This window comes from Pelecanus crispus, chromosome 1, assembly GCF_030463565.1.
Source record: "Pelecanus crispus isolate bPelCri1 chromosome 1, bPelCri1.pri, whole genome shotgun sequence".
Classification (NCBI taxonomy): domain Eukaryota; kingdom Metazoa; phylum Chordata; class Aves; order Pelecaniformes; family Pelecanidae; genus Pelecanus; species Pelecanus crispus.
Window position 1 is genome coordinate 160,516,986 of NC_134643.1, and position 210,625 is coordinate 160,727,610.

At 41.9% G+C, this 210,625-nt stretch overlaps 2 protein-coding genes across 2 annotated transcripts; one reads left to right on the plus strand and one right to left on the minus strand.

Moving 5' to 3' along the window:
• Positions 1-29,776: 29,776 nt before the first annotated feature.
• On the plus strand, positions 29,777-57,107 carry RAB20 (RAB20, member RAS oncogene family). The gene is made up of 2 exons (XM_075725323.1): positions 29,777-29,948; positions 56,303-57,107. The coding sequence occupies exons 1-2, from the start codon at positions 29,777-29,779 to the stop codon at positions 56,821-56,823; spliced, it is 693 nt and encodes a 230-aa protein (XP_075581438.1). The 3' UTR covers positions 56,824-57,107.
• An 8,228-nt stretch (positions 57,108-65,335) lies between these two features.
• On the minus strand, positions 65,336-185,348 carry COL4A2 (collagen type IV alpha 2 chain). Its single transcript, XM_075717221.1, has 46 exons — positions 185,244-185,348; positions 170,823-170,903; positions 117,404-117,538; positions 117,277-117,321; positions 115,012-115,128; positions 114,247-114,318; positions 112,691-112,726; positions 112,535-112,597; positions 109,779-109,814; positions 109,085-109,126; positions 108,484-108,558; positions 107,216-107,260; positions 105,947-106,009; positions 105,141-105,185; positions 102,714-102,767; positions 102,378-102,444; positions 100,867-100,968; positions 100,306-100,461; positions 99,172-99,264; positions 98,704-98,870; positions 95,813-95,885; positions 95,619-95,725; positions 94,327-94,528; positions 93,500-93,559; positions 92,673-92,735; positions 89,048-89,155; positions 86,910-87,131; positions 83,951-84,112; positions 83,195-83,365; positions 81,909-82,052; positions 80,806-80,931; positions 80,268-80,449; positions 79,372-79,435; positions 78,911-78,985; positions 78,185-78,292; positions 77,115-77,222; positions 75,762-75,833; positions 75,235-75,360; positions 73,714-73,830; positions 71,958-72,119; positions 71,724-71,822; positions 70,885-71,031; positions 70,161-70,277; positions 69,126-69,317; positions 68,497-68,783; positions 65,336-65,590 (listed from the first exon to the last, which is right to left on the minus strand). Exons 1-46 carry the CDS (start codon positions 185,346-185,348, stop codon positions 65,336-65,338), a joined length of 5,148 nt encoding a protein of 1,715 aa, XP_075573336.1.
• Between the last annotated feature and the right edge of the window lie 25,277 nt (positions 185,349-210,625).

Consider the following 210,625-nt stretch of genomic DNA (forward strand, 5'->3'; position numbering starts at 1 on the left):
TTTGGGCCTGGAGAGCTACTGAGCTCATCCTAAATTAGACACCTACCAGGCCAGTCAGTCAAAGACCCACTCCTGCTGCTGCTGAGGTACTTCTTAAACTTTGGCAAGTCTATTTGGCCTGTACCCAGATGCCTAGAGTGCCTGAGGATGTGCTGGGTTCCCCTAAGCCAGAGGAACCACACACGTCCCTCTGGTAACTCTGTTGGTGGGGGGAAACTATAAACCTGTTAGCCCACACAGAAACACAAGAGGTGGTTGGGACAGCTAAGTGTAATGCATCCTTCAGGGCAAAAACCTCCTTGAATGTCCCAAAAGCTGCTCGTATATTTACTTGTTTCACATGGTAGACACAGGAAGGACGTAAACATGGCATCAGCTGCTCCTGGGAAGCCCAAGAGCTTCATCTGTTCTCTCTGCCTGGCTTATTAATGTGGGCATAGTCTTGACTGTGGGGCTATGGATGGGAGCTGTAAGACTCAGGGCTGTTTGATAAGAGTGGATAGATATGACTGCAGTAAACACTGTTAATTAAAAAGACATGGCATGACAACCTTGGCACTTATAGGTATGGAGTATATATGGAACATATAGGGGAGGCTAGAAAAAAATTTTATAGCTCTAGCACTAAAATCTATAGACCCCTCATTTACAAAAGAAAGGGCACTTCCCTCATATATTTCTCTTTTACCTTACCCTCTACTCAACCTAAAAGGTAAAACCAAAAAAAAAAGCCCAAACAGGCCCACAATGACATTATCGGAGCTTATTTTTATCTTTCTTTGCAGAGTTCGCTAACAAGGTTACAAATCTTTTTGGCATATTGCACAAGGATTACTGGAATTTATGAATGGATTTTCACAGTAGAACATAAGACGAGTGCAGAGCATTTCTGGAAATACAGTATGTTCATACAGTTCAACATAAGATGTGTGAACACACGGATACTTAACAGCGGATATTAAGAATAGATACCATTGGCTAACATAGGAAGATATATGCATGGATAATTGACTTAACTTCATGAGAAAGTTGTTGGTCCCTCGCTGCTCATTGCACATTCCCTTCACAAGGTATTCCTGGAACACAACCTCCTTAAAAGCATCAGCAGCTTTGTCTGTGCCACTGTTTCTACGCAGTCGTGTCCTTTCTTGCTGTTGGTAGGCTTCTGTTTGCAACTACAGGCTGTTACTTCCATCTGCTGTGGGCAAAACTCTGCCTCTGAAAGACTCTCGCTGTCCCTTGTCAGCATGCCACAGAAACGTTTCTCTACAAAACCAGTAGCTGTCAGTGCTGGATTTTAGGGACTGCAGGATCACCTTCAGTACATAACAGCACACCTTTGCATTAGTTATTATTAGGCCCCTTCAGGAGATTAATTTTCTGGGCCTGGACTTCTGAGACTCTTACATTCCCCAGATGGGCAAAGTGACTGATGTGTAGCTCACTGTTCACGCAAACACAGAGCAGCCTGGTGAGTTTCAGGGCTATGAAACTTCTCCTTCCTTTTCTCACTTTTAAACAAGAGACCTTGAAAGAGAAGCAATTCCTCTCTTGTAACCCACATATACCACTGTGCTCTGCTGGCTACCCAACAAAAGATTTCCTCCCTCCTACATCCTTTGTAATCATTATTGACAGCACGATTCTTCTGATTGTCAATCAGATTTATAACCTGGGCATCACCTTCAGGTTGAAACTTGTGTTTGAGTTCCTTGCATCCAAACTATGCTTAAATCTTGCAGGTGATTTTCGCCTACTGTTCTGAGGAAGTGATCCTTCCTGTCTACGCACACACCAAAAAGCTTGTCAAATACAGGCACTGCAATATTGGAAGAAGAGTGAGAACTGCTATTTTTTGTCAGAATCCTTGCCTGTAATTCCTGTCATGCTTAGAATTAGAAGCACTACTCACTGATCAAGACCCCATTCACTAGGAATTGTGTAAAGTTTGTAAAAAGGACAAGGTCCCAGAAAACTTACAATCTAAGTATACGAGACAACAGTCAGGTGGGTACAAACAAGCAGACAGGAAAATACAGAGGATCAAGAAATCATGATTGGTCAGCGTGGAGGTGAGAGTACTTCCAGCATACATGCAGCATAAGAGTGTCAAGATTTTTGCTGGAAAGCTTTGAAAAGCACAATGCATTCACTGCATAAACATTTATGGCATTCTTATCCCATATGTGATGGCTGCATGGACGGAAGCACCAAAGGGATGCATCAAGAAATGCAACAGATGGCCAGCTGGTGGCTGGAATCAGCATCTTCTAGAGAATGAGGGATAAGAACACTGTGTAAACATGCTAGGAAGGCCCTTGAAAATGAAGACAGGGGTATATTTGATGAGCGAGAAAAAAAGAGCAGATAATAATTGTTGAGGTCAAAGGCAAACTGATGGAGAGGAAATAAAAGACACAAATGGAGGGCAGAAGCTGTTGCATATGGTGGTAAGGGTGCAACCTTTAGCTCAGCAAGTCCCTCAGCTGCTGACTATGGAAAGAAAGAGAGGAACCTTCTAAATTTCTAGTTTTCTGCCCATGCTCTGGGCATCTCTGGGACTCCACAGGTGATTTCAAAAAGTGCGAGATAAGGTAAATACAAAGAAGTCATCTTGCAAGTAGGGTTAGGTGTTTGCACTGGCAAATGTTTCGGAAAATTTGCACTGAAAAGTAATGGTCTGTACATTATTTTCCCTAAATACACCTAATGATCAAAAGTAGGGTAATAGTTCAGATGCTGTGGTTTTGTTACCAGGACAGATGGAAGAATGAAGGACATATATAGGATGTAGGACTCAGCACCAGAAACTTATCTGTATTACAGTTACAAATTTCTTAGCTGTATTTAGCTGGCTAGAGAAAAACTATGACATCTGACTAAGATACTGGTATGCGAACACTCCACATTAGATTATTTGCAGGATACAAAAATGCCTCCTAAATTTGTTGATTTTTCCCTCCAACCACTCAGCATCTTCTGCGCTACAACCCATTATCCCTGGAACATCTCTGCCTTCAGAGCTGCTCACCTCGTCTCAGCCTTTCTTCCACTTCTTAATATAAAAGAAAAGGTTTTGAATGAAACACCACTTACAGTGAAATTCTGTTCACCTAACTCTTTTCATTTAACAGTTAGCCTATTAATCTAAAAGTCAATCTACTGATTCAGTTCTGGATGAGTAATTTGAGGGAGTGGTTAATATCATTCCTTAAAAATAAGTATGCACTTGCATTTGCAAAGATATTGTAAGTCCTTTAATGTAGGGCTTCCATTTTTTCTTAACCTTGATATCAAAACTGTGGTTCAGGTGACTCAAAGGTAAATCCTGTATTAATAGTCACTGATTGCCCACATCAGGGGACCTGTTCGAGTACATCACTGCCTCCTCCTTTCTCATGTATCTAGGTCTTCCTTGGGTGGAAAAGAGCCTCAGGGAAGGAAAAGGAGCACAAACATCTGGCTTTCCCCCTAGTATGCAGGGTGGAATCAGAGTGGGTATCTGGACCCCGATGCTCTTTGATCTATGATATATTATACCAAATAATCTCTCTTTATGTCTGTTATGTAAGTGGTGTGATATTTTGAGCTGTCAGATATGGTATGCGAGTCTGTAACTACTTTACAAAGCAGGTCACAAAACCCAGGAAGGGGAAGAGGTTAACAGGACTGTATTCAAAGGCCTTTGGCAGGCACTTCTGTCTCTTTCCTGTATTTTTTATACTAATCTCTTGAAATTTTTGTGATGTTGTTTTCATAGGTGTTTTCTGCACTTATTGCTTGAGATTATTTATATGTTATTATTGAGCTGTTTATGTGTCCATGGCTGCTCTTCTCATGATTCTTCTCATTTTTAAAATGTTCATCAATACCTTTGTTTGAGAAAAAAAAAGTGTGCACAATAATTCGTAGACATAACAAACTCCAAAAAAGCTGCTCAGGTTTCTGAGCTCTCACTTTTAATTCCATCTGTCCCTTTAATGTCAGCTGAACACTTAATACTGATGAGAAGGCAGCTGGTTGTTCAGACATGGATGTACAACATCTGCTGGCTGCTGTATAAGCATGAGACTTGGAACAGCTTCCACTCACTGTGCACCTGACTTTTTTGAAAATGGTCCAGTTTTTGTGTTTGTGAACTGATTTGGTGCCTTTATTCATCATAGAGCATCTCCTCATTCCTTCTTTATCCATCCTTGAATGTGTGCCACACCATCTGAAAATAAAAGATTGAATTGGAAGGATAGCACTTGTTTTTTATCTTTTACACAGTTCTTCCAATATTTCCTTTAGTTAAAACAACAGTAAATTATTTTTGGAGTGGCTGCAAGTCTGTGTGACTCTCCATCTCCCTTTCCACAGGTGGCAGAAGTGAGAAAATGAAACACCCAAATGCTCACAAGCTTGCAGCTATGGGCAAGGGGCTGCTGGAGAGTCTGTGTAGGGGTGAAGAGTCTCTGGTCCTGCAGCAGCTGAACTATGAGGTCTCGTTTCTTTAAAGAGGAAACAGGTAAAGCTTGTGACTAGTAAGTGTGCCTGAGAGATTAATTAAAACAGCAGCATTGGAATCCACTCACAATAAAGAAATTTAAAGAGCTTCTGGGTGTAGCTGGGTGAGCATCCAGTGAGGAGAAACCTTTCCAGGGCTGTAACCCACACTCAGAATACTTCCCGTGCTGCTGGGACCTTTCAGCAAGATACAACAAGATGGTTTTCAAGTACTGAATACGTAGATGTACAGATGGTGGCTTTCTAATTCTGTAAAATGCTTTCTTTCCAACACACAACACAGGCATGTCATTCCGTGCTAGTGTGAATGTGCTCATACGGTTTGCTAAAAACATCCTTTATGTTAAAGGGGCAAATGGAGAGATGGGAACTTTATTTACAGTCAACACAAAAGTGCCACTTCACCTTAGGTGATTTCTCAGGGCAGGACCTACACAGACATACACGCCTTTATAACCTCAAGTGTGCAAACTGAATTCCAGGGTGGGGTGGGAAAGTGCTTAGAGTGGGAATGTGGGAATGTGGGAAAGGTGGGAATGTGCTTAGAGTTCATCACAAAGCTAAGAACTTGCAGACCCAAAGTTGGGAATGTAAGTTCTCCAGGGACAGGAGCGTGCCTTCCTGGGCAGTTGGATATTTATGTCGTCAATAGCATGCCCTCATCCAAAATTCCTGTAACTATGTTTGCTGGCACAGCACTTGAATCTCTCGGTCATGCTTACCAGCTACAGACAGTGCTTCATGAATGCACCTACACATGTTCTGGACTGAAGTTAGCTCCCTGGACTGAGGGTGAAGGGAGCTTACTGGGATAGGTACTAGGTGCTATCCAGCATCCAGCACAGCCAGGGCTTTGGGTCTTGCCCAGAACCTGTAGGTACTATTGCTATAGAAATAACACTTTTTGCCTACTTTGTCAAGATATGAGAGGATTTGCTGCTTTTTAAGAAAAAGGGGCAATTATTATTCAGGATTTCAAAGATTTCTACAAGCTATATTTTTGCTCCTCTTTATTGGGATTCTGCATTTTTACCCCTTGCTGAACTACGTTCACTGGATCGCTTCTTACTCTTTCCAAGCAGAATTTGTGAATTGTGCCAATAAGTGTTGGTCTTTTTAGGTCTCTGACTCACCTGCATTGGACCAAATAGCTGTGGTGATTTAGGCTATAAGCATTTCAACAGCTGCCTGCTTCTTCCCTTTGCCAGGGAGAACAGAATTTCTTCTTTTGGCTGGGCTACGGTAGTCCATAGGTCAGGGTAGCAAACCCACTTCATCCACTTTTTAGCCACAATAAACTCTGAACTGGAACACCTAAAGTATGTGCTTGATTATACTGGTAGTTTTCTGTGTGTGTGTGGATGGACTAGAATTTTTTTTTGTGACTGTAGTGCCTTTGTAGGTCCCTTCTACACAAATGCCTTGTGAGGAAATATGGACATACCAATCCATTCTGGATTGTAGACAGAATCAGGTTTTAGCTTACACAACTGGTTGTGACAAATATGGACACACCGATCTACATTTTGGATTGTAGACACAATCAGATTTTAGCTTACGCCACTGGTTGTGACAAGGCTATAGTGTATTTGCTTCTGTATATGTCCAAAGCCTCTTGGTGGGTGCGTTCCCTATGAAGGTTGAAAGGCAAGGGTAGAATTAATTTGCTTTAATTTATGTGCCTGAAGGTAAAGTATTTAGCCTCAGATTGTCATTGTAGGCTCCTTTTATAATCAATGACCAGGGAAATGTGCCATCAAAGCCGGTATGTGTCATCCTAAAATGAATGCCTGTGAAAAGTTAGGCAACTAAGAGAGACAGTTCCTCTGTTTCCTTCCATTGTACTTAAAGAGAACATAGAGTACTAGCTCTGACTGCTGTTGATGACTTTCAGGATCCCACAGATTGGTGGCAATAATTCAGTGTTCGCTGAACTTGGACACCGCTCTTCACAGGTAATAAAAGTAGAACACAATTATGAAGGCATATGAATAAGTATCAGAAGGACTTAAGATGATAGACATTTACAGTGGCCGACAGGATGGGATGGCTCTCCTCCAGGAGTGATAAAGAATGGAACAGCTGACTTGTTAATAAATATCTACAAGTGATCATCTCACATTTATTATGCTACGCTGAGATGAAACCCTAACCCTGACTCTAACTCTAGCCCTAGGAATACCAGTTAAGTTATAGATATTTTATTTTTGCATTATCCCGAACAACAGAAATATTGCTAACACTGAACTCATGCTAAAGAAATTCCAAAGAAATACCAACCAGTGATGTTAGTCTCATTACTAAGAATAGCAATTAGCAAACACATTGACAATGACAAAATACCAAAATGCTTACAATTTAAGAGCAAATTATCAGCTTTCATGAGGGTAGATTCTGACTAGTTTTGTGTCTTTTTCGGAGCAAATTAATAAAGGAAGGGAGAAAGAAAACCAGGCAAATAATTTACTGGCTGAACTTTCACACAACAGGCTGCAAAAGAAACTTGAAAACCACAGGGCTGTAGGAGATGTTCTATCATTAATCAAAACCTGCAAGAGAAAGGAAGCAAAGGATAATAATATCAGTCTGAAATGAGGTTAAATCTGAATTGATCTTGTGACCAGTACATCGAAAAGTTTCTCGTGTACTATCACCAGCCAGAGTTAAAAAGAGAATTAGCCAATTATCATAAAATGTGTGTATAATTAATTAGCAAAATGTTACGGATCTGAAGAAATTATTTCAAGTTGGAGATGAGCACTTATTTTTCTCAAACTTCATTTCACCCAGCTATGCTGCAAAACCTTCCTAACAGTATTACTGTATTCAAGTATCTGATAGAGCGTAGAAGGATTCAGTTTCTTTATCCAAATCCCTGGAATACATCCATTTGCTAAGTTTCAGGTTCTGCATTTTTTGGTGTCCATGAAGTAGGCTGGGAGTGCAGCTGGTCGCAGTTGCTCATGCTTTATACCTCTTGACATATAAGAGCCTGGAAAAAAGCTGTGAGCGTGCCATCATGGATATGTTGGCTTGAATGTTTGGCCAGTGGCATACAAAATATGCCTGACCGTAATGCCTGACCCCAGCATGCAAAACATAGACTCAAAGTACAGCAATACTGCCTCAGAGGGAGAAGAAAGCAACCCATAAGGTAACACTGTGTAAGAACATGGTAAAAATCTCACTCCAGACTTAAAACTCTCTCTGGACTTTTGCACAGGTTATTGTGTAGGGGCTGGTGGTAACAGGAGCTCGGCAGAACAGCACAGGCGATCTCATTCACTGAACAGTTGCACTGACCAGGTGGTCCTGTGAGGTTGGCTGGGGACACAGACGTTTCTTTTTACACTTTCTAGGAAGTGTCCGGATGCAATTAAGTGAGCCAGAAAAAAAATCTGTTCTTCATTCCTTGGAAAGCTGAGGTAGTATGGAAGAAATGCTTAGGGTTTTCCAGAGCATGCTCTTAAAATGGTTTGGCGAAGAGGCACGTTTGACCAGGGAAACACAGACAACACTGTATCACATTTTTGGACGGTTGGGGTGAGGGGGAGGACTCCTGCAGTGTGGAAACAACCCAAGGTTGTTTTTTGCTGCCTTCTACGCCTTGTGACATCACGAAGGTGTCACATGATGGGAGCCACAGGGTCTGTCACTGGTAATGTTTCCACGCCCTGTGGAGGCAGTTTCATTTACCTGCCCTCTGCCTGCAAACTGGCTACTGATATTGAGTGGAGGAGGTCTCAGTGGGGGCCAGCTTGTGGTAGAAATATGTCCTTGCTTACCCAGATGAGAGCAATGAGTCTAACTCAGTTTGACAATTTCTTAACCTCATTTGAGTCCTGTTAAAGACAGGGTCTTTTTCTTACCTGTTCTTTTTGCACATTCCTGTTCTTTAGCCCTTGGAAACATGGTGGCTTTCTGGAGGAGAATTGTTTCTGTAGCCAAAGGGTGCATGGCTAACCAAGTAATCTGCTCCAGAACCACAAGTCAGCATCACTAACACACCCATTAAAGTCTATGAAATGAATGCAAGTAAAATTCATGGAATATGATTGTCATTTGCCTGTTTCCAGTGCCTCTCATATTGTCAAATAAATTGTTGAAGATTAGGGCTTTATTATCCTCTTTATTGGAGGCATGAACTGAGGGACAGAATAGTGAAGGAATATGAATAATAACAAAGAAGAAAGTCGCTCCAAAGGTTTTGGCCAGGACGGCATATTCCCAATGAGCTAATGAAGAATTTGCAACAACTTTTTTTTAATGCCTTCAGCTCAAAATGCCAACCAAATGAATCAAAATTAGGAGTGTTCAGCAGAGCAAGAGAAACTGCAGAGGACTGCTCCTATGAAAATTAATAGAGACATTCTGGAACCCCGGCTCAGATGCATGAATGACTCTGTAACCTCAACTATCAAAAATTTGTTATATACATAGCTTTGGGGGATTTAACAAGCCATTTGAAAGATCGGAAACCATAGGAGAAATGAAAAACAAATTAAATATGTTCGTTACAGTATCATTACTTCATTTTGCCATCAGAAACTGGCACATATGATTTGGCTGAACGGACATGGAACAGTTACTTTTGATCAGTATGAATTACAATACTTTTTGCCCTGCTGCCGCTTTCTGTTACTCCTTCCGTGGCTCAGATTGCACAGGGTTTGATTAATGTACATGCTTTACACAGGGTCATTTTTTCTTTTATAGCCCCACTCATAATTATACAAAAAGACAGTAGCTGCCCTGGATCAGAACTCCCTTGTTAGAGAAAGCGCACACACACACACTCTCTTTTTTTCCCCTGAATTTTTGCTCTACAATTTTAAAGGAAAATAACTTTGAAGCTCATCATTTTTGCTCTTTAATGAACATAGTATTGGTCTCAGAAGAGAGCAAACCTAGAAATGAATAATGAGCCAGAGTGTCTTACTGCCCTGACAGCTACAGGCTTGGCCTGTTGGCACACACTTTAATAGTCTCAGAAACTAGTAATTGAAGGCACCAACTGTCTCATTGGCCCTACCAAGACCATTTGATTTAGGGACCTAGTTTTAGGTATCCAAGTAAAAACAGTTACTCCTAATGTTCTGTATTTTTGTGATTGGACTGTGCATTTAATTGGCAAACAAAATTTAAACCAATGGAATATTATTGTGTTAATATATATACTGCTGCTAAAAGATTCAGCCTATCTCCTGGCTGAAAAAGTTCAATTATCCCTTTTCAATACACATAAAATTAGATTTTTTTTTTTACTTTCCCAAAAGCTCACGCAAAATTTCATTTCACCCAGACTTCAGAGTTGTTTTTATTTTCATATAGAAGTAACTCTACAGGCTTCAAAATGCCCCATATAGAAGTTATTTAACCTTCAGAAGACTTGACTAACAATTTCCATTTGTCTACAAGAGTTGTTGTTGCATTAGAACTATTCGGGTTGTATTAACATTTACAATACTGGAAATTACGTCAGACATTGGAAGCAATATTCCTGTGCCCAGGGCTGGCAGAAGGAAGCTGTTCCACAGAGCTTTTTATTCACCACGAGCAACCACTGAAATACATTCAAGAATCCATGCTATCATTAAACTTAATTAAAAATGGGAAAAAAAAAAAACAACCAAAAAACCACATAAAACTCTCAGTACTGCAGTTTGCATCAAAGGAAATCCTCAGCTTGTTTTTGCCCCGCTGGTTGCTCTTTCTTTATTCCGACGTTTTCTATGCCAGGTACCCAGATTTAGGTTAAGACACTAGGATATCCACACGATAGGTGGATATATCCCACTAGGTGGATATATCCCGCTAGGATATTCCACCCGAGAGTACTGAGGGAGCTGGCAGAGGAGCTTGCCAAGCCACTTTCTGTCATCTATCAGCAGTCCTGGTTAACAGGGGAGGTCCCTGATGACTGGAGGCTTGCCAATGGGACACCCATCTACAAAAAGGGCCAGAAGGAGGACCCGGGGAACTACAGGCCTGTCAGCCTGACCTCGGTGCCGGGGAAGATTATGGAGAGGTTCATATTGAGTGAACTCAACAGGCAAGTGCAGGTCAACCAGGGGATCAGGCCCAGCCAACATGGGTTCATGAAAGGCAGGTCCTGCTTGACCAACCTGATCTCCTTTTATGACCTGGTGACCTGCCTGGTAGATGATGGAAAGGCTGTGGATGTCATTTACCTGGACTTTAGCAAAGCTTTTGACACTGTCTCCCATAATATTCTCCTTGGGAAGCTGGCAGCTCATGGCTTGGATGGGTGTAGTCTTCGCTGGGTAAAAAACTGGTTGTGTGGCCGAGCCCAGAGACTTGTGGTAAATGGAGTTAAGTCCAGTTGGTGGCCAGTCACAAGCGGTGTTCCCCAGGGCTCTGTTTTGGGGCCAGCCTTGTTTAATATTTTTATTGATGATCTGGATGAGGGGATTGAGTGCACCCTCAGTAAGTTTGCAGATGACACCAAGTTGGGTGGGAGTGTCGATCTGCTCGAGGGTAGGATGGCCCTGCAGAGGGACCTGGACAGGCTGGACCGATGGGCCGAGGCGAACTGTATGAGGTTCAACAAGGCCAAGTGCTGGGTCCTGCACTTGGGTCACAACAACCCCATGCAACGCTACAGGCTTGGGGAAGAGTGGCTGGAAAGCTGCCTGGCCGAAAAGGACCTGGGGGTGTTGGTTGACAGCTGGTTGAACATGAGCCAGCAGTGTGCCCAGGTGGCCAAGAAGGCCAACAGCATCCTGGCTTGTATCAGGAATAATGTGGCCAGCAGGAGCAGGGAGGTGATTGTCCCCCTGTACACTGGTGAGGCCGCACCTGGAATACTGTGTCCAGTTTTGGGCCCCTCAGTACAAAAAAGACATTGAGGTGCTGGAGCGTGTTCAGAGAAGGGCAACAAGGCTGGTGAAGGGTCTGGAGCACAGGCCTTATGAGGAGTGGCTGAGGGAACTGGGGTTGTTTAGCCTGGAGAAGAGGAGGCTCAGGGGAGACCTTATTGCTCTCTACAGCTACCTGAAAGGAGGTTGTAGTGAGGTGGGGGTTGGTCTCTTCTCCCAAGTAGTTAGCGATAGAAAGAGAGGAAATGGGCTTAAGCTGCGCCAGGGGAGGTTTAGGTTGGAAATTAGGAAAAATTTCTTCACGGAAAGGGTGGTCAAGCATTGGAACAGGTTGCCCAGAGAGGTGGTGGAGTCACCATCCCTGGAGGTGTTCAAAAAACGGGTAGATGTGGCACTTCGGGACATGGTTTAGTCTAGTCTACCCTTGATTGGTTTAGTTTGGACTTGGTAGTGTATGTTAATGGTTGGACTGGATGATCTTTAAAGGTCTTTTCCAACCTAGATTCTATGATTCTATGATATTTAGACCACAGCTAACTCAGCATTGTTCGTATACTCTCCTAACACACAAATGGCTGTATTTTTTCATGCTGCCACAGTACTTAGTCCGGTCAGAAGGTAATTTCTGAGGTAGGTGAGGAAACATAATGTATAGACTTTTTTTTTACTATAAATATACTGACATTGCATCATCACTTGGAAAGCGGGAAATATAGAGATGAAAAACTTGGAAGCTGACTTGATGACTTCCATTCCCAGCAGCCTAATCCAGTACACCCGCTCATTCCTGCAGGCTGTCCACAGTATGGTGGGGTGAATTCCTCTTCCCAAAGCTGCAGAAACACCCTCAGGTAACTCCCGCAAGGTGAAGGCCCCTGTGATTCCTGTGGCTGAGGCAGTACCCGTCCACCAAGACACAGCTATGCAGCCTTCAGGACACATGCTACTCCGAATGGATTTTCTGTTCTGCTCCAACCACCTTGCACAGCTCAGGCACTAGCAGAGGGCTGCAGCACATCTGGAGATGGCCAGCAGAGAATTTTCTCCACACAAAGGGGCTTTTCATTGGCATTAAGCACGCAGAGCCAGCAGAACTGTGCTCTGCACCAGCTGTGCTGCCCTTTGGTGGTTTACTGATGCCAGGGGAAAAGGGCAGACTGGAAAAGAGGGACTGACAGAGGTCCGTGTCCATTTTCCTCTGCGCTGTCCTCCAAGGAATTCCAGACAGCCCCAGGAAGGGGGACACTGGCAGCCTGCACACAGAGCCCCTGCACCAAGACCATCACCTGCTGTTGATGAGAATCAGCAGAGTTTTTCATATGTATTTAAGCACAGGAGAAAAAAATATCCCTAGCAGCAGCCCCAGCACAGCCAGGTGGTAACACACAACCTGAAAATTAACCAGCAGGCAACAATGGGACATGTGACACAGGTTTTGTTCAAAACAGGCTTCAGCAAGGTACATGCCTCCATGGGAGGGAGCAGAGGGATATGCTGTGCCGGCACGTCTATGAGAGTGGAAGCAAGGTATATAAACTGCACTTTAAAGCAAATTATTTGTTTTCATGTCTTTAAGGGATGCTGTCAGTCTCTATGCTCATCAGAAACAAATAGCAAACAGGTTTTCCAGGAAAGTGAGCATGATCTTAACAGCATCTGACATGAGAACATTTTCTGAATACAATGATATTTCTATTGCTTTTTTATATAAAGTATCTTTGGGAAGAGTACTCCATGACAGAGAATTTACTGTAAAAACAGAGCAGGAAAAATGTGACTGAAGAAGGAAAGCCGCCTCATTTCAGTGCTGTAAACAAGGAGGTGGCTGCTTGGATCCGGCTTAAAACCAGAGAGATCTTGCACTCAGCTGTCTTCCCGTGGCATCCATTTCCAACTGGCGTGAAGAGGGGTCTCACGCTGGTCGGTGAATCCCCAGGCAGCGGGAGCCTCTGGGCTGTCATGACAACCATGGGGTTATGGCCACGGGCTCTGGATGCTCAGCACACACTGCATGGAGGTTGGGTTTGTGACTAATCCTTTACCATCAGCTGACTGTTGCCCCCTGCCAATGCTTCTTCCAGTTCAGAGATCACGGGAAGTCATTTCCCCTGGGCCGTTCATTTGTATTGCTGACTTAATGTTACTTTTCTGACTAACAATACCAGATTATTCTGGGAAATAATGTATCAAATGACCATTTTATCAATGACCTAAAAAACAGTATATCCTCTTTTGTCTCTTTCAATTCAGAAGTGGCCCCTAAACCATTTCTTTCCTAGGTTCAGGGTCATTCTTGATTACTGCAGTGGTAGACTACAGCCTGTGACAGGGAACATGAACAGCAATATCCCAAGTGTGTCAGCATCTCAGCGCAGTGTGACTGCAATACAAATGAGTTTTGAACTCATGCTGTGACTATTCAGGGGAAGAGACTCTCCATCTCCACCACAGTACCTTCACAGCTTTTATCAGTGGAGCTTTCCAGAGGGTGAACAACCTGGGTAATCTCTGCTGTTTGAATCATTAGTCTTTGTCAAGTATTTCTTGCTGTGATACGCTTTCAGCTTAATTTGTGGATAGGATCGTTCATATTCAGAGTGGTGGTAGCAGAGCTGTAGCCAAACAGGATAAATGCTGGTCCTTACTTGCAGTTAAAAACTATTACTGCAGTTTCATGATGCTGTTGTTCCCTGAATTAGAGGGAGGGGGATTAAGAATGCTGTAGTCCTCCACTGCCACACTGGCTATGTGTTCAAGGAAAGACATGCAGCCCCTGCTCCCCCTGTCCACATCCCAGCATCACCCAGACCAGCACTGAACTGCTCCTGGGCCACCACCAGCCAGGGCCACCGCTGCCCGGGTGTGAGACCCTCTGCCCAGCTCCAGCAGTGGGAGGCCCGGACACAGACTGAGGGCAGCTCTACGTCTCCCTCTCCAGGAGCAAGGATGTTGAAAAGGCAACTGCTGAGCCTGATTGTCGGTTCCGTCATTTGCCAGCTTCTTCAGAAGGTAAGATTGTTAATCCATCACTGAAGATATGCGCTCTTATTGCAGCCACATGTCGGTTAGGTATTTGGGCTTTCAGGTGAAGCAGTTAGAGAGCAAAGAGCAGTAAGGAAATACATAGAGATAGCCAGTCTTGTGGGTCCTCGAAGCCAAGGGGCTTCCCCTGACTCTTTGAAGCTAATTTATATATTAGCTGCTGGGGAACAGCAATAACCGTGTGTCAATATTTAGCGGAATTTGTCCCCAATACCCTTCCCCACGAGGTGGGGCTGGCACCTCTGCAAAGCCACGCCGAGGGAGCTCGCTCTGAAGGCTCAGCAGATCCATGAGGGGCTGACGTCCACCACGTGGTGATGGTAGCTCTGCCAAAGGTACTGCTACTTTTGCCATTGCAACAGACTGCTTAAATGTAATAGGGTTGCAACTTGAAACACTAGAAACAGGTTTTCCATTAGTTATGAGTTTCATGGCCACGTAAGTTCCATGGGAAGTGTATGCTTTGACCCCTGTGCCTATAGTGATGTCCCCCTTTCTCCTTGGGTCACCGCACATGAGTTTCCCTTAGCTGTATGACTTTAGCTAGCAGTCACCTGGTTTTCAGAAGAAAGATCCGAACCTGGACATTTGCAGCTGGGATGGTCTGTCTCATTTCTCCTTGTTCACTTTCCTATTAGTTCAACAGTCCAAGCACAGGGACTTCCAGGCACAGTGAAAAGCTCTTTGGCTTTCCAGATGCTCTTCCAGGACAGCGAGGTGAATGGGCTCATTGTGAGGGGCCTCAGCAAGGTTACAGGTTGTCCTGGTTTTGACTGGGATAATTTTCTTCCTAGTAGCTGGCATAGTGCTGTGTTTTGGATTTAGTAGGAGAAGAATGCTGATAACACGCTGATGTTTTAGTTGTTGCTAAGTACTGCTTATGCTAGTCAAGGACTTTTCAGCTTCCCATGCTCTGCCAGGTGCACAAGAAACTGGGAGGGGGCACAGCCAGAACAGTTGATCCAAACTGGCCAAAGGGCTATTCCATACCATATGATGTCATGCTCAGTATATAAACTTGGGGGGGGGGGGGTTGGCCGGGGGGCAGCGATCGCTGCTCGGGAACTGGCTGGGTATCGGTCAGTGGGTGGTGAGCAATTGCATTGTGCATCACTTGCTTTGTATATTATTATTACTGTTATTATTATATTGTTATCATTACTATTTTACTTTATTTCAATTATTAAACTGTTCTTATCTCAACCCAGGAGTGTTTCTCACTCTTACTCCTCCGATTCTCTCCCCCATCCCACCGGGGTAGGGGGAGTGAGCGAGCGGCTGTGTGGTGCTTAGCTGCTGGCTGGGGCTAAACCGCGACACAGGCGTAGCCCAAATTGCTCAGAAGCTGGTTTATATTTGAAACCTGGCCGAAAAATTATTCTGTGAGGAAGAACATCAGAGAAGTGCAGGCAGCCTGGCTGCCTCCCGTCGTACCACTGTGAATTGTTGGGATTTAAAAGGTTGGAAAGAGCAGAACCCTACAATAGCGAATAGGGGCACGACAGCTGAGACCCCGGCACTGAGGTGCATGCGAGCGGGGCGGAGGAGGGAGCGCTGGGTGTTCGCTAATGAATCCTGGTACGAGACCCCCGCCCCAGGCCCAGGCCTAGGCCCAGGCTCCAGCTCAGGCCCAGGCCCCGGCCCAGGCCCAGGCCCAGGCCCAGGCCCAGGTCCCAGCTCAGGCCCAGGCCCCGGCCCAGGCCCCGGCCTTGCCCTCCGGCGGTGCCGGGCGGCTGGGGGGCCCCGTGCTGCCACCTGCCGGCGCCAGTGCCCTGAGAAGCCCCGGAGTGAAACCCCGGCACCCCCCAGATCTTCCTTCTCCCCGCCTCTTTGTGCACGACACAGATTCCCTTATCTCCTGTTTTTCAAACTTGCCTGGGACCACGCATATCCCAAGCATTCATATAACATCCAGGATGTTTTATCCTACTTTGTAATGTAAATATTAATAACAGATACTGCACATTTAACAGAGGTGATTTTTGAAAAAATATGTCTAAGATAAATGGTAATCACTTTTCTTTTTTTTTTTTTTTTTCTTTGCAAGAGCTTGTTTCAGCAATAATTCCTTCAGTTTAGTTTGTACCAAAACTCCCAGGGCACATATACTCTATACATGTCTGCAGTTTTGATTTTCCTGCTTGTCCAGATAAAGGCACCTGCCCAAGTTTGCAGCTGCCCAAGACTGCACCTGCTCCCTCCTGTATGAACATTAAAGTTTTCTTTTACATGAAAAAAAAAAAAAGGACAGTGAAAGGACAGGTATGGTGTTTCAGGCAGGAAATCGGGACACGAGTTGTTGAGCACCCAGACTTGGCAACAGAGAGATGCCCTCATGCCCCATCATACAGTCATATCCTGAACTTCCTTTTCTGGAGTCATTCATGTTTCAAGACATGACAACACAAATCCACAAAACCCCCACATACTGTAGTATAAGACTAGGCACCAGCTTCGCTTGTAGATTCTTTCAGGTTGTCTTCCAAAAGGATATCTGTCTTCCAGAGGTTATCTTCTTAGGATAACCACTACAAATCCTGTAGAACTGCAGAAATTGAAATATCTTCTGAACCATATCATGGTTGGGAGGACGTAATTTCGCATCATCACAGAGGAAGCGAGGATCACAATCACTGGACTCCCATGATTTTGGACAAACTACTGTGAATTGTAAAGCATCTATGAGGGATGGCACATGTGAGCTGAGAGCTCCTGCTTTCATCTTCTCATGAAAAACGTTCTTCGTCAGAGAGAGGAAGTTGATGCAACACATTAAAATCCTCACTTTCTTAGCCACAATAGAAACGTCTCTATGGATATGCCTATGTTGCAGCCAAATTCGTGACTACAGCTCTGAGTAGCTCAGACTATCATAATTCCCACCCACAGGCTTCTGCTGTGTTAGCAATAGTAAGTGGTAAAGATACATTGACTCAACTCACTGACACAATTTGGGTCAAATGGAAAGGATTTGTTTCTTCATCTCACTCACTGGAAAAGATGTCAAGGAGATGACCTTGAGCATTCAGCCATAAAACTATGGTTTCATGTGGAAATTTTTAATTCATTGTGAATTAATATCTTATTGTGCATTTTTAAAGAAAAACCTCTGGAAGTTACAAAAGGAAACATGGGCTCTCAAAAAAATGCACAACAGATATTAACAAAACCCCTACTATGTTCACCAGACTTGGCCCATGACTATTCAGTATTTTTGATAACCTCATATAGCCAGTCTTGTTAAAGCCTTTTGAAAGTCTGGGTAAACTGTGCTAGCTTTTTTTCCCTGCTTCAGAATACATTTAAAGAACTGTAATAAAAGAGGAAGATTTTCCAAGGTGAGGCTGCTTGGTTAGGTATCAGACTATGACAGCCAAAGCATTTTTATGGATCAAAAATATAGCTGATGAGTGGAAAACATGCTAGAAATGAGTACTACATTTCTTCATGACAAAAAGCTAATAGAGGGCTGTCTCAAGTTTCTGTATTAGATATGGCATGGTCTGATACGTAAAATAAAAGAAGACAGACAAGCGGTCAGTTATAGAAGAGAGGTGAATGAGGTAACTCTCACAAATGGTACAACGTGTAGGATTCATTTCTCTGACACTGGCCATCTTACCATGCCTTGTCTAAGCAGGTTGTTTCACTCCACTCCATTTGCGAGGTGGAGTGAATTGCTGTGGTGAGGTTCCTGTTTGTCTCCACTGACCACAGAGGGAACCCAGACATCTGCCTTCTCTACTTGCTCGCCTTTTCTTCTGGCAAGTTATCCTTCCTGCTTCAAGTTCTTTCGTTTACCCATGTCCAGAAAAGACAAAGCAGAAATTCAGAGAATCTTAACTGGATCTAACTGAAAGGGTAACACAATAGTAGATGAACCTCATTGTCAATAAATGAGAAATAAATCACCCCGGGGACACCTCCATTGGCTGTCAGGGTCTCCTACAGGAGGCCTTCAAAAACGCCTCTCTTCACTGACTGCATAACCTATGCCCAAACCATTCAGTCTAGGAACTATGAGGAAGAGATCTGGCTCACAGGCTGAAAGAAAGCAACAGACTGCTTTCAGGACAAGGTATACCATGTATCCATGGTTCAGTTCAGATGCAGTTGTAGAGGATGGAGTGATGCACTTAGGCAGACTGGTTCATGAAGCTACTGGCAGGGTTCCTACTTTGCCCCTATGGTACAGGTGCAACGGTCCTTTGTGCTGTGGAAACAACAGTTTCTACTCCCACCAGTTTCGTGATGAGTTGCTTCTCACAGGATGCTTCCCATAGTGGGCTGAGGTCCTAAGAGCACACCCACGGCCAGTTTTGTTTTGTTTTGTTTTCTGCAAAAAAAGAGGACTGTAAAGAAGGCTAGAGTACAATTCCACTAATTTAGATAAACGATGTCAAAACTGGAGGCTGGACTGTTAGCCCCTGAGTACACCCTGGTGAACAGTTACTTTTACTGCTACATTTGTTATCATACTATATTAAAGCAATTAATATGCACAAACTGTAGATGCTAATCTACTCCTCTCTTAGAAGAGGCTAATTTCTTTGCTGCAATCAGAAATGGAGTTTGTCAAGGTCATGAATCATCTCATTCCTTGGCAATGGCTAATCTCAGAATGTGACCAAACCAGCCTCCATTTACCGGTTAATAGTTAACAGTTTATTTCAAGTGCCTGATAAATTCTGGGTCAGATCTCCTGAAAACATTTGAGGGCTCAGAGTTAATGTTTATTTTAGCAGGGTGACAATACGAACCACTTATTTCTGCAGCCTCTTGTGATTCGGTTTTATTTCCAGCATGAAACAAATGGGGCACAAGCAGCCACCTGCCTTGCCAGGGAGACCTAATAAAAGCTGAATGGAAAAATCTCTCAGAAATAGAAGACAAGATGGGAGGAAGCTACAAAGACCAGAATAATAAATTACCTCTGCTATCAGATAGTTTAAGATAATTTAAGGCCAAACATCTACCCTCATCTAATTTTGATCAAGTTATGCAGTTTTTGAAAAACCTTTTCAATTCTATGATCTCTAACTACTATCTCTACATTTCTTTGCTTATATCCAGTACACATTATACTACTTCCTGAAATCCACACTACTTAATTTCTTCTTTCCTTTCAACTAGCTGGATCACATCAACTTAGGTTTTATGCACTTTCCAGCTGATAATCAAGAAGCAAGAGAGCACCTACAGCTTGTTATTCAAAAACTTGAAAATAAAGCCTTGGACAGTTGTTAGCCTTCATGTGGGTCTAATTTATACTAGAGGATGAGTTAGCCCAGAATCTAGGAGACCTTTGCAGCCCTTTCTACCGTCACCTCCAACCCTTTCTGCACCTCAAAATCTCAGTGTCCCACAGAAGGGACAAATGAGCTGTCATTTTTATCTCCTGAAATGCCACAGCTTTTAGATTAATGCTTTCAGACAAGCTGACCCAAATTTCAGCTTATATGTAACTGCAGAGGTTCAGGGGCTGCTTCATAAAACCATTCCTTTCACATAGGTGAGGAGGATTCAAGTGGGAAACAGAGCAAGCGTACAGGAGCTCTTTCCTGATAAACGCTGCAAGCGTCTGAAAATTAGCAGTTTGGGGACTTTCTGATTTCCATTAGTCTAACTGTTTTTTTAACTTTTGGCCTCCACAAGGCAAGGAGTTCTGCAATGAAATCAAGCACTGAGAAACAACAATTACTTCCTTTGGCTTCATACCTTCTACTGCAAGACTGTAATGGCTACTCTCACTACTGCTAGCTTCCTGCTAGTTTTTCATCCTTCATATTGGCAATCTGAGGACAGAGGCAATGAGGTAAATGTTTTATCTGGAGAACAAACCCCACTTCCATTCCCTGGATGGCCTAAATTCTTCCATTTTAAAAAGGCCTTGAGTTTCAAGTTGTTACAGTTCTTGTGCCTTCATATAAAGATTTGTTACAAAACTTTTCTCTTTCGTGATCACAAGATGTACTTATAAGGAATATAAACACATGGTGAACTTGTGTGCCTTATCCATCAGAACCCAGGCTTTGACCTGAAGCTCACTGAAATGGATGGATTTTTTTTCTACCCACTCTGAAGAACACTGCCAACAAGTGTTCACTGTGACTTCTCCGTTTGTACTCTATGGTTTTTTATTTGTTTTTGTTACTGTCTATTTTCCATATATCCAGAAGCTAGCCAATTTATAACCCTAATCAAAAACTCATAATAGAATTTAAATTCAAGTCCATCATTCTTCACTGAAGAATTTTACCATAGGCTTCATTTAGGTATGCTTTTAACTGTTAATAGTATTCCCAAGAGCGAAGAAAATACTTCAGCACTCAGCTGACCAGCAACAGGCTATGTGATCAGGTCCCTACTTGCCATTTCATTGAGAATGGAAACGTTTTTCCACAGTCACTGATGTCTTCCAACCAGAGTGGATATTCCTATTTATTTTCATTTTACCCTCTTCCATTCTCATTTTCCATATATGTATTCTGTAACAAAGCTTTTGTTTTACAGTTTGTATCCTCTCTCTTCTCTTTTGGACAAACCCCCTTTTGTTTCACCTTTTAATTTCAATTATTTTTTCCATTCAGTTTCATTTGTCTATAGTAAATTAATTTTCTCCTTTCTTCTTTTTTTTGATTTAAGAATAGCAATCTTGTTATGTTATTTTATAGTAATCTCATCTGAGGTTTAGAGAATTACAAGCTTCTTTATTGAATTAAATAGGAACAAGCTCACTCCAATAATAATATCTTATGTTAACATCTCCAATATGTTCCAAAAGTGCTCTTTACTCTGTTATTTTTACTCCTTAAACAGACCAGCTTTGACACAAGCAGGTGTTTGAAGTCAATTAGATTATATCATATTAAATCTGGAATGAGTTTCACCCAGCCCTTCTGTTTAAGTTAGGGATTTAGATTAAATATCAACAAGTATTAATAATTTCTGCAACTTCCTCTATCTCACAGAAGCTGTTTTCTCAGTGTGTTAAAAGGATACATATAATTCACATTCTAAGAAAAAAAAAATCTCATAATAGAGAGAAACTTTTTCCGTGAGCATTTTCCTTCTTCCATCCTTCATGGTTCTAAGTTTTCTCTCCGATTTAAGAGTTTCTTGCCCTGGGTGTGAAGAAAGGTTGGGATACCTTATACTCAAAGCTGCTGGAACCGATCAGTGATGTGTCAGGCCAAATATGGAACCGATTTGCTCCCATAAGCAATTTAAGCAATGTTTCAGTGAAGTTGGCATAAGTGTAAATCAGCACAGAACATAGCATTACATTTCTGCAATGCTCTGAAGATGAAAACGTCATGACAATACTAATTATCACTGATAACTAAATAGCCAAAAAAAGGCAATCTGCAATTATCTTTACTTCCCACTTGGCATTTCTACTGGAAAAAAGCAAGCAAGCAAATTGTCAAATAATATTTTCAGAGCTGAAGCCAGACCAGGAGGTACTAAAGCAATTACTTCAGCAACTTGCTTTTGTAAAGGGAATCACTGGGAACAGGTTTTATTTCTAGGTAACTTCCCAGGCTCCCAAGACACACAGCAGCATCAACAGACTGGAAAGATGTCAAAACAGTAGCATGCCATTCACAGCAACTCAGAAACAAAGTGTGAAAAAATATACTGCTTCAGCAAACGTCATTTGCATCAAATTTTCCCATAAAAGAACTACCTAGAGGGTAATTGTACTATAGCGGGAGAAAAAACTTTCCGTTTCAGCTGCGAACAGTAGACACTGTTTGTCAGAGATGATTTTAAAGTATTTTTGCTCTTGAATTTAGAGCAGGATTATTTCTATATAATTAGATGGGAGAATATTTTTTTGAGGTGGCTGAAGGTCAAATCTCATCATCCTTATTTATACCTTGGCTATGAATAGTTCCAATGATCTCAATAAGACTTCTGGAGGGGTACCCAAGGTGAATAATGATGAAAAACTTAGTTATTAAAAAAGAAAGGGCAAAAGCAAAACAGAACAGTTTCATAAGATCAATCAATGGCAAATTTCTAAATAGTGAAATTGAAAATGTGGAAGAATGACACAGAAAGGAATTCCCAGAAACACTGTGAGGTAAAGGGATGCACTGGGGAGTGGTGCACTTTATTTTAATCATAAATATATGCTTAAAGACACAGAAAAATAGGAAATTCTGAATGCAGCACCTTTATGTAAACTCTCTACAGAATATTTTAGTAGGGCAATGTTTCAAATGTAACGATGTTGCCCTTATGCTGTGTTTGAAAAAATTTTAATAAACCATAGGCTTGTTTTAGTAGGCTTTAGTGCTGAGATATAATGTCTAATACAGTGAAAGTCCAATTAACTAGTTATCAACCCAAATCTGAAATACTCTGTGTTTTTTTGTCTCTTTAAGCAAATTAGAAAGCAGCTAGGAAGTCCCCTCATATTATAGGAGGGAAAGATTTTCTGTTACAGAAGTAACTAACAAAATCATCATAGCATCCTTTTTTCTAGTTCTAAACTAGGACCAGAAGAGGACTTGAAAAATGTATACAGTAAGTTTCTGATCTGAAGACCACAAACTTAAGCATAAATTTCCAGTATTACTCTGCAAAAACATGCTGGTATCTATTATATTTGCATATGCTAAATTCCAGTTTGATGATCCTTTCTTCTCTTAATCTCCAAGTCCCATCTTCACACATGTAAGTAAATCATGACCATCTTTATGATCCTAATTACATTAATATTGCCTTTCTAAATAAATTCTATTATCCACCAATAGCTGGTGTATCCCTCACCCAAGGGCTAGACACAGATGGATGAAGCAAGAGCCCATGAAGGGGTTCCATGCTTTTAGGAGAAATCATTGTGAAAAACTTCATTTCACAGCAATCAGTTTATGCCTTGAAGGTCACAATATTATCTTTCTGTAAGAGGATAAAAAGAGGACAGCTGTTCTTTACTGCCAAATTCAATCAAATTCTTCTGACCTTTAACAAGCGCCCAGAGGAGAAGTCCCACTTTTCTCTGCATACTACCAGTATGGGTGGGGAGGACTTTAAAGAGGAAGGAAAAAAGGGGGATCACAATGGCTCGTCCAGCCAAGAGGTGAAATAAAAGTGTAGTAACATGGTTAGAGGCAGGACAAAGTGTAAGTTCTGACTGGATGTGATTTTGCCCTGAGGCAAAGTTGTCTGTGACACTCTTCAATGGCCTTTTCGTCCTGACCAGGAACAATGCTGACAAGCTTGGCACCACCTGAATTTCTTCATAGGGAATTGCTATGGCTCACAGCCTAGAGAAATGACTTAAAATTAGGGTATAAAATGCAGAAAGATACTTGATATGCATGAATGTCAATAGTGACGAGGTGGGCTCAACTGAAAACACAGGTCTATTCTTCCATATATGTCGCTTTTTTTAAAGATTCACATGATGAGAGTATTGAACTTGCAAATAAAAATAAAATTTTTCCAACTCTCACAAACCTGCGTTGTGAAAATAACTTCACATTTAAAGGTCACAAGTTGCATTCGTTTTGGCTGCCATGTCATTATTAGTCACTAGGATCGTGCCATCTTGATTCTGCCAAGCCTGCACTCAGATTCCCATTTGCGGGCTGCTGCGACTGCATAGAACTTCTCATAGATACATGGATCTGTTTATCATGAACAAGAATCTTGATGAGTTTATAAGAACTAAAGCAAATTCTGTCTTACTACCAGCCAACTTTCTCCATCCCTTTCATGATGCTGGAAAGAGGAAAACCTAATACATTTTTTTTACAGGCCATAATTCTTTAACTTCTTGTAGGCATATAGACCTTGGTACACATCCACACACACAGTACCCTATTAAACTCAAAGGAGCATGATAGAGTAGTAGGTTAGCCTTGGGTTCACATATGTTGATGGAGTTTGATTAGACCTTAAAATGCTGCAGTTAGAAAAAAGAAATCTGTGCAAAACTCACATTTTGTGCACTTACCAGAACTTCTTGCATTGTAATCACTTTTGAATCACAATTGCTTACTTCCTGATCGAGCCCCCAGTCCTGTATTTCCATGTCATTTGGAGAGTACATCCACACTAAGCCCCTTGAAATTCAGGAAAAAAGTTTTTTCTTCCATACAGCAGAAATTCTAGAAAAACTAGAGCACTGATTCCTCCATACGGTAAAATGTCAGTCTATCTAGATAGGTACAAAACACTGGAGGACTTGGGTGATTTTGGTGAAGGGGAAGCACTAGTAAGGAGAGAATCGATCTGGCTGGTAGCGTGGACAACAGCAGGGCTGCTCCCTCCACACAGTGCTGGCTGCTGGCTGTTTGCAAACTCAGATTCCTTGCTGAAGAAAGCTGCTTTGAGACCTCGACTCACAGTTGGGCAACGAAGGCTAAACTAACTTCCTACAGAAGGCCTGGGTGGGGATTTACTCCTGAGCCCCTATTTTCATCTGCATCTCTAGCATCTATGCGTCAGGGAATAATTTACTACAGCTCGGTGGCTGTATCTACAGCTTGCATTGCCTCATGGTTTCTATCTAAAACCTTCTTTTCATTTGCCTGTAGCATGGGCAAATTCTAATAATCCAGGTCAGGCTTTTCTGTGATAAGGATGTCTCAAGCTGGTTGATTTACCTGTCTCATTTTCAGTGCACTGTGATTCGGACATCTACTAGGCAGAAGTAATACAGCGATATGCTCGTTCAATCCCAGTGAAAGAAAACAGTCCCACAGCTGAGGTGCTCCAAGAGCTGCGAGATTTGGAGAGGGAGCAGAGCAGAGACACCTGGCAAGGGGAAGCAAAGGGCCGTGTGCCTTGCCTGGCCTGAGCAACCAACGCTGCCCTGCTGAAGCCCCAGGGACCTGAAGCCCAGCAGCCCCAGCCACAGGCTGCCTCATCAGCTTCCTCTGCACTGCCTCTGTGCTGATCACAAAACCAGCAGAAAACTACTCACTGTCATTGTTGAGCTAGTTTTTCATCAGCTCATCAAGCTCAGTTGGCTTGGGAAAGGGTCAAGCAGAAGTCAGTGCCAGCACAAGGAAAGGGGTGGGAAAAGGAGATGGAGAAAGGGGTGGGAAAAGGAGAGGGAGAAAGGGGTGGAACTGCAACCCTAGAGAAAGCAGACTAACTCTTGATTTGAAGTGCAGGGCAATTTCCCTTGATTAGGGAAGCTAGGACATGGACTAATCCATGGGATGAAGAGGAAGAACCTAGTCTATTTAAGGGTAAAAACATAGACAGAGCAGTGGCAACGTGATGAATAGCTCTTTCAGACTTTGTAGCCTAAAAGAGAGTGCCTTAGGAGAGAGCTGTAGTTAGGGCTGTCTGGAGGATGACAAGTGTGAATGTTTGTGTTTAATGAGCATGCACGCTCCTTTGCTCATTTAGAAGAAAGAAGTCATAAAGGAAGGCAATAAGTAGAAACAAAACCAGAAATTGCCATGCTTCACAAACTGCTACCTGTTCATAGCTTTTGCAGTGACCTCATGCTTCGCAAAGAGGTGCAACAAATAAACCACTGGCGCACCAGCACGTTTTGAGGACAAGGAATAAGCCTCCCTTACTGCCCTTCTCTTTTGTTCGTAAGGCCTTGTCTAGATTCACTAGATAGCTGAGGTACATGCCACTATTTTATGGATTCATCCGTGTTTAAAAAGCAGCATGTTTCTTTCAGCAGTTTGTACCTCCTTTGTCATTACCAACAGTCCCATTGAGGTCCCCTGTGGTATCTCCAGAAAGCACTCATCCAGTCATAGAGGTTCAACATCCTGGGAGGCGCTGCCAGAGGAGGAAAAAGAGAGACAGATGGAGGTGCTGAACACCAAGGCCACAGCAAACCTGTGACACGTTGGGGGCAGCAGTTAGTAGCTGGCATGACATACACCTTCAACCACTTGCTCAATTTGTCTCCAAAAGAAGGTCAGCTCAGCAAGAATCAACCCTGTTCTGTGACAAACATTTCACCCCATGTGAACTTACAAAATCGTGTTAGCCTGGAGACCAAATGGGACCCATAGGCAGGACAATGTATATAAATACCTAGGGAAGGCTGGCAAGGAAACACATAAACAGGCTCTAATTTTCTACTGCAAAACTAGGCAGCTTTCATACTGTGGGAGAGTAGAAAAGTTGAGTTACCCTGACACCGGTACAATCATTATTGGCTCAGGTTTTTGGCTGTCGTACAAGGCTGACATTCCCCTTCTTGAGGGGGTTTTACTCTAGCACAGAAATCGGTAGGAAACTTTAATGCGTTGTCTGCCTCTGTAAGCTAGCCCAAGTGTCTGAATTCCAGAACATCTGGAGACCAACCACGGTGACCACGTCACCACGTTGTCAGGAAGGCTAATGAACAACCTCACTGTAATTAAATGGTGTCCTCAGATGCTCTAAAATGAAAAACAAACAAATCCCAGACAATGTGTGCAGCCTGCATACATGCACTACCCAGACAGTAAAGTATTCCATATTCCTTCCTATCAAGCAACTTTTGACATTCTTCATGCCCATACTTACTACAGTAGAGACCTCCTGCTACAGACAACTCAGTGATTTGGGGAAATTATCTTGCAACAAGCCCATGCATCTGAGGGCTAGAGAGTAAATTACAGGCTCTTAATGTTTTCCCAAATACTTTCACATAAGCTCTGTTATTATCTATATTGCATTACAGACTATCATGAGCCATTTGACTTTAACAACAGGCAACTTAAATTGTATGCTGCAGAGTGAAGTGCATTCATACGAGGAGACGTGGGCAGTAATAACCAAACACACTGCACTGTGCCTGGTGAACGTGTTGTCCTGAGGTCAGGGGAAGCGCAGACTGCTGAGGACTTCACGACCTTGAGCCTTTTAAGGGCTCATCTCAGGAGCCCTTCTACATACCTGGAACCTGTTCACATCACCCTTTTCCTAAATTCTCCCAAGGGCCTGAAACAACGCACAGTACTCTCCCATCTTATTTGCATCCAATTATTAGGGGTAGATTACTATGAAACAGATGATCCTTTAAGTAAGTGGTGAATGGGAGGTGCATAGTAGTGGGATAATGCACATCCCTGGCTGAGTCAGAGTCGTTAGCTGTGGTACCGGGTCCAGATGAGTATTGGGCCAGATGGATTTGTCATCTCATTTAGCTAGGCTACGGTTAACGTACAAAAGTAATACATTGCCATCAGTGAAAGCTGGCTGGTGAGACTTTCAGGAGAGTCCCCTGTCTGTCTGACCGCTGCTAGCTGGAAATACACACAATCAAAAATGTTGGGATGTGGCTATCTGTTTCAAGCAATGGCGGAAGCATCTGTGAAGGGAGCGGTGTTCTCTTTTTATAGTGCATGCTGTTTATCAACAAAACCTAAAATCCCAGTTGCATTTTCACCCTATTATTGAAACTCTTTTCTGTCCTAACCCATCTGCATCACTGTTAGAAACTATTGATACCTGTTTTGAACACCAGAAAGAGCTACATTTCAGTAGTACATGAAAGAACTCAAGTACAGCAGGATCTTGGTAAAATATAGAAATAATTAAGTGCCTTAACTGCTATGATTTGGTAGCAGAAACACTGCTGTAAATCAATAATCACACTTAAGCTTTTAGGTATTTCTTTATTATGTGGACAGTAAATCAATGCATAAGGTGAGAGTACATACACTGAGGATCCCTTTACTGGTTCAGATCTTCATGGGCTAAACTCTTCGATACAAGTATTTCTTCTCTCTTTCTGAGATGATGCCTGCCACTTCAAAAGGGTGTAACATACATTGCACATGGGAATTTGCAAATAGTATCCATGCAAAAAGAACATCTGTTCTTTTTACACTTTCATACCAGGCACCAAGAAGAAACCTACTTACTTTGCACTACCTCAGAGAAGCACTTTGCTTCAATGAGTTTCTTTTTCCCCAACTCTGGGATTGAGATGGGAATCCAGGCAGGAAATGGGAATCTGAGGTGAAGACTGCGCACACCACAGCAAAGCACTGCCATGCAATAATGAAAATGAAACAATCCCCACCTCAGTGTTTCACACATCCCATATTATTATTTTGGAGTCTCTTGGAAGATTCTCCCCCTGCCTCCCCCCCCCCCCCAAAAAAAAAAAAAAAATTATCATCCTCTCTCTTTGGGTATCTCCAGTACCTTAGTATCTGGTGAGTATCTGATTCTGAACTGAAATTATGTTTCTCACTGGGTACAGCTGCAAAATCACAAATCTGGGCAGTAAAAGCAGAATAAGCAAAATTAACTGGGCATGGCTTTAAAAAAACCCCTGCTACAGAGCTATTCTTTTTAGCAGGTAAGCAAAAATCAAAGCATCTCATAAACGTGAAACCTAGACTGGCTAAAGAAACAGTTTCAACATGAGACACGCAAGTGTGAGGATGCCTGTTCATTTATTATGAGAAGTGCTGCTATCTGAATGCTTTTGTGTGGGGAGGGAGGGGAAATTGGTAACCAGTAAATTCTCTTCAAAATACTCTTTAACAGTTGTTTCCCCGCCAGTTGGTCTGCACGTGATCCCTTTCCTTGCCCCAAAATCATAACGTGTTTATGTCCTATTAAAATATTTTTCTGGATTTGTTTGGCGCGAAGAGGCCTGATGCACAAATGACAGGCTAGATCTCTGGGCAATTTAAACGATTGCAACTCTGTCACCTGAACGGGAATTAAGCTGAATTACAGCAGCCGGACAACTGGCTGGGAAAGCGGGTAGACCTGCCACTTGGAAAATAATCCCTGATTCCTGGAGAAAACCTACCTCTCACCAAGGCAAGAGGGGTTTGTCAGCTGGCACAGCTCGGCGGCGCATCCTTATTCCGGAGCAACTTTCTGCCCCTCCGTCTACAGCCCGGGAGGGGAGCGGGCTTTGCGCTTGGGCTGCCGGGGGGCTGCCGGGGGGCTGCCGAGCTGCTACCGCCTTATGTCCGGCCGCAAAGACCTGGGCAGCCTGGGGGGCACCAGCATCCCCCGAAAGCCGAGCCCCGGCCCGACGCCCCCGCGGGAGGCGGCTCCTCGGCAGCCCCCCCTGCCGCGGTGGGGGGTACCGGGGCGGCCGGGACTCCTCACCCTGCCCCCCCGGGGCAGGGCTGAGCCGCAGGCCCGGGGCGGGGGGGCCCGCGGAGCTCCGGCCGCCTTCCCCGCCCGCGTCCCCTCCCCCCGGCGCCGGCGGAGGGCGGGGGCAGGACGGGGCCGGGCCGGGGGTAGGAGGGGCCGGGGCCGGATCGCGGCGGCTCCGGAGGAGCCCCCGAAGTTTGGGCTGGCCGCGGAGGGCGGCCCTCGGCCCTCGTCCCGCCGCTTCCGGGGCTCCGCCGCGCCGGGCGGAGCGGGCCGGCGGGGGCCCGGGGGAAGGCGTCGGGCGGGCGGTATAGCCGGCAAGGACGGGCCGGGCCGCGATGAAGAAGCCGGACGGGAAGGTGGTGCTGCTGGGGGACATGAACGTGGGCAAGACCTCCCTGCTGCACCGCTACATGGAGAGGCGCTTCCAGGAGACGGTCAGCACCGTCGGCGGTGCCTTCTACCTCAAGCAGTGGGGGCCCTACAACATCTCCATCTGGGACACGGCGGGTGAGACCCCCGGCACGCCGCGGACCCGCTCCCGGGCGGCCCGGAGGAGCGGGGAGGTGGGGGGGGGGGGGGGTCCGGCCCTGCGGGCTCCCGGCGTTTCCCGGCGGAAAGGGCCTCCCAAAACCGTGCGGGGTGTTTGCCGGCGGGCCGCCCCTCTCCTCCGGGTCCGGCGAGAGCGGCGCTCGCCCCCTCCGCCGTGTCGGGCGGGGACTGCCCGCCGACAGCCTCCCCGGTTCGGTCGCAGCGCCCTGCGCGTGTTTTTGCTTTTCCCTAATTTTGGCTCGGCCCTGGTGTTAAGAGCTGTTGGTGGGAAAGGTTGCGGTGGGGTGACCTCGCTCGGGACAGCTTCGCCTTTCCGGGAACCCGAGCGCAGGAGACGGGGAGGTGATCCCGCTCTGCCCCGCCGGGGGAGGCCGGGACCGGGGAATCCTCCCTGGGCGCCCGGTGCTTAGCGCGTTATTTTGGCATTACTGTAAAGTCAGTCGCTTAAAACCAATGATTCGGCAGTAGAACAAAGTCTGGAAAGAAACGTGTTTTTGATGGGCCAAAAGGGACCTCACAACTGCTAGTCTCCGGTATTTTTGGACCGGCTTTGCAGAACGTGGGTGTACAGAGAAGATTGCAACGCCCGTTTGCTTTCCTTTGCCCGAGTGGATGGCTACTGACTGCAAATCCAGGCAGGAGTTAGAGAGGCTAGAACTTTTGTTCATCACTTCTCGCTGCATGCTTTCAGATGTCCAGTTGATAGCGGCTGTTGTCAGACTTCGATGCACGCAACTCATGAACTGTTCAGCTGTGGCTCGCTCTTTTACATGCACAGGAGGATTTACTGTGCAGAGAGCATGGGTTGCGGGCAGTTTCTGTCTGGGATTAGGAGCACAGGGTTGTCCGGCCCTCTGTGTTGTGGCAGGCAGCATCTCCGGGATGCAGGAGGGAGCACGGGTTGTGGTTTGGAGCCCCGGGGTGGAGGAGGTGGGAGGACATGGACTGGAGAAGTTGTTTGTGGTCTTGGTCATATGAATGTCTTGCTCTTGGTTATTATGTCAGGAAGCTCTGCTCTGTCACGTAGAGGGCCAGACTACCCTGAAAAATGAGGCATATGAACATTCTTGCCTGTTAGGTTGCTCATGGGAGAAATATCTTGTTCAGTGTTTTTCTTGTCTTCACATTTAGCTGAATTTTGTTAAAATTTGTTAGTGGCAATGTCAAGAATGCAGACTACGTTTTCTTGTGAAACTTGGGAAGCTGCAGTATCGTGCAATATTCCAGTTTCCTCTTGGTGTCGTTTGGGACGGAAGTTCATTTGCTGTGTCACTTCATGTCACAATCAAGCCCAAAACGGCTTTTCCTGCGTCAGGAATTGAGAAGGGGGGGGGAATGAAACTGCCAAAAAGTTATGCAGAAATACTTTTTGGAGCGGGGGTGGGGAGCAGACGTTTAAGAGCTTTTGCTTCTTTCATTTCTTAATCTATTGCTATGATGATAGCTACTCTACCAGTAGCTCTGTTTTAAATACACTTTCCAGGTCCTTTGTAGTTGGGTGGGTTTTGTTTGTTTGTTGTTTTTTTTTTTTTTTTTTATTTAAATCTACTTCAGTTTTAGAATTGACATGTTTTACTGTGGGGAGTCTCTTGTGGGCAATTACTGCTTGTTTCTAGTTAGCCAGACCCATGTGGGCGAATAGCAGTGGGCTTTATTTCAACAGAAGGATTATCTTGGTGAGATTGTTCTTTGGTAATTTCCCTTACACCCTTCTGTGTTTTGGGTTTGGGTTTTTTTTTTTTTTTTTTTTAATCACATACTATAAAATAAGTCCCTCCCAGGCTTTGTCTTCTGGTTTTAGAGCCCTTTTTTTAGTCATTTATTCTTACTGCAGTATTTTATGCAGTGTTAGCTGAGGATTCAGGTTCCAGCTCTGTGTGGCATCTAGAAAGCTCCAGAGGTGCTTCTCCATGTGCCAGGGCTATACCTGCCTCAGGTGCTTCTCCATGCGCCAGGCAAAGCACCCAGGTGATACCTGCCTCAGGGCAACACAAATGTTTGGAGCTCATCACCTTCCTAGCAGTCGGAGTCCCTCTGCACCCTGGAGCAAGGCCACTGCCGGTGCTGCTGCCTGTGCAGCGCCGCGGTAGAAGTTCCTGTTCCTTTCTGACCCTCGGTGGGCCTTCTGTAGCAGGATTGCTGAAGCTGTATTTGCAGAGCACCAGCTGAAAAGTGTTGTTGTATTGTACTGAGGGCGGCATAGCACATCTTTCTCATTCTTCTCTGTTGTTGGAACAGGCGTCGAGCCCAGCATCCCCCATCTTGTGTTTCAGAGGCAGGTACGGACTCTTGCACCGTCTCCCTGTTGGCTTGCGCTCCTGCAGAATGATGGAAGTTGCCAAGACCGGGCTAGAATGTGTTGGGGCCTGTGGGCTCTGGTTTGTTAACAGCTCTCATTAATCTTCTAAGAAATAGCAGCTCCCAGGGCATATATATGTTTTCTTCTGCCCTGACGAAGAAGGAAGGGACCCTGTGGACACTGCAACTCTGTTGATGTTAAGTCAACAAGGGGATTCAAAAGCCTGTTTTTATTTTTATTTTGTGTGGGCGCAACATGTCTGCAGTCCTTGGCCTGTGGCTGTTATCTCTCTGTGGTGTCACTGTCTTATCTCTACCAGGTGGGTACCAAGTAAGCTTTGAATTTTTGTAATAAGCTCTTTTGCATGTTTATTAACCTGACATTGAATTCTTGTGAAGCAGTTACAGGATCATCAAATAAAGATCCATTGCTTTTTCTAACTGTGTGTTAGGAATCCAGAAAGAAAAGATCATCCAGGACATGAAAAATTCTTTAGCACAATAACATGACAAAACTACAGTTCAGCATTTGCACCCATCTTACCTACCTAAATACTGAGTACCAACTCCAGATGTCTGTCTTAATACCCCAATAGTACTTTCCACAATGTACAATGTAGAAACTTGGCCTAGAAAATGAGGGGATGCTTGGTAGTAACTACTACACCAGTTCAGTACTCTAATAAAATACACAACTATACAAAGGTAACTGGAATGCATGTTCTTTTTAAATTTTCTTAGTTCATGTTGTATTTAATATGTGAATGTATGTTTATTTTTGTCATTGCTTATCAGCATTATTTTGGGGACTGTTATCTCCATAGAAGACCCCTATATTTTACTTTCAGTTCAGTTTTGGATGGTTATTTCTTACACTGGTATGGGTTAGGCAATTGGCCATAACAATGTAAACCTTGATACACTGAAACTTTGTTCCTGTAACACAGAGTTTTGTTTTTACAAGATCAGACTTTAGTGATTGATGAGTATATCTGCAGTAGCAGTGATGGATCAAAACTTAAGTATGCATTAAGTACTACATTAGTTTAATTGCCGATCTTCTGAATGATTTAAAATATGCGTCATTTTTACTCATCACTGTTGATCATCTTGCATTACTTCTCACTCTGTTATTCAGAAAAATCTCACGTTTTTTCCAGGAACAATTAAATTTGCATGCCAAAGTGCTTAAAATGTATGTTTCTGTGTTGTTATCACTCAGTAAATCACAGAAGCGCACACCTGACCTGTTCTACCAAGTTAGGTCTGAAGTGCAAATCAGTTTTCCAGGGAGGCCTCTTCTCTTGGCTGCACATTCACACCCCTCCTTATCTTGGAAAAACTGGCTGCTTAGTCTAGTCTAAATCTTTCATGTTGTTATCTGCAAGTCTTGTAAAATGGGTGTGCAGAAGTTGTCAGACTTGGTTATTTTTTATGTAAATGCTCACAGCAAGTAATTCAACATTTCCAGTTTTCCAATCTGATGATTATGAGAGAAGTTATTTGGAAATTGCGTTCAACTCAAGGAAACAAGTAAGCCACAGATGGAAGAATACTTGGGAGAAGTATCGTATGCTTGCCATGTTTTTATGCTCTTTTTTTCCTAACCATCTGCTTTGACTGTTTCTCCATTGTCAGAGGCTTGGATAGATGGTCTTGTGTCTGACCCAGTGTGGCTGCTGTTGTATCCTTGGTAGAGAATTATTTATTTACTCCTTAGATTCTCATGCTACAAATTATATTTGCTTGGTTTCTGTTTGGGTCAGGTAATTCAAAGGTATTAAAAAAAGTGCATAAACTGTACAAAAAAGAGAGAAACTGTAAACTTTTAACATGTTTTAAAGGACTAGTCTGCTGGATAGAGGCCTAGTCTCTAAAGCATTTGAGTGTATGCTTTGAGACCTTCATAGTAGTATGTTTGAAGTATTTTTCAGAACCAAGGAAGGTAAGCAACAGCATCAGCTGGAAGAACTTGCTCCTGTGAAAGGATTGGAGGTTGGAGACTCAGGACGTCAGAGCTATATATATGTATATGTGCGTGTGTATGTGTGTGTATATATATATTTTCTAGGCAGTGCTGACAGCAACTGTGGAGTAAACCAAAACTTCCTGCTGGGTGTTGATGACATGCAGCTCTGAGCTAGCATGTAGCCTTTTATCTTGGGCAGTGCAAACGCGTCCTGAAGTTCTAAGGGTCTCAGTCCTGCTTTACCTTTAAACCTGGAATACTAATGCATGGTGGTTGCAGCTAATAATTTTGTGGGACTGTATAATTCAGGCTTATTTTCTGATGCACTTAATATTTCAAAAGGAAAAACATGTTTGCATGTTGGATTTCAGTCTCTCTAAGTTGATGTTTGTTCATCTGACAGATAAGTGGTGCCCCCAACAGCAAGGTTTCCAAATAATTAGCGGTCAGTGTCCCCATGTTGCTGGCTTGGTATTAAAGCAGCAGACCGGTATGTTAGTGACAAGCATTTCACAAAGTTCACTTCATGATCCTGTAATTGGAAGAGGCTGGGTTTTGAACTTGCCAACAGGTAGTCATGCAGCGCAATAATGGGGAAAAATAAAGGTTAACTGGGAAAGCAAACTTCCCTCCTTTTCCTTCCTCTCATCTTAAGCTAGCTAAGCTAGCTGATTTGACCTTTTTCTTCTGTGAATATTCAGCTATCAGTTCATATTTTTACACCCCCCACCTCTATTTTGCATCTGCAGTTGTTTTTTTTTTCCTGTGACTTTTGACTTGTCAGAGCTTGCAGGGACAAGAGAGATAAACATAGCCTGGAAAAGACTTTTCTGTGGCTCAGGTCAACTGCAGCATATCTGCGTAACGGATGCTTACATCTCTTGTGACAGGTTTGCTGATGTCTGATGGATTGGTGCTGGTGAGCATGTGTGAATTGCTCACAGGTTCTGATCACCAGTGTTTCATTGGCATCAGTGCAGGCCACTGCCCATGCTGAGCTTTCTTGGGCTAGGTATGAGTGTTGAGGTGGTAAGAAACATTAGGTTCTTCCCTCGCTTAGTTAGGCTTTGAGTCCCTTGACTTTGGTGGTTTTTCTTTTTTTGTTGTTGTGTGGGTTTTTTTTTCTTTTTCCCCAGTACTTATCTGTGTAGATGCATGCTTCCTTCTGCACTTTTTTCTCTTGGAAAGGGGGTGACCCAGCAAAGTTCTCAGGGGAAACTTGTGATGGGGTGTGACTTGGTCCTTTGCAGTATGAGATCAGCCCAAGTAGGCTGGTCTCCCTGCTGTCCTGGAGGCAAATGTTCCCCTGTGTGGTGAACAATATACAAATTGGCTGTAGGTAAGGAGGAAGCATGGTTCTTCATCACACTGAGACAGAACAAAGAAAGGGTAGGATTAAGTAGCTTATTTGCCTCACAACTGAAGATCAGTTGTAGCTACTCTGCTTGATATTCTGCTGGTTTTGACTTTTAGAAGCAGAGGACTACACTGGGAGAAAAGAAGCTACAGATGAGACAGGTAGGTTAGTCAAAGCCAAAGAGGACTCTTGAGGCATGTGTGAAAACCTTTCCAAACCAGGTGAAATGGTGACAGAGTAGCAGTTGGGGTTGGGTGTTGCTGAATGTATGATGAGGTATGTTGAACTGAGGAGGTCATTTGTGGAAGGTTTTAGAGGATATCACCTCAAAAAGTGTCTTGAGCGTCAGGCATCATTTAGTGAGAAAGGCTGCTGAGGGTGTACCTGTGCTCAAGAGGCTGGAACTTAACAAGATATGAGATGGAATTTACGGAGAATAAAATGCCTTAAGTTTGTTGCCAGTGGGTCATGGCTCAGGGACCAATTGCCGCCAAGAAGCTTTGATTTTTTTGCTTTTTGCCTTTGGGAAAATTGTCCCGTGGAATATGATGTTGGCCTCTGTGTATTAATTGTTCATAATTGTTGCATGTAAAACTGACAGCTGAGGACAAGTGCCCCATACACAAATAGTGCGACTTCCCTGGGTTTACTGTGTATGGTCATAGTCCCCACATTTTGAAAAGGAAATTGTGAGAGTGGAGATTCAAAGGGACAGTATGGTTAACTGCCAAGAAAAATCTTTTGTGTACATGGGGAAAACCCCTGAAGAGAGTTGACTGTCAGTGAGCTCTGTATCTAAAACCTCTGAAGTGTGTTCAGAGGCAGGAATAAAGGTTTAGCTTTAGACCATCCCTGGAAGCATGGTTTTGTTGTTGTGAAACAGTGCACCAGATTACTTCTTTTTGCAATGAATGTTTCTGAAAAGAGCAGAATAACTTGGGAAGTTATAACTTGGGAACTTGTTTGTTGTGAGTATTTGATGCAGGCCAAGATAAATGTTGTGTATGAACCTCTGCAGTAACTTCTGTATTCCAGCCCCCATGTTGAATCCCTGCTTTGCATGTGGTATTTAATAATAGCATGCAAAGTGACTGCACTGTTCTAGCCTAAGTGGGAAACTACTTGACGGTTCAGTGAGACTCTCTCTTGAATAGTATCAGTGACCTGGGGTTTGTACCTGGCTAAAGCTGTCCAGTGTCATGCCATGGCATTGCAGCTTGACAAAGACTAGCCACTTTGGAGTCCTCAGTAGCATCTCAACTTCTGTAACAAAAGAGGTTGTCTTTGTTCTCTAATTTTGGCCTGGACTGAGGTGATACTGTGAAAGGGGGGAGAGAGGTTAGTATTGGCCATTTTCAAGCATATCTGAGTGGACGGTGGAAGGGAGAACAAGAATATATGTTTATCTAGTCTTTGGTGCATGGTCTGTGTTCTTGTTTTTCTGTGAAAATTTTGTTTCTTGGCTTTGGCGGATACAAATGAGTTTGTATGAGTCCTTGAATTGATTGAATGAATCAATTTTAAACCCATGTTTTAAAGCCCTGGATCCTAGGTTGGAGCAGTACTGAGAATCTCCATAATGAAGAGTTTGTGCCTTTGGCATTGCATCCTTTCTTCCCTGCTTACTGAAGGAAGACATGAGTATTTTGACAGATATGTCTGTCAAAATTGACTTGACAGCTGAAAGGTTAGTTTAAGTGTTGACTGTCTGCTTTGTGACAATACTGAAAATGTATGAGAGAGGGAGGCACGAACAAGAGTTAACATGACATGGTTAGTCAAATGATGTAAATGCAATGACAAAGCTGCTGACAAAAATTGCAGACATATGGAAATTCATTTTCATGGTGGATCAGGAGCAGGTGGGAGAAATTGTAGAAAATTTCAGAAGGGTGTCCAAGAACTGCATTATTTGCTTCAGTAAAGCCAGTCTCCTAGTAGGGTGTGTGCAAAGACTTAAATTGGTGTTCTGTGCAAGACAGTTATTAATGCCCTGTTGCACTCTTCAGTTTGAATTTAATATTTGTGAAATGTATACCTGAGCTGCCTGAGAAATGACCACTCTTTCAACAGTTTGCGCATGAGGGGGAAAACACAGGGATGGGTCCCGACGGGATACTTTTTTCCCCAGTAGTTCTCTCTCCAGCTGGGTAAATAGTGTTGCGCAGAACAGCAAAAGGCTTCATTAGCTGTAACATAGAGATGAATGTCTACAAAGTAACTCATGTTGACCCAATTCTGGTTATTTCTGAAGTACCAGGCACATCCTGTAAAGAAAAACAAATAGCTACTTAAAATTGGTATTGCATGTTTAGGTGCCTGAACTTAGGCAGTCTGTGTTGTGGTGCCTTTTTCTATAGAGTATGCAATGAACTTTTACTCTTTCCTTCAGAAGGAAGGTGACAGTGGGTGCTTGAAATACAAGTACAGGGCAGGTAACTAGCTGTTAGCTGTATGGTTTTACAATTACTTCTTTGAGCACTCATGTATGGCGAGTACTTTTCTTGTTTCATCTCACACCTATGTACACACTATGGTGCACAAATGTTAAAGCCAGGGAGACTCATAGCCAGCTTCACAGAACCTTGGCTGAGCTGCTTCTGATACTTAGGCTAGTTTAGGTGTCTTTACTTCATACTGCAATTGCATCTTATACCACAGATGAGTTGTTTGTTAACTACAATTACAGCGTCTCGTGTTGAAGCCACTAGACATGTGAGCTTCCAAGTGATTTTTCCTGTGGCAGTGTTTCACTGGATGAACTGAAGGTGAACTTGGTAATTCCTTGTCAGAGTCACATTGTACTATTGCAAAATATCCAAACAAGTAACCTTTGTTTGGCTCTCCATCGAGAAAGATGCCGAGTCTGTGGTGGATACATCTGGAGCCATTAAAAATTATGGAATGGAAAGAATCACTTTCTCTCCCAAGTCTGAATGATTTGCTTTCTTCCAGGTGAACACTGGGTAGAACATCCTGGGATTTGATCAAAAGGCATCAAACTTGTGATGAATTCCTTTTCCTGCACCTGTCATATTAACTATAACTTCAATATGCAGTACCTGAAGGTATGCCTAGGAAATGAGATTTGAGCTGGGTGATAAAACTTATGCAAGTGGTACTGCTGAAGGCAGAAGTGGTCAAAAGAAATGAGTATTTTTTGCTCTTAATTTGAATGAATTCTCAACATAAGTAGTTTCCATCCTTCACAGGAGATCCAGGATAACATCCTTTAGGACAACCAACTCAATAAGCATCCAAGATTTCCTAATCCTACTAACCTACCTGGGCATGGGGAAAAAAACCCAAATCTAGAAGAGAACTCCTTAACATAATTTTTAAAGGGAGATAGATCATCAGATGTGTTTGTGAATCTTCTGGTATATATTTCTATCTCTTAGGAAGCAGACTAGAACTGAAGTTAGCTTTGCATGGGCCACCAAGGAGCTATTAATGGAAGAACTCTGCTGACAGCCTAAAGACCTGCGTGAGCTTGAATTTATTAGTGTTTTATAGATAAAAAGAAAAAAATGTGTATTTGAGCTTTTGCCTTTTTACCAGTTCTGTTGGAGCAAAAATACATTTCAGTCTAATTTGTAGCATGGTGGAAACTTAATGGGCAGGACTCCAGGAGGAGAGACATTTAAAACTTAAAAAACTGAAACAGGGTAACATCTTATTATGAATTAAAGCTTCTGTGCTTTCAGATTGTTTCTGTTCCACTCTTTCACAAATCCTTTTTTTGTTTTTGCTTTTTTCTGTCATGAACATAACTCATCATATCCTCAACTACAGAGAATACCTCTTCCCCCCCCCCCCCCCCCCCCCCCCCCCCCCCCCGGTCTACAGGTTAATGAATTGAAGATTGGAATAATTTTATTCAATAATGATTAAGCATCTGATGTAGATACTTCTCCATGTTCCCTCAGCCTCTCCTGTTGATCCAGTGACATTATTTCTTTAATCTGTTATGTGATTTACTATTCCTAATCACTGTTTTTGTACTTCAGGAAATTCCTACAAAATACAGAGAAAATATATTGTTCAGCCAACCAACTGCTCTTATAGACTTAGTTTAAAAATAATGGCTTTCAATACAGCTGAAATAGCAGTTTTTTTTTTTTTTTTTTTTACATTCTGCAACTGATGACTACTTAGGAATTTTTAGTCATGTATAATATACAACCATACATATTTAAATACTTGAGATTTTATTTTTCTCTTAATTATATCATTATCTGTAAAATGAAGGATGGCTTAGTTAGACCTTCATAAAAATGTTCTTCCTGTAAGAGTATATTAACTAGAAACCCCAAAGAAACAGTCTGGGAGGCGGGGCAAGAGAAATTAATGTGTAGTACACTTCATGAAGAATGTGAAGCAAAAGTTAGGAAGATTGAAATAGCCTTTAAAACAAAAGAAATGTCTAAATATGGGTCATTGGCTGGGTAATAATTCCTCTACATGGAGTCAACCAACTCTGATTTCTGCTTAAGCTCATGTTCACAATCCACTCACAACTGTAGTATAAAAACATACATGTGTGATGTTGTGCCCTGGTTGCAATGACCTTCAGTTGAGCTCCCGCTCCCTGCTTCCCTTTCCCCAAGGGGTTTGGGCTGACCGACCTCCCTTTCTGGTCATGCAGGTTACTTCAGTGATGGGACTGAAGCTTCATGCAGTTTAATGCCTTATGTTGTGAAAGTCCTCCCAAGTTCAGTTTCTGTTCTTCATAGTGGGGTCTGTGATCTGGATGTACAAATCTGTTGTTGCTCTCTTCTTAATTGCTGAATTTAGAAATAAGTCTCTCTGTTATATTGTAGAGTGGGTTTTGTTTATTATTTATTTGCTTCCATTCTCCAGCTGTCATTTGCTCTCAATAAAAGCAAAGATTTTTGTTTCATTCAGAAAAGGGAGAAATGACCAGAATCCGTAGCAGTCTATAGCTAAAAAATGAACAAAAGAAAAAGCTGTATGTAGCTGAGTCGTCGTCTTCCAAGCTTCATAAAAGGGAACACCAAATCTTGTGGGTTGCTGCAGGTGAGACTTAGGTGTTTTAAAACAAAACAAAAAAACCCCACTGGTATAATGTGAGTGTTGCTTATTTAAAAAGTAAATCTCTAATTTTGTGAAACTGAAAATGTCTCAAACTGCTAAGTTCCTCCAACCCACACCCGTATGATTACTTCCTATTTTTATGAGGAGGAACAAACACTCCTGTAAGACTGTCTTTAGGACGTGAGCTTTCCTTCCCACTGCAGATAGCTACATGGATCACATTCATATTTTTTTCCCTATGTCCTTTCCTGTTCTAGCATTGTGTGCCCTTTCCACATTGTCCTGCTCAACTTCTTTTTTTACTTCAAGCCTTGGAAGCACAGTGGAAGTGGAATAGTTGGTGTCTATCCTCTTTTTGAGTGGCAGAGTACTTTGTGACCTAGAGATGCTGCCTTGTTCCCTTAATTACAAAATGAAAGGATGCAATGCATGCAAATCTGTAGACAGTTCCCTTTCGGTAAGTAGCTTCCTCTCATGGCATGAGGGTTGAAGGGGTAGGCACTGGACAGTGGTAACATTGCTCTTTGTAGCTTATTTTGTATAGTAAGTTCAGAACTGAGTTGTTTAGGGTTTTTAGTGGTACTCCCTCTGTGCCAGGCTGGGAAACGTTAATGAGATGAGATCAATTTTTACCATGCCTGTTTTGTGGTTTTCATTTCTTTAATCCTCAAATTAATGCCTTTAAACAATGAATACTAAATATGCTCTTAAAAGTGTAGGCAGAGAAGCCAGATGTGGAATTAAAAGGGAGAAGCAATGCTGGAAGTGTAAAAAACATGTGTTCATCTTAGCCAGCGCAAGTTCTGAAAACACAAGCCACGTGTCCTGTGATAAAATTATCTGAATGAAGTGAACAAGTCTTAAATACATTCCCATAAAACCCAGGCAGCGGCTGTATGTCTGGCACAGTCTCCCACTTTTGGTACTTGCTGAAGACAGCCCACCAGATCATCAGAACTTCCTCCTGCTTTTGACAAATAGCAACTACCCAGAAGTGCCCAGTGAAGATGACTTCAGCTGAATAGAAACTGGTGGTGGTTGGTAAGGAGTAGAAGCAGTTGTAATTTTCTTGAGGATAAATTATGTGGGAATGAATTGCATGTGTTCTTAGTTGAGAACCTGCCTATAAATGAACTGATGTTGAAACAAATCATAAAAATATCTGTCTACTGAGCGGGCCTAGGTTTATGTACCATGTTACTAATGTGAGTTTTTCTTCAGAAAATAAAAAAGTAGATTTTTCATTCAGTTTGCAAGATCCACGGTCTTCTACCCATTTAGCAAGGTTTAAATATTTTTCAAATTGCTAGTGAAGGCTGGTTTAAAGTTAAACTTGGTGTTACAGGAGCTAGCATATAGTTATCTACTACAGTTGAGTTCCATTTCACCAGAAGATAGTTTAACCTTGAATAAGAGGCACTTATCAAGTATCTGCTGGGGCAGACCATCTGTGGGTGCCTGCTATTGATCTGATAACCATAGCTTCCTAAGGTGTTTCAGACAACCCTGTGTTATTCATTATGCATGCAAGAATCACTTCCCATTTTTGAAACATGTGACACGGAAGGTCATAGAATCATAGAATCGTTTAGGTTGGAAAAGACCTTTAAGATCATCCAGTCCAACCATTAACCTACACTACCAAGTCCACACTAAACCAATCAAGGGTAGACTAGGTCACTTCTGACAAGACAATCTGACAGCTCTCAAATTATTTTTTTTGTGAAACCTGGTCTCTGTTTTTCAGAATGAGAATGTTGTGATTTGTAGATACTTTTTTTTTTAAGTGCTGAACAGTGATGATGATCAGCATTCAGCTGCTTTCTTACACTAGCTTCTGATTTGTAAAAGCTCAGTCATTGGAAGGATTTCTAGTTCTCTTCCTATCATCTACTCCTAATCAACCTGGAAAGGTACTAGTAGGATAAAAGATTTATGGAAATGGTGCTTGAGGTACAGTCTACATATGGGCTTAGTAATTAATTTTATCTCCAAAAGGACCCATGGCCAATATACTTGAGTCCCTCTCTCTATGTTTTTTAGCCCCAGTGCCTGTACTGAACAAAGCCATGCTGCTGCTATGGGAGAAGGTGGTCTCTGGCTGCGGGGAAGGGTGGGAAGGTGCATTCCCAGCGGTGTGTGACTGGCTTGTCCTCAAAGTCTTCCAGGCTGATTACCAAAGGCTAAAAAGCTGTTGCTTCTGGTGCCCTGGTGCTGTGGCAAAACCACCCTGGAGATTCCTGAAAATGTCTGAAGACTGAGCTTTTTGCAGTGTCTTAAAACCCTCTGGCCGGTGTCCTGGGATGGCCGCAAAGTGGAGCACTGTGCGAGGGGCAGCGCTGGGCTCTGCCAGCCCATTGCTAATGCTTCCTAAGTATTGACGGCAGGATGGAAAGAAATGCCATTGAAATGGGGCTGGTGGCAAACAGGTACCGCCGTAGCTAACATTCCTATAAGAGAAACTCCTCCTGTGGGTCTGTGAAAGAGAACGCTAACTTACTGGTTTTTTGTGCGACTCCCCTTGCGTGGGTGTGTGCAAAAAAGTTTATAGCTGCACGTTGGTGGTTTGGTTTCCTGTACTTGGGAAGGGATTTGAAGACTTGACAACCAGGAGGCAGAAATGCATATGTTGTGTTCAGGGTTAAAGTGGTAATATGGAAAAAGAATAATGTTTCTAATGCATAAGACCATTTAATTTTATTTATGGTTGGATACAAAACTTAATCTGAAGAGGATCTGCAATCAGTAACAATGAACTATTTTTCTTCTCTAAAAAGTTGCTGTCCTTAATTAAGATGCTTATGAAGTTCATGGTATTTCCGCGCTCAAAAAATGGTATGGTGTATCGTACTGATTTACTTGGTATGCTGTAGTTACCCTTCTGCAAAAAATCCCATGGGGAATTTTGATTTAAAAAAAAAAAAAGTTGTAAAGCGATATCTAAGGCAAAAGCAAAGTATCTAACCAGGGAGTTGAAAAATGTAAGTAAATTGAAAACAGGAATAAAAATGAAGAAAACCAGGAAGTATTTCTTGTCTGTGAGGGAGTGGGCAGATGCTGACTTGCTAACTCTTTGCTGAGGGCTGGCAGGAATGCCTGATGAGTGGTAGCATTTCAGAATGCTTATTGAGGTACATTCAGGAGGGCAATCTCAATTAACCCTACCCATCTCTATTTATTTTATTTTTTTTAAAATCACACACCTGTATCAATGTTTGCTTGGGTGAACTGGAAGTCAGGTTAACTTGCCAGTTCCTTGTTGAGCAATAAAAAATTAAAAAAATGTCCAACGTGTGGAGTGACCTCCCGGCCCTGCAATGCCAGTCAAACTGTGCTGAAATACACCTGGCCATGCATTCCTGCCTGAGCTGAGGACCTCTTCTCAGTTTGAAAAGCAAACTTCTGGAGGGCATGTGGGCTTTGAAGAGCTCCTTTCGGAGTGACTCTGAAGGTAAGGACTTGGTAACCGCCTCTGCTTAGCAATTGCATGGAGAAGCGGGCTCATCTGCAGTGCCTGTTCCCCTGTGGAAAAGGCATTGTAAATTTAAGGAAAAAAAGTATCAGTTTTCAGGTACTGGAAAGAAAAACAAGCTGCTTTTAGAGCTCATCCTGTGGAAAATGAATTGCTTTTCTGTAGGAGGGACTTTTCTTGGAGGAGATGGATTGGTATTCCAGTGGGCGTTACGACCAAAAGGCTTCTTGCACAACCCAGAAGCAAGCGTCTTACGCAGGCGAGGCTGTTTTACAGCCCTGTCCTGTAACTGGCCTCTTTGTTACCTACTGCTGAGCAATATTTGACCGTCAAGCTCTGCTGCTGCAGTTAAGTGTTCAGTGCTATTGCTTCCCGCAGAACTCTTCCAAAGTAAATCCGAAGGGTTTTTTTTCCCGCTCATGGTTTGCTTCCAGTCACATCTTTCCTTAAGAAGGTCATCTGCCAAATGACCAGTTCTTTTTTAAGTAGCAGTTTAAAATTGTCTTTTAAACGTAAAGCTTCAGAAGAATTTCACATCGATGCTTACATTTTACTTACTCAGATTCGAATTTCTAAATTCATCCTTGCACTCCTGCTCCCATTTTAGTACAGGCATGCAGGAACTTCATAAATTTAACTCTCAAGCACCCTGCCACATTTTCTTTTCAGTAGAGATGGGGTTGATGCTAGATCTCAGCAGGAGTTCTGGTGGAGCATTCACCCATAGACAGGATGATAACGTCCCATAAATCTGGCATGCCCTCATTTCTTTTGCCAGACTTTGTGTTTAGATAAAACGTCTTCCTACACAACTGTGAGATTTCAGAAGCAAATAGATAAATACCGGTGTCGTTTTTTTCAGTTTGTGTTGCAGATCCACTCAAGATACGCTTGCTGGACTGGCGGGGCTAAGGTCAATTCTGTTCTTCTTTTACAAGGCACGAGGCTTCCAGACAGCTGAAAAATACGTGAATTGTTTGAAGCTTCTGGGCTTATTTCCTTCACTTAAAAATAAACACAGTAGATCAGGAGAACTAAACAAAATGAGCGGTTTGAAAAAAAAATAAGTCTGATCTAGCTAAATGAAAACGTTATTCAGGATTGTAGTGGTGTCAATGGGATCTTGCTACAAATAGGGTTGTTGGGGGTTTTTTTTTTTTTTTCAGGTATAGCCAAAGTTTTTGTTGGCAAAAACATGCTAGGTAGTGTGGTTAGGAGCTTTTTTCTATGTAATGCTTTGTGCTACTAGGCATAATGCGATTCAATTTAAAACTTTGGATAGAAAGCATATTGGTGGAGTAAAATTAATGTTTCTATGGGAACTTTGATTTTGAAATTAAAATTCTTGTGAGTTTAGAAGTTTGGCCTTAATTTCATTATTATAATGGTAAGTTCTGATTTATTCTTGCTAGCAAGAGAAATAATTTTATATTCATGCAACAGAATATATGCCAGGTACTCTTTCATCCCAGAAAAGCTGAAACTAGTTCATGGGCTAAATCTTGTAGATAATAGAGACCTTCTCTGATAGTATTTCTTCTGCTTTATATAGGAGTTGTGCAGCTCCTTTGTCTGGTGAAGACTTTGCTGGTTATAGATACTAAGACTATGCATTTAGTCCAAAGATGCTGAGTTAACTTCTAGTTTCTTTATAAAAAGATGATTGCAGCTAGAAATATGCAGACTAAACAAATGTGTAAGGCTGCAAATGAAGAGAGACTAATGGTGTGGAATGCTGGTAACAGGTTAAGCTAGATTCATTTAGGCAACAATATGTATTTTGCAAGGTCCATTGAGTTGGTAGTAGATGACAAACTGAGCTCTTGGTACCCCCATGGCATCCTAAAGCCTATGAGCTGTTCTGAAAAATATACCAAGTGTCGGGAGGGATGACAGTAGTGAAGAATTTAAGTAACCTCATAGCTTCAGTGAGACTCCTTCACAGTCTTGGTTGTAGAATAATATGGAAAGGTTGGAGAAAAGATCTGCAAGTATGGTTAATGGTTTAGAGGAATCTGCCAGAGGCAAAGAGCCTGAATATGAAAAAAAAACGTTGATTTCTGTGGCCTAACAAGAAGGAGGTTAAGTCATACAGGAATACCTTTTAGAGAGGAGAACGGGGTTTTTCTGTGGGGTGTTGGGGTGGGTTTTTTTGGGGGGGGGTGTTGTGGGATTTTTTCTTTCTTTTTTTTTCCTTATGTTATTTTGACAAGGATACATAATGAAGGTGAAAGTCTATCAAAATTCAGAGTGTGAAAAATGAAATACAGCAAACTAATTTGTGGGATATTAACTTTGCTTTTTTGGTTGCTTTATGAAATACAAATTCCTCCTCAGTCACAAGACGAGGGCTGAGCGAAATTCTGTCATCTTTATTACACAGGAGATCAGACTCGAATGAGGATTACACTTGATCTCTGGCCTTGCTCTGTGATATTTTTTCTTTTGTGTTTTTTTTGTTTGTTTGTTTTTTCTCTTCTCTCCCTTGTTAACGTGATCTCCTCCTTCCAGTGAGTGTGTCCAATGGGTCTGTCTTTGGGAACTAGTAATGGAAGTCGTCTTTGCCAGTTATGGAGTGAAAATTGACAAACTACTCTTCAGGGCTGAAATTAAAAAAAGTTTCTGGGAGTACTTAAACTAGTTCATGAGCAAATAACACAGGATTTGGTATGACTGAGGGATGTTTATTATAGTTGAGATGTGGGTGAGAGGGTTTCATCTGCAGTAATCAGCTTTTTTGGATACCTTTGTGACTCGGCATGCTCTGCAGAATGTAACAACCGATTGATTGGCACCAGCGTAAGCTGCTAGGCATCTGCTTTTAGTTTAGCTGTCATTAGAAAGTGAAGCTTTTACTTAAAAGCACATTTCTCCATAAACTACCCCACCGTCAAAAAACCAGCAAATTTTTACCTATGTTTCAAATGTGGGTTCTGTGAGTTAATGCTATATGTCTTTCGAGTCATTTCTTCAGCGCATCAGAAAAATGTGACTAGACATTCATTTTGGAGCTTCTACCAGCACATGCCTAGAAAGATAACCTTTTTGGAGGATACAGAATAAAACTAACCCTGTAGCAAAAATTCCCATTATTTTCTGTTTTGCCACTTATATTAAACAGGGTTTTGTGCATGCCCTTTTGCTGAAGAAAAACGTATTGTAACAAGCCGTCATCTTCAGATAAAGCTCAGATGACCCTGTAGATCGTTAACCATGTCTTACAGAGTTTGGCATGTGATGAGCAGTATACCATGCTGACATTATTCTTGCAAAACTTCTCAGTGTGCTATTTGTTCTAACAATAAAAGGCCCATTTAAATGAACTTCTTTGGAAGAATTGTTTTATGTGAATTGTGCCAAAGTATCACTTTGGGAATGTTAATTGAATTGGTGTTTTAATAGTGATTAAAGAGTTGGTTGAAACTGTTTGACCTATTGGTATAGTTAAAGTTTGACCAGGGAAAGCTGTTCCCAGAAAGGAGAGGGGCGTGAAGGGGGTTGTTCTCCCAGCTGGTCAGGGCTGTCTTGAACGGGTTGTGCTATAATAGCTCTGGGTGTGTATAGCAAAAAATTAAAAAAGGAAACACAGCCAAAATAGAATTATGAGTGCTTTTTACAGATGAAAACCATAAAAGGAGAAGCAAATTAATCATACTTGCTGCTGTCATTTGTTTTAGCTGGCTGTTAAGGGGACTTTCCTTTTGAAAAGGCTGTAAACTAGGAATAAGCTTGAATCTGTAAAGAAATAGTGCATTACTATTAGCAAAGTTGTTAATCCTTTTAAGGGGAAGGCTCATCTTTCAGGAGGTAGGTGAAGTGGCTAGAACTTTATGGCAAAATCTTTTACATACTTCATATTTTTTGGTCCCTGCTAAAACATGCCCTGCAAACCTTATTTATTGCATGTCCATTATTTTTAGTTTATTATATTTATTTATTATATTTAAAGAGGAGGGGAAAGAAGTAGGCTAAAAGAAATCTGGATATAGCCTTTTTTCATTAAATATATTACTATTCTTAGGTACAGAATCTAGTGGAATTTCCATTTCCAGTAAGTAAATGCCCCCTTTTTCTTTATTTCAGATGCCTTCTAGTTATTCTTTTTATTTGTAAAGATTCCAAATTGATTCCTTTCCCAGCCATACTGGTGGTGATTACAAGTCAAAAAATTGAATTCATATGCTGCCTTTGTATTAGAACAAGTAAAAAGAGCAAAACCTCATACAGGATACAGGGTGTGGTGGTGTGGTGTTTTTTTTTTTTCTCTCTGTAGTTTGTCTTTATGCTCTCTAAAAACTTATTCTTTTTTCAATATTTGTCCTGCTTTCCGTATCTGTTTCCATGTCTGTTTGTGTGGTTTGTTTTTTTGGTGTGGGTCTTTTTTTTGTGAAATGCAGTAGGGGGTAGAAATACGTGATTTGTGGTTTTAGTGCCCTTAACTAAAGCAGGGCAAGTAAGAGTGAGTTGCTTTTCTTAATGCACACTGGTAGTTGCTGGTGTGGACTAACCTTCCAGGGGGTAGTCTCTTCTCTTGGCAGAATGTTAATAGCTAATTTAGATGCCCAAAAGGATGTTGGTTTTGTTACATAAAGGGATGGAAATAAAGGACAAGTTTTATTTTTTCCCTTGCATATTACATTGGAGACAGAATCCCCAGTAATAGGCCTTGATGCCTGGTAATGCTAATCATCTCATCCGGTTCTTCCTGAATACTGTTGTAGCTTCTCCTCTTATTCCATGGAGAATGTACTAATATCTGTTAAATATTCCTGCATAAGTTTGCAGGGGACAAGTGGTTATCCTCCAAAGATAAAACATAAATCTTATGTTCTTTCTGTAAATTGTGTTTAAGGGTTAGTCCTTTCAAATGGCCCTTCAGTTATTCATCGCTGTGTATTTTTCCCCATTTTTGAGTCCTATCAAAATTTAGGTTCCCAAATAAGAGAGTTTACGCATATTTTGGGATATGTGTTATCCCAGACACTGTTGGATCACTGATGGTAGTTTAGTAGACTTCTTAAAAAAACAAACAAACAAAAAAACCCCACAAACCCCCCTCTGTAATATTTTTATTTCCACAGAAGGGTGCAGCTTAATCTCTCAGGATAAAAGCCATGCTGTGGTACCATAGGTCATAAATTTGGGATTATAGTGCCAAGGCATTTCCTATTTCATCAAAATCTTCCTCTGCCTCCAGTTAGATAACTAGTTGGATTTTTCTCAAGTAACTTACCAGGCTGTTCGAACAAAATCAGATCTATTAAATTTAATATTTTAATATTGGGTAGAATTCTATTCTGTAATCTGCTAGTAGATTGTATAAGATTTCTGTATGTGAATTCAGCAGGGACTAGATTATGGTGACATAATGTAATGCCACTTACAGATCAGGAAAATAACATTACGTTTCTCCTGTGTAATAGCGCACTGAACTCTTGAGATCTGACTTTTATTCAAGTGTCATGGAGCTAAATGTATTAGAAAGCACCTTCTGCTTCACTGTTTATGGTTCACAAGGCTTTCTCATCTGTGGCAGGCAGTTCAAATGCATCATTGGTTCCTTTGAGTCTGGGACTTGCCTCCATTTGGATACTGTCATCTTTTTTTATGGGAAGGTATTTGTAGCACTTGAAACAAATGTCCTGAGTATATTTGCCGTACTGAATGCCAGCCTCTAGGGGAGGAGAAGAAAAGTTCATGCACTATATTTCCTTTTTCTATATAAAAGCAGCAGTACAAATACCTAAATGCTGTCAGGCTTGGGTCTTAGTAACTTTGGACATGGGTGTGTGAATAACGGCTATGATATGGAGTGTATATGTGTGTGTTGGTGAGAGGAAGGAACCATGCGAGCAACATGGTGGTGCTCTTATGTGTTTTTATGTTTTAAATTGAAGTGAAAAGGAAAATGCTTTACAGACTGAGGTTGTGTTAATTGTTTCTATTTATTGTAAAAGTGTTTTTGAATAACCCCCATTTTCTAAGACATGGGGATTTAAGTAATTCATAGATAACGATTATGCAGTGGGTAAGTTCTAGTCTTTTTAGTAATTGATTTTTGTGTCCAAGTGAAACATTTGTTAGTGGGGGTGTGATAGTTCTAGTATGATAAAGCCGACTGAAGGACAGGGCCCTGTTTGATTGTGATTTCTTGTCTTGCCTAAGCGAGAAGTGAATTATTGCTCCTGTTCATGTGGCTTTCTTGCTCACACTGAACTGCTGTTTTGCAGAAGGAGCTTTACAAGCCTAAAACGCTTCACACTTGTAGAGTGGGGATGTTTGCAGGGTCTTGAGAACTGCAGGCTCCTTCAGAACTCAAACTATTTGTTGATTAAGTAAAAAAATACACAGATTTAAGGGAAGAGATGGTCTCTCTTGCCATTTTAAATCTTCTTTTATTATGAGATAGAGATACTTGGCTTAGCAATTGAGAGTAAGTTGCATTTAGAAATGGAGTAGGCTTGTTGCAATGGTATATTACATCAAGCCCTCTTTCTTGACTGACTGCTTTTGATGGTTTTTCTTTGGAAAGCTGTATTAAAGAATTTTTCTTTGTTCGCTTAACCCACGTGGCTGTTGTTTTCTTCTTCCATATGTAGCTATTTCTACTTTCAAACATGAAAGTGAAGCCCTTTGGGTATTAATATCAGTACTTTCCTATGTTTATGTTATCTTCTGCTTTGGCCAAGACATCCATATCTAATTTTAATAACTCAAATAGAACCTCCTGAAATAGGGCACAGTTCATGCCTTGAATGTTGATTCATATCTAAGTAATGACTATAAACAAAATAAATGTCACCTTGATTTTTAGTAGAGCTAGAGGTCTGTTGCATTCTGAGACTTCAATATACACAAGTATATTCTATAATGTAGCATAGTGAAATGTATAATACTAGGTGGAGCTTAAATGAATTTGCTAGTTGCTAAACTGTAATTGTTTTGGTGGTTGGATTTTTTTTGGGGTTTGTGGTGTTTTTTTGGTGTGTTGTCGTGTGTCGTGTCCCATCCCCCCCCCGTCCCCCCCCCCCAAAACTTTTATTCTATGGGGAATTTTGTCTTGGAGGAAAACCAAATGTTGGCATTTTTCTAATGGATCCAGAAATGATGTATTCAGACAGCTTCTGGATGTGTAAAAATTGAGCTGTCCAGTGCTTTCTGACTGATTTGTTTCCACTAATTCCTACTTATATCTTCCATGTTAATCCGTTGGGATGGAGGGCTTTATTTTTATTCCCCAGTAACCACAAGCATAGTCCGCTTCTTAATAAAGCTCCTTACTTCAAGGGAACGATGGTAAAGCCACTTAGAAGAAATAAGTATCAGTCTTGAACAAGGTAATGAAGAACTCCCAGCTTCATCAGTGTCAAAACTTTATAGCCTGACTCGCATTTGGGCAGGGGAATTTTCCCGAAACATTTGGGGAACCTTTACTGTTTGTTCTTTGGTAGTCAGTATGTATCTCAGGATACATGCACAAACTGAAATCTCAGTTCCTGGCAAAATTGTTTCCGCTAATGTCCTTTAAAGGGTCACAACTTTATGCTTTGTCTGCAAACAGAAGGAAATGCTGTTCCTTAAAAAGGAGTTTCTTTGCCTGCTCTTGTGATCACGCGATGTTCCCGCTGAGGTGACTCAAGAACATCAAGGGTCACCCTTTGAACCTTCATCCATTGCAGCTGAATCCTCAGCTCTCATTTCTTTCTAATACTGATTTCTGGGCTGTGTCATGGGTGTTATACTTTCTCTTTTTTTTCCTGTTTTGGCTATTTCCTTAGGGCACAGTTCCTGTCTTCATGTACACTCAAGTTCAGACTCTCTTATAAAGGAGAAAGAGAATTTGAAAGACAAAACCTAGCTGATACCTTGTGTTTTTGTTAATTCCTGTTGACTGTTCAGACTACAGTCCTGCTTAAATGACAGTGAAAATCCTTGGAAGGTTCCTGGTTTATGGACTGAGAACTTTCTGGACAATTTTGCACCCTTGTTCATTTTTAATGCAATCTTAGTGTGCTTCTATCGCTCACCTTCATGTGCTTTTCCACACTACAGATTTACTTTAGGAACTCAGAATTTAGGACCCCGCTTAGACTGTGATATCAGGGTAATGATGGTGCTTTTTTCAGTACTTCCTGGAAGACACTTTTAGCTCTGTAGTATTTGTGGTGTTTTATACCCTCAAGACTTAAAGTAACAGTCTGTTTTGCATTCTTGTACATGCTCAACACTGAGAGATTTAAAGCTTGTTCTTCTGGTAGGGGATTTCTTGAAAGAGTGTGTGTGTGTGGGAAGTTATGCTACTTAAGAGGTTGTGGTGAAAGCCTTTGAAGAGGTGGTAGGTAAGGAACTTCTAAATCTGGCTGGAGGAAAGCTTTCGCTCTCATAAACATCAACAGCAGCTTCACAGGCTACTTTGGATATCACCCCCAGGGATGGCAGGCTGGAGGGGAGGTCCAAGAAGGAGATTGGGGCAGTGGCTAGCACTGCTGCTGTCAGTGGATCCCACAGCTGGGAGCTGGGAAGGGAAGGGGATGCTCAATCAGGCTGTGGTCCCATCCAGAGAAAGCATTCACGTGGGCTGCTGCCTTCCAGCTGAGAGGTTGGGGTGCTGCAGGAGGCTGGCTAGACCAAAGCCTAGGCCTTAAGTTACTGTTAGTTTAAATCTAGCCTTGCTTATTTATCAGGCTGACCTCTTGCAAGGTCATCTTTTCCCTTCTTTCTCCCTTGGGTTTCTTACGAACTTTATGGTACCGAGGTCCATTTGCCCCCAAATTCTTTGATTTATTTATGAGAACTGTCATAGGACTCTGAAAATGCTTGTTGGCTGTGCTGCTCCTGAGTGGGTGAAGTCTCCAACAGGACTTCTTATACTTGCTGGAAGAGCCTCTGAAAAGCTAATGGTGCTGCAGGTAGTCATATGGCTGTAGGGTTGTTGAACTGTTGTAAATAAGGCAAAATACAAAGTTTAAAAGAAAAATGGAAATTAGGTTTTGGTTGCTTGGCTTTAAGAAATTTCCCTAATGTTGTGCCTCTGTGGTTGATTTGGCTCTTCTTGCAATTCCTTTGATTGCAAATTATTTGATAGTCCTGCCCTCTTCCCTGTTTACCTTTATTTTTTGGAAGGGTGAAATTGTTTAATTCTTGGATTCAGGGTTTACCGTTTCATTTAGCTAACTGTGTAAAAAGGTACGTGGTTGTAGTGGGACCAGATGGGTCCAGAGAAAGAAATAACTGGCCATAAGAAGCGGGTGGCTGTTTTCATGCAATAAGGTTTTCACTGTAACGTCTGATACTATCTTGCCTGACACCTTGGGGACAGGTAAGATATTAATTTAAATACTTTGTGTAGTTTTGGGGGGGTTCCACATCTAGGGTTGTGCCAGAAGTGGTCTGTACAAGGAAACTGTGCTACAGAAAGAAATTATGCATTTTTTTCCTGCATGTAGATTGTGCTGTGTGGGTGAGTGAGAGAAACTATCCATAATTCCTCTAACATAATTAATCCCTTATGCAAGGTAAATTCTTCTTACTGTTTCTTTCCCCTTTTCAACAATATATTAGTTGTAGAAATAGCCAGTTTGTAGTTAGAATGTAAAAATGTCATGGTTTATATTATGCTGTGCAAGATTAGATTAGCATACAAATTCCATAAAACAAGTAATAGTATTGTTCTAGTACTCAGTTGCTGTAGCAAATGATTTTGGGGGCTGGATTTAATGTCTTGGGCATCTGAAGTGGGAGAACGGGGGAGGATATATGTTCCATTGTGGTTTCCAGACCGCAGTATAATCAGGATTTGGATAAAAACGAAGTAGGTCATGACACAAACTTCTACTGAAAAATTGGAGACTTTTAAAAACTCACTTGCAGTGCAACTGAAAGAACAACTTTGAACATGAGATTGGAGGAAAAAGTCTAAAAACACTGACCTTCTCCCTCTCCTAAACCCCAATCTCCCTTGCCCTTACCCAATGTACCAAAACAAGGGTATATGTATTCTTCCGCCCCGCCCTCCCCTTTTTTTTTTCTACCTTCCAGATCATTGGTTAAATAATTTCTTTTGCTGGAGGAAAACAAATCGGAGGTTATACGAAATTGCACAGAAGTAATTCTTCATAACTTTGCCTAATGCTATTCTGAACTCTGTTCGTTGAACTTTTGACCTCTGCAATGTCATCTATCACTTACTGCCAATTATTCACTGTGTAGGAAAGTATTTAAACTACATGCATGATTTTTTTGATGGGAAATCCTGATTTTCTGCATTATGAGAAAGAGCAAATAGTCGTTTCTGGGTTACATGCTCAGTATTAGGCCTGAATTTGTAAAGATCTGTTTATTTCCTTTTTCAGTCATTCACCACCCTGAGAGATCCCACAATTTTTCCTCATGCAAAAGTTTTGCATGCTTCTGAGCACCCCCACCAGCTTCCTTTATACCTCTTTATAGTGTACTCTGCACCTTTTCAAATCTGTTTCTCTGGCAGTTCCCAGAGTTTCACTAAGTGTTAAAGGTGTGGTGAGCTTTGTGTTTCATGTTCTAGCTTGATGTTTTCCAGTTTTGTTTTACTGATAATGATGAACACTATGTCTCTCTTCTGGTAACGATGAACACTATGTCTCTCTTCTGGCCACTGTGGAGCAGTGTCCTGAAGTTTGTCAAAGGACTTACTACAGTGACTCAAAGATCTATTTTAAGTTCTATTCCTGACAGGAGATAGGCTCTAAGTTACTTTCACAGTGCACATGTTCATGTGCAGATGTGTTTTCCCAATATACACTGACCTGTATCTTTCAGCATGAATTTCTTTTGCCTTTCCTATTCCACAGTCATTTACAAGGATTTCATGACGCTGTAACTCATGGTCGTCAGTAGCTTTTTGCAGAAAATTAATGTAACCAGATCACTTCCAGATTTTCTATAAATGGAGGCTACGTGCAAAGAGACTGTATGAAAAGAGTTGAGAAATTATGATTCTTAAGTGTTCAGAAAATCATAGTTGGCTCTCTTTTTATCTCCCCCCACCCCGTTCATTCACACTTCTGTTCTGTAGTGACCTAAGGCTGACTCTAATGGCTGGTTGAAATCTAGTCTGTTTTATCTTCTCTTGATCGAGTTTTGGGGAGTGAAGGGAATGTGCTACAGCAAATTCTACATGTAGCAGGTATTTGGGGAAAGTTGCAGTTCACGATAGGAAAGGAAAACACTGGTTGTCTGTCTTCTGCCTCATTTCCCTTAGTCCCTTTGCAACTACTGAAGAACATTGTTTGCTTCCCAGAATTTGAAGAAGAGTCTTCCAAGAAACTGATTTGAAGGAGACCGTCAAGGCTCAGCTAGAAGTGCTGGTAGATACTCGCCGAAAGGAGGAGGAAGAAATGTTTTGACTGTTGGTTATTGAGTGATGGTCAGGGAAACTCAAAAGATAAATTACTTTTAAAATGTAGGTAGGGTTCTCTATACTGTGTATGTTTAATACTCTAAAAAAAGTGTGAGTACTTGTGGTGGGACATGTGTGTATTAATACAGGCTATATCCGTATATAGTGGACAACAAGTCTTTTCCTGTAAAGCCAATGTACCTGAGAACTGTGGGCGTGTAGCATAGGACTAAATGGCTTAAAAAAATCCATCAAAATCTTGGAAGAAGCAGATTACTGACTTTGATCCAGATTTCTGAACTGGATGTATTTGAAAGCGTGTATTGAATTTATCGGAGTAATAAGCTCTAGCAGAATTTGAAACAGTAGAGCTTATTTTTTGTTTATAAGTGGCTAAATAGGTGGAATGGGCCATCTGTGGGTGCAAGCAGCGTAGTTGTTCATGTGACATAAATAAACTAGTATGCAATTTAAGCAAGAAAAAGTTTCGGGTTTTATTTCTGCAGCTGTGAATGCTGTGTCACACTTGCTTGCTCACTTGTCTTCACAGATTCCCTGCTCTGAAATTGAGCAAGCGGTGAGCTGAGCTGTTCTGTAGCACTGTTGCACTCTTAAGGAAAAGCAGAAGGAAAAACCTGAAAATTATACAAATAACGCATTTTTACCCTCACTGCTCCATCCAAACTTGTGAAATTGGCTTAAAATTCCTTAAATTCTTTTACTCAGTTAATAATGTACCTTCCAGCTCACTAACTTTTTGTTGTGTTTAAACCTTTGCCAGGACGGGAGCAGTTTCATGGCCTCGGGTCTATGTACTGCAGAGGAGCAGCTGCTGTGATCCTCACGTACGATGTGAACAGTCTCCAAAGCCTGACAGAGCTGGAAGAAAGATTCTTGGCGCTGACAGACAGTGCGAGTGCTGACTGCATTTTTGCTATTGTTGGAAATAAAGTTGACCTCACCGATGACTGTGCTTTACCACCGGATGAAAATAAACCTGAGAAATCTGTTGCCAGCTGTGGCTCGAAGGTGCGAAAACAAGTCCGTGCAGAGGATGCAATTGCGCTCTATAAAAAGATACTGAAATACAAAATGCTAGATGAGAAGGATGTTCCCGCAGCTGAGAAAATGTGCTTTGAGACGAGTGCAAAAACAGGATATAAGGTGGACTACCTCTTTGAAACTGTGTTTGAGATGGTAGTCCCAATAATTGTACGGCAGAAAGCTGAGGGGCCACCCCAAACTGTAGACATTACTGACTACAAGCCAGCAAAAAGGACAAAATCTGGTTGTTGTGCCTGAACCATTTGCATGACATAAAAAAAGGGGAGGGATTGTTTGCTCCAGCAAACTGAGGGGTAACGAGTGCTTGGAGTTCGCCAGAAAGAAGTCAAAGAATAAATAGACTAAAATGGTGTATGTGGAAAAAATCCAAATCTTTGGACCGTTAAAGGTTTCTGGGAAGCTCTGCATATGAAAAATGGGAACATGAGTGAAATTATGGAGGAAGACTTGCCAGTTTCCATGAGCTTGGAAGACAAATGGTGTGTTAATACAATTGGTTGTGACAATCATAGAATCACAGAATGCTTTGGGTTGGAAGGGACCTTTGGAGGTCATCTCGCCTAACGCCCCTGCCCTGAGCAGGGACAGCTTTAACCAGATCAGGTTGCTCACAGCCCCGTCCAACCTGGCCTTGCATGTTGCCAGCGATGGGGCCTCCACTACTTCTCTGGGCAACCCGTTCTGGTGCTTCACCACCCTCATTGTAAAAAATTTCTTTCTAATGTCTAGTCTAATCATTTGAACACTTTTGAAGGAGTCTGATTTTTAATGACTTGCCATTTCATGTTGCATGTAAATGATCTGTTTGTGTACTCTTGACAGCTTTCACATGATTATCATCTTTCCCCTTGCAATTCTAACTTTGGAAGATTGAACACACGGTACTTTTTTATTCTTAAGAAAAAAAAGAAAATCCAGGTATAATTTATATTTGTAGCTGATAAATCAATTCCAGTCTTTTTATGTCAGATATGACAGTGTAAGATTCAGAAGCTGAACTATTAAAATCACTGTGGATACATACTATTCATTTGGAGACTTTATTAATGTGAATTCTCCTTCCATAGTGGGCTTTCATGTATTAACAGGCAGCATCACAGCTCTTGCTGCTCTAATGGCAAGTGCTGGAGGAAGATTTTTCTTTCATTTTTCTCTTATAATTCTTTTTAATGTGGATATCAAAGATTTTTTTGGGAAGGAAGTAGTTTTCTATTTTCTCTGCATTTTGTAGAGACCTCTTTATGGTGCCTATAGGATACCATGGTGTTGAACGCCCGTGTTCTGTCTCCCTTCCAACTCCTCCTTAGTTGTGCCCAGGCAAAGCTGCAGCTTTGATTTTTAGCAGCTACGCATGACATTACCATCTACCTGGTGGGAAGTGAGGACTGGCATTTTCTGAGGTGACACTGGCTAATGCAGGAGGAAGGGAAGAGAAACTGCCTTTTGTGGAGTAGAAAGGCGCATGAAGGACCACTAATGAGGTGGTTTCTCTCCTGACTACAGTAAAAAGGAGGGGCTATAATACTCAGTACTGCTCCTAGAGTTTCCCAACCCTCCTGGCTACAAAGAATGCACGCAGTGACCCAGGAGCTCACATGGAGACACTGTAACCAGAGTGAAGAACTGCTAGTTTAAACCTCTGTACTGCACCACCCCCCACCCCCCCCCAAAAAAAAAACCCCAAAAACCAACGCCTTCCAAACCCCCCAAAAACCCTAAAGATGCAGCTCGCATGTTGCATTCTGCAAGTTGTTGTGTGGGGATTCCTTCATCTTCCTATGGGTGCTTCTGGCATAATTTGCTAAAACTAAGGGGTTGGTTGCTCTTATGCTTTGTCGTTGCCTTTCTCTGTCCCACCCAAATCATAGTTGTTTAATACATAGGGAGACAATTCCTAAATGAATAATGAATTAAATTATTATTAAGTATATTTAAAACATTTTTTTTTTCAAAAGTATGTCCTCTTGAGCAACTTGCTGCAGAATAGTAGCTTTATTTACCACTTTCAAGTTTATGCACAGTACATGTGTAGTGGGGAAGAATGGCTCAAGAGGAAAACCTCTGTACATTTGAATCATAGAATAATTTTGGTTGGGAGGGACCTTTAAAGGTGATCTACTCCAGCCCCCCTGCAGTGAGCAGGGACATCTTCAACCAGATCAGGTTGCTCAGAGCCCCGTCCAACCTGACCTTGGATGTTTCCAGGGATGGGGCATCTACCACCTCTCCGGGCAACCTGTTCCAGTGCTTCACTACCCTCATTGTAAAAAACTTCTTCCTTATATCCAGTCTGCATCTACCCTCTTTTAGTTTAAAACCATTACCCCTTGTCCTATCACTACAGGCTCTACCAAGGGTTGTCATCTTTTGGTTTTGCTAGGAGTTTGCAGTTTAGCACCTGCCAATCTGTCAGAGACTTAACTGCACCTGCTCAGTGGTATTTAAAACTGTATACAATTAAAAACCTTCTAGCTATTAACAAAATTCCAAGGCCAGTGTCTAGTCTTCCCTCAGAACTGGGAAGAGACAAACAGGCTACAACCTCAGTCTTGTTTGTGACCAAAGCGATCTGCCAACACATCTGTGGGAGGTCCACCTCTGGTTTTGCTGCATCTGGCGACAACTGAACTTGCAGCATGCACTGGTTAAAAGGTCAGACTTTTGGGACATGCTTGGGAGATGTACACCTGGAAGGTACAGAACAGGAAAAATATTTGTAAATTTAACATTTAACAGTTCTTTAGGTATCAATATTTGCAATTCAGTTGCCACTAACATTTGATTCATGTGAGATCTTAAGGAATTCTTACAGTCTTTCCGAAAGCTCCAACTTGGGTGTTTTCACGAAAGAGATGACACAGGAACCAGTTTTGCATGCTGTGCTTTTGCCCTTAGGGCTACACTTGTCTGGCATGACGTTTGTGGCTTTTTAGTGTCGCTGGCTATTGTTCCTTGAAAAATGTCTGGGTTATGATGGGTTGTCACTCTGCCAGCCTGTGAGAGGTCATGGGGTTGCACAGCAGAGTCTGGGAGGCCATGTGATACACAGGAGCTACTGATAAGAAATCAGGAGGAGATCTGGATTGCTCAGTGTGCATGCTAGCCCCATTTCTTTACTACTTTCTGAAGTCAGGTTGTGCCTTCAAGCAAAACTTGAAGGTTTCTGGGGTTTGATGTAGGATTTTTTTTTTTTTGTTATTATTATTTTACTAGTAACTGAAACTGAGCTTCATTTTTACGGCCCGGTGTTGATGCTCTATCTGCTGCAGCAGTGCCTATGCACGTCTGCAAGCATTATTAGAGAGCACAGTTCAGCCCTCAACACTGAAATTGCCAGATATATTTTTTTTTTTCTGTTTAGTGCTGCTGTGTTCATTTGGTTTTTTTTTTTGTTTGGTTTGTTTTTTTTTTAACAGCATAGAGGAGCAATACAATATGGTCTGCTCTTGTGCTTATTAAATGTCCTAACATGAATTCATTTATTTCCCTGTTGCTTCTGCAGGTGCATCCTGATATCCCAGCTAAATGCTTTTTTTTTTTTGCCCCCCCTATAATTTTATTGGAACAGTTCATCTTGGCTTATTGATGGGGAGGATCAGTGAAGCTGCAGGGTAGGGGCTGGCAGCAGAGGAACTGCACTGATGCACACTGATTCTAACTCTTGTTGTCTTAATAGCCTCACAACCTAGCAGCTGATGTACTTTTAGCATAGCTCCTGTAGGCTGGGCCACCAGTCAAGCTGGGCCAGGGCTAGGACCTGCATTCACAGCGGCTGCGCCATGCACCTGTTCTATGCCAGCTCTTCGGCATCCCACCGGCTGCAGCAAGTGTTTTCCTCCGTCGCTGCGAGGTCACCTTCGCCATTAATAACCTCGGTGCGCAGCCTGGAGCTGGGCCGTTTGCGGCGGTGCTGCTGCAGCTGGGAAACCCTGCCTGCCAGAACTAGTGATGGCGGGTGAAAGGGGGACCCAGGCATTCTGCCTGCCCTGCCTGGGAGGGAAACCTGGTTTTAAAAGTATTTCCCCCCCGTCTCTCCCCATTATGTTTGTCCAGATGTGTGAAATGTTTGAACAGTGAAATACAAGAGATGTTATTTTTGGCCACGCTGGGTGAATGTGAGCTACGGGCCTGCCTGTGCCCGAGGTGATGGATGGGCCAGGCTGTGACCCGACGGGGAGGGAAGGGTGGCGGGGCGAGTCGGGGAGGATCCATGCCAGGGGGGTTGGGAAGGCCCCATCCTGCTCCCTGCCCCTCGCAGGCCCTGATGGTACGTGACAGAGGTTGCCATTGGCCCCTGATAACCCCAACAAGGCTTCGAGTCTCATGGGGGCCACGAAAGGAGCCTCAACCGCCTGGGTGCCCATGGGGCAGGCAGAGCTGCTGAGGCACCTGCTTCAGCTTAGTTATGCCCTTGCCCGTGTCGTGGTGGGAAGCACCACTGCCTGTTTTTACTCTTCTGCTCATAGGCCATGGAGTGCAGCGAAGTTACTTGTTCCCCTCGTCCAGTATGTCTTGCACTGACACGTACCTAGTCTCTAATCCCTGAGGATGCCGCTGCTCCCTGCACGGTTATGGGGTGGCTGCTGACTGCACTGGGGCGTCATCCAGCACATCAGCAGTGACCCCCCCCAGCCTCTCTTCTGGCGGTGATCTGATACCTTCTGTTGCGGGGTCATGTTTACTGCTTGCTGTTTGCTAAGTTTCTATTTCTGGCAGGCGTGGACAAGCCCAGTCATGTAGAGTGTGAACTAACTTGGCTGATCTGGTTGATACAGCCTGAGGAAATCATAGAATTGTTTAGGTTGGAAAAGACCTTTAAAATCATGAAGTTCAACTGTTAACCTAGCACTGCCAAGTCCACCACTAAACCATGTCCCTAAGCACCACATCTACACATCTTTTAAATACCTCCAGGGATGGGGACTCAACCATTTCCCTGGGCAGCCTGTTCCAGTGCTCGATAATCCTTTCGTTGTGAAGGTCTCCCCTCAGCCTCCTCTTCTCCAGGCTAAACAACCCCAGTTCCCTCAGCCGCTCCTCATAAGGCCTGTGCTCCAGACCCTTCACCAGCCTTGTTGCCCTTCTCTGGACACGCTCAGGCACCTCAATGTCTTTCTTGTATTGAGGGGCCCAAAACTGGACACAGTATTCCAGGTGTGGCCTCACCAGTGCCGAGTACAGGGGGACAATCACCTCCCTGCTCCTGCTGGCCACACTAGTCCTGATACAATAATTATATCAGAATACAATAATCAGTGTCAACTGATGTTGCCATGTTGACCTCACTATATCTATGCTGATAATTCTGATGCACTGTTACCTATGGAAGGGGAATGTAATCTCGTTTACCTTCTCCAGGCTCAGCAGCATGTTATACTTCAGCATGTTTTCAAACAGGAAAGTGTAGGAAGCAAAGAGCATGCTTTGAAGCAAAAGATTTGACTTGGTCAAACCCAGGCAGAACACTTGTGGTCTTTACATCCTAGGCTGGAACACTATAGTTCAGTAAAAAGATTGTTTTATTTTGCTGTAGCTGAGTTCTTCCTGTATAAAAATGTTTTAACTTCTTGGAAGTAGGTTCTGGGATCACAGAATCGTGGAATGGTTTGGGTTGAATGGGATCTTCCGAGATCATCCAGAGCAACCCCCCTGCCATGGGCAGGGGCATCTTTCACTAGAGCAGGCTCCTCAAAGCCCCATCCAGCCTGACCTTGAACGCTTCCAGGGATGGGGCATCCACAGCTTCTCTGGGCAACCTGGTCCAGTGTCTCACCACCCTCATTGTAACAAATGTTCTCCTTATGTCCAATCTAAATCTACCCTCTTGCAGTTTAAAACTGCTGGCCCTTGTCCTGCCACTACAGGCCTTCGTAAAAGGTCTCTCTCCATCTTGCTTAGAAGCCCCCTTTATATATTGAAGGGGTCCCTGGAGCCTTCTCTTCTCCAGGCTGAACAAGCCCAACTCTCTCAGCCTTTCTTCATAGGAGAGGAGGTAAATTGCAGCTAAGAGGCAGTTTGAATAAGTCAGCCCCCCCCCCCCGCCATGCTGTGCTCTGGGTCAGCTCACCAGGTGAAATCCTCTGGCTGCTGCAAATATTCCACGTGTTTGCGTGCGCGAGCTCTCTCCCCTTCTCAACAGCGATTACGCAGGCTTTGGAGAAACACAGGTATGAGTACACAGACCCGAAGCACATGACGTACACAAACAAAGCACAGAAGTTCATGTCTGCTTGGTGCCTTGTGGGGTTTTGTGGTTTGTTTGTTTTTTCCTGCACCATGCCTGCGCGGTCAACTGAATGCTGTGCCAATGCTGCGCTGAACAAACTTGTTAAGAACAGCTTATGCGAGTCAGAGAAAATTAAGAGGCAAAGCAACTGTCGGAGGAAGACCGAACTGCTAAAGTTTTACATGCAAAAAAAATGAGCTGCATAGGAAGATCAGGCCATGTATTAGCCATGAAAAATCCAAATAGTTTGCTGCTGTTGTTGACATAATCATTTTTTACAGCTTTGTATAACCTCCACTTGAATTCTCTTAAAACACTGAATGTGCTGCATTGCCATCATTGCATGCTGTAAAAATCACAAGTGATAACTGTGTGATCATCCCGCGACCACTGATGTCTAGCAACCCCTGGAAAAGGTAAATTGCTGATTCTTGGGTGTTTGTTACTGCCATGCGTAAAAGAACTGGCAAATGTGGAATAGATTTGGCTCATGCTGACTGCAATGTTTTCAATTGGTAAGTATTTTATTTAGCTGAAACAAATACTAGTGCGATTAGTTTGTTTGGGGGCTGCCTTTCAGAGCTACGGCATGGCCAGAGAGCTCATTGCAAACTCAGGTAATTTCTGTTTATCTAGCTAATTATATGTACAACTATTCTAGGTTAGTGTGCTAGCTAAAAACTTTAACTTAATTTATACTTTATATTTTTTGCAGAGGTAACATTAGTCAAGTTGGGTTAATGTTGGTTTCCTGAACATTGTAGGGTGTGTAATGTGTTGCTTTAATCTGAAATGTCAGTTTATTGGCCTAAATTGTTCTTCCTAACAACAGATGAAATACTATTCCAGTAGTTCAGCTTAAACGAGCAATTTTAGAAACACAGCTTCCCTCTTGGATCTTTTTAAGTGTATTCGTGGTTGAAGCGTTTGAATTTCAGGGGAAGGAGCTTTCTGGTAGTGCTTTTCTAATTCCTTAGGTGCAAAGTAATTCAACAGAGCAGTCCATATGCATTGTACAGGAATGGAAATCATCAACAAATAGACATGTAGAAAAAAAACATCTTTTATTTATGATACAGTGAGGATGGAATGTAATTAGAAAAGCCAAGAAGCACCTGAAGCAGGACTGAGGTGAACTGTTGACAAATCAACTGTCATTGCTACAAAAGTGCCTTCGATTTCAGTTTTAAGCATTCAGGTATACAATCAGACAATGCGACTAGGACATTTGCAGCTGATACTTTTTTTCTGCCCCTCTCTTGCGGTGGTGACAGACAACTTTGGGCTAAATTGCATCTTTCTACAGAAGGAAAGAGCTAGTCACTCTAGGGCCATTTATCAAGCCTGGCAGGCAATAACCTGGTTCTCTATGGGAAAAGATGGTGGCACATAAATGCCTTGCTTCTTTCCCCTTTGCTTTTGCAAGAATGGATGTTTGCAAGTTGGGCTGGTGGTCATCCCATTGCCACGTGTCCCCAGCTGCCAGGACAGCATGCTTTCAGACAGACAACTGGCAGGTCTGGAAGGTCTGCGTCTGAAGGCCACGTGGCATTGAGCAATACGCTCTCCTGCAAAACCTACTCTATGTGCTATAGCTGCTCCAACAGTACGTGGTTACAATCTGCTTGTGAGGAGTGGCTTGGTTTCAGAGGGGAAAAGCTGCAATGCAAAAATCACTCGGTGCCGCTGCTGTGTGGGCAGTGTGACACAGATCAATGTCTGCTCCACAACACAGTGGAGCAAGAGACCTTTGTAATGATCCTTTGGCCTGGGGTATGTCTCGGAAAAAATCATCAAACTTTTAAAATAAAATGCTGATCTTCATCATATAGTCTCCTAATCGAAATAGGAAGAGTTGCATTTTGCGGTCACTATTTTTGGGAGGCCTGTGGGCTTCTCTGCTATCGCCAGTGGTTAAGTGCTAAAGCATGGTGAGGCTGGAAAAAACCCAAATAGAATAAAAAGATGATTGTTTTGGGTGTGTTTGAAATGCTCAAGCATAAAATACTAAAATCAAAGTTAGGTTTCAAGCACTTTCCAGAGTATATTTTCAGTATTTTGCAAGGGTTTAGCACTTTGATGGCCCTGTGTTAATTTCCAGAACTGCAGCTGTTAGTGTTTACTGTTGTGACAAATACAGTAAATAGAAAAGACACATATATTCTCTTAAAATAAATGTAGTTGGTATCTGACCAAGGTAACCATTTATTATTAAAGTTTTCTTGGTGTTTCAAAGCTGTGAGTATTTGTATCATTTGGCAAATGACATAATGTTAGACTAGCAAAAAATGTATATATACTGTATAGTAGGAGAACACAGCACTAGATCGGTGTGTTAGCCTTAATTTGTGTTACACTTAATTTGCTTTTACAGACACTTTTAAAAATTAATTTTCCATTCAGCTTTTGAGGTAATAAGTTAAAAAAGCACCAATGTGATTTATTCAAATGTCTAACCATCATGGAAGGTTTCACTGTATAAGAACTACATGATAAGCAGGTTCCTTATACTGTGAAAGACTTCTATAAATTTTTCATACAGACTTGACATCTGCTGATATGGCTTCGGATGAGTCCTGCCTTGAGTGTATCTGCCGAGGGCTTGCTTTGGAAGGGCTGGTCGATCGTAGTGAGCCAGAAGCTGTACTTATTTGCAAAGTAGTGACAGGTTCCGCGTGCGCCATTGCATTCGATGAAAGGAGTCGCTCTGAAATCTTCCAAGCAGCTCCCAGGAGAAACCAGCGACTGTCCTCCACCTTCATCACCGGCAGCAGTGTGCTAAACGAGACAAGGAGGGCAGCGTTTAGAGTACAACCTCAGGCAATGCCATCAAAAACTTACACGGGGGGAAAAGAGAAAAACCACTAGAATTGCTCCAAGTTCTTATCTCCAGAGCAGAGAGTTGGCTAATCCTGCAACTACGCAAGGCTTAAGGGTTTGGCTATGCTTTGTATAGACAAAGGAGCCACCTCATACATTGATGCCACTTTAAAATCTTCTGACAAACACCTTTTCTATACTTAAGATTTTCACTGTTGGAAGTCTTACAACTGGAGAACCATTTAGGTGGGAAGGGCCCACCGGAGGTCACGTCAGCCAGTCCCCTGCTCAGAGCAGGGCCGACTCCAAAGTTGCCCTCGGTCAAAGGTTGTTAATACCTCCAAGGATGGAGTTTCCACAACCTCTCTGGGCAACCTATTCCTCTGATTACCCTCACTGAGAAGAGCTTTCCATGTTATAGCTAACTTGAATTTCCCTAATTATAAAGTCTGTCTTACTCTGCATCGCACATGAGGAGCACTGTGGAAACAAATTAGCTTCTATACAAATAACTAGTTCCCTCTATGGCATATTTTTTGACAGCAAAGTACACCAAAATCATGCCTCTTGACACCACTCAACTGTTACCTTTGACACACACTGTGGTAATGAACTGCATGTTACTTTTCTTCTGTCAAAGGCACTGCTAACAAAACAGGCATTTCCTCTGTCCCCTTAAGAGCTGTACAGCTGCATTTTTAAGTGAAGCTGTTTAATTTTCTGTTAAAAACTGAAGGAATTTGCAATATAAAGGAAAGCAGATGGAAAATAAAGTTGCTAAATAATTTTGTAAATGTAGGGAGAAATCTGGGCACATCCAATATGTTTGCCTGCCTAGGTTTTAATAAACACCATACTATAACGGTGCAAGCTGTAACTGGCTTGGTTCATGCTGCGAGAGGCCCACTGTGTTTGTATAAATGAGTAACAGAAGTGGCTACCTTTTAACAAAGTAAAAGACTCTCATCTCTGGCTGGTGTTGCATATTGCTGAGGTTTAGACAGTTTTTTTGGTTGGGTTTTTTTTTTCAAGTTCAGGAGCAAAACCGTTCTTGTAGTGCATCCCTCTACAAGAATAAAGTTGGTAAGAAGCAGCATAAAGTTGGCGCTTTGAGGCCTTTGCAGCTGAACTGGAAAGCAGTTAGTAAAAACTGCAAATGCTATTTGAGCCCTGGCTTGGGAGCAGACCCACTTGACAACCTCAGGGCAAGCACTGCCACTCCTACACTCAGCGCACGAGCTCCAACTCTATGCCTAACAGCTCTGCCTGTATTGGCCACGGCCCTTTATTCTTCTGCAACACTTCCACCTTTAAGGGATGCATGCTAGTGGGGTGCCCTTGCTACATGAAATCTGACTGACTTCTACGGCTCTTTGGGCAGGAGTCCATGATGACTCCCTTCACGGTTGTACCTTACTGAGGGGAAGGAGGCGACAAATTTAAGCCAAGGAAGTAAAACAATATGTACTCTGAGATAACCAGAAGGGTGCTGTACTTCCTCCGTAGTTGCCCAAGAAGCAAAAAAATATGTACACCAAACAATTCATTTGCTCTGAATGCTAGCTGGCAAAATGTGAACTCTTCTCACTGTGTGTTCCTTGGTGCTAGCAGGACTTTGTCCTGCCAAATGGTTCTTGCTAAGGTGACAACTTTGCTTTTAACAATGCTCAGTGTTTACACAGGGCTTTGCAAACATTTAATTAATCCTTGGAATTCTTGTGAAGTAGATTGGTATCAGGGCTTTTTCTAGGAGCAAAAGAAAGGTCAAATGTAGGGCTGGTCAAAAATTTGACCTGCCTTCTCAAAACCTTTTTTCCGCCCCACTCCGTAACTAAATTAAAAATAATCAGATTTCCCTTTATGTTATTTTCTGGAAAATTTAATTTTTTGGTTTTTGACAAACAAATCGTTTGCGGGTAAGATTGACTATTGTTCTTCTATGATGTTTTGTGCCAGAGAAATCTTTTTTTTTTTTTTTTCCCCAATCCTGTTTACTTCAGCATCCAGTCCAGTCTTTAATGAGTTAACAACATGGGCATACTGTTGCAGGTTTTGACTCTTGTGTACATCAAGCAAGTGAGAAAAATGAGCATCTGTCAGATCATTCACTAACACATTCTAGCTGCTCTTTACCATGTTAAGCCCTCCAGTGCTTACATGATCCCTCCATACAAGTCTTGCAAGAAAAGCAGGTCAGGCCCTTCAGTAGGTCTTCCACTGCACACCTACTGCTAAGCTTTTCTGTAACCCCCCATTTCCTAATTATAAGATCACAAGATCTAAGAGATCCTATAAGCCATGGGTTATACAGCTCAGCTCTTGTTGCCATTAGCGATTCAACACTGAAGTTTTAGTTTAAAAACGACAGGAAGCTGTCTCTCTTTCCAAACTACGTGAAAGACTTTGGCTTCTAAATCTTCGACCAAACATCAATGATTTAAAGATTCCAAAAGAAGGGGAAAATTTTGGGTTTTTTTTTTTTCCTCCAGATCAGCTTCTTAATAGTGATGTACATAAGTAACTCCCAATCTTTAGCTGTGCAAATGCTTTGTAGGCTACTGTTGCACCTTAGTGCAATTTTATTTGCTAATTCATGGTTGTCCCTGTGTTCTGCTCCAAAGCACTATTTTGTACATAAAGTAAGGACTCCAGATGCTAGTCTGACAAGAGGCAATTTTCTCTGCAATTCATAGAAATTTTGTTTCTCCTCTTCTTCCTAGAAACTAGTTTTGTGGTTCCCTGGTTCCCCAGTGTGATGCATGGTTTTGGTGTTGCTGGATCTAAACCGTAGCAGCCTTCCTAGTGTCTAAGACTCAAACTTAAAAGCCAGTGCCACACAAAATGTGACACTGGAGAACAAATACCATAAGGAAGGAGTATCCGATCCACAAACTGCGCCAGCCTTCAGGGCAGTGAGGAATAGAAGCTTCTTGGCTATGGACAGCAATTGCCACAGCTGGGGCCTCACAAACTGAGCAGCGACTGATGTATGGCCTAATGTCTTCTTCTGCCACAGGCATCATTGGAAGAGGTGCTGTAGTTGAGAGCCAGTAGGATTTATCATTTCGATTTGCATAATAACAAATATCCCCAGGGTTACAGTAGAGGAATGGCATAGTACTAAAACGAGCCAAACATGAGCCGGCCAGACCTGTTTAAAAAAAAAAAAAAAAGAGAGATGATGGCAATCATTCTCAAAGAAGACAATGCATGTTTGCAGTTTCCTGCTCCTTCCTGAGCATGTGTCAGTAAAACCCTGTGGTCCAGAATGTTTCGCTGGCTTTACAGGTCCCCTTGAACAACACTAATGACTTGTAGGACCTCTCTCAGGGGTACTCTGTGCAGACATACAGTTTTTATCTTCTCATTTTGGTGTTTCCTAAGCCTGCTTGCTGAAGTCCCAGCTTTCTCCAAGTTCTATTTTTTTTTTCTTTTTGTTCTTTTCAGCCAGAAAGATGGAATTGAGGCTGCTGCCAGCAATACCTGTACGTACCTAGATCCTGGTTGTGAGCTTTCTCTTGTCCTTCAAAGTACAGCAGGCTGTATCCGCTCCAGAGTTTGTTCATGCCAACGGGGCACATTGGCTCTTGATCGGACTGGCTGTGCTTCACCAGCAGGTAGCCCATGCTAACGCTGCGACCCGGCATGCCTGGCAGCCCAGGGCTACCGGGGCGGCCTGGCTGACCTTAGAAGGGTGGGGGGAAAAGAAATAATACAACTTAGTTTGTACTCCCACAAACGCTCTGATGCTAGCTGATATTCCAGCTAAGCTGCTGATGAAGTAAGTTTCATTGCATGATGCCTCCTCTTATGGTAAGTTATTGTTAAAAGAGCCGTAGTTCTAGGATTATAGCAGTTGCTTTTGAAGCAGATTAGTGCTGGATCAGGCTCCCTGGTTTCTAAGATGATCACTATCAGAGCCAGAGAAAGTCACGTATAAAGTTCTGATGAATTTGAGCATACTTCGTACAATACAGATGAGCATATTTTTCCTTTAAAATGTTTTCTTAGTCCAAGATTAGCCAATGGTTTTTGAATTGCTTGCATTTGTTTCATACAGTTAAAAATATGTTCTGCAAATACCTTTTTCTCTGTGTACTTAGCTAATTAAGATAGTAATTGTTATGCTCTTTCATTGGATAAGGAAACAGGTATTTCTTTTACAAATACATTCCCATTCCCTTAAATATAATTGATCCAAATATCACCTGCCCAACCATGTGAATGTAACTGCTAGTAAAACAGTAGGCTGAAATACTTAAGAGAAAACCAATATAAAAATACACTCAGATCACAACAAACTCACTCACATGAGTGGACTGACATCTAAACCTATAAAACTTATTTTGAAGATGTTGCTTTAAGATAACTCTATTAAATGTTAGTTAGTTGTCCCTTGTGAAGATTCTGTGAGGACAGAAACTTTCTCTCTCCTCCCTTCCTCCCCATCCAGTGATGTAGTAACTACAGAGCAATTTATGGCAGTGAAATGGGAAAGAGGGAAGAAGTGCTGTGTGACATCTCTTACCTTCAAATCCCACCGGACCCGGAAAACCTGTTGCTCCTTGTTCACCTCTGGGACCTGGAGGAGCTGGAATGCCACCCCTGCCCTGGAGTCCTGGATCTCCAGGTGAGCCTCTGAAACCTTGCACCAACAACGGTTATAAGCAGAGTGACTGCAGAGATTTCAACATGCCACCCACTTTGTTAACATGTGCTTTACTTACATATGTCTGGTCCTGTCTGCCAGGTTTACCAATTTACACTAAAGGCAAGATTCTATGGTTCTTGCTCAGGCAAAGAGCACTGACTTCATTGGAAAAGGTTGCTGGGATCAAGCCTACGTGAGCCCCACAACCCTGATCTTTCACTCTGGCTACCACCACGCATCTCTGATCAGGCTAGTAAGCAAGAGGTGCACTGCATCGCGTCCATGCATCACTAACACTATATTCCCTGGGTCGATAGCACGCCTGTGCACATTTCCACCAAAGACGTTCAGTCTTGATTTAAGTGAGATCCATATCTGATATTGCTTTGGCTACATGAGTGTTGTTGAAGTTTTCTCCTCTTTTGCTTATGTTCTGAATGCTAGGAGGAGGAGGAAAGCCAGGCCCTAGCTTTGAAAGACCAAAATTTGACTCTCCTTTCTGACTTAGAGAATTTAAAGTAGAAGAGAGCCAAAGCAATACTCTGGTGGCATCATTCTGCTAAGGGGAACCAAACTTTCACTCTGAGTGTGTGATTCCTACCTGGATCGCCTGGTGGACCCTGAGGTCCCATATCTCCTGGGCCTCCTTGAGGTCCTATATTTCCATGGGGACCTGGTGAACCTTGCTCAGCAACCAGCCTTGGAGGAAGAGGTGGCAGCCCAGGAGAGCCTGGAGGGCCCTGAAAGCCTGTGATTAGAAGCAAGATGAGATAGCTTGATTAAAAAAAACCCCAACCCTGTATTTTCCTTAATGTGCTTTCATCCACACATATGTTGCTATCACTTGGCTGCATATGTGAGAGAGGGACTGTGGTCTGCAACTCACCACCTTGGGTATAGCAGCTATATTTATTATATTGGGGGAACGTGTGTGAGTATGGGGATTGTCTTCTCTTGGACAGCATGAAGATAAGCAGAAGGAAATGAATGATGTTACTGCCTCCTCATTTATGACACAGGAAGCTGCGAACAGCTCTCTGAGGTGCAGCACTATCTTTTGGTGGGCTTTGGGTGACCAAAACACATTATGGCATAGACGGAGTGAAGGATTTTAAAGATATTTCTAAATATCCAGTATGTCTGCTGTGGAGGATTAGTTTAGGTCAGGAGTTCTTCTTTTTTTTAACCCCAAAAGAGGCTCTGATTTTGGAGTTGGCACCCCATAAAAAATAAATTCATAAAGGCAAAAAGTTGACTACCCATGTTAGATTCAGGCATCTGTCCACTGGAATTTGCCCGGGGGTCACACAGAGTCATGCAGTTGGAGAGGACTCTGGAGGTCATCTAACCCAACCTCCTGCTCAAAGCAGGGTCAGTTAGATCAGCTCTGTGGAGCTGCAAAATGAGTAGTTTAGAAAGGATCTGACTGCACTTACTCACCAGTTACTCCTCTATCCCCCTTGGGTCCGATAGGTCCCAAATCACCTGGAAATCCTATTGTGCCCATAAAGCCGATGACACCTTGTTCACCCTTACGACCTTTAATGCAAAATGACAGGTGACATTATTGCATTTCAACATGGATCAAGTGAGTGCAAAAGTCACGTTATTAAAGCTGCTGTAGCATAGGAGGTTCCCCTGCCTCTGGCCAAGACCAGCATTTCCCATCCTTACCTTTTGGTCCAGGGTACCCGGCAATGCCAGCTCTCCCTGCTGGTCCAGGATCACCTCTACTTCCTTTTGGGCCAATTTGTCCGCTCACACCTGTCTGTCCACTTTCTCCTTTGCTTCCTGGTGGAGCTGGTATTCCAGGCTGCCCCGGTAGTCCTGGATAGCCTGTTTAGAGCACATGTAGGTTGTAAGCTGTTTATACTTAAGACCTGGGCACAGGGGAAAATAACAGTCTATCTAATTGTATCCCATCAGGTTTTATTTCCTTAATTTAAGCCTTTATTTCCTTAATTTAATAGACTTATTCAGCACTCCTGCTCCTGCTCTCAGGCTGGCATACCCTTCTGCTGCGGTGGCAGAGGAATTAGAGCATGAAGCTCCCACAAAGCACAGTGTCATCTCAAGCAAGATTTCAGCAGAAATGGGATGCCTGCTGAGATACAGCCTTCAATGAGCTATTCCTTCCCCAGCAAGTGCCCCACTTCACTAGGTGCTTCCCTGCTTCATCCTAAATTCTCCAAGGAACGAGAGAGAAATCAAGAACAGCGAATACCTGACTCAATGCCAGGTGGTAAATAAGCCAAGGACTTACCGTTCCGTGTATCTTAGTGCTTCAGTTGAACATCTGGATACAAATAACTACTTCATGTTGTCTTGGGAATTATGGGAACAGCTTCTTTTTCCAGAATTACATATTGCCTGAAGCTAAACCTGGCAGGTTTCTCTTCAGTTGCCTCTGCTGCCTAAGAAGACATTTGGACCTTGTTTCTGAGGAGAGAGGGACTTGCTAACTAGGGTTTTGAGTGGGGCAACTCTCGTGCTGCCAGTTGAAGGTGGATCACTTGCGGATATGAATGCAAGATGCATGTGGCAAAGTAACAGCAAGCCATGCCTGTCTCACCATTTTGGCTGGGAGATGGTGTTCCTGTTTCCACTCTCCTGACTGCTTCTATTTTTATTTTTTAAACCGATCACTGCCTGGGGAGTGGGAATCAGTATCCAGAGTTAGGCCTACTAATGTTCTCTTTCCATTTAGAAACCTAGGTATCTGTTGGTTTTCAGGTGGTTTGCCTGTTTTTAAGTTTTTGCTGAGTTTACATAAAAATTTCCATGCATCACATAAAGATGATAGTGGGACACCTGCAACTTCTGCTACAAGCTCTTCACAGTGGCACTACAGTTTGAAATGATTGTGCAGTCCAATAAGCCACAGGTGTATCAGCCTCTAAATATAGAGAGACACAGAGCGGCTCTTTCATATGTTTGAGAGAGGCAGGCTCATAGCACGGCCTTTTAGAGAGAAGAGATAATGTTTCCCAATATAACTTAGTTTGCATGGTAATTTCACATAGGAAAATTTTGTAAATGGTTAAGAAAATATTCCGTAGACTTGCAAGTCTGCCACAGACCTCAGATTTTAAAGTAGTAAATGAGCATAATGCTTCTGAAAGTTGTTAAGAGAATTCTGGATGATTAAACTTATTTGCATGAAAATCGAACCCTTCCATCAGGACAGCCTGGAGGAACTGCCTTTTGCTTTCAAGAGGTCTGTCCCTATTATCTTATGTACCATTAGTTCTGTCCAACAATTATTCATGCACTTTAGTGTTGTGTTTAATAGGGATATTTTACTGAATCAACACAGAAATAACAATGACTGCTGTTGCTGACCCAGTACTTAATCTTCTATTGTTGTCTGAGGGCACAACCTTGTGCTTAATCTTTTATTATTGTCTGAGGGGAACAGGGCATGAATTACCTGGCACTCCGTGTAAACCTGGGGAGCCTTTATCACCAGGATATCCTGATATATTTGAAATCCCAGGAGGCCCTGGAAATCCTTCCTGCCCAGGAATGCCAAAGGGTCCTTGGACTCCTGAAAGGAAGAGAAGAAATAATCAGTACTGCAAGGAAAATGCACAACTGCAATTATAAGGACTCAATTTTGACTAAGTATAAAGAATGGGATTTTCAAAATGGAAAACATCTGCAGTTCCCACTGATTTTTGTTTTATTTTTTTCAGATGATGTTGTGGAGGTTTTTCTTAAAGGAACCAAATACTAGTTCTGTGCCAAAGCTCTCTGGATAGCTAATTACGTCTCACTGTGTGGAATGTTAACAGTCTTGTGTCTGCCAGGTAAAATATTATTTCAAGATAGGAAGTACTCAAAATATTCTAGGTATATTGAAGCAGATAAGAAAACAGCTTTGTTCTTCTGTGTCCTGCAGAGTCAGGGGTCACTGACACTTAGGGTTTTTTGGGGTCAGTTGAAACCAAAAGTTTGAATCCATGAAGTTCTCTATACATGAAAAGTGTTAAATGGCCAAAAATCTGGCTCACCAATGACTGATTATTCTTTTAAGTAGATTCAAGTTGTCAGGAAGCCACAAACCCCCTTTTGTTTATTCATTTTTAAAAAGGTAATAATATTTAATTCTGACAAACAAACATGAATGAGAAAAGTGAAATAGCTGTTTCTTCCAGGGCTTGATAATACATGGTGTTTGAGATGGCACAGCATGTTAGTAACAACAAAGCGTAACACAAAAGAATAGGAATGAGCTGTTAAACCAAGTCGGCAAAGGCAGTAAGGTTTTATATCTATGCCAGTCCTTAATCCTTTCAGAGGCAAAATGTTGGAGAACTTTTAAAAAAAACCCTCTTTAGTTGATTCATCCATATCATCAGTCTGGTGGGTCCCTGATGGAAGAAGAACTGGTGGTGAATCATACTGAGATAAGCGCAGCCCGCTACAACAAGGTGGGTTTGAGCCGGAAGGCTGTATGCTTACATTGCATGAGGGGTGATGGTGTGAGTAAAGCACTGTGCATGGGAATAGAACCCAGGAGGGATCAGCAGGACAATCACACATTGATGGACAGTGAGGCTTTCAGAAGAAAGGTAAACACTGACAAAAAGAAAGAGAGCCATAGCATTTGTGTAACTGGAGCCTCATTAAAAAATAGATTGGGAACCAATGGCTGAGAGTAGCCTCTGGCATTTGCAGCATGCTGAGCTCAGTGGGTGCTACAAGATGCTGCTACCACGGGGAAGGACGCAGGCTGTCCTGGAGGGGCTGGCTTGTCCAGCATTGGGCAATACACATCGCTGTTTCTGAGCAAGGGCTGGCTCAGCTGCAGCACTAACTCCAAACAGTGACCCTCCCCACATTGGGAGCTCTCCTATACAATTGTCCACACTGTACTGCATTTTGTGACATCCATAACACCCACAGCTGAAACAAATAGTAAGTAGATCCCATTTTCCGGAATACAAACCTGGAACACCTCTGTCTCCCTTCTGACCCGGAGGTCCTCGGCTGCCTTCCACTCTGCTCGGCTCTCCCGCTTCCCCTTTGTCACCCGCTGGACCAGGGAAACCTGCAGAGCCGTAGCCATCTGGACCTGTTGTGGAGTTGTTCAAAATTAAGATGAAAGATGAAATCTTTCTGTAGGTAGCACTGTATCAGCATGCTAACGCACATGTATAGAGCGTGCGGATTTACTAAATACATGAGTCTGTAACAGCTCACTGAAACAATGGCTCATAATGGGAAAAAAAGGCCTTGAGGCTTTAACTTTATAGGAGGAAAGAAATTATGATTTGAAGTTGTGTTCTAATCCATCTGCGTGGCAGCACATGGTGTATAAAGTTGTTTGCCAGAGCCCATAATAATGAAGCAAATTCCACATTGGGCTTTGGATGACACAGTTAAGATAAATCACACTGCAAAGATCTCACCGACCAAACTTGCAGCCAACACAATGTTGTGCCTATGAACAGGCAGAATAAGAGTCTCACTTACCTGGTGATCCTGGTAAGCCCTTAGTGCCTGGTAAACCATGCAGTCCACTGATTCCTCTTAAGCCAGGAATGCCTGTTTTAAAATTACATTCATGCTTATCATAATAGTTTCTATGAGTCTGTATATATTCCTAGGCAAAAAATTCAAATGCTTGAATAAACACTATTCTCTGTTAAAATCTTGTGTATTATATGCAAATTAATTCATTACAATAAGCTTATTTTGAAATACACCACACCATGGTTTTGTGATTGGCAATTTTGTTATTATCCAATAAACTCACTATGAGATTTTTTTTTAAATATCTCTGATCCATCTGGTAACATGCCATTAGTTCCAGTCTTGCTGACACAATTTTGTTAATAACCATTTAGTTTTCCCAAATCCTCAAACCAAGACAATTATAGCATAATTGTAGGCTCTAAATGTGATTATAATGAAGCTCTCTTCAGGAGAAATTCACTCTGTGCCATTTAAAAAAAACCAACAACACCCTAACAAAATGTCTAATAGTTGCTGCTGCTGTTCCAGGTAAAATTTATCCCATCTATTTGAACCTGTCAAAGTGTTAAGCGTGATGTTAAAGCTAGACAGGTATCTCTAATCAATGGCCAGAGCTCTGGAGGACAATTCAACCTTCACAAAAACAAGTGTCTCTCTCTCTCTTCACTGTCTACAAAGGCAACCTTCATAACCATATTAGTTTAGATTTGATACAGATGCAGATAGATGAATCTTACTAAAAGCATGGCAATTTCTGGCTGTTCTGTAGAAAAAAATCTGCTTACTTAATATATTAAGGAATTAGGTGGCAAACAATGAGATTCTGTATCCCATGATACAAACAGCTGCATTTTGAACTATCACCTATATTTTGATAACAGAATTCTGCCTGAGCTGTAAGTCATTTATCCTTAAAACCAGACATCAGATCAGTTTGCAGTTTTTGATGATGATGATGTAAGACAAGTATATTGTTTGCTATCTAACGCCACATTATAATATTCTAAAACTGTATATCACTACTCTTGCTACATTTGAAATATTTTTTGTTTCTTCTTCCCAGCTGTCATGAAAAATGAAAATGTTTCCTGCAAACTGCTTTCCTGGTTGAGGGAGGTCATCAGCAGTTAAAGTGAGCTCAGTAGACACCAGTCCTTCAGAAGCCATAAATCAGAAAGCAACCACATGGGTCTTTGTTAACACACCCGGACTTTATAAGGAATAAATGTTTACTAGAGGGAACTCTGTCACTCTGATCTGCAAAAAGCCCCCTTTCTTCTTCTTCACCCCAAAGGAACAATAGCAAGTGTTCACACTGAAATGACTGAACAGCTGAAGCTGTATGAATACCTGCTCGTCCTGGTAAGCCAGGCCAGCCGGGAGTTCCCTTTTCACCTTGAAATCCAGGCGTCCCGGGGCTTCCTTGCTGCCCCGGGGCGCCAACCAGTCCTGGCAAACCTGCGTGACAACGATGAATCATTGCTCATTAGTGTCCTTAAAACCAATAGCCCAAAACATGAACTTGTGCTACCTTTGTTCTCCCAGGTAGCAAAATGAAGGCTTTCCCCTCCTAATGTCATTGTACGATACTACATCGCTCATCCAAGTGGAAGAAAACTAAAGGTAGGAGAGTCAAGGTATAACAGCAATTCATTACAAACTTCAGGTTTCTGACAACCTCAGAAATACAGCGGGCTCCTCCTCTTAGGATGATAATTTTACTTCTATTGCCAGTTACAATAAGTAATTCAATTTATGTGCACCTCATTTTCCCCTTCTGCCACATCTGTTTTGCCTTTCTGACTGGAAAGCTCGTCGGACAAGGACTGTTTCCCAGTGAGGTACCTACTGAAACTGCTCCAGTCTTGGCTGGAGTTTCTAAGCCATATAATTATATGAGAAATGTGGATCAGCTATTCTGAAAGAGCATTTTCATGATCCTCCTGCAATAAGACATGTTCTTAAACCCCGAGTTTATGATCCAGCCAGAGCCGAACCTGACTTCAGTTCCGCAGTACTCTTGTACAGTTGGCCAATGAGCCTGGCTCAAAGGCTCCTGAGTAACTGGGTCCTGGGGGATATTGACTTCATTTATGGCAGAAAGAGCACCGAAAAGCCCACCTCCTTGTAGTATTGAGACAGCATTAGAATACCTGAGTATGCCAGCAATACAACTCTTTGACTGGACACATGATTGCTATAAAAAAGGTAAAACTGGTATGAAGCAGAGTTAGGCTTTTGAAATTTCCTCTTAATAAGTTCTGCCATGAGTTCCACATCCTTTTCACTGCTCTTTACCAACTTACAGAATGATCAACATATTAAAAAACTTAATGACTTTCTTTCGAGGGAGAAGAGATGGTTTTTTTTCTCTTCTTAAACAGTTTTATTCTTTGAAGCATTAAAAAAGAGTATTTTACCTTCCTGTCCTAAAGACCCAGGGACGCCCTGCGTTCCCTTGGGGCCTTCAATGCCAGGGAAACCGGGATCACCGCCTTCGCCTTTTTGTCCTGGGCCTCCTCTTGTGCCTGGAAAACCACAAAACCAGTATATTCTTCTAATAATCTCTATACGATCCTAAGCTAACAAGCATAATGTGAAGTTGGCTACTGAATGGGTCCTGGTCTTGCCACACAAAGACATCCTTCTAGGCAGGGTGCTTGCATAATCTGAGAGAATGAATAGTCATTTACAGCATGCTGGCCAAACCATCATTAAATAGGTTTTTAAAAGTACTCCCCAAGTTATGTGGAATATGACACCGATGTTCAAGAGTGCTGCATGTGCAGGGAAATTTTAATAGATTACCTAACCGACCCAACCCAGTATCAACCTGACTCTACTATCCCATCTTCCATAATCATGATCTGATATTGCTCCTTTTGTCATCAATGGCAAAAAATTATACAGAGATGTTTACTGGAGTTGTGTGTGATTGATATTTACTGCCATAACTGTACTTTCAGCTGAAGAGGTAAACGTAGCACATACTCATTTCAATAAAGAAAATATGAACCTCTTCAAGAGCTGTCACGAGAGCACAGGTTCAACAGACACCAAAAGCCCATGGTAAGCTCCCCCTCCCTTACTCTGTGGACTTTAGTATGTGAAAAGTAATACATCCAGAGTAACTGTGAAATTAATACCTGTTAAGCCTGGCACACCAACTTCCCCTTTAAGGCCTGGCATTCCTGGTAAGTTTATAGCTTCTCCCCGCTCACCTATTTCAAGCAAAAATGAACATATGAACAGTAAGGCTTTAATTTAAACAGTATTTCCTATTGTTTTTAAGGTATTGCAACTTCCGAGACAAAATTCAGTAATTATTATATTCCTAGAATAAAAAAGGAATAAGTTAAAGAAAGAAAAACCTAAAGTCTCTAGAATAGCTGCCCTCTCTGCCATGGATGGATTTATCCATGGACAGTACACATTGCATGAAATAAACAGTATTAACCTTTTCACAGCCTCCCACATCTACAATATCATTCTGTAAGGCTATAAGACTCTTTAAGACTGAAGACCCCCTAAGACTCTTCAGAACTGAATGTTGAGCATTTGATGGGTAATGAACACAAAGAGCGCTCAGGTAAGAGAACAAACTCACCTATTTCACCGTGTGAGCCAGGAATACCAACATGGCCTGAAGTTCCTGGAGTACCCTTTTCTCCCTATCATATGATTGAAACCAGGTATCAGTTAATGAGGATGAGGATTTATTCAACCTTCCAAGCAGCACAGTTTGAAAATATTGAAAAAAGGCTATTAAATTTATCATTTTTGAGTTTCTGTAGTACTTTATAATGTAGAGAGTCATCTGGCTGAAATCAGTTAAACCAAAACAGTACAAACCAAGGGACAAGTTATGTTTGCAACGACTTGAGTTTGAAATTGAGAACAACCTATTACACATATATGGTAGTGAGTCCTGCAGTCCTTGGTTAGGAAGAAGTCCTATTGAAACCTAAGGGCAAAGCTACCCGAGAAAGAAACATAGTTTTTGGCTCTCTTTAATAAATGATGTCTATGAGTCTACTGTCAGGCCTTTTCTAAAAGAGTTTATTTCTTCCAGTATAACTTATTTTGCAGCCAAAATGAATCACGGTGAATTACCCTCTAGGAGCTGAGATTCTTAGACTCTTTTACTGTTAGACGAGTGACAGTGAGTAATTTTTGGCAGTGGTACCATCAGTCCTGGGAGAAAGGGAAGAGTAAGCCCAGTGTTGAGACTAATTTTTACCAACAGCTATGGCAACAGGATCAAGGACCTAGAAGGAACTGTCTGGGTCGTCATCGGCAAAAAGCTGGCGCATGAAAAGAAAGGACTCTGCTTAATGAACGTTGGAGGGATCAAGCAAAATTATTTGATCTATTTATTCAATTTTTATTGCATTTTTTTGCACTGTAGCTGCTCAGCACAATTTCAAGGGGTGAATGTCACTACCTAGAGAAGCTGAATGCCAGCACAAGGACACGCTTATTCCCTCATGGGCATGAACTCACCCTGCCTCCTGTGCTGCCAGGGAAGCCTCTGATGCCAGGAGAGCCAGCTGGACCAGGATACCCTTTCAGACCTGTCAGCCCTTTTGCGCCGATGTCCCCTTTCACACCGGCCACATAGCTGGGATGCCCAGGGGACCCTGGAGTTCCTGTTTTTCCGGGAATGCCTGGCATTCCCTTGCTACCTGCAGCCAGGGGAGAAGAAAAATAATGAAGACGACTTAAACTGTTAAAGCTGGCAAGGCTGTCATGCAGGTGATTGTCTTTAAGTTTTCCTGCTGGTGGCCTTCTCAAAACATGGCACCGTGATGTGCTAGTACAAAAAGGCACCGCACGCACACATGACATAACCCCGCAAAGCTTTCCTTGGGGGTGGCTCTGTGAAATGCAGCTGTGAGCTTAGCTTTCGCTGTCAGAGACTTTGCTAGGGGGGCTGCAGCGCAGTGGTACAATGAGCGGGGAATATTTAATGTAGTAACTGAGAAAAGACACCCATCGATAGTCCTGAATGTGCTTGCTTTGTTTTGCTGTGACTACTGACCTTTTAAGCCAAAGAATCCCTTTGCACCCCTTTCTCCAACATCTCCTTTTTCACCTTTAACTTCCAACATCATGCTGGGTTTGAGCTTTGGGGGTTCTCCTGGGGGGCCTTGATCCCCACGGTCACCTAAAGGGTAAAAAACCCAACCATGTTACAAAAAGCTAGTCAGCAGCACTGTGTTGGAAAAAGCGATCAGAAGAGTGAATTTAGCAAAAAGGGATTAATTGATAATCTTGCACAAGCTATGGAAAACCCACTTTACGTAAAAAGTTAGCTGTGTCAATACAATGTGTCAGCAGAACAGTCAAGCATAATAATATCCCAAAGAAAGGACCCAAATACGACTGTATGACTGTCTTTTGTTCTTTGTGGAATGCAGAGACAGACCAGCCACCCAGACTTGTCTCCTATGATCATGCACTGTCTTATACTTCTTCACCAAGATGTATATTTGCACTTCTCTTCACAGGGGCTGTTTTCACAGTTGCCTTTTCCTCAGACCTCCCCTGAATTACTGGGAGCACTGTTTTGCAACCTTTGAATTGCAGATAGATAGCTTTTTCTTAAGTACCTATCTCAGGGTCCCTAAAAAGAACATTTTGGCCTTGTGGTAAAGAGTGTATTTAAAGATAAATGTGTGCAGAGAGAAGAGGACTGAGTTACAGTTTTCGTACCACTGATGATGATATCAACTGACGTGTTTCTGACTTTTTACTACTTAATTGCCTGGTTTTCTGAATATTTCAGTGCCTTTACAGTGCAACTGGAGCAAAATCTGAATCTTTTCCCCCAAACACCTTACGCTTCCTGGGAAAAGTCTCTGTTGAGTTCTGCACATGTCCAGAGGTGCCACTACCTGAGCTCAGCTGAATAATGAGATGTCTGTCTCCAACCTTAAACGTGTAAAGATTCACAAAGAAGTAACCTTTCCCTGAGCCTAAAATCCAGGCCTCTCGGCCAGAGGCCCATGTGTGAAATAGGTGGAGGAATGTCTGAGCTAAATTTACCATGTGAAAAATGTGTCATCTTTGTCTTTGTGTCCTTGTAAAATAGTTCTCCAGATGTGAAAAGCAAACACACTGGTACCACCCATAAGCAAATACCTTTAAAGCCACGTGTGCCCTGTAAGCCTTTATCGCCCCGTGCCCCGGACGGGCCAAATTGTCCTTTGATTCCTTTGATGCCTGGTCTTCCTTTTAGGCCTGGCATGCCTTTGAAACCATCAATGCCAGGTGAACCTTTTGAACCTTTAAAGAAAGAAGAGGAAGAGAACTGTTATGTCACTCAGATTTCTGCAAACTAAGTAAATGTGAACCAGCAACGCATGACTAAAACGGTATGAAAACTTCAGTGCAGCAGTACCTATTTTTGGGTGCCTTGATGCCTAGGGCAATCTGCAGCTCTAAATCAGGCACCCAAGCTCTCTGAAAGGTAAAGAGCAGCAGGGGTACACAGAACTTCCTCAACTGGCCAAGACGAGATGTTGTGGAGATGACCAGAATTAGCATCTTCTTTTGAAAGATCCAACCCCTCTCTTACAGATAGGTTAGAGAAAGGTACCTAGTTCCACACAAGGTTTTTAGTTAGCCTGTTTCTTCTACATGTAGAGATACAAATCATGGGTCTAGGACTGGCTGGCCCTTTCTCACCAAAAATTCCCATAGTCCTCTTTTCTAAACAAGAGGATGCTGTTTTACATGGGTCATGCTAACAAATAGACCTTCATTCCTCTCAAATGAGAGCTGATCAGCACTCCAGAGTTGTCCTAGGAAAAAAAGTCCTATCTTTCCAACTGATGAAATTGCAACATGTGTTTTTCAGGCAGGCACCCCTGCTTTGTGTTTAACTTGGCTTCACATGGAGTTGAATCCTGTTGAAATTCCCTGTGTGATGTAGACAACTTGCATTATACATAGTGTTTTTGTGGCTGGCAAGTGAGAATCTCACCTTCTCTCTATATAAGATTAGTATCCTAGTAAAAGTCAACATCAAGGTCTTGTGTCTGGCATTGCTCAGTACACAACTGCCAGCTTTAAAAAACTTTAAGCAAAGGTTTGGGGAAACATCTCTTTAATTTCACTGGGAGCCATTGGGACTGGGACACGGAAAAGACTTTTGGGGAGATGAAAGAGTAAATACTGTATATTTTTTAAAAGGAGAATTAAAACAGCCATTGCCCTTCTAAACAGGGCTGCACATCACAAGCTAGCATTTTGCCAAGCACAGCGCAGGGGAAAACAGACAGTGGTTTTGGAACGTATTAGGCATATGACCCTAATTCTTCTGTTTTAAACAGAGATAGCCCAGCAGAGGACATGTCCTGTTCATCTCAGCACAGAACAGCTTTAAGCAACATTACTTTTTTTCAAAGCAGCTGTGCAGAGCTCACCTTTATCTCCTGGAAAGCCATCCATTCCGCTTATGCCAGCGGGACCAGAGACGCCAGGTATACCTTGTAATCCCGGGTAACCTGTTTCACCTTTGTCACCAGATAGACCTTTCAGGCCCACGGGGCCAGGAAAACCTTGCTCACCATCTTCTCCCCTGGCACCAGGTGGACCTGCCGTGTGAACACGCGAACAGGAAGATTAAAAAGTGTTTGGACATACATGATGATTTCATACCAGGTAGCTCAAGAGGGAGAAAACTGCTATCCTACCAGCTTCATGTTGAGGGGGGGAAATCAGGATATTTTTCAGCAAAGAACTGCAGAAATTATTATAAAGACAAAGCAGCTCATCAGTGCCAACCAGTCTTGCTACCAGCTTGGTTCTGTACCCACTCCCAACAGGACCTTCCCCTCCTCTTTAATTTAAGAATTAAGCCCCTTTTCCATAAGACTACTCCCACTGCCTAGCTCCCTTCTGCCAGTCTGCCACCAGCAAGCTCTGACCTGGCTTGGTAGGTGGCTATAGAAGGAAAAGCGGCAGGTCTGCCAGTGAGGACCATCATCACCCCTACTTCCCACCTGTGATACCAGCACAATTTGCAACCACAGTGTCTGCGCTATTACTGTTATTTCCCTGGCTTGGAATTAATGCACGGCAACAACCCCAAGCTTAACTTTCTGCTGTGGAAACCGTACAGTTGCCCCACCACAGAAAACTGGCAGGAAGAGTGACACAGGACAGCAATACTTCCTCACCAACAGGTCCTTGAGAGCCAGGCCCGCCATCTGGCCCTGGGTTTCCTGGTGGCCCTGGGAATCCACGCGTTCCTGGTATTCCTGGCAATCCTGTCAAACCAGGGAGACCTTGTGGCCCCGGATCTCCTTTGGGTCCTGGCGAGCCTGGGTTACCATCCGCTCCTAAAACACCATAATCATGCATTAGACAACATAAATATCTAGAGATCAATTCTGTGTATGGACTAGTCTTTCAGGGTATGCTTTTCCTCTGAAAATTCAGTGAGAACAGGAAAAGCAAATTAAAAGACTGTTCATTAGTTTTAAAATAATTGAAATTACTGGTACTGATCTCAATATTTTCATCAGAAAGGTTGACTGGCTCTTCCAAATGAATGGAAACAATCTGGAACCAGGTGGATATAGATGGAGCAGATCTATTCTATTTTTAACCCCAATAATTCTGTAATTCCTGATCTCTCTCTTTATCACATACATCTTCATAAGAATCGAATCAAGCACTGATTGAACCACTGAAATAATGCTCTGTATCTTTTCTAAAATGTGATAGGCAGGAATGGGAACATTTAAGGCAGATGGTGAGTTCTGTTTTTGTGCTATTGCTCAAAAATTTTCAAGTAAGGTCGTTACAAGGCATTGTTACAAGATTCATACAAATTCCTAAGCAAAAGGGCCCTGATTCTACACGACTTAGTGCACTGGGTGAAAATTTACATCTCTACGATGTAAAAGCAAAGGGGGTGTCAAGATTTAAAAGCATTCAGATTGGAGAAGCAGCAGCGTACAAGACCTCAAAAGTACATGGCACTTAAAATCCATGCCAAGTGGATCTGCTTCTCTTTATTCAGGTTTTATATCAGTGTAGGTCCATTGGCTTGACTGTAGTTAAGTGTGCTTTATAACTGAGGTCACATAGGTGAGTTTTCTCAACAACAGAATACAGGCTTGTCCTGGTTTTGGCTGGGATAGAGTTAATTTTCTTCCTAGTAGCAGGCATAGTGCTGTGTTTTGGACTTAGGATGAGAATAATGTTGATAACACACTCATGTTTTAGTTGTTACTAAGTAGTGCTTACACTAGTCAAGGACTTTTCAGCTTCCCATGCTCTGCCAGGTGCACAAGAAGCTGGGAGGGGGCACAGCCAGGACAGCTGACCCAAACCAGCCAAAGGGCTATTCCATATCATATGATGTCATGCTCAGTATATAAACTGGGGGGAGTTGGCTGGGGGGCAGCGATCGCTGCTCGGGGACTGGCTGGGTGTCAGCTGGCGAGTTGTGAGCAGTTGCATCAGTTGTTTTTTTTACCCGTGTTTTGCTGCTCTCTCTCTCGTTGTTCTCCTTTTGATTACATTTTTTATTACTATTTCTATTATTATTATTGTTGTTACTATTTTATTTCAATTATTAAACTGTTCTTATCTCAGCCCATGAGTTTTCTCACTTTTGCCCATCCGATTCTCACCCCCATCCCACCGGGGGGCGGGGAGGGTGAGTGAGCAGCTGTGTGGTGCCTGGTTGCCAACAGGAGCTAAACACAACAAGGCTTTAGCTCTCTATTCTGAGGGGTTAGTAGTTTAAGTGGCATAGATGATACAAAGGAATCACTAGCCACTTCATATAAAACTAAAAAAAATATGACTCATACAAAAATTCACATGCTTTTTTTGGAACCATTCTGTCAGAACTGTAAAATAAATCAAGAACAGACAAACTAGTAACACTGCTTCTTTTCACTGTACTTATTTTTTGTTATTACTGAAAATTTAGTTCCACAGAAATGCTTAGAAAGAAGGTACGACGTCACACAATTTTTTCCCTTTTCAATCCATGTTTTACCTTGAATTTCTTCCCCTTTTCAGAAGTGTTAGTGATGTTTTCTGCCTTTTCTTAAACTTGCCAAGTGCCACAGAGCTGCCTTCACCCCTTTCCTTCACTCTGGAGCTCTACTGAAGGTGAAACCAGCTCTCCTCACTTCAAATAACTCACATAAGATGATGCTCTGCTCTTCTTTTTTTATTTGTTTTGAAAATCATGAAAGAGGCTCCAAAACAGGTTCCTGTGATATACCACTTTGCTCTGAGCTAGTCACGCAATTACTACTCCTTTCTCACTTCCACAACAGGGCAAGGGGGTAATCAGCAGTCCTGAATTTAACTGTGTCCAAATGCTACTGAAACTGTGTAGCACAGGATGCTTAATTCCCACATGTGCTTTTGAAAGTTCTCCACAGAATTCAGAGAGTGACAAAGTCAGATTCTGTAGAGAAACTATGGTTTTCTCTGTTTTCTATAGGGAGTTTAGCACGTTTTTTTAAGCTCTGTGAAGTAATGAAATAAAAGGAACATCCTACGGTTATGGATAAGTTTATAATGTTATCTTTTTCTTGTTCCTGAGTACCCGAAGACTGACCAGGTAAAATGGCTTATTAACATTTACTAAAACCCATGTCCTCTTAGTTAAAATTTACAAATTCTGCACTAGTGCAATGTACTATTCTACAAAGCCATGTATTATCCAAACATCTTCTGGCGTGGGAAACAATCTCAGTATTATGCAATATGTAAGTGAAAAGTCAGGATAACAACTACATCACCATTCCCTTAACTACAGTAGGAAAAATTAACAGTACAACTGAACATAACAAAGATGAACAAAATCTGGTTCTCTGGTATGCCATTGTAGCTGATCTCATGTAGTGCAATGTGAAGGACTGCCGGTCATAAGCAATGGATCTCCAGAAGGTGTTTGGAGGAGCCAGGCATATTGGTAACAGTTGAGGGAGATGGGGAAGGGATGGGAGATCATCAGGCACTGGGATTTGATGCTGGGCTCATCAGTGAGATCATCACCTCCAATGCATCCTAACACAGTCTATTACTACTCTCACATTTCCGTAATTTTGCTACATTTGTATCACACTCTTACTCAAACATTCCTTTATTTGAAGTAGCTGTTACCTCTAATTCCCGGTACTCCTTCATCTCCTGTTGTGCCCTTCAACCCTGGGAAGCCGGGGAGCCCGACATCGCCTCGGGAACCTGCTGCTGCTCTTAAAACGTCACCAGGAAAGCCCTTCGGTCCTGTTGCTCCTGGAGCACCGGATTTTCCTGTAAGGCCTGGGTGTCCCTGCAGTCCAGGTAGACCGTTTGGGCCCCTGTCTCCCCTGGGCCCAGTAAAACCTATAAATAAAACAGGGACTAGGCATCACAGGGTTCACTACAGATGTTGGAGTTTCAATCCTAGATACACCATCATAATGCCTTTTATATTATTGTAATTTCCCCTAGTTCTTACCAGAAACCTGTAGAATCAAACAAAGTGTTATATAAATGGTTTTAAACCACATAGCATTTATAAGAACATTTGACCGAATGTGGAAATTGGCAGAACTTACAGGTGACCCCCCGGGATACCTAGTGCCTGGGTGATAAAAGATCCACAGCTCCAAGCACAGTTACTTCTGTGCAACTATTTTGACATGGCTATTGCAGCATTTTATAAACTTCTTATTCTGTAAGGGCAAAAAAACAGTTCCTGTACACAAAACCCTGGTTTGATATGCAGCAGCGGTAAGACATTTCAGGGAGTCAAATTTGAAAAAATAAATAAGGAGTGAATGCATATTGGTAAGCTGGGAAGACCTGGGGGAGTTGCCCAGATGAGTCATTGCTGTTGGTGTTCCCCACACATCTCAAGGGGCCAATGCCAATCGCTTCATGCTTTTCACGAAGGAATGCCACCATCCCTGTCCTCCACCCTGTAAGTGAATGATGGGGAGGGCACAAATCCCTGTTACTACAAATGACAGGGGAAAGGCTTCATGTGGACTGGGAAACTGGACCTGGATTGGAAGTTAAGTCCAAGCACTGGTGAAAGACAGTATGGAATACTGCAGAAAATTGGTCTGAGTGCTGACCACCCTGTGGCCTGGGAGCTGTATGGTGTGGGAGCCCTAATTTAGCATTTAGAGCACTCTGCAGAGCTTTGCAGGGGAAACACAGGTTCATGGTCCTGCCCTACACTGCACAGAGCCATGTTCTATGATGCATCCCTTGCCTGTTGACCAGGACATGCATCAACTCTTCTTTTGCTTTCTCTTTTGCTACTATAGATGCTGTAGATAAGCCTAGAGAATACTTTCAGGTCATGTGCTGCCTTAGGGTGAAGCAGCACCTGGGCACTACATTTGGGAAAGTTTGCAGCACTTTGGTATCTGTGAGGATTGAGGACTTTGAAAACAGATAAATGGAGAGAATTTCTAAAGACCCCCTAAATTAAGTTGCATCAATGGCTTCTGAATTGTGCTACAGAAGAAACTCAGTGCCTGTTTCTCTGACCAAATTAATCTGGTCAACCACAGGGAAGTGGTAGTTTCTGGCAGTAACTCTTGCTGGACTGTCTGACGATCTGTGAACATATCCACTACAGCTTGTATGTGTGTGCAGTGGCACTATTTTAGGCTCATCTGACTTACTATCTATGAACAGATCAACTATATATGCAATTAATTGACGTGTCTGGGACATCCTGGAACATCTGGAGAGATACAGAAGCCCTTGGATTTAATCTGTACCTATTACAGACTAGCATAAAATATGACAGGCACTGAACACTTGCAAATACTGTTTGGAAACACAGCTGCCCAAAGGCAAGGTAGCTGAGTAGCTAGTACTCCACCTTTGATATGACCAGTATAATTTATACTAACACTGGAAAGAGTTAAATAGAAATACTAATACAAGTATTTTCTTCCTTTCTGCACCATCATTCTGAGTATACTCCATCTGGAATCTGAAATATCTTGTTATTGAATTTCTTTATTTCTATGTGAACTTCATGAATTTTTACTGTCACGTTTATAATTTTGCACTATAAAGCAGATTCTAAAAGGTTGGTGTTTATGTTACTTTTCATCATTATAGAAGTTGCAGAAAATCCTTTTGGGTTTGAAAAGTAGCAGTTTTGTATAATATTTTTTGTTTGAACATCAAAGGGAAGAGAAGTAAAAACGTATCTGGAATTAAGTTTTTGTGTTTCAGTGACTGTAGTAAAGAGGTCAAAAGTATATAAAGAATGACTAATTATTTCAAGATACCTGGAGGACCTGGGAATCCTTCCCGACCTGGCTCGCCTCGTGTACCATTTAGCCCTGGGTATCCCACTGGACCTGGATCACCTGGGAATCCTCTTGCACCTTTTGCACCTAAATTACGTAAAAGAAAGTAAGAAAGTGTGATCTGAACAAACAAAACAGAAATGTGCATATAATGTAAGAAAAGGTAGTGGTAAACATCACCATGATGTGTTTCTGGATGCAAAGATGAAACCTTCTTTAAATTTAATGGGACTATACTGTAGCTCTTTAGCAGTATTCACGATCCCAAGACATGGACCAAAAATCTAGGCTAAGTGCTCTTACAAATGTGGATTAACATGACTTAAAGACTAACGATATGGAGACTACTAGGGTGAAAACAATTAGTCCCACAGACTTTTGGAGACTTCTAATATTTTGTAAAGTAAGACTTTTAGCTTAAGGTCAAAAGGCAATGTCAAAGAAGAATGCTCAACAGAAACAGGCACAGATGAGATGCTGTAGGAAGAACAAATTTTTCCCTTCCCTGATAAACTGATCACAGAACAAGAGCAGACTGGTTTAGGTAATCACGAAACAGAAATGTAAGGCTAAAGGTTAGATCTAATCATCCTAGAAACTGAATACAAATTAACTAGCCTACTTACTATATTTGTAACAGTACAGGTCTATAGCTTCGGTAGTAAAAGAAGGGCTGTGCCCTGGAAAAGTGTTCCTCTGGCACTGAACTCATGTTCATACCGAGCTGTCTCCTGACAGGTAAAATGAGACTTCGCTTCCTTGTGATGTAGTAAGGGTAAGGGCAAATATTACTGTTCCTTAACATCTCAAAACCTGTAAGCATTTTGTAGGATTCTTTTTTTAAGTTTACAAAATTATATATCTTTCTTTTCTTTTTTTGTGCAATAGTTTTATTACATGAGTCTCATTAATTCATTGTATTCCAAGATCAAGATTTTTTAGTAAAGTTCTTTGAAAATAATTCCTGAGGAATGCTTTGTTTCCCTACCCTCCCCAGCTCCTTGAACTCTTTAAGTTCCCAGCTCAGGGAGGTCAACAAAATACTTTAACATTTTAAGTGTTGTTGCTTAGCATCACCATGAATTACAACTCATTTATTTATTACACTGAAAGCAAGTTTCTCTCCATCTCTAACTATGACAAACCAAGGAAAATATGACTTAAATTTTGATACTTTTTTCAATTTTAGTTTTCTGAATTTCCATTATTTAACCATGTTTTTTTGCAGTGTTAGCTGTTGTTTGTGAAGGGGAGAAGGAGACCTTTAAAAAGACCACAAATAAGGTGCACATAAACAGCCAATGCAGTGTGAATAGCATTTTCCCAGTGCTGTACAAGACTATTGTTCTCTCCCTTATACGAACAATAACTTCCCAGAAAGCAATTAAAAAGAAAAATCCTAGGCTTTCAGGTCTCAGTGAAAAATTCTAATGTGCCTCTTACCCAAATACCATCTTGGTCTTGTTTCCCATCTGTAATAACTGACTTTCATTCATTCTGTTCAGTATTGCACTAATTAAAAAGCCAAGTTAGAGAAAGAAGGAGGCAGATGGAGAACGCACCCACTGCTTACCACATATTTCAGTAACTCATTGTGCGATGTTAGCTGGTGTTAATGTGTTATGCCAAACAGTAGTAAGAAAAAGTTCTTATTTAGACTGATGTTTAGTTTGCAAGCACTTTAGCTGTATGTTTTGAAACAAAAACCAATTTAAATATTTTCTTCAAGAGCGATCACATAGGTCTTGAGGCTACTGAACAACCAGGACGTAACTCAGGGTGGGCCATGTATGTTGCCAGGAATTTCAAAGGAACACAAGGACATAAGGGTGTGAGACTATAAAGATGACTCCTTGCTTGATATACTGGGTGCCATCAGCACCTATGACACTGAGAGACCTGGTTGTCTATAGCAGAGCTCCATCCTGGCTGAAAAGAAGGCAGGAAATCTTGTGGACAAAACCGCATCACTCTAAGTGGACAACGAAAATAGTGTAAAGGAGGTGTTGGTGCTTTTGTGTCAATCTGGAGAATGTGGCTAGGAATGATGCTCCAGGAAACTTGATTGGCACAGCTATGGCAACAAGAAGCTGTGAAAAGCTGTAAAATGTGTCCTGTTCCTTCCGTGTTTCCTGCTCCAGAACTGCGTCAGGTTGAAAGGCAGCTATGAACAGAGTTCTGCACTGGGCGCAGCAAGGGGCCTTTTCCAGTTTTTGGAGGGAAGGGATACAAAACAAATCTTAAAAGTACTAAAACATATAAACTGAAAAAGACAGAGAAAGATTTGTTAAAGAGCTAATCAAGACTACAAAATATAAACCACATGAAAACAGCGTCACTTGTGTTACAGTAGTCTTACAGCTAGGAGTTAAATCTGACTGTATTTGCTGAAAGAAAAACCTTCAAGCTTGTATGAATGAAGGAATAAACAAATCACCATAGTCAGAATAAAATTACAAAGATGGCAAAGAAAACAACCTTGATCCCAACAACAAACTAAGGCATTAGGACTAAGGAAACACAGGTCAGAGATACACAACATCTTTCAACAGAGATAAAATGTTCCCTTTTAAGATCCAATAGCCTGGGATAAGTCAGTCCATCAATTCATGCATGCCATAATAAACCTTGTGCTAGGAAAAAAAAGAAGCTTGTCCTTAAAATTTATAGTCCAGATCTCTGACCTTGGCTAAAGCATAGGGGGCACAGGAATGGGTGCATCAAGAATTTTACATTTCCCAAACTCTGAAGGATCCTGTTATGGTTTTTGTCAGTACCTTTACCAGCTGGCAACAAGAACGATTTACTAAAAAACAGCTTTATTGCTTAGGCTGGGAGTACATAGGCTTGTAGGAACTACCAGTGCTGGTCAGAGGTTCTCTCTTCAAGGTCAATCGTTATGACCACTCAGCACACCTTGTCTGTGTTTCTCTCAATTCCATCTCACATAGTCCTTCAGACCCTGTCCCCAACTCCTCTTCCTCTTCCTTTTGGAAAGAGGTGGGGAACCCTCAGTGCTGGGAAGGCCCAGGATCACCAGATGGTCCCTCTGGGCTATGGTGGACCAGCTCTGCAAGGAAGGCATACGTGGCTACAGACAGTGTAACTGCACTGCGGCAGACAACCGGGCCATTACACCAAGGCATGTTAAAGACTTTAGGCTCACGCTTGCTGAAGACTCTCTGTATATCACACGAGGGGGAATAGTAAGAAGGATCTGCCACAGTCCTCCATTGCAACCTTTTATCACCCTGCTCTCAGAGGACAGGATTTTCCTTGTGAGGTATCTGGTCAGCTCCGAGAGACCTCAGTATACTCTACCAATAAACTTGTAGACTTGCATGTGGGGAATAGCAAATGGGCTGTCATTTCTGTCTTGTGTTTCATGGCTCACACTCATTAGCAAAGGCAGAATTAGCTCAGGAATGGTACAGCGACCTGGGCTGCTCACTGCTTACATCTCTCTGCCGGCTTCAAGGTAACGCTGTCCTCCATTGTCATTTCTAAAACTTGCTGCCTGCTAAGGCTCAACTTCAATTGATCTGGCAAGAGCTCCCTCAAAACGTAGTGTATGTGTGAAACAAAGGTGAAGACAAAATGTTACCTGTGGCTCCTGGCAGCCCTGGCTTGCCTTGGGATCCCTTTGGTGGCCTCACACAGCCCGCACCTGCAAACAAAGAGGGTTAGTCGCACCGTACGTGCTCATATGCTGCCTCCCATCAGCTCTGCACCTGCAGTTGAGACAACATCATTAAAGCAGGTGAACAAAATTAACAGGCAAAACCCTAATGTAAAAAAAGTTTTGTTCATTAAAAAAAACTTGGTCATGGGTGGCCTTTTCAGGGGAGCACTCAAGCTGAGCTCCACTCCAAGAGCTGCTCTTCTGCCTATTTTATAGGGGCTATGATGGCTCCAGTTAGACAGGCATGGGAAGGGTAGTCCAACCTCATGGGTGACTATTTTTCAGAGTAAGAGAGACACTTTGTTTCCCTGCGGGCAATTTATACCCTGAAGCAATCAAGTCAATTTTTGGTACAAATGAAGTTTTTTTTTTTCTTTATATGTCAAATTGCACTGAAAATCTTCACTCAAAGTTCTTATCTAAAAAAAGTTGCTTGGGCACTTAATTTCTGGGACTGTTGTTATAGGTTGCATGGTAATCATTACTTTGTCACAATAAACACTCAGGGGCAATAAAATAAAGAATTTCTGAATTGTAGAGCTAAAACTGCAATGATTTTAGAATATGTTCAGTTTGATTAAATTACTTTAGAGCTACATACAGGATATGCATGGTTATTTGTGACCTGAAGTTCAAATAGTTTACAATCAAGAGCATCCCAAGCAGACATCAGAAAGAAAGCATCAAGCCATAAAAGCAGCAAAAGACTAAATATTAAAATATATTCAAGCCATTTGTATGTACCGTACCTGACCATATTGTCTCGGTTCCATCTCCTCTAGAAAAGTCTTCAGTGACCTGCCCACAGTCTGTGAGCAAAGAATGGGAAAAGACAGTTATTATTTAAAAGAGAAAAATTGTAAAATGCACTCAATTCCAACAATGTCTATTACAACATCAGGTAATGTATTCTCTTACGTATTATGCATACATACAACACAAACTATTTGCTATAACACACTGGAACTCTCTATCCATATATTAATTAGATCCAGGCCTGAAACCTAACCCTGTCAGAGTTAGGAGGCTATGTGTCCCATGCACTGTGTAGGTTTGGCAGGTGCCTGCTCTGGCTTGAATATTCTGCCAGGCACCTCGAAGTTGAGCAATAAAACTCTGAGCCTGAGCTCTTGTGAATGTAGCCCTGGCATTCTTATGCTGGAAGGCACTTGGAAAACTACAGAAATACTATGAAGAGCTCTGAAGGATAGATACATGATCTTCTCTGGTCAATTAAAAGATTATGTTGGATGGTGAAGCCCAGAGAAAACCACCTGTGAGTACCCCAATGGCAGGACATTGCTCCATTGCCTCCACCTGCTTGAAACCTGAAAGATGTTACTTGCTGGCACTAACATGTTAATTCATGGTATTTCAATACCTGACAAGAAACTGCTGGGACTTCTGAATTATTTTGTTCTTTAAGATTTCTGGACAACTAATACAAGCAATCCCTTTTTACCCCCACAACCCCCCCATCAAATGCTACCTTTTCAACAGTGTGCTGTACAGATGCAGCACACAGTTCAGTAAGGTCTCCCATGGCTTTGATGTAAGACAGAGTGGTGTCTCGTACCTAGTTGGCCAGGCTCTCCTGGCAGACCGGGCAGACCTGGAGGTCCTGGGTTTCCATCTTGTCCATGGTCACCTGGAGGACCCTGGTACCCTTTTGGACCACGAAGTCCTTCACCTGGCACGCCTGCTTCTCCTGGAAAGCCCTTTGGGCCTAATTCGCCTGGATAACCAGGATCACCAGGGAGACCTCTGATACCATCACCCTGTGGGAAGTGAACGGAGGTGGTCACTCCTGACTTTGCTGAGAAACAAACAAAACTCAAACAGTTGAACTACTCCCATGAATAACATCTTATAGGCAATAATTCCGCAGGTGCTGCATCCCAGCTCTTTAAACGAACATTGCAAATAAAATATATTTGAAATAATCTGACTTTAATTTAGGACCCATGGCAGAAAAGGCACAAGAGAAGTGCTCCTAGAGAGAGCATTCCCCTAAAAATGTTGGCCTATGAACGGCACTTGGGCAATATGAATCAGTGCTGTGGAGAGGCTTACTGCCCTTTCTGAAAAGCTGCAGGTGGGTTTTCGGGAAACCACATGCATCGCCAGAGATTTTCTGGTGAGGCATTTACTTCTGAGACCTTGAGAAAAGCTGTCATAAAATTGTGCCCAAATGGGCAGATTTTTTCTTTGTCTGTTCCTCTAGTAATATTTCTACACTATTAAACCAACATCTTACGAACATCACTAGAAAATGTTTCCATCCTCAGAAGTAATAAAAAGTACCATCTTTACTGGTAATGATCCAGATCAGATGATATGGCTCTCGCCCGTCTTCAAATACAATGTAAGAGCATGCCCCAACAGCATTTATCATGGGCGAGATGAATTCCTCTTGCAAGGTATTTAACTTTTTCTTTTGCCTACAGAAGGAGCTTAGAAAACGAACTAAGACTACATGTCTAACTTCTAGATGGCTACATTTAGTTAGGAGAGGCGCTATCAAGCATATATATGATGACACAACCTACATTTTGAGGATGTAAAATTGCAGTAAATTTTCTTTTCCTTAACTCAGTTGTAACAAAGCTGTTGAAGTTCAGTACTAACAAGCTGGCTTAAATGGGTTATACACTACTACTTAGTTTAAATAAAATGGAAAAAAAAGTGAAAGATTATTCTAAAACCCCTGAGAGTAAACCTGATGTTTAATATATCAATAACCAGCAAAGACGGTCTAGTTGCGCATCATTATCTGTGAGAGAAGGATAGCCTGGTGATCATAACCCCTCAGAATTAAATGCATTAGTAATTGAGTGTGGAAATGATTTAGCTGTATTTGCTACTTACTGGAAGGCCAGGCTGTCCTGGTAAACCATCTAATCCATCTCTGCCTGGGAAACCATCTTCGCCTCTGATACCAGGCAGTCCAGGATCTCCTCGGATTCCTTTGGTGCCTAAAGAAGACCTTTCATTGTGAGACCAGTCTCTCATGAAAGGTATAAATAATAGCAAAATACAAGTGATATGAATTTTTATTCTACCTTTAGTAGTTATGTGCAAAGAATCTCCCTTTTGCCCTTTTGGTCCAGGAAATCCATCTTGACCAAAAAATCCCTGGTGTTACATACATTGAAAAAAAAAAAAAAGAGAAACAGAACCACTTAAGAAATAAGTATCAAGATTTGCATTTCCACTGTCCTGCTTAAAAAAAAAGTCTCTTTAAATTTTACTGCTTTCCCATTACTTTCTGTGAATTATTTCCTCTTCAGTAATCCCATTCTTGTGCCTGAATCTTTATTAATATGCTCTAACTAGGACCAAGGTCTGTGTGGCATGGTAGGGGAGCTTCTGCATGGGGATGGCACTGGGAGAGCTGTGGATTTCCATGAGCTAGAGTCCTGCAGATGACTGCAGCTGCAGAACTGCATTGGAGAAAACATGGTAAATTATTCAGTGTTATCCACTAAAGAAAATGCTGTAAGTAACTCATTGGCACCATGGAAACAAAACTCAGGTTATATCAACCTGCAGTTCCTCCTGCCCACCACTACAAAAGAGGACAGCGTCATAGCTGGCAGTGGATTGTGACTCACTCACAACACCATTGTGGGGCTGAAAAGTAGCACCGTCTTAATTTACCAGAGACAAGAACTTGGGCACAGAGTGATTAAGTGACCTGCCCCAAACCACAGACCTGTGGGCAAGGTTTTGGTTAGAAGGGGGAGCTGGAGGTCCCTTGTCCAACCCAGCAGCTGGAGCTAGAGCAGGCTGCTCAGGGCCTTGCCTAGTCAAGCTTTGAAAATCTCCAAGGAGGGAGATTTCCTCTCTTGCAAAGGCAAACTGTGGTGAAGCTAAAGAGCAGTCTCTGGCATTCCTGATCCCTTGGCGTAATGTAGAATCCTCCTCCTGAACAGCCCATCTGAAAGTGGTATTGCTAGCTTCTGGCCAAGAGCCTTTCAATCACAGGACCAAACCCTTGCTAGGTGCCAAGGCCCAGAGGTTAGAGACTCATTTATCATTGACTATTTTGTGCCAGTTAGCTTTAGTTCTGAATAATTACATTCATGCTCACTGAAATATAAGCCACACGTATTAGGTTTTCCCTAGCCTCCTCTTACTGAATTCCAGGGCAGACACTGAATGAAAGGGATGTAACTGATGCATTTATTTTTTGTTTAAAATACTCCTGTGCCATACATTATTTCAAAGGGTGTCTTTTGCATCACTGCCTTTTACTGACATTCTCCAAGATTTTCTTGGGTGAAAAGCATGTGTGGAAACTCTATCTCAGCTGCAGGTCACCTCAACAATACAGGTTCACACTTCTGTAAGTCTAAAGGAGGAGATCAGAGTTGTGTGTAAGGATCCTGCTTTACCCGGGCCATATTTGCAAACTGCATTTTAATGGTCAGCAAAGCCACATCTGTACACCGTGGTAAAGATGTTTGTTTGGACATTGCTTTTTGCAGGCCAAAAGAAATCTCAGGAACTTAATACAATGCTGAATTATTTCACTGACTATATAACTGCAGAAATCTTCAGCAGTAATACCATAATTAGAAGTATGGTGTTCACATTGCGATTTTTTTGTTTTCAAGGATTAGATGGTGTGTATAATGCAATTTAGCACACAGGTGTTCTCAAAATGTTTTATAGCTGTTTCTAATTTCTCTTTCTCCCCAGAAAAAAATACCCTTTGCTTGGGATAAAATTTTATTTTCTTTCAACTGATATAGATCTGATGTAGTTTAAGTATATTTATTGTCTGTATATGTAACTTGTTGAATGTGCTCAAAGAATTATGGAGTCACTTCTGCCTAAGAATATGGACCAAGAATACTTAAGCTAAATTGTCTTACTTTGAATTTGTTGCAGACCAAAAGCTGAGATAAAGTCAGGGCTTTGATGGTGAGTGATATTTTGCTATGCTATGCTATGTCTGTATATGTCTATACTACTGTCTGTTCTACAGTAACTTAAATTCTGGGATGAGATATTAAAATTCTTCATTTCAAAGGCAAAAAAACCTTGCAGAACTTTAAAAATTTTAACCAAAGTTTCAACACTGAACTTTTTAAAAATATTTCTGCCAATTTTTTCATGACTTCTAGGAAGTAGAACTTTTCATAAAAGTATTTTGAAATTTCAGGAGAAAAATCTATTTTTTTCTGCTTTTTTTTGACAGCCACAATCAAGTCAAAGTTTATTTTATTTTAATTCCAAAAAATCCCAAACTTAAGCTAGTTGTGAGTGAGTTTGGTTTTTTGATGTTCAGTAGAGTCTAAAGCACTAACTGAAAACATTATGTTTGCTCTGACATCTTCGCACAAACCAAATGAGTTTTGGGTCAGCTTTACAAAAATTTTATTCTAAAATCTTGAGATGTGACTTCCTGAAGTCAGTTCTGACTGTAAGGAACCATGATGCAGTTGGCATGCCACATAGTACAGCACATTTAAGTGTAAATAACAAGCAAGCAATTATAAGCAAAGCCTTTCTCTCGGAGTTATTGAATGGTGTTTTTTAGGAAGACTTAATGTATCGTAAACAAGAACCTTACATTTCATCAGTTTGACATATGCATCTAATTAACAACAACCTTAAGTTACTACTGGAATTGTTACCCTTCTAGATGGTTAGATCATACTCAGTACTACAGCTGCTTGAAAGGGTTCTGCTGAAACAGCTTTGTTTCAATGGAAAGTGGACTTTGGATTATGTGGTAATCTTTCGCTCTTCCCAAAACATCCTATTTTCACCTCCATCCTAGCAATTTTTGGCTTTCAGTATTTTCTAGATAGCAATCTGAAAGCTATTGAAGTGGCACAGAAAGAAAGAAATTGTACTTTTCATCAGTTTTCCACGGAGAATAGCTTGGATTTTTTTTCTAGTAGGCATATAAAACTATGAAATAAAGAAACCAGTATCTCACTTTTGCTCCAGGGTAGCCAGGAAGACCATGTGGCCCTTGATCACCAGGTTCTCCTTTCCTCCCAGGTTGGCCAGGGGTTCCTGGAAAGCCAGGAGGGCCAGGGGGGCCAGTAGACCCTCTTCTGACTTCATCACCCACAAGGCATTTACTGCAATCCCCTTCTTCACCTAAGGAAAGGATTGGAAAGAGAAGAAAGAATGCTCTGTCACAACAGATAGACATTCAGCTGTATCCACTTTATATACAGACTTGAGAATACTTGAGTAGTTTCTCAAATACTTGAGAAAAGTACTACTTTTTTTTTTTCTTACAAGAAACTAACACAATGTTTCCTTGCTATGTTAGGCCCAGATCAAATTCATCAGTCCCCAAGCATGTCATAGTTCAGTAAACTCAGACTGAATACAATGGGAGTTTTACACAACGCATAATAGCAGATCATCTACCCAGTTATCTGTTATAACCTACCTTTAGGTCCTTTTTGTCCTCTTGGCCCAGGGAAACCTTGCACACCAAATCTACCTGGCATCCCCTCCTGTCCTTTTAATCCAAAGAGAGAACCTAGAAGTTTAATTAAATAAAAATATAAATCAATCTACTGTAGATCTAGTTTTCTTCTCTTTCCTCCCTACTCCTTTGAGCTGCACTGCATCTGCCCTTTTCTGTTTTCCCTAATGTAATTTACTGTCTAACCCAGCCTGTTGTTATCTACCCCCTGCTCTCTTCCTCTCTCCCTCTTCTCACAGCTTCCCACACCCGTTCTCAGTAACTTCCATCTGCTCCGGCAGATGATCCTTGCTGTTCTTTGCTCTCTCTCACCCTGAATTCCTTTGCTCCTCCTTCTCAGCACAACCTACTTTGCAGTACCACAGACCGCCTGCTCTGGATCACCTCCTGAACATCCTTTTCTCCACTCCTGCTCTTGCACTGCAGCATGGTACTTTTCACAGGGACATAGCACAATCTCAGTCAGAAGTAGCCTCTGGAGTCCACCTGGTCCAACCCTCTGCTCAAAGCAGGGCTAACCTCGAAGTTACAGCAAGTTGCTCAGGGCCTTGTCCAGCTGAGTATTGAGTATCTCCAAAGACGGAGAGTCCGCTACCTCTCTGGGCAGCCTATTCCAGTGTCTGACCACCCTCATGGTGAAGAAGCTTTTCCTAATATCTAAGCAGAATTTCCCTTGCTGCAGCTTGTGACCATTGCTTCTTGCCCTGTTGCTGTGGTCCTTAGTGAAGCATCTGGTTCCATCTTCCCTATGGCCTTCTGAGAGGTAGAGGAAGGTAGCAGTATGATTCCCCTTAGCTTTCTCTTCTCCAGGCTAAGGAAGAAATCCAGCTCTCTCAGACACTCCTTGATACTCCTATCCCTCCCCCAGCCCAAAACAGACCTTCTCTCTTTCCAATGTTGCCAGGAATGTCTAAAAACCATGCAAACTTTTCCTTCATTGATGAGCATACAACACTTTTCCCCTGTGTGTCCTCCCCACCACCCATTTCGTTTCATTCCCCCAATCTACTTTCTCACTTTGCCTTGCCAACAGCTATCTTTAAAATAAGCAAAGATGTTCCCGTGAGTTCTCATCACCTCTCTTCATGCACTTACCAGGGGATCCAGTGGGACCAGGTGGACCACGGAGTCCTGGTGTGCCGTGCTTACCCGGAAACCCAGGCGGGCCCATCTGATAAGCGGGAGATCCTAATTCACCTTTTTCGCCCTTTGGTCCCATTTCTCCCGGTAAGCCTGGCTTATCCCCATTCACTGAAACAGAGCCAGGGAAGAAGTTCAGAACAATTTCTTCACAACACTGCTCAAAGAGCTGTAATGTAGCAGAAGGGAAAGCTCATGCAACTGCATTTAGCATGCAAGGAAAAAAGGAGATATTTAGCATAGAGCAAAAATGGTAACCACACTTTTCACTTGAGAAAATCAATAGCAGTTACTGAAGCAAGGTTCTGTCATCATCTTTACTTCAGTTGTTTTGCCAGAGCCCCTCTGAGGCTGAAGGAAAATGCTCCTCTCAGTTTTTGCCCCACAGTTAGTTATCTACTGCTCTGCACTCATATTCCACAGTCCGCACATGTATTTCCCCCCCACCCCCGACCTTTATCAGTTAAAACTCTCTATAAAGTTAAGCCGTTGGAACATGTGTTCCTGGGATATTACCATCAGAGAATCCAGGAAGACCAGGCAGCCCATGATCTCCCTTCTCTCCTGGGTCTCCCTGTAGCCCAGAAACACCTGGAAAGCCTGGATCACCTCTTACACCTGAAAGACATCCCCGGTTCCACAAAACACATGTTAGTGTGATGCTGTTTGTGACCCATAACTGCTGACTTGTGATACACTGCAGATTGCTCAATTCTTGAAAAGTAAAAATTAGGAACTTCAAGGACTTCAGAATATTAGAATTTACAATAATTTCTTAAAGGTAGCTTTAGAAATGCAAACCCCTGCTACCTCATGCTGCCTCAGTCTAAATAAAGAAATATATCTGAGAGATTTCTGTAAAGCCTAAATACCTGGGAGCTGAGCATGGTCTGTGACAGGAATGGTGTGGAGCCACCAGACCCAGGAATAAGGAGAATCTCTCTCAGTTCTTACTAATATGCTGAGAGCTACATTGCTCCCAGGAAGCACAGAAGACCAACTCTCTGAGGAGAGCCCCTCCTTTTCCTACAAGAAGTTGCCATTATAACAGATGTATGATATGTGAGCTTTCCTCCGCTCCCCAGCACCAAAGGTATCTGCCTGGGCCCAGCTATTGCCTGAAGAAAGTATCGTGCTCTTGTCAAAGGTCAATGATACTAGAGGACATATGGTGTGTCCAGCCCCCTGCCTGTTTCCTCCTCTCTCTATTCAGTCTCTCCTGCTCCTAAAAGCGTGGCACAGTACTCGGGGTGATTTGAACAATGTTTTGGGCCTCTTGCCCCCTTTCTCTGGGAGGAAGGGAACCACTCATTGTTAGACTCTCTGGCTTTCAACAAGACAAGTAAACTCAATGGTATGAGGACACCAGCTGGGGCAATGGCACGTGATTATCCTTGCTGTTTGCTGACACCTTCCCTGGAATGGTTTTGGCCTTGGCAAACTGATCTCACCTTCTATGAGTTTCTAGTCTGGCCAGCCAGAGCCACCACAGCTCTGCAGGACAGCTGACAGTGGGTGCTACAAGCCTAGTGAAAAGATTACAAAGGAAATCTGTCAATTTAAAAGAGGGAAAAAAGATCCTCTTCTATTCCTCAAGGCTTTTTTAATGGTGTGGGTTTTTTTTTTTTCTTTCTAACTATTAGATTATAACAATGGTCTCTGCTGTGCTGCCATTGCTGCACTTTATCCAGAGTCTCTGAAACAGGGCGCAGAAGACAGACTCTCCCATTCTTCCTTTCACTGGACAACAAAGTCACACCCTGTTTTTGCTTATGTCTTCTCTGTGGATGCAGGAATGCATGGATGCCTTTTGTACAGCAATCCAGCTTCAGCAGGAGAGACAAAGAAGCCACCTGCCTGGAAAAAGGTGATTAGGGCACTTTCTTGGAAGACAATTATACTTTGTGGAACAGTTTAGCAAACCACAGCTTTTTAAGGAGTTAAATTCTCAGAATTTCATGCTTTTAGTCTATGTACAAGGTAGTAAAATGCAGCTAAGATAAGCAATCTAAGCAAGGAAGACGCACCTTTCCTTGGGATGTGGGAAGGAAAATAGGAAACTTGTCCTGGAGGACCGATCTCGCCTGGCTCGCCCTGTTAACAGAAGTTGAAGTATCGCATCTAAGCACATTATTCTAGATAATTTCTTTTAAAATGGAAAGGTATGCCCATGAAACACAAAGAAAAAAAGCTTGCAAAAACACTGATGTGACTTTTAAGAAATCTCAGAGATTTCAAGTTAACAAACCACATAACCAGTTCTACAATGATGACAAACACAATTGTTATTACCTGACAGAAAAGAAAAGAAAGCAAAATGACATCTGGTTTACTGCTTCTAGCAAATGGAAGTAAAGCAGTACCTTGCTTCCCCTAGGACCATAGTCACCTGGTGGACCATCAAATCCTGGAAAACCCTGTAATAGACACAAAAATGATTGACTTTTCCTTTATCAGAGAGAGAATAAAATTATTTGGTCTGTAGCAGCTGGCTTCCTCCGATGTTAGTGTGAAAACTATGCAACAGAACTGATCAGTTTGTCTCCCTGGGGTGTAGTAATTCAGGTTATACCATTAAGTCTCCTTGTGTTTTGATGTTCCATCTCTTGGACCGAGCCTAACTCCTGTCAAAGGCCAGAGGGACCTGTTGTGGCGCAGGCTCTGTCGCCCCTGGCAGTGGTGTAGATGGAAGGAGCACCTACACTCACACCATCCCATGGAGGCTGCAGGATAGGGGAGGAGAAAGGGGATCCCCTCCATGCCAGTTGACCCTAAAACACGTGGGCCAGGCAGCCAGAACACACCAACCTGCTGCAATAAGACTAAACGAGTCTGAATGATTACGAGTGGACATATTTTCACTGGAATGCAAACATCAAGCAGCGAAATAGCACTGAAGTGGTCCTTTTTGCTGTTTTCCAGGTGGCTGGAGCCTGTTTGGTCAAAGAGGGGTTCCCTGGCTGAATGAGAAGAACTCAGGACCAGCCCTGAAGGCTCCTTCATCCACCCTTCCCACCCCTGGGCATGCCGTATCCCAGAGAAAATTTTCCATCCCTACCCCAGCAAATGTTATAATACTTAAGATCCTGCCCACTTCATTCATAGCATGTTTCATCCATAGCATGTGGATTAAAACATGTGTGGTAAAACACGGTACATCCTATGACATGACAGCATATTTCAGCTGCTGGGGGTGCAAGAGCAAAATGCAGATTTCAGTGATGCTGATAGGGAAGAGATGATCTCTTCTGTGTGCTTTACTCAGCTCTTTGACAACTTTTGTTCTCTACAGAAAATGTTCATATGTACTCTGGAAAAAGACTAGTGTTAAAAAGGTGAGCTTTTAGTAGAAAACAGTGGCCAGATCATCAACTGGTATCAATTAACAGTTTCACTGAAACCAGTAGATTTGTGTAATTCACAGTAGTTAGAGTATTAGCCAGCTTTTTAAAGATTCAGCATCTCCTGAGTTTCATAGTGAGGACAACTCCTACACAGAACCTGGCTGTTAATACCCAGCTCTGTAAGTCACTTACGCAATTTTGAAGCGCTACAAATACCACAGCTTTTAGCAAGATGCCACAAACTGGACCGCACGCTTCAGAGACCTTTCCATAATGGCAACTGTACACCACACCACCAGAAAAGGGGCCTCTTGAGTATCGAGTGTAAAACCTCTTTACACTAGGTGGAGCTGGTGGTCTAAAAGTGAAGCAGCAGCACCTTCCTAATTAACTGCGACTTCATCTGTGGGAAGGCAGGACTTAACCATCCTTCTTTCTTGCTTAAGAATCGAATTCCTCAAAAATGAACAAAAAGGAGGTCGTTGTGAACAGCACATCGAGTAGGCTGTCCCCTCTCATACACACGTTATACAATGATACTCCATCCAAGCCAACGTACTTTCCGCTAAAATCGTTGCCGAGATTCACCCTCGATAAGGGGAAGCCACTGACCACTTCTGACTGGAACATGAACCTATGTTAAGGTCAACTAGTGGGCTTTAACGGGTTTTGCATCAGCCTCTCCACATACGTATTACTGATAGCATATTCCCTTCCACACCACCAGGTTTTGTGATCGGACTGAATAGCTGTGCAAATGTTATTTTTTGTATTTCAAGTACTTTCATGTCCCATGTGTTTCATGTTATTATTGTTATGCCTTGGTGGCAGGACAAATCCTTAAACAACTAAGGATGGAGAAGCATGGAAAAGTCATGCATCCCATAGCAATTTGAATACCTCATGGAACTGTTTTCTAATGCTGACTGAAGAAGTCTTTTTCTGAGACCAAACAGAAAGTATGAGCTCTTCTCTGTCTGACAGAATGCTATTTTAAATATTTGGGTGTGTTTCCATGGGGACAGAGATTTAACTGGTATATTTATCAGTTTCCTTCTCTTCTTCTTCTTTTGTGATATTCAAGATAACCATACATCTCAGCCAGATCTGAAGAAAGCTATTCAAGAAAGTAAATTTCTGCATGTAGGAAGAAAATTACAGAAATCATGGTCGCAGGAATGGGAACAATGAAAATTACACCTCCCCATAGTGCTCTTAAAACATGCTCATGTTTTAAGCAAAACAGACTTTAATTATAGGGCTATTTTTTTTCCTCACAGATGAGAAAAATAACTGACCCCAAATTATAATGATGGGTGAATCCAGATGATATTTGTTAGACTCCAGCTATTATAATTACAGGCAGAATTTGTCCTCTACAGTTTACTTTTCAAGCAGATTGTCTGCATATGTGTTAGAAACAACAGTCTTGTATGAAATACTCACTCTTTCTCCACTGAGTCCTGGAAAACCATTGATGCCAGGCAGTCCCTATGAAGGCACAATAAAATTAGCAAAATAAAGTGACATCCTAATATCCTAATGGTTAAGAACCATTATTATTTCTTAGATAAAGTAAATCTGACAGCTTGAAACCCTAACACTAACAGTCAGAGTTCAGATACTTTTTCAATGAGATTGATGTATGGTGCAAACAGAACGGGTCTGAAATCTAATCTGGTATTTTATTTTTATCTCTGAATCAGTACATTGTAAATGGACCATGAAGATTTTAAAGATGGCTGAGATTTTTTAAAATGTATGCCGAGTATTGTTCTGACTCTGTTTAAGCACTTTAGAGACACTGCCCCCCCAAAAGCATCCATAGATGCTAGAAGGCAGTAGTATTTAAATTAGCCTTTTTTCTGGGGTCACAAGTAACCGGAGCCAAACTCATGTTTGTTCGCCATGGTCTGAAAAGACCTAAGATGGGAACAGTGAAATACAGTCTGTGCTGAAGACCAGGACAGTAGCTGTGGTTAGTGAGCACAGCTTTAGGTAAGAGATGTACAAGGCTTCCCCATGATGGTACAGGCATACCTGTGAGTCCCGTGGGGCCCTCCTCCCAACTACCATTTCAAAATGGCCTTTTCACTTTCCTATATCAGGCATTCAGAGCTGGCCACAACCTGCTGGGCTGAAGAACTATAATTTCTATAGTTTGTTAATCTGTGTTTTGTTCCTGAAGGCAAACTTTCAGCTTGGATTTGCGCATTCAGCTGGGTGAATTTTACCTTTAATGAGTGACTCACCCTTTGTCCTGGGAAGCCCATTACCCCTTCTTCACCTTTTTCAGGAGCATAGAGAAGTACACCCTAGGAAACATCACAAACCAGTTCAACATATTTCTTCGTTATGTGCAAAAAAATTGTAACACTGTTTTATGGAAGCTAAACAGGAAGAAAACATCATTGTAACACATGGAGGATCTAATAATAGCTGCATGTGAAAGAACTGTTACCCTTAAAATTAACTGTGACATGCTTGCATCATTACAATAGGAGGAACAGGCCATTAGGGAGAGGACAGGGTTTCCCTCCTATCATCTCCTCCTTCTTTATTTCTTCTGTGGCTGCAGCTCTGAAGAAGAGCCAAAGCAATTGTTCAGCTATACAACCAATTAAGCAACTCAGCTTATGCCCAAACTGTAGCTTCAAAGAGCTATTTGGCAAACACAGGCATGCTGCTATCCATCCTACTACCACAAAAAAAAAAAAAAAAAAGGGAGAAACACATATCCCCTTTGGCTACATCAGCATAAAATCTACGGTTTTCCTAATGTAGTCAACAAAATTCTACATGTGTAAAATCTGACCAACAGCTGAAGAATTGGCTAGCAATTGCACAAGGAGGGCATCAGGGCTCACACTGTGACCTTCTCCCATAACCTTGTGGAGAAGCTGACCAGACCATCTGAGAAAATCAAGCTCTGTAAAATGCACGGTGAAGCATCCCTAATTGGTAAAGACTGTATCTTAAACCACTCAGGGAAGTAAAAAGGAACCACTCAATGGCAAAGCTATTTAGACAGTCTAGAAGTTGCCTGTGAGTTAACTAAACCACATTCAGTCAAGCCTGGTTGACAGCTCTAAACCATACAGGAACACATGGGATTACTGTCCACTTACTCCATAGACTTAATGACCAATGAGACCAAAAGTCTGTATGTGCTGGAGAGTAGACTGAAAAGGATTGAGAAACTCTCCATATATACTTGTTTAATGAAATTTAGTGGAATTTTAAAACATAGATAGCACATCAACTGCAGTGAAGAGATTTATTAATAGTTAAAACTAGAATTAAAAAAAAATGTGTGAGGGAAAATCTTATTTCAGTAAACCAGTAAGAGAATGACTGATTGCACTGTGGAGTTATTACAGATCATGTTATTCAGTTTTTCTAAAGCATCAGAACTGGTGTCTCTGCTTATGTTGCTCCATATCTATATAGCATCTTTCCAATGAAGAATGCACCAGTATGAACTCCAGTATTATTATTTGTCTTAATTCTTCTCCACTTACTGGAATTCCAGATTCCCCTTTTTGTCCAGGTTGTCCTCTTTCACCCTAACAATAAAGAAAAAGTATTCAGATATGTTAGGCATTCCCATTTACATTTCAATAACTTTTCTACAACACAAAGTGACAAACAAACGTTTATCAAGAGAAAAAACACCACTTGGGCTGTTCTTTATTCATACACTTGTCATATGAAATGCGTGTTTTCATAAGAAGTTTTTAAAGTTGCTTTTGTAAAAAGTATTTGACTATTTTTCTGGAAATATTTCTAGGAATGTGAACACCTCAGGTTGTTTCCAGGCTTGTTCAGGAGATGTCTGGGTGGTGAGCACCTGAGGAATGCCTATAAATAAATGCACATTCCCCCATTTTTACCTGCTGATTATCTATGAATTGTCTGATCAAAAATAAGAGTTCCTGTTAGGATGAGACAAATGATAGCTTAAAGTCTACTCATGATATTGATGATATCTCCATTGAATATAAAGGCTCTCCAGATAAGTAGCTCATATGCAGACATCTCTGCTTAGTCATGGAAATCCCAACATGTACATTACTTAATGCAGAGTGAAGACTGTCAAAGGCATTTTTAGATCTTTCAGTATCATACCAATTTACTTATCTTACTGCAGAAATTGCATGAGCCATGTGAACTTTCTAACTTCAAATTTGGGATGGAAAACTACTGGTCTAGAGGTTGGTGTTTGATACAGAAAGTACGCATACAGGGTATGAGTACCTCTGCTCCCAGCAAGAAGGAATAGGTGAAAATAAACTGCATCTTGCTGTTGAGGGCTTCTCCAAAATGTATGAACAAGCCTTAATTGTGAGTGTACAAATATCTGCACCATATAGATAAGTTATATAAACACAGTAATTCAGATAGCTTCCCTAAAAATATGCTTCTTTTACAGGAAGAAGATTTCACTCGCTATTATGAAAAATAAGATATTGAATTATTTCTCAGCAGGTATTTCTGCTTGTAAAATGTGAAGATGTGAGTGACGGCCAGTAGTTGCATACTTACACAAAAAGAACAAGTTTGCCTAAGGCACCTCTAGTCTGTACGAAGTGCTTTCTGAATGACTTTAGCCACCATAGTTTCAATAAATACTTCATGATCCAAGCTATGGGAAAGTAGCAGATTTCTTTTTTGATATACTAAAGTCTTCTAAGTACTATATGTAAAAGCACATTTGTACAATATTTTAGTTTTGGTACTGCAGAGCTCTCAGTTCCTTGTGTATTTAGGCAAAATACCCTGTAGTTACCTTATGTTTGTCAGAGGGGACACCCATCAGTTCTCTTGTAGGAAGCCCAGGTGGACCTGGAGGACCTGGGGCGCCCTGCAGGAAAAGCATAAGGGTACATTTACTCACAGGTATAATACCTTGTCAAGCTGCGGATCAGCACAGGGTCTAAAGAACTGCAACAAAAGGAGCAACGCAGATTTGCCCCTGCTGGGAGTATGGTTCTAAACCTCTGGATAAATTGATGGCAAGGCAAATTTATTTTGTGCTGGGATTAACATATAGCAATAATTGCTCTTGCCCTGTATGTTTCCAGAATGACATTAAAGACTATCATTTTATATAAAGTGGTCTGGCTATATAAATTTCAGAAGTGTTACCTCTGATTTGTGTTGGTGTAAATGAGGGTACAGTTAGATCAAGACATACAGAAGTTAGTTCAGCTATGACATTCCTTATGGAGGTTATCATTACTTTCAAAGCTATACTTGTTTGGCTTTCTCTTATAATTATGTAATACAGTTGCAAATTAAGAGAATATTTAAAATAGGTTCCTTTATAAATAGCAAATAACATCAACCTGCCCTTTAGTAGTGATATTAATTAATTAGTTTTCCTTTACCTGTTCACCTTTTTCTCCATAGAAGCCAAGGCCCCTGTTGCCCTGTAAAAATAATAGGTCAAGATTTAGTAAGTGTATGACTTGGTTTTCTAATGTAAAATTCAAATTCAAACACGCTTAAAGGCTTTTTCAGGCTTACAAGTCTGTAGGACAGCACTGAAGAGCTCCAATCAAATAATAGTCTAGGTTTACCTCAAAGTATTTTTATCATTTTAGAAGTATTTTTATAGACCTAAAAATTCAGAAAGACAACTCTAATTAAAATCTCATGCTGCTTCTTACAGACTTTGAGTCATTCACTGAGTACTGTTGTGAAAAGATCAAGCATTTCTTTTGCAAGATTTTTAATAGCACGGAATGTTAAATAAAAATACCTACGTCAGCTGGAACAATGAAGTCACATATTTTTTCTGCTTAGATATAACTGAATATTGTAAAGATGGCAAGAATTCTCTGTTCTGTACTGTGACTACAGTAGCAACTTAAATCTGGCCCTAGAACTGGCTTAATCTTTTCAGGGTAGGTGATCCCAGTGTAAGATTAACTTCTTGTGGTATGCAGACAACACAGAAGATCTTGTGCTACACAGCCTTTGGTGCAGCCTGTGGTACTTTATTTTACTGCCTTTCAGTGGGTCTTGGATAAGCCTCAGAGACACAATATCAATGTAAACAACTCTGACACAAAGACTTACTGGTGGTCCTGGTGGTCCTGGGGGCCCTGGTGGTCCCTGGGGAAACACAATAGGGGAGGGTAAGTTACTTGTTGCTTTCTAATCAATGCATGCAGCAGGTCAGTTACTTTATGTCTGAAATACAAGTATATATTTAGAAGGCAGTGTCTTCCTCAGCATTCAGTGTGCTATCCTCACTATATTAGCTGTGTTTACTGTTCTGAAATATACTCCCCTAAGTCACAGCGTAATCTTTCCTAACAGAATAACAGTCTCCCAGCTTAGACCTAATGAAATCCCATCTTTATTTCAAGTAATAAGAACTTGTGCTTTTGGATCCTGACTTAGTAACATTTTAAGCTTATACCTAAAGCTAATCATGCCTTTAAGTGCTTCATTGGACTGTGTCTTAGTACTGCATCAGTCTGTAAAGAGAATTGAACTACCAAATGCATCTCAGATTACCTATTTGGTATTGTACCAAATGAAATCAAAGAAAGATGGGAAATTAAACTGTAACAGGAAAAAAATGCTGCCAGAGTCTTACAAGAAGAGCAGTAGGAAAGCCATCAATTGGAGACACAACCTGCCTTGCTTCAGTCAGCTATGGCAGTTAATAGGCTCCAAAGAGCTCTAGACATCAAAAACTCTCATATGTGGGAAAGGTGGGGTGAGTAAGAGGCATGAGCTTTTCAGAAAGGAAGATGGTGAACAAGAGGCGTAGAAAAGAGAGTGAGCTGCAGATCGAACCATCCACCTACTGAGCCCCGAAGGGGATATAACTGGGTTATGTAAAATCAAGCCCAACTTGCAAGGAAAAGATAACAACATTCAGGTGGGACCTGAACTTGCTATGCATCTCTGCCTTGCTATGTATCTCTGTGTGCATAAACAAATTAATTCTTCTGGAAAAATTACTTTTGAATCAGTTTTGGTTAGTCAAGTAGTCTGTGAGCCATTGCCTACTCTGCTGGGCAGATGCACTGTGCAGGGCATCCCACTGCCTGGAGGCCCTGCAGGGACTTAGGGAAGCCACACTTGCCTTCATGTGGGATGTAGGACTTAGGGAAGAGGAATGATGCAAACTCAGACCTGAGAAATGCTCCCAGATCTCTCTCACAAATGAGCCACTGCTTTAGAAATGGTAAATATAGTTGGATATATTTTGTTAAGAGCTGGAGATGGTGGGGATCCATCTACTCTGGAAGGGTGTTCAAAAGAGATGTTGCCAAGATGGCAACCAGAAGGATGTAGTCACAGGGCTCAGATAATGTATGGTTCACAGCACTCCTGACATCCAAGACAGTGCACTGTGAATATGAGAAAATGGCCACTAGCTGCGTCAGGGGAGGTTTAGATTGGATATTAGGAAAAATTTCTTCATGGAAAGAGTAGTCAAGCATTGGAACAGGCTGCCCAGAGAGGTGGTGGAGTCACCATCCATGTAGGTATTCAAAAAATGTGTAGATGTGGCACTTTGGGACATGGTTTAGTGGGCATAGTGGTGTTGGGTTGATGGTTGGACTGATGATCTTAGAGGTCCTTTCCAACCTTAATGATTCCTAGTTTTTACTTTTATTAAAAAATAATTCAGCCACCAAGCCAGGAAACACGAAATTATTACTCTACCCTAAATCAGTTTAGTGGTGGACTTGGTAGTGTTAGGTTAATGGTTGGACTGGATGATCTTAAAGTCTTTTCCAACCTAAATGATTCTATGATTCTATGAGTCATCGCAGGCTGGGCTCCTGTGTAAAGTTCATGAACTTCGTGGGTTCACTCTAGAGAAAGAGTAAGTACAGGACTGAGGAGATTTCCCTTCAGAAGAACTAGAGGACAAAGACAAGGTGCAGCTTACTCCAGATGATAAAACAGGCACTGCACTAAATTAACTTTGGAAAGGCTTGGTGTGCTGTGGATTTAGTCCTCGATTTTTTTTTTTTTTTTGCGGGGTGAGGGAGGGTGTCCCTGCAAACAGCTGTGGAGGCTGTGTGTAAGAAGCACTGAATTATCTTTTTCTTCTTCCCCAAATCAGTGAGGTAGACCAGGTCTGAAGTGAATTTTGACAAAACAAACAAAAAAGCAAATGCTACAAAGTTGTCTTACAGGAAAATAAAGCAAGCCTAAAGAAAATGAAACATACTGAATTTCAACATCTGCTTCTCACCTACAAAACCATTAACTATGGTAATAAGAAATGTAGAAAATGGTATCTGGAGAGAACACACTCTTCCCAAAGAACTACTCAGCAACAGTTGTCAACGTCAATTCTGTAAATATTGATTTTGGAAAAAATGACTGAAAAATAGTCTAAAAATAAAATTGTATTCTAAATACTAATGAAGAATGTTATCTATTCAATCTCCTGTGTGGGAAGTGTGGAGAGCTAATATACATATCCTTTATGAGCAGAAAAGAGAACATATTTAGGACCTGATATCTTTGATAACTCAGTGTAGGGGGATGCAGACTGGACTGCATTCAATAATCTTTACAAACAAGACTCTTTAAAGGAGGTTAAAGAAATACAATATAAATCAAAAGCCTCCGGCAATAAAGGGTGAAAGAAAGTGTACCTCTTTTTGCAACATTCATCCTTGTAGAATCAGTGTCTTCCAGTGCTTTTTAAAAGATTTTGCATCCAAGGACACCTACTTGCTGTTTCTAACCTGTTTTTTCTATCCATTTGCTAGGTTACAATCCAACATAATGGAACTTGCCGAGATGATTCTTCTGTCAGGTTAATTTCCTACAGAACATATTTTAAACATACTTACTGGTCTTCCTTGTTCTCCTCTTGGACCAACAGGTCCTTGAATACCCAGCGTACCAGGAGGTCCCTTTAAATAAAAAAAAACCCCAAACATCAATTAATGTTGTTCTGATATGAGTTACTCTTGACACTTTATCACATTTGCTGTAATACTACTTACTGGAAAACCAATGAACCCTGGATCTCCCGGTTCCCCCTAAAAAAACCAAAGAAGTAAAAAAATGCAGTAAATACTATATACAAAATTGAATAAAATCTTTTTCTCACTCATTAATTTTTTTCTCATTCCAAAAACTAGTCATAGCATACAATGCTATACAAACCCTTACATACAGATGCATTCAATACAGGTGTTGAGATAACCGAATGTGGGCCACATGGCTTTTGTACTTTCTATATATAATATAGTTGCATGCAATGCAGTAGGAGGGTACAAGGCTGGCTAGGGAAGTTAAGGATCCAAACTACAAGGCTGAAATGAACAACAGACCATGTTTAATTCTTTTTTGAAAAATCTCATCTAACCAGTGGCTTAATTAAGGCTATAACCTTAGCTGAAATGTACAAGCTCATTTTTCATGAGTTGCATGGGAATTACCGAATCATTTTGATTCTCTTCTGAGTCACCAAAAGCATTTGGAACATACTGTTTTCAGTGACCACATATTTTAACTGCAGTACATGTTGAAATGTTTTTGGAAATTGGATCCAAAAATGTTCTACTGCAAAGACCTTCCAATACCCATAAATAATGCGGTATTCAGTCCAGACACCTTTAATCATTTTGAATAGCATCCTAACTAGTTAATTTGAGTTTAGTTGACAGAATAATTTGTGGAACCAAGTACATTCTGAAATTAATACAGGTGTCAGTATGCATCCTTGGCCACAATATACTCAAGCAATTCTTAATCATTCCTTAATCATTCCTAATCACTAACAAGGGAAGATTTAAAGAGTTTCTGAAAGAAAAAGAAGATTCCATTAAAAAATACAGGCAACTGACAAATATGTCAACAGAAAAACCTATTTTGGCACTCATCACTTGCACAAAATGTACCTAAACAACATCAGCAGATCCCTTCTGTGCTGACTACAGCTCAGATATAGCTTGTACATAAATTTGTCACAATTTATACTCTAACAGCATATGTAACCCCTTATCTTTATCTGATACCTTCAAATTATACAAGGCTATATACATAAGAAAAAGCTACACGTGATTACAAAACAAGTTTTAAGGATTAGATACAGGAAAAGCACCCATAGGAATACTTGGGGTCTACTAAATAACTAAATAATATATTGAAGCGTATTTTATCCCAAGTCAGCCAAGCTCCTGCATGAAAATTATACAGAAAGGACGCTAATATTAAATAGAATCATTCAATGGACAAAACTAGGGCAAAGGAATGATTTTGCCATGCATGATACAAAGCTAGTCATTGAATAAAGAGGGTACTACTTGAACTACAATATCTCCAGTGCCTCTGCAATCCACCTGTAGGCTGGAATTTCTTGCAAATAACTGAGTGGAGATTTTTTTTTTCCCTGGATATCAGATAGACTTTGCCAGAAGCTGCCTTGCAAAGCCTACACAGAATCAAAGTGGGCCTCTTGGGACGTGTCCATCAGAGTGTAAGAAAAATTAACTCTCCATCATCTGCTTGTAAAACAGTGCTGAGCATGAGTAACTCACAGGAGTTATAGACCTACCCTGTATCGGCTTGCAATGTCTGGTGGCAGTATATAAGGCTCCCCCTTCTGGCCCTTTGGTCCCTGGACTCCCTGGAGGTGACCAAAAAAACAACAGAAGTAAGCTTTCATATCATATACGCTAACACATAAACAGCTAAGAGTAATCAAAAATATTTGTTGCGGTTTTCATGAGTATATACAGACTATGCCTAGCTCTGGAAATTCATGGTTTAAAAATAAAGTGTAAATCCTCGCAGTACATAAAAGAATGAATTTCTGATTCCAGGGTAAGAACCCCCCATTACCCAGGAGTGGTATTACGGGGTTGCACCTCAGAGCCAGAGCAGCAGCTGTAGCTCCCCAGGGCTGACACAAGCCCTGGTAAATCCAGGAGCCCAACTGCTCACCTCAGCGTGATCCTATGTATCGTGCCATGGAAAGCCAATACTTTGGCCGTGGGGCAGGGAATGAGAAGGTTACTTTAATCCGGAATTGTGAGTTTAATCTTCTTTTATTGCTGCTGGATAAAGCAAGTTTTCCTGAAGTAATCTCTCTGCAAGACCTACGTGACAGGTGTAGCTCTGGGCAGACCTCCCAGCCCCGGCTGCAATTTAATAACTAAGTATTGTGCAGCGTGTCCACGGTAAGTCCGCATGGATGCTCTGCTGGGCCAAAAGGGAGCTCTGTTAAGAGATGTCCCGGTTGCTTCCAACACACAAATGAATGAAACTCACTTCAGTAATGATCTTAGCTTCAGGTACTCACTTACTGCCAGCTACTTACAATGCTACCAGGGAAACCAGAGAGTCCGGGACTTCCCGAGTCACCAGGGTCACCTACTGTCCCGTTACAGCCATCATGACCCGGTTTCCCCCTTGATCCTGGCTGCCCTGGATGACCCTGTTGAGGAAAAAAAAAAAGTGTTTATCTATCCATCTGTTTCTACTTTTCCTTTTCCTGTAGTCACACAGTATTTAGACATTCTCACATTAAGCCCAAGGCTTGGATCCATGGGAAACTATGATTTTCAAAGACAGAAACAGACTGTGCGTTTTTTTTAATATAGCTGCAGCTTGAACCAGATGCCCCAGACAGCATGAAAAAATGAGTAGTGAAGGACCTTTCAGAAAGGGTAAGAAAGCTATGCTCAATGCAGGCTCTGTTAGGCAGAGAACTAAGCCAGATGAGGCTGCTGTGCAGGGAGCCACCAAGAACCGGGATTGTTAAGCATTTCAGTGCTTCACACTGGAAGACTGGGAAGAAAGGTTCCTCGCTGGCTTTGAACAGTTTCCAAGCCGGAAAAAGAGTCAGAGATGCTTTTGGAGCTAGGTTGAGTGTCGTGATGAGGCTGTATGGTGATGGGAAGAAAACAGCAGGGCTCAAAGCAAGGGAGCTGGGGGCACTGCAGAACCTCCACACAGAGCCTCTGAAAAGTTACTGCTGTCTCAAACTGGATTTCCATTGCTGTACCTACATTCACTTTAATTGCTGTTGCTTCTGGTTTGCACTGAGGCTGATGAGAAGCAAATCTGCCCTTGAGCAGCTCTTTGTTCCAGTGAACTCGGTCAGAAAAACCAGAAACTAACACAAAGCATTTCTCCTTTCTCCTCTGTCTAGAGCAAGAGTTTTCTCTTTGCTTCTGCTCCCTTGCTTAGAAGAAAAAGAAATCTGTCCACGTCCTTACCTAGCTCCATCAAGTGCTGGCACTCCTCACCTCAGAAGAGATTCAGGCTTGCCACCATCCTCTCTTGGCCTCCAGCCCCACATCCTAGCACTGTGCCATTACCGTGTGCCTACCTGTGCTGTACATGTGCCTGTCTGCCTTCTGATGGTCAGTGTTATGTCTCGGCCTGAGAAAATGGGTCGGAGAGCATAACCAAGTGGGAAGGGCAGGGGAGCTTGAGCACAGGACACAACGAGCATGCAGGTTCAAGTACTGTCTGGAGGTTTTTATCCCTCACAACGCAATGTGCAGAAGTCGGGAGGGCAGGGCTACAGAAGAAAACTTGCTCAGGTAAGTGAAGCGGTCCAGCCATAGCAACACAGAGCTTCACAGGGGAGTGATTTACTCTCCTTCCCAGGACATTAGAGTGCTTAGAAAAAACCTCAGTATGATGTGGTGAGATGAACAAGATCCTTGGCTGCAGGAGTGTTAATAGGAATGGGAAAGAGGGTCTTCTGCTTTTCCTTTAAGAGTGAGAAAGAAGGAGAGGAGGAAGATTGTGAGAGAGAAAGCCCTGAAACTCGATAGGGAGCTCTTCTGGAAACAAAGAAGGGTGAAAGCAGAGTGGATGTGGATGCGTGGGCTGCAGAGCAGGGCCCCAGTGTCAGGGAGCACTACAAAGGAAACCCAAGCCTGGGAACTCTGTCCAGGGATTCCAGTGACTCAGATTTCTTTGTTATTTTATGACACAAGATGTAAAGAAGTGTAAGCTGGGAAAATACTGTGCTGTGAACTTTACCCAGTTTTCCTCTTTGAATGTTTCAGTTTGATGGACCTGGACAATTTGTTCAAAGTTTGACACTGTTTAGTGTTCAGTAAGTTTTTTAAGACTATCTCAAGCATGCCATATGAGCTATAAAGCAAATGACAATGGTTAGTATTCTTAAAATCATTGGTCTTTCTATGTGCTTTGCAACTCTGAAATAATTAAGGAATGACCCAATGGTGTCCTTTGCTCACAAGCTTAAGAGATGTGAAATACTTATCTCACAGCTCTTTCCTACAAAAGAGCATACTTAGTTGGGTAACCTCCAGGGACACAGGAAATTTCCATCCTTTCTTATCCTCTTTACAAGGGGATTTCTCCATTGGACAAAGCAAATGGACCTTAATTATCTGAGGGAATGAGATGGAGCACAGATTCTGCTCTCTTGTTGTGTATCTGCAGTTCCACTCACTTCAGCAAATGCCTTTAGCAATGCCCTTGTGTGCATGGCTGATGCAGAATTTAGCCCAGAGATTTTAATTAAAGTACAAAGGCTTTAAACTAGCCTGCAATATTTACAGTTGGTGATTTCTTAAAGATGAAGAAACTGGCTACTTACAGGAATGCCATCTGCTCCGGGGAATCCAGTGACTCCTCTTTGCCCCTAGAGTGAAACAGCACAATTAAAACAATGTTCCACCCAGTATTTTGCTCATTAACTAAAACATCTGATATGCAAAAGTTACCACTTCTCCTTTGGGTCCACTTATTCCTGGATATCCTCTTTCACCTTTGTGACCTTTGGGACCTTGCACTCCCGGGATCCCCATCAATCCTGGTGGTCCAGTGAACCCCTGTGATCCAAGGAGTCCCGGCTGGCCCTGATAAAAATAACAAAAAAGCATTTATTTAGGAACAGTTGCGACGCAAGAAGCTGGATTAGTTATCACTGCTGCAATGGAGTCAATCTCTTGAAGACAAAATAAACACAGAATCTCTTTCCGTTCCAGTAGGCCAGACTCTTTGATGAATGTCATCTGGAAACACCACGCAGAGAAACTCCAGCAACAGTGACCACATTGTGTGTGACAAAATCAATACATGGAAATTAACACTCAAATCAATATTCAATACTTGAATATTCACAGATTCTCTATGAAAAAAAAGTGTTTTCTTTGGAATAAGGCTTCTCAAGAGTGATTCTCACTTACCTACAACATAACCAACTACACTCCAAGCAAAATATGTGTGGAATCTGCTTAGTGGCCATATTTCTTACAAATGGAGTCCGATATTTAATGGCAGGAATTTCTGCCTCTTTGGGGGTGATATTTCTATTTAGCAGTGGAGCCTGAAAATGATTAGATGTACACTCATCCACACAGGTTGAAGAGTTGCATGCAGGGCTCCCTTGTCATTCTCCCTTCCAGCACTGGTTCGGCTCTTCAGGCCACTTCAAACATTGTTTAAAAATAATCCCCTGTTGACTGCCAACATCACAAGGCTCAACAGGAGAAAAAATCATTTTGAAATGACACAATGGTGGTTTAAGTAATGGGTTGTGACAGTATGTCTGAGATCTGTGAACCAAAGTATTTGAAAGCTGTTCCAGACGTAATGTCACTGAAGGCACATATGTTTTGCATGCTCTACAGTACTCGGTGCACTAATGGCACTAGCAGTAAATCACCGAAATCTTTTCTGGAGAAATACGCTTCAATGGCACAAAGCACCATTTACTGGAACATTCTAATTAAGCTGATTCTAATGAAAATATTTTTAAAATGCAATTAGATTTTTCCACAGACCAGTCTGCAACAGCATCATTATCTCACAAAGCAAGAATTACAGCAAAACATGAACAAACAGATATATATTATACAAACGAGCTGATAAAAACATAACACCTTGTTTTAGTATAAAATACTTACAGTCTCGCCCATACCTGGAAAGAAAGAGCTAGAAGATTAATGCGAGCCCTGTCCAAGAAGGGTAATAGTTCAACTTCACTTAATGTCATTGAAGTAGGAGGAGTGAAGGAGGGGAGCATGGGGACTTGAAGAAATGAACCTGAAGATATCCTAATTTCTTTGTATTCAGGAAGTTGTAGTGAAGATATTGAACAATGCCTTATTGATATTAGGCAAAACTTATTTTATTCTCATATTGAAGGATAGGCCCATTTGTGACACACTTTCAAAACTTCATTGTCAACAATCTATCTATAACTAACATTTATCTATGCTACAGTTGGCTTGATATCACAAACCCGAAAACAAACACTACGGCTGAAACACAGCTTACTTCTAGTTTTAAAAGCAAATCGATTTTCCACATTGCTTTCATGGAAAATGTCTGTCACAACAGGTGGAGTAGGTTTTTATATTTTAAATCTTATTATATTATATCAAATGAGTCCATACTGAGAAGCTGACATAGCCAAACAAAGTACAAACCTCGGTGCAATTTTTTTTCTTGAAAGAAGACTAGGAATGAGCCAGTATGAAGAATGAATTACATGGAGTTCCTCAGGACAAGTGACCAGCATGGATCTCACAGTATGGATCTTTTGCTACACTGTTATGATTCATTTGACAAAACTGATGGTTTAGGAGCATTGCCAAAGGACACCATGGATTTAAGTGTTCCAGCTGTCAGCATGAAAGAGAATCGCTCCTCTGCTTACAACCAAGCCCAACTTTATATAGCATCCTTACTTCTAAATCAAGCCTGCTCACCTGGATTATTAGGTGCTAGGAGGCCAATGTCTTTTCAAGTTAACAAACTGAGAAGTAACAAAGGTTATACGAATACATATAAAATATAGTATGATTCATGTTGGCAGGAGGCATACACATCTGAAGAAACAGCTGTTCATTTCCGTATGCCAGCCACAGCTGGCTACTACAGATGCATCTTTCTCCACATCAGTAGTTTTCAGTTTTGTAAAAATCTGTGAATCTCTAAAAGTTATCCTATGGAGATGCAGATCCTTGTCTAAACAGATTCACAGCAGACATACTTTTCTTAGTTACTTGACTCAAATGGAAAGATGTTGATTAGAAACACTAGAATAATGATTTAAATATGAACCAATATTCATCAGCGTGAGCTCCAAGATCAGGAAGACGATGACTTTTCTGATGTCACTTTTTCTCAACTTTTCTTACCTACTATGGCTCAAAATTTAAGTACAAAGGAAGTAAGAGAGAATACATATAAGCATATGCCACAAAACTGCCTTTTTAGAGAAATAATAGATATTTTGTTAATTTAAAAAATGCACAGTCTGTGTTCTTCAATGTTTTTTGCAGAGCATTATCATTTCTTATGCAAATATCAATAAAAAATATTTCCATCTTACTATAAAGCCTTAAAACTTAATTAAATACTTAAGCTAGTTCGTTCTTCCCCATACACCCAAACTGGAAAGGAGCCTTTAAATAGGATGAAAACTTATCTCATATACCTGCAAAGAACAGAAAAATTATTGAAATTCAGTTGCAGAGATTTGAGTTGGCTCCAGTTTCAATTTAATTTTGAGAGGTTCTGAAAACAAATGTTTCAGTTACTTCCACAAAGAAAGGAAAACATGCATTCTGTACACTGAAAATGCCGCTTCATTTTTTAAGTACCTGGATGCCAAAAGAAGTCAAATAAATTCCAAAAGCTACTCCTCCACCTGAGACATGGAAACCATCTCTCTAGTACCCATCTACACCCCTTTTGTGGGCAGCAGGCTGCAGGCAGAACGCATGTGAAACAATTAATTGTAACTTCTGATAAAATGCTGGTTATGTTCAGTGGTCAAATCTGTGCCTGACTTTCTGCAGGGGCCATGCAGAGCTGCAATACTTCAAAAGTGGCAGGCATTATATGGAACATGGTTACCTCTCTAATTCCTACACCAAATACCACTCTTGCACTTCCAGTCCCATTTTCCTATCTGGTGTGGAGGAAGAAGTAAACAAAGAATGTAAAGCGAAGAAGAGAGCTGGGCAATGCCAGCACCCCTTCTCCATGCTTTCCTGGTAAATATCTGATCATTTGTTTGTTGAGGAATAGGGGTTATTTAATACTATTTGCAATAAAGACATAATAATTGATCCTTCTGGGACCAGTTTAGCATGAAGCTAGAGTCAGAGCTGGGGAAGTACTTAACATCATGACAATGTTTGTGTAATTATTCAGCCAATTAGTACCTTGGCTTGTTAACTGAATTAACTTTGTTAACCTTCATTAACTCAGACTTGTCAGCTTTTACTCTGTTTTCTTTATGTTAGATCTTTTGTTGAACAAGTATGTCCCTTTTTCATTAGCAAATGACCTAAGAACATTCTCTCTTTTGCAAAGGTCATTGAGGAGATTTAAGCAAAGACAATCAGTTTGAAAGGTTTAGTCAAAAAAAGCATGACTCAATTATTAGAGTCCCGAATTCCCCTGTGTGAAACCTGCCACACATGGCACTGCTCTGCTTGTGCTCCTGGAGGGTCAGAAATCCTAGAAAGTTCTCCAAAGCTGTGAAATTGTGTCCAGACTACAGTTCCCGGTTAAAAAAAAAAAAAAAAAAAAAAAAAAGGCAAGCCTAGGGAAACATGCTATCCCTATCCGTCATATTTTAGACAACATACAAAGTACTTCTCTGGTGTTCCCTTTCCTCAAATGATAAAGCAATGCAGAAACATGCTTTGGCCCAGGGTGCTCTCCAGCAGAAGTCTTCCCATTTTGCTGGGGTGAAGTGGAACTCTTCCCGAATCCAGAGCATGGCACGATTACGCCATGTCACCCACCACTGGGTCTATAGGCCAGTGCTAAAAGGCTTACCTAAGCGTGCGTGGCACGCTATGGCCAGCACCTCAGAGCGAGCACACAAAAAGAAAAGGAAAAAGTGGGCTGATAGAGTGTCTTGAAGACTAACAAGAAGCTTTTCCTTTGTTCTTATACAAAACTTCCATGACTGTTCAGATGAATTACAAAGCTCCCAATGCCAGGATACACTCCTAAATAGGCAGTCCCTGCTTTGCTCTTCCTGCGACTTCAGCTGACTGGAGGAGGTCTCGCACAATTCATGTGGCCGGCCCAGCCATGTGCAAAAGCTATTTACAGAGAGGAGCAAAGGTCAGAAATTTAGGAAGCCTGGAGGAAATCTTCCCAGAAAATATTTGCAATGTTGTATATACATTGTCGCTTGTCCAGTGACGTGCATGAAAGAAAACGCTGTGGGGGTTGTGATTGAATTTAATAACTGCATTTTGCAATTAAGTCCCAGTGGACCTAAGAAGATCCTGAACAGACTTTTAAATCTGTACTGAATGTTCATGTTTTGCAGCTTGAACTTTAATTTCCAGTTCTTTTAGGATCAGTCAAATGAAAGAGATGTCATGTTGCAATACTTTCTTCCTTCTAATTTACTGCTACATTTACAGTGTGGAAACAAAACTGGTGGAGAAAGGTGCACTAATTTTGAGAGCAAACAACTGTTTGAGGTGCTATACAAATAAAGATACAATAAATGACAGTACCTGCTCTGAAGGTTTTAAAATACAAGATCATCATCACGAATTGCTGGGAAATCCACCTACCAGCGTGGAGATACAAAGAAAGGAGAAAACTGCTGATTTGCAATAACGAGGAGACAGAATCAGAATTACTGCAGAGCTTTGCTGTCATTGAGCCCATTTCTCCACATTTCATTACAGACTTCCATTTTGCAACTGCTTCTGGTATATGGAATGTGATGATTCAGTATTCCCCACACGAAAACGATCTTTGTAGGCCATAATTTGTTTAACAGTGGACAAGAAGAAAGGAGGTTAATTCCCTGACATTTTAAAAAGGTCATTGGTGAAAGGACAAGTTCACTTCCTGCGGGAAGGGTGATCTGACCATGACAGACGAGAGGGAGCTGGGACTTTTTGTAAGAGGGCTCAGCCTGGAACAGTCCCTGTAAGAACAGATGGGGAAAGGACGTGACAGCAAGGGCCTCGATGCAGTCCCACTACAGCAAGCAGAACAGAGAGCAACTCACCAGGGAATAAAATCAGTTATAAGCAAAACGAGCAACTTCTGAGCTGATTAAAAGTGCTAACCCAGGAAAAGGTATCACCATAGGCATACAGGAAAGAAACAGAAAAGTTCTTAAACATAATGCTGGCAAAATGTGGAGAATGGGATGTAAACGTAGGGAATTTGTGATTCTCTGAGGCATCTTCCATGGAGGTAAGCATAACAAAGCAATCACTGAGCCCAGCTAAAAAATGTATGACCTTAGTGCTCCCCCACCCTCAAAAATATAAACTACAAGGAACAACCTCTAGAACCCTGTTGTGGCACACTGAGTCAGACTGGGATGGGCATATCACCTGGCATTTCTCCTGGAGTGTAAATCCAGGAGTTTATGGACTGAACACATTAGAGGGGAATACGTAAGGAAAGGGTTTGGAGTTTCAGCTCCATGCAGTGCATGCTGTGCCAGAAATACTTCAGCTATGGGGTTGCACAGATTTGGGCTGAGAGGCAGAGAAAAGCAGAGCACATGGAGCATCCTGCTGCCATAGCTCAACTAGTTCATTTCGAGTCAGCGACTGATTCTGGTGGCCCCAGGCTACCCAGTACAGACAGATCTCCAGAGAGCTCATCACACAGCACCCTCTGACTATTTACAGAACCAATTCCAAAACAAGTTAAAGACCCTGTGGATCTTAAGTGGTTATTTTTGCACAATCTCTCCATGGCAGGGATACATGTGTAGTCTTCCTTTCCTGCCAGCTCTACTGAGATGAAATTTTTGTTTACCCACACTTCTCAGTGGTTACTGGAATAAATCAAGTTTAAAACACCTCGCCTTCAAAGCTTTGCTGGGTACAACTTCAATCACCGATAGGCACATTTACCATGATGCAGAAGAGACTGGTACATTTTTACACCATACAGCATTATGCTGTACATTGATAATGTAGTTTGAATGGTTCCATCCACCTCAGCAACTTGGAATTTTGTTTTAGCCAGATTTAAATGGTTTTTGCAATTCCACCTGGGAAAAGTAGGCTAAAACAATCCGTGGAATGGTAGAAAACATAAATACATAGAGCAAAACATAGCTAATGCTAGCCACTGGAAAGAAAGATTATCTGGGAGAAAAAAAAATCCTGAAGTTTGTGCAGGCTTGGTTGTTAAACATATTAGCATGTTACTTTATTTCTGTGTCTTCACTACTGTAATAAGGACAATTTTCTAAAAGGCAGATCATCAATCTCAATTTGCAGTGAGCATTCAGAAGCTCCTCACTAGATGGCACCAGCCATTGCTGCTGCACGCAGCCCCGACCACCGCAGGTGTGCATTTCCAGAGCATGTTATAACCTTCAGGAAATCTGATAAGGAGTTCAGGTAGGGTCAAAACGTCTTTGTGCGAGGTCTAAGGCAACAAAAGCAGAGGGTGTCCTGCAAAATATCTGGCAGTGAGATAGCTGGGAAAGTGCAAATGAAATGGGATGAAATTCATCATGAAACCGAGCAGCACAGCTTCCTGAAGTGCCCGTGTTTCATTGTTCACCCTTTATTTCATTTAGTAGAAGGACTTGGTTTTCTAAGAGGAATGAGAAAAAACTTATTAGTTTATTTCTCTAGTGAATTGCTGAATTTACATTTTATGTCACAGGCCTGCATCTTCTCAAATTTATGTTCTGAATCTGTATCTTACTGTAGGGCTGGCATTAGCTTCTGCCTCGCATGGTTACCACAGGAAGGGATGGACTTCTGTGACCTAACTTGAATATTGATAAGCAAATGAAGCAAACCTTTCTCAAGCAACTTAAGCTGTGTGATATTCAATTCTGAAACACAGAGTAGCACTGAAATAGTCAGCAGGCTTTAAAGAAAAAGTACATAGCTAATGGTTCTTTCTATTTTTAATTTATCTTTCTCTACTTCAGAGAAGGTTATTTAGCTGAGTTTCACATTCCTGCTCATTTTCTCAGAAAAGACTTTCCTTCTCATTTCTTAAAAAGCTTTTTTATTTATACCAAAAAGTAAACAAAAAAATTATAAAATTCACTTCAAGTTAAAAATAACTAAAAAATGAGGCTAGTTCAGCTTAGTGGCATGGTAACAATTTGCTGCTTTTTCAACTACATTGTCTGGACATGCGACATTTTCTCTCAGGACAGCGGCGACCAAATGACATTAACATTAATTCCAGAGCAGTGATTCAGCTTGCAGAAGGGTTTTTTTTTTTTTTTTTTTTTTTCTTAAATTAAGGAAGGAATAAACATTAAATCTTCATAAAAAAAGAACTATTAAAGGGTTCTCTTTACCAGAAGCCACAGCCCTTTTCTGTAGTCAGTAAATGAAATAATTTTGTACTGTTTTCTGTTCCCACGGTTTGATCTAATTTGTGATCTTCCAGAAAGTTGCTATGTCACCCAAGAAGATAAAACATGCGTAAAAGAAAATATAGACTGGAATGTAGGTCAAGCACTCAATAGAACCAGTTAAAAGTTTCTTCACGTCACAAAATACATAGGAGTATATGTCAGAAATGCTTTCTGTGCTTGCAGAGCTGCTGCAGAAAGAATGATACTGGGACCATGGCAATGCTCTGTCAAAGATAAACATCAGAAAGGGCAAGTCTAGACAAAATCTCACAAGGATTTCCATGCTAAGTCTTCAAAAGGTTATTGCGTAGAGGAAAGGAGAAGAGGAAGAAGGAGAAGATGTGGGAAGGAAGCGGTGGGCACAGGGGAAGGGTGGTTTTGTTTGCAGACTCAGTAAGGGGATAGCTCTGAAAGTTCAAAGCAGCACCTCTGCCAAAGTGTGGCTGCACAAACAAATGATGAAGCACTAAGTGAGCTAGGGTTTGAGTTTGCAACACAGCAGATGTTTGTGGAGCCTGCCCGCATCCATGTTCTTACTGTGTGGTAAATACGAAGTATCTTACCCCAAAGCCACTGAGAAGTAAGCTGTGGTAGGGTCAACATGTATGCACATGCTGAAGGTGGAGCAGTGGTTGTGAGGCTATAAATTCACATCCTGGTTTATTTCTTGATAATTTACTGGCTTGGAAATTTGGAATCAGAATTGAGACATATAATAGCAAATATACCATTTGGTGAGCATGCTCTACTGAATTATGTGACACTTGTAATGACTTGAAAGGCACCACACTTTTTTAGGGGTTGTATTTATTGAATAGATGTAGACATTTATCCACATGCAGTGTCGTCATCCAAAGCTCTTAGCAGGTAAGGGAGACATCTTATGGCATGATATGTCCTAATGCAGATTTTCAAACTAGGTCAAACAAATGCACCCTGAATGTGCCCATTTTTCTTAACTGTCTATAAAAGGAGCTTAGGTCCCTAGCTCAAATGCTGACCTCCACATCACCACTTTCTAAATTATGCAAGAAGGCAACACCCCAAAAGATCAAGTCCTGGAACTGTGGATTTAGCAGTTAGGATTAAGACTCAAATAAACTTGAGCATGAAAATTATGCTGCATGAAAAAGGAGCTGGATATAAATGCAATAAATTTACTAAACTTGGCAGGCAGTATATGCCAAAACCGTTGCTACTGGTGGTACAAAATAGTAGTATTTTCTTGGAAGTTAGAAATGTTTCAGTGTAAAAAAGTCATGAGATGATAATATTGTGTGCTCAAAAGCATATCCATTTATTCAAAGTATACCATCTGGCCCCTACCTTGCTTCCTTTTTGGCTGCTCAGATACATGTTTCTTTTAGGCTGCTAGGAGCCACAAAAACACCAGCACTTCTATATAGCTTCTTAGCTCAGTTTCTATCATCTTTATTCAGGGCATAACAAAATTTCTGCCTACATTGGGCTCTGCTAAAATTCTGGTATGGGGCTCTGGCAGGACATAAGGAGACCATGGGGGAATCTTCAGATCTCCAAAACCTGCAGAGCTAGCAGAGCTGGAGCTGGCCTGACACTGTGCAATGTGGACAGATGCTCTGGGTTAGTGTGAGAGTGGAAATACGATTAATGGAGCTACTCACTTTATGTTCATTAAACTAAGAGTACCAACCTAAGACAACTATAAAACCAGAAAAAAATTACTTCTGTTAACATGTAAATATTGTCCCTCTGAGCTCCAACTAAATACCGTCTTTAAGAGTTAACTAAAATAACTTAGAGATGTTACTTTGAATCAGCTTAAAGTTGAGATCATGAGCTAGTGATGTTTTACAGAACACTAAAACGATGTTAATTTATCCTTGCAAAACATTCATTACCATTTAATTAAATGGAGGTTAGCTTGATAACCAACCAAAAATTCACCAGAGAGGAAAATCATCTTGCCAAATTTGCTCTTCAAACCAGACAAACATTAACATGATGGGTGTGGAGCAGAAGGAAGCAGGAAACTCCCAATTACTCCATGACAGTTGCTGTATCATGCTCATGTAAAAGGGCAGACTTTGGTTGTGGTACTGATTAAATGTTTGACTGAGCATTTTGAGAGACAGCGAATGTCTCACACATTTTCATTATAAGGAGTATGTTTTCAAAACAGAAGAAAATTCTGTTCATTCAACATGGGTTTTGACAGGATTAAAAAAGTGAGACACCTTCCAGGGCACCATACAATGCAGTGCAATTCTCTTAATCTGCTTGTATCTACACCAAAATCTTTGTTTCATTCTTTCCATTCATTCTATTCATTTTATTACCATCATACTATTCAGATCAATTGCTTTGAATGCCTTTTTTAAAATCACAGTTCACACAAAATGCTAAAAACTTGCATAACACAGTGGGTCTGATAGCTGTAAGGTTGCTGTTTGGCTAGCTGGGCTGCTCAAGGCAAGACAACAACCAGCACCTGCTCGCATTAGAACATTCAGTCATAGACCCGAAAGCCGATCCGCCAGCCCAATTGCTTTCAAATGGCTTTCGGTGGTGTGTGGGAGTGTTCTCAAGATCCTAAAATTCAGGAAGTTCAACACAGATGTTTTCTGTCAGTAGGCGTTGGAAGCACCAATAGTAACATCTGTTCACTTTTCATAGTTGTGAGAACATTTTTTTTCTGTCCAAAACCCATTCACTGTTGAAATTTCCAAATTGTGCAACTGGCCAAAATGTGAAGCTCATTAGGCTCCATGAGTTTAAGAGTATGTGAAAATTAAAACCCCTGCAGGAGTTCAGTCTATCATATGCCAATTTTTCCATTCTGTGCTCCTCTTCTGTTTAAACAAAAGCATAACTATTTTTGTGGTGGGAACAGCTATCAAAACTGACTTGATCATGCAAATCTAAGTTACTACTGGCTGTTTTAACCATAGAAAGAATTTAATTCTCTTACAGAGGCTGTGACTTTTTTAATAAGTTGTGTGCTGAGATACCCTCTCCACATGAGAGCCCAGAATACACACTCTAGCAGGTTGGACAAGGGACTTGGTGCAGACCTTAGACACCCTCACACTCTGGTCATGGGAATTTAGAGTTTGGGACGGTCTCCGAGTTCCCAGCAAGGCCAGATGATTGGCTCTGAACCGCCAGGAAGGATGGGGGGCTTTAAGGCAGATGTGTGCGGCAATATGAAGAATCATTGTTGGTGCAGAATAAAAGACATTTTTTTTTCTCCTAACACTTCTGGACAAATGGGTCTCAAGAGCAGTGGGGTGCTGTGAGATCATCTGAAGGGAGTTTGCACAGTTGTTTTCTCTACATGATTTGCTAATCTTGATTTTAGTATCAATGCGGATGCTCTAGAAATTACAGCAACTGGGACTCTGCTGTTGAGTCAGCTTACGCTGAAGCTAAATGAACCCTTATGCCTTCCAGTGGATGTGGCTTGTTAACATCCAAATATTCTAACACAATCACTTTGACTGTCTTTAAACCTAGTCTGGCTTCATGTTGGGTTTGTCTCCAAAACCAACAAATAATCTAAGTAATCTATGAGAAGTCTTGCCATCTTCAGGTAGTAAATAGAAATACTGAAAACTGTTGGCAGTATAATAGAATTAGGTTTCTTGTCTTTTGTACACACAGATTCACAGAAGATTTTTGTAAGTTGACAGTACTAGATGAAACTGAATGATCTAGGGAAGCTAAATGATCCGGAGAAAGTATTACAGCAAACAATTACTTGGAGAAGTCTCTGTGATCCCACAAAAGTCTTTTTTTTTTTTCCTTGAAATCAGGAAGAAGGAGAGTAAAAATATTTTCCTTTGAATTGTGAAGGAAATAGTTCTGTATCATCTATCTGAAAAAAATACTCTCTCTTGTTGAATGTAACTTGTGATAACAGTCCTGAAGAGGGTCAAGAGTGGAGTATAAATTTGAACAGGAAGGTATAGTTCTCCAGATCCATTACGAAATATCTCGTTTTTCTGTTATACTTGGTTTGAGGTAGCAGTAATGGGGGCCAAGAGTGTCCACACATCTGCAGTTTCCAAAATCTCATCACTCATGGGAAAGGATGTTCTGGAGAACATCAACAGCAGACAGTTCCACAGCTGTTCAAGGAGAAAGCCTGTTTATCATTTCAAATGTTGATTTCAAAAGCTACTGGAAATTTTTTAACCATTTATTGTAGGCCGTGTGGGCTACACAGCTGCTTCAGCAGAGGATCAGGATGATAATCAGAGCAAACCATTCTGTTTGATCCTTTACTCCTTCTCATTCTGCAGATACTGAGGGAGCGAAGGTAGTATTAAACTGTACTGGCAAGTTGCTTTTACTTGAAGGACATGCCATTAGTTTGACAGGCCCTGGAGAAAATTAAGGTTGTTCTCTAACTGATAGTAAATGCAGGTAATGTGGAGGAAAAGAGAAGCCTTCCACACAAGGAGAAACAGCAGAAGAAGCCTTCATGTTCTATGCGAATACCAGAGAGATTGCTAAAGAATTTGTGGTGAATACTTATCTGGTTCCCATCACTGGGGATGGGTTTCAGGCTTCAGCTTGAGGAGACCATCTTCAGTATTTCAGATTCTGATTCTGGAGTGCCTCCAAACTTTGCTAAATTAGTGCCTTCTTGGCTAAAACATGGTCTGCTTGCAGTATTAGTTGTGTCAAAGAAACCAGTGCTGTGCATTGATGTGCTGTCTTCATGAACTTACCATAATGTACTTGCAGAGATGCTTCCATGAGCCTAATGGGAGAGGCTGCATTTATTGACAGGGAAATTCAGATTGCTGGTGATGAAAGGTCAGAACGGTGCAGTTCACAGGTTAACCATGACCCTAAACCTCTGCTAGGATGCCTCTCCTGCTTTACCTTGTCTGCTACAGGCAAGGATGAAAGGAAGCAAGAAATAAATTTGAAGCTACTCCTCCTTTCCAAAAAACTAATCGATGCTGGAACATCTGTATCTCAGATTTATAGGTCCTGGATCCCCTGGGTACCTGAGATGACCTCAACTGCCACAGGGAGCGAGCGTCAGTCTTCTGTATTTTTGACAGAGACAGTTAACAAATGCACTTCATGTTCATGTGGCTCCTCTGAGCTTTTGACCTCCCTGTTCCCTTTCTCCATGAAAAAATGTTTCAACTTTAATTTTCTTACCTCTTCTGCATCTGGGAGAGCTTATGGTTTTTACCTAGCTTCTGAAAAGAGCCAATGCTAGCTCTCCTATGCAGCCTAACACCTATATTCTTTATTGCTTTTTTGTCAAGAGGCAAAGGACACTTGTCATATGAAAGCAAACAAACTCTGAGCAGTATCATTATTGAGCGCTGCAGTGCTCAATACAGACTGTGAAAATGTGCATGGCTAAATGAGTCACTACAGCCTAGAGACTGGTAAACTCAAAATTACCTGGACAATAACCAAGACTAACCAAATATTACCCTCTCTAGCTGACCCTGCTTGAGCAGGGAGGGTTGGGAATAGATGATCTTAAGAGGTCCTTTCCAACCTCAACCATTCTGTGATTCAGTGAAATATGGCAATATACCCGATGTTCAAAATATTCCTTAAGATCCTGCAATTTAGCTGTTTGCCAGGTCTGCTGCTTAGATTTTTTCCTCTCTGTGATGTCTGCAGAATTTTTCTGTGTCTGTGTATGTATTTATTCTCCCTTTGGTTTGCTGTCTTCAGATCAATGTGTATCTAACACAAGCCGTAAAGCACTCTAGTTTCTTTAACACTCTAGTTTCTTTAAAACAGATAAGGGGAGGGAGTCACTGACATGAGGTGGGATACTTCTTTACTGTTAAAGACTGATAATTACTCTATTCAGGTAAAGTAAGCATTATTAACAAAAGCCAAGATGCAAGTTTATAGCTATCTACCTGTCGATACAACAGCTGCATGCTTGTTGCAGACATATTTGTGCACATGTGAGGTCTCCCGTACCTTTAGAGGTTAGATGGGTGCAATATTTATGAGAAAAGGTAGGCTTCTGGTTCTGCAATGCTTTAATAACCTCGGCTAAAATCCTGGCAGACCTGTCACTCTATCGACGCTACTGCTTTATGCAGACCTTGCAGTTCTGAACTAGATAGCAAAAGTTTCTGCTGTTAAGTTACTTGTTTCCACAGGAAGACATCAGCAAGCACTCCCGAGGAAAAAAAAAAATTTCTGAACACCAACTGGTATTTCATTACTTTTTGGCATGAGAAATAGCTGAAAGAAAGTGCATCTAAAAAGAGAAATTTGAAGAGTCAGAGAAACAAAGATGATGGAAATATTCAGCTTCCTCTGAGCATTTTTGACTTAGGGCCATACTTCTCTACCTACTCCCCCTGTCACCTCCAAACAAACAAGAACCCACATCAGACTTTGGAACAGATAGATATATGAAAAGAAGAATATAAATGAATTTTCCTTAATCAGGCTGAATGAATTTTCAGGGCATAAGTTTGCAGTAGTGAGCACTGTACTAAGAATCAATGAAAACTTATTTCTAGTTATGTCAGTTGGGTTAATGCAACGTTAGTTCCATAAATATTAACCCAACTGCAATGAAGAATGCAAAAGATATGTGTTGGGGTAATAATACACAGTGACAAAAATGTAAACATGAAAAGCCACGCTGTGATTTAATTTAAGCCTTGTTCAGTCACATGCTAGCTAAAGCATGCTTCCACTCTCATAATTAAAAAAACATCCAGAAATTTAAAACAACTGAAGCCACAGAGCAGCGAGACTTCTTGTGCCGTACCAAAGATGCGTAGTAAAAAAACCAGCTAAATCTCTGAGACTAAAGAGAAAAATATGCAAACATCCACTTTTATGCTTTTACATTATTGATCATTTCTTTTTCTAAATCTAATGGAACATGTATATGTTCAGTAAAATGCATCAGTATCAGTTCCAGATTTAAAAACCTGATGACACAGTTGATCTTAAATTTTGGGAAACAAGTTAAAAAACATTATTGAAAGGACCAGATTCTAGCTGTAATCAATACGCCTTGTTCCACACCAGGCGCGTTAGATGGCGGGGATTGGAGCATGATGCTCTAGGCAGACACAACTATCAAAAGGCACCTTGCAGGCCTTTTTGAGTGGACACAAGTCAAAGAAATTTGAGAATTACTCCAGCATGTCCTCACAGCAAAGCTGACTATCAGCAACTTACAGTCCATGGGTACACAAGAAGCCACTGAATGGACTAAGTGAGACTTGAAAAACAGGCATTTCATGACCTTCAAGATATGGCCCAAAATATGCCTATCTTTTAAGGTAACTTTAATACTGTATTACAGAGATTATATTATATGATTGTCAAAGCCTCACTCAAGGTCAGCTGTCTGCAGCCACACCTACTTCTTATTTTATTGCAAGCAATGGTTGGGGGGTGTCAGAGGTGCACAGGAAAAAATCTGAGAAGCAATTTCAAGTACTTAAAATGTTTCTTTCTAAATGCTGCTATATATCCTTCAGGAGACTTAAATGGTACAACATTGAATAATTATTTGTAATAAAGTCGTGGTATGAACACTTCCAAAAATTGTATTTACTGATTCCTTTCTCCAAAGATTAAATTTTATCTTGCAGAGACTCTTGCACCGCTGCTACACCAATGAATATTCCTGATGTGCAGCAGCACATGGAAGAACCACCAAAAGGCATTCCTGGTGGGGCTGCTGCCCTAGAAGTCAGGAAGCCACTGGTTACACCTCACTGCCCTGCTACTTCAGACTAAAAAAATGCAAAGTGTCAATTAATTGTGGTTAAATTAAGCCCATGCTAATTTCTTGGCCGAAGCTCATCAGTTCCTTTCAGGGAGAGATGGGTGCCGTGCAGAGCGGCTGCTCTCCTCACTGTCCTTCCTAAGGACCATGGGAACCCAATGGGATGGGTTAACAAGAGACCAGTGTTTTTTGGTGGTGCGTGCTTAACAGGACTGCTCAAATGAAGTTGTCTCAAACTCTTAGCTGCTTCCCACAGCATCTATCAGAAAAGCTTCTTCAGCTTTCTTTGAGAGGCAGAAACGAGGCATAAAACACAGCCATCTCTGTACCAGCTTCTTCTGAGTGGATTTCCTTTGGGAGGGCGGAGGGAAGGGGTGAACACAGGAGATCTTCCTTTGTGGGGGCTGTTGTTCTGCCTCACCTAAGGGAGACTTTGGTGCCACTCTACACTGTCAGGTCTTCCTTTCATTGGTCTTCATAGGGACTAAGAGGAATTGGGTAGCAGTCAGTACTTGTACACCTACAATCCTGGTCAGCGCTGCCCATCTTCCTTGAGTAAAGAAGACTTTCCATCTCCATGCTATTGATCTACAATAGGCTCTACAAACATAAAGAAATGAACAACTTGTGTACAGTACTCAGTTTTCTTTATAAAGTTATGTAAAATTCACATAACAATTGGAGAGATTAATTTTAATGCCCGCATGAAGACCACGACACTAAAAATGAGCATAAATACTATGAAAAATTAATGTCCCAAGGCCACTTACTATCACAGACATGAAATACAGAGCTCCTTGTTTAAGTTCTCCTACACCATTCCAGTCTATCCACTCCTCATTATTTCCACAGAAAGATTATTCATTCATGATAAGTTGGTTTGCTTAGTTCAGACAATTTTCCATCGCTGTTCATGTGCTCTGTTCTGCCTCCTGCAAAATTGCTTTCAAGCTGCAGTCATGGCAAAGAGTTTTTGAGTCACTCTCCTGAACTTGCTCCAAAATTTGTTTGCACTGCCCAGTGCCTAAACCCACAAAATAATCATCATAATGTTTGTATGTGGTGCTATTAGTTAAACATTTGGAGCAATAGCTGGAGAAATAAGGATTAGAACTTTTGCTAGTAATTGTAATCAGACGCCTGCAACAATCACTGTGGTTTTGCCTGATCATTTGGTTGTTGCTCAGACAGACTATCCACGACACGAGCGGGAAATTCCCGTGAGAAAAGACTCTGGAAATGAGGTCCAAACAGTGCACTCTATTGGTTTGAATGGAGAAAATAAGTGGTTTTTTGTCAGTTTATTTTGATCATGGGGTAGCCAGAATAAACTGCATTTACCCCAATAAATGACATACCTCTTATCATTGAAATATATTCATTTTTGCATTATATATATATTTAACATTTAAAAAATTGTGGACAGAAAAAATTTACTGGCAACTGATACACACATACTAAATATTTTGATCCACATTTTATCGGTAAACAATTTTCTGACACATTTGTAAGTAAATAGACTGTAAAACATATCTCTAGACAAATATCAATGTAGATGGATAAACAGTCTGAGAGAGGAGGTTTCCAAAAAATCTCAAGCTGTCATGTAATATTAACAGGAATACAGCGTGCTCTCAGCAGCACTACTCCGAGTGAAATGTTATGCCCATGGATGGTAAAGCAATGAATAAGCTGCAGTTAGTCCTGGTCATGAAGCGCCGTGTTTGAAGGCTGGACACGAATGCCAAAAAATCTGTACAATTAAGTGCTACTAGTCCCATAGATCCCAAGTAGGCCATGTAAGAGCTTATCACTCTTCTTGCTGTGAAAAACCAAAGTGAAACACAAGCTCAACTACGGCATATTGGCAGCTTTTCTAGATCTGCAGGGCTAAACAAAGCTGGGAACATAAAGCCACACAAGCCACCCATTCTGAGGGCAGTCCCAAGAGAGTTCAGCACTGGACTTAAGCAGTCTTAAAGCCAGAGCTGTTCAGGATTATTTTGCTGAATGTTTTCTTATCAGAAAACACAAGTCTGTCAGAAAGGATTCTTTGAATGGATCAGTTTAGAAGACGTTGGTGGTGGGCGTGGGGGGGGGGGGCGAGAGCGGGACAAAATTCCCAATTCCAAAATGGGACTTTTGGTCAAAATGAGAGAAGGTGCCAACTCTTGTGCTAGCAAATGGCTACAGCACTCACAGGAGACGTAGGAAGCTCAGGTTCAAGCCTAGAGCACAGCTGCATTGCCATGTCTGTACTTCTTTTTCTAAATGTGGTTTTCCATCTCAGTCCTTTAAAAAAAAAAATTCTCAGTTTTGCCTTATTTAGGAATAAAATATCGCAAGTCTCAAAAACATTTCAGGTCAGCAAAACTGGCTCTGTTAACATTTGTTCTGCCATACACTACCCAAGAGCAGTCTCTTCGCTTTTATGCTGGAGAACAGCACATTTGGATCTTGCTGTCTCCTGCCTTTTACACCTGCTATGCTGTGAATGGAGTCAATGTCACCAGGCTGGCTCTCCTGGCCTTATTCCAGCCTAAGATTTCCTCATGCTGGAGGGAACCTCTTCAGCTGCTTTTACAGAGCAGCTTTAATTCCCCTTTCCCCTGCTGCAGTTTTCCAAAAGGGGATTGAGCAGAAATTCAGTCTTCCTTATTTTCCATCTTCTTCCCAACAGTATAGTTTCTGACTAATATGGCTTTGATACCTAAAGCAAAGAAGGTAACAGCTTGTGCACTCATCTTAATTAAATGGGCTTTTATTGTCATTTAACTTTTATTTTCCCTGATCTTTGTGTGAACTGAAATGCAAGTGTACGCACTGCAAATCAGAACACACATTTAGATGTATTTCTTTCTGAAAGAATTAGTGAAAAAGGAAAGGGTATTCAAAAGGTAGTAGACTAAATACAGTGCTGGAATGGGACATTCACTGGCTTGCAGCAGTGGATGCAGAAAAGGTTCCCACTGCAAAGAGAGACTGATGGTGGAAGTCTGCTAGTACAAGGTTCTCTCTGGGCCAACTTCTGGCCATTTACAGTTTCTTTATGTTAAAATCTATGACTCATAGATTTCTCTGCCTTTCACTGTAAGATCTTCTTAATTGGGGATTATTTTAGCTTTCAGTACACAGCCATCACTGCTATTTAAACAGTAAGTATGTTGCAATAAACTGTATCGCCTTGTCATCTCTGATTTGAACTCCACTGAGTTCAATTACACCACTCCAGTACTAGACCAGTGCAGCTGAACTGGGAACAAATTTGGGTCTAACATCTAACAGATGTGCGATGGGAAGATTTCCAATGTCTCTCCTTTTTTTCTTAGAAAGCAGTTTAGAGCAAAAGCTAGTTTAACGCCGGTTTCTCATAGCTCAGAATCTCTCACAATAACAAGCTTTAGGAATAACATGGGAATGAAAGAAACCACACTAATATAACAAGAGGGAATAACAGTTCTGCTTAAAATACAAACTATTTCACATTTCACATGCTTATTCCTATCCGTATTATATAGAATCCTTCCGCTGAAAGCATTCCAAGAATGTGCCATTTACCATTAAATCAATGAAGTCAAAGAGCATGGGAATGTACTCTTGAGATCCCAGAAGAATCCATCCAGATTGTGCTATCAACAACCTGCAATGCAGTACAAGGTTGAGACCGAGCCTGATGCTTTGTCCAAAAGCCGGGTGATTGTTTTTTTGAAAGCCTCAAATGCACGCATTTAAAGAGTACCATTTGTGACTGTCTCGGGAAAGTTAAGCAAAGTTGGAAAACAATGCTTTCTTAATGAACATATTTTATTTTCTCTCGATTGACATGCAAATGTTTATTGCAAACAAATTGTATATAAGCTATTCTGAAAACAACTTCCTAAAAATAAGTAAGTGAATCTTACTCAAATACATGGCAGAAGGAGGAATTTTGCTGAGTTATTACATGCTCAGCTTTTTCACCCCATGCCTCGTCTAATGTTAGGACCCTGGCTTCTGAGATAAATATGATTCTTGTATAAACACATTCTTTCCAACAATATTCATCTGGTTCTTTGCGTCTAAGAGAGTATGAAACATTACAGAGCTCTCAGCACTTCTTTCTCTCTCTCATTCAGCAAGCAAAAATAAATCTGTGCTTTTTCTGCTGGTATATAATACACAGTGCCAGGAGCTACAAAATCCTTCCCTTTTCTAGTAGTGTCTAGTGCACCCAAGAACTCATCATTAGCCACAGACGTGAAGAAATGTTAAACAAAGTTGCTACTGCACAATCGTCTCCTCCTACATGAGCTCTTGCGATAGATTTAATATTCAGCTGCACTTGAAGAATATCCTTGTTGAGATTAATGTGCCATCATAGCAGAACTGCTTGCGTAGTTTTATTTAGAGTGGCGTCAGCAACCCTGCAGAGTGATCCAGCTAGGCTATTTAAAAGACATCTCAACAAGGCAAGAAATCAGTTTTTTCACACTGAATGCTCTGGAATTTTCACAAGGGAGTGGGGAGGTCTTGATTGCTGCTGGTCTTCAAAAGAAGAAGTCCTTATACATGCAGGACAGAATTTGGCTCCTCCGTTTCAGTTTGGGCTACATTTAAAGAGAAGGAGCCAGCACAACTTCCCAGCTCCTGGATCCAGATGCTTATCCCACCCATTTCCTTACTGTGGATCAGGATGAGACACAGGTGCTCCTTGCCTCCTTCTTCCCCTTCCTCTGCCCCATACTCTACTGGAAGAGCATGAAGCTCATGAAGACAGAGGAATAGAGCTTGTAGGGGCACCAGCACTGCAGGGCTGGCTGCAAGAGAACGTGCAGTATACTTCAATTTAGACACGACTCTAATGAAAGAGCCGGTACCAAACAGTTACATGGAGACAAGAAGCAGACATTAAGACGACTACCATGATGGAAGATGAGGCCGTCCATCCCCTTCCCTGGAAATGACAGGGCTGGGGGCACAATGAATAAGGATAAGAAATTAGTTGGATGGTCGCATCCAGAGGGTAGTGGTCAACGGCTCGATGTCCAAATGGAGACCGGTGACAAGTGGTTTCCCTCAGGGGTCTGTACTGGGACCAGTGCTGTTTAACATCTTCATCAATGACATAGACAGTGGGATCGAGTGCACCCTCAGCAAGTTTGCAGATGACACCAAGCTGAGTGGTGCAGTTAACATGCCAGGAGGACGAGATGTCATCCAAAGGGACCTGGACAAGCTGGAGAGGTGGGCCTGTGTGAACCTCATGAGGTTCAACAAGGCCAAGTACAAGGTCCAGCACCTGGGACGGGGCAACCCCCGATATCAATACAGGCTGGGGGATGAAGGGATTGAGAGCAGCCCTGCCGAGAAGGTCTTGGGGGTACTGGTAGATGAAAAGCTGGACATGAGCCGGCAATGGGCACTTGCAGCCCAGAAAGCCAACCGTATCCTGGGCTGCATCAAAAGCAGCATGGCCAGCAGGTCGAGGGAGGTGATTCTGCCCCTCTGCTCTGCTCTGGTGAGACCCCACCTGGAGTGCTGCGTCCAGCTCTGGGGCCCTCAGCACAAGGAGGACATGGACCTATTGGAGCGGGTCCAGAAGAGGGCCACAAAAATGATGCGAGGGCTGCAGCACCTCTCCTACAAGGACAGGCTGAGAGAGTTGGGGTTGTTCAGCCTGGAGAAGAGAAGGCTGCAAGGAGACCTTATTGTGACCTTCCAGTACTTAAAGGGGGCCTACAGGAAGGATGGGGAGAATCTTTTTAGCAAGGCCTGTTGTGACAGGACAAGGAGTAATGATTTTAAACTAATCGTTTTAAACTAAAGGAGGGTAGAGTTAGACTGCATATAAGGAAGAAATTTTTTACAATGAGGGTGGTCAAGCACTGGAACAGGTTGCCCAGAGAGGTGGTAGAGGCCCCATCCCTGGCAACATTCAAGGCCAGGTTGGACGGGGCTGTGAGCAACCTGATCTGGTTAAAGCTGTCCCTGCTCACTGCAGGGGCGTTGGGCTAGATGATCTCTAAAGGTCCCTTCCAGCCCAAAGCATTCTATGACTCTGTGATTCTATGATTTCTTAGCTAAGATACCACACTAACACTGCAGATCTGAGTAGTTTAATTCTCAGCTCCATCATGGCTTTCCTTCTTAACACTGGCAAAGCTCTTACAGCTGCATTAGTGGATAACACCTTTCTTCAAGTCTCTGTCTCTGTTGCTTCAATAGGCAACACGTTCTGCAGTGGCAAAACTGTATCTTTTTCTCATTATTTGCATTACTTCAGTGAGTAAAGCTCTCTTTTCAGATTAGGATCAAATTTCTGTGTGAATAATAATGACAGTAGAATAGCTGTAACTCAGTCTGTCATACTAATTTGGAACTGTTCATAAAAGAAGTCCATGTTTATCTTTTTGTTTATTTCTTATTACAAAGAAGAAAATTTCCCTAAAATTATTTGCATGAATTTTCTTCACAGTAAACTCACACTAATTGTGAGAGTGATTTGTTCAGGAAAAGCATGAGTAAGCAGTTTTGCACACACAAACACACACACACACATGCACACATAAACACACACACGCACACATAAACACACACACACGCAAACACACACACACGCACACATGCACATGGCATGTGAGTGTCCATTTTCGTGGAGGAGGGGAACCGCAGTTCTTTCACATTTGCTCATCATCCTTATTGTGTGCCTGCTGAGCTCCACTCTCTGGAGGTCCACCTCCGGAGACAGAAATGTGATACGGGCAGCTTTCTATATTTAGATGCGAGAACAACTGAGAAGCCCAATGTCGGCTGCACTGAGCAGCTTTTCTGTCTATTGCCATGTCTACAGCAGCCTTGAAAATTCAGGCTCTGCATAGCAAAGGGCCATGTTTCTTTATCAGCTACGCGTCAGCTTATACTCCATTGGCATTTGTAGAGCACATCAGTAATACCAAGCTGAGACAGTGTACACATGAAAACCAGAACGTGATCCACCAAAGCATCCTTTTTAGAGTTACATTGCTCCAACTGTAATACAGAGCTTCACATAAACCCGGGGCTATTTTTTTCTCTTTAGCAAGAATAATGTACTTTTATGGCTGAGTTCTCCATCCATGTATGCTTCTGACACAGGGAACTAAAAAAAATCTTTTCCTGTTTCTTTGTCCGTGTATAACGACATGTGCCAAAAGGAAGCATGTTTGGACGTTATTATGCAGCTTGCTGAGAAACTATCTTAAATGTGAGGTTTCTTCTTTCCTACTAGCCATTATGATTCCTTATCTCAAGCATTCAAACTATTTGCTAATTAGTCTGTCTTATGTTGGTTTTTTTTTTGTCCTTTTTGTTGTTTTACAAAGTAGTTGCTACGAAAATAATGATAACTTGTGGACATGCACATTTCTGTCCAGTTTTTTAATATTGAAAGGCCCTATTTTTATTAAGTAAGAATGTTGAGTTATCTCTGGGAATATCCTCATAGAAAGCAGGTTGAATTTTGTTGTGAGATTGAAAAGCTGGTGATATAAAAAGACTAAGTCTTTTTGTGACTAATTGCTACCAGAAGTTACTACTAAAGCCTCACCCATACCATTAAAGTGAGTAGAAAATAGACCCCCATCTCCTTTACATTATATAAGATACGTTATGCATAAAGGCTTCAATTAATTTTCAGTGCAAGATCTAGTTTCCATTTACCTGTTATCTCCCTCTAGCCCTAAGGAAAACACAAACATATTCAAACATGCTTGTCCATACATTAACATAATTAGGGTGCTTTTCAGACATACTATGCCCACAAAGTTGCCCATGTGACTAAAAGAAGAAGGAAAAAAAAGTGTGACCTGTATATGGGAACAAGAACTTTTGATGAGAGTTGTGCAGCATTTTGCTCTAGCTGGTGCTAGCATTGCTCTGCTAATGCACAGCTGAAATTCACAACTAAAACATGGAGATGGAGTGGCTGTTTCTTTTAAAAAAAGGTAGATGATATCAAAACCAACTTCTAAAATCTTCCAACAGAAACATCTTTCCATCTGCTGCTACAGTTTCTTCATCCTGAAATTGTTCTGTGGAATTTCCTGTTTACTCTTAATCTCCTAATTTATAGATCACGTCCTTCAACACCAATGGAAGAGTTTATGTAATTCCTATTCACTGAATTCCTTCATTATACTCTTTTAGAACAAACTAGACTATTATCTTAATGTGTGTAAGTTCAAGAGGTTTAGCGTTTCTTTGTAAATATTTCTACAAACTTAAATTTAATTGCAAGTTTGAGCCTCTTACTGACAATTGCCTAATTAAAAAAGAAAAATAAATTCAAACTGCTGGAATAAAATCTACAGTGTATCTTACAGACTGACACTATCATAGCCCTTTAACAAATCTTTCTCTGTCTTTGTCAGCTTATATTTTTTAGTAATTTTAAGATTTGTTTTGCACAGGCTGCCCAGAGAGGTGGTGGAGTCACCATCCCTGGAGGTGTTCAAAAAATGGGTAGATGTGGCACTTTGGGACATGGTTTAGTGGGCATGGTGGTGTTGGGTTGATGGTTGGACTGATGATCTTAGAGGTCCTTTCCAACCTTAATGATTCCTAGTTTTACTTCATTAAAAAATAACCCAGCCACCAAGCCAGGAAACATGAAATTAATTATTACTCTACCCTTAATTGGTTTAGTGGTGGACTTGGTAATGTTAGGTTAATAGTTGGACTGGATGATCTTAAAGGTCTTGTCCGACCTAAACGATTCTGTGATTCTGTAGTCAAACACACTGGGACTGGACTATCAGAGCAAAGGAGTGAGGAGAAGAAGGATGACAGGTGAGATAAATAGACAATGTAAAAGGAAAATAACCGATACAGCCAGGGGAAAGACACTGGGCTGAGAAAATGAGAAGAAAAAAGCAGAGTCCAGTCTCTTTACTGGAGCAAAACAATAGTCTGGAGGAGACACGGAAAAATGAGTTTCCATTTCACCACTGCTTTCGGTAAGTAATTATGAAGCCTTTGAGAAAGGATTTTAAATACCACACCTTCCTCCTGCCCCGAGAAAGTGATGGGATAACGGAGTGCAGCAGGGAACTCGTACCCCTCATCACAATCTCTGTGGCGGGGCTACACTTCACAACCTTCCTTTCTTGAAAGAGTTTAATGGAAACGTGATGATGTTTTTCTTTTTTTGTTCAATTCACTTCTTTCTTTCAATCATTTCTGAAGCTTTTAGATTTACAACCTTCTCCTTCCATGCTAAGGCAAGTTAGGAAATGCAAAATTAAGGTGCTCTCTGAGAGGTCCGTGTAAGCCTTGCCCTGAGCAGAGGGTTACTTGCTTCTCGAGCAGCTCTCTTGCTTTCCTTGCACAGGCTGAACTCATTGAATTACTGTTGCTCTGAGGCAACGCAAGTCCTCCATGCCAGCCTGGCTTGGCCAAGCTGCCATCACCCTCTCTGCCTTGCACTTTTGCCGCCTAGCAAGCCACAGCAAGGAACTGTCTGGTGGAAAATGCTTCTCCTTTCTGAAAACAGGCATGAGCTGTGGGAGAGCATGGACATCCCTGGACAGCGCCAGCCCCACTCAGATCCATCTAAAGAGAAGATGAAATCTCGGCATTAGGCTTTGCTGTCATAAGGCAGGCTGCCTGTGTGATTGCTGCTTGGTTGCTGCGGGTACTGGATGGAAGATGCACGGAGAGCTGAGGCAGACAACTGGTTAAGGCAGTTGAGGGGCACCCTGGAGAACAGGATCCACTCCCTGCCTCTACCATGAAATCCCTTGAAGGTGCTGCACAAATAATTTCCACGCTTTTCACAGGCACTCACTAATTAGACATTCGCCATTTTCTACATGTTTGGCGTTGGATCTTTGCTCAGACCAAAGGTCTCAAAGAGCCGGCTTCAGCTGAAGTTCTTGTGTTAAAAACAAACCATGAAATGCTACCAAATGCTAATTAGGAGGCACTTTTGAAAATTACCTTCTCGATGCTTCTGCTCCCAAATGGTCAGCAAATAGCTATGAAATCTTAAGGAGAGGTTCAAGCACCACTCTGGCTCGCACAGACAGAATGGGCTGAAATAGCTGAGTGCAGCAATACGCCGCCTCCTTCCATCTGCGGGGTAAGCTTCTAAAAATCAGTGTGTGCTCTTTTGAAGCATTCAGGTATTATTACGATAAAAGCGATAGGAAGCTCCTAAGAAGCTGAAGGCAGTTATTCTGCCTTCCAAGCACAACTTGATTATGAGATCTTAAATAAGAAACAAGTCCAAAAAGTGAAGAGTAAGGCAAAAAACCCCGGCACCCTCCCTCACTCAGTGAGCACAGTCTGTTCTGTGTCTTGAATGAGATGGGATCCTGTGAAATCCATCAAGCAATTAAAGGCTACTATGATGCAAAAGGGGCCCATATTTAGGTTGCACAGAGCTTGACTATGAAACCAGAGTAGACTTTACGCATTTTCTCTCTACGAATGTCAGCGTATGGACAGCGGGAAGAGGGAAGTGCCTTTGGCTATACATCATGCAAACACATTTAATGGCCACCACCACTCCAAATGCAAACAGTCAAGAGAGGGAGCAAGGCTGCACTTTGGGGAAGCCAGCAAATAGCTGGCTGTGACCAGAAGGTCAGCCCCACTCATCCTCCACCCCTCCTCTAGGTCAGTCCAGCTCTGACGTGAAACCACACCTTGAAGCTGTGGTTAACACAGTTCCTGCCCAAATCCCTGCTGCTGTTAACAGCTGTGGTCTGGCCCTGTTCCCGCTCCCTCTCCTTTGCTAATGCCGACCGTCACGCAGCCAGGCGTACCAGGAGCCAACACAGGGAACCAGCCGGGCTGAAACGGGCTCCAGCTTACAGCAAAACAAAGACTGATGCTAACATACATGACAAAAAGGAGTGGAAATGTCTCTTTTGGCAATGCTGTGGGATGCAGCCACTTTAGCATTGGCCAGCAAGTCAGTCCAGCCTCCTTCCCTCTCCTGCCCAACCCTGTAAAATTAATCATAAAGCATTTACAACAGAGACCAAGCCTCTTGACTCCCAATATCTTGCCAGTGCAGTCAATCTCTCCTAATCCTACTACAACAGCTGAATGAAGGTTTGCTCAGAAGGCTGCCTTTTCTTATTACTCCTTCAGGAAAAGCAGCACATCTATTTCCCCACCAACCAGTTCTGCAACACCTACTTCACTGCTACCTGATATTACGGGAGCGAGGAGCTGAAAGCAGCTGGGAGCTCTCTTATTCTGAAATCAAGAAAGAAAATTGTCTACAAGCAAAAAATAGTGCTTACAAAAGTAAAATCACATCCACACCTTGTCAGCTTATATGTTTTAGTAATTTTAAGATTTGTTTTGCACAGGCTGCCCAGAGAGGTGGTGGAGTCACCATCCCTGGAGGTGTTCAAAAAAACGTGTAGACGTGGCACTTTGGGACATGGTTTAGTGGGCATGGTGGTGTTTGGTTGATGGTTGGACTGATGATCTTAGAGGTCCTTTCCAACCTTAATGATTCTATTCAAGTTTTACTTTTATTAAAAAATAATCCAGCCACCAAGCCAGGAAACATGAAATTAATTATTACTCTACCCTTAATTGGTTTAGTGGTGGACTTGGTAATGTTAGGTTAATGGTTGGACTGGATGATCTTAAAGGTCTTTTCCAACCTAAACGATTCTATGATTAGTTTTGAATTTCCTCATTTTATTGGTGCTTCCAGTATGTATTAGTTCTATCTGAAACGCCAACAAAATATAACATCTCCTCTTCAGTTACCTTCTTAAGAAATCCTTTTCCTTATCACTTTTATGTCTGATCTTGAAGTACAGGATCAGCCTGGAGCGGACTCTCCAGTGTGACAGCTGGGAGGGCTATATGTGACCAACTCAGAAGGGAGAAGTTTGTGAATACTTGTGTAAGGAACTCCTCTTTCACAGGGTCAGTAGGATAGGCAGCCTTTCTGTGGGGCAAGCTGTGGGGCTCACCACTGGCTATACAGATGCTTCTTGACCAGCGGAGACTGGGACCTGGCTCTTCTAACCCCCTCCCTTTTCCTCCAGCCGCACTTCCTTTACAGAAAGGTCTCTGTAGCAAAGGACAGGCACAGAAATCCAGCCTGTGCTGTCCTTCCTAGGCAGTATTTAAGGAGGAGGATGGATGAGTCACTTTTTCCATCTCACAGAAGCATGCACTTCCATCCTCAGCCCATCCAGTGCCGGCAACCTTCCTGCAGCCTGGGAAAATGGAAGAAGAGAGCTCTGGATCCCCGTGCACACTGCTGTTCCTCTCTCTGTCACCCAGGAAGCCTTACAAAATCCAATCCTAGAATGGCTTTGGAAAATTGTGATTCAGTTTATTTATTAAAATAAGATCTATATCACTAAGTCCTCACTGCATTTTTAAGTGGTTTCTTGAAAATCTTCCAAAGGTTGACTTGGAAACCAGATTCATTTAGCTTAGCAGAAATGTCTTTTAATCAAGGACATAAGAAGCAAAGGACATTTGTTGCTAACTGGCCAAACTCAAGATGTGTTCAAATAATACTCATGCTCCTTTGCCCTGACTCCTCTGCCTTCTCCCCTGAAGTAATGTGGCAGGAAAGGCCTCCTTGTTACCTCCCCAACACCATCGAGAGAGGGCTGGGTGCTCAGTGCCCACAGCAAAAAAAGGCTCAGATGGTAGTGAGCCATCTATTTAAACAGCATGCTGCCTGCCTACGGTGAGTGAGCTGGGTGCTGGTATACCTTGTTGCCTAACCTGGCCCTTAGACAAACACACTACACTGACAGTACCCCAATTCCCTCTGTTTCCAGTAACTTTATCCAAGCAGGGAGAAGAACACAAACACGCCAACTTCTGCTCCCTGACAGCTTATCAAGGATCATGTCCACCGTGTAAACATTTACACAGAACAGACTCAAGTTATCTTCCCCTTGTGCAACCCTGAGCCCTGCTGTGTTTCGACAGCTTTCCTCTACTGCCCAGCTCACTGTTCCCTCCTGCTCCATGTTCCTCATCTCCTCTTCTGGCCTTAGTCCCAGCCATCTGCTGTGGGTTCCTAGACAAATCACATCCACAACCTTCCTCCTGTCTCCTTCACTGTCCACTCCCACACCCTCCCAAAATCTCTTTGCCAAATAGCCACTTGGCAAGAAGAGCATCTTCAGGTTCATCAGGTGCACATTCCTGGAGACAAAAGCACCAGCTAAAAGAAAAGGGTGGGGCTGCCATAGGGATAGCCAGGGAGAAAAACAAACAGGCAGTGAAAGCAGGGTAGGAAAGCGCTATACAGACTTGGGAGATTCCTTGCCTGGTAGCATGGATGGCCAGCTGGGTTTTGGTGAACCTTAGAGTGAATAAAACACCCCGCCTTACTTTTATTCTATGAGTTGGTCTTAAAAGAGAGGAAGAAAGAAAACAACAAGAAGAAGAAGATGGCTGGAGTACTTTGATAAAATATTTATGGGCTGTGAGATGTTCTAAAATCCATCACTGAAAACCAGCCAGAAATATAAAGAGCTAATCTGAAGGTTTGCATTTTTTGTTTCAGCAGAAGAAAGTACAAAACAGACCAAAATCAAAACACAGCTAATTTTCAGGGGACACTGGGTGGTAAGAAGCAGTTGTGTTTTCTAAGAATAAGCCATCAAAAAGAAGAATGCATCCTACTTTGATTTTTTTTTTTTTTCTGAACATGGATTTGAGCTCGATGAAAGCAAATGAGCTCACCTCCCAGTAGAGATAAAATTCCACTCAGACAACTGATTAGCTAAAAGACAGTCCTCATCATACTAAAACTATTCCAATCAAAACCCCCTCCTGAAACCTTCCCACAACCCCACTCCCACCACCCACAGTTCTCAGTGCATTGGAAAAGTAGCTGCTGACAAATGGGAGAGCTGTCCATCTACTGAGTTTTCCAATTGTTATGTTTTGGCTATTTCTTGGCATAGTTACATTGCAAATGAACTTCTCACTCACTGGTATGTTCCAGCAAAATTTTGACTGAGGCAAAGAACGCTCAGTCATTTTGACCAATTGGCAGGGGTTGATTAAGATCCCTGTTATTTTTACTTTGTTTTGACTGGCTTTGAAAAGGCAGTCCTAAACAGGCTTTTCTCGCTTTCTGGAATCTTAGGGAGTCAAGGAGATATCATACTGCACGTGTAGAAAATACCGTGGGTCCACACAGCGCTGTGCAATTACAGGCTGCTGCTTATACAGTAATACCTCCTCACTCTAATTTACTACCTAGCTATCAAAACAAGATGTACTGCTGTGCAAGCATTCCTTCCAAACTTTGATAAGAGAAATGATATTGAAACCCAAAGGGGTAGATGCAGATTTCCACAACTACTAGTGAATGTCACATCCTTCTCAGGCTCCTCATCTCCTCCTAACTAGAGACTGCAGTTTCTGGCACCTTTCTAGAAATACTCAGAGCCTCCTGGATGGTGTGAGGTTCTGACTGGGGAGAGAAGAAACCTTCTAGTGACAGAAGACAATTGTCATACTGACTGACAATTCTTACAGCATTTGTTGCAGACATAGTCATATAGTCCATGGAATAATTCTCCACCTCCTCAGACTTAAATCTGTTAGGTACAGCTCCCACTAACAGGAGTTACTTGACAACAGAAGTTGCACTAGATATTGAACTGCAATATTCAGATACACACACATTTGTCCAACACCAAATTCAAATCTGAAGAGATGCCACAGCAACAACATAATCCAAGATGCAAATGACAATTTTCTCATCTAATGGCCTTTCTCACCTCTGAGTTTTTGAACACTGTCGACAGGCATATATACCCCATAAGACACACGAAGTTATCCCTATGCTCTTCTCAGTATTGATAAGCTCTTGGCCAGATAGTCAGTTCTGGACACTGCATTTCAAGAGTCAAGAGGAAAATAATAAAGAATGATCAGTGATACAAGAAACTTTACCTACAAGTAATAAATGAGTGTCAGCTCTCCCTAGACTGCAGTAGCAAAGACTAAGTGGGGCATAATAGCAGAGATACCAGCACATGCACTTCAGATACGTTGACAAGATTGCTGGGGAAGACTCTGGAGTCTCCATCACTGGAGGTCTTTAGGAGAAAGTTAGATGTATCTCTGTTGGCAACAGTAGAAGAGATGGCATACCTTACAGTTTACTAGGACACAAACAAGAAAAAAAGCCCTGTCAAATGTAGCTAAGTGCTTATTAGTTGTACTATCTACAGAGTCTCAAAGAGATGAAGGCCTCTGTGTGAGAGGCACTCTATATGTACATTGAATAACAGTTTAGAGAACTTTCACTGTAAATAAACAAGAGGGCTGAAGGAGGGAATTGTTGATATTTTCTTTACTAAGCTGGAGAACCTCAGCTACAGTGATATTAACCAAAAGACAAGAACCTAGTTTCCAAAAATACTCAGTACCAAACTCTGGCTCCAAGTTCCCTAAGGAGCTCTCAACTCCCAGTTAGTTACTTCTCAGTAAATAAGTGTGATGACCAAAAATCAGCACAAAATGGACACAACTTGTCATCGAACACTTTCAAAAATCCATTTTACTTCAGTAACTAAAGAGAACTGAGCTCTTGAGAAATTCAACTTACATAACTTCCCTTCCAACAGATGAGGAGTCTGTGGCTAAGCCAAGAAGGGAAGCAACACTTCCTGAGAGCCCAAGGCTACAGGCAGAACAGCTTGTCTGGGGGTTGCTGCACCTCATTTCTGCTCATGCACTGGCTGTGGGCACAACTCAGATGCTCATGCAGTAATTACTGAACTGTCAGAAGTACATACAGCTGGGCCACAATCAGTGCTGACTCATTGCAGTAGGGTGTACTGTGAGCTGTAGGATTAGCTGTTGCTTCGTGTGTTCAAAAAACCGGGTAGACGTGGCACTCTGGGACATGGTTTAGTGGACATGGTGGTGTTGGGTTGACGGTTGGACTGATGATCTTAGAGGTCCTTTCCAACCTTAATGATTCCTAGTTTTACTTTCATTAAAAAATAATTCAGCCACCAAGCCAGGAAACATGAAATTACTACTCTACCCTAAATTGGTTTAGTGGTGGACTTGGCAGTGTTAGGTTAATGGTTGGACTGGATGATCTTAAAGGTCTTTTCCAACCTAAATGATTCTATGATTCTGTGATTCTATGAGCTGGCTGCGAATCCACCTCAGGAGCAGGGACAACTTAATATAGTATATATAAGAGGGAAATGTTTTTTGCTTCCATTTTTTTGGTAGTAACTTCTCACATACTCCTGTGTTATGCAAAGCTGATACTGAGGTTCTCTACCAAAAACCAATATGTGTATCAAAGTACCTTGTGTCCCAACAGGCCTGGAAGCCCCAGAATGGTAAAAAGTGCACTTCTGGTAATTAAAAGGTAGTACTTAGATGTTATCTAAAGACAATACAGAAATCTAATTTCTTTGGGGGGAAAAAAAATTAAAACCAATGTTTCTGCTTTTGTTTGTTTGCTGGGCATATATCACTCTAAAAGGTGAACTGGTACACTGTAGTAATGCCCAATTTCACCCTGTGTATTCTTGATTTACACAGCTTGTTGAAAAGGATAAAACTGCTTGATGTTAATAAAGTCTGCCTTTTTTGCTCATAATGACAAATACAATCTGATCGACAAGAATGGAGAATGAGACCTAGTGGAGACAATGGGTGAGATGCCCAGCTGATAGAACTGGGGTAGCTCCATTTTCTTCTTGAAGCTGGTGCTGATATTCAGTAATTGTCCTGTAAGAAGATCTGACAGATACTTTTTCCTATTATCTACTGACATCAGAGAGGCTTTAGAAGAAACATGTGTGGGCAAAGGAATGGGAATGTAAGAGAAACTACCTACAGGACATCTGACTACAACTGGTCCAAAAAGAGGAAGACACAGTGCACAGACAGATCAGAGAGTATTCTTCTTCTTCTCCTGCCACAGACTTTCACTGGCTTCTCTCCAGAGAAACTACCAACAGTCATCTGTACACCTCCCAAACCTCATTTCAAGATCCTAAGTGGATGTCAGTAGCCCTTAAGTTTTGTGGCTAGCCCTCAGTTCAGGAGTGAATTTAGCAGAGGTGAAGATGGACTTTACAGCAAAGGTCACACATACAAGCTCTGCAGAGTTCACCTGAGTGTTTATTTTTTCCACTTAAGAAAGCAGAGGGGACAGTTTTAGCTTACAAGAGAACCATGTGCTCATGACCAAAGTAACAGGGAACTTGTTTGTTTTCACTCTTTTTCTCAGTATAACTTCTTGTTCAGCAGCACTACACTGTGTACCCTAAAATCTGGAGGAAAGTTGGCCTACTTTTGACCTGGGGGACTATAAGGAAGTGTAGACAAAACACAGACAACAGCAGATGACTGCATATTTTTACATATATTACATGAAATTATAGCAATACTCTTCTTCACAGAAGTTATTTGTTCCCTTAAGCTCTTGATAACTTTGTGCTTAGTGAAAATGGTCATGTATGTGTGGCACTTTAATGTAATGACACAATCTGTAAGTACAATAGCCTAAGTTTAAATAATGCTTCCTCACAAAGTTTCGGGCACACAACTAAGGAGTTAAGTAGTTTCCATGTTTGTTTTTCCTGGATCTCGTTCTGAGACTATCTTCCATAGCTGGAAAAGGTCAACATCCTACCATTAATACAACATTATTCCCACAAGTTTCTACAACAAAAAAAAAGTTTTCATAAACAAAAGCCACTTTTTTAATGTGATGCATCAAGAGCCATGTTTACTTGTGCTGTTATTTTGCCAGTACCTTATGGTTTAGAAAAGATAAGGCTATTAACGGAATTTAAAATACATATTTTTTGATCTTATTCCACATTGGGAATGAAAGAAAATGTTACTAAACTGTCCTCCCAACTTCCTCTCTTGAGAGGTCAGACAACTTGGCAATCTATCACTTCTGAAAAAAAAAGTATACGTATGTATATTTAAGGAGCCATGACATGTAAAAAAATTTTTATACAATCGTTCAAAATTTTCTGAACTTTGCTCTGAAAATAAATAATGCTATGACATTAAGAAACCAGTTTGAAGTATTTTATAGTTATTACAGTAAAGCCCTCCAAATCTTCTCATAATCAAAATGCTCAGAGGAATTTCTCTACTTTGACTTTTAACTCACTTTGTTCCTGTGCACTGGTTGGCAAACACAGTTCATCTGGGAAATGCGCATACATTTATAGTCTTTCCATTTCTCAGCTTTCTGTAATACTTCAAGAGAGTGCTCACGAAAGCAGTACGAAAGTACTCACATGACAACGGGCAAAAAACATAAAAGGACAAAATATTGAAGACAAATGAGGTTTCTTTCTTCACATATAGTTTTAAACTGTGGCACCTGTTTGGATTGCTCACTTGTTCCCAACACGTATGATTCATATCCCTTCTCTCCAGAGAAACAAATGCGCAAAATTGGTATGTACTATCCAGAACATGAATCCTGCTATTTCTTCCCTTTAATCTTTCAAATCTAATGTGAAAGGAATGTATTGGAGCAGCGCCATCTGAAAAAGAAGGTGTGCTGCATGGAATTAAATATGTGATAATCTTGAACTCCGAAAACCATAAATTAGTTAGTCTACTTGATCTGCCTCTTCTCTATAGCACACCTTCCAGAAAACAATCAGCGAGGTGGTGCACACCATCAGTTCCCAGTTTTAAATGAGAAATGTTCCTGTTAAGTTTTCTAACATGATGGTAAACATAGAAACTTGAAGAGCCGAGGCACTCTTCAACCCTCCTGCACTGCCCACATCATCTGTTGGTGCTGGGTCATGGTATAGGTCTGCCCTGGTCTCTGGACTCATCTCCTTGGGGATCTCTTTCTTTGAAGGACTCTTTTTCCTCCCAATGCTCCACTAAGGAAAAGGATTTTGTGTCAGGGAAGCAACTTTTGACCTCTGTCTGAAACCTGGGCAAGTTACAACCCTTTGTAAAATTGCATACACTCAGCAAAGCTTTTTACTTTCAGCGGCTGAAACACAGAACGATCCCATTGCTTCGGAGCATGTCCAAAGCCTCACGGCTCCTTGGCAGGACCAGGCTCTGTGAAGACGGAGCAACCCATGTGGCTGGCTCTTCTGCGTAGCCCCACCAGTTGCTTGTGTGGAGCAGCGTCAGCCTTGCAGAGACCTGGGTGGGTGCCCACCACAATGCTTAGGGAGCTCTGGGAGAATCATTCCTCTAGCTCCTCTGCCAAACCAGCTTGGGATAGCTAAGAAAACTGAGAGCAGGTTTCCTGCCCCTTCTCAGTCAGCATTCAGGCAGCGTGGAGCACGCCCAGGGAAACGCCAGTCTAGGTGAAGAGGTTGGTGTAGGCTGACAGATGGAGGTGTCTGAGAAACCAGAAGCAGGGTTGTGAAAATGATCAGTAATGGGAGTCAGATGGGTCCTGGTGGTGCAGAAAGATTGGGACTCAGAGTACCAGCACAAGAAGGGGATGAATTTTTTTTAAAAAGGATGGGTAACTGGTGAAAGAGGGACTTCATGGTCAAATGGGGATGCAGATGTCTGTAGCAGAAGTACAGAATCATAGAATCATAGAATAATGCATAAAGGGAATAACAGCTGGAATAGTTGTGATTTTAAACATTTTTTATATACGATTCTGGATTACGCAAGAGCTGTATTACGCAGGATTAATGACTGACAAGCAAGTCAGGATTTGGTACCTGAAATGGCACTTCCATCTAAGAGCTACTCAGCAGTACCGAGGTGCTGCTGACTGCCCCCTCTTCTGAGAAAAACGTGGACAGCAGGTGAGGAATAGGTGGTGACTCTTTCACCTTAGTTGAAAGACACTCAGTAGGCCGAATCGGAGGAGTAAGATGAGGTAAATTCCCCTTGAGAAGCTTTCAAGAATGCTCTGTTCAAGTTTCTAATTTCTGTGTTTGGTTAGCCCTTACCCAAGCAAGTTTTGTTCAGAGTTCTCCATTAAGAGCCCTAACAACAACTCAGGTAACCCATAGCTCAACCACCTTGAATATCAACAGACACTGATTTTGCATCCTAAAGATTCAGGTTAAAGACACAGAGGAAAAAACACAAGGGGGCTATCCCTAGGTATCTCATCTAGTTGAGAGACATAATACCCTAACCAAAAGGAGAGGGGCAGAACACAGAACCTGATCTTGTAATATAGCAATAAAAGTAACAGCGTCCTGAAGTGGTTACAGGAACACACATAGTAGCGCATGATGGAAAGCAAATGTGCAGTTCATATTACTCGGGCTCCATATCCATCAGCCACAAAGCAGTAAAAACACATATCACACTAACAGCAACAGAGGAGATTACATCATTTCAGGGACACATCTGACTCTGGCTGTCAGACAATCCGGAGGAGCACAAACGTCAGGCTAAAAGCTGGTAAGAGCCAACAGAGCATTACAAACACCATGGCATCGTACAAACGCACATGCACTGGACATAGACTAAACTGGCCTAAGTTTCAGGGTCATAAACAAAGCAGGGGATTGTTTCACAGCCCCCACCAGAATTTATTCTTAGCATATTCATCTGCCCAAATATTAAGAAGTCAGATAGGAAGTAAATGAAATTCATCAGTCATCAGCTGGCTGATGTTCCTGTATCCTGGAGTGTTTACGGGTTGTGCAACACTTCCTCTCCCAGGGAAAAAAATCCTTGTTAAAAGACAAAATGTTTTTTTCAATCACTGATTCTTACTAACAGTTCGTTGTTGAGGTTTTTCTTTGCTTTGTCTCTGCTTACCTCATGACACTTTAGTATCTAAATATTAGTGGATTGTTTGAAAGACTTGCCTTTTGCTTGGTTTACATATCACTATATACACTTCTACAATTTTTCTTTCTGACTACCACCCTCTCCTCCTCCCAGCCCATCCTAACCAACTCAAGAAAACTTCTGCTTGTTCTATAATTACACTGAAAGCTTTGTGCCCACGGAAGGAGGCACTTCCGAGAAGGTAGCCTTGATGCTGTTTTGCCTTGGAGTAGTAGTAGATCTCTGTATGGTTTTATCTCCATTCTCCCCTAAAAGTCAAATTTAAGCAAAGATGGCTATTTCCTATTTCCATTACAAGAAACTGAAAGGTTCTCACAGAAGGGTAAGTTGGAAGCTTACGCATTTCCCTCCCGGACCCTCTGGAATGTCTTCGTTACTGTTGTAGCTTTGATTTAAAACACCTGGGTCTTCCCCTGGTCAAACACACTAAAATCTGCCTGTGATATTTCTGCTTTCTTATGAAACATGCTTTGCGCCTGTCGTGAATTCTTAGATGCTTAGTTAGCTCTTAAAAAGCCAAACCTTATTTCTTGCCAAATTTCAGTTTTGAAAGCTAATCAGACCAGCAACCATGATAACAAATGATCAACCTAGAAATGCCCTTCTTGCAGGGCTTCAGCCAAATTGTGTCTGGTGGAAACTGCTGTAAGCTATTTGGCAATGCACAGCTGGGGTGGGATACCTCCCACAATTTTTTATGTGCCTGCAGCTAAAGGGATTCATTTGCAACACATGCTCAAAGGATAGCACGTACTTGCTTAAAGACGCTGGTTAATTCAGAGGTTATAGGACCTTAGGACTGACTTGCTTTCCTACTGCGTGAATTTTGAGGAAGTTCTTCCTTCAACCAAATGGCTATTTAAGGTGTAGGCTTAAGTTTGACTTATATTTCAATGCGTGATAAGAAAAGATTATAATACTTGAGAAAACACAAGCTAACCAATCTTCTTTCTGAAAACTGTGGTAGATGTTTGAATAAAGAAACTGCAGGAATAGATGAACAAATATAAACTAATACCAGGTATTGAATTTCATTACGGGAATGCTTTTAACTGAATTGAAAAAGAAATTGTACTCCACCAGGCAGGGATAACAGCTATGCAGCCTCTAACTGCATACACTTCCCAAGATCTTCAACAGAATTTGGTTTAGAGAATTAGGAATATGGAAGAGATTTTACAGTATGAAAGATCTCTACATCAAAGATCTCCTCTTGAAGCAAAGGATTCACAAGTGGCTGCAAGAGTGTTCCAGCAATTGTAAATATATGGCAGAGAAGTATGTTTATCCCACAAAAATGAAAAGGATTCCTGTTGAGTTAGTACACAGAGGCAGGAAAACATTTAGCTTTACAATTATGCTTTATTGCAAGAGGGTTTATTCAGCCAGTTGGTGCTCTGATTTACACCACGCAAACCATCTTTGAAGTCAGTTAAGTTACACAATGCATAAAAATCAGGATAGGTCTCTGCCTAGGACTAAGAGTAGACAGAGAAGGAAGATCCTTACAGAGAAAAGGCAGAACGCAATGTCTGCGAGGGGGAGAGTAAACAGCAACCCATGCTGCAGCTGTGTAAATGCACCGAGCCCACAGACTCGGCAGACAATATGGTGCATATGTTTACACCAGAGTGTTAGGGCCTTTTAAGCAGGTAAAAATAATCTTTTTTAAAGTGTACTTACTGAGAATGGTATTTAGCATTTATTTAGTTTTGGTAAACATGAGGGAACAAACTGTCATACTTAGGCAGGACACGCTGAAATTATTCAGAGGATTTTTGATGATTAAATGTATGTATGACTGATACAATCAGCACTGGCTGGCAGAAACTATTACCTTACTTAATAAAACTATTACTGTGACAGCAACATGTATCTTTCATGGCTGTATACGTGCTTTACTAGAGAGGAAGGTACTCCTGTGGTCGCAGAGTCATGTGCCTCTCCAGCAAGGACTGGACATGCTGAGGGAGATACAGGGGACAGGAGGAGGATCCCCATCCCTCTACATGTTTCTTGTTCTGCATGCCATGTACCATGGTGGGGCACGGGCTCAAGTGTCCTGCTAAGTTGTCAGTGTTGGCCCCTTGGGGCAGTGTCGAGGTCACTTTCTGTAACTGCCCAAGGGGTTGGTCCAAGGGCACCCCGATCGTTCCCATGGGTGCTTCCTGATGAAGCAATCCCCTCCTCCTTGGCCTTGGTGGTAGCCATGGATCTGGACTAACCCCAACAGAACCATTCTCCATTCCCATATATCTCAGACGGCTTCAGAGGCACGATGCCAGGGGATGGCGGCTCAGGGGACAGGAGAAGCAAGCCCGTTCTCTAGCACACTTGACTGAGGTTACCACTGCAGATCAGGCCGCGGAGGTGCTTGATCTCACGGAGATGCCTGTGTCTTTAACAACATCACTCCAACACATACCGTTCCCCTTCTCAAGAGATGCTCGAGCTGCTGTGCCAGATAGAAAATATGCAACTACATGCCTGCCAGGTCCCGAGGAAATAGCTCTACAGGTGCACAGGTGAGCAGCTCCCTGCCAAGATGCTGACTGCGGCAGTGCCGAGGCTGGTGACAGGAGGAGGGCTGTGCCTGCCTTGGCCATGAAGCGGCAAGCATTAGCTACTGCCCTGGGGAACCACCATCACTTCTCCTTTCCTCCCTCCCCTTTCTGCCCAGAAAAAATCCTGGCAATTCCCACCCTGGATGAGCTGTTCTGGGCAGTGTGTGGGGACTGGGGAAAAAAGGGAAGGGGAGAGAGGTGAGGGCTGCTGCTGCCTCAGCACCCCTGCTACCTGCTGGGGTCAGGAGGAAGCACTGGGGCCTGGTGGCTTCCTGCTCCTTGCTCTGCACATGGACCCATCCATGATCCTGGGTCTACAGGTCTACGTGGTCTACTTACCCTCCTCTGCATTTTTGCCTGCAGGAACAGGAACAGCTCATTTTTTAAGCAGAATTTTCTATGGTGGCCAAAGGTCTGCTGTTAGCAGCAGCTATAGTTTATGATGACACTTTTCAGATGGCCTTACAATTCACCAAATGGTTTTCCTAGACACGCTTCCTCTCCTCAGGCTGCTCTGCTGTTTTTCTGGGGAGCATGATGGTTTTTTCCCATCTCCTTTGATGATGAAACTCTATCCCCTGCCTTGAGAAAGCTTTCTGGTCCTTCCCCCTTTCTCCATCCTGCTGAGGTCTGGATCTCTCCATGAATTTCTCTAATTTTAATGCTGTTATTTAACTGGATAAACTGACTTGTTTCATTTTACATTTATATTTCATAGCACATCTGCACCATTTGAGAGTTCACTGCATGAATGTTTCAAACCACACCATAGGATCTTGGCAGTTACACATGACTTCAGAGATTTTATACACATATATCTGACATACAGAGGAAGTAATTAAACCATATGGACCTCTCCCATACAGTAGGAAGCACAGCACAAATCTTCTCACTTGATTTATTATAACCTTATGTCATTTAGCAAAACCAACTCTGCAACTGTTTGAAAGAAAGAAGCCAGCTGAGAAGAAGAGAGAGGACCTGCACGGGGAGCTGCGGCTCCGGCAATCCTGAGCGGTTTTATGTGCCTGCAGCCATACAGTGCAGTCAAGACCTTGCTGGCAGCACCATGTATGAGCTAGCGGAGTGCAAACTCTGCAGTTTGGTTTGCAAGGCTTCATAACAACAAGAAAAACAAATGGATCTGTCCTCAGACTGTATATTTACCTCTGCCTCTGCTGCAATGGAGGGGCTGCAGGGGACAGCATCAGAAGCTGTCCCTTGTCACACGGGTGGCCCACCCCTCTTCTATGCTGCAGCCCCGCTCTGCGCGGAGAGGTTGAAGAAGGATGAGGCTGGGCTCATGCAATTTAGCCTGTCTGGCTAATTAGCAGGGCACACTGATGGTGGGGGAATGGTCCCTACAATCTCTGCCATCGTGCGAAGAACCTAGCAAATATAAATAAAGTAAAATAAAAGCTGTGGAAAAGGGTGCAGGATGGTGTTACACTGCACACCTGTGCCAAGCACATGGAGGACCGTGCTCTGTAATGGAACGGGAGTTAGTGTCATGGTGGTAAGGGATACTCTGCAACAGCAGCACAGTCATATTTGAAGTGAAGGGTTTCCTGTGGAAAATACATTCCATCCATAAACCCGCATGCCACTGCATGCCCTTGTTAAATACTGGAATAATGAACATATATATATAGGACCAACACCCACAGCATGGTGTGGTGCCTTTGGTCTCTGTGCTGCTGGAGTCCCTGTCCCCTGGAAAGAAGCTGTCACTGTGCCCCTCTGTGTGCTGCTACTGCTGCCATTAATGTGGAAGCGCTAGTAACACTCTTGGCACTGTACGATGAGCCACATGCAAACAGCTCCTGCACCAAAGAGGTCACATCCTAACACAGCCAAGCACCGCCAGCTGTAAAGACCATGGAACCCTGTGTTGTGGGGGAAAGAGTTAATCTCACAGAACCAGCTTCTCTCAATCCTCTTCCAGGCTACCAAGAAGGGAAGTCCCTTATGGGAAGCCTTTAACACAAAAAGGGTGGTGAAATTGCAAAGGAAAAGATGTTGGGAGCAGATAACAGAAAGGTCATAAAAATAATAGAGAAGTAGAGTATCTAGAAACTGAGAAACAGCCAAAAGCAAGAGGAAAAAAAAGGAGCACTTGCATCAGAAGAGAATAATACAGACATATCCAAGTCCTTATTAGACTGGACAGAAAGACTATATTGGCTGCAGTACCCTGAATGGAGTGAAGCACTATGTGTACTGGGGAGGACAGTGAGCACAAGAACTTTCTTTTCTGCTCGTACATCAATACTATGCTTTGCCAACAACCTTGGGGCCAAATAAAACCACTTTTAAACAAGTTATAAGGCTTGATAATATCTCTTTAACCAGTAATACTGTATTTGCAAGAATTAGTTTCACTAGCTAATAAAATAAGTAATAGACACAGAATTTCACCAACCAACCATGACCCATACTAAGAAAAAAAACCCAACCAAACAAACCAAAAACCCCCAAAAAACCCAAAGAGCTTTTCTTTACTGGGCATCTCTGATAGTACTAGACAGAAAGGAATCTGACAGTCTAATATAATCTTTTCATAGAAAAATAGTTTTAGCCTGTGGGAGAAAAAATGCTGCATGGATGTTTCATTTGGGCTTGCAGCTTATTCATTGTCTAGAGCCATTCTCCATGCCTAAAACACAGACTTCTGTCCTTCAAGATCTTTGTTCTGCATGATCCCAAAGTGAGTATCTAATTGTAAGATATTTTAACACTTGTCAGATCAATGTAATGGAAACACATATGCTTTAACAGCCCTGTTCATTACGCAAAGACACTGAAAAGTATTTGGAAACCTTATGTACAAACTGAGGTAAATAAGGCACATCTATTCTCTTAAGTGTCAATAAGAAAATGCTGAGAACGGTCTCAGACTGCCTCGGTAGATACTGTGCATGATGTCATCCTGCCCATTCCCACATTCCTGGTCTCTCCAGGTCAGACTCAAAGGATTCCACTAATAGTTTGGTACTTACCAAAGCAGACAAAAGGAAAATGGGTCAATGTTACTTGGTCCCAAGTGACAAAAATACAGAAAATAGAAACAAGCACCATTTGAGAAACTTGTAAAGCCTTGAACACATGTCATGAGAAACCATTTACACTCTCTAGAGTGTAATTTAAGCACTAAAAGATGACCTGGATTATCCCCCTTGGATGCCTTTGTGAGCTACCCAGTTACAGAGCAAGGCTATCATCCTCCCACTGCACGTTCTTTAAACTCCTGCTCACAGTAAGCAAAAATTGCAAAACTTGGCCAAAAGCACTAAGAATATTTTTGTGCAGTAGTTGCACTGCCTGACTGTCAGAAGTCAAAGCCTGAAGGTCTAACCAAATGGACAGTATCTTTGCCCTAAAACAATCCTGACAGTGCATTTCGTTTCCATAATGAAGTGCAATATATGAAAACCAAACAAAAATACCAATGATACATGAGAATGTACTGTGCTGTGCAGACACTATTGACCAGAATGAGTGAAAAGATTACAGACGAGTAGAGTCTCATGAAATTGCTTAACCGCAGGTACTTATTTTCTAAATAAGGTAAAATATACTTTCAGTATTTAATAGGAAGACAGGAAGGAAAAAACCTGTGCTTTTTAACTTTGAGTGAAAAGGTATGGTAATATTTTTAAATAATTGTGAATTACATCCAAAGGGTTCTTATCCCAGTGTGAGCTATTGTGACCCAAGTTAGCTTTCCATTGCTCATCTCCAACAAGACAGCTACCTTTTAAAAGTTTCCTTTCTATTATTTCTTCACTACAGTTACATTTTCTACAGTTAAATTTTAAGTCTTGTTTTATCTTCTGCAATAAAATGGTTCTCAGTTCCTTACTGTACTTTTCTTGCTTTTCTTCTCCATCTCTCATTCAAATTTGTGATATGCAGATGGCCAAATACACTCTTAAAAATGCTGCCCTCAAAATAGATTCCTAAAATACCAGTGAAATACCTTCTCAATTTATTAGCAAACGGACGTAAGATTTGTTTTCTTATTTGAGTGTAACAAGTCCATAAATCACCGAAATACATAGCTAATGCAAAAGGCATCAAACGGTGTCATTTCAAGCACAGGAGCTGAATCCGCATTACAAATAGAGTTAATCCAGCACATTTACTTCAGTCATAATTTTGTTTAAACTACAACATTGGTATTAATTTTGATTAATTACACTAATTCTTGAACTTTGTCCAATGCTGTTGAATTGTTCTCTCGTTGTACCAGCAGATGTTGCAAAGGTTTTTGAGACAAGCTCATAGGAGAAGTATCTGCGCAGATACAGCCTCCCAGGTCAATGGGCTTTAGAAATGAAGTTGGAAGTAAAAAGGTAGATGTGTACTTTTGACTACTTTTCAGTCAAGTACCATTCTAAAAGACAGGGGAGTGCAATTTGTTAGCTTGAGATGGACTTAACAATACTGTAGTTCTTTAGATTACAAACATACACAATTTTTAAAGTTTACTTATGGAATAAAACAAACTTTCATAGCTGGCTGAAGCAGAAATGCTCTGCAAAAGAACAAATGAATAAAAAGGAGGGAAAAAATCAATTTTGGTCAATGTGCATATTTTGTTTGATTTGAAAGAAAGACTACATGTGAGTTTATTTTATCTTGTAAACATTCTGAACATTTAAAATGAAAACGTGATTTTGGCATGAAAACTGAATCGTGTTCATGCATGTATCGAAACATAACACCCTGCTTTTTCTTATATATTTTGCATTTTTTGGTTGAAATGAATTCTTACGAAAACCTTCACCGACTGTTCCCAAATCTCAGCTTTTGTGTAGAATGCATATATGGAAGAAGGATTCACTGCTTCTTGCTCATGGGAAAGTTATCTAACCTCCATCCACCAGTTCAAAAAGATCTCTGATGTTGATTAAACATGTATAAACAGAGCTTAAAAAAAAAAAGAACCATGCATATTTCACTCCAAAAAATGTCAGAACAAATGTATTAAAGAACAGAAATTAGCAACCAACAGGACCATCCAGCTACGCGGTTGATTGATAGTCACCATAGCCCAGGTTAAACAATTTTCACTAAATAAAACATTAGGTCATAAACTAGGCATTAAGTTTCAGACTGACTCAAGTTCAAGTTCTATCAAGCAAATCTGTACCCTGCCTGCCTTCGGTAGCTAACTCTAAAGATTATGGGCCTATTTACTGCTAACAGTTCATGCAATTAAGCCTTAAGCCCAAGATTAGATGCCTATGGAGCAATGTTAAGACTTTAGGGATTTATGTATGCTGGCAAGACCTTGTAAGGCAGTGTTTTGGAAGTATACACATAAACAAAAGCATGAACTTGAAACTGTACCCTCAAACATGTATGTAAAAAGAAACTGTACTCTTGTATCTGAGATCAGAATTTAGCTTCACACTGTTAAACACCTTTTTATGGTAAAACTCTTCTTTTACTGTCTTTTGCAGTCACCAGTAAGCTGCTTTCCACTATTACCTTGACCAGCTTGAGAAAAAAACAAATATTAAATAAAAAAAATACCACACCAGAATTGATTACAGTGTTGAAATAATGAAAGGTAGCTTCCTGTCCAAGCATAATAATGCTTATTAGCACTATCGGTATTTTGCATTTAAATCTGCTGCCATTATAAATACCTCCCTCAAATACTTCCCCTCTGAGGACAGCTCCTATTCCTGGAAGTTTCCAGAGACTTAACCTTGGCCTATGAAGCAATATGAAATTTTGAAGCATCTTGTTTTGGTATTTCATATCCATTCTAGTGCAGAATGTGACAACACTTTTGAAGTTCACTCCCGAAGCTTTGTATAGGGCAAACACTGGAGCCCAAATAGGACATTTTTCAAACCATTTCTATCTGGGGAAGGTAAGAACAAAAAGAGAGAGACAAGCAAGGGCAGGCCACTGCAAGGCATGTAAGTTTTGTGAATTTTTGGCTTGCACAACCTAATGGGGTTTCTTCTGGTGATGGGTTCATGTTTGGGTGTTTGCTGAGTGGCTTCCTGAGGATGTCTGAAGGGTATATGATCTCTAATTAACCTCCAGCTGATTATAATGTCCGCTTGGCATGAGAATGGTCCTGGAGCAGAGTGAATCCTCCAGGAGAGGACAAAGCAGGTGATGGTACTGGGAGGTTTGATTATTTGACACAGAGATAGCTGGATTTGAAACAGCTGAGAGGACTGAAAGGCCTGCTGAGTGCAAAAGTAGCAGAGACCACAGATGTTCAGATAGGTATTTAGTCTGGTAGAAGGGAGGAACCAGTGGGTCACAATCTATGTTATATCACTGATGAGGCAAAGTAGAGTAGGGATGTCCTAGGGGATTAACTCAAGGCTGCTCTGTGGGAGACTGAAGTCCTTGCAAACTCCTTGAAACAAGAGAAACCTGCACAGGAGGAATGGGCTGGACTTCAGTCAAAATGGAACAAGGCTGCTATTACTGAAAATTATGAAGTTCACAGGGAAATAGTTAAGCTAGAAACAGGGGGAAGACTGACAGCCATGGTGGAGCACCTGGTTCAGACTGAATGAACTTGTGAGGGAGACATAGCTAATGTTCAAAACATTCCTGAAAAGGCAAGGGAGGAAACGAATGCTTGAAGGCAATAAATAGAGAAGGTAAATAACACTATTTGCAATACCACTTGACTGGTGCTTGCAACAGGAATAAGCAAAATTTGTAAGTGCTTCTACAGCAATGCTAGAGATCTGAAAAATAGGGTTACAGAATTATATTACTTGGCAACAAATGACAACCCTGATATAACAGGCATCTCTTGCTGGTGAGAGGAGGATAATCAGTGGCATACAGAGTTGCTAGGCTGCCTACTTCACAGGAGTGATAGAAAATGAGATACAGCCAGGGCAGTGGCATGGCATGCGAAGGCTGAACCAAAGTGTAACAGAAAAAAGTAGTGAGGGCAGAGGGGAGATTAGGGAATCCTTGTAGGTGGAAATAACAGAAAGGTAGGACTTGGTTTGTATTTAGGACTCCCCTGTTAAAGACACCGATCATGAAATACTCAGTGAAATTAGAGAAGCTGCAAAACTAGGTCAGGTAGCAATATTAGCAAATTCCAAGTACCAACGTACTGTCAGGCACAATGCCTCACCCAAGTGAGAAAAGGAGATAAAATTTTTGGACACAGCAATTGACCACTTCTTAGCGCGGTAAGCCCTGGGACCCATAAGAAAAGATGCTGTTCTGGGTTTAGTCTCGAGTGCTGCACAGGACCTGCTTCAAGGGGTACTAGGGAGAGAACTGCTCAGTAAGAGCTTCACAGTATAACTGAACTTAATGCTGTAGTGGGATGGAGTAAGCCAAACAAATACATCACACAGATAACCAATTTCAAGAAAGGGGAATATATAAAATTCACAAAAATAGTAAAAACCTAAAAAAGCAGTCAAAAAGGCAAGAAGCCTAAAGCAACCTGGAGGCTTTTCAAAAACACTGTATTAAAAGCCCTGGTAAACTATGTGTCACATATCAAAAAGAAAGTAAAACAGTTCAATAAAACCCCTGCATAGCTCATAAAAAAAGCTAAGGAGGCTATGGGAAAAAGGTTAGCATTTAAAAAATTGCTGAAATGAACAGGAAAGGCCATAAAAACCAGATCAAGCGTAAATGGCAACTAGGAAGGCTAAAAAAAGCATGTGAATATTTTGCAGAAGATCATCAAGCTGGTAGTAAAAAGTTGTTTAAAGAAAAGCAAGAAGCCATCAAAGGAAGCAGTACCACATGATGCCAAAGGCTTATAAGGGGCACTCGGGAATGAGAAGGCCATAGCAGAGAAACTTAGTGACTTCTTTGCACAGGTCTTTACTGCTGAAGGTGTTTAAGAAGGTCTCAAATCCAAGGTATTCTTTGAGCCAGATTAATTTCAGGTAAATATAAAGGATGTAGTAGATAAAATAGATAAGGCAGGCATTACTAAGTGACCAGGAGTGGGTGGCATTCACCTGGGACTTCTGAAGGCACTCAAATATGAAATGGCGGAACTGCTGGCCAAGGTGTGTAACCCATCATTACAAACTGCCACTGCATCAGCGGGATGGTGCCAACCAAGCTCCCATGTGGACAAGAGGCTCAAGAGGAGACCCTGTGAACTATGGGCCAGTTTGTCTGACTTTCCTGGTTGGTCAGGCACTAGTCTACCTTAAAGAATACAATAACTGAACACAAGGATAAGCATGGTAAAGCAGGCCCTAGTGACCATAACATATTTGGATTTTCAAAATGGTTTTGACAAAGTACTTCACCAAACCTTTTTAAAATAAATTCCCTCGGGGTTGGAAGACAGGTGCTTTTATGGACTGAAGGCTGTTAAAGGTCAGGAAAAAAAGAATAGTGCTTGATGGTCACATTTCAAAATGGAGATGCAACAGCAATGGGTGCTGGAACTGGTTTTAGTAAAGACTTCAACAGTGATCTGGAGAAGGGACTGAACTGCGAAACATCCAAGACTATAGACGACACTAACCTCTCTCAGGTTGTTAAATGCCATGCTGGTGATGAGGGATAGGGAGATCTGGTGATCTCCCATGCTGGGAGATCCAGAAGAACCCCACCAAACTGGGTGGGCAGATAGGTTTCAGTGTTGGGGGGCATCAGGAATGGTATTGAGAAGAAAACAGAGGGTGTCAATTTGCTGCTAAGTGAGACCTTGGTGCACCTATAATCCTGTGTGCTGTGTACAGTTGTGGTCTCACAGAAGAGAGAGAAGAATAAAGGGACTAAGGGTTGGAGTGTGACCTTCAAAAGAGAGCTTAAAAAGGCTACAACTTTTCCTTTTGGACAGAAGAAAGCTGAGAGGGAATATGACTGAGGTTTACAAAATTAGGGAACCAGTGCATATGGTAAATACAGAACTGCTCCTTCCCAAGTCTTATAGTACTAGAAATAGGGTGTATTTGATGAAACCAGAGAGAGATTGGCTTAGAACAGGTCAGACAGCAATTTTATATCATTTGAGTGGTGCCACTGGAGGTTGTGAAGACACACAGTTACAGCAGCTTCAAAAAGGATTAGACAAATTCAGGGAGAAGCACAGATACTGAAGGAACATATAAATAGGGTGGTCTTGGATACAAGGGAAATGGACTGCAGAAAGTTGCCAGACCTCTGTGCTCCCTGTAAATAGCATCTCCTACTGCCACTGTTGGGGACAGAGTAGTGGGCTGGACGAATTACTGGTCTAATTTGAGAAGACACTTTATATGTTCTTATTTTGTAAAAACAGAGTAAAATATCAGATTTCATCAGATATATCAACTTACACTCACCAACAGTTACAAAGGAGCTACTGCCATTATACCAGCTTAGAAGCCAGTTAATTGTGATGCTCAAGAATTACACTAACAGTTAATAAAATGCTTGTATTGGATTTAAACATTTCCCTAAGATGTGGGAATGGAATTAACTTTAGAATATTTGTGTTGTATTTTGTTGATTTTTTTTTTTAATTATGGAGAAAAAAAATCTGCTAGATCTAGTCCATGTGTTAAGATTTAAACATGTATGGAAAATGCCTGTAAGTAAAGATCAGACACTAGGCTTCACAGCTGTATAGCATCCAAAAGCAGACAGGAATGATTATAGGTGAACTGGTAATAGCTTACCCTTGGCCATTGTGTTAGTGAAAGCAATATAACAGGTATCTGTAAAGGAGTTGCAGTGAAGTCTCATGTCAGCCTTGGTTAAAAAGTGGCCTTTATGGGGAGACATGAAGCTGTCTTTTTATTTCACAGCTTCCATTATTCCAGTCTCTTGCAAAAACAATGGCTAAATGGCTCAAGCACTGTTACATGCTTGACTCAGACAGAAAGTACAAAGCAAGATTTCAATAGAGTGCATTTTCTCACTCTATAGAAAGATCAAAAAGATTTCTACTCCCACTTTCTACAAAGCCTTCTAGGTTGATTATGAAGTGAGGCTGATTATGAACTTCAATAGGTCAAACAGCTGGCCATTGTACTGAAAGGAGTTATCGTTTCCTATATGAATGCATTAATGTTTAACAAATTTTAAAGGTGCATATACTGTACTCTGCCCAATATATGGTTTTCAAAGAACTACAAATCTCAAAATTTTAGGAGTTGCAATAAAAATCTAGAGGAAAAAGAAAGAAACCAGAAGGTTTTAATTTGTTTTTTTTTTCCTTTAGTCCAGGGTTTTCATTTCATTCAAACCAGAATTTCAATACTGTCTCTCTCAGTGCTTCCCTTTTCTCCTTTCCCTCTTACTCAGGCACCTGGGTACTCCTTACAGTATTTTCTCCACATGTAGCTTAGGGACAGGATGAGTCTGTTGTGTTAGGAGAACAACTTATGAGAAGTTGTCTTAGGAGAAAGTGAGAAAATGAGTCTGTCTCATCTTAGGGAGAAGATGAGTCTGTTGTCTTTCCTCTCCCTTTTCACTCTGCTCTGGAGGCACTGAGGCTTATACTGTGGTTTCTTTTTGTGTGGATTTGGACATTCCTGCAGGAGCTTTGATTCCTGCTGGAACTTGGCTGAGCTCTTTGCCAGCTGTGAGAAGGGGAGACGAGGGTGAGGCTGGTCCCCAAGCTTGGCTCCTGCAGCCCCAGCTCCAACCACCTGATTAGTCATGAGGTCCAATTAGATAGACTGCATATTCATAGCCAGCTAACAGTAAATATGCACCCAGGTTTAAAGTAAAATCACTAGGCTGCAATGAAGAAGAACAAAGACTAGAGTGTCATCAAGCACTAGGAAAAGCCTGGCTTATGGAAGAAGTTCCCTTTAACTCTTTTTTTCCTCCAAACGTGTGAACTCAAAAGCGAGACAGGAGGTGGGAACTTCAAGGGAATCATGTGTGGCCCAAGACTGACTTTCCTTTAGAGAAACTTCTCCGAGCAACTGCTTGGCATTTGCTGTGAATTGCGAACGTGGTTATCAGCAATGTCCTGTGATTCTCTGAACATTTGAATTAGACCTGTTTTCCTCCTGTGAATGAGGCAGAAAGTGCCTTTCGCAGGTGTCCTCACGTTCAGCTGTGATGAGAGGCGGGAGGTTGCAGGTCAGCCGCTGCCCTTGCCTTGCTGCAGCAGCTCCCCCACCGCCAGAGCGGGCAGATGAAGCTTCTGCTCTTTCATTTTCCTGTCCCCACTGGATTTTGTTGAGCTGTGTCGGAACCCAGGGAAAGTTGCAGGGCTAAGCCCAGCCAAAAGAGAGCAGAGGGAAAACTAAAAACACATACCTCTTTCTGGCAGGCCTGCTAGGTGCATGCACTAATTTGTGTCAGGTGGCCTTCTGTCCCTAGAAACTGCCTGTATGAAACACGATTCAACTTTCCTCTGCCTTCGTGCCTAACCTTATCAGTCCTGAACCAAAAGCGGTGTAGAGAGAAGCACAGGGCTTTCAGCTGTCCTGCATCTGGAGACCTGGCACAATCAGCACTAAAGAAGAATAGATTTAGACTGGATATAAGGAAGAAATTTTTTACAATGAGGGAGGTGATTCTGCCTCTCTACTCCGCTCTGGTGAGACCCCACCTGGAGTGCTGTGTCCAGCTCTGGAGCCCTCAGCACAAGAAGGACATGGACCTGCTGGAGCGGGTCCAGAGGAGGGCCACAAAAATGATGCGAGGGCTGCAGCACCTCTCCTACGAGGACAGGCTGAGGGAGTTGGGGTTGTTCAGCCTGGAGAAGAGAAGGCTGCAAGGAGACCTTATTGTGGCCTTTCAGTACTTAAAGGGGGCCTACAGGAAAGATGGGGAGAATCTTTTTAGCAAGGCCTGTTGTGACAGGACAAGGAGTAATGATTTTAAACTAATGGTTTTAAACTAAAGAAGAATAGATTTAGACTGGATATAAGGACGAAGTTGTTTACAGTGGTGGTGAAGCACTGGAAGGGGTTGCCCAGAGAGGCAGTGGAGGCCCCATCCCTGGCAACATTGAAGGCCAGGTTGGACGGGGCTGTGAGCAACCTGATGTGGTTACAGCTGTCCCTGCTCACGGCAGGGGGGGTGGGCTAGGTGACCTCTAAAGGTCCCTTCCAACCCAAAGCATTCTATGATTCTGTGATTCTATGATCACCAAAGTCTGGCTGAATCCTCACACATCGAGACAGACAGTGCCTCTCTGCCTCTGGCACAGAGCCCCCAGAAGATATCAGCGGGCATATTTTGTAAAACCCACTTTTTTTTAAAACAAAAGCCATTGGATTAAGACAACAAATAAAGAGAAGCATCTTTATTTAAATGTTGTGCCTTAAGACTGTAACTGAAGCAATGGCAGAAAATGAAGTAGAAGGACATATAAATAAAAAGTAGGCATTTTTTCAGACCTTTTCTACTTTCATAGTTTGTGACTGTATTTACCACTCCAACGAATTTACTTCATTCAGCAGCTTCTGATATGCATTCAGTAGCAGCAATCCAAAGAAACTGCTTTTGTTTGCCTGGTTTTGAGAGACCTATCACAAACAGAATGTGACTTTTCAGGGGATGGTAGGGCAGACAGCTGGCTGTAGACCCTCACAGCGCTATTCCCACCTGAGATCCAGATGCCCTGCAAGTGACAGCTCTGTTGCACCCAAGATGGAGAATCATTGCAGAAGCAGGCTCTGGCAGACTGCTTCAGGCACTCTTACAAGTGCAAACACGCAATATGTCTATTGTGCATGTAATGAGTCACCTCAAACAGAAAATGTGTGTCGTGCCAGATTATACAGAGGTTTTGTGAAAATAAATATTCCCATTGAGGATTAGCATGAGACCAGAAGCTATGCCAAATTTGACTATTCTCTGAAGGCCAATCTTGTTCCTTAAACCAGATGTTTAACAGAGGTTGTGACATCTGAAGAGAGCAGCAGACACAAAATACACGCAGTGTATGCTGACTCAGAATGAGGTATATAATTTCAGAGGGTTAAAAAGACAATTTTTGAAGTGTTATAAAATTCTTTAAATCACTTTCCCCCATAGTGCTTCACATCTTGCACAATTACCCACTGTAGCAAAATACAATTTACATTTTGTAACACCCTCCTTTTCTCTTTTTTACTGTCTATTTAAAGGGAGGCCAGTGTGATTAGTTACTGGGGTTACTTACTTCCCTGAGATAAATCAAGGAGTGAGAGTGGCAAGCGAGTATATAAAATCTGCCCTTATCTCCCAATCTAGGTACTAAACAGTTCCCAGGGAGCTTCTCATCAGTGGCACCTGACTGATTCTTTACTTTGGCAATTTAACATCTTCAGCTTTTCTAACCTATGCAATTAATTTTGTTTAGCTACCTCTTCTCTCTTGCAAACTTGGCAACTTGAAATTAAGGGTTATTCAGTCAGTAAGGAACATGAAAAATATTTCAGTCACAAAAGTTGGTAGTTTTTGGACAGATTCCTATTTTCACAAACTCTAGTGGAGAATAAGTACATCCATGCTTTGCTTTCAGAACCACAAAAAAATGACACCGAAAAAAAGACATAGCAATATCATACCTGAAGCCGTTTCATACGGCATCAGTTTTTGTCTTTCAGTGCCCTTGGAAGGTAATGGCAGGAGGCACTCGCCAAACTTCATGTGCTGGCTGATGAGGGTAAGGCAGTAACAGCTGGAGGGAGCCCCACCAGAAGCTGTGTCTCAGGGGAGGGCTTGTTTGTCGTCAGCTTCATCAGTTTGCCATTAGGTTATTGTAATGGAAAGCAGACTGTGAGCAGATCATGGTCAGGGGATGGTAGTATAACCATGACAGTCCTCATGGCATGGTAACCCCAGGATCATCTGACTTCCATGGAGACATCAGGATTTCTGCTGTAAACAAGAGTGTTCCCTGCCTCCCACCTACACTGTGACTTCCTACCACCTCTTCCTCTGCTCAGACGTGGAGTCAAGCTTGAGGAATGCGATGGGAATGGGAAATGATGGCCTGCTGCGTGGAGGGAAGGCAGAGAACTAAGAAGTCTTATGAGGTTTGTGATAGCAGAAAGAGCACATGACCTGCCGCATCTCTTGCCTGACCTATTCTTAGAGATGGGTGGATGGAAAAGGCTGACTCACCGTCTCAGCTGCAGAAGACCAAGCTGTACAGAAGGAGCCTGCCAGCCAGGGCTCTGAGCCATACAGGATAGGAACTGCCCTATTTCTCGGAGCTCTTCGCGGCAGGTGGCTAATCCCCTCCACCCCATCTCCCTTCCTCTGCCTCATTCCTCACTACTCCCCAAAACAAAGAACAGACTATCAGCAACAACCTAATGCCAGAAGTCCCAAGTGGTTCCCTTCCAGCAGGGATTTCAGGTTTTGCAGGCCTGGATCTGTTCTGCTTTAACGGCAATCACACGTGTGAGGTATCTTTTCATCAGACACCATTTCGTTAGAAAGACTTCAAGAACATTACTGAGTGATTTTGTCCATATTCATTTAGCACTGTCACACAATCCAGTGATCCTCTAGCACACAGTGTCCCTAAAATTCTGATCTGATCAGCTCATCATGGTTGTCAGGTCCCTTGGCCCTGATCTTTGAGCTAAGAACCTGCTACATTTCATAACAAAGTATTTCTTCAAATATAGAATATCTTGAGGAAGTAAGATTAAACAACAATAACTGTTTTCCTGAAAAAGAATAATTATTTGAATACTCTTAGCAGTCTGATGCAAGCCAATCTGTAGCAAACAGCATTGAACTGGTACCATCAAGAGCATTTTACAGGACAAAATGTTACTTACACGACTTCCTTTTTCAGGGAAACACTGACATCCTCCACTGCAGTCTCTTCCTCCACATGGTCCCGTGTAAGTCTTTCCACCCTGCAAACCAGAACACACATAAAACAAATTGTTAAAAGGTATCAGCTACAATACCTGGCATAGCACAGTAAGCTTTGATTAGCAGACTCGCTGGGAACTTGCCCAAGCAAAGACCAGGATGACATCTATGACTTCCAGTTGAAAACTCTTTAATCTCTGCTCAGAAGCAGCCGTGAGTGGCTTTCCAATTCTTGGAGACTAGCATCAAGAAATATAATGTTACTCTACTTAATTTCCCTCCACATTTTCAAAACATTGCAGCTCCATGCTGACCAGTATCTCACACATCTTTATGACACATGCAACAGATATCATATCACAGAAGCACAGCTGCTTGGATTCTTCAGGGACATGGACTAAGTCCTAGGTCACAATGCAGCACATCCTTCTATGCGTGCTCTAAATTGTTTCTATATTTTAAAATATTTATGGGTAGACATAAAGGAAGACGCCGGTATCATGTTCAAAATCATAAGCCAAACTCCTGCCCTCTCCTCTTCAATGGCTGCCTAGTCAGGAGGCACCTAAAACTTGCCAGCAACCAACCACTGTGACCTAGAAGTCAGACCTAGATTAAGTAGATGGCTGCAGTTACATCTCTTCTGCCTGTCCAGAACCACCTTGGCCTGGGCTGGAAATACATGAATTACAAATTATGCACCACTCCATGCAAATACTTGGATGGACTTCAACAGGCAGGCCAGCTCTGATTACACCTAGTGCACACCGCCTGCATGAAATGCAGCAGCCACAGTCACTCTTGTTGAGAAACCTGAACAGCAGAGATGCTGTGCATGCTGTGGTGTGACTTTTATAACTGTAACTTAATAATCAGGAATACTGTTGAAGACCAGCCTGCGGCCCACCTAAGCCCAGGGTTTGGAACCCCTGAAAGTGCCCCAGCAGCCTAGTAAGTAATCTGGGAAAAGAGGAAGGGATTTCTTGTCACTATTTCTGAACCTGGTTTGCCCCACAGCAAATAATTAATAGAGCCAGAAGAAAGAAAGAAGGACTGAAGTCTAGTGGCTACAGGAAGGAGGTCTTGGAGCCACAGCCCCTCATTCAGGGTGGCTGCTAATTTTCACATGCACCGCTCCTTAGATAAAACCTCAAGGCACCCCAGCTGTAGGGTACAGATTCAGGCTCCATGTTGCTTGCTCCCCTCCTGGCTGGAAGAACCCTGAATCCTTTGTTGCACTGTGGCAGGGACAAATGGTGCCTTCACCATTCCTGCCTCCTTCATAGGTTGTGAACATCATCTCTTGGAAGGGGGATGACATGAGTGTAAACATGCCTCCAAAACAAGATGGGTGCTCTGAACTGCTATGCTGTTGCTTAAAATGGCAGTGATGCTGCCATTCCTGCCTCAAGCCCTGACTGAAGGAGCTAAAACACAGAGAGAGACCAACACTGCCACGCTTAGCATTTTTCATGTAGCTCTAAGCAATCCCCTACTCAGCACCTGGGGTTGTAGGGTCACATTTCTCAGGTATGCAATTCTGCCGTTACACTACCGAGAACCTGAAAACACAGCTCCAGGCTTTGGATTCCTCCCTGGGAGCCAAATGAATAAAACGTATGGAGCAAGTACCAAGCATTGCCTAAGTTCTCCTTTGGTCATATCTGTACAACAGCCTCTCAATCTTATGGCAAGCAGTAATGCAGTTCCCAAAACAAGTTCTTATGCATGTCATGAGAGGGTTTATGTCTGTATTGTAACTATTTTTATATATTAAAATACTTTTGTTTCAGCTTCCTATTTAATTAAACAAGTAGGCTTTTCATACTGGTAAAACAGGTCCACAGAACTGAAACTGTGCCCTGAGCTGTTTAAAGGTTAGGTGTTTGATTCAGGAAATTATTTCATGGACATAACAGTGCTCTACGTCATGTTATGAACTCTGCTTTATGTTTAGGCTATTGTTTAGAGGAAATAATAAGCCAAGACAGTTTTATAAACTCCAGCAGCTTGTTCAGGTTGGTCCATCTTTTAGTTAAATGTTTGGATGGTCACAACCTAACTATCTCCATGTTTTTTTCTTATTAAGCTATTTGCAGATGAAATGTGCATCTCTGGCTCAGTATTCTTCATTTCACAGAGTTTTCCCCTCAACCCCTTTTTGGAAATTAAGAATAGTTCTATTCATTTTTATGTACACCGTGCAGATGTACAGCCCATGTGAACACATTCCTCTACAAGATGCCGGTCGTCATGAAGGAGCAGTGTACTAAGTAGTGCAGCCATCAATAAGAATCAGCTCTGAAAGTTTAGAGAACTGTTTTGGTTGGAGCTGTAAATAACAGTATATCCCAGACTAACAGTGACAGGCTGGCAGATACAGTAATTTTATCATGTGAGTTTTCAATTATGCCTACTGAGAAAACAACAAGGAGAACAATAAGTTTATTTCTTTCTTAATTAGCAGAGTGACTCTAAATTTGGTAAACTGTTGCTAAGGAGAAAATAGAGTGTGAATCAGAACTATGGCAAGATATTTGTGCACTTGTAAAAAAAAAAAAAAAAAGGAGGCTGCTAATACTTATTTCGACTGGAAGAAGTTCAAGGTCTATTGTTTGTGTACTATCCACCATCCAACTTTTTAATTTGCATGCTGTAACAATACCAGCAGCTAATGTGGGGACACAATTGTTTTCTTCCACAATTTTAGGAAGCTTTTTTTTTAATTTTCTCATTTTATGTCCTTTTATGCACACAGATTCTTCAGATAATGAAAAGAAAAATCAGGAAGACTTCTCCAAAGGTAGGGAACATAATGGGAAAACATTTGAGACCAGCATTAGTATATCTTTTCTGGATTATACTTGGGCTCTCCTTATTGCCTAATTTCCACTTTGTCACTTTTTGACCACTAGTGGGATGACTCTGGGAGCTTTTAGTCACATGTAACATTTTCTACTTTATTATCTATGAATGTTCATAATTTCTTGAAGACAGATCATTGCACTGTCATTTAACCTGACATTATTGGGAAGTTACATTATAAAACATTACAGTTTTAAAGTTCTTTAATGTTGAAAATAAATCTGTTAAGGATCCTTGTAAAACTTTGTCAAAAACAATTATACACATGGGCACACAGTTGAGATGAAGGGAAATCAAAGGGACATGTATCAGTCAATAATTAGAATGCAAAAAGCCCAGTTTAAAATTTAACCATAGACAATGTAGTTTAAAGTACCACAAGTACTTATTTCTTGAGGAAAACAGATTTCTGGGAACATAACACCAATGGTGACAACCCAATGTAGTTGTTTCAATCTGAGACAGGTGCCTGGAATACCTTTTTGGTCAGTGGGGAGAACAGTCAATCCCGGGATACAATTCACCCCATCCTGATACTGGCATCTAAACTGATCAACTGCGTCTCTCCCAGAAAGTGCCTATTGCTTTCTTTCAACCGTAAAGGTGAGGAGATGTGACTAGCTTACATGTAGACATCCACCCTCTGCAGAAGTCTAAGGACAGGGAGATGAATCTCCTGATTTGCTCAGTATGCAGTCAAATGGTGAAAAGTGTGTCTGCAGCAGAATGGTGTTCTAGGATTTGTGCAACCAAGCTGGAAGACCTCCAATAGCCACCAATTCTGAAGTCGTTTGCTGAGAAAACCTTCAATTCCAGGTCTTGCTTATGTTTTGGATCATTCCAAATTCCACCTTAAAAAGTCCAGAGTCTAGGCAGAGTCTAGAAATGGGGTTTATATAACCTAATTTAAGATTTCTCTGATATAGGCACAACATCTGGCCTGCTATTATAGACCATCAAGAGAATCTCATCAGATCTATTTCAGACATCTGAGATAAATCTCATCCTAGAAGGGTGAAGGGATTAGAATGGTAGCCTAGGGTAACTAGTTGAGATACGTCTACAGCGCATGTGTCCAGTTTCAGGTGAGATGACTCCTACGCTTAGTGTCCAAATCCCATCCTCAAAGCTAGCTATGGCCTCTGATAGGAACACCAAGTGTGAGGAAAACTATTTAAGAGCAGACATATGGTGCAAACGGGTTATACTATTGCACTGGTATGCAAACTCTCTGTGCGTAAGGTGAGGTATTGCTTAATGAGAATTAGGTTGGGGAGTCAAGGCTAAAATACGATAATTCTGTCCAAAAATATGTAATATAAATGAAATGTAATCAACATGGACCACAGGGTCAGAAGGCAGCCTTTGGAGGCAAGGCTGTCTCATTTAGCCAACTGTAATGGTAAAATTGCCTATGTAATGGTGTCAGAAACACCAACTTTTGAGTACAACAAAATTGGGGCCAATAAGGAAAAAGTAACTAGGAGCAGGTTGTTTATTAGGGAGGAGTATAGGCAGAGAAAAGGAGGTGCAAAGGTGGTAAAAAGGTGGAAAAGGAAAAAAGAGTAGGTTAGGTGAAGAACAAAGACAGTGAGGATATGCTAAGAGCAAGAGCAGGGACATCTGCAGGCAGTGGTGATGCTGACCTGTGGGCACAAGCCCACTGGGAGCACCCTTGGGAGAGCCCACAGGTCTCTCCACCAGGCATGTCCCTGAAAAACTTGCTGTCGGAGGGAGGAATAAGAAGGAATAAACTTGTAAGGAAGGATAGGCTTACATCTGAATACCAATTGCAGGAGGAAAGGCAATAGAATTGCAACTCAATGGCCCTTTTGTGCGATTTATGATTTCTTTACAGTAATTTGGTATGATTACTAATACTAACAATAAGCAACAGAATTGTAATTCAGTGTTTCTTGCAGTGATGTGGTTGTCAATTAATACTACTACTAACAGTGGTGTGCTACTTATCGAATTAAAGTATTATTAGGTTCTTAGAGGTGTGTTCTTTAATAAGCAAACATCAGAAGTTATGTCTGACATCTCCAGCCTAAAGGGGAAGAGTTGGATTTGCAGAGTAAGACCCCTCTACAAAGCTTCCACTTCACCTTGGAGGCACCAAAACTCACCGTCCATCTCCTCCTCCTGCTGGCAGGAGGGCAGTTTTGCTTCTGGTCACACATACAAGTATGTGCCGCCCCAGCCATGTGGGTTCCAGCCGACTTGCTCTGGGATCTGAAAACCAGGCAGAAACTACCACTCATGAAGGGCTGGAGACAGACCCCCAGCTCTGTGGGCAAGTGGCACAGAACCGCCTAGGTCCACAGTGTTCAGAGCTAGGCAGCTCTAGAGCAGACTTACCGTGCAGAGACCAGGACAGAGCAGTCCAGAACAGATGAATATCCGCAATTCACTCTCTGCCCTCTTTTATTTACCAGCTTAGGTATTGCCACAGGGGCCCATATGAGTATGTCTAGCTCACAGAGCCTGACCGACTGGAAAATGTGGTTACAGCTCCTTTATTTTTAAAATAGAGCTGGAGAAGATGATGGGCTAGAGGAGGACTGAGCAAAGCAGCTTTACTCTGCCCCATTCATTGCACACAATAGCACAGCGGTCAGCACAGTCCCTTAGGAAATGGGAGACCTAATTGCAGTTCTCTGATGGAGAAAATCAAATATGCACCTGCCCCTGGGAAAGCTTTAACCAGCAGGCTGCGAACTAGGCTGGAATGGATGGAGAAAGGGAATGAGGAAAGCAATACATGGAAAGGCAGAAGAGGGACTTTTCCAACTCTCCTTTTAATATCGTTGGGTCACTGTGCTGGAATGAATATGAGATTGATGGTTCATGTAACACAAGCAAGAGAAAACATGCAAGGAAATGCCATCTATGTTTGTACAGCGTGTATATTTGCCTGGTGTAAACACCTTCTCATTTTTATGTACGTGAAATAGCCAGCATAAAATGTGGGTGTCCCAACACAAATTTTATTTTGCTCTCTTGCTTTCTCATAGTTCTTTTGTCCCCAAACAATATTACTTATGCTAGTACATCTTCAGCCAACAAAAGACAACGTCTCTTCCGAGAATTCATAGAGTTCTGCTTCTGACTTAAACACAGTTTCTTTCAGCCAAACTCTTAAAAAAACCAGAAACATATATGCAGTTCTCTTTAAACTTTGCTGCGCATTAATGATTTATTTATTACTAATCTTGGCCATGTTTGTGTAATCGTTATCTCTGTGTGCCCATTCAAGTACCTTCACTTCAGGGGTTGGTATTCTGACCAAGAACAAAGGCAACCAGAGGACAGACCTCAAAGTACAGTTCTATGAGTACAGAAAGACCAGGAAATATAAGCCATTTCCTTACATACAGCTCAAAAAAAAAAAAAAAATACCCACCCGGAAATTATAGTAAAAATATTGCAACCTGGAATCAAAAGACTGTGCATGCTGACATTTTCTTTGGTAAAGTTTTATGTTGTAGTTGTGCATTAACTTCTGTCCTGACAAGCCCCATTCTTCATCAATCACAGTAGCCCCTCCAAGCCAGCTAAGTTTCACCAAGAGAGGTTTTAGAAGGTCTGGGAGCTTGCTGAAAAGTTGAACTATGACTGGGGGTGTTAACATATCACATGCTTCTGCAGTGTGGCAACCAGGAGCACATTCAGATGCTTCACATGAGACTCCAGCCTGGAAGTCCCGAGAGGATTCCTGGTACGCCTGCGAGGCAGCCCTCTGTGTCACTGCCAGGGAGACCAGACTGGCCCACACCGCCAGCATGGACCCCTGTTTCCATGTCTGACCTTCAACTGTTGAAACTCACATTAATTTCAAATTTGGTTTATAAGGCCCTGACTTAGAAACATGAATTTTCTGCTTCCTTCGAAAGAAAGGAGAAAAAATTAAAGTAGGAGTATGACGGGGTACTCCTGCTGTTGATGAGCCAGAGAGGAACTTCACTGGTTTCAAATGTAACCACACAGTTTTATTTGCTCAAAACCAGCGTTTCACTCCTTAAAGAGTCAAAAACATTTGTTGCCTGGATGCCAAACCTATTTCTCTAGAAACATCTATAAACAACCATTCAAAACAAGTATGGAGAATGTTGTCAGCGGCGGAGGCCTGGATTGCCCAGCATCAGGCTTGGTCTGGAAAATGCTCTGTCCCCAGAGTTACAATGCCAAAGAAGGAACTAGCCATCTGAAACCGTCTGCTTGCAATCCAGTAGCAACTAGTGCACCGGACAGTAAGACCACTGTGAAGACCTTAATTGGCGAGGGAAAGGGAGAGATAAATTGGCACATTCAGAGAGGAAGGAAAAGATGTGGGTGTGGATCCTCTCTCCAACTACTCTGAGAATTACTTTGCTAAGAAATAATTCTTTCTTTCATATTTGAATGCAAGCCAGAACCTTTTCTAGACTGGATGCATGGCAACTGGAATAATTGGTGCGTGACCTCAATATCATATGAATGTTTACACTTCCCACCAAAAGTATGGGGAGCCATGTATTTACATATCCATTAATGAGAAAAAACCTGGAGGAGGAAACTGGTCCCAGGAGGAACATGAAGAGGCTTACCACCAGCCACACTAAGAAAAAGCTGGTCTCTTAACAACTGCCTAGTGCAGTATTCCCAATGCAATGAGAACAGCAATGCTTGTGGCAATCAATTACAAATTACTGATTGTGCGGAGTTTCAAATGCCACCGCCATCTTATGATGGAGTGGATAGAGGAAACTGGGAGGCAGGTCAAGCAAGCAAGCAACTTTCTTTGGTTCTCAGTCCTGATGGGCACAGGAACATCAACAGAGGACGAGTATCCAAAAGCAGCACTGCTCCCCGTGCCCTGTGCTTGATCTTTGGGCTGGGGGAAGGAAGGGCAGGAGAATACAAAGTCTCTGATGCTGAGAAGACCCCAACAGATGGAAACTTGTCTTCTCAAGTGTGTCTCACCAAGTATGTTGAGGCCAGCAATGGGAAACGTGAATTCTGTACCTCTCAGAAGTTAAGCTATAAAAGACTTTCCTCTTATGGGCTGTCTTAATGGTTGAACTTGATGATCCTAAAAGTCTTTTCCAACCTAAACAATTCTATGATTCTTGATAATATGAACTTTCTGGCACATGGCCTTGATTTGAAGGCTGCATAGTTTCATTTCAAGGTGAAACTTCACAGCTCCACGTGTTCCCTTTATTTGAGGTACTATTTACCATCTCCTCTAAAGAGTTCTCTTGTCGCAGTCTCGAGACACTGCCTTGTCACAACTGCAGAAGCCAGACATGATACAGTGTGAACCTACTCTTCACATTTTCATAAAAACATTTCTAATTTTGTGGCTTTCATCCAAACATATATTTACCCAGCAAACCAGATGGAATCCAGAAGGAGCTGCTGTGATATAGTAGGCATTAAAAAAAAAAAGTAAGGTCTTTAAGAGGCTCAGTCAGAGAGTAAATCTTAAAAGCTGCCTAAATATACAGTACAGATATTTGAATAACTGTCTAGGGGTCTTGCCCACTCACCCAACATGAAGTTGTTTGCAAACGGTACACTTCTGAGCAAGCAGAGTATGTGCTGTGACATAGTTTTTTGTCATGAAGTATTTTACAGGTAATGAAGTTGGATTCAGCTGCATTTTGCTTTTTTCCCTCACAGAGATGATTATATGTTATCCTAAGAAAGGGACTCGGATATAACATGGGGTAACCCAGTTCAAACATTTTAAAATGTCAAACAATAAAAAGCAGTCACCACAATAGAAAAATCTATCACTTATGCTTATTTTTTAAGAATCTGTAATGCCATGGGAAATGGAATCCTACAAAGCAGCCACAGGTCTCTGCATGAATTTGCTCCAGTTCTCAGGAGCTAATGAAGGAGGGTTATGATGCAGAGGGCTTTTCCTAGAACAAAATTGCATCCAAAGGAGGAAGAACAATGTCCTCTGGCACTTCCCTATTCGAGACAGGTGACTTAGTTGCCTAAAGGAATGATAATTTTTGTCTTCACTATGAACTAAGGTTTGAACATGCGCTAGCAAGAGAGAGGTGATGCTGCAGGCAAACTAAGCTCTTTGAAGAGTGTGCAGCCATGGTTGAAAATATCTCTTGCATCTGACAAAGGGGCAAACATTACATGGTCATCAACTCACACCTATGGCCCACAGTGATTACAGAAGGACAATGAGTTGCTCATGAGCACTACATTTTCGGTTTTACCAACTTAAGAACCAGGTTTGCTTGCAGAAAAAAACCCACACAGATATCAGTCTAGTAAGAGTTTGAAGCTGGAAATGTATTGATAAAGGTAAGCAAAGGTACATACATACATTAATTATTGCTATTAGGTAAGGCAAGCCCATTGGCTTCCCTGATTATAATAAGAACTCAGACACCTTGTGAATATGTAGATGCCTAAATTTAGGTGACTTCATATCAACTGACTCTCTGTTCAAATGGGAATTTTTAGCTAAATCTGAGAGAACAGTAGAAGATGCAGAAGTAGTTGAAGGAAAATCTGGATTGGTAAGTTAAAGCTTGTTTTGGTATCTTGTTAAACTTGATTCCACCTTTGTAAATGCATGCTTTTAGAGATGCATATTATTTTAGTCTATTATCTTTTCTTATGAGACAACAGATTCTCGTCTAGCACCTAACATGGCATTCCTCATCTAAAAGGACACTGGTCTTTAGAGTAAGAGTGCTGAGACATCTTAACATGAGCCCTTATTCCCAACACCCCATCCCTAGAAATTAAGTTTATCTCCACAGAAGCTACTTAGATGGTTTTAAAAAGTAGTATTGCAGGAGTCAGAAGAAGTGTTTTCTAGTTATCAGTGATGAAGAAAGCACTCCGACTTGGCAAAGTAGATGTAATCACTTGTTAGGGAGTCTGTGATGACAAGCTACACTGAAAAGCAGAGTTTGTTTCTCTTAATTTTTATTCTACTATTTTATTTTATGCAAACCACTGTGCATTCTGTATTTGATCTGCACAAGTGTAAAGGCTTATGCAAGGCACAAGTTAGTGGACAGTGTTATCACCTCACATGTGCAGTTACACTGCACAGTGGATCAAAAATATTTTCCATAAAGGAATGAGGGTAAAGACACTGTCAGCCCTTAATCTGAATTTGGCTTTTGTCCAATATCTTATATTACTGGAATAAAATCCCCCTTCCCACCCCTAAGAACAGAAAGGCATTTGTTCACATACTAGTAGCATACTAATGAAACACAGCATCCACTCATTAAAGTAGCAATTTCTATATTTAACTACTTTTAGTTTCCGAAGTCTAGTCATTTTCAGTTCTGGAAAGACATCCAAATAATGATATCATTTGCTTCAAACAATAGAAAGTCTGGATACTATTCTATATATGGAGAATTTTTTTTAGTCTATTTATAAACCACGCCAGCTATTTGACCTGTCTAGTTTACTCACCTACGTAAATTGGCAGACTCAGGAAACTTGCTTAAGAACATATTATTCTTAGTGATTGGTAAACCTTAAAAGTTGCTAAATTATACTTCAGATATGCATCCAGTATTTCCAAAAACTCATCTGCACCTACTACACTAAAAACAAACCAACATGCCAATGTAGGAAAGATTTTTGCTTTTGGACCAGCAGCAATGCAATTGCATTAGCCTTGCTCGTGGGGAAGGGACTGACAGAAACCAGCCATACAACTGTTTGCATGGCTGTATCCTCTATATTTATTCAGTGCAGTGCAACAGTGCCAGGGCTTCCCGAAATGTAAGCATAACCACCGAGATTTTATTCCAGTTTCATGTTTCCTATAATTACTTAGAAATGCTTGATTGTGTATGAACTGTATTTATAAATTGAATTAGTTAGTTTTTCTCCAAAGCATAGCTGTTTACAGCCGTAACCTGCTGACCTGGTTCTTACACATTCAGAGATCCTGGGAGGGTTTTTTTTTTTTTCCCCTTGGGAGGGGTGAGGTTGGTGACAGTTTTTAATGGCCTTTTTTAATCCTGTTGTGCCTGCAGAATCAAATAGAGCAGAGAAAGAAAGAGAGCTGAGTTTAAGTTCTTCCTGCAGAATTATTTACTAAATTGCAATTAGAAATATATACCAAGAACTGGAAGCACGGAGCTGTCACTGAGAGCATGATTGGAAAGGAATGGATTTGCACAGGTTTATTGGTGATGGCACAGATTGACTGACACTGCTTTTATCATACATGCTGATGGATAAGTCTAGTCCAGTACAACGCTTACAGCCCTGGCTCAGTTTTCCAAGTTGGCTGTTAGACAAATGACTGTACTGGAAATATTAAATGTGGAAATTTGCTATGCAATTTTTCAGAAATGCTTTTCGGGACTGGACTGGTATTTCCTTAAAAGTAAGAAGAATGGATAAGAGATTTGCAAACTGGAAAAAAAACCTGCATTTGATGATGGAAGTGTTTACTGCTAACTGCTTGGTCAGATGCAACACCCACCATTTCCTTTCTATTTCAGTCAAGAAAAAGCCCATGAGAACTAGCTTTCTTACCGACCCATTTCACTTTTCAGTTTAGATTTCAAAACTTAACCTCCTCCCTGAGGCTTCTCCTATCTGCTCCGAGTTGATCCATGTTGCCACTGGTAAAAGGCTTGGGTAAAGCAGATTGTTATAGGGGGTATACCAGATAAAGAAGGTCTGTTAGAGGATCTGACATACGAGGACTATACGCAGACCTCTGTGGAAGTTTTGCTATTTGCAATGGGGTCAAGGCAGGTAATCTAAAATACAAAAGGTGGTGTTCAGAAAAAAGATCGATCTCTTCCTTGTGGATATAAAACCTGATAGTCAACTATTAGTGATAATCTCCTTTCTCACCCATATACTTTTGATTAATACATTAATATATTTTCTCATAAGAGAAAAGAAGGGACCTGCAAAAGCTCCTTTTTTAATTATATTTTGCAAATAAGATGTCCCAATGCACATAAGAAACACCTGAAAAATTCAGACAGGAGAAATATTATAATTCCTGCTCATAAAACTTACATGATATATTTCAATTCCCACTTCTACCAAAAAGCTGCTTTAGTTACTTACCTGTTCAGGAGACAAAATATATAGCTCAATATAATGCTTATTTTGTGTATTTCTATCTGTAGATGTCAAAATCTGAAACCTGGAATGGCCAAATTAAGTTCTTCTGGATACTAAAAAATAAATAACAGCCAGTTTTTTCTTTGGTTATGTTTTCATCCTTCATACCTGCTTCTACATAAATTTCATCGGAGGGGTGGGAAGGTTTTTTTTGGGGGGAGGTTCAATTTCCTTCAAAATATCCAATTGACCATACAAGAATATTACCACAGCCACACCATGAAACGATGGCTCAGGAGAAGATAATGTAGAATTTACATTTACCCAGAATAAGAAAAAGGGGCTCATCTTTCTCATATGTACCACTGACTTGTGACTTAAAACCTGCTTTCATTCAGTTTGGCAGCTGGGCTGATTTCTGCAATGTTGCAGAACTGAGTTAAATGCCCTTTCCCAGAGTTGATGAGTCACTGGTTCAGCTTCATCTAGGACCCAAGACCTTCTTGCCTTCCAGTCCATTTCCCCTAACCAACAGACAAACACTGTCTGCATTGCTGCAATAAGTCTTGTGGCTCAGTCTCCACACCAAAAATGCTTGTATCACAGTACAAACAACTAACATACTGAGATTATAAACAACCAAATACCAAGCTTTGTTAAACTGACTTAAGTCATGTCATTTGGCTTCTCTTTCACATCCTTTTTCATTATATGCTTGTCTTTTTGCAAATAGATTTACGAAAATCCGGAAATGTTCATGCCTTGGCAGTAAGAGGTAGAAAATAGACAAGATTAAAGTAAGGAATACACCTATAGTTCACTGTATCAGAATTGAGATGGGCTTGACTCTTAGAAGAGGCAGAACAGGCCCCACAGTGCTCATCAAGTTCAAAGGTCTTAGCAACTGGTAACTGATGCTTTATTCAGAACATGTTTCCTGTATAAGCTGTACACCCCACCTAACTCATGAAGAATAACTCTGAATTAGAAACCCAACACAGGCAACCAGCAGGCTGGATGTATGTATTCAGCTTTGCCATAAGCAGCTTTCTATGAAACTCCTCATAGGTGATGTCAGCTCAAAATGTTGATTTTGAAACAGAATGCCCAAAGCGCAAGAATGGATCTCAGAAATACTTTATCAGCAATGGTGTGGAAAAAACCTGGGACTGCAAGGTTCCTGTTAAAGGGTCACAATATTGCTCCAAAAAAAATCCAAGCTCTATCTCCTCGCTTGCCTCCCAATTCACAGATTGTATCTCATGCCTCTGCTTGGAACAGATCTTCAAATTAGAGACGAGTAATAAGGCTGGTGATGTCTTGGGCAGGTACCACCTTCTTAAGGCAGTGATCAGGCCTCTCTAAGCTCCAAAACATGAAAACCCAGTGGCTTTTACCTCACATAAGATGAAAGACTCTGCTGAACTCCAAAACCTGGTAGAGGAAAACAGCTCTCCACATGTAGACTGAGGAATCAGGACTCCAGTGAATCATTACCATAGGTATGGCTCAACCACTGTCAAGATTGTTCTTCAGGGGCCCTTTGCTCTCCCACACAAAGCCACAGCTTCATTTTCAGGCATCAGAAGGTAACAGAAAAGCCACATGTTTATCTTGTCTTTCTTTTCCCTGATCATGGAAAAGTCAGTATCTATGCCATATTTTGTGAGCACGATAGATCTCAAATGCAGTAAGTTTCTGGAAGAACTCCGCTACGTTTCCCCTACTAGCAGAATCCTCTCTCACCTTTTACTTTTATAAGAGAGACTCAATGCTTGAACTGCTGAAAGCACAGTAAAATAACTTCATTGCTGCCTCTTCACTAGATCTTTCCTTCTGTGTTGTTTTTTTCCAGCCTCTAATAAACTATTCCAGTTGATTTTTGAAAGGCAGGTCTTCATGAGAAGGTAACAGTGACACACACTGGATCAGGAATGAGGTTTTGAGTCCCATCACACTTTGTCAGCAACAGCTGTTGTTCACACATGGATCTCACTAAGCATGCATTTGAGGGGCTGAGCACGGATTGTTCGCCGCCCTGCAAGCTGCATAATTAGAACCTTATTTCTCCACCTAATGAGATAAGAAATGGTCCCCAGAAAATTCCCAGTCTCTATTTATATTGCTTAGTTTGTAATCTCTTCCCTTTTGTATCCTGAAAGGTAAGAAGAGGTTTTCCCTAGTCATCAGATCCTGGAACCTGTTTAACTGAATTGGAAAGATGCTAAAACAAGTCTTGGAGGCATTTACTCCAAACCTCATCCTCTTTATTTCCTTAATGTGTACTTAACACACATACACAACTGTAATTCGTTTTCCAGCTGTGAAGTACCATAGTTTTTCTTCTGGCTCTTTTTCCTTACTTTTCTGCTTCTTCTGATGAACTGGGTTACACTCAGGCAACTGCTTCTCAGTAGCAGGAGATCAGCCGCTACCTGTGTTTCAATTTCAATTTGCTGCTGAAGTACAATCTTTAGCACAGTTAGGCCATTTCTCTGCAGCTCCCAGTCTTCATGGCACCAACTGTTCACACAGTCCATGCAGGATATTTATTCTGCAGTTCTTATTTCTGATAACGCAAGCATAATATTTCAATTTCCCCAGACTTTGACTGCTGCCCACTACCTTCCTTATGCATATATGTGCTCCTTCCTTCTCCCTGTACAACACCTAGGTCACCAGATTAGCTGGAGAACTCCCTAAAGCAGACTACAGTCACACTAACATTAACCCTTATTTTGTGGCATTAGTGATTCCTGCTGTCCATTGTTATGCAGAACACTGGCTTTAGTAGCTTAGCAGAGTGCTTCTTCCTACTGGTGTTCCTGTGCTTCCATATTATACACGAGCCAGGTTTTGGAGCGTAGGTCACCACTGATGCAACTAGGCAAGATACTAAGAAGATGGGCATGACAAAAACAATCCTTGAAGACCTTGGTATGGTAATAATAAAGCCTCCTTATGGATTTCCCTTCTCCTATTTACTGAGAAAGACAAAGGGTATCTATACTAACAAATTTCCCAGAAATGCTTGTGACTTTCCGATGCCGTGCTTCTTCTTACCCCCAACAATTATCTCCCAGTGCAAATAGCCAGTAGGTCTGAACTCAGTTGTCCCACTAAACCCAAACATATCCCTTAATCATGGAAACTGAGCCTCTTGTTGCATACTGGAGAACTTCATCACCATCACAAAGTGTGATGTTCTTGGCTGTGAATTCCTGCTACTATGTGAGCTAGGATCCCATGGCAAATGAGGCAGTTTTTTCTGCTTCTTCTGTTTTTTATTATCTTTAGGTAACTAAGAAAACATTAGTTCTTGTGTTTTCCTCATTAAGCCACAGCAAAAATATAAAAAATAATGTAAAAAGCTACTCTTAAAATCTCACAATAGCAGAAACCCTCATCCTCCACACAAATTTTCTTATTTAACTCCTATAGACCCAAACCCCAGTATGCTAGTCTTTGTACAAAACCATGACAAATGTGACTATTACCCCATGGTCACAATAGTCCAGCTCTCTCCTGTCATCTTTTCCTAGCAAGAGGGAACCTAGATGAAACTAGACATACGTGACTGAAGACAACCGTTTGTGCCAGATGCTAGAAGAGCAATATAATGCATTACAGAAACAATTGTTGGGTCTTGTATTTTGACCAAAAATACAAGTTACTAGCCACCCCTGTTTCCTATCTTACCGTTTTTTAACAATTCTATGCTTTCAGGGGGAGAGCATGTGAGAGACTCAAACAGTTAATGTCTCAAACATTATGGTGGGACAAATTAAGGTCTGCATAGCGATAAATTAGGGTCTGCATAGCACCACTGAGCCACGGGTGAGAAGCCAATTGGCACGGAGCCGGGAGGCGTGTCGGAGGATGTGCAGTTCTGCCTTCTGATGTGAAAATCATGAAGAGTTCATTTGAGGAAGGGGCTCACGACCACCAAAAGACCCGTTGCGACCACCCCCCCCACAATGGTGCCTGTGCAGAAGATGAAGAACATTCTGGAACAAGCCTCAAGTGGGGTGAGACTAGAGGCGGGGACTAGCCTATAAAAGACACAACTCCAAGGAGCCACGTGCATGCACCCCCACCACTGGAGGAGTCCACCTTGGTGCTGCTCTCGACCTGCCTCTCCCGCCCGGTGCCAGTGCTGCCGGCGCAGCTGGAGGACTCCCACGTTTACCATCGACATTGTGAGATCCAAGGGTGGTGATCTCTCTCTCTCTCTCTGCCCTCTTTCTTCCTTTTTCTTTCCTCTATAAGTATTAGAATTAGAACCCACGTTGCCTATCGTTGTACTTTCCTGGTTCAGGTTGCCTACCATTATGCTTTCTAAGTTCAGGTTGGTGTTTACCATCAGTGAAGTGTTTGATCGATCGTTTCATGTCATTTCACCTTAATTTAGCCCAAGGGAATCACAGAACCTCCACAATCATCTCTGAGCAGCCCACTTTGGGTCATGACAGAGCAGTACAGTGCTGACATGCTTTGCTGTGTCTATTTTCTAGGAGTAACTGAGACAGCTGGCAAAAGGGAGGTTAACTTACTTCTCACTTCCCCCCTGCCCCCCATCCCAGGAAGGCAGTAGGAAAAAAGGAATTGTTCTTCTGAATTGCACATCCGTCCCGTCTCCTCCTGGGAAGAGACAGCTGTTTCTTATCTTGGCTGTTTTACATCACTGAAATGTGAAGGGAGAGTTCGAAGGAAGGAAATCCGAGAAAAGACAGAGACACCTCTATGTTTCAGAGCATTGGAGGGAATTGCTGTCTACGTACCAGAAGGGTGGGGCGGTTGGTGGTGGTGGGGACAAGAGTGCTGTAGGTGATGATGAGCTAGCAAACCTCCAGTGATAGAAAAATAAAACTTTTTGGTGAAAAGGAGATCTTTGATCTACTATCTGCTCTTCACACTTTTGAAAAAGACATTTAAATAAATACCTTTACATTATTTCAGCCTGCAAACTTCTTGTCAATAGTGATTGTCCTCTGAGATCCCAAAGAAAAGATGCGCTGTCTATGTTATTCATGCCTCAAAGATAGAAATGAAAGAAAAGCATCCTTTTTGCACTATTCTAGGACACACTGCCCCTGGAAATAGGGACTTATGGCTAAATCTAGTATAAATATTGTCATTTGATAATACTTCAACAAATGACAGCAGGGTTAATTCAGACTTCCCACTGGGGATCATAAATGAACACATGGGTTCTCTGAGAAGACACAAAGAAATTTTAATTATGCCATTTAGGAGAAGCTCTGTTTAAAGGACACAGACTTGAAATATGCGAGTGGCAAACTTCAAAAGATCTGGAGTTAAAGATAAGCACCCAAAACTTATCTGAAGCTTATCTGGACTATTTGATGCTCTGCAAAACGGTACCAGAAATCCTGTAACAGCAGGCCTCCTGCAGTAATTTGAGAACTTCCTTTCAGGCTAGAAACTTGATCTGTTTGGTGGCAATTCCTCACCTCTGGACCTTGCGTAACACTGAGAGCATGACACGAGAACATGAAAACCAGTAACTTAAGAAAGTCCTGTCATGGAAGTGCAAACCAGGCATTTCAGAGCTCAAAACTCCTCACACAGCAATGGGAGCTTGGACAGACTCAGCCAGTTTCTCCTGTGAAAGCAGATGGTCTGAAGAGCAGCCCTTTCGCAAGAAGTCCCGTGGACAGCGAGTCTTCTCCACAGCCTAGAGAAGGAACATCAGCTGTTGACATCTGCTAGCTAGGGAAGGGAACAACAGGACCAGGCTTTATCAGGCTTAATCGAACATTTATTTTCTAGCATTTTGGGCCTTTGTGTTAAAAACAACTAAGTTAAAAAGTGGAGAAAATGGTATGCACAAACATTTGCAAAAACTTGGGTAACTTCTCTGGGGTAAACAGCAGTCCTAATAAACTGCTCTGGTCCTGAGAAGTGGAAAAATGTGTCTGTGCGGGGAAAAAAGATTCCAAGCAGATTATTTCGTCCTTTCTTTTTTTCCTTTAGGAAAGAAAGAAGACTTAATGCAGTAAGCCTGTTCTGCATGGCTGGGGCTCCGTGTGGATCCCTGCACCGCCGCACTTTCTGTAAAGGACCAGCAACACCGCAGGGCTGGCTGCATGGTAGCTGGGGAGACCAGAGAAGGAAGTAGTCAGGAAGCTGGCTGCCAGCACAGCAGTCACAGCTAGCAGCACCAGTGACTGATGGCAAAACCAGTAGCAGAGCTCAGCACGGCAGAAGACGTGCAGGGATTAAGGCCGGAGCAGGTTTGGCTGCAGATGGTGCCCACCCCTTGCAAGACCTGGGCACCCTGCTCCTGCAGGGTGGGGGGACGGGAGGGAAATGGCAAGCCACCGCAGCCATGGCCCCAGCTCCCGGAGGATGGTCTGATGCTGCGAACGTACCCCGTGAGGGCAGTTTTGCCTCCTGCTGTGGATTACTTAGGTTTTCCAAAATGACGTATGATTATTTGGGAGGTAGAAAGAACAGGGAAGTGTAAAGATTTATTTATTTAGGCTCTTTCATTTGATTCATTGTTCCTGCGGAGGGAAGTACTGCTCAATAAGAGAGCGTAATTTAGATTGCCAGATTTCTGGGTGGAGGCTCAAACTGGTGCAGTTTGTTTGGCTCTACAGGGTGGTTTGTTTTTTTTTTTTTTTTGGTAAGGAGAGCTAAAATTGATCCTGACCTATACTGCTTCTTGCCAGAGAGGTTTCTCTCACGTTGAATTCCCTGTTGGGTTAGACATCAGTCTAGCTGAATTATGTGGGCAGATACAGACCTCTAAAGAACCAGTGCATACAAGCAGGTATCAAATCTAGAAGCATAGCTATCTTGTACATAGATGGACGTGATGAAGTGTAATTTATCACTCGGATAGCTCAGCCAGGAAAGGCTGCTATTGCAATCAGATTGTCGAATAGCACTTCCGCCAATGGAGTACCTCTATGCAAAAAATACAAACTGGGAACAGCACAGGCTTTGCTTTTATGGCTTTATTTATAATAGAAACTTTTGTCAGCAAAACATATATATATGTAATCCACAGATGGCTGGATTGCGACCTTGCTAAAGATTGCTTAAATAGACCTTTACACTTAGCCAGGTGACTAAAAGGATGCAACTGAGATGGCACAATGCAACACTGTCCATTACTTCATAATAATAAGCTTACTTGTAAATATTAAATGCCATAATAATATTATTCAAGTACATGCTTAGATATTACATGGTTTTGAGTGAGTTTTTGGTTTTGAGAGAGGTCATACGAACTATGCTAATTTATTCTCCATATTAATTCATATATGTCGCTGTTTAAAAAATCATTTCTCTGTTTTCCTTTTTGGAAAGAAACTCCAGTGAAAACTGAAATTCCAGAGGAATTTATTCTTTTTGGAGAGCTAGCTGTGAAAACATGCAGAATTTTCTGCTTTCCCATAATAAAACTTCCTTGGCCTCTAACACCAGAACTATCCGTTCCTCCAAGTGCAGAACACACTAAGATATTTGTCATCTAGGAAAGACATTGGCAGTATTTTTCATACCATCTGCATTCTGACTCCGGGACTTCTCAAGAGCTGAGTAAGGGTGCTGCTTGGATGGCTTTCAAAAACTGGCCAAAGAGTGTTTGACATGCCATGGGAGGTGAAGAGTCTGTGAGCCGAACAGTCACCGACCCTCACCATCCTGGTGCAACTCGCCCCACATCTGCAGCCTGAACATCACGTTCCAGCTTTGATAAAGGCATCCTCCTTGCCTGTATTTCTACAGTAGCTCCAAAAGCACTAATTATTTCTAATTTGCAGTGCTGAAACTGTGTTAGTATGTCAGTCACTTTGTTTCATCCTAAAGAAGCTCTGTTTCCATAATGTAGTACCTGTGGCATGTATTTTGTGGTATGGTTCAGTCCCAGAGCTCAGGATGTATACTTTGCATTTGCCTGCTGCAGGGCAGATGTCCATTCTACCTAAATAACTCTAGCTGCAAACTCTACCTTCTGAGGAACTGATCAAGATCAGTATGACCAAACATTTTCATTATGCTGTTTTTTAACAGCATATTATGTTTCTTCTAGTAATCCTTAAGCTGAAAGTTCAATATAGTGCCTAAAAATGCATTTATATGCTTTTTGCCTCTGTTTTTTTGTAATCCTTGGGCCAAAAAATATGAAAAATTAATTATGTGTGGTAGGAGACAGCAACAACAGTATCAAAACACATAAAAGCCTTTAATTAGCCAAGGCAAAGTTGGGAAAGGTTATTTATACCGGTGTTAATTTTGATTTTTTTTTGTATTCAAACAAAAATGTAAACTTTATTTATAATCAAGAAAGTTTTTCCCAACGTCGACTACATGTTTTAGCTCTTATACAGTCAGGTCAGAAAAAGTTACATGAATGCAACATACTTTCTATGTAAATATGAAGCATAGAAAACTCCAGTATCAAAATGATACATCACTTGGTTACTTGTTTCTTCTTTCTAAGTAGGAAAAAAATGTTTTTCAGATATTTTTCCATGAAATGTATTAAATAGGTTTGAAACGTGGCTTCCTTTCTTTTAGATTAAAAGTAGCACACACCTTCAGGAAAGCAGCAGTAACAGAAAGGTCAGGCAACTTTCTCTTCCATGCCTCCATACAGACTCAAGGCGCCTCTGTTTCGAGACTCCGCCGCCTCGGGGAGGCTTGCCCAGGCCAGCTTGGCTGGGGAGATCTGATAAGGCTTCGAGTTGGATCGACAGGACTGCAGGCCATGAAGACCAGCAAGGCTGTTCCAGCTGTCTCCCCAGTACAGCTGGAGCCTGCAGACGTTACTGCTGCAGTAATGCATCAGATTCTGCATTTACTGCAGACATTACTGCTGCAGTAACGCATCAGATCCTGCATCAGATCGCCAGTCAAAAGTAGAGGAGCATCAATGGAATATGAAAGGCAGTTTTGGTATCACTTTGCTGTCTGATCTCATTGAGGCTATAGCCTTTCCATGGATGACTTCTGTCTTACTTGACTAAAATCCTCTCCTGCACTGAAGCATTTTTTCTCCTGGCATTCAACTGCTCCCTTTCTTTAGGACACGGCAACACCTACTGCACGCAGAAAACAGAAGGTACCGCAAGCAGCGTGTGGAGCAGGTTCCTGGCTAGCAAAGCAGAAAACAAGAACATTCTTCATTTGCTTGCTCATTTGCAGAAGAGCGAATACTGCTGAGAGCTCCCAAGCCTCTGTTATCTCTGTGACTGATCCCTGGTGAACAGCCGGCAGCAAAATGAACTTTCCATGGTGGCTGAATATCAAATAAATGTGGGTTGCCTGGACTAGAGAACAGCACCATTACCACTTATCTTGTTATGACAAAATGAGTTAGCATATTCATCATTCTTTACTTGATAAATGTAAGCAGACACAAGGGGTATGTAGGGACATAACATCATTTTCTTCCATTTCTCAAAAATAGCAAAGCTAAGTATCTTCTCTCTAAGTGCAGCATATTCTAAAATTAGAAAACCAAAGACTGCAGAAAGGTTTCTGGGGCGTAGTTTTCTAATTAAATAATGGGAAGAATAGTTCCCTCCATCCTTCCTGTTCTCCTACATGTCTAACTGTCAGCAGGTAGATGGAAAGAGAGTTGTAGTTAAGAAACGGGGAGCTGAGTTCCATCCAAGTTTAAAAAAAAAAAAAAAAAGAGGAGCTACTGAACTGAAGGAAACTGAACTTCAGTGTTAAAGTAATGTTACACAGGGGGATTCCCAGACTGGCTTGAATAATGGCAACCACTCTTGCCTTCACAAGTGGGTGTATCTATTCTTTGAATTCACAAACGAGTTTGAATTCACAAATTCAAACCTGTGCAATTGCTTCTTTCATCCTCCCGTTATATACACTCCTTTGCATAACACCCTAGCTCCAGCATCTTCAGATGGAGCTGCAGATATCCTATGGGCTTCTTTGCAGTATGTCTATGCTAGGAGGCAGCAGTAGAAAAGGGTACTTCTGATTTTGCCTACATGCACACTGCGACTCAAGTGAGCAGAGCTGGAAGCTGCCATTTCTGGCTGGCACACACATACCACTTTCAAACACTGTGCATATATGGCTATTCATAAAATAAATAGTCTGGGAATCACACAGGAGACTGCACTAGAAAGAAAATGGAAGTTATGCCCATTTGGACTGAAAAACAAGTCACAAACATTTGGCTCCTTAATGCAGCCCAAGTCAGGAAGCAGAGGTGAAACCGGCCTGTTTGCAGGTCGAGCTTTGGTGTTAGAGACCTGGAGTCCCCTCACATGTGTTGGCCCACAAGGGAAAATGTTCATCAGTGCTAATCCTGAGACCTGTGTATGGGAAGGCCACAACAATAAAGCAGATAATTTAGAATACTAATGTTACATAACCGCTGTAAAGAAGAGGTAGCTATAAGGGCAGGAGTGGCTTGGAGAGAAAAATGTGATGACTTGCAGAAAGGAGAATTAGGAAACCTAAAATCTCAAGGAACACGTTCAGAGAAAAGAAATATCATCTGACTCCTACTCTGAATTTTCTGACTGCACTAAAAAGGAGTCACATAAACTAACTTCTGCGCCACTGCTTTTTCTTAAGCAGAGGTATGCAAAGTAGCTTTAAACTTATCTCTTATCTCTATGCTTGCTGTATATGGAATTTTCCAGAGGAATTTGTCTAGCAGATATTTTTAACTAGAGATGGTTAAAAGCGTGATGAAGCCCCAGCAGGGAAAATAAATACCACTGTTGTGACACTAGGAACCCAGTTGTCGTTGTTAGTGATGAAGAAAGATAACTGCCTGCCCTGAGCAGGAGTGCTCTGGTGGTCTCAGGAAAATCTAAGACGGAGGAAAATGAGTTGGACCGAGTGGTCAGGGAAGCGCAAGTATTGCCTCATATACCTTCAAGTTACAAAAAGCCTTGATCAGATATTCAGCTGTCCTCAGTATCAGATTTTAGGAGCGTTTGCTATGTATCTGGAAAATAAAATACCTGGAAAAAGAAATTGCCTCTCACCCAACTGGAAACTAAGAATGAAAAGCTGGGGTCCTTGGACCTTTAAGATGGAAAGCATTTATCCTGCAGAGGGGTTCTTCTTAATTAAGCTACTGAAGATAGTCACAGGGGACATAGAAGGGCAGGGAGGGAGAAGGATTTGGGCTCTCTGCACATTTCATGCTACCTGTGCAGCTTGTTTCTTCCAGGCTGAGGAAGTAAAATGCCTGGAGGAAGAAATGGGGATGAAATTCTACAGGGATTTTTGAGAAGATTTCCTTCCCTCAGTTTTCTCATGGAAGAAGGGGACCTGAACTCTTAAAGATAAAATAAATGCTCCATGAAGCCTCATATGAATCAACTTCTTGTCAAAAAAGAGTGCTCTTCTACATGCAACACTCTTAAAAAAGTTCCTATGGAACAATTTAATGTAATTAGTTCCATCCAATCTGCAGAACTCCACTGCTGATTTGCTGCTTTTGCAATTCCAGAAGCAAAATTGACCATGACTGAACTCTTTTCCTGCAACGTCATGTTGCTATACAAATAGCAAGTGGCTTCAGGCTACAACGTCGTGCTGCCCTTTGAGTCCAGGTTAGCCTGTGTGGGGTGGCTACAATCTCAGGCCTCTTTGGAGAGGCAATGAATGGACACTGTGGGTGGCAGGTTCCCACAGTGCTAATGGTCACAGAAAAAAATGAAGCAAGACGGACAGCAGGGGAGAAGGAAAAAGAAAGTGGGACCAAGAAGTGAAAATCTATTATATGTCCACAAAGCTCAAAGGGAAAGAATAAACAAAGCACTATTATTCCTTCTGTTGCTGCTTTTTTTTTTATAATTCATTTTCTCAGTGTTTTTTTTTTTTTACTAGATTTCTTTCATCTTCCTGTCTCCTGATCTTTCTTTAGCAAAAAAATACCATGTTGAGATGCACTCGGGCTTAAAAAACGATGAAAAGAACCACACTGTACTTATCCTCCCAAGTGTCCCTTTGTGGGGGGGGCACTTCCCTGCCTCCCTGCTGACTGCGGACTGGGCTGTTGAGCCAGGTAGCAAACACGTGGCATGGCACACTTCGCTTCAGCAGGCATGCTCCCTCCTCCACTCGACCCCGCATTACCGCAGAGCATGGAGCAGGGGCATCACACGTCCTTCGGGGAACCCCCAGCTCCCTATCCCCTGGCACCAGGTGAGGGCTGAGCCAAAGCTGCCTCAGGAGAGGCTGCGGCAGATGCCAATAGCTGCTGGCAGCGGCAGCGGCTTCCCCCGGTGGGCAGCTTGCCCCACAGATGCATCTGAGAAGGCAGAAGATGTCTCCTATTACAGGCGTGTGATCGCAATACAACACAGCTAAGCTGTGCCTTGCAGGTTCATTACAAACGAAAGCCTCACAACGATAAACAAAAGTGCCTGGGGATTTAATATGCTTGGAGGCAAAGACACAAGTCCATGTTAACATGCACAAGCCAGCAGTGTTTTCTGGCTATGGATACCCGGAAGATCAGGTGTGCTGCTGAGACACCTCCGAAGGGCCTGACTGACACTCATTGCTGCCTGTGCAACCAGGGAGGAGACCCAGACATCTCCAGAGGACAACCAGGTCCAGCTGTTGTGCCCTTCCAGACACCCACCACGCAACAGGCTCAGATGTGCCCAGTGGGTACCTCCTCACCAGCAGTCAGCCTAGACCTACTGTGGAGCCTCTCCATGGCGAACGCTGGGTGAGGGGAAGCCAAGCCTTCTAAAAACCTGACTTCTCTGAAGCATCTCACGTTGGACATTTACTTTTGGCAGTACTTTGACCATTATGAAGGGGAAAACCTTGTATTAATGAGTTTATCAGGTCAACAATTTACATCAAGCAAGTAGGCAACAAGGTTTTCGGCTGCAGAGCATCTTTTGTTCACTTTTCCTGGCAATACGGAGAAATTATTGGATTAGCAGTAAGCAAAAGGAGCGATGGATGTCTGTGGTGTACATTCAGAAGAATGAAAAGACATGCAAGGATTAGAAAAGTATGCCTGATAACGTTTCCATTTATTTGAGAAGCTTCATTTCACAGCTGTAAGTGTGGAATTAGTTTCTATAACGGAGTTTCCAGGAGGTCCTATTATTATATCATAACCATTAAATTTACAGTACTTGAGGGAAGGCTTCCTTCTGTTTCATGGGATACGTCCCAGGAGAACCTGGCACTAGAATGCTGACTCAGTAAATACTTATTTTTGGTAGTATAACCTTCTTCCCAGCAAATGTGTGACCTATGGTTATTTTTGCAAAAGAAGAAATTTGGAATTATCTATCTGCATGGTACTCTTTAATAGGCTGAAAAAAAATTACTTTCCCTAAAAGGAAACTTTGAAAGATACTAAAATTTGTGAGTTATTAGAGTATAACTAAAGAAGGGATCATTTTCCATGCAGGATGAACGACATATATTAGACAAGCGTGTACAGATAGGGGAAACTTACACTTTGATTAACCCACTAACTTTGGCCCAAGCAAGATAACCTTTCAGAAAATACCTTCTCTATAGAGAAAGTAGGACCTCAGCCAAAAGGTGGACTCTTACAAATAGGTTTTAAATAGTAAAGCCAAAAGTGCCTTTACTGTGTGCTTCCTCATGATTTCAGACAAAGGTGTGTATGTTCCAAGATGTTCCAAAACGACCATTTCCAAAGCAGCAAGTACTTGGTTACATAATATTCTTTTAAGGTGGAGGTCATCAAAGAAACTCTTGATTTTGAAAACCTTAAACTCAAAAGAGGAAACAGCCCCCAAGCCAATTGTATCGAGAGAGATGAACTTTACAACATAATACTTTCCAATGAATGGTAACCGCAATTTCATTCCTTCAGCCCAACAATGGCTGTACTTTCTAAGTATATTATGTTTGTTTCTTTGCATTATTTTATCACAAACATCCCAGTTAGGTAACATACAATCTCCTCTTCCTATTCCCATTGTCATCCTTTATAAACTTAATTAAAAAGTCTAACTGGAGAGAATTGTTTGTAAGCAATTGTAAACAATTCTCTTCCTCAATGGAATGACCTCTTTTCCTAGTGTCGTGGCTTAACCCCAGTCAGCAATTAAGCACCACACCGCTGCTTGCTCACCCTCCCCCCCATCCCTGGTGGGATGGGGGAGAGAATCAGAAAAAAACAAAATGTAAAACCCGTGGGTTGAGATAAAGGCAGTTTAATAGGACAACAGAGGAAGAGAAAATAATAACGATAAAAGAATATACAAAGTAAGTGATGCACAATGCACTTGCTCACCACGCGCTGACCAATGCCCAGCCATTCCCTGAGCAGTGATAGCTGCTCCCCAGCCAACTCCCCCCAGTTTATATACTGAGCATGATGTCATATGGTATGGAATAGCCCTTTGGTCAGTTTGGGTCAGCTGTCCTGGCTGAGTGCCCTCCCAGTTTTTTTGTGCGCCTGGCAGAGCATGGGAAGCTGAAAAGTCCTTGACTAGTGTAAGCACTACCTAGCAACAACTAAACCATCAGTGTGTTATCAGCATTATTCTCATCCTAAATCCAAAACACAGCACTATGCCTGCTACTAGGAAGAAAATTAACTAAATTTTCCCAGCTAAAACCAGGACAGTATCCACCCCTTATTCTATACCATCTATGTCATGCCCAGGTCCTACCCTTTCCGATACATTCCAGTTAATCACCACCACTTTTCCTGTCTTGATATATACACACAGATATCATTCCCTTTGTCTATGGGCCATCCCTCTAAAATGTACATTGAGTTAATTTAGTCCATGACTTTGGGTTCCATCTGTCATCACAGTCTTTCAGGGCAGGACAGATGCTGTGCGGTGTTGGATTGTTGCATGCTGAAGCCAGTTCTGGTTCCATCACCAGCACTTTGCTCGGTTTCATTAAAATTCATTCTTTATTAATGTGGGTGATTCTCACTGTAATACCATTAATATGGCATATAGCAACCATAGTAGTGATGACATATGGTATTATATAGCAATTAACATCATACAATTCGGTTCATTGGCTATTTTCACCCAAAATCAAATTCCCTTGAGGTAAAACACACTGGACTTCCCCATCCTTCTGCATCATCCACCAAGTGCACCCAGGTCCTTGAGCAAAAGCAATCCCACGAACGGGTTTGCCTTTGCCTGAGGCAGGAATAACCCAGACTGTCTTCCCCAGCATATTTTTCATGTGCACTACAGGGACTTTATCCCCTTCTATAGTACATAAAAGTTTTGACTGGAGAGGGCCAGCTCAATTGGCAGATCCCCTAGTGTTGACTAGCCAGGTGGCTTTTGCTAAATGTGTATCCTAATGTTTGAATGTCCCAGCACCCATTGCTCTCAGTGTAGTCCTCAACAGTGCATTGTATCATTCAATTTTCCCATAGGCTGGTATATCACAACCCATAGGGGATGTGATATACCCACTCAATGCCATGCTCTTTGGCCCAGGTGTCTGTGAGGTTGTTTCAGAAATGAGTCCTATTGTCTCATTCAATTCTTTCTGGGGTGCCATGTCACCATAAGACTTGCTTTTCAAGGCCCAGGATAGTGTTCCAGGCAGTGGCATGGGGAAAGGGATATGTTTCCAGCCATCCAGTGGTTGCTTCCACCATTGTAAGCACATGGCACTTGCCTTGGAGGGTTTGTGGGAATGTGATGTAACCAACCTGCCAGGCCTCCCCCTATTTGTATTTCAGCCATCACCCTCCATACCAGAGAGGCTTTAACTGCTTGGCTTGCTTGATTGCAGCATGTTTCACATTCAGGAATAACCTGTGCAATAGTGTCCATGGTTAAGTCCACCCCTTGATCACGAGCCCATCTATATGTTGCATCTCTTCCTTGATGGCCTCAGGTGTCATGGGCCCACCGAGCTATAAATAATTCACCCTTATGTTGCCAGCCCAGATCCACCTGACCCACTTCAATCTTAGGGGCCTGATCCACCTGCTGGTTGTTTTGATGTTCTCCAGTGGCCCAGCTCCTGGGTGTGTGAGCATCTACGTGACATACTTTTACAACCAGGTTCTCTACCTGGGCATCAATATCTTGCCACGATGCAGCAGCCCAGATGGGTTTGCCTCTGCGCTGCCAGTTGCTCTGCTTCCATTGCTGCAGCCACCCCCACAGGGCATTTGCCACCATCCATGAGTCAGTATAGAGAGAAAGTAGTGGCCACTTTTCTCGGTCAGCCATGTCTAAAGCCAGCTGGATGTCTTTCACCTCTGCAAACTGACTCGAATCCCCTTCTCCTTCAGCAGTTTCTGTGACTTGTTGTATAGGACTCCACACAGCAGCTTTCCACCTCTGATGCTTTCCCACGAGACGACAGGACCCATCAGTGAACAGGGCATATTGCTTCTCATCTTCTGGCAGTTTATTATACAGTGGGGCCTCCTCAGCATGCGTCACCTCCTCCTCTGTCGATATTCCAAAACCTTTGCCTTCTGGCCAGTCCGTGATCACTTCCAAGATGCCTGGGCAACTGGGGTTTCCTATTCGAGCCCGTTGTGTGATCAGTGTGACCTACTTACTCCACGTAGCATCAGTTGCATGATGTGTAGAGGGGACCCTCCCTTTGAACATCCAGCCCAGCACTGGCAGTCAGGTTACCAGGAGGAGCTGTGCTTCAGTACCAACCACTTCTGAAGCAGCTCGAACCCCTTCATATGCTGCTAATATCTCTTTCTCAGTTGGAGTATAGCAGGCTCCGGATCCTCTGTATCCCCAACTCCAAAACCCTAGGGGTCGACCTCGAGTTTCCCCTGGTGCTTTCTCCCAGAGGCTCCAGGTAGGGCCATTCTCCCCAGCTGCAGTGTAGAGCACATTTTTTACATCCTGCCCTGTCCGGACTGGCCCAAGGGCTACTGCATGAACTATCCCCCGTTGAATTTGTTCAAAGGCTTGTTGTTGCTCAGCGCCCTATTTGAAATCATTCTTCTTCTGGGTCACTTGGTAGAGAGGGCTTACGATCTGGCTGTAATTTGGAATATGCATTCTCCAAGAACCCACAACACCTAAGAAAGCTTGTGTTTCCTTTTTGCTCATTGGTGGGGACATAGCTGTTATTTTGTTGATCACATCCATTGGGATCTGATGACGTCCATCTTGCCATTTTATTCCTAAAAACTGGATCTCCTGTGCAGGTCCCTTGACCTTTGTTTTATGGCAAAACCGGCCTTCAGAACGATTTGGACTATTTTCTTCCCCTTCTCAAAAACTTCTTCTGCTGTTTTGCCCCATACGATGATGCCATCAATATACTGCAGATGTTCTGGAGCTTCACCCTGTTCCAGTGCAGTCTGGATCAGTCCATGGCGAATGTTAGGGCTGTGCTTCCACCCCTGGGGCAGTTGGTTCCAAGTGCACTGAACAACCCCCCAAGTGAAAGCAAACTGTGGCCTGCACTCTGCTGCCAAAGGGGATGAGAAAAATGCATTAGCAATATCAGTTGTGGCGTACCATTTGGCTGCCTTTGACTCCAGTTCGTATTGAAATTCTAGCATGTCCGGCACGGCAGCACTCAGTGGCAGCGTGACATCGTTCAGGCCACGATAGTTTGCTGTTAGTCTCCACTCTCCATTAGACTTTTGCACTGGCCATATGGGACTGTTAAAGGGTGAGCGAGTCTTGCTGATCACTCCTTGGCTCTCCAGTTGGCAAATTAGGTTATGGATGGGAATCCGGGAGTCTCGGTGCAATATTGCTGCCGGTGCACCGTTGTGGTGGTGATCAGCACCTGTTGTTCTTCAACCCTCAGCAACCCCGCAACAGAAGGGTCCTCCGAGAGACCAGGCAAGGTGGACAACTCTTTAATTTCCTCCGAGGAGAAGAAGTAAAAAGTGCAATTATTAATAGTTTGTGAGAAATGGCTCCTGAAGTTCCCAAAGTACAGGAATGATGGCAGTGCTGAGTACAGTCTTATGACCAATAATTTTATCACATCATAAACCAATGTTACACCATACAGCAAAGCGGTTAACTTTAATCCAGCTCCGAGAGGTGATGAACAGCACCATAGGGAGTGCATATGGCAAGTAAGGTGTTACATAGCACAACTCTGAGAACAAATGCAAAAACTCTGAGAGCAAGAACATCAACATTGTGACTAGCGATTACTAAACTAATATAAAAAATGCTTATAACAAATTTGTTTTAACACACTCTGGTCAGATCTGTCATTATCACAATCCTTTGACCCCATGTGAGGCACCAAAAAGGACTGTTGTGGTTTAACCCCAGTTGGCAACTAAGCACCACACAGCTGATTGCTCACCCTCCCACCATCCCCTGGTGGGATGGGGGAGAGAATCAGAAAAAAAAAGTGTAAACCTCATGGGTTGAGATAAAGACAGTTTAATAGGACAACAGAGGAAGAGAAAATAATAATAATGATAAAAGAATATACAAAACAAGTGATGCACACTGCAATTGCTCATCACCCGCTGACCAATGCCCAGCCAGTCCCCGAGCAGTGACAGCTGCTCCCTGGCCAGCTCCCCCCAGTTTATATACTGAGCAAGATGTCACATGGTATGGAATAGCCCTTTGGTCAGTTTGGGTCAGCTGTCTTGGCTGTGCCCCCTCCCAGTTTTTTTGTGCGCCTGGCAGAGCACGGGAAGCTGAAAAGTCCTTGATTAGTGTAAGCACTGCTTAGCAACAACTAAAGCATTGGTGTTATCAGCATTATTCTCATCCTAAATCCAAAACACAGCACTATGCCAGCTACTAGAAAGAAAATTAACTCTATCCCAGCCAAAACCAGGACACCTAGGTATCAAGTATCATAGTCTGAGTTTCTCTCTTCACCCTGTGAAGCCTGTATTAGGAAACAACAAAGTAAACAATAGAAAGAAAAGAGAAAAACCCACCAAGCTCTATACCAGTTTAATTTAAAGAATTTAACATAATCTTAAAGAAGTTAAGAAATAGTGTGGTAGCTTTTCTCATTAGTCTTAAGAAAATATTGCAGGCTTCCCAGAGTACAATGCACTCTATCCCAAAAGCACATAAAATTTCAAATGAATCTGCATCCATATAAGGAAAAGATACTGCATTATGGACCAATCCTTAATTTGTATTAGTAGCTCTTAACAGACCGATATCCAACCTTTTTATAATGTCAAAACTATAAAGAAAATGTAACAAAAATAAAAAGAGATAGCTGCCTCTGTTCCTGTGGAGCTACCGCCTGACTTTGAGGTGGTACTTCCAGCTGGATGGAATGATCTGTTGCTAGCAGTGTAGGATGTATGTATAAAGGAGTCTCTGTATGACTCCAAAAAAGGGGAAAAAACCTTTTATTTGTGAACAGGGATTAAATTAGTACTTCCCACCATTGCAAATTTGACAGTGATCATCACGGCTAGCTGAACTGGGTTTAGATTTAAGATTTAGGATTTTGCCAGGGTGTGGAGTAAAATTGCATTGACTGATGAAATTTTAGCCTTACAAATGTCAAGTTATACTGCCCACAGTAACAGTGTCTTGGCCCTGCTCCACACGCCAAATCAGACAATGAAGTTAACAACATCAGGGTAATGTTACATTTGTGGAAATAGGCCAACTGATGAATGATACATATCTGAATTTCCTCATTTCCTTCCACAGATGAATTTATTATTAAATACAAAAACACAAGGGACCTAAGTGAAAATAAGTAGGATTGTTGGGTAAATTGTTTTAAATCACCACGACTATCTTAAGAGAAAGAAAAGGCAAGAGAGTTAACTGGAATTCATTACACTGTAAGGAGTAGGCACACCAATCTCAAGTTACTATTTTCAGCTTAGTACACATAATAGGACAAGAGGGCAAAGGTAGAAATTAAAGAAAAACAAATTCCAGCCACCAGGAAGCATTTTTCACATGAGAATCATAAATGTTGGAACGCTCTATCAAGTAAGGTTAATGAGGCTAACAGCTAGCAGCCAAGGAACATAAAATTAGATGGCATCATGGGTGGATGACAAAAAAGGAAGCAATTTTGTAATTATCCTGAAGGCAAGAATGCTTCTGATGCTCTTTGCATACCAACATACATACAGAGCCACATTTGCCTTTCAGTTACATCTGCAAAATCAGATTACCGTCCCTAGGGGAATTATACAGCATCAGTGACAGGATAACCTGGTCCATGGGTTTTATGGAAGGTATGTAAGAAATGAGAAAGGAAGGGTTATTTTTCCTTAACTGGCTGTGATTTAAAAACTAGGTTCATTTTTCAGATTTGCTGTACTCTGCAAATTTCTTATATTCACTTACAGTTTTGTACAATTAAATAATACCTAAGAACTACGAGAAAATCTATTCCTGAAACTGTTCTTATGTAGTAACAAAGAGAACAATTTCACTGTATCACTCCTTAATTTGATGCTGCGTCACATTCTGATTATGAATCATGCAGGAAGTTACTATTCAACAAAATCAACACAATATATCTTAAATGGGTTTAAAATAGATATTTTGCTAAGTGTCAGATAAAATTTCAGTTATAGAGATGTGGGTTTTTGGTGACACCCCATAATGATTGATTCTTCACCCGGTGCTATTCAGCACTTGTGTAAGCTACATGGAAGAAAGTGTAACATTTTCACTGACAAAGTTAACTATGCCATGAAGATGGGGCACTATAAAATAAAGCACAATCTAGATGAAATGTTAAAATGGGAGCAATGAAAATACATTTTAGCGCTGCTCATTGTAAATTCTTATCCATAAACAAAGAAACTTGGGGCACACAGTAAGAGGGACTCTTTTTGGGGTATTTGTTTCTCTGACAAGAGGCATAACAGGGTCTTGATAATCCATCAGTTCAACATGAAGTCCCAGTACCACACTTCAGTGAAAAGAGATAATACAACATTTGGTCATATAAAATTAGTAGGACTGAATAGAAATAAGGAGGTTATGCAATTGTCTTAGTTAAGAGTAATGAAATGCTTGGTCCAGTTGTGACTGAGAATTTCAAGTATGAATGGAAGAGAAAAGTCATACGGAATGGTCAAAGACTTGAAAAAAAGGTTTCTTTAGTGACAAATTGCGGGAGGCTAGTCTATGGAGCTTCATAAAAAGAATGTGAGAATAGAAGTTTAAAACAATTGTTTCACCAGATACCACTGTCATCAGCAATGGTGGCAGACTTCATGGAGATGCCATTCTCCCAGCTCCATGCCTTATAACGCTCTGAAATGGGTTAAGTGGTGCAAGCCACACACATATATATATATTTATATATATATATATAAAGTATCTACATAATGAAACTAGTAATGCTGAGCTCTTTCATCTACCTTGCAAAGGTAAAACAAAACTCAGTGACAGACTTTAAAGCTAGATCAATGTGGTCTAACATCTGTGTTTGTTTATTGTAAGATTAATCAACTACTGGAACAAGTTAGCAAGGACTGTGACAGACTCTCAGACATTGGAAAAAACAAAAAAACACGGATGGGATCTTTTTCTAAAACTGGCACTGTAATTCAAACACGAATTAAATTCAGGAAATTCTCACAGCCTATGTTACAAATATTAGTCTTGTTTTATACATTCTATATTTTCCTTTACACCAATATGCCACACGAATCAAGTGTACTCTATCAAACTGAGTCTGTATTTTCAACTGATGGTAGGCAAGGATTGCAGATGGGAGATAAAAGACCTAACAGTTTAGTGCTGTAAGTCTTACATAACAAAAGTGTAATGTGGTGGAGTGTCATAGGACTGAAATGAATAAAATTCCTGTCTGGCTGTTTGCATGTTCATAATTTAAGTCAAACCACAGACATAACTTCACTGGTTGATAACAAATGTAGGAGAGAAATTTGGGGACATATTCTGACTCACTTTTCCCAGACCCTATTCTGAACTTCTGGTTCCTAGAAATTAAAAATTGAGCCTGCTTATAGTAAAACATTTCTCAGCTCAGAGAGAGAGCTATGACATACAACTACAAAACCAGGAAAGCCAAAATATGTATGTAATGTTAAGTCACTCATTATTACCTGAGGGAGGCTCAGAAAGCAGAACTTCAGTAACGATTAACATGAAACCCCACTGTCAGCACACACAGGCAGCATTTCTATTAATTGTTACCCTGAACATTAAATTCAGTCAATCCTATTGTGTTCCGTTGCATCTCCCAGCAACAAACAGAAAAGGTCGAATGCTTATGGCCTGATCCAAAGTGTGCTCAAATCCATCGATTTAAAGGGGGTTTCTACAAATATGCTGTAATCTCACTTTAAAAACTGAGGGAAAACATTAGACCATTTGATAGCTCCAAGTTAAATTAGAATTTTCTGTTGAAGACAACATGCTGTTCTTGCTTAAAAGCTGGTGGCACAAAATGGCTCTCGTAACACTGCAGTTAATCATTACAAAAGAGTTAAGCCAGGAAAGTATTGTGTTCTTCAGCCTTAGTTATTTAGACTCAAAGCAACTGGTCACATGTCCTTAATAATTAGACAGAATCCATGCGATAATATACCAAGATCTTACACTGCTAAGTCTTTACAAAGCATGCTGAGTATACTCTTTGGAAACATGTGACCTTCTGGGGCATGTCTAATGCAGCACATAGCAAGACAGCACAGAGATTCAAAAAGCTAGTTTCAAATGACCCACCTTGGGTACTCTATCTGGCCTGCACAGTGTGGGCTGCAGTATATTTGTAAAACCTGCTAAAGGAATTCATTAGGAAAGTTCCAGCTGCAGAAACACAGGGCTTACTGAAAGTAACTTTTATTGTGGCAAGGTAGCCAGCTCAGTAACACGGAGTGATGGAAATCAGCAGGCAATAGCATGCTACTGTGAGAGTGGAAGGATATAACATTTCTTTCCCTGTTATTTTCAAAGTTGAGAGGTGTTACAGATAACAGCCTGCTTATATGCCAACAGGGAGAATGAGACAATGAGTTCCTTCTCCTAAATATGCTTGGCCAGGCAATAAGCACCTACTGTACCATGTAGATTGGGGCATGGCTCACCTGCACCATGGCTGCAGGAAGACCAACACCATGGGGACAGACAGGCAGCAAGTCCTGACTTGCTCATGCTCCCTAGTTAGTCAGCTACAGCTCTTGTGTTGGGGTTGTTTTAAGACAGTCTGTGTGGCTCTGCTGTTGCAGAGGCTGATGGGCAGTTTGACACTTGTGCTTGAAGGAGGAAAGCTGGGGGGCTCTACAGTGGCCAGCATTTCCAGGTCTCCCACAGGTTCGGTTGTGATCTCTGTCCTGCAGCTGGACCCCTTACGGATCTGCTCTCTGCTTCTGCCTGTGAAATGCTGGAGCTTCACCCTTCCTCAGGTCTCCAAGTTTTCTGGTATTTGTCTTGCTGCTTTCGAACATGCAGAGATTTTGGGAACAGATCATCAGATCAAAAGGACAGAAGTCTCCCCGGCTTGTGCTCTGGAGCACATTCTTTGTGCACATTGCTCATTTGAAAGACGCAAGGGACAGCTGCCGTTACTAACCAGACTCTCTGCAAAGGCTAACCAGGCTATCTAAAATTACATTCGGTTCTGAAGTGCCAGAAAAAAGGAAATTTCTTCAAGCTATGACAAAACTGACTTGATCTTTCGTCCAAAAAAAGAAAGAAAAAAACCAAGCAACAACCTTGCGTTTTTATTTTAATTCACCATTTTCCCATGTCCTTTCGTAGAAAAACAGTAGTCCCTGTTAAGAGTTGGCATACTTGGAAAACAGCAGAAATTTGGAGATTGAACAGCAAGATTTCTGCAGCTGAAACAACTTCAGGGCAATCAGACCACAAAAAGACAACAGAATGGTCCCAGGCCTGGCTTCTCAGCTACTGCGGATTAGGACCTTCCTCAAAGAAAAGAGTAAATTTATGTTTACAGAAAAGCTGCAAACAATGGGAGATCTTGAGATGACAGTTGAATAGTCTTACGAGGGTCCCTGTTCCTCTTTAAATTAAAAAATCCTATTTCTTCTATGTGTACAGAAATCGGTTTGGGGAGATGACATTTCTGCATAGATGGATGGATTGCCATGGGGTTGCCCATTATCTGCATGCTGCACTGTAATCTCTCTACAGACTATGTCTGCAGGGTAAGTAGTGAAACTACTTGGCATCTGCATTTTCATATCCCTTTATCTCCTGAGAAGGATGAACTTTAATCTCCCCAAATTAATTGTGCTATTTGATGAAGTTATGTGTGCTTGTCCTAATGGAACATTTTTTTAAAAGCCTGTTGAAAGATTGGTAGCCTCAAGGCTAAGAGTACATGGCCGGGGCAGATCTCAGTCTATCTCTCATTCATAATGAATGATAGCTGTACTTCAGTTCCTCTCTCCTTGTTTACACATGTTACTGGCTTTATGGAAGACAGTGAATGATACATGACTAACATGGAAAACACATTAAATGAAAATGAAATACCTTGAAGAAGTAGTAAAAATTACATCATCCCTAATTTGAGATGGTATGCTTCCAATGAAGCAGCTGACAAGCCTGGAGTCCACCTCATGGAAACTGGATTCTATACAGAAAGAGCTCCCAGCATGCCAGTACGATGTTTCTGACTGCCTGTGATTTGGCCATAGTAACTGCTGTATGCTTTTCCTTGGGAAAAAAACAACAGACCAGTTGGTTCAAAGCATGAAGCCCTGCATACCTATTAAGCAGTGCAGGATCATGCAAGCATGTTGCTGTAGGGATCACAGGGATGCCTTACTCAGACAAATTCAAGACTACAGTCCCAGTCTTCAAAGTGATTTATGATCCAGCCTCAAGCTACCTTACTAATCACCCATCTACCCAATGGTGACCCTATGTAGTACTGTGTCCCTAAGGGACAATACAAACCTCAAGCAAGAGATTAGAGTTGTGAAAGCAGAGGTAACATTTTCTTGAAGTTCTCTAACATCTTAGACTACAGAACATACCTGATCAAGAATGGCTACTATCTTATCCCCTTGAAGGCACAAGCAGGATTACTATGATCGACTAAAAACAAAGAGAGTTTGAAGTTTCCCCTCTTCCACAGAAAAATAATCAGATCAGTATTGGTCCGAATATGCATTGGACGGATGGTATAAGATGTTTAGATCTCAATTTGATGGCATAAATTCGTAAAAGGAAATCAATGTTAAAGAGAAATAATTTTTTCCAGATTGTTCCCCACTCCATTGGCCATATAAGTTTACTTAAATAACCATTCCTTGGAAAGGATTCAGGTACAGATAGTTTGATGTGTGGAAATAGTACCGTATTTCACCCTCTTTAAGTCTAATTAAGTCTATTTACTCATAGGAAATGGGTACTGATCACTTTAGTCCCCGGGTCATTGAAAAGATGGAGTCCCAAGAAGTCCTCTCCTTATTCTCCAAGACTGGGACAAAAGCTAAGCAGACTATCTTATAGAAGATGACTTTTTTTTTTTTTAAAGGCAGTATTAATAGCTTCATAGATAAGGCAGCAAGGCTGTGATCTGCCAAACAAATCAAAACTGTTGACACAGGCAAGGGACTGGAATAGAAAATTAAGAGAGGAATCTAGACCGGAAGGGCATTGTGTGACTGACAACTGGTAAACCCCAGTTCACATCAAATGAGGACAATTAAACCCTCTACCTTCTACTACTCACCCGGCCTTGACTTTATTCTAAAACCAGAAGGTAAAAGAGCACTTTTTTGCCATTCCCCTCATCTGACCACTCCATGTAGATGGCAAATCTCTTGGGAGAGGGAGACAGTTGAAGGATATGCACTGCAGCGTTCATACTCTCCAAGAACTGATCAAAGTTTGACCTGCTTGACAAACCTGATCTCCTTCTATGACCTCGTGACCCACCTGGTGGATGAAGAAAAGGCTGTGGACGTCATCTACCTGGACTTCAGTAAAGCCTTTGACACCGTCTCCTACAGCATTCTCCTTAGGAAGCTGGCAGCTCATAGCTTGGACAGACATACTCTTCGCTGGGTAAAAAACTGGCTGGGTGGCCGAGCCCAGAGAGTTGTGGTGAATGGGGTTAAGTCCAGTTGGCAACCGGTCACAAGTGGTGTTCCCCAGGGCTCAGTTTTGGGGCCAGTCTTGTTTAATATCTTTATTGATGATCTGGATGAAGGTATTGAGTGCGCCCTCAATAAGTTTGCAGATGACACCAAACTGGGTGGGAGTGTCGATCTGCTGGAAGGTAGGATGGCCTTGCAGAGGGATCTGGACAGGCTTGACCGATGGGCCGAGGCGAACTATATGAGGTTTAACAAGGCCAAGTGCCGGGTCCTGCACTTGGGTCACAACAACCCCATGCAACGCTACAGGCTTGGGGAAGAGTGGCTGGAAAGCTGCCTGGCCAAAAAGGACCTGGGGGTGTTGGTAGACAGCCGGCTGAACATGAGCCAGCAGTGTGCCCAGGTGGCCAAGAAGGCCAACAGTATCCTGGCTTGTGTCAGGAATAGTGTGGCCAGCAGGAGCAGGGAGGTGATTGTCCCCCTGTACTCGGTGCTGGTGAGGCTGCACTTGGAATACTGTGTCCAGTTTGGGCCCCTCAATACAAGAAAGACATTGAGGTGCTGGAGTGTGTTCAGAGAAGGGCAATGAAGCTGGTGAAGGGTCTGGAGCACAGGCCTTATGAGGAGCGGCTGAGGGAACTGGGGTTGTTTAGTCTAGAGAAGAGGAGGCTGAGGGGAGACCTTATCGCTCTCTACAACTACCTGAAAGGAGGTTGTAGTGAGGTGGGTGTCGGTCTCTTCTCCCAAGTAGTTAGCGATAGGACGAGAGGAAATGGGCTCAAGCTGCATCAGGGGAGGTTTAGATTGGATACTAGGATGAATTTCTTCACGGAAAGAGTAGTCAAGCATTGGAACAGGCTGCCCAGAGAGGTGGTGGAGTCACCATCCCTGGAGGTATTAAAAAAAACGGGTAGACGTGGCACTTTGGGACATGGTTTAGTGGACATGGTGGTGTTGGGTTGATGGTTGGACTGATGATCTTAGAGGTCCCTTCCAATCTTAATGATTCCTAGTTTTCACTTTCATTAAAAATAACCCAGCCACCAAGCCAGGAAACATGGAATTGCTACTCTCCCCTTAACTGGTTTAGTGGTGGACTTGGTAGTGTTAGGTTAATGGTTGGACTGGATGATCTTAAAGGTCTTTTCCAACCTAAACAATTCTACGATTCTATGATTCTAAAGTGCAGTTGGGGAGTGCAGCATAAGCCACCAGAAAACGAGCATGTAGCCAAGTCCTACATACTCTAGTCACTGTCCTTTCCTTGGGAACGACTGTTTTTCCTAACACTTAGGCATGACAAAGAGGACTAGTAAATGTTTTTTTGACACCTCTGCTTTTGCAATTTGGTTTGTGACCTGTTGCCATTTACATCTATTTATATGCTTATTTTTGTCCTTTATTTTACTTACGTGATGTAGATATGAACAAATACGGTACAATAATGCCATGAAACATCACGTAAGGCTTAAAACAAAACTATCAGAAGGGGCTTTGGTTTTCCTTGGCATAAATTTCCTATTCAAGTGGGTGACATAGCAGTATGTTGCAAGTGAGCTGCAAGTATTCAGAATGCTAACTGACATTTTCTGCACCTGACCATAAAATAGCTCAGTTCTGTTTCATCCCTACTCAGGTAGAACTACCCAATACACTGATGCATGTGAGAAACGAGAGTGGGCCCTGATTTCCACCCAATCTGTCGCAGTCTGAGGCACACATACTCCATGTCTACATTAATGTATTAAGTAGCCCCGTGCCCCACAGCTTGACCATCTGTACCATTTAGCTGTCAGAAAGGTCCCATCCATGCCTGTTGCTTGGGGTACGAAGCTT

Bases quoted from the DNA above. Each gene is read 5' to 3' on its own strand.
- COL4A2 (XM_075717221.1), bottom strand. From the start codon at position 185,348: ATGGACTGTGTGAACAGTTGGTGCCATGAAGACTGGGAGCTGCAGAGA. The intron at 82,053-83,194 runs GTGAGCTCTGCA...CTTTCTTTAAAG, and splicing joins TGGCTTTCCAGGAGATAAAG to GTTCAAAAGGTTCACCTGGC. The intron at 70,278-70,884 runs GTAGGAATCACA...TGTTGGTGCAAG, and splicing joins GGGTCCACCAGGCGATCCAG to GTTTCAGAGGCTCACCTGGA.
- RAB20 (XM_075725323.1), top strand. From the start codon at position 29,777: ATGAAGAAGCCGGACGGGAAGGTGGTGCTGCTGGGGGACATGAACGTG. The intron at 29,949-56,302 runs GTGAGACCCCCG...AACCTTTGCCAG, and splicing joins CTCCATCTGGGACACGGCGG to GACGGGAGCAGTTTCATGGC.